The sequence below is a fragment of the Manis javanica genome, chromosome X, assembly GCF_040802235.1.
Source record: "Manis javanica isolate MJ-LG chromosome X, MJ_LKY, whole genome shotgun sequence".
In the NCBI taxonomy this organism is placed as follows: Eukaryota; Metazoa; Chordata; class Mammalia; order Pholidota; family Manidae; genus Manis; species Manis javanica.
In genome coordinates this window covers 31,645,277-31,899,364 of record NC_133174.1, presented here as the reverse complement: position 1 = coordinate 31,899,364, position 254,088 = coordinate 31,645,277, and the positions used below count along the sequence as shown (strand labels likewise).

General features: G+C 40.0%; 1 protein-coding gene across 1 annotated transcript; it reads right to left on the bottom strand.

Annotated features, from left to right (window-relative positions):
* Positions 1–80,656: 80,656 nt before the first annotated feature.
* Positions 80,657–209,843, bottom strand: TSPAN7 (tetraspanin 7). The gene is made up of 8 exons (XM_037001529.2): positions 209,683–209,843; positions 105,741–105,929; positions 101,719–101,793; positions 99,049–99,144; positions 97,462–97,617; positions 89,984–90,067; positions 81,908–81,983; positions 80,657–81,640 (listed from the first exon to the last, which is right to left on the bottom strand). The coding sequence occupies exons 1-7, from the start codon at positions 209,761–209,763 to the stop codon at positions 81,915–81,917; spliced, it is 750 nt and encodes a 249-aa protein (XP_036857424.1). The 5' UTR covers positions 209,764–209,843; the 3' UTR covers positions 80,657–81,640; positions 81,908–81,914.
* Between the last annotated feature and the right edge of the window lie 44,245 nt (positions 209,844–254,088).

Sequence of the window (254,088 nt, the reverse complement as noted above, 5' to 3'; positions counted from 1 at the left end):
TTCCATAGCTGTCACTTTTTTCCTATTTCATTTCATTTATTTGTCCTTATCCAGTTCATATGGAATAATTATTTTGAACAAGTGGAATTTATCTATTTATTTATTAAAATATAGTTGACATACAGTATTATATTAGTTTCAGGTTGTATAGTGATTCAACATTTACATACGTTATTAAATGTTCACCACAAGTGTAGTTACCATCTATAACCATAAAAAGTTATTATAATACTAACTATACTTCCTATATTATACTTTTCATCTCTGTGACTTGTTTGTTTTATAATTGGCAAATTGTACCTCTTGATCCCTTTCACCTATTTCACCCATCTCCCCAGCCCCTTCCTGTCTGGCAACCACCAGTTTGTTTTCTTTGTTGAGGAGTCTTATTTTTTTTTTGTTCATTTGTTCATTTGTTTTGTATTTTAGACTCCACATATAAGGGAAACCATGTGGTATTCATCTTTCTTGTCTGACTTATTTCACTTAGCATGATACTCTCTAGGTCCATCCATGTTGTCACAAAAGGCAAAATTTCATTCTCTTTTATGGCTGAGTAATATTCCACTGTATATATGTACTGTATCTATTCATCTATCAATTGCTTCCAATATCTTGGCTATTGTAAATAATGCAGCAATAAACAGAGGGAAGCATATATCTTTTTGAATTAGTGTTTTTTGTTTTCTTCAGGTAAATACCCAGAAGTAGAATTACTGGGTCATACAGTATTTTTAGTTTTAATTTTTTGAGAAAACTCCATATTGTTTTCCATAGTGGCTGTACCAATTTATATTCCTGCCAACAGTGCCTGAGGGTTCCTTTTTCTCTAGATCCTCACCAACACTTGTAATTTCTTGTCTGTTTGATACTTGCCATTCTATATCGAATAATTTTTTTTCAAGACAGTGTACTTCTGATATCAGAAATATCTATTCTACCTTTTGTCTTTCAAATGCAGTGTTTTGCTCTTCAACAATCTGAAATACTTCATTTTTTTAAAAAAAGTTATTTTAAAATCATGGTGAATATGCCAATATTTGATAAAATTTGGTTGGAAGTACATGGGTTGTTTATTATTCTCTATATTTTTCTGTATCCTTGGTTTTTGAAAAATAGACTTAATTTTTTTAAAGCAGCAAAACTGAGAAGAAAGTACAGCAAGTTCCCATATGCCTTTTGCACCCACACATCCACAGTCTCCCCACTATCAGCATCAACAATGCACCAGAGTGGTTCATTTGTTATGATCAATGAACCTACACTGACACATCATCACCTAAAGTCTGTAGTTTACACTACAAATAAGGTTTTAATTTCTCTTATTGTTTTGTTATATCCATATTTCCTGAGTCCTGCCAGTACATCTTAGATACCTTGGATATCTCTTTCTTAGCATCTTGTCATCCCTTACTATATCTTCTTAGCCCCTTTCCTTTTCCTACCTAAAAACAATCTTTCCATGTAACTTATTTATAATTTGCATTCCTTCTTAGTTGAGGGCAGCTACAGTTTTCCAGTTGTGCATTTTTTACTTCTTTACATCAAACCCATCAGTAAATCACACTGGTTTGAACTTTAAAATATCTCAAAGCTACGGTCATATTTTATTCCCCCTTGCAGCAAGGGGAGGTCAGGTCTGATCAATGACATGAAAGAGACTTCTCAGTGGCTCTCAGAAAAAACTTTTCAAAGAGCACAGACAACATTGGCATGTGCCCTTTGCTTTTTTCTGTTTGCCCTTCCTTCTTACTGTTGGAAAAGCAGCTTGGTACCTCAGATGCAACCTCCACTTATCACCATCAGGAAAATAGCCATACTTACCAATAACAATGCATGAATCTATAAGAAGCTGCATGTAGATGACATCTATGAGCAGCTCTACCAACTATAAACTGCCTACTTCCGTACTTCATGTTATGCAAGGAAAGTAAATTCATATTCATTTCAGCTACTATGGTCAGTTTTATGGTATGTGCAGCCAAACAAAGTCTTGACTGATGAACACCATGTATACAGTATGTATTAGTTTCCTGTGGCTTCCATAACAAATCACCACAAACTTGGTGGTTTAAAAAACCAGAAATATATCCTTTCACTGTCCTGGTGGCCAGAAGTCCAAAATCCAAGTGTTAGCTGGGTGGTTTCCTTCTGGAGGCTCCAAGAGAGAATCTGTTCCCTGTCTTTCTCCTGGTGTCCTACTGGCTGCTGGTAATCCTGGTGTTCCTTGGCTTGTAGATCATTACTACAATTTTTGCTTCTGTCTTTACTTGGCTTTCCTCTCTGTTTCTATGTCTTGTCCTTTTCTGTCTCTTATAAGGAGACCAGTTATGGGATTTAAGGCCCACCCTAACCCAGGGGGATCTCATCTAGAGATCTTTTTTTACCTTAATTACATCTGCAAAGACCCTTATTACAAAAAAGGTCATATCTTGAGCTTCACAGTAGACATATCTTTGGGGAGGGGCACCATATGGCTCATTATATGTATGTGTGTGTAAAAGGGATAGTACACATGTAGTTTTATTTTAGAAAAGCCCTTTTATGTATGTATGTGTGTATGTATGTATGTATTTATATTATACTCTTCAAATGATTCTTCTCTCTTCCCCTTTTCCCACATCAACCTACATCATACTGTTCCCATAATCCAGGTTAACCTATTGTATATCCTTTTATTTTTATCTGTAGATATCTAATCCTACAAAGACAGAATGTATATACTCAGATAAATATACATGTTCTGCTCTTCTGTCTAATGAACTACCCCAAAATCCAGTGATTTAAAATGGGAATTACTTATTATTATAGTTCACAAATCATGAGATTGAGACTTGTTTACTCTTGGCTGGACTTGCTCGTGCATCTCGGGATCAGCTGGGGTCCCTGCTCTACATTCGGTTTGTCTGGAGTATCTTTTAACTTTGCCGAAATGACTGCTTTGCCTGTCTTTTATCTTCCTCTGGGGATCAGTGAGCTAGCTCAAGAAGATCCTTACCATGGAGACAGTGGAAATACATGCATGCCAGTCCAATCACACAAGCACTTTTTCAATTGTCTGCTTGGGTCACATCAGCTAACATCCCACAGACTAAAATCATAATCAGTGGGCAGGGAAATCTATTCCACTTCTTGACGAAAGAAACTGTGAAGTTACATGGCAAGGGCGTGGATATAGGAGCACAAAGTTGGGACCATTAATGCAATCTATCTCAGAGAAAGATATGCTAAACAAACACATATGCCTTCATTCAGTGAGAGTTTGCCTTACAAAAATAGGATTGTATTGTGTAATTTGTTTGCATCTTGCTTTTTTCATTGATACCTCATGGAAATACCTGTCAGTCATTTTATTAATCTCTGATTCAGTTTTTAAAACTCTGCATGTTATTTCATCTTGTGAATCTACTCTCATTATTTAACCATTTCTGTCTCATGGATATTCAATTTGTTTTCTTTTTTGTTTTGGTTATTCAATTTGAACAGAACAATAATTTCCCAGGAATGGATTTCCTGGGTCAGAAGTTATGCTATTGTTAGTTTTAATAGAAATTTTCAGGTTACTTCTCAAGTAAGGCTGTGATACTTCACTTTTTCCAGCAATTTATGACAGTCTTCCCTACACTGAGGCCAAGAAGTGGTGGCATTGTTCTTTATTCATTTTTGCTACTTTGTTATGCATAAAATGACCACTGCTCTTTACTTTTCTTTTGTCTAAGTACTCATGAATTTGAGGGTCATTTCACGTAATTTTGCCATTTGAATTTGCACTTCTGTTAGTAGTCTGTTTATACACCTTTTCTCAGTTTTCTATTGAGTTGTTTTTCACTTTCTTGTCGATTTGTAAGAGCTCTTTGTATATTATAGGAAGTATGGCTTTGATTATCTTATGGATTACAATATCTTTCCAGGTCTTTGTGTATTGACTTTGTTTATGGTATCCTTCATCATGTAAAAGTTTTATTTGAGGTTGCTTTTAGTATTTAAATAATTATTGAATTAAATGGTTCTAGAAACACTGCTATGCCAGTAAGCCAGTGTAATCATCAGGAGGTTGAGTGGGGGAGGGGAATCATCTCTTGACACTGCCTGGAGCTTCCTCCTAATCCTCAGTGCATGCAAAAGAGAAATGAAATAGGGCATTTCGATTACACCTCTACAAAATTGAAAAAGGAGAGAAATAAATGAGAAGTCACACACAGGTAAAGGACATGTGATTGAGGCCCCAACAACTGTTATTTAACAGAAGAAACCCCACTTGGGTTAACTAGAACTGAAGGAGGAGCTTGGCTAGAGCATTGTATCCATCTGCTGGGGCTGCTCTTACAAAGTACTACAAACTTGATGATGTCTAGCAATAGAAATTTATTGTCTCACAGTTCTAGATATCCGAAATCAAGGTGTTTAGAAGGCTGGTTGTTTCTGGAGGCTCTGAGGAAGAATCTGCCCCACGCCATTCTCCTAGCTTCTGGTGGTCTCCAGCAATCCTTGGCCTTCCTCACCTTGGGGAGTTATGACGCCAAATCTCTGTCTCCATCATTGCGTGGCCTTCTTCCCTGTGTGTCTTCACATGGCCTTCTTCTAAGGACATCAGTCATTGGATTTAGGACCCACTATAATCCATCATGACTTCATATTAACTTAATAAATTACATCTATCTGCAAAGACCATATTTCTAAATAAAGTCACATTCTGAGGTTCTGGGTGGACATGAAATTTTCAGTGATGCTATTCAACCCAGTACAGTCTGTCCTCCACCTGCTCTCCACCCCCAAATTACATCTCTCTCATGTGCAAGATACATCCCCTAAAGTCTTAACTCATTCCAGCATTAACTGTAAATTCAACTCAAAAATTTCAAAATCTCAACAAGTTACAAATCTCACCATCTAAATCATCTAAATCAGGTATGGGCGGGATTTTGGGTACAATCCACCCTGGGGCTAACTTCTACATTTGTGGATGTGTGGAACTAGAAAATAAGTCATCTACTTCCAGAAATATAGGGTTGAGACAAGCATAGGATAGATATTCCCATTCCAAAAGGGAGGAAATGGTATGGAATCTAGTAGCTCCTTAGAGGAGAGCCTGACTCTGCTACCCCCAGCACTGAGGTTCCTGTCCAAGACAGAACGGTGCAATCACCCCCACCGTTAACAGCTATCCTTGCAAACTAGATAAACTTTTGACTATGTAGCCAAATATACCTACCTTTTTCCTTTACAGCTTTTGTGTTTTTAATCTTGGTAAAAATTTTTTCCTGACCCTGTACTGTATATGCAGTCCCCGAATTTTCTCTAAAGAGTTTAGTTGTTCAATTTTGTATCTACATCTTTAAATCTTCTGAAATTAATTTTTTATATCATAAATGATGGAGTCTAGTTTAATATTTTTCTAGATGGATATCCAATTATGATGTACCACTTTTTTTTTAACAAGTTCATACTTTTCTCAAAAAGTGGTTTGAACTGTGACTTGTGTCATTTATTAATTTCTCACATATAGTGGGATATAATTCTTGATTGTCTATTCTTTTACATTGATTACTTTCTCTCCTCTTGTGTCAATATCATATTGATTTGATAAAAGTGGCTTTTCGGTATATTCTGATACTTAGTAAAGCAAATCTCTCACTAACTTGTTTGAGAATCTCTTCTTTTATCCCCCAAAAAGTCCATGAGAGTACAAATTGAGAGTATAGAACTGTGCTAAACATTTGGTACCACTAGCCAATATTTAATTAAAACTAAATTAACTAAAATTAAAATTAATGAAATAAGATTAAAAATTTAGTTCCTCAGTTGCACTGGTCACATTTCAAGTGCTCTATAGCCTCATGTGATTGTTGGTTACCGCATGGAACAGCCCAGAAATAGAACACTTCCATCATTGCAAAAAGTTCTATTATGCAGTGCTGGTCTAAAGTGTCTGACATTTTTTTGTTTCTGAGGATGATTTTTCTGATGTAAATTCTTCCTGGTGGTATATCTTTATTGTCTTCTCTTTTCCTGTATTTTGCAGATGGGGCAGTGGTGGTGGTACTACCTTATCTATATATAAGCCAGGCAGGGTCCTTCCTTCATTTTCTTTACCTTTAAGTGGTAGCAGTTCTGAAAAAGGCCCCTAGTTAATAATAGTATGAAGAGGATTTCTGCTTCCATTCATGACAGAGTAAATAGAAGTGGACTTACCTCTCCAACATAAAAAATTATGAAACTGGAAAAAGTATATGAGACACCTGTTTTCAGGTTTTTAACAACGGGTAGTACATCGCTGAGAGGATCCTTGAGAAGATGGAAACACAGGAGACGAGCCTCTAATTCAGTCACCTTTCTGCCTTAGGTAAGTTTGGGTCCTGGTGCAGACCCAGCAGAGTATGCAAGCCTCACTGAGCTGAGGACATCAGAGTCGGAGCCAACTGAAACACTTTGTATTTTCTGACTACTAGATACGAGGTTGCTGAGCAGAACAGGGCCTAGAATAGCCACTATAGTCTTGGGATTGAAAAAAAAGTTGGAGGACTTACACTATCCAGTTTTAAGGATTACTGTAAAGCTGCCAAAATCAAGACAGAAATGAAGGTGTAGAGAAAGGCAAAGAGACGATTGAAACAAAATGGAATATATAAATAAATAGATACAGTCACACAGTCAATTGATTTATGGTAAGGAAGCCAAGAGAGTGCAGTGGGAGAAAGGAAAGTCTTTTCAAAGGGTTTTGCTAGAACTGGTCATCAATATGGTAAAAAAAAAAAAAAACACACCATACACAAAAATTACTTCCAGGTAAGCAAATAAGGTAAAACTGTTAACTTTTAGAATAAAATATAGGACACTTCATGACTTTAAGGAGGCAAAGATTTCCTAATCAAGACATAAAAGAAACTTATCATTAAAAGACTGTAAATTGGGCTTAATCAAAAGTAAAACTTCTACTCATCCAAAGTCGGTTAAGAAAATCAAAACACAAGCCATGGTCTGGAAGAAAATATTCATAGTATATATGTCTCACAAGAGCCTTGTATCCAGAATTCATAAAGAATGCCTTCAATAATAAAATAACAAGCAGCCCAATTTTAAAATGCATGAAACACTTGAAGACACTCCACAAAAGAAAATGAGTCGGCCCTTGAACAACATGGGTTTGAACTGCATGAGTCCATTTATGGATTTTTTTCAATAACTACATTGGGAATTTTTTGGGAGATTTAAGACGATTCGAAAAAACACTTTCTTTTCTCCAACTTACTTTACTGTAAGAATACAGTATACAATGCATATACAAAATGTGCATTAACTGTTTAAGTTATCAGGAAGGCTTCCAGTCAACAGCAGGCTATTAGTAGTTAAGTTTTTGGGGAGTCAAAACATCATTAGTCATCAGAGAAATGCAAATCGAAACCTCAATGTGATGTTGCTTCACACCCACTAAACAGGCTAAATTAAAGAGTCTGATACCACTAAATTCTGGTTGAAGATGTGAAATAACTGAAACTCAACACTGCTGTCAGGAGTATAAAGTAGTACAGCCACTCTGGAAAACCATAGGCTTCCTGCAATGTGAAACATACACCTGTACTATGACCATTCTTGCCACTCCATGTCATTCAAGAGAAATGAAAACTTATGTCCACGAAAAGACTTGTACAAGAATGTTTATAGCACTTTATTCATAATAATCAAAAACTGGGAGTCATCTAAATCTATTAACAGAAGGCTGAGTAAATGTGGTATAGGCACACAATGGCATACTTGTCGATGATACAAATGAATGAATCGTTTATGCATGTAAGAACATGAATGAATCTTGAAGACATTATGCTGAGCAAAAGAAGCCAAACACAAAGGAGTACCTACTCTGTGATGACATTGATATGAAGTTTAAGAATAGGCAAAACTAATCTGTGGAGATGGAAATCAGAACAGCGATTGTTTCTGGCTGGGAGAGGGGAGCTGAAAGGTTAGAGACTGACTGCAGGGGAACATAAAAGAGCTTTCTTGGGTGATGGAAATTTTCTAATTTTTTTCTTGTTTGGGGTGGTGATTACTGAGGTGTATGCTTTTGCCAGAACTCATTGAATTATGAACTGAAGATTTGTGCCCTTTATTGTAAGTAAATTTTCCTTCAAGCAAACAAAGAAAAGGACCACTCCCAAGGAGGGTGACAGGAAGTGTGCTCCTGTAACCTGGGCTTTTGAATCAGGTATGACGACTTATTTTGTGGCTAAATCTGTATCTCTTCCTGGGGATGACCAGTCGTCATCAGCTCTCAGTGCACCCCTTAAAGGGAAGGGTGCACCGAGGAGATTGGTTAGTTTAACTTTTAAGCTCACTGTTCACAGGGGAGATTGGTTAGTTTAACTTTTAAGCTCACTGGAATGTTTTCTTTCATGGCTTTATATTTTTCTGTCTTGGCTTGGTTGCTCTTTGCTCTCTGCCTCTGGCCACCAGCCACCTTATGGCAAGCTGTTGTCACCTGTGCCTCATGTAGAGGAAGTTTATCTGGGCTGGAGAACACGAGGCATACCCACGAGGTGTTTTTGTCACCATGGCTTTCCCAGTAGTCCTTCAGGGTGGAAGGAGCTATGGATCCTAACCCACCATAGCCCACTCACTCTGGCGGCCCATCCTCAACAGGACACCTAAAGGCTTGCCTGTGGATGCCTCAAAACTATCTCACTTACTTGTAGAGATACCTACACCCTACTTGAGATCTGGACAGGTAAGTGTTGGATGTCGACATCTGCTCATAATCTTGCCCAAGTTTCACAGTACCTGTCAGATATCCTTCATTGTTTGGGCTGTAGTAGCCATTTCTTAGTCTCATTATAGATGGAATTTTTTTTAGTTTTCCTTCATTCAAATCTGTGGCCTAGGAGCAAGAGAATGTAACAAATATACCTTTACTTCACCATCTTTTGTTGGAAACCTTGAATCTAAGGTGGGCTTTTAGAAATCCAGACTTGGCCCTGCCCCAACCATGGTTAAAGCCTTTGGCCTCCCACTGCAATTCGAAGATGGAGTCTCAAAGCCCTGAGGTAGCGTACGAGTCTTTATGGGACCTACCTTCTGCTTAGCTCTCCAGTCTCACCTTGCTTCTGGCTTGCTAAATCTAGGATGCCCCAGTCATCTTTTTTCTTTTATCCCTTTAAGATAACATTTATTGTTCTTCTTCAAATTATTAAAGCAACTATATTCAGTGGTGGAGAACTAGAAACTATGAAGAAGTATAACAAAAAATGAAAATCACCTATAACTTCCTAAAAGATAACTACTGATAGCATTTGTCTTATTTTATTCTGGTATTATTTCTATATATAACAGTCAGATATTATTTTTTCATGTTATGTATTTTGTATATATAATTGTAAGGCAATTAGAGTCATTTAGACTTCTTCTTCCAGTCCACATTTTACTATGAGTACTTTCCTGTGCTATCATTTCCCATCATCGTGCTAGTTTAAGTTATAGTGGACATTAATAAGTACTTACCATGCACCCACTACTATTTGGTTAAGCCCTTTATATGCATTTTCTCATTAACTTCTCGCAATGATCTGCGAGGTATTAGGATATTCCCATTTCACAGATGAGGAAATCAAGCTTAGAAAGGCTAAACAATTTGCTCAAAGTCACACAGCTGGTAAGTGTGGGAGCTGGGGCCTGAGCCGAAATGAAGAAAACCTCAAAACTCTCCTGAGGTATTGATAGAGTATTTTTTTAAAACATTGATTAGATACTGACTGGATACAAAGGAATAATTACAATCTATGTGTAAGGCATAAAGAATCATGATTCAGTGAACAAAAATATTACCCACCACCCAGTTGAAGGCAAATTTGCTGGCTTTTGACAGTTCTTCAAAGTGGCCTTCATAAAAATGATCACAATTGGAATTAACGAACATATGGGTTCTAGGATTAAAATTCCTCAATGTAAGGAAGACAAAGCTCCCCCAGTCCCTTGGAGAACAGCAGGCCCTTTACCTCAGCAGACAGTCAAGATCAGTTGGTCGCTGTGAATCCAGTTCTGGGGGATGCTTCTCAAGTGTACCTTTCCCAGCCTCTGGGAACTTCTGCCCTGAGAGAGGCTGGAGTGATCAGAACAAGGCCACCTCAGAGTGGTGGACTGAGGAACCTTGGGAGCAATGGCATCCAAGTAGGCCGTGGCGAGGGGATAAGGAGGGTCTGTGCTGGTGGCAAGATCAGCTTGGGACAAGTGCTCTAGGCGAACAAGCCAGGACCCAGCTTAACCAGCAACAGTGCCTGTGGTGGCAGGGGGAACACGTGCAGCTCAGGTGAGGGGACAACTCGAACTGCCACCTGACTGAGTGGCTCAATCATTCCGAGAGAAGTGAAGTATGTTGAGGCTTTACAACCCTTGTGAGGTTTGAGAGGCTCAGAGCCAAAGTCAGGACAAACTTGTTTATTGCCATGGTCATTCTTACACATATTCTCATCTGTCCACCCTTCTGGCTAGCATGCATGGAGCAAATAAGGATTAGTCCATATTTAGTAAAATCCCAGTTTCACTTTCCAGACTTCATTCAACTGTGGTAGTTCTCCCACCATGGTCTCTTGGCCCCAGGGGTGAACGATAAAGTTGCATGAATTGTCCTCCATCAGACAAACACTTCCAGGAGACATGGGGAAGCAGCATTCAGAGGGGGTGACTTTGTCCCCCTTCCACCTCCCACTGACCCCAGCGATGCAGCTCAGGACCCTTTTCGTATCTTGATTATTGAAGAGCCTCCTAAGCAGCAACCTTGCTTCCAGTCTCCCTGCTATATTTGCCACCAATTTGTTTCCTTTTTAAATTGTTTTTAATTATCTAAAATATATATACATTCCCAAAGTCAAAATAATATAACAAGTTATGTTCAGAAATGCTTCACTTCAATTACTGTCTCATCCACCCTGCTTCCTCCCTTTCCTCTATAGGTAAATATTTGTATTAATTTACATTTGTCCCTCCAGTGATTTTTTTTTTTGGCAAATACAGCAAAATGTGGGTCTGTACCTGTGTTTATTAGTCTTTTCTCCTTTTCTTAAATATAAGATAGCATGCTAAATGCACTGCTTTGTATCTTTTTTTCTTAATGACCTATTCTGGAGATGTATTTATAAATAGAAACCATCCTCATTCCTTCTTATGGTGGCTTGATATTCCATGATGGGGATATACTAGTCTTTTTCCAACCAGTCTCCGTATTGAACATCTGGGTTATTTCAAATCTTTTTATTGACAACATATTTAATAAGAATAGATTTGGGAGCCATGTTGCTCCCCTGCTCAAAAACCTCTATGCCTTTCCATTGCTTACAAAATCAGAATGCCCTAGGGGGGCTTCTCAAGTCCCAAACTTGTTTCTCCCTCTGTCTACTCTACACCCTGTGTCTGCAGTGGAACCTGCCTTCTCCATTTCTCAAACTTACCCTGCAGTTTGCTCCCACAGTTCCCTCAATCCAAATGACTCCTTCCTCTAGTCCTTCCCTTCCACATTTTCCCTCCATGTTGGTTGAAATTATTCCTCAATCCCTAGAAGAAGAAAAGTCATCTCTCCAGGACTCCTTCACTGATCCTGTCCCCATCCACACCTTCCTCCAAGTGAAATGAACGCTTCACCATGGTATTCCCAAAGCATTGTGCTTGCATCTTTATATTGCAATTTTGCAATTTACATCATGTGGTGTTTTCTGGTTATTTATGTACATTTCCCCCCCACCTCCCAAGTAGATTATGGAAAAACAATTCCTGCGTTGAACTTTTACATGGTTAAGTGCTCAATACATACTTGTTGAATTGTTTGTTTTTATTAACTTTCTGTAAAAATAAAGTACACATAATAACTAGAACCAACATTGTTTATGGCTTTGAAAACAAATGAATGTCACTCATCTTTTTACTTGCTTTGTTTCACTCTACTGGGTGGTGGGTGAGGGCCCAAAGCAATTCCTGAAGAAATAAGAATTCTCAAACAATTGAAGGTTGTTATTTTTGTATGTACAACATATTTATGTAGTATTAGAATTACTGTGCTTTGACACATCAATCTTCCTCTTAAAAGCTTTTTGTCAACTAAACTAAATTTCAAATTAAGTTAGTTAGGTTCCATCCAGAATGACTGCCGAGCACTTGTAGAGTTCAAACGGTATGTTGATAACTCACAATCAATGTTTAAATTTAAGGACGTGAATTATCACTGCTCTGTGAAATTGATATGGCAGATTCAAGCCATTTATGGGGCCTCTTTAAAGTTGTACACATCTGATCTCTTGGAATTCACTAGAAAATCCTTGGAAATATTTGATTTACTCCTTTCTGTTGTAAGAAAAACAAAAAACCCCACAAGTTTTATAAAATTTCATGAGAAGGAGTTATAATGAGCATTTTTCAAATTTTATCAAAATTAAGATGATGTAGTACAAAGTTTCCAATTCTAGAGATAAGTCTTTCCAGACATTTTGGAAGACCCCAAAGGTCATATCAGGGGTCTGTCTGTTCTGTCTGATGGGATTCTGTCAAGTTCTAATTGACAGGAATATTTTCGGTGAGGTGGGTCACCTATTCAGTCCATGTATAGAACATAAAGTCTTTACCTTAAAAGACTCAACAGCTCCTTAAAGATATAAAACCTCTCAGTGGGAGATTGGTCAAGGAATTCATGGCCATCTTTAATCTATCACCGACTTGGTCCAGGATAATGACTATGAAAATAAGCAGATCCCAGGCCTAGTTCTAGCACAGAATCCCCATTTGTGACATTGTTCCTGTCACTGAATACATATTTAGAGAATTAACAAATAGGTATTAGAGATATTGTGGAGAAAAACAAATAAAAGGCAGGGTCTGTGGGAAATTGCGTATGGGAAGCAAAGAAGAGTGATGAAGTCGTGAAATGAGGAAGCTGATGGGCCTTTTGATGGCAACACTGATAGCAATTGCAAGAAAGGAATATTATCTCATTTTGCAATGGATTAACATTCAAAAACCACTGAGACCATCCCCAGAAATTGTAAATAAAAAATAATACAAATAATAATGTTAGATCCTGTGCTAAAAGTAAGGAGTATAAGGTGAAGATTTGGAAATCATAGGATTCCAAGAAATGGTTAAAAATGAAACAAATGATTTCATCCATGGGAGAGACTGTAGCAGGAACAAATTTAAACAGTCACTGAGCAGCACTGTTAATGAGCACTAGCACAAGAACATTTGTGTTGACCTTATTAGGGTTGTTCTCCCATTAGTGTTAGTAGGCGCTCCGTAGAGATCAGTAGAAAGATACCTCAATTCGGAGAAAGGGCCATTTTCATGCCAGAATTTCAGAGGCTTCCCAAGTTGTCTGTAAAATTTGTGATCCGATGAAATATGGTTGACTCATATTCCATTCCATGTTTCAAGTGTCCTTTTTTCTGCAGACGTTGACCCAGCTGTCTCTAAGAGAGAGGAGAAACTTCTTGGGAATCAGAGCTGATCTGGCTGAGGTTTATGGAGGGGCTCTTCCAGCCTTGCATTTAAATCCCTCCCTGCCTTCCTGTAGCACAAGTTGTAAAGTGCTCTGTAACCCCACGACCAGGAGAAATGAGAGGCTCTGCTGAGACTGTAATCTTGCTCTAAACAGGTCTCCGGCGAGGGCTGGCGGGTGGTGATACATCACGCAGTTTTCTCCTCTGAAGGTGCCCGGTGTCACCTCGCTCTGGCTGCAAGATAGGAAAGCTTCCAGGGAGCTTCCGAGCCAGGCCCCCCTCCCATAGCAGACACACTGCATTAGCTGCTAAGCAATAGGCCTGGCCCACAGCCTAATTATTAACATTTGAAAGTCGGCTTCTGGGCAACTGCAGGAATAGCTTCTATGACATTTAACAATATGGATTTTTCTCCTCCTCCTTAGTGGATGAGCCTATTGCATATTAGTTCTGGATATACTGCCAGTGCGATTGAAGAAGCCATCTCCACCACAACTTCCTTGGCTATTGATCCCAACAAGGACAAGGCACCTTCTTCCAGGGACAATAAAGGCTAAACACATATTGGAAAATAAATGAAAGAAATATTCATATTACTATCATTGTTTAATATCAATACTAATATTTAGTTAAGCATTTAGGTGCTAGCTCTATAAAAAACAAAACACTACCAAAACCCTATCACTAAGGATAATATTCCTGCTCACAGGACATTGTATATTCTATTTAGATAAGGCAGACGGATGTATTAGAACTATACCTCACACACTCAATCCATAGGCCATAATGATTCATAAATAGAGGGGGAGCGTTCACTTAAAAGCATGACCTTCCAGCCTGTGAAAGGCCTTCAGAGTTTCAAGGATTTGCTAATATGCATTTAAGAGTCTTTTAGGTTGGACATATCACCGAATGCTGGAGAAAGTGGGTTACCTTTCAGAAAAGGAATTTCCTCCACGCCCTGTCCGGTCAATGAACCTAGACTGAATGTGGCTCTGGGGAGAGACCAGGGGACTTAGGCTGGATCTGACATTTCCCTGCAGTCCCAGATACATTCTGAGATAAGTCACATCCTGGGGATGGTCAGTGCTGCCCGGTTTCTCCTTTCTTCAGGGAAGCCAAGAGCACTGAGCACTCACCAGATCGTGGGAGGGAAGCTCCTGTTGCAGAGATGTGCTCAGTGAGATGGTTTGGAACCTCTCTTCTGAACCCTAGAGAATCCTCTCATTAAGGGCAGGTGCTTGCCTGATCTCTGGCTCATTGATTTGAGAGTTATTTTGTACTATGGCTGCAAGGGGAAAATATACATGTTTGAAGTTCTTCACTTCATTATCCTATGTCTTAGTTGTTTTCACCTAAAAAGCTGAAAGAATAAGAATACCCAGCACAAACTGGCTGTAAACAAGTAATGAACACAATTATTTAAAAAGCATCTTTAAGGAATAATAATAAAAGTAATAATCATTTACATCTATGCAATAATAATTTATACCAGGTCATGCTTTGTGAATCACTGTGCATACATTATATAAGACACTTAAATCTCAAAGCCAACCTACAGAGTGTACAAATACTTTAAAAATGATAAATAACCAATACCAAGAGCAAATCAGCTTAAAAATTAACTTTATAGATGACATTATTTTAAATGAATGGAAAATCATTCTTTTAGTAATTTAACATTGGCACCAATACCCCAGAAAGACAGATGATTTGACCTCAGCTTTAAAGTTGTCTTCATTGTTAATTTCCATAAAAACCTTAACATTTGTCTAATTATAGGGTTCTGCATTCATTGATCTCACTAATTCAACTGTTTTATCTGAGTGTGTCTCCTGAATTGATAAATCTAAATTGCACATTCTCTAAACTGCTAAGCTCAGGAGAAATCTTGAAGGTGGTGGGCCCACATGATTGTTGGAGTCTTTTGCACCCGGCTAGCACCATCTACTGTAACTTTGCAATATCGGCTTTATCATCCTTTTCTGAAAACCTTGATATTCAGATTCCTTTACTCTCTCCTGGCATTACTCAGTCCACCAAAGGTGTATATTCATGATTAAACTGAAAACCGAGCAGTTTTGGTGACAGAACATATGAAAAGGAATGTAAACTTCATGGCATTGTTGAATTTTGTCATCAAGGAAGAGCTTTCTTAGATCTCCTGGCTTGTCTTGAAGCCTGTTGTTGCATGACCTATATTTCTGCTAGGAACCTTTCTAAAATGGATAAGTAGTTACATATGAAAAACCTGTGAAGCCCTTGCAATTGCTTTGTCCTGAAAGAATGTGTGTTCACATGATTCACACAGCTTACTGTTTTATCATTTATCTGCCTCCTTGGAAATAACAGGACATAAAGAGAATGAAATCAATATTCTTTTCTCCTTGCCTAGCACAAATGGATACTTACTTGGGGTCAATAGTCCATTTTGAGGGTTTTACATAATGTTCAAAAACACCCTTACTCCAGGTAAGGAGAGGCCAGAAGATGGAATGATGGGGGATCCAGAGTTAGCTTTTGTTATTACCAAAGTCCTGGCTTTTGTTTGGGGCTGCGGATTTGCAGGTGATTATTACATTGTTCAAACTAAACAAATAAACAGAATGAAAAAGTAATATAAGTAGGCCATGAATGAGCCAATGATCGAGTCCATTGTGGACCGAGGCTTATGGTAAGTCCAATTCCTTGTTTCTACAATCCAATGCTGAAAGAAAAAAGAAGAAAAGAAAATATTCCTACTTTGGTTTGAATCTTGGAAACCCAAGACTTTCTGCCTAGTGAGTTTCTGACAAGCAAGGCAGCATCCCAAGTCCGAGCCTCAAGACTAGTTAGGAGCTGCCTAATAGTTTCCTGATCTTCAAAGGAACTGTCCTGTTACTAACCTAGCTGCAGACTATGCCATCTTTATGGATTCATGTGATGCTGCAAACACAGGGAGATGGTATATGCATCAAGAGATGGATACAAGAAAGTTCCTAGCATTGCTATTCATGATAGCCCTAAGCTAGAAACAAGCCCAAATGCCCATCAACAGTAGAATGGGTAAATGTGCTATATTCACACAAAGGCATACTCAAGAGCAATGAAAATGAATGGACTACAGCTACCAGAGCAACATGCATGAAGCTCACAAATACCGTACCGAAGAAGCCAGACACGTGAAAGAATATATACTACACTATTACATTTATATAAAGCACACAGAAAAAGCAAAATTAAACTATGTTTAAGGAAGGCATGCCTAGGTGGCAAAAGTATAAAGAGAAGCAACATCATTATCATAAAAGTCAGGTTAGTGGTTGCCCTTGAGGGGGTGATATAGTGACTAGGAGGACGCATGAGGAGCAGGTCCCTGCGACACTGGCAGTGTTCTGGTTCCTGACCAGAACTGGTGGTTCCACAGGTAAAGTTTGGTTTATGATAATCCCCTTAGTTAAACACTTACAAGTTATACATTTTGAATTTGTTATATTTCACAATTACAAAAAGAATTTAAAGACAAATCATGGAACCCTGCTATGTGTCTCCATTGCCCACCCAATTCCCCACCTTATTAATCGGAGTTCCCCACATCTGCTTCTCAGCTCCTGGTCTTGTCTGCTTCCCGCCTCTTCCCACTATGCACACCATATTGCAATCATGTTAAACTCTTCAATGACTTTGTACTTTTCTACTTCTGTGCCTCAGTGCCCAACCTCCTTCTCCCAACCCCACTCCCACACCTTGAATTCGCACCCATCTTTTATGACACAGCCAAATTGAGATTTCCTCCATGAAGTCAAAGCTGAACGTCTTGTAAAAGTAGTATCTTCTACCTCTGAATTCTGATTTCCATTTGTATTCTCTTATAGCAACTACTACATTTTCCTTGGTCTGGGTGTGTGTGTGTGTGTGTGTGTGTGTGTGTGTGTGTGTGTGTGCGCGCGCGCGCACGTGTGTGTGTTCATCCTCTTTGTCCATAAACAAAATAGTTTTGAGCACAGTAGGTACTCAGTAAATGTGGACTAAGTTCATTCTTCAATAGATGAATGAGAATGATTATCCATTTGGGTGTTTGGGACCTAAAATATCTCTGCAGAGGCTTGTCCGCAGAAAAAGGGTCATTGTTATGAGCACACTGAATAACAATTCAACTCACTGCAGTAGCGTTTACTGGCTGTTGTGATATTTGGGTTGTGCCATTCTGGCAACTGTCCTGCAGCCTCCAACTAGATAATATAGGTCACTCTTTGCTGCTAGTCCTGGAGTTGTGACCTAAATCAGTTTTGTGAAATGTATCTGGAAAGCTCTAGAAGCTACTGGGTAATTCATAATGCATAGATGAAGACACTCTGTCTACATAGGAGCAAACATGGACATCACACATATAGAAATCACATCAATTTGTGAGCATGTGTATGAATGTGTGCATGGGGGGCATGTGTAATTACTTTCTGAATTACTTGGGAAATCCTCAACTTACAAATGTGTATGTTACTGGTGGAATTCAAAATACCTAACCTTCTTCCTATTTCTAAAGTCTGTGGATCAATCTGAGGAGTACATGAAACTGAGCAATAGGGAAGACTCTTATGGCTATTTACAAAGCAGTTGATGCCATCACTGGTTACCTGTTTGTATGTATGCATAATAGCATTCGTAAGTTAGGCATTCCTGAGTCAAGAAATACCTACATTATGAGTATGCATGTTTGTATGTTTGTGTGAGGGCCTATATTTAGGAACCCATTCGTTAAGCAAATGAGCATCTCTATTTTGGCTGACTTCACAGAACATGCAAAATAACTGAGGTGTCACCAGATTTTAAAGGAGGGCTTATAGTAATACAAATGTTGACTTAGTTAGGACTTAAGCTAAAGACAAAATGATGAACCATCTAGAGAAGATTCTGGAGAATTTTGCTTGGGTGGCTTTGAAAGGCACAGAAACTACCTCTGGGTAAATAGTCCTGTTAATCTGTTTAGCTCTAGTCAGAACTAATTGTTCAGATTTAGGTCCAGAAGAGGGTTGACCTTAGTGGTTATCGGGCAGGGCCATTAGTAGAGTTACACAGATAAGTTGGTTTTGCATGTGGACTCTAAAATTATTATATACATAAGAAGTATTAGATGCAAAGTGCAGTTAATGGCTAACAAATGTTTAAAACTGAAAGCTATTCCAGGAAAGGAGGAACGAAATGAGTCCATCTTATATTCATTAGGCAGCTGGCCTCAAACATTTGATATATTTCCCAAACATTCTGTGAATTGCTGGCTTTACCATGTCGCAATTTTGTTGGTTAAAAAGTTATCAAGAAAACTCAATAGAAGTCACTGAAATGATATACTACACAATGACCTGTGAAGGAGTACTTCTAACTGAGAAGTAGGAGAACACTCGCACACTTTTTCTCAGGTCCTGGATGAAATATAAATCAGGAAATGAAGTCATGTGATTAGAAAATATCATTAACTTTCTTTGTTATTATGTCATGATAATTTTTTATGGTTTGGATAGTCTCTTTACAAGTCCCTTATGCAAACCTTAGGCCCAAATAGTTATCTCTGTTTTGGAAAAATTTGTAACTGTCAGTGAATTTTATCTAGTCGCCCATAAAGAAACAAAGCAAAAAATAGGTGGCTATTTGGTTTTACCTTGAATTTGCTAGTTTAAAAAATAGTATTATTACTTCACTTTTTATTGGGATTCCCTGAAGAAATGTGGAGTTTTGATTTCAAATTTCAAGGCTGTTTTTTTTAAACCATTGTCATTGGCCTTTTACAAGTGTTTTTCCATTGTGGATGCTGAAGAAAATGAAATAAACCATAATAAAAATAATTTTGTCCAGGTGGGACATAAATCAGTTGAGGAAATCCAGTTCTTTGTGGCAAATAAAAAACATATGTATCTAGTGCACTGAAATATTATTCATCAAATGAATGTTAGACACGTGTTAGGATTTAGAGTCACAAGGAAGAAGAATATTAGGGTAGAATGTAAAAATATCTCATATTTTGCCTAATATGGAATAATTGGAAAAAAATACGTGAGGAATTTTACATGAATGAGGTAGAGCTGAAGTTCATTGCAAGGGTATATGGGGATTTCCCCATTAGGAAGACTATCTGTTATTGCCTCTTAATTCACACCTTGTTGAGTATGCTAAATTACTATCAAACTCCAACTAGAGAATTCAAAAATAGAAACTACAGTGGATACAATGTTAACTAGAAAAATACCTGTGCAAGCTGGAAGGAAGCAACAGGAATGTCTAATTATATGTATGTGTGTGTGTGTGTGTGTGTAGAGTATACAATGCATCTTTTTTTATTTGGCTAATGACTAGGGTTTGTAAATTCTTTTTTTAACCTGAAAGCAACCTTTCTGTGTATGTCCTTTTTGCGTATACAGATTGTGCTGTATTATTTTATTTTTCCTTGTTAATGTGTTATTTGATAATTTTCTGATTGTTTTATGTGTATTGCTTCCCAACTTAATTATAACTTAGAAATGGTTTGTAACTTCCATTGTAAGCCCCCTTCAACTATTCCCATAAAGTGCTTAATACACAAGACATGTAGGTACTTAACATTGTTTTTAAACAAATAAATGAATGCGTTTGCTATTATTTACCATTGTATTATCTTAGGCAATTCAACTCAGAGTTCAAAGAATTGATGTGGGAATGTTAAAAAAAAAAGTTTAGAATGTTACAGTTTGTTGGCTTTAGTTACAGCAATTATTTTCATATTTTAATGTTTTTTCCCAATTCTTTGTGTGTTTCTTATATTTTTATACCAATTTTGCATTGAAGCTAGGTGTTTTCAGGCTTTACTAAAAGTAAATGAAAATACAATTTTGCTCTTTTTCAGTGTCATTTCCTAAGCAGGAATGAGCTATTTCAATTTTACTTTTTAAAATACTTTTCATGCATTATGTTTGTTGTCAAAATATTCATTGATTTAACCAGAATCATTATAGTGTATCCTCAAAGCTAGTATTTAATAGCAATATTTTTTAAATGATAAGTTTTTAGTTACTTTTCTCCTAAACTCAAATGTATATTTGCAGTGAATTTAGTATCAACTAAATGAATACTACCACCATTTACTTTTTTAATTAGCTTGATATATTTGTCATTTAAAATGGAGGTTTGACCTAAGTCATTTGTTGCTTGAACTCACATTTGTTATACACAAATCATTTCTTCTTTGATAATAAATTCAGTCTCTTCAAATTTCTTCCTCTTCCTCCTTCTCCTCCTCCTTCTTAACCTGCAAATCATAAAAGGGGCAGGGATAATAGAAATCAATTTTCAGAAGGTTATAAACACTTTGAAAGATAATATGAGTTAGAAAAGATCTGTGTGAATGATGATCTAAAACAAAACCAGAATGTTCTTTCTCATGTAAGAGTGTTTTACATTAAGGCACATGTTTTTTCATCTCAGCACACAGGTCAGACAATGGTTAAAAAAATATTCCTTGATTTAATGCAACCAACTAATGCAAGTTAAAATTGTCACATGGACAAAATCCTATCTTCTAGCATCAGGGCTCTTGATATGAACCTATCACGAGGGTCAGGTTAGATCTAAGGAACACACGTAGCCCCTGTGGTTGTGCCTGAGTGTATGAACATGTCACGTAGTCAAACATCAAATGGGGATCTCATGGACATAGTCTCATTGACTTGTCATGTAATCAAACTTCATGTAATACTCACTTTAAAAGTAAAACCAACTGTTGATTAGAATATGTTGGCAGGAGTACTGATTCAGAACCTCGTTTAGAGCTTAGACATGGTCAAACATGCTAAATTAAAGAGCTAATGTTTTGATGAAGTATAGATCATTTTTTAGAATTAACACTGGCCTGTTGTCCTTCCAGTTCTGGGTCCTCATTTACAAATAGAGGGTGATACTCATTTTGGAAGTGCTTTAGAAAGTTTTAGTTTACAGTTGGTGTGTATTTTGTGGGATGTGTTGGGAGAGTAATGGTGACAGAACACCTTCTCCATTCTATTTACTTTTGAGACCAGACAAGTGCTTTGGAGAACTTGGGGAATCAAAAAGCTGATAGCCTCTTGGTGGTTAAGGCACTCAGCTTGTATGACATTTTCGACATCTTCTAGTTAACATAAGAAATATTGCAACGTGTCAGATCAGTGGTCCACCAGTCTTGGAGGAATGTGGCAGCTTGCATCCATGATATCATCTTTAGAAGTTGGGGATGTAACTTGAACCTGCCTAATTTCCCCATAATGAACTGTTAAGGTTCTGTTATCCATGAATTGATCCAAATTCTCCTTGACCACATTTACCTTCTCATCCTGCCCAGCTTTGTGGGTATAATGAGTTCTGTGTGTTTACTAGTCATTCCATAAACCAATTCTTCATGTTTCTTCTAAAACCATGCCCCACAAGTTTTAGGGTACACTGTACATTCTAGACTTTAATCAATAAGCTCATGTTTGCACTGGCCATACCTTCTTGATGTCATACATTACACATTGATACTGTTCCCTCTATTTTAGGGGAGAATTGTTGTACAAAGGAACTAAGGTGTTCTAATACAGTCCTTCACATCTAAGCCCAAATAAAAGAGACTCGTGTTTTTAAAGTTCTGAAAATTCTTTCAGAATGAAAGTTTCTCAGTGTTAGATTTCTGGAAAGTCCCAACTCCCTTACAATAGATGGTTCTGTAACAAAGAAAAAGATTTGGTATGCAAACACTCCTAGCCAGAGCACATACAGACTTTCATAATTCACTCAGATATACCACTCTAACCCTCAATATGTGATAAAAATTGATTATCCATTTAAAGTTGTTTCATGGTCCATGCATGTGTTTCCACTGGTGTTTTAAGTGGCTTTACACAGAGTGAAATAGCATTACTTAAACAGTAAAGTATAAACATAATATGGCTCGTTTATTAAGGTCCCAATGCTGCAGCTGGAAGGCATCCCAGGCAGTCCTGATGCATAGGAAATGTCACCGTTCTTGGTTTTGCAGCTGCTGAGACAATTGAGACACCTCAGTGTGGACTATGACCCTTCTCTCCTTCCTCTTTAGCAGTAGATGAGACACTGTGATTTATCTTACCTTCTAATCCAAGCTATTTCTTGTCAGTTATGCATTGCTCACATGAGTTGTTTGATAATACATGTTGCAGGTAAAATTTCAGAGTGGATTGAAATCCATGTCAGTGTAAAAGCTGAGCGTCATCATCTTTGTTCATGGTTGTCAAAAGAGAGAGTCTGGTCAGCAAGCTCATGGGAAAAAAGGGAAATAAAACCATTGAGTTTTTGCATAAAATCCTAATGAGAGTCCCCAAAGCTCCTCTCTTCTGCGCCTTGACTCCATCCAAGCCCCAGGGATGCTTTTGTGGCTGCAGACCCTGTTAGCACCCACCCATATCCCTGGACATGGGCCCTCCCTGTGCTAGCCAGCCAGATGGCCTCCAACTCTTTGCCTTGGGCTTTCTTTGGTTGCCAGAGTCCCCTGGTTCACTATCAGTCAGGCTAGCAGTGCCAGGGTGTCAACAATGGAAGCTGACAAATAGCCCAGCTTATCTGTACCTTGGGTGAAGTATTTCTAAGATGGGATCTTGACCATCCCCACGAATTCCTATTGCGATGGAGCCATGGCTTCCCGCAGTGGTAGCCTGCTCCATAACACAGGCTGTATTGAACTTCTCCCCTGCCTCAGTCCCCTCTCATTGCTTCCTGGAATTACCTCCCAAATGAATGTCTCGCTCTCACATTTTTGTTTCAAGGTCTGATTCTCAGAGAATCCAAACTTAGACAATTTAAAAAAAATTTTATGTTTTCTGGCTCAACCTCAGATCAAATAAGTCTATCTCAGGGAATCGAGGGCCAGGAAATCCATTCTTTTAACACATACGAATGAGCCTCATGTGTCTCCCAGTTTGGGAAACACTAAATCCTTTCACCACAAGCCCTGTCTCCTAGAAGATCTCAACAATGAGAAGGGGAGCTAGAACATCACAGCCATTGGTGAAGTGGTACTCATAGTGTTAAAGCATGGCTTCCGCTACCTTCTTCTTGCTGGAAATAACATAAACTCTAGGAAATTGTAGGTGAAGTTTGGTTTAGGGCAACCTGCCCTCCTACTTTCAGACTTTCAGGAGGTCATTCTGTTTCTTTTACCTCCCACTTGGATGGCTTAGGTTAAGCAGAAAGTTCTCAGTTGCCTACGGACTAAAATCACTGGTGAGACAGACCTTGGATGTAGTCAGAGTAGGGTGAGGGCCTCTGGAGAAAAGCAGGGTGGAATGTTTACAGTCAAAGCAATGTAACTACATGCAAGGAAACCCCCCTACTAAAACTCTATGTTAAACATTGAGCTCTAGAATCATTCTTCAGTGAGATCAGTTAATGTTCCCCAGATAAAGAAGAGGAGCACATGTTTTATTATGCTGACCATTTATAATCATGTGTAAGGTTCACTTTAGCATATTAAAAGGCCTAGGCCTATGTGCTGCCTTTCCTCCTTCATATCTGATGAAGTGATTTTGCAAACTGGGCAACTAATTTAGCAAGTAAGCCCAGGCATAAACAACACAGTAAAAGGCAAGAAGGATTCCACCTTAAAGATAAGATTGCATTTTAATACCCAAGAAGTTAAGATGTTAGAAATTCTTAACTTACTCTTTAGCAAACAATACCTCAGCCCACCTTGGGGGCTGAGCAGGTGGCCTTGTTTCATATGCTCCCACACCAACATGCTGGTATCTCAGAGAGAAATCATCAGAGGAAGTTGCTTCTGTTAAGTTAATTCTCAATATTCAGAGACCACTTAACAAGTTCACACCCCTAAGTTTTTTTCATGTTCTCGAAAAATCCTCAACTGCCTATAAAACCCTCTAGACAACGCACCACTATGGGCTCTAGTCCCCTCCTGGTGTGAGCCAGGAGCTCTATTCTCTCACTTTATTTCTAAATAAAAGCCTATACCTTGCTCTGCTACCTTGAATGTTTGTGCAGCTCATTCTTCGGCTTCATGAACAAGAACCCCGGCATCACTGGGATGTGCTTAAAACCAGATTGCTTATTTAGGATTTACTCTGGTTGAACTCAATAAAAAGAGTGGTCTTCTACTATGTTTCAAGGTAAAAGCCCTTACTGTTTAACAGTGAATACTGATACTAACTGAAATAAGGGGCAAGAACTTCATTGTGCCTATTTAATATCTTTTAGGAGTTAGAAGCCAAAGCTGTCCAGAACCAACCCCAAGCTTGTGCCAGAGCAGAAGTGATGAAGCGCTGATGGTTCAGAGCTCACTGAGGCCATTTCTGGCTCCAGAACTTTCAAGGTTTAAGAGTAGTTTTGAGAAGTCTAAACAAAATCACTTCGAAACCTAAGGAATGAAAACCCATTTTCTGAAGAAAAAGTAGAAGGACTATGTTTATTTATTCTGGAGAAGATCCTGCTAAAGGGGGATAAAAACAAATTGTCATCAGACTGGGTCTTGAACAATCAATAGGCTTGTCTTGAGCATATATTTTAAACAGAGAGTCATTCATTTAATTCAACCCATGCCTTTGCATTTGTAATATGGGCCAGGTGCTATGCTAGGCACAGAGGCCACAAAGGTAAGTCAGGTGTGACCCTGGCTCCTAATAAACTCATTTGTCTCATACACAAAATGAACATTTAGTTTTTTGGGACTATGAACTGATAAACTGTTATATTCTTATAATGAACAGTGCTATATAACTACAGAGGAGAGAGTGGTTAATTAAGATAATGTATGTAAGAAAAGGTATCTGTAATTGCTTCGAAGTTGTAAAGCAGTGTATAAATATTATTATTATTGAGAACAGCTGTGCCTGGGGACGGGCATGGGAGGGGTCAAGGAAGATTTCAGAGCATGTCCTGGGGCTTGAAGAGAAAAGGCTTTCAACAGGCAGGGTGAGGAACAAGGCAATACAGGCAGTGGGTCCCGCAAGGACAAAGCTTGGAAGTTGTATTTGGGGCTTCTTGTTGACTGTCAATCAAATTCTGCATGTTCCTAACATTTTCCATTCTTCCCAAGGCCACCAACCCCTTTCTACCTCCATTTGCCTCTCCTCAACATTCTAGACATCTCTGTCAGCTCGCTGGCTTTCCTTTTTCACCACATCAACATCTCTCTGTCTTTTTCCACCTTCTCCTCACAGATCTCAGAGACGACATGCAGGGAAACCATAAATCCAGCCCACCTGCCAATATCTTTGAGCAAAATCCTCTGTTTCCTGGACCAGCCCCTTCCTCTATGTCCATGATCTCATCCAACTCAGGTCTTTCTGATTTTTGAGCATTCTCTTGCCCCTTTCTGTCATCTTAGGTCTTTCCTACTTCACTGAATTTTCTTTTTTGCTTTTTCTTGAATTGCACATTCAAGTTTCACCTACCTTTAACCACCCCTCACAAAATACCCTTCCTTTTACCTTCCCTTCCTGCTTTGACATGCTAACCATCTCCCTTCCTTTCTTTCCCAATCTTCTAGAAAGTTTAATCTATACCTGCTGCCTCTGCTTCAATATCCACTCCCCTACAATTTCTTATAACCTAATTCCACTTCCTCATAACCCATCTTTCCCTCCTGGCTACTGGTTGCACATGCTTCAAGGGCTTACCAGGGACCCTCTGAAGGTTTTGCAGCCCCCATACCAACTGGCATTGCATGCATCCCTCTGCCTTTCTCTGACCTTTCTCCCTCACCTTTAGGGGCAGAATTTGCTCCTTCATTCACTAAACACCCATGGTCTACCTTATCCAGCTTCTCTGCTGGGTGCCAGCACAATGCATATGCAAAGGAGGCCTATTTTTCCCTTAAGGTGCTCACCCTCAGACACCAACACTCATGTCAATGTGCTGGAATAAAAGCGTGCGGCAAGGATGCCTGGAATGTTGAACAGGCAGTGATTAAATGAGTCTGGGGGTTGAATGAGCTTTGGGGATGATCCCAAAGGCAGTGGTAGCTTAAATGCCAGTGTAGACACTCATGCCATTAACCTAAGTAGAGAGCGCAGGAGAGGAAACTCTAGTTTGTGGGTAATGAGTTCAGATTTGGCTGTGCTGAGTGGGAGATGGCAGTTAGATAGCCAAGAGGTTGAACCAGTCTGCCTGGTGCAAGACACAGACTAGAGAGGTAGGTTTGGTAATCAACTGCTGATGTGGGTGGCTGACAGAAGGAGAGTGGGTGAGATCGCAGGGAGACAAGGCTATAGAAAATGAAGAGATGAGAATCAGGGACAGAGCTCTGTGGTGAAGGCAGAAGAGAAGCTAGTGATGCCCTGAAGAAGAGGGTCTCTCCTCCTTCCACATGCTCCTCCGCACCATCACAAGAGTGAGGGGTTTGAAGCACAGATCTGCTCCGATCACTTCCTTGCTTGGAAACCCTCAGTGGTTCCTATATTGCCTACAAGATAAAACCAACAGAAAAAGCAATCTCCTTAGCACAAGGCCCTTGACGGTCCACCCCTGCTTAGCTTACCTTGTCTATCTGCCCTCCCTGGTGGGGGCCAGACTTTAACCCAGTGGTTCTGGACCGTGAACGTGCATCAGAGTCACGTGGGGGACTTGTTACACAGAGACCAGGCCCCACCCCCAAAGTTTCTCATTCAGTAGGTCTGGGGTGGAGCCTGAAGATTTGCATGTCTTAACAGTCTCTTAGGGATGCGACTGCTGCTGTGAGGACCACACTTTAAGGACCACTGCCTTAACCTCTGCAGGCTCCCCTGACCCAACAGAGTTCTCTGCCTCTGTGTCTTTGCAGATGATATTCTGTGGGTAATACCATCTTCTCTTCATTACCCATGGCAGTGTTCTAGAAAACTGCCTGGACCAATTCTTGGTGGCTGTGCACTACTATTCCTCCCTCTCTCTTGCTATTCTGCACCTCTGATAAGGCAGGGACTCTACTGTCTTTGATTTGCCAAGGCAATTCAGAGAGCAATACAGATTCAGCCCTGAGCCCCTGCCAGATGGGGCCAATCTTGATTTGGTGATTTGCTGCCTGTCCCCATCAGGACCCTGGGTGGTCCCAAGGCTTGCAGGGTGGGGGAAAGATGAGGGGATCAGTGAGGCTCTGGCAAAAGAATGATTCAGAGGTTGACAGTACTGATGCATTTGTCTTTTGTCCCCCTCTAGAACACAGATTTCTTAAATGCCAGAGTAGAACTCTCTTTGTATTCTGCGCTGCCTACAACCGCTTTGTACATAAGAGGTGCTTATTCTTGAATGAATGAAATGAGAAACAACAGTGTGTCCAATTAGTTATTTGGTTCTAAGTTTATTTAAACAGAAGAGGCCATGACAGATGACATCTGTGCCATATACATTTGTCACATTTATGTTAACATGCAGCTTTTGAAAGTACATTTCATACTATCTCCATTATCTTCTGTTATCCTCCCGTTTTTATCTGATCAATTAGGAGGTAGTTTTGACCAGCTGGCCATTAGGCAAAGAGACATATATTTATCTACTTGATAAAGCCTAGGAGACTGGGACAATTCAAAATAGGGTATTTCTAAACAATGATTAAAAAATTAAGACGCTAATTTCACATAGAACTTTGTTTTGCAAAAATAAACAATTTTTTAAAGCAGTTTGGTGGATTTGGGTTTATTGCAAGACTTTTATACCAGGCTTTTGCTGATCACAACACAGTAACATAGCACCATTTTGCCATCTAGTGTTGTGGGTCAGTATTACCTACGACAGAAGCACCGTGCAATTTTCTTCAGCCTTACTAACGCTCGAAAAGACGTTTAAGTCTACAGGCGTTAAATATATCTTAGTTTCCTAATTTCCAAAAAGTCAGCCTTCTTTCTCATCCGCCCCTTCTCGAAGTCTTTGGTAAGCAACGAAGCTGAGCTAAATTGAGAACATACTGCAATTGTGTCCTTAGAAATCACCCACAGGCATCTGCTGGGACACTTCCTTCTTGGTGGGAGGGGATGGTAGAGAGGAAGTGGGTCTAAGCTGCTCTGCTGCGGCATCCAGAAGAACCAGGTAGGGCTTTAGAAGTAAACCTCAGTTGGCAAGGAAGCCCAGTGTAGGTTACACAGCCAGCCTCTAGAGCAATCCTACCAGGGATCAAATCCTCGCACTGCCCTTCAGCAGCCATGGGACCTTGGGCGTCAGTTGGCCTCCTTGCCCTTTCACTGCCTCACCTTTACAACGGGATGATGATCCGATCCACTCACGGTCATGGTTAGTATTAGGCAACTTGCTAAATGTGAAGCATAGCTGCTATCTCTCGACTATTCAATACTTGTTTGAATCCTTGGTCTATGACTTACTACTTTTGTGAATTTAAGCAAATTTCTTAACCTCTTTGAGCCTCAGGTTTCTTATTTGTGGGGCTAATACTTTTCGGTTTTAAGCAGTAGGGTACCTAGTATATTTCACACACAGAAAAGATCACTTTTAACATGCTCTTCTTCCATGTAACAAAATCTTTAGCAGTAGGAATCATGAAATGAAACAAATTATAACAACCAGCATAGAAACAGACGGTGGGAAATTTTTCCTTCACTGAACATTCATTCTAGTAAAATTATACTTTTTAAAAAAATAAATATTACTACCAAAAAGGAAACAAAAAATGGATTAATATTTTTATTGATATGAATGTATTATTTAAGGAAGGGAAAACACATGAAAAACATTTCTAATAGGATGAACACCACATGGTTCCAAGAATGATTTGTACCTAAAATCACCATTTGAAGCACCTAAAGGTCTGTTTCTTCATGCTTACAGTCATGTTGTTCTCAGCGTGTTTCCAAATCTACCTTTGCAGAAATCTGCAGTACCACCCAGACAGAAAGCACAAACTGCATCCAAGGTGAGCTCAGATGATTCTGAATCAACACGATCTTACTCAAGAGCCGAATGTGCGTGGCTGAGTCCCCGTGTGCCGGCAGCCTATGTTGCATTTGGGGGTGCTCTGCCTCATCTGCCATGTGGAAAACAATATTTATTAAAGGCGAAGTAATAGAAACGTGCTCATTTAAAGCTCACATATGTGTTTTTGAGAACTCAACAGTAACCTCGGCAATGTTTGAACTGAAACAAATAATTTATTTGGGGGTGAGGAAGGAGTATTACCTCTGACGTTGCTTTGAATTGTTGGGACATGTAGCAGGTTTTAGTATTCCTTTGACTTTCTCCACAAACAGTGCTGCATCCATTGCCCTGTGCTTGGTACTCGTTGCCTGTAAGAGTTAAATGAGAAAAGCTGCCCTATGTTGTCCTACATTCAATACTGCATATTTAATATATCCAATATTCTCCCATGAGCTATCTCCTTATTCCCCTCCTCCTACCAACCCAAAGCCTGCTGTCCATCCTCCCATACATACACACGCACAAATAAATGATTTCAAGTCTTCAGGTGACCAGATAATGAATGACAAACTAACCAACAAACCCAGTGTTCTCTATTGTTCCAGGATAAACAGCCAGCAGCTTAGGCCTGCATTTGGAAACATGGGCCTTCTCTGGATACCCTCTCAAGACATCTCCCAACACCAAAAGGTGGAGTTGTTCCACATTGTCTTGGCATAAGAGTATGGAGGTACTGCAGGGTTTGACCCATGACTTGACCCATGACCCATGCATTTCCAGCCCGATGCATCTTCCACTCTGTACCACAAAGCACTCAATTTCCCTGGCTTCTGGGCAAGTTAGTCCGACAGGAGGCACAGACAGAAGACTAGAGGGAGAAAGGAAGGCCATTGCCCCATCCTCTTGCCTCAGATGCGTCTCTGCAATGGCTACATCTTCTCCACAGAGACAAATTTCCTGAAATGTTAATGAAGCTTAAGCTCCAGGGCCTTTCGCTTACACAGGCCCCTGCCAGTGCCCTGTGTGTATAATTTTTTAACAGCTTATTGAAATATAGTTTATAAACCATAAAAATCACCCATTGCAAGTGTATGGTTCAGTGCTTTTTCATAAATTTATTGAGTTGCGTGACCATCACCACAGCCCGGTTTGAGAGCATTTCCACCACCCCAAATAGTTCCCTTGTATCTTTTCAGCCAATCCAAGCTCCCAACCCCAGTCCTCTGTAACCACTAATCTACTTTCTGTCTCTACCAATTTGCCTATTCTGGACATTCCATATAAATGGAATCATATAGTATGTGATCTTTTGTGACTGGCTTCCTTTACTGAACATCATCTTCTCAAGGTGCATCCCTGTTGTAGCATATATCAATATTTTATTCCTTTTTATTGCCAAATAGTATTCCAGTATATGGATAGTCCTCATTTAGTTTATACATTCACCAGTTGTGGGACCTGGGTGTGATTTTGTATTTGTAATTTTGCATTCTTTGTGTTAGAGAGTTTCTCAGATTGTGTAAGCTTTGGGCCCCCAAAACCTAGAGCTACCTGTCCCTCTGTGGCTACAGCCCTGTGGCAGGCAGCCTCTAAGAGGCCCCCATGATCCTGCCTCCAGGTGTTCATGCCCTTTGTGATCCCTTCTTGAGTGTAGGCTGTGCATAGTGGTTCACTTCCAAAGACCAGAATGTGGCTAACGTGTCGGGATGGTGCATCCAAAATTAGGTCACAAAAAGACTCTGACTTCCACCTTATTCTCCCTTTCTTGCATGCTTCCTCTCTCAGAGCCCTTGCTCTACAGGATGAAAGCAGCCATATTTTGAATAGCCTCAGTGAGTGGCCCATGTGGCAAGGAACGGATGTCTTCAACCAACTGCCAGTGAAGACTTGAGGCCTATCAATATCCGTGTGACTGAGCTTGGAAGGTGATCCTTCCCAGTGAACCTTCAGATGACTGCATCCCTAACTGACACCTTGCTCACAGCTTGTGAGAGGCCCCGAACCAGAACCATCTAGCTAAGCTGCTCCTGGATTCCTGACCCCCAGACACCACAAGGTAATAAATTTGTTGTTTACAACTGCTCATAATAATTTGTTACATACCAATAGACAAAAACAAATACAAGCCCCACCTAGTAGTCCCTTTTTTCAGGGTCCAGCACCCACCTAGCAGCCGTCACCATGTGCGAGTTCCTGCTGTATGACCCTAGCTTCTGGTCTCTGCTAACATTACCTCCTCCCATGTCCTCCCAGTCATAAGGGTAGTAGCGCCTTCCTGCTGTGGCCAATCTCTGTGTTGCCTTATGGGCCCCTCTTTGGCTTCTTATTTCTCTTCTCTGACCCATGTAACTAGCTGCTGGTATTAACCCCCCTCTGTTTGAAATACCTAGCATGGTTTCTGTTTCTAGCACTGCAGGGTAATACATTTCATCTTCTATGACATGTGGCTTCACTTGAGCCTTCACAAGTCTGTTTAGAGAAAGAAAAAAATTAGCGTGGGACCAAGAGTCCTGTAGGTCCTAGAATCCATCTTCACAAATAAAATAGGTTAAGACAGAAAGCCACCTGCTGAGCTCCCAGATAGCACAGCAACAGTTCTGAAAGGTGATGACAGAGTGACTGAGCAGCCCTTCTCACCATTCCTATTTGTGTTGAGCATTCTGGAGCAGGGATAGAGGGTGTGTGAGCAAGTGTGCCATTCTCCAGTGGCAGCAGCTGGCCTTGACTTTCCCCTTTGCACAGTCTCCCTGAGGCTCCAGCAGGGTGAGGGGAGGTCTAAGGGCTGCACCGGGGGCTGAACCCCCCTCCTCTGGTGCTGGGCAGCTCCACTGGGGGTTCCACACTGCTTTTGCCATGGCCTGGCTGCTCTGGGAATACAGTGCAGCGCCCAGCACGGTGAAGCAGTTTCTACAGACTGCTGGAGGGCTGGTATCCCCACCAGGGCGATGCCTACTTTCCCCGCTGGTGGAAGAAGGAGCTGCTGTCTCCTAGACCAACCTGGGAAAACAGAAAAGAAGCCTTTGGGCTTCGTTGCTCAGCTTTCAATCTCTAGCATGGTCAACAGCAGGGGCTCTTGGCTGGGGAACTATTTTCCTCAGAAATGCTTTTTGCTTCCAGCCCCTAGCACTGTTATTGCCCCTTCTGGGTGGGGGCCCAAGAGTAAATGCACAATAGAGATGGCCCCTGGCATCTTTTGGGCCCTTAGGAGCTGAGTGCACGGCACAAGCAGCTATTGTTCTCCACCACGCTGTATAGCCCACGATGCTCTCTCCCCGGCCTCTGGTGGCTTCTCCCTCGTGCCTGTGTTATTTCATGAACCAGCACCTTCAGGCCCACCCCTAGCTCTGACTGAGGAATTGGCAGGTTCTTCTGACACTTGAGCTCAGCAGCTCTCCCCTCTCTGCGGAGGTGATAAATGACCTTGGATTGGAATCATCAAGCCCCTCTCAGCAGTGCAGACACACAGCTGACGGAGGGACCGAGAGAACACTGGCGACAGACAAGTCTGATGTCAGAAACCCCCTATGTGGAGTTTGTTTCTGAGTGCACAGCCTGAGCAGAGAGAAAGGGTGGACAAAGAGGGAAATTAGGAATAAAATGGCTAGGAGGATTATAAGATTGATTTTACTCTAGCTGCAACTGTCAGCTGTTTGGGGAATCTGAGCCAAGGCCTCAGCTAGAGCTTGAGAGAAGTTAAAGAACAATGGTTCATAAGAAAGACAGTCCCCCTCCTCTACAGACCACTGCTGCTTTCTTTTGCTGGAATAGATCTCATCAAGCCGTTCAGCATTGACTCCCATCATTTACATCTTCATTAAATATTCATTTGATGCCCTGTAATTGTTCATTACTTTTCAATCTGGGCTGGATTCTGTGAGGCACTGTCGATTTGCTCTCCTCATGTTTGGGCTCCTGATCTCTTTGGGACGTCATCACCAGAGGCTGTTGGGCACCGGGCTTGGATCCCATGCAGGACACAAGCTCAGAAGCAAGGGAGTCACTCATTGCCCACCAGTGTGTTTGATGGTTATTACTTGTGTGATGATGGGAGGAATGTGCATTATACAACCTCTCAGGGCTCTGCTGGTGAATTACAGATCACTTTGCCCTTTAGCCTGTTAGCACATCCATAAATTATAGCACAGCCCGGGCAGAGCTCATATGGAGAACTACCATTTAAAAAGATCTTTTCTAGTGCCTTTAATTTGGGGACCACAAATCAATTAGGTTAGCAGTCATCATAAACACTTAATGAATTGAAAAACAGGAACCATCTCCATTTTGTGGATGAAGAAGATTTGAGAACAAGTGGTGGTGAATGTGGAAACGGACTTATGGGGTTGGGGGAGGACCCGCTACCCCCAGCAGCAGCTTACTGTGGCATACTCAGGGAAAACTGGGTTTAGTGTCTATTGAGATATTTGAAATGAGAGAGCTCCTTCAAAGGATTAATTATAATGCTTTTGGCTGCATATAACTAAATAGTCAACTAAAATTGCTTCAACACTAGGATACTTCTTATTTAATATACAAAAAAAAATTCAGAGGTAGATGGTGCCAGGGTCGGGTCAGAGGCTCTACAAAGGCATCCAGTTCTCTCCATCTTTCTGTTCTACCCTCCTCAAGATATTAGCTAGGCTCTTAGGCTTGTCTCCTCATGGTTACAAAGTGGCTGTCATGGTTCCAGGATTGAATGTGAATACAACAATGTCCAACTGAAGAAGAGAGATATTTCTACCCATGAAGGATTTCTTATTAGGAAGGAAGGCTTCCCCAGAAGCCCCTTTCCTCAGGTTTTGCTGGCAAGAATTGGGCCATATGTCCATGCCTTAGCATCAAGGAAGGCTTGAAAGTGAGAAGCTGGCATTTTCAGTTTCTGGGATGGGAGGTTCTCTGCCACCCAGAAAAGAGGAAGAAATGGCCTTTGTGCTTATAATCAGCAGTGTCTTCCACACTTAGATTCAACTTTTATTGAATTCTTAGCACATGCTTAGCACTCTGTTAGACACCTTCATGGGCATGACATTATTTACCTAATTAAGCTGCAATCAAGTTAAAATGGCCAATAAGCTACCTTCTATGGTCTTAGAAGCCACTTGTTCATCTATTTATCTCTTCAGAGCTATTCACTAGCAAATAAGAATACTACCCAACTGGCTCTAATAACCACATGAACTGAAAATCTGTACTGTAAAGAGAGACTGAACAATCCTATCAACATGGATTCAAACTATCTAGATTGTTGAGACTTAGATTTTCTTTGTTCCTAACAGAGAGTTAACCTGAAAAATAGACTGAACAGGCCACTCCTAACATCCAGAGTAAAAGCCACAAGCTTCAAGGTCTTAATTCTTGGTCTTTCAAGTTGAGTACGATGCAAAATTGGCCATAGATATAGACTCACTACAAAGAACGGCTCAGAAATAAAGGGTCCAAATACCACTGTGTTCCAGTGTATTAGCCTAGGTCAAACCCATTGGCTGGATTTATTCATCTGAGCCCAGTGAGAATCCAGTGTGGGTCACCTATGTTTTGCACGGGAGTTTTTGTCAACAAGTAATCAAGTCTCTCCAGATGTTTCATTTGCTATAACAAAGCTACTGTCACAAACAATAACACACAGATGTTCCCTTTGAAGAGCAGATTAAAAATGTTTTTGTTAATGTTTTCAAATTATCAAATGAATTGCAAAGAATATGGATGCAAAATTGGTTTCAGGAATATCTACTTGAAATTGGATCTTTCAAAAACTAATTAACTATAACCTCTTCGGGGAGGATTAATCAAACTTCATCAAATAAAGTAAAAAAATACACTTAGTGTTTTTTGTCGAGTAAGATTCAAGTGGTTAGAGATTATGAAATTTGCTTTTCACAGAAGGATTTTCTTTCTGTTGACTGCTTCATTTTCTTTTTCTGGTTCCGTTACTGTACTTCACATGAGGTCCTTTCACTCTTGTGTTACTTTGAGTCTTTGTTTCCGAGATGATTTTTTTTCTTTGTTTGCTAATTCTCCCCTAAGTCCTGAGAGCTCTTTTCCCGCTCTCCCGGTGTTTAGCCATAGCATTCAGAGCTTTGCTCTTTCTGATGTATGCTGCTCTTTGGTGGCTTTATGTGCTTCTTATTTTCTTTTCACCTTGTTTTGAATTATTACATAATAGGTTTCATGGCATATTTTTCTGCCATGCCTTCATTATCTATTGGCATGGTACTTGATTCATTCCTCTTTTTCCTCATAATATCATTGTCAAAGGTTTGATCACAATCTGTTTCTGTGGCTCACACTGAAAAGAGGCAGGTTTTCTTGTGCTTTTAGGGGAGGAATCCTGAATACGGAGAGGGCAAACCAGAGCAGCTCTCCTCGCTCCCCTGCTGGAGGGCTCCCTCCCTGCTTCAGCGCAGGCAGGCTTCATGGGTAGGTGGCCTGTGCAGCCACCCAGGATCCTGTTCGGGGTTTCATCCTCTGCTGTTACAGTTTTTTAAATTTTAATAACCTTGCAAACAAGGGGCCCTGGATTTTTATTTTGCACTGTGTCCTACAAATGACATTAGTCGTCCTGCTGAGGAGCCTTAGAAAACATGGCCTCTCCACGTAGCTCCCTGGGCAGCTCTGAAGTCAGCCTCCTCTGGACCTCTCCTGACCAGTATACAAAGCTTCTCTCTCTCGCACCAGTGTTCCTGGCTTGCTCAGTTTGGATTCTGCTCCCAACAAGATTTTTCCTCAGGGAGGACCTCAATTCTTTTGGGTAGGGGGCGTTACTGGTTTTTTTCTGAGGTTTTTGCAGGCATACTTCACCTTAGTGCACTGTGACCTTCCTGCAGCCACTTAGTGGGTCCTCTTGGTCCTTCCTGGCCTTTTCTGCAAATGGAAACTATCAACACATTGCTCAGGTAGTTCTCATATCTGGTTACTGAACATTCCACTCAAAGTAGAATACTTCTTTTGGACATATTTGTTAGCAATTTCTGGGTCCTGGGTGTCTTAGGACAATCAGAAAGCCCCCTTTACAAACCACCTCTATTAACTGTGCCCAGCTATGAAGCCCGTAGGAGTCCTGCTGTCTGGTGCCCAGCCACCTGTAGTCTGGAGCTTATGGGCATACTTGTCACTTGCTTTTGTTGAAAATATTGTCTGTGGATTGTTTCTCTTGCTATCCTAGTTGTTATAAGGAGATATGGAGAGATTAAAAAACTACATTGTCATCATGATCTTGCCTCAACTGGAAGCCATAAAAGAATTTTTAGATTTGATGCAAGTACTACAGAATCATTAGCCATTAGTTAGGTACCACACCAGATTCTCAAAGACTGCTTTCTATAACAGTCTTATCCAGGCACATATTCTCTCAGAGGCTGAGGTATAAAATAGGAAGAGAAGTGGTGTAATTCTGATCAGCAGGGCTCATGCCGTCTGATTTAAGCACTGCATCTTAAAATACATTTAAAATTTGGCTCAAAAGTAAAACCCTTCATGAAATGAACAAAGTTCTATTCATGAGCCTTGTTAACTGGGAACATAACTATGTCCATTACCTTCTCCAAATCTCACAAAGTAGTAAACACTGGGATAACTAAGGCAGATGAGAGCTACTCAATTAACACTTAGAAAAAGACACACCATTGTTGTAAAAAAGACCATTTATATTGTAAATAAAATGAGGCAGCAATATATAATTTTCACTCAGTATATGCAGGGCTATTTATTTTGGCAAAATAGGACTGCAGAAACAGGGCACATATCAAGAGTATTTACGGTCATAATGCATGATATCCCAACAAATTCCTTCTTCAGCTGAAGTTCACCTGTCACTCATTCGTTCACCAGATATGTATGTGAAATCTGTGCCAGAGATGTGTCGATGAGATGACAGAGCCCCTGCTTATTGGAAACGAGGCAGGCAGTGTCAAGAGTTCTCAAAAAATGTGGTGTTTGCTCAAGCAGGGATCAAATGAGGGAAATGTGTGTCAGTTTAGGAGGTCAACGACAGTTCAATCCTGTCCTCTGATTTTGGTCCCTGCTATTTTCTGAATTCAAGCTGCCCTTCCAGGTGAACTAAATCACTCTTTTCCAGGTTGTTACAATTCTACTTACCACTTAAGCCTTAATACCATTTTAGAGGGACATCCCTTTCTTTGGATTCTGAAGTATATAATACACTGTTTCATATTTATTTATACATTATTACAGAATCATTGTATAATTGTTTTGCTTGTAAGTGTCTTATTTGTATATTGCTTTTCTCTGGCAGAATTTAAGCACTTCCATGAAGGAAGCTACATCTTCTATTGCCTTTTATCTTCTCTAATACCTAATGTGATACCAGACACATAATAGACAGTTAATAAATGCTTGTTAAAAAGAGGAACACATAAGTGAATAAATGAAGGTATAGAGCTCAATTGCTGCAACTAAGACATAAGGTTTGTTTATGTTTGGTTATGTTTGGTTTGCTACATGAAATGTAATAAAACTGGTTCTACATCCTTCAAAATAAGGGGGAATTGGCTTACTTTTATGAAGTAGAGAAGGATTCTGGTGCTAATACCAAATGTACCTTCGAGTGAATTACACTCTTAGTTCAAATTATACAGCTTACAGAACCAGAGTGGAATCATGTGATGGGAAGAGCGTAAGCTTTGAGATAGGGGACATCTAGAGTCAGAGACTGCAATGTCATTCACCAGCTAGGTGGCCCTGGAGAAATTGATGAGCATCACCCAATCTGCCTCCGGTCTACACATGGAGTTTGTGTACAATTAAAGGTCTGCATTCTCTTTGATAAACCCTAAGCTCAGCCCAATATAATGTTTGTAAGTCAACATTGTATATCACTTGATATTAATGTTCTAAAATTGAGTTATGGGACAGATTTAGGGAATAAGCATTTAGCTTCTTATCACATACACAAGATTTCTCATCCCAAGCCCCAGTCATGTACAATTAGAATATTGTTTGAAGATTGTAATACCTGAAGCTTTTAAAAAAGCCAGGCCTAATCCTTAAACTTATCATACTTGCAAAACAGTAATCATAGGCTTGAGATCTGTAGAATTTTGTACTGAGCTTGATATAAAAAGGAACAAAAACAAAGACATCTTCTTACAGTATCAGTAGAACATCTCAGCCTGTGATAGAGAAGGAAGCCAGATTCCATTCACTATTTGTTTGCCATCATTCTGCCAGTAGAGGTGATCTTATGCTGTCAAGTTCGCAGGACTAAGCTCAGGGGAATGTTTAATAAACCAATGAGTTTTTCTGTACTTCAGCTATTTTGTGGTAAGACTATGGAGCTAATGAGAATGCTTAAATATGCTGACAAGAAAAAAAAGTTATTTTTAAGAACTCTTCATTTTGTCTACTACCTTACATTTCATCCTTGCCACCAAAACCTCAACTTGAGGTCAAACTGAGAGCTCACAAATTTCATTCATTGATGTAGAGAACAAATGTTGCCAATTAAACACAACCTTTCTGATGGACAGAGCAATAACACAATGAAAATAACAACACTTGGATGATGAAATTATAGGAGACGGTATGTCATGCATACTGGAAAAATAACCTTCTTTTTAGAAAATGTCCACTCTCCTTGTTCTTCAAAAATATGCACATTTGGTATGTGTAAACACACACACATGGCAAACACTAAAATAAGTCAAAATATAAGGTAATATAATGATTCCTGTATCATTATTTTTGCCTGGTAGTGAGGAAGTATTTGACATTTTGAGACTTTTTACAACTAAGTATGTACTCAATTTTTGTATGTGTTCTTAGGTGTTCATGAGAAAATATCTATTCACATATTCCTTTAGATCAAGCTTGTTAATTGTGTTGCTTGACTCTTTTGTATACCTCGTAAGTTTTACTCTTCTTGATGTATCTTTCTGAACAAGATATGTTAAAATTTCCCACTAATGGTGGAGTGTTTAATTTTCCATGCAGTATTGTTGATCTTGCTTTACATATTTTGAAGAACTATTGCTGGCCGCCTACCAGTCATGACTGTTATATATTCCTGTTATATTTCCCTTTTATTACTATGTAGCAAGCTACTGAATCTCAAATAATGCCTTTTTGCCTTGAAGATTACTTCATTTGACATAAATATTGCTGTATCTGATTTTTTGTGCGTTATTCTCTGGTTGACATGCCTTTCTTCCTCATCCTTTTACTTTTAACCCTTTCCTGTCATCATATTTAAGGAGTTTAAAAATATGAGGTAAGAAGTTATTTTATGACTTTTGAGTTGAATTCATATATAGTATTGTGGCTACTAATATGTATTTTTTTCTAACATCTTATTTTGCATTCTCATTGTACCATGCCTTGTCTTGCTTTCCTATGTTTTTATTGAATTGACTTTTTTTATTGCTTCCTCTTTTTTGTCTTCTGGGTTTAGAAGTTATTCCATTTCTTTTCTTTTAGTGGGTACCCCTAAATACTTAACATGCATATTTAACCTAAAAAATTAGTATTTCTACATTCCTCCTGAAAAATATTAAGACCTTGGAATATAAATTCCAAACATAATCCTCCCATATTACATATTTTTGTTATCTAGTATTTTTTGCCCTTTATTTTAAGCTTCCTATCATTTATTATCATTGTATTTTTATAGTTAACACTTATTTATATTTGAACCCCATTTTGAGCAATGACAACTCACACTTCTTCCTTCTGGGTTTAGTTTCCTTCTTATTGAAGTATATCCTTAAGAGTTTTTTCAGCAAAGGTCTATGACTGGTCAACTCTCTCAATCTTATTTTTCTAAAAATATCTTTGTTTTGACCCAATCTTGAATGTAACTCTAGCTGAGAAGAGAATTGAGGTTAACAGTTGAAGATAGTATTCAATTGTCTTCTGACATTGCTGTTTGTAAGTCTGTTTTCAGTCAAACTTTTTTCCTTGGTCTTTTTTCCCCCGATTACAATTTTCTCTTTGTTTTGGTATTTGGTTTCACTGTGATGATCTCTACGCTATTCTTTCTCATCTCTTTATCTGGGACTCTTATTTAGATGTATGTTGGACCTTTCATTCTCACTTCTGTGTTTCTTAATCTCTCACATTTTCCACCTCTTCATTTCTCTTTGATGAATTATGAGTAATTTTTATAGGTTTGTTTTCATCTCTGTCTAACATAGATGTTGAGTTTTTAATTCTAATGAGTGTATTTTTCATTTTCCTTTTCAAATACTTCTCGTTTTTCTTAATGACTTTCACTTTCATTGTGGTTTTGACTTCTTCTTTTAGCATTTTTAAATGTCTTACTTTTAAGTCTCATTTTATTCATATACCTTAAAATCAAACTAACATATTCCTCCCTTGGTAAGTAAATTCATTTATAGCTTCTTGTGTATCCTCCCAGTGTTTCTTCATATAAATATAAAGAATTTTGAATATGTATTCTGATTTTCTCCCTTTCTTGCAATAACATAGCATTACATACAATATAAACAGTGTACTGTCTTAATTTCTGCACATGAAAACACGGCCTCATTCTTTTTTGCAATGGCATATCATTTCACTGCATAAGCATAGGTGTACCATGGTTAGTTTAAGCAGTACCCTGTACCTGGGTTGTTTCCAGACTTTTATTCTTATAAATAATACTATAGTGATTAACTTGTAAATATGTTATTTTTACATGTACTTAGGTTTATCTATGAGATAGAGTCACAGAGTGGGAGAGCTGGGTCAAAGGGTTACTACACTTGTAATTTTGATAGATATAACCCAATTGTTCTTTAAAAGGGCTAGAAACATTCTGTGCCCCACCAACAATGCATGAAAGTGCCTGATTCTCCATGATCTCACTAACCAAATGTGTGCCAAACTTTTTAAATAATTGTTAACATACTTCCTATCTAGTTTTTCAGATTATTACATTGTCTCCAGTTCTCAGTACCCTCCTGCATATTGTCTATGGGCTTCTCTCTCACTGAGGATCATTTCTTCTCATGTTCATAATTTGTGTTAGTGAGTACCTCTTCACCAGAGATTTTCTTCCACCCTTTTCTGGTTATCTCTTGGTACAAAGAAATCATTCCTAAGCATAGTGGCTTAAAATGACTTTTTTGTTGCTCACAATTTTCTGGGCCAGAAATTCAGGATGAACTTGACTGGGCAGCTCTTGTTTGAGTTCTTTCATGTTGTTGCATGCCAACTGGGCCTAGAGTTATCTGAAGGCTTTACTGGGTTAGACATCCAAGGTGGCTCACTCACAGGGCTGGCAGTTGATTCTGGCTGTCAGCCAACAGCTCAGCTCTCATGTGGGTAGGAGCACCTACATGTGAACTCTCTAGCCTGGCGGCCTCAGGATGATAATACTTCTTTACATGGAGGTTTAGGGTTCCGGCATGACTGTTTCAGCAAACAAAGTGGTAAGTTCAAGACCTCTTAAAGCTTAGTCTCAGAAATCACGCAGCATCACTTCAGCTGCAGCCTGCCTGGATTTTTAAAGAGGGGACAGAGACCCCATTCCTCAGTGGGATAGCAAGGATATCTTAGCCAATATTTTTTAAACTATCATACTTCTGTGTCTTGGCTTGTAGAAGGATCCCTACAGTATGTGTTTCCATTTCCCTTAGCCAGGTGGCTCAGAAGTGTCATTGGTCTGGAACCATTTTTTTTTTTTTTTTTTTTTTTTTGAGAGGGCATCTCTCATATTTATTGATCAAATGGTTGTTAACAACAATAAAATTCAGTATAGGGGGGTCAATGCTCAATGTACAATCATTAATCCATCTCAAGCCTAATTCTCGTCAGTCTCCAATCTTCTGAAGCATAACGAACAAGTTCTTACATGGTGAACGAATTCTTACAGAGTGAATAAATTCTTACATGGTGAACAGTACAAGGGCAGTCATCACAGAAACTTTCGGTTTTGATCATGCATTATGACCTATAAACCATCAGGTCAAATATGAATATTCATTTGATTTTTGTACATTGATTTATATGTTGATCCCACATTTCTCCTATTATTATTATTATTTTTATTTTTAATAAAATGCTGAAGTGGTAGGTAGATGCAAGATAAAGGTAGAAAACATAGTTTAGTGCTGTAAGAAGGCAAATGTAGATGATCAGATGATCAGGTGTGTGCCTATGGACTAAGTATTAATCCAGGCTAGACAAGGGCAGCAAAACATCCACGGATGCAGAAGATTTCTCTCAAAGCAGGGGGGGTGAGGTTCTGAGCCTCACCTCTGTTGATCCCCAAATTCTCACCTGATGGCCCCCCTGCGACTGTGCCTGTCTTAGGTTGTTCCTCCCTTGAGGAATCTTACCCGTCTCTGGCTAACCAGTCATCTTCCGGGGCCATACAGGGAAATGTAAAGTTGGTAAGTGAGAGAGAAGCCATATTGTTTGCAAAGGTTAGCTTTTTACTTCTTTGCAGATTTATGCCCTGTGGCTTCTATGCCCAGCACTTGTCTCGAGGTATCTTTACCACCTGGAGGAATTATGATACTCGGTAAATTCGATATGAGGCACGAATTCTATTTAAAGTTTGTAATTAGGAAGGAAGAAGAAAAGCTATAGATGTAGCATATGAAGGAAACTTGGGAGGATTGATTATTTCTTTGACATATCTTCTTGTATAGTACCTTAAGTATGTATAGGTTTTAAACTACTAACTAATTTGCACACACATATTGACATAATAGGAATACGGTGACATAAACAAAGCAAATCTATAATTACCAGCCATCTCCAGTGAAGCCAAGAAAACCATTTAGGCACCCTAGGCATTTGTGAAAATTTATCTATGATATGATGGATATTTTCCAACTGTACTTGAACCATCAGACAAATTAAAGCAGCCCATTTCTGGGATCTGTTCACATCCCATATGTTCTTTTAACCATAGATAGTCTATAGTCATGAGATTTTGGGGTGCTACAACTTGCACCCCTCCCAACTCCTGGTTGAGTTCCAACAGTACAGATCCAGTCAAATTCGTTGTCTCACTGTATGCACATGCCAGCCTAGACATCTCCCTCCTACTTCTCATGGCAAGTCCAGGAGATGGTGGGCTGGATGCAGCCACAACCGCAGCACCGTCTGGAACCATTTTTTATATTGCTTTCTCAGCTTGGGGATTTGCATACCATATGGGTAGTTGAAATTCATATTCCACATCTACTTGTGGCATAAACCTGTGACTTCATTTTCTTACAAGAAATCTTTAAACATCCATTTAGAGTCTTGGGCAGAGACAACCTCCTTGTAATCATTGAACCTATCAGGAGAGTGTTTTGAGTCTACCTTCACTGAGGAGACAGCTGTTTTGGAATTCTGGCTTTATGAAATGAAATAAGTTCCAACTTGTTGTCTTGCATGGACCCAAGGCCACATCTTCTGTCCCTATATGGCCATTAAACTCTAGTACTTGGCCATGAGGACCTAGGTCTGGGCCCGGTACTGCACCCTATCCCCACCCTCTAACCCATGAGGCCTTGCTTTTGATTCCCTCTTAATTTGCGCTTGTATGGATTTGCTTTCCTTTATTTTGAACTAAGTTATACATTTAAAAGCTTACATATTAATATATGCATTATTGTTAATATATTCTATTCAGCATCTTTATGTATTTGTAGAGAAAGGATTATCTATAGTAATTCAATCCAAGATGGTCCCAGAAGTCCTCAGTTCTCAAACAACTTTTGAGGTTAAAAAAAAGGAGAATTATTGAATGACTATCCCTGAAGGTAAATTTAAGAGGCCATCATTAGTAGGCAAACATAAATGTTTTCCCTCCACTGGCATGCTTTCCTATAAGGGCATCTCTTTCTTATTTTCTGTTCTAGATCAATGGACAGATGCCATTTTAGCCAACTTCAACTGGCAGCTAAAGCATGTGTACTCACTGCCTTTTTGCCATCCTGAACAGCTATTCTTCTTGTCATGGATTTGGCAGGATGATCAATAGGACCCAAATGGCAATCAATTTCATGTGATTGCACTTGGTTTCCGTCGATTTTAATGCTGACTCCATGGCAGAATAATGAGGGAAATCTGATGCCAATCATTGCCTGTGAATGCCACTGCACAGCTTTCTAGATGACTGAACAGTGTCAAAGAAATGGGGATACAGAGAGAGAGACATGCCAGCAAAAAGACAGAGAGAGGACAGAGCAAGCCCCAGTGCTGAAGGTGAAGAAAAAGATGTGAATAGAGATGTGAAAAGGAAAGCTTGAATTATGACACTTCTCTGATTCAGAACACCACTGCAAACCCTTCTGGGGTTGGGACAGTGGTGGATAAAATCAGCCTCAGGGCCACATAGCCTGAACAAGATTCCAAGCTATGCTTCTCTAGCAATCATGATGTTTAATTGCTTAATCTTAGTGAGGGAAATCTTGGTTGTACATTTATACTTGGAAATGATTTGTCTTTTTGACCATCAAATGTCATTTTCTTGAAGCCAAGAATCACATTTTCCTTTACCTGCGAAGTACTCAACCACCCTCCACCATATGATTCTCAATGAATAATTAATGGAAATACATGTTGTACCTTTTTTGGATGTCTGTTCCTAATCTATGGACCTAATAATGTATTATTACTATTCTCCAGACTTCTTCTGTCAACATTGACATTCCAGTTTGACATATGACAGAGCCATCACTTCACAAGTGAAGGGTCACACACAGTAGATCCCAACAAGCAGGCAAAGTTAACAGCACAATAAAACTTAGTACATTTAACTTAGATTTCGTCTAAAGCATAAGCTCTACTCTACCCTTGTGTTATTCACTCTCACTGTGGCAATGGTTTTCCATAGAGGATATTTTAAATTTTTATTTATATTTTTTTGAAAAGGAAATACATACACAGTAACCAAAAGTTAAGGTAATGTGGAAAGACATATATTAAGGCATTTCCCTCTACCACTGTCTACATCCACTCTTTTCCCTCCTGACCCCTTTAGATAATCAGTCATACCAGTTTATTGTGCTCCAGTGTTTCTGTATGCAAATACAAGCAGATATGCATAAATATTCTTATACTCTCCATTTCTTTTTACAAAAGAAACCTACTATAGATGATGTTCTGCCGCAATTTTCACTGAACATAGCCTAGAGATTTTTTCCTTATTAGTGCATGGGGAAAAATACCTTCAGTTTATTTTAGCAACTGCATAGTATTCCATGTGTGGCTATCATAAAGTTTATTTTAACCAGTCTCCTAGTAATGGACAGTTTGGTTGTGTCCAACCTTCCGTGATTATAGTGATACAATGAATAATCATGAACATATGTCATTTCTTACATGTGCAGGTGCCTCTGTGCAATAGGTTCAAAAGGTGAACATATTTGCAATTCTGATAGTGTCAATTTACCCTCTTTATGAGTTACAACATTTGCATTTCCACATGTAATGTTTGAGAATACCTGCTGGTCCACAACTTTACCAGAAGAATGTGCTGTGTTATGCTCAGATTTTTGCCAATCTGACAGGTGAACAATAATACCTCAGTGTAATTTCAATTTGAATTTCTATAATTATGACTGAGGTTGGGTATATTTTTACATGCTTTAAGGGCCATTTATATCGGGTATCTTGTGAGTGAACTGTGTATGTATACTCTTTGTATGTATACTCGTTGCCTATTCATCCCTGTTTTTTGAAATTCATGCTTTTATGCTTTCTATTTTCTTCTTGTTTCTTTTCTATATTTAAATCTCTGATTCATTTGGAGCTTGTTCTAGTGTAAAGATGTACAGTGTGAGGTATAGATTCAACTTTGTATTTTTTCAGATCACAACCCAATAGTCCAAAGTCTTCATGAGCCTACTAATTAGAGATGCCATCTTTATCATATGTTAACATGATGTATCTGGTTTAATTTCTGGACGTTTTATACTCTTCCATCAGTCTCATTCTTGATTCAAGCACTTTTTCAATTACTGAGACATCCCTATATGTTTTAATTTCTGGCAGGTTCCTTGCACGGTTTTTCTTTTTCTGAACTTCACTGGCTTCTTGCTTACTTTACAGTGACTATTTCTTATAATTTTGTTAGTGGTCATTTAACCTTGGCTGTGAGGACATGAAGGATGAAGCAGACTTCCTCATATGTTTTAGGAAGTTCTCCTTGTTAAAAAAAATTAAAACTAAGGCTAAATGAAATTACCAAGTTTTGGTGGAAACTTATGTGTGCTAAGTCCACTGCTGCAATTTCTTGTATATATTTTCAGACTTTTCTCTCCAGAAGCATGTGAGTATTATGGGGAAATGTTCTTTTTGCAAGGAGATTGTACTATGTTGCTCTGTAACTTGAGTTTGTTTGGGTTTTTCTTTTCTCACTGAACTACTATTCTTTTCCATAACTGCTCTGGAAAAGCCACACCATTTTGGGAGGGACAACACCTTTCTTGAACTGGTAGAATGACTTCTCCACAAAACAAACTAAATAAACGCATTCTCACGAGTATTTTGACACCCCCGTTTTCAGGCAAAGTCACACTCACTTATTGACTTGAAAGTTGGTTTCTCATCAGAGATTATCATAGACGACAACTAATGTGAACTGTGCCCATGTTTGGATGAAGGCGAACTGTTTTGTTCTGTATATGCAGACCGAGCAAGGGGGATGAAGCAGTCTCGCTTTCCACACATCCTCAGTCTGTAGTTCTATGCACTACTCCCACGGGATCAAAACACCCTTTGTTTAGCCTTTACTTCACCTCCACAGTGTTTTTCTAGGCTACAACTTTATTTTTAAGAACAGTTTCGGGTCAAGATAACCATAGCCCACATGAAAGTGAAGAAAATAAAGCAGAAGCAGAATTCACCATCCAAGTGGTAACTCCCTCGCACCCTACTCCACCACCCACCAGCCACTGCATACCTCTTCCCCTTTGGTCTGGAACAATGGGCCTTCATGATGTGCACACCTGCAAACTGTTGTTCCTTACTTCGATTTGCTTTTATAATTCAGTTGATTAATTTTTCTATCTGCATGATATTTTGGGGTATTTGAGGATGGATTAGAGCACAACACAATTTCCCAATGAGATTCATGTAGGTAGCTTTTTCATGAAACAGCACTTCACTTAACAGCCAGGCTTTCAGAAATAAATCAGAGTCTTTAAGGAAGGATGTAGAGGGTCTCTAACGGTGTAGATCATGACCACGGCCACAGTAGTACATCCTGATCTACACCATTTCACTTATGACTTTCCAGTGTTCAGTGTCTGCAGATACCACAGTGGTTCTAACCAGGCCCCTCTTATTGGAAGATCTAGATTGTGTTTTTAAAAACAGGGAAAAAAATCAACAACTAAAAATATAAAAATGTAATAGAGATTCTTTTACACATCTTAAAACAGTTGTGCAAGAACATCTGGGGGAGGAATTTCGAGGAGAGGAATTGCTGGGTCAAGGAGCGTATGCATTTACAATGTGAGAACAAATTGTCCTTCCCAGAAGATGCATCAATTTGCCCTGCTATTAACATCGGAGAAGAGTCCCTGCACCCTCACCAACACAGGACCATAACAAACGTTTTCAGATGTGAAAAGCAGTCATTTGTCTGTTTTAGATGCATTTCTTTGAATGTTAGTGAAGAAGCATAAGACTGAAAGAGAGCATTTTTCATGTGCTTATGGCTATTTGCAATTTTTTTCTTTAAACTGACTCTTCGTGCCCTTTGCCCACTTTTCCATTAACTTGGTAGCCTTTCTTTTATTGAAATGTAAGATTAAGGACTTTAAATAAGGGTGAGCTATAACCACATTTTAGAAAGTTCTTTCGCTATATAGCACCACATTGATATTACAGTTTATCATTCACTTGACTAATGCATCCATATTTTAATGATTACTGAAGACTCTGGGCATATATTTCTCTGAGGCTCTCTGAAGGTGAAAAACTACTATGAAAAGTATAAAGTTTATAGAATCTCACAGACTAAGTCTCACTGAGGTAGAATTTAATTCTCTCTTTTTTTGCAGTTTTTTTTATTAAGGTATCATTGATATGCAATCTTATGAAGGTTTCACATGAGCACCATTGTGGTCACTACATTCACCCATATTATCTAGTCCCCCCACCCCAACAGCCCACCACAACCACTGTCCATCAGTGCAGTAAGATGCCACAGTCACTACTTGTCTTCTTTGTGCTACACTGTCTTCCCCGTCACCCCCACACACACCATGTGTGCCAATCATAATGCCCCTCAATCACCTCCCTTCCCCCGCCCATGTGCCCTTCCACCCACCTTTGGTAACCGCTAGTCCCTTCTTGGAGTCTGTGAGTCTGCTGCTGTTTTGTTCCTTCAGTTTTGCTTTGTTGTTACACTCCACAAATGAGGGAAATCATTTGGTACTTATCTTTCTCTGCCTGGCTTATTTCACTGAGCATAATATCCTCTAGGTGCATCCATGTTGTTGCAAATAGTAAGATTTGTTTTCTTATGGCTGAATAATATTCCGTTGTGTACATGTACCACATCTTCTTCACCCATTCTACTGATGGGCACTCATGTTGCTTCCATATCTTGGCGATTGTAAATAGTACTGCGATAAACATAGGGGGGCATATGTCTTTTTGAATCTGGGATCTTGTTTTCTTTGGGTAAATTCCTAGGAGTGGAATTCCTGGGTCAAATGGTATTTCTACTTTTAGTTTTTTGAGTTACCTCCATATTGCTTTCCACAATGGTTGAACTAGTTTACATTCCCACCAGCAGTGTAGGAGGGTTCCCCTTTCTCTGCACCTTGCCAGCATTTGTTTTTCCTTGTCTTTTCTATGTTGGCCATCCTAACTGGTGTGAAGTGATATCTCATTCTGGTTTTAATTTGCATTTCTCTGATAATTAGTGATGTGGAGCATCTTTTCATGTGCCTGTTGGCCATTTGAATTTCTTCTTCAGAGAAGTGTCTGTTCATATCCTCCACCCATTTTTTAATTGGGTTATTTGCTTTTTTTGGGTGTTGAGGCTTCTGAGTTTTTTGTATATTTTGGATTTAACCCCTTGTCAGATATGTCATTTAGGAATATATTCTCCCACCCTGTAGGATGCCTTTTTGTTCTAGTGATGTGTCCTTTGCTGTACAGAAGCTTTTTAGTTTGATGTAGTCCCACTTGTTCATTTTTGCTTTTGTTTCCCTTGCCCAAGAAGATGTGTTCAGAAAAAAGTTGCTTATGTTTATATTCAAGAGAGTGCCTATGTTTTCTTTTAAGAGTTTTATGGTTTCATGACTTACATTCAGGTCTTTGATCCATTTCAAGTTTACTTTTGTGTATGGAGTTAGACAGTAATCCAGTTTCATTCTCTTACATGTAGCTGTCCAGTTTTGTCAACACCAGTTGTTGAAGAGGCTGTCATTTCCCCATTGTCTATCCATGGCCCTTTTATCATATATTAATTGACCATACATGCTTGGGTTTATCTCTGGGCTCTCTATTCTGTTCCATTGATCTATGGGTCTGTTCTTGTATAGTACCAAATTGTCTTGATTACTGTGGCTTTGTAGTAGAGCTTTAATATGGGAAGCATAATCCTCTGCAGCTTTATTCTTCCTTCTCAAGATTGCTTTCTCTATTTTATATCTTTTGTGGTTCCATATGAATTTTAGAACTATTTGTTCTAGTTCATTGAAGACTGCTGTTGGAGTTTTGATAGGGATTGCATTGAATCTGTAGATTGCTTCAGGCAGGACAGTCATTTTGACAATATTAATTCTTCCTATCCATGAGCATGGGATGAATTTCCATTTATTGGTGTCTTCTTTAATTTATCTCATGAATGTCTTATACTTTTCAGGGTATAGGTCTTTCACCTCCTTGGTTAGGTTTGTTCCTATGTATTTTATTCTTTCTGATGCAATTGTGAATGAAATTGTTTTTCTGATTTCTCTTTTTGCTAGTTCATTGTCAGTATATAGGAATGCAACAGATTTCTGTGTATTAATTTTGTATCCTGCAACTTTGATGAATTCAGTTATTAGTTCTAGTAGTTTTGGGTTGGATTCATTAGGAATTTCTATGTACAATATCATGTCATCTGCAAACAGTGACAGTTTAACTTCTTCCTTACCAATCTAGATGCCTTTTATTTATTTCTGTTGTCTGATTGCCATGGCTAGGACCTCCAGTACTATGTTGAATAAACGTGGTATGAGTGGGCATCTTTGTCTTCTTCCCAATCTTAAAGGAAAACTTTTAGCTGTTAAGTATGATGTTGGCTGTGGGTTTGTCATATATGTCCTTTATTATGTTGAGGTACTTGCCCTCTATACCCATTTTGTTGAATTTTTATCATAAATGGATGTTGAATTTTGTTGAATGCTTTTTCAACATTGAGATGATATGTGTTTTTTGTCCTTCTTTTTGTTGATGAGGTGAATGATGTTGATGGATTTTTGAATACTGTACCATCCTTACATCCCTGGAATAAATCCTACTTGATCATGATGGATGATCTTTTTGATGTATTTTTGAATTTGGTTTGCTAATATCTTGCTGAGTATTTTTGCATCTGTATTTATCAGGGATGTTATTCTCTAATTTTCTTTTTTTGTGATGTCTTTGCCTGGTTTTGATATTAGAGTGATGCTGGTCTCATAGTATGAGTTTGGAAGTATTCTTTCCTTTTCTACCTTTTGGAAAACTTTAAGGAGGATGGGTATTATGTCTTCACTAAATGTTTAATAAAATTCAGTGATGACGCCATCTGGTCCAGGGATTTTGTTCTTATGTGGTTTTTTGATTACCAGTTTGATTTCATTGCTGGTAATTGGTCTGTTCAGATTTTCTGTTTCTTTCTGGGTCAGTCTTGGAAGGTTGTGTTTTTGTAGAAAGTTGTCCATTTCTTCTAGGTTATCCAATTTGTTAGCATATAATTTTTATAGTAATCTCTAATAATTGTTTGTATTTCTGTGTTGTCCAGTGATTTTTTTTCCTTTCTCATTCTGATTCTGTTTATGCATGTACAGTCTCTTTTTTTCTTCATAAGTCTGGCTAGGAGTTTATCTATTTTGTTTATTTTCTCAAAGAACCATCTCCTGGTTTCATTGATTCTTTCTATTGTTTTATTCTTCTCAATTTTATTTACTTCTGCTCTGATCTTTATTATGTCCCTCCTTCTACTGAGTTTGGGCCTCATTTCTTCTTTTTCTAGTTTCATTAATTGTGAGTTTAGACTCTTCACTTGGGATCGTTATTCTTTCTTGAGATAAGCCTGTTTTGCAATATACTTCCCTCTTAGCATGCCCTTTGCTGCATCCCACAGATTTTTGCGGTGTTGAGTTATTGTTTTCATTTGTCTCCATATATTGCTTGATCTCTGTTTTTATTTGGTCATTGATCCACTGATTATTTAGGAACATGTTGTTAAGCCTCCAAGTGTTTGTAGGCTTCTTTGTTTTCTTTGCATAATTTATTTCTAGTTTCATAACTTTGTGGTCTGAGAAGCTAGTTGGTACAATTTCAATCCTTCTGAATTTACTGAGGCTCTTTTTGTGGCCTATATATGATCTATTCTTAAAAATGTTCCATGTGCACTTGAGAAGAATGTATATCCTGTTACTTTTGGGTCGAGTGTTCTGTAGATGTCTGTTAGGCCCATCTATTCTAGTGTGTTGTTCAGTGCCTCTGTCTCCTTACTTATTTTATGTCTGGTTGATCTGTCCTTTGCAGTGAGTGGTATGTTTAAGTCTCCTAAGATGAATGCATTGCATTCTATTTTGCCCTTTAATTTTGTTAGTATTTGTTTCACATGTGTAGGTGCTCCTATGTTGGGTGCATAGATATTTATAATGGTTATATCTTCTTTTTGGACTGACCCCTTTATCATTATGTAATGTCCTTCTTTGTCAATTGTTACTTTCTTTGTTTTGAAGTCTGTTTTGTCTGATACAAGTACTACAACTCCTACTTTTTTCTCCCTATTAGTTGCATGAAATATTTTTTTCCACCCTTTACTTTCAGTCTGTGTATGTCTTTGGGTTTGAAGTGAGTCTATTGTAGGCAGCATATAGACGGGTCTTGTTTTTTATCCATTCTGTAACTCTATGTCTTTTGATTGGTGCAGTCAGTCTTTTTACATTTAGTGTGATTATTGATAGATACGTACTTATTGCCATTACAGGCTTTAGATTTGTGGTTACCAAAGGTTACTCTCTAACAGTCTAACTTAACTCACTTAGTATGCTATTTCATACACAATCTAAAGGTTCTTTTTTTTTCCTCCTGTCTTTTTCTTCCTCCTATACTCTTTATATATTAGGTGTCATATTCTGTACTCTCTGTGTATCCCCTGACTGGCTTTTTAGATAGTTGATTTAATTTTGCATTTGCTTAGTAATTAATTGGTCTACTTCCTTTACTGTGGTTTTATTTTCTCTGGTGACAGCTATTTAGCCTTAGGAGCACTTCCATCTACAGCAGTCCCTCCAAAATACACTGTAGAGATGGTTTGTGGGAGGTAAATTCCCTCAACTTTTGCTTATATGGAAATTATTTAATCCCTGCTTCAAATTTAAGTGATAATATTGCCGATAGAGTGTTCTTGGTTTGAGGCCCTTCTGTTTCATTGCATTAAATATATCATGCCATTCCCTTCTGGCCTGTAAGGTTTCCGCTGAATTCTCTCTCTCTCTCTCTCTCTCTCTCTCTCTCTCTCTCTCTCTCTCTCTCTCTTTTTTCTTGAAGTTTAAGGTTAGGCACAAAGTAACAGTAAGTGGGAAACTTGACAACAAAAAGCAGAGAAATTTTATGTTCTGAAAATAAACATTTGAATTGTCAGACTATTTCAAAAGTAGAAAATAAAAGATGGGTCAACATTGTATTACTATCTGTAAAACACTGATTTCATTATTCTTTGAAGGTCAGAATCAGTTCTTCTTACCCTCTTTGGAGAATACATACTTGGTAACTGCCTGTTAATGAAGGTGATCCTTTTTCTGTACTGACTTTCCATTTCTCTTAGACAGAAGCTGAACTCCCCAGGCAGGCTTCCACACCCTTTCAGACCTGCCTCTGAGCTATCTTTCCAGTAGGATCTGGGTCTCTTCCTGAATGTGAAGAGGCTGCTCCATCCACAGTAGACACTACCTTGTCCTCTTCTTAGCCTCTGTTTGTCATGTTCACTTTTCTTGGAGGTTTCTCTGCCCGTGGCCCATCCAGCTCCCAAGGTCAGATAGCTCCTGCTTCTCTTTGAAATCTTGGTTCCCTCACTCCTACAGAGTGGAGACCTCACCCTCCACATCTGTTTGCCTCTTCCTTAGGCTTCCATTTAACCTCTTTTATGACTGAGTATTTTTTTTTCATCTAGATTATAAGACTCTTGAGGTCAAGAGTCCTGTGGTAGATTTCTTAGTGGTCCCCTCCATCCTTAGGGACTATCACAATGCTATGCACTGAAATATTTATGAGCTGAATGACATGAGTAGGACCTTGGGATGCTTTTACCTTGTGATATGAGGTCCTTCACAGAATTTTCTACAAGATGCTTGCTTCTGATCATTCCCTCTTTTGTGGCCTAGTGACCCCCCACACCCCCCACCTATCTCTGCAATGCTGGGGTTCTCTGACCGTTCAGTCCTTGCCATTCTGCTCTACTCATACTCTGGAAAAATCTCACCCAACCCATATTTTTTGTCACCAGTGATTAGAGTGTAGACTAAACAACCTCTAGAGTCAAACTCAGGCTCACCTGACTGATATTCACATTGCTGCCAGGCATCTGCACCTAGATACCGCTGAAGCATCCAATCCTAACCTATCTAAAACAAGAATGATTGTTGTCCCCCAACCTGCTCCTGTTCCTGTGTTCTCCATCTCCACTGGTGGACCCACGACTCTCCCAGTCATCCAAGTTGGAAATCCAAAAATCATCCTTGTTTCCTCCTTCACCACACCCTCTTCCCATATGCAGTCAATTACCAAGCCCTGCTGATTCGAACCCCCAAATGTAACCTCTTTTCACCTCAACTATCAATGTCTTCGCTAAGGCATGCATCATCTCTGGATAATGGTAGCCACTTTTTAACTAGTCTCTTGACCTTAATCTCATGCCCCTCAAATCCTTCCAGAATGATCAATTCCTCCTGCTCAAAATGGTTCCCTAGCTCTTCATTGCCTACAAGGTGAAGTTCCTGATTCTCAGCCAGGGTGGATAAGGCCCACAGAGCTTTATCACTGTCTACTCCTGTTCTCTGCCTCACAACTCCCACTGAGAAAAGCAGCAATGCATAACTGACTATGGTCCTGCCCTCCTACCCACCACCATACCCATCCTGTTTTTGCCTTGCCTCTTGCTCCAAATGTCTGCCTTGTTTCTAATGTTCTTCAACCTTCTCTTTACCTGGCCACCACTATTCATGCTTTAACACTGAACTCAGGGGCCCTTTGCCCATGAAGCAAAGCATTTTCTGAGACCTGATCCCTCCCATTTTGGCCCCCATTCTAAGCTAAATAATACCCCATTCAAATCACTGTGATTTCACATGGAATGCAAGATTCTATTTATTTATGATATTTTGCCTTTTCTGTGTTTGGCTTCCCCACTTAGTCGTGAGCTCTATAAGGACATGATTCACATTTTACACATCTTAAGTCTTATACATATTAAGTACCCAGTTTGCTGAGTGAGTAAACATCAGAGTTTACTTCTCCTTAGTGCCTCAGCCTACAGACAATTGTGATTATGTATGAATGAAATTGTTTAGGATACTTCATAATCCAGCTTCTACTACCCTTTAAAAGGTGTGCCTTTGTGGCTTTATGTGGGATAAAGTTTCCAGAAGTTGACATGAATGCCATATTTTATCACGCATACTTGTTTATTTGTTCCTTTGCAACTTCTCCTGGCTAAATTTCAACACAGTGTTACAGAGTAGAAGAAGTGAACTCTATGCTTGTTAGGATATGACTGTGGTATAGGTTAAATGTGTGTGGCAATGTGCTGCCTTATAAAATCAGATTTGTTTGGATATTGCCTCTGGGATGAGACAAGTTGCCAAGTGATGAGGGTAACCACAATCATAAGCCACAATAAACCAAGTGGCTGTCAGGATGAAGAGGACTATAAAACTAGAGGCAGAAGGAAACAGAAAAATAAAACAGTATTGCTTTGCATTCATGTAGCTGCTCCCATGGCTCCCGGGTCCGTATTTCTTACCAAATAGTGACTTGAGCATCAGAACAGAAACAAAAGAGAAAATTAAGCAATTTATCTTGGTTTCTGGTTCTCAGTCAAGATATATTATAAATTCAAATTCAACTGAACATATAGGACGCAATTATCAGCAGTCTTTCTCAAGCCGTTCCAAGTATGGATAGAGTCTAAGTAACCTGTTGGTCAGCTTCTGTCTGCTTCTGCCCCCTAGTGGCTCATCTGGAATTCTTGACCCTCTTAACTTGGGACAGCTTTTGGTCTCTTGTGCAGGAAAGAGATTTTCCTTAGAAATGAAGAAAAGAGAGTATCTTTATGTACAGGCCCTTGTATTTTAAAATTGGAATTTATGGACTGTATTTTATTTTTTTTGTAACTATCCTGTAACTACCCACTCCCGAGAGCCTAGGTTACCCTATAAAGAGCTGTATCAACTCTTATTTTACATAAGCCTGGCCATGCCCTCGAAAAATATTGTGGCTTCTTGATTCTAGTAGAGTGATTGACACATTGATTTTATTACCTTCATTCTGTCTAGAATTATTAATAGTTCGTTCTTCCACTTGATCTTCCTTCCCTGTTAATCTTTGTGAGATTTGTGGTTTGTAATCGTTTTGTAGCCCGCATTCTCAAATACTGTAGTTTTCATTTTACGTTAATCTGAAATGGAATGTTATTGGGTAAAATACCCCTTAGGAGTATAATGAAAAGGACCCATTAATTTTCAGGGCAAGAGGGCTAATTACTCCCCACCCCTTTAAGCCTATATTAATTGCTAATAACTTTTTGTAGAATTGAGTACATGAAGCTAATTTTTATTTCTTCTTTCCAATGTGCAGGATATCTGAGATACCTGGCAGAATAAGAAAAGGAGCTTTAGAAGGTTGGGTACTTAATAAATATGCTTTATGATATTGCAGTTTGTAAATGAGTCAAGATTGAAAGAGATTTGGGGCTCCAAGAGGGAATGCTTGTGTTTTTTAATTAAAGATGACTGTAATTGGGAGACCTAAACGTTTTATGAGCAGTATTTCATAGGAGATACTTCGTATCATCATTACAGAAAATAAGAGGCAGTATGGCATGGTGGTTAAATGTGTGTCACTGGTGCCAGTCTGCTTCACTGAGAATCCCAGTTCCACTGGTGTGATCTTGGCAAAGTTGCTTGACCTTACTGTTGCTCAGTTTACTAACCTGTAAAATGGGGATAATGAGATTACTTCCTAATTCATATTGTTGCTATGAAGATTAAATGAGATCATGTATGTAAAGCCTTTAAAACAGTTACTGACAATGTCATCAATCAGTGGTAGCTATCTTTAGTATGAAAAGACATTCTCCTATTTATGCTGCCATGTTCATTGCAGCACTATTCACAACAGCACTATTCACAAATAAAATGTGGTCTGTCCACCAAGTGGAATATTATTCAGCCTTAAAAAGGAAGGAAATCCTGACACATGCTACAACACAGATGAACCTTGAGGACATTATGCTAAGTGAAGTCAGTCAGTCACAAAAAGCAAATACTGTATGATTTCACTTATATGAAGTATCTAAAGTAACCAAATTCATAGAAACAAAAAGTAGAATGATGGTTATCAGAGGCTGGGGGAAGGAAGAAATGGAGTTGTTCCTTAATTAGTATAGAGTCCCAGATTTGCAGGATGAAAAAGTTCTGGACATTGGTTGCACAACAATGTGAATGTACTTAACATGGCTGAATTGTGCACTTAACAATGGTTAAGAAGGCAACTTTTATGTTATGTGTTTTTTTTACCACAGTAAAAAAAATGATATTCTCCTCTGAACGTGAAGGAGTTTCTAGGGAGTTGGGAACATTCTAGATCTTGATTTTGTGCTATACAGCAATATGAGGGTGTTTAGTTTGTGAAAATTCACCAAAAACATATTTATGATATGAGAATTTTCTGTATGTCTCTTACACTTCAATTAGAAATTTAAAAACAAAAATAACTCATTTGCTTTATTGACTTGAACTTGCAATTTCATAAGCAGGAAGAGGACACAATTGCTTATAGAAACAAGTTTTTTTAATATTAACATATAAAAATGATTGGTTAGTCAAATAGAAATGATTATTTGGCAAGCAGGTGTGCTAAGAACTCAAGAAATTCAAACATTCTTTGTATGTTACAATCTGAATAAGCTTTACTTAAGAAAATGTGATGCAATGCAATGGAGACAGAATTCTTGCTAAACTGCACAAGGATTTTATTCACTTTTAAAATCAACCACAGTTAGGGAAGACTCAGAAGAGCTCAGCAACACAAAATATGTCTTTAAAAAAATAATCAATAAACAATAATTGACATACACTTCTATAAAAGCTTTATTGAGATATAATTCACTTACCATACAATTCACCTACTTAAAATGTACAATTCAGTTATTTTAGTATAGTCACAGAATTGTCCAACCGTCACCACAATTTTTTGTAGAACATTTTTGTCACTCCCCTAAAGAAACCGTTTACTTATTAACAGTTGTTCCCCATTTTGCCCCAACAGCCATTCCCCCACCCCCAACCCCTAGGCAACCATTAATCTACTTCCTCTCTATATAGAGATGCCTATTATTTATATTTATATATTATCTTTTCTGACTGGTTTCTTTCACTTAACATAATGTTTTGAGGTTCTTCCATGTTGTAGAACATGCTAGTACTTCATTTCATTTTATTAGCGAATGATATTCTATTGTATGGCTAGACCATATTTTATTTATGCATTCTTCAGTAGACGGACATTTGGGCTGTTTCTACTTTGGGGCTATTGTAAGTAATGCTGCTACGAACCTTTGAGTACAGGTTTTTGGGTGAACAGACGTTTTCATTTCTACCTGAGTGAATTGCTGAGTCTCTACATACATATTTGACATACAATTAATTGTGCATATTTAAAGTGTGCAATTTGGTAAGTTTGGATATATGCATACACTGGTTAGAACATCTGCAAATTATGATCATGAACAGATCTACCACCCCCACCCCAAAATTTTCTTATGCCACTTTGTCCCTCTCAGCGGCCCCTCCATATCCCCAACCCTGGCCCCAGGCAAACACTGATCTCATTTCTGTCACCATGGAAAAGTTTATTATTTTCCATAATTTTATATAAATAGAATCACACAGTGCACATTCTTCTTTTGTCTGGCTTCTTTCCCTCAGCATTTTCAGATTCATGCATGTTATATAGTGTGTATCAATGGTTCCTTCCTCTTTATTACTGTATAAATAGACTACAATTTATCCATTCACTTACTGATAGACATTTGTGTCATTTACAGTTTGTGGCTAGTGCAAATAAAGCTGCTGTGTACATTCATGTACAAATATTTGTTTGGACCCATGCTTTCATTTCTTGAATAAATAAATACCTAGGAGTTTAATGGATAGATCATATGGTATATGTTTCTTTAACATTTTGTGAAATTGACAAAATATTTTCCAGAGTGGTGGCACCGTTTTGCATTCCTGCTTGCAGTGTATGAACATTCCAATCAGGATGGTAAATCAACATGTGCTATGGTAAGTCATTTTAATTTTAGACTTTCTAATAAGTAAATAGTGATAGCTCATTGTGGTTTTAATTTCCATTTCCCTAGTGACTAATGATAATTGGCATATTTTCACATACTCATTTGTCATCTGTATATCTTCTTTGATGAAATGTCTGTTCATATATTTTGCCCATTTTTACTGGGTTGTTTTCTTACTGAATTTCATGAACTTTTAAAATATATTTGGCATATAAATCCTTTATCAGACTCATACTTTGTAAAGATTCTCTCCCAGTCTATAGCTTGTCTTTTTATTCTCCTTTCAATGTCTTATCCAAGAAGTAACAACCCAAAGTAAATATTTTCTCCTGTTTTTTTTCTAGAAGTTTTAAAAGTTTAGGTTTTATATTAGGTCTCTGATTTATTTTGAGTTAATTTTTGAATGTAAGGTGTGGATACAAGTTCATTCTTTTACATGTGGATATGCAAGTGTTCCAGCACCATTTAATGAACAGGCTGTCCATTATCCACTCCATTGTTTTTGAGCCTTTGTGAAAAATCATTTGTCTGTGTATGCATGGATCTATTTCTGGACTTTCTACTTTATTAATCTCTTTACGCATCTCATTTCAATACCACACCGTTATGATGACTGATACTTTATATTTCTTGAAATCAAGTAGAGTTAGCCTTCCAATGTTGCTCTTTTTCAGACTTGTTTTGGCTATTTTATATCTTCTGCATTTCCATATGAATTTTAGAATTAACACGTCCATTTCCACACACACAAAAAAAAGCCTTCCAGGATTTTGATTATGGTTATTGCACTGAAGTGATCAATTTGAGGGGAATAGACCATCAATGTTGAGTTTCTGAACCATAATGAGCCAACTCTCCATTTATTGGATCTTTCTTAATTTCCCTTAGTATTATTTTTTAGTTTTCAGTGTACATAGGATTTCTGTATCTTTTGTAAAATTTATCACCAAGTATTTCAAATTTTGGTGCTGTAAATGGCATCTTTAACATTTCGATTTCTGAATATTCATTGTTGACCCATTAATTTTTAGTTTCTGAGATTTTCAGGTTTTTTACTTAGAAAATCATGTTGTCTGTGAATAAAGACAATTTTATTTCTTCCTTTCCAATCTAGATGCGTTTTATTTCTTTTTCTTGCCTGATTGTCCTTGCTAGAACTTTCAGTACAAGGTAGAAGAGAACTGCTAACTCCTGGGATAAACCTTGTGCATTAAAATGTATCATTGTTTTTATGTTATTGGATTCAATACAATTTTGTGTTTAGAATTTTTCTGTCCATATTCATGAGGGATATTTGTCTGTAGTTTTAATGTCTTTTTCAGGTTTTGGTATCAGAGTGATGCTGTCCTTATAGAATGATTTGGAAATATTTATCCCCCTTTTTCAGTTTTTGGTATTATTTCATCCTTAAACATTTGGTAAAATTTACCAGTGAAGTAGTCAGGCAGGACCTAGAGTTTTCTTTGTGGGAAGATTCTTTTCCCCTCCTGTCCTATTGATTTACTTATTTACCTACTTATTCATTTTTCTGTTTAGAACATTTAACATAAGATCTACCTATTTAGCAAAATTGTAAGTATACAATACAGTATTGTTAACAATAGGCTCTATGCTGTACAGTAGATGTCCAGGATTTATTCATCTCATATAACTGAAAGTTTTAACCGTAACTAGTACCTCTGTTTCCTCCTCCCCCTGGCCCCTGCAACCACCATTCTACTCTCAGCTTCTATGAGTTGGAGTATTTTAGATTCTTAATATCAGTGGTATCATGTAGTATTCATCCTTTTGTGTCTGGCTTATTTAATTTAGCATAATGTCCTCCAGATTCACCCATGTTATTGCAAATGGCAAAATTTCCTTCATTTTAAAGGCTGAATAATATTCTGCAGTTTGTGTATACTATAGTTTCTTTAACCAATCGTCCATTGATGGACATTTAGGTTGCTCCATGGCTTGGCTATTATAAATAATGTGTCAGTGACCATGGGAGTGCAGATATCTCTTTGAGATCCTGATTCCAATCCTTTGATATATATCCAGAAGTGGAATTGCTGGGTCATATGGTAATTCTATTTTTAATTTTTTTTAGGAACCTCCATATTTTTTTCCATAATGGGTGCACCATTTTACATTCCGACCAACAGTTTTCTCTGCATCCCTTTATCTTTTTTTAATAATAGCCATTCTAACAGCTGTGAGATGATATCTCAGTGTGGTGTTGATTTGAATTTCTCTGGTGATTAGTGACATTGAACATCTTTTCATATATCTGTTGGCCATTTGTAGGTCTTCTTTGGAAAAATGACTAGTTCCTTTGTCAATTTTTTAATTAGGCTGTTTGCTTTTCTGCTATTGAGTTGTAGGTGTTCCTTATATATTTTGGATATCAGCCCTTTATCAGATTTATGGTTTGCAAATATTTTTCCCATTTCACAGGTTGCCTTTTAATTTTGACTGTTTCCTTTGTTATGCAGAAGGTTTTTAATTTCATGTAATACCACTTGTCTATTTTTGCTTTTGCTTCCTATGCTATTGGTATTATATACAAGAAATCATTGCCAAGGCCAATGTCAAGTAACTTTTTTCCCTATTTTTCTTCTAGGAGTTTTATGGTGTCAGGTCTTATGTTTAAGTCTTTAATGTACTTTTCAGCTGATTTTTGTGTAGAGTGTAAGATAAGTGTCCAATTTCATTCTTTTTCATGTGGTTGTCCAGTTTTCCCTTATTGAAGAGACCATCCTTTTCCCATTGTATATTCTTGGCACCCTTGTTAATGATCAATTGATGTATATGTGTGAGTGTATTTCTGGGCTCTCAATTCTGTTCCATTGGTCTGTGTGTTTACATTTACATCAGTACCATACTGTTTTGATTATTTTAGCTTTGTAATATATTTTGATTTCAGGAAGTATGATACTTCCAGCTTTATTCTTCTTGCTCAAAATTGCTTTGGCTATTTGGAGTCTTTTGCGGTTCCATACGAATTTTAAGATTGTTTTTTATATTTCTGTATAGAATGTCATTGGTGTTTTGATAGAGATTGCTTTGAATCTGTAGAAACTTTGGGTAGTATGGACATTTAAACAATATTAATTCTTCCAATCCATGAGCACAGAATATCTTTCCATTTATTTGTGTCTTCTTCTTTCAACAATGTCTTAGTTTTCAGTGCACAAGACTTTGCCTCCTTGGTTAAGTTTATTTCTAATCATTTTCTTTTTTATTCTATTGTAAATGGGATTGTTTTCTTAATTTCTGTTTTGGAAAGTTTGTTTTTAGTGTATAGAAACAACAACTGATTTTCTGGGGTGATTTTGTATCCTGCAACTGTTGAGTTTGTTTATTAGTTCTAATTTTTTTATGTGAAGTTTTTAGGGTTTTCTACATATAAAATCATATCATATGCAAACAGAGATAATTTTACTTTTTCCTTTCTGATTTGGATGTCTTTTATTTCTTTTTCTTGCCAAATTGCTCTGAGTAGGACTTCCCATATTATGTTGAATATAAGTGGTGAGAGTGGGCATACTGTATTGTTTCTAATTTTAGAGGAAAAGCTTTCTGTTTTCCACTAAGTATGTTGTTAGCTGTGAGCTTTTCATACATGGCCTTTTTTGTGTTGGGGTTATGCTCCTTCTATATCTTATTTGTTGAGAGTATTTGTGGGAATATTTTAACTATAATTTTCACTTCTATAATATATGTAAGGGCTACTCTTATTAAAGTTACCTTCTGTAGGAACTTTGGTATTTTCTGTCTTTCAAAAAATTCTCATCAAAGTTTTCAGATATATTTCTATAAAGTAGCTCATAATGTACTATTATTATACCTTTAATATCTGTACAATTTGTGTTGAAATCACCTTGCTCATTCCTCATATTGGTAATTTATGTCTTCTTTTTTCCCCCTGATCATGTTCACTATAGGTTTATCAATTTTATTGATCTTTTCAAAGAACTAGCTGTTCATTTCCTTGATTTTGCCTATTGTTATTCTGTTTTCTATTCCATTGATTTCCACTCTGATCTTTATTATTTCCTTTCTTCTGCTTATTCTGGGTCTAAATTTCCTCTTCTTTTCTAGTTTCTTCAGGTGGAGTTGTAGTTATTGATTTAAGATTGGCATTTGGTTATTTTCTAATATAGCCCTTTAGTGCTTCAGCTTTCTTTCTAGGTGCTGCTTTTGCAGTGTCCCATAAATTTTAATGTGATGTCTTTTTATTTTCATTAAATTCAAAACACTTTCTAATTATCTTTTTTTATTTCTCCTTTGAACCATGAATTATATAGAAGTGTGTTTTGTTTTGAAATCTTTGAGGAATTGCCAGAGACCTTTCTGCTATTGATCCCTACTTAAGTTCCACTATGGTCAGAGAATATACTTTCTATAGTTTTAAATCATTTTAAATTTAGTGATACTAGTCTTATGGCCCATGATATGTTCTATCTTGGCAAATATTACATGAAATGTTGGTTGTTTTCAAGTCCACAATATCCTTGCTGATTTTTTGTTTACTTTTAAAAACTCAATTGTTGAGAGAGGGGCATTGAAATATTCAACTGTAATTGCAGATTTGGCTATTTCTCTTTGTAGTTCTACCATATTTGTGTGATTTGTTAGGTACATAAACTTTCAAGAGTTTTATTTCTTCCTAGTGATAACACTATCCTTTATTATTGTGAAATTACCTTCTTTAACACTAGTAATATTCTTTATTATAATTTATCTACTAGTTATATAGTCACTCCAGCTTTCTGTCAATTAGTGTTAGTATGGTATTTCTTTTTTCATCCTTCTATTTTAAACTTATTTGTGTCTTTAAAGTGTGTTTCTTGTAGGGGCCGTATAGTTGGATCTTGCTTTCTTATCCAATCTGACAATCTCTAACTTTTTATTGGCACATTTAGACCATTTATAGTTAATGTGACTATGACATAATTAAGTTTAAATCTTTCATCTTGCTACATATTTTAGTCCTATCTGTGATTTGTTCTTTTACCTTTTTTCTACCTCCTTTTAAACTGAATAGTTTTTAAAATTGTAATTTATTCTATCTATTGATTTATTCATTATAGCCTTTTAAAATTTTATTTGTTGCTTTAGGATTCATAGTATACATCTTTAATCACAGTCTAACCTTCAAGTGATAGTATGCCACTGCATATATAGTAAAAAAGCCTTACAATTCCTTCTTTCATTTTTCCCCTCCCAATCTTTGTGCTATTTTTAAAGTATCAATATACAATATGAAGGTTTCACATGAACAACATTCTGGTTTCAACATTCACCCATATTATCAAGTGCTCACCCCCTCTCATTGCAGTCACTGTCTATCAGCATAGTAAGATGCTATAGAGTCATTATTTGTCTCCTTTGTGTTGCACTGTCTTCCCTATGACCTACCTGTGTTGTGATTGTGAATTAATACCCTTCTCCCTCCCTCCACACCCACCCTCCCCAACTCCTTACCATTGGTAACCACTAGTCCTTTCTTGGAGTCTGTGAATCTGCTGCTGCTTTGTTCCTTCAGTTTAGCTTTTGTGCTATTATTCTTATACATTTTATTCTTACATATATTATGTGACCCATGCTACATTGCTATTATTTTTGTTTAAACAGTCAGTTGTCTTTTACGTATAGTTAAATAACAGAAAAAGTCACATGTTTACCCACATAGTTATCATTTCTGGTGTTCTTCATAATTTTGTGTGGATACGTATTTCCATCTAGTATCATTTTCCTTCTGCCTAAAGGACCTCTCTTAACATTTCTTACGGTGTGGGTCTACTGGTGATTCTTTCAGATTTTTTTATGTCTTGAAAAGTCTTTATTTCCCTTTGCCTTAAAAGATATTCTTTCTGAGTAAAGAATTCTAGGTTAATATTTTTTTTCCTTTCAGTAATATAAAGATGTTGCTCCACTGTTGGCTTAGTCTGTTCCAGCTGCTATAACAAAAATATCATATACTGGGTGGCTTAAACAAACTTTTATTTCTCACAGTTCTGCAGGTTAGGAAGTCTAAAATCAAGGCACCAACAGATCTGTTTCTGATGAGGTGTCTGGCCTACTTCCTGGTTGGTAGACAGCCATGTTTTTACTGCAACCTCACATAGTAGAAGGGAGCTCTCTGGGGTCTCCTGTTCATGAGGTTCTACCCTTCTGAACTAATCACCTCCCCAAGGCCTCACCTCCTTATACCATCATGGTTGGGGGTTAGAATTTCAACATATCCACTTTGGAGGGACATAAACATTTGGTCCATTGCAACTGTCTTCTCACATTTTTTTCTCCAAAACAGAAATCTATTACCACTTCTATCTTTGTTTCTCTGTGCATAACTTTTTTCCTCTGGTGAATTTTAAGATTTTTTTTAACACTGATTTTGTGCAATTTGCTTATGATGTGCCATAATGTAGTTTTTCTTCATGTTTTATGTGCTTGGGGTTTGTTGAGCTTCTTGCATCTGTGGGTTTAAGTTTTCATCAAATTTGGTCAATTGCGTATTATAGGATTACAAAAATATCCAATACTTGCCTCAGTAGTGGGGAATAATTAGCCTTAGAATAAACATAGCTCTGGTCCTCCCAACAAGTCTTTTTTTTTTTTAAAGACTTGAAGGGATTAAATGCTGTTAAAATAACTGAACTATATCTCAGACCTTTTTGAGGACTTTGTCCAGTGCCTTGTGAACTGGGAGTTTTTCTAGTCTGGATGATGGGCACAGGCACCATGCCTATGCCTGTGTGAGCCCCAAACAGTGTTTCCCTCTGAATTTTTGGTTGTTTCTTCTCCCAGCCTCTGGTAGTTTCCCCACACATGCACATCAATCTCTGTTCTACTGAATAGTCAAGGGAATTCCTCTGTGCTCTCTGGAGTTCTCTCACTGTGCAGCTCTCTCCTCTCCAGTATTCTGTTCTGCAAATGCTACCTGCTTTGGTCTACCTCAACTCTCAGCTTCATCTGCTCAACTCAAGGATTCTGCCTCAGAAGCTTCCCTCTCTCGCAGTAAACTGAGGAAATCACCGTGGTTACCTTCTTTGTTTCCTGTCTCTCAGGAATCCCTGTTCTTCTGCGCCTGATTCAGAATCTTGAAAACTGTTGTTTCATATATTTCGCCTGGTTTTTGGTTGTTTGAGGAAGGAATGTTTACTATTTTTACATCTATGTAACCACCACCCGAACCAAGGGACCAAAGACTCTAGAAAGTATTCAAGACAGCTGCCTCATGTTCCTTCTAATACCTGCCCCCTGGTATCACTACTGTGAAATCTATGACTATTGATTAGTTTTATCTGTTCCTTCTGAATGTCATATTAATGTAATAAACAATGTGCCTTATTTTGTATAGTCTCTCACTCAACATATTTTCTAAGAGACTCATCCACATTATATGAAACAATAGTTTCTCTTATTCCTGAGTATTTCATTCTATGACTATACCACAATTTATTTATCCATTGCCCTGTCAATGGATACTTGAGTTGCTTCTGGTTTGGAGCTACTATGAATAAAGCTTTATGGATATTCTTGTAGGAGTGTTTTTGGTGTACATATGCCCTCAATATTTTGAGGTATATACTAGGAACGCCATATTATGAACCATATCTGAGAGCTCTTAATACTTACATTTTAACACTGTTGATGATTAATTTTTTCCCTTCTAATTCCCAAGATGTTACCCTAGCTACCACCAACTGGAGGGATGCCATTCATGGACTACTTTTCTTTTCCCCCAAGGGGAGTCACTTCTCCTCCAAAGCCATCAGAAATTAGGATCACTGGCAGCAGGAGGGTCCTTGCACATGCTCCAAAGTTCCCTTGGAGGGTTTCAAATAGGGCCCTGGTTGTCTTTCCCCTGAGTGGGGTTGGTAGTATATCAGGGGATCCTCAGAATATGCCAAGGGGGAGAGCAGACTTGCTTTCCTATGAAAAAAAAATGGGAAAAGGGAATGTTTGATTTTTTTTTTTTTTGCTGAAATGGTTATGAAGAATCACAAATTGGAGCAAAAAGCAAGAAACCATCAAAGTGATTAGCTTCTTTCTCTCTTGTGAGAGCACCGTGCCAAGGTAGGTAGAGGGATCTAAGGGACTCTGGTCTCATGGCTCTGACTGGTTTCCTATTTGAAGACATAAAACACCCAGGGCTGGTTCTCCAGCTCTGGGTTCACTTCACTCTGTGCCCACCTTCGTACATCAGGTGCTAAGCAGAGGATACCACTGAATTAGAATAAGTGTACCCAATATAGCCAATAATTTTCATGATTATCTTCTCTTTGTATGAAAAAGTTGCATGCTGTTTGCCTGAAGGACCACAGATGTGATGGATTCTCACTTTCCTTTCTAGATTAATTTTTAGTATGTAATTGTTTTGAACTTTAAATAATAGCTCCCCCAAATCTCCTGGGACTCTCTAGGAAAGGGCACACTTATCCTCACTGCCCAGTCCCTGCCTGGGAAGTTACTAGTGACCCTTTCTCTTTTCCTCATAAATTCCTTTGGCGTTAGTGTTTGCTAAGCTGCTAGTTGGAAAGGTAGGAAGCAGGCTCTGAGTGGTTGGAAGAGATGTTGTGGTCATCCTTGGGCTTTCCTGGTAATTCATACTTTTTTTTAGAATCTCATTTTTAGGAGACTACAGTGATAAGCACAATAAGGTAGTCTTGATGCTAGACTGGAAATAACTTACTAACAGCCTTTAGGCTGACATCTCAGACTTCATCACTGTTTCAGCTGCCATTAGAAACCAGGCTGTGGGTCAATACCATCCAGATAAATGCCCTGGCCCCTAGAATTTTCTTCCCAACATGGCCCAATGGCACAAACACATCCTCAAGGTAGTCAGCAGGACTCTACTTACCTAAGGCTCATGTGGAAAAGCTTCTGGTGGCCTGGAACATGTGATCTAAGATGGTACTATGTAAAGGGGATCTTTTAAAATCCTATTTCCTCACTGCAGTATGATTTCAGAGCCATTATGACTTCATTTTGGGTAGATTTTCCATTGGCAGTGATGCCCCAAACTCTGCCTTTGCTTATTTCTACTTGGTCACCACCACCCATCCCAGGAAAATTGGTTACATTAAGGAATCCCTATTTTGAAAGTTTCAAAAATTTCTTGTGATTTATTTTTAAATTTGAACAAGGCTAGAGATTGTCTAACCTTGTATTTATTTACCTTTGTGGTTCAGGTCCCATACCTCTAAAGCACCTATCTTCCCAAAGTATCTTCCCAATTCTTGCAACCAGAATCAAGAAGTGTACATTTGGAAGATTAATAAGCAATATTTACTCCCAAAGATCTGGCCAACATAAAATTATTTGGGTGCTTATTATGATAAGGCTCATTGATCATTTGAACCCTTTTTTAGTTGATACAAAAGCAACGGTGTTATTGTTTCTCTCCAGCACCATTTTTGTTCCTACCAGAGCATGTTTTCCTTATAATAGTGAAGGTATAGAGATGTTAGGAATAGGATGATAAAAAGAAGTTGGAGAATCCTCAAACCAAATCACCATTTCCTGTATAACAAGAGCCCTATGGCATACAGATTTGTCTAAACTCATAGAAGCTTCAAGTAGCATGGTGGTTGCCAAGGGCTGGGGGGCAGAGGGTGGGGGGACATGGGGCATTGCTGTTTAGTAGGTGTAAAGTTTCAGTTGTGCTAGATGTATAAGTTCCAGAGATCAAATGTACATCATACTTATCTATAACAATACTGTGCTGTGCCCTTAAAATTTAAGAGGGTGGATCTCATGTTACGTGTTCTTACTGCAATAATAAAAAATGAATAAAGGTTGCTAGAAAGATTGAAACTCTTAATTCAAAACAATTTCATAGAGTAAAGGTTGTTCTGGAGCAAACAGCCAGGTTTTGGACTTCCTGTCTCTTCCTTGTAAGAAAGCCCAGCACATACCTCTAACAAAAGGCCAGAGTCTCTTTTGAAATGAAATGCTATTAATGTCAAAGGAACTGGATAGAGAATCAGTTGTAATGATTTATCTACAAGTGGATTGCTACTCTGCATTTACCCATTGGTCATATGTGCACTGGTAGACAGGCAATGGGTATTTTTGTGTGAAATGCTACTCATATGTGGAGTAGGAATTCCTGCTTTGCAATGTAAGCACATTCTGGCATTTTCAGTTATCATGGACACTGGGTTTGGAAGATCACAACTCTTGAAAGCCTTAGTACCTTTGTCTATTAAATGTAAAGAATACGTACCTTCTCAAGGTACCAGCTTAGATTTCTTGCTTTTATGAGTAGGCCTCCATGTCCCATATCCAAAAGCTTCTTAAGCAAGAAAATAGAACTTCACATACACCTTCTCCTAACTCAGCTCCACTTGTTCTGTTAAAGCAACTTTGGGACCATGAGGAATGTAACACATTTCCATGATTCAGTTTTTAGTTTTTTTTAAATCAGAAATGCCTAATGCAGATTGAATGTCGAACCACATTCCTGGGAGACAGAGGGTGGAAAGAAGGAGGAGCTGCCCTCCCAAAGGTGTCCTCTGAATGTTCAGTCACACTCTCCCATCCCTCAGCAATCCCTGCTGTTTGCTTTATGACTGCACGAATGCATATGGCCATTCTATTTACTGCCTTCATCCGTTTGAGCTATCCATGTGGCTTCCTCCCCTGGAGGAATTCCACAGATAAATTATTGCATACAATTACATAAAATAAATTTAAACTGGATAGGGTGAGTAGCAGGCAGGCTAGTCTTTCTGAGTGTTTCTACGGAGTTAATCCCTGGTGAAGAGGGAAAATCACTGCATATAAATGAGATCTTGCTGCTGTCGAAGCCAACTGATAAATGATCCCATCTGCTGGAAAGGAATTCTCAATGCCCTCGCCACTCCCCCCACCCCATTACGAGAACAGCCATTCTCCATTCATTATGTACTAGCTTCTATAGGCAAGGAAGATGTTGGGCTGGGGTGGAGTGGGAGGCTGCCCCCTTTCTCCAGGGCTAGAGGGCTCAAGCTGATTGACTTACATTATAAACCTGGCTCTCCAGGTGGCCAAATAGCCCACATTTTCAGGACACCAGTCATTCTTAGGACTCAGCCTGCGGCCTGAATCAGTGTTCTCAAACTTGGCTGCACACCAGAATCCTCTGGGGACTTTTCACTCCCAAGTGAGTCCCAAGCACAACCAAGATTGGAAACCAGTGGCCTAAATCAGTACTTTGCAGTTTTTTGTGATTATGAATCCCTAGAGATCTTATTAAAATGTAAATTCTGATTCAGATTTTGGGTGGGGCCTGAGATTCTGCATATATAACAAGCTCGACAGGAAGCTCAAACTGCTGATCTAGGCCACATTCTGTGTAGCACTTTTTCCTCTCCCTGCATCATAATCTAACTCAGTGATTTGTTTTTTCAAACTTTTTCCTTGGAACTATGAAACCCTTTCTTCAAATACAGCCTCACAGGAAAGCCCTGCATACAGTCCATGGTGTGGTTCTGCAGGTGAAGAGTCAGAGCTAGTGCACAAAGCGAATGGACCAGGATTGTGGCACGCGCATTCCTTGTTAACTTACACACCACGTTGTTATGCCCTTCTGCATCAAGTTGACTCTTCTTTCGAAGGAATAGCTATAATTAGAGGTTAACTGAATTTCAGGAAATGACCTCAGTGTCCTTATTTGGGAGAGGTTTACATAACCATAAATGGTTGATCTCACCACATACACACAATCACCTGCGGCACACTGCCCAACTCAAAAACTTCAGGTGGGCTTCAAGCCCTTTAACTCAGATGAGACAGTGTCAGCCTGACTGCAGATTAAAAAATAAATTCAAATATACAGTGCAAGTTGGGCTATTTAAAGTGACATTCACCACCGTCATCTGTCTTCATTTTCTTTCTAAAGCATATCACTAATTTTATTCATTCAAATATCTATCATCTGCCTGCCTCCATAAAAATGTAAGTTCCATGAGGGCAAAGGCCTGCTCTCTCTTGTCACTGCTGTCACCCCACATGCAAAACAGTGCCAGGCACATAGTAAGTGTTAAATAAATATCTATGGCATGAATGCATAAATAAAGTCCACTAAAAAGTCCCATTTTCTTAATCCAGACCACATAGATCTGCACCTTCCCTTGATTTGCTGTCCAAATTGTCCTCATCACTGCCACCACTGGGGGTATCCATCCTTCCAGCCCTGTGATCAACAGCAGCTGAACTGTATAAATGTGTGTGAGCTGGCTATTTGCAGATGGAAGTCCCTGGCATATACATGGTAACTGAAGCAACAGGGATGGGTAAAATTGCCCAGGAGGGGAGCATGCAGCTGGCCGAGGCTTGAGCTTTCATGAACTCAATATTTAGAGAAGAAAATTATTTCCTATGCTTTGCCATACCTCCCCAACATGGCCCACTTCCCTGCACACAAACCTGCACAACCAGACTCTCACATATTCCTTCAACCCTAACATGATTTCTAGACGCTTCCTATTCTGGAGAGTACTTCAGACATATTCATTTATCAGTTTACTAATGTCTTTTAAAAATGTAACCTTTTTGGTACTAAAGAAATTATGAATAAAACAAATATCAACCTCACTACTCTTCTTTGACTGTATCAACCATCATTTCAAAGAATCCTCATGAAGTAAAGGTAATAGAAGAAAGGATAAAAATCAAATACCACCAAGTTGTTCATTTTTAATGATTTCTCTTCAGGATTATTTTACCAAGAGGGAGTACAGCAATGAGATAATTACTAGATTTTTTTTTTCTCAAGAGTGGACATGCAGAAATAGAAAATCTTCCAAGATAATGGAATAATAGCTCTGATATCTTTGAAAGGTTGCAACACTTGACTCTGCTTACCATCAGAATTCTAACTCCTAAAGAGAAATATTTGAGGAAGTGGTACCAAAAATGCCTTGGCTAGTCAAGAAAGAAGCGGAGAACACCAAGATCAATGACAGTGGAGTGTAAACTTACTTGTGAAACATCCTCTTCCTTAGTTTGGTTGTTACTCTCTGGTGAGTTAACTGTAAGTCATTCAGCAAGTCCCAAAGGGAAGCATGTCAAGTACAGTTGTGGCAGGTAGCCTCTAAAATGACCCTCAATGATCCCAGCTTCCTGGTATTTAAATCTTCATATACTTAATCCCCTCCCCTTTGGCATGGACTAGACTTATTCACTGACTTCTAACAAACAGAATATTATAGAAGTGATGGCATGTCACTTCTGAGGTTAGGTTATAAAAAAGTGGTTTATGTCTGCAACATTCTTTCTTACCTCCTCTCTCTTGGATCTCTCATCCTGGGGCAAGTCAGCTGCCAAGCAGTCCTATGAAGGCATAGGGCACCATTGGAGAGGCCCCAGTGTTAACGGACCAAGGCCTGTCAACAATCACCTGCATGAGCCCAGAAGCTGACTTTCCTGCCCAAACTTGAGAGTCCACAGGAGATCACAGCCCCAACCAATATAGCTTAACTGCAACTTCATGAGAACCTTGAGGGCCAGAGGCACCCAGCTAAGCCACACCTGGATTCCTGATCCTCAGAAACTGAGATAATAAATATTTGTGATTTTAAACTGCTAAGTGATGGGGTGATGTGTTACAAAGCAATAGGTAACTAATATAGCCACATTGATAGAATATATCATATTGGCCTTTTCACAACTAACTGTACAAACCTGAATTATTCTACAAAGATTAGTAGCTTGCACAATCTGCTATATACATAGAAATTAATCAACACTGCTTGAAGATACACATTTTCTTATTCTTCTTCACATGTCCCATGGGCTAAATCTAGTAGGTCTTTAAGTAATCTTCTTTGAATTAAATTTTATCACTTCATAGAAACATCACACACTAGGACGAAAGGATCCAAGGTCAGATAAATGGACTCCTCCTAGCCTTGGTACCTGAGTAATAAGTCAAACTTTCTGTGCAAATATAACCCAGTACTGTTTGTTGCAGACAGCTACCAGGGCTAGGAGGAGTCCATTTATCTGTTATTGGATCCATTTAGTGTTTACTAGCGTATTTGTACAAGTTATCTTGGAGGTTCTATTAGGAGACAGTGGCCATCAGTTTTCCTCCTCCAAGAAACAAAAATCTGGGGATTCTGACTGTAAGTCTAAATGAGAGCCCAAGTTGGATCAGATCTGGACTATTCAAGACATGTATTTATTTATTTTGAGCACAGTGGGAGACTGGGACATACCCATGAGATAAAAATAGTGAGACACTAACTAGAAAACAAGACAGGAGTCAAAAATAGAATGCCACAGAATTCTAGAGATAAAACAAATAGGACTTGAGAAGCAACTAAATTAAACTTAGAAAACATGTACATAAGACCAGTTTAGCTTCTGACACACAGTTTAAGGACTTGCAGCTCATTCGTTTGTTATTCATAAAGTAATTTGAGAGTCTAAAAAGTTCTTGGTTTTGTGCCAGTCAATGCGGAGATGTAAAAGCAGTATTGACATGACCCTTGACCTTGAGAACACTATTAAAAGATCCTAACCAACTGTGAGTGAAATCACACATGAAACAAGAGAACAAGGAGGCAACAATGTAAAACATCACAAAAAATAGAATATACATCCTGGCAACATGGCAAACTGAAAAAAAAAAAATGAAGCCACACACACTAAGTAGAAACTCACAAACCTGCATAAAAATATGTCTATAATAAAATATACATCTAAAAACAGAAGATGAATCTCCAAGAGATAGAAATAAACTTAAAGCTAGAGTAATAGGCTCATGGATTGTATTCCACCAATGGCCAGGGTACAGGGCATGCAGTGGGATGTTGGACCTCGTATATTCCTCAGCGCTTAAGCGTTTAACTCCTACAAGAAGTCAAGAGACATATCCTTGGGTTCACACTGAGCAATGATCTGTATCTCATGACCCTGCATAAATCCAGTGAAAGGGGTTAGTAGAAAAAAACCCTACAGAAGTAATAAGCATGTACAGGTGAGGAATCTAAATTTATATTACCTATGCTGTATATGATTTCTTAAGCAGAGAAGCTAATATAAAATCTGGTTCTGAAATCAACAAAACTCCTGGGGTACCTGGTTAAACAAATGAAAAATCTCTCTGTAGGGATAATTCTATAACCCAGATAGCATAGTACTACCACAGAAAAGCCAATCCACTCTCTAAATGTAATGTAGTATCCTGGATTGGATCCTGGAACAGAAAAGAGGCATTGGAGTAAAAACCAGAGAAGTGTGAAAAAAGTCTGGAATTTAGCTAACAGAAATGTACCAGTGTTGATTTCTTAGTTTTGACAAGTGTACAAGGGTAACATAAGCTGTTAACGTTAAGGGGACTGGCAGGAAATCTCTGTATTATCTTTGCAACTTTTTCATAAATCTAAAATTAATCCAAAATAAAAATTATTTTTAAAAAATTCTCACTGAAGAGCTTACTTACAAAAATTAAAAATATAGAATCATTCTACCATGAGTAACAGTTGGCAAGCACAACATACAAGAGGATTAGCACCCATGAATTTTAGATATTAGAAAATCTGAAAGAAAGGATAAAAATAGTTGGGGATTATTAGAGACAGGATGAGAAGTCAGTGAAAGAAGAGGTCACTATAAAAAAGGAGAAGGTTTTAAAAAAGAAAGTGAAACATAAGTGATTGAATATTAAAAATAATTAGAAAAATTGGGAAGAAAACTGGAATACATAAATGAGGAAATTATTCAGGATGCTCTATAAGAAATAAAGTCATGAAAAAAATGAAGGGCCCAAAAAGAGAAGATAGAATTGGAAATTCCATCACATATGGAAGAGGAACTTCAAAAGCAAAGAGAAAGACAAAGGCAACTAGGGAGAAATGATAGATTACTCAGAAATGAACAATTAGACTTATTATTAATAATAGTCAAAGGCCAAAAATAGCTTCAACTACCAATCTAGAATTTTATCCCTAGTTAAACTACCATTGAAAGGTGAGGATGACATCAAGATTTTTCACACAAAGAATGAGATAACTTACCACATACAGGCTCCTTAATGAAATAAACAAAAGAAGTACTTCAGTGAAAACACATCGAACCCAGAAGGAACTGAGATGCAAGATGGAATAGTAAAAAAAAAACTGGCACACATGTAGGTAAGTCTAAATAAACTTTAAAAACAGTAACAGTTATGCTTAATTTGGGGAAACAGTAGAAATAAAGTGTCAGGCAACAAAAACATGTTAGGTTGAGAGATGAATGGAATGAAAACACTCCAAGGTCTTTCTGTTATTTTGGAGGGAGATGGAGATTCTGATTAACTTTACATTTCAAGTTTGCAGGTTAGGAAGTTATGATTGACCACTAAAAAAATAAATATATAGTACTTAATTTCAAAAAAATAAAGATATCATAGTTAAAGAAAAGGCAGGGAAGAAGAGAAATAGGAAAGAAATGAATAGACAGAAAAAAATGGTATAAATGAAACCTGATATATCAGTAATAATAACACATAACTAGATGAAGCTTTTAGTTAAGACTTGGATTGAGCTGAAAAAGAAAACAAAATGCAGTTATATGCAGTTTAAGAGACACAAAATATTACACAGAAAGGCATAAAGGATATAGAACAATACTCTTGGAAAATATTCATCAAAAGTAATTACTAACAGCTGTAATATCACAGAAAATGAACTTTAAAGGAAAAATTATTTTAGGCATAAAGAGGGTCAGTTCATAATGACAAAGGAAATAATTCATTAGTGAGACACAATCTTTAATTTACATGTTCCTAACAATGAGCTTAAAAATAAGTAAAGCAAACATTTGCAGAATCCAGTCACAGTAGGGGATTTTAATGTGTCATTCTCAGAACCTATGTGAATTTTATCAGATAAAATATTCATAAGACCACAAATAATTCGAATAATATTCACAAAATGTACTATTTGGATATACTTACATACTTGTTCTAACCTCACACCCTATAATTAGAGAAGACACATATTTTGTAAGCACACACAGAATAAACACTGACCACATACTAGGACATAAAGCACGCCTCAACAATACACAGTCTTTACCTCACAAACCAAGTTTCTTTGAACAAAAAGACAGTCTTAAACTATACACATTTGGAAAGTTTAAAAAACAATTCCTAATTTATGGTTCAATGCATAAATTCTAAAATTGCAAAGTGTCTAGAACTAAAAGAGAGCAAAAATTGCACATCCAAACTGAAATGCAGCTAAAGCAACACTCAGAAAAGAATTTACAGCCTTTTGTGAACATATTAGAAAAAATAAACATATTGAGGAGCTAAGAATGTAACATGTTAGAGAAAACCCCGAGAAAACCCAAAGAAAGTAAGAAAAAGAAAAGAGCAGAAATTAATGAAGTAGAAGACAAACAGTAGAGAGAATCAAATGAAAAGGCTGGTTATTTGCAAAGACATAAAATAGACAAATTTCTAGTATGACTGAAAAAAGAAAGAAAAAATATTAGGAATGAAAAATAAATCTAGATGCTCTTAAGATTTCAAAAATAAGACATTACTATAACAACTTCATACATTTGAAAGTAGAAATGGATTATGTTCTAGAAAATAATTGATCTAAGATGTGGACCACAGAGATAAAAAGGAATGGAGTTACCAGGAAGAATATCACAGAAAAGATGGTCTTCGAAGAAGAGAGGCTTTGGGAGAAGACATGCCAAACAGGGAAAATGAGAGGAAAAGCAGCAGGTGGGAATAAGCATGTGCTAAGCAGAGTAAGATAACTCGAAGTATATGGGATAAAGATGAGGCATAAGGTGAAAGAGGCAAATGAGTCAGATTCTAGCCCAGGGTGCCTTACCTCTGGCTGTCCATTAGAATCACCTGGGGAGCTTTCAAGAAAAATGTCAATGGCTAGGCAAACCCCAAGAAATCAAGCTCTGGGTGGTCTATGATTATACTCTCAAATATATTTTCAACCTAAGTTTTGTTCAGAGGCTTTTGAACACTGAAAATCAAATGTGTACAAACAATACAAATAAAATCTTTGTTTTGTATATTTTATTACTTTAATCCTAATAAATTCCTTAGACTGTCTCAATATTTTTTAATGACATAGTTCAATTATTTACTCCTCCTAGCCTCAAATACTTATGTATTTAGGAAATGTAAACTAATTATATCAGAAAGAGCACAGCACAAAAAGTGAAGCTCTTTCTAAATTCAATCCACAAATAATAGAGGCACTATGGAATCAAACACTGCTCTTGCTAGAAAGAAAGCACTTTTGCTATTTTAGGTTATCTGTGTCACTACTTTCAGTAAAACTTCTAGAAGAAAACATACAGGAAAAACTCCTTGACATCAGTCTTGGCAATGATTTTTTGATATGATACCAAAAGCACAAAAATCAAAAGCAAAAATAGCTAAGTGGAATTACATTAAACTACAAACTTCTGTACTGCAACAGAAACAATCACCAAAATGAAAAGGTAACTTATGGAGTGGGTGAAAATACTTGCAAACTACATATCTGATAAGGGGTTAATATACAAAATATATAAGGAACTCCTACAACTCAATACCAAAAAAAAAAAAATCCAATTAAAAATGGGCAGAGGATCTGCTAGACATTTTTCCAAAGATATGCAAATGACCAACAGGTACACAAAAAGCTGCTTGACATCACTCATCATCAGGGAAATGCAAATCAAAACCACAATGAGTACCACTGGAGGAATGTCTATTATCAAAAGATAAGAGATACCAAATGCCAGCAAGGATGTGGGGAAAAGGACATTCTTGTGTATTGTTTGTGGGAATGTAAAGTAGTATTCCTATCATGGAAAATAGTATGGATGTTCCTCAAAAACTTAAAAAATAAATCTACCTTATGATCCAGCAATCCCACTTCTGGGTATATATCCAAAGGAAATGAAATCAGCATTTCAAAGAGGTATGTGCACCCCCATATCTACTGCAGCATATATTACAATAGTGAAGACATGGAAACATTGACAGATGAATAGTTAATGAAGATGTGGTATATATACAAGGGTATATTATTCAGCCATGAGAAAAAAGAAAATCCTGCAATTTGTGACAACATGGATGGACCTTGAACATTATGCTAAGTGAGGTAAGTCAGGAAAATAAAGACAAATACTGTGCAATTATCATATATATGTGGGTGCAATTATCATATATATGTGGAATCTAAAAAAAGGCAAACTCAGAGAAAGAGAGTAGAGTGGTGGTTACCAGTGGCTGGTGGGGGGGTGGGGAGTGGGCGGGGTGGAGAAATAGGAAGAGGTTGGCTGAAGGGCACAAACTTCTAATCACAAGATACACAACTTCCTACACAATGCTATATGTCAGTTGTATCTCAATAAATCTGGAAGAAGAAGAATGACTGTACATGAAAAGGCAAGTCACAGGCTGGGAGAAAATATTTGCAATGAATACATCCAAGAAAGGACTTGTTATTAAGAATACATAAACAATTCCTACAAATTGATGAAGACAACTGAATTTTAAAAAACACCAAAGACTCAAACACCTCATAAAAGAGGATATCAAAATGGCCAATGACAAAATGCGTGTTCAATATCACTAATCGTAAGGTGAAGGTATATTAAAATGAGATACCATTACACACTCACAGAAAGGCTAAATAAAAAATCAGAGAAGCAAGTGTTGGTAGAACAACTAGAATTTTTCTACATTATGGTGGGAGTAGGAATTAGTATAGTTACTTTGGGAAAATATTAGGCAATACCTTCTAAACTTAAATACACCTTATTTTCTAGCAGTTTGACGCATGCATATTTATGACCACTAAAAAGCATATACCATAATGTTCATTACAGTTCTATTCATAGCAGCCCAAACCTGAAAGCAACCCAAAGGTCCAATAGAATCAATAAACAGTGCTATATTCATACAGTGGAATATTACACAACAATAAAGATGAGACTGTGGTTACATGAACCACATAACTCTTGCAGACAGAATATTGAGTGAAAGAAGATACATGAAGCAGTCCATACTGTATGATTCTGTTTATATGAAGTCCAAGAGCAGACAAAACTAATCTATGGTAATGGAATTCAGAGTAGTGGTTACTCTTATGTGGGGCAGGGGAGTAGTGGTTACTGAGAAGGGGCAAAAGGGAACCTTCAGCGAAAAGGGCTGAAAATATTCTGTATTTTTACTGGGTGGTCATTACACTGGTTTATATATATGTAAAAATTCAAGACACTTACATTTTGTGCAATTTACCATATGTAAATGTACCTCAGAAAAAGGTATTTCAATGTCTTTGTCATTTAATTTGAAAGGTGAATGTACATTATACACAAGTCATTCAAGATTGAAACATGAATAGTTTAGTTTTAAAGTCAAATCAACCTTGGTCCAAATGTTTCACATTGGGATTATATAATGGTGAGATCTGAATTCAATTTAGAAAATGTATCAATTTCTTGCTTACCAGAGTATGCCAATATTAGTATTAGTATGCTAATGAGCGCAGTTTGCAAAAAAGGTGAACCATGGGTGGGCTTTATTTAGAATTTTACAGAGAAACCTCATTTTGATATATATAATAAAGTAGAAATTTTAAAATGAGGCTTTGGAGAGTTTTGAGCTACATATATTTCTATAGAAGAGATCTCCTTAATTCTCTACATTTTCTTTCAATTAAACTTCTTTGTGATAATTACAGGTTCATATGCAGTTGTAATAAATAATACAGAACCCTTCACCCACTTTCCCTCAAAGGTATTATCTTGTAAAACTATAGTACAATGTGGCAAGAAATTGACATCAATACTATCCACCATCTTCTTCAGATTTCCTTGGTTTTAGGAGCCATTCTGTATATTTTTCTTTTTTAAAAAATGCTGATGTTTTGAAGAGGGTCTCTTTGTAGGTGTGGGACAGTGCCTTTTGCAAGCCTTTTAAGGGTTTACCCCATGCAGAGTCAGGCTAATAAATGCACATAGTTAGAACACCATCTCCATGCTAATTACAGGTTGTTCTACCGAAAAGAGAGAGCTTTTTAGATCTGCTTATTTGGGAACAGATCAATATATACTTTCACTAGTTTATTTAAAAAGGATGTTTCATTAAGAAGGAAAATATAGATCACAGATAATATATACTGCACCTATTACTAAAATTCTCTTTAAACCAAGTGTAAGGATTCCATGCTTCAGGACAAACCAGGGAGTTGAGATGACTGAATGGTATGATGTCATCTCTTCTCTCCATTGAGCTACTCAATCCAGAGAAAAAGAAGAACACACGCTTATCAGAACGGTGGAGGAAAGGACACATACTGATTTCCTTTTTGTTTTTTTAAATGACATCTACACTTTTAAGAGACTCTGCTGAAATCTTTCTGCCTCTAGCCTGAAATAATATGTAGGTTCTACTTTTGCAGCCAACAATATATCCTGTTCATGATAAATGATTCAGGTTTCTGAAATGTCCATAACAAAAGCCTTACCCTTTACAGCTTTTATGCTGCCTGACGCTATTTTGGCAGGGTGGGAGCATGTACGTGAGGGTGTGTCAGAGGGTACAGTGGCCCGCCTCCAATCCCCTGTGGAACCAGGTGGAAGAGAAATACATGTTTAACAAGTTAGGCAATGACCGAGGAACAAAAACAGAACACAGCAATTTGTAATGACTATTTATTAATACATGTATCACAAATGTTCACAATATCAATGCATTCTTGTTGGCATGCTAGACAGAGGCATGGTTTTGCAAGATCTTTTAAAAATGGTTTGACTTTTGTTCCCCCTTCACACTCATTTTTAAGTTGATTTGATGAGATCTTTGATGTCTGTAATGTCAATGCAAAGGAAAAATACAGAAAGAAGTAAAATAACACAATAGCAATTAACTGAGGCAAAAACAGAAGTAACATTATTCACTTTTGCGGGAAGCAACAATACAGCTGGTAGAAGGATTATTCGGGTTTCAACTGAGAGGCATAGGTGCTCTAAACCATCCACACATACCCAGGCATGTCACAATAATGAGCAAGGAGGCCTCCTAGGAAGACTCGACAACTTCCTTCATGCACGACACACACTTTTTTCTCCTCATGGACCGTTACTTATGTATCTCTTTACATATGCTAGGCAGCCTGAAGAAGGTAGGAAAGCGCCTTAGTAAAGGCAAAACCAAAGGAGATTAAGCCAGAAGAACAGATAGCTATCTGCTTATCTACATCAAGGGGTGCGGCACTTATCAATCATGATGAAGGGCTAACAGGAGCCTCCCACACTACATGCAGGGCCCAGTGGGGCCAGGGATGGCGTGATAACCAGTCACCTACAATGAGCTGCTGTTGGACCAAGTACACATGGAGGAGCTGGCACACACAGGGCCTCAGGTGGGGTCCACTAGGACTAGATGCAGGGAACCTGGCTATACTCTGGCACAACAGGGCTTCACAAAATGGAACGTTACACATGATGTGGCAGAAAGGCAGTGCAGAGACTGTGTGGGAGGGTCAGTTGCACGCGGGATGGGGGTTAGGGGGAGCGGGGCCAGGTGTCTTATGTACTGTGCTCTAACATTCTTTGGAAGTCTTTCAAAGATTGCTGCAGTTCTTTTTGAAAACAGGTCTCTTATTCCGCCATTCTTGAAAGACTAAAAGAGAAATGAAAACAGGTGACTCACCATTAATAAGCACTTAAAATAAGGTAACAAGCAGAAAAGAGCATTTATACATTTTTCACAGTAGCAATGAGCTCATCTCCTCCCCTGCACACAGAAACGAGGTTTGGGCACGTGGACAAGCACCACCAAGATCAGGGAGTTAAGCGGCCAGGCAGTAAGTACCCTTGCTCACGTGAAGGGTAGAACCCATACTTCAAAGGGAGAACCCCAAAGAAAACCCTCCCCACTGCCACTCACCTTCTCTTTACACCATCTCATACTGGTTGGCCGTGATGAACCGGGACAGACAGCAGGCCAGCAGCATGCCGATCAGCTGCCAGGGAGGAAAACGGAAACCACAATTTCATGTCATGCAGCTGCTAAGCTCGCTGACTTCCCAGATGTAATATTTAACAACTGAGGGGTTTTGTAAGTGAATGAGGAGAGGGCCCAAGGAAAAGATGAGACCTGATTTCCGTTGTGGGATCTAAGTAAGACTTAGGGAGTCTAACTGCTGCTGCAGGACAGCTGGAGGTTCTAGAAATGACCTTAAGGTTCCAGCTCTGGCTTGCTTTGGCCATTTAAAAACAACTTTGACACATAAATAGTATTCAAATTTGTTCTTATGTTATGAGAGTAATGACAAAATTGAGTGCCAGAGAATTAGTGATGAGTTAAAAAGGCCAAAATTTAATTAGAAGCTGTAAGAAAGTGCACTGGGAAGATAATCTCAGCATAGTATGGTACCCCAGCCCTACCCAGCCAAAAGAATAATAGTTCCTTCCTTGAGACAATCGGATACTATTCTGACCAGATGAGCTTGCCAGTGAGACAAAGTCATGGGTTGGGAGAGGCAGGACTGGGGAGGGGCAAAGGGAAAGAGGAGAGCAGGGCCTTCATTTCTTTGTCTCTAAATCATGTAGATATTTTCGGCTTAAATGGGCCCATCTACGCCCAAGGCGTACCTCCTAGTTTGTCAGGGGCCCCAGCACAACCAATAACACAGTATTTCCACCTCCCCAGAAGACCTCAGGCTGTAGTCTTTGAGCCGTGACTCAACCTGTGGCACAGGTGGATCTGATAAAAGCTGTTGCAATGCTATCAAGACATCCTCAAGCACATCTCTTCTCACTGGAAACCAAAATTCTCATTCCTGACCCTGGAGGATCAGCATTGTTGGAGAGGAGCCCAACTGTGCCCTTGAGTGTCTTTGGAGTCCCTTCTCTTTAAGCTATTGGCTGTGCTTTATTGGCTCAGACGTGGGAAGGGCCTTTACAGAGAAACTGTACAGTGTCACTCCAAGTGTGGCCCCAGGACCATCAGCACCTGAGACCTTCTTGAAAATTCTCAGGCCCCACCCCTGTGCTGCTGAATCAGACACTCTGGGAGTAGGGCCCTGCAGTTGGTGTTTTCACAAGCCTTCCAGGTGAGAGAGCCACTCATCGATAGAGTCACTCTTATAGGTGAAATACCTGTGGCCACACCAGGTCCCACTCTTGGTCAGGGCAACACCTGAACTCTGTTCCTCTGGCTATTTCCCCACTGTGCAGGTCCCACTCCATCTGGCTACCTTTCTTGCTGAAATCCCTGATTCTTATCTTCCTTCTTAAAATCAAAATTGTGCTGTGATATATTGTGGATAAAATGACAGTGTCTGTGGCGAGGATTTTCAACTGGTCCTGTTTGGCTAGCTTACTACACAAGTGAGGGCAATGCATCGTTATTGACTTTATATAAAGAGCCCTGCCCAGTGCTGTGGGTGACACGGTGCATGGCTGCAAGGCTGCAGGAGAGCAGAGCAGGGGCTGGAGTGGTGGCAGCGCCAAGGACAGAGGCCCAGAGGACAGCTGTGCAGGGGCAGAGGCCCAGAGGCAGAGACTGACTTGCTGCATGCAGACTCACTCTGAGTGGATGAGATTTCAGTGATTGACCTGCCACTGTGGAAATAAAGTTGGGTGTAACCCTTTCACCCCAAGAATGTTCTACTGTCATTTCTTTGGTCACACTGAATCCATAGTGAACTTGCCTAGGGCTAGAATCCATTGGCAAGACATATATGCAAACTATAACCTAGGTCAGGTAAGGAAAATCACCACCTTACTGGACTTTTACTATCTCCTACCAAGGTTCTGGCCAACATCATTTTGTGCCACCAAATACACAGTATCATGCACATACCACCAAATGGTGAGAGAAACCATGGTTGTAAACTCCAGAATTTTGAGCCAAATAAGAGACAAATCCCTATCCCCACAGTGAGGCTATAAGGATTTTGAGCCTTATAGCCTGTCCCTTTTCATTATAACTGCCATTTCCCAGGATCACATATGCCAGAACACACTTGATACTCTCAAAAATCAGATCCCAGCCAAAAAAAAAAAAAAAACCAAATAAGGATTACAGGTACAAAGCACATTCAAGTGCATCAAGGTATTTCACTCTTACCACAGCTCTGTGCAATATTACCATCCCAAGTTTCCAGATAAGAAAATGGGTTCAGGGGATGTTAAAGGATCTCCCTCGAACCACACAGGTAACCCACACAGAGTTAAGGCTCCACCCTCTTCCCTGCCCTCATCCCCACTCCTGGGCCTGGACTCCTGTCCTTTCCAGAATAATTCCTGTGTCTCACAACACCTGGGGTTCCCTCCTGCCTTACACTGCACACTTCAGGGAGAAGTTTGGACTTAACTCTCTTTATATGATTTCAAATTCCTAGACCCTCCTTTCTTTGTAAAGCTTATTACTGTGGGTTTTTCTCCTTGACCTCACGTGTGTTTCAAGCACTTAAAATAGTAACCATTCCACTTCAATTCGCAATGCTCTGGGCCCCCTTGGCAACTCCTGGGCCACAGAGCCAGAAACTTCTTTAGAATGCTTACATAGTTCTTGTATTTAAATTTTCTGCTTTCAAGGAAATACAGCATGTGCTGTATTTTGTATTTTGGGGGCAAGAATATAACTTTTTGAGTTTGTCCAACTGAGAAAGATATTTTTAACATCTACTAAGAAATTTATTTTCCTAAAAAAAAAAAAGAAATTCATTTTCCTAAAAAATGTTCTTAACTGAGGTACATACAAGCTATGTGAAAACAGTAATTTACGTACATTCACTTTGATTTTCATTAATTCCAGTGCAAGAAAAACTAGGATTTGAGATATGGTAGGTGTTCTGAATTATTCACAGGATTACTAATTCGAATTTGCTATAATGTTTTCCTCACAGTGGAGAGGAAACTTTGATCTTACTTCCATAAGTACCAAGTTAGGAGAAAGTGGTGGGGGAAGCATCCTATCCTGAATACCAGTTATTACCAGATTATTTCTAGGTACATAGAGGAAAGCCTATTCAGCCTAAAGACAGGACCTTTTCCTCAGTCTGAATCAGTACAAATATTCACTTGCCACTAGACCCATTTAATCAGTAGACAGAAAATTCCATCCTTATTTAGGTGAAATCTTTTTTCAGGTTAAATACATGTAAAAACTGCTGCAAAGAGGAGAGGTATGCTCTGGGATTCCAGGCTGCCCTTCAGAAGCACACTGCTGATACATATTAAGACTGCAGTAGGTGGGCACTTGGACAAACTTCTGCTTCAAATCCCGGAGGGAGACAGGAAAAGGAGATCATGTCTCTCCTGCTGAAAAGCCCTCAGGATGCAGACTCCAGAACCACCTGTTAGCTTTCACCAGGCTGGTGAACACCTGATCCTGCACAGCCCGTGATGTTTTAGATCAGCTTATTTATATTTGGTTGACTAAGACTTTGTAATTGGCTTTCATCTAAGTCTTTAAAGGAACAATTTTATTTTGACCACTATCTGGCTAACTAGTACTCTATTCTGCTTTCTTCTGGGTCATAAAAACCTCTGGGAGGTCCTGCTGCTTCAAGACCTGAAAAGCCAGAGAGGGAGAGAGAGAAAGGCCCTCCATGTACAAAAGGTCTCTCGGGGCATGCCCACATAGGGAGCTGAGAAGGCCTGGCAACACAAAGCTCTAGTAATGTGAGTTGCCTCGCTGGGGCTCTGCAAGTCCCCAGGGACGGGGCGGACCCCCGGAGATGGGAGAGCGGGGCTGGGGAAGGGGTGGGGCCCACATCAGCAAAGACAGAGCTATAAAAGGTGACAGGGCAGTGTGTCTTCCCATGCGATGGCCACAGGGGTCAATGTGGCTGGATCCCTGATTCCTGAGGGCCAGAGAGGGGACAGCAAACAACTGTAAAGGCAACTTTCTTAACAAGAATGTGATAAGTGCTAGGTCAAAATTTTAGATCCTTACAATGCCTGTGGAGATTTTATGCTAATGACCTAGCTGGGAAACCAAAATTTCCCATGTCTTTGGGAAAGTGCCAAGGAATCTGGTTTGAAATAAAACCATATAAATGCTGGCAGGGACTGTCCCAGGCCTTGAAAATACTAGGGGAATAAGAGCTCTGGTAGCCTTACTCAGCCATGTCCCATCAAGACCATCAACAGATTCATACAAAAGGTAAACAAGTCCCAGAGGAGAATTCCTGGCCCTTAATGAATCACCCCAGCAGCCTGTGGGCCCAGGGGAGGCCCGGCAAGGGCAAGGGTTGGGGGATGGACGGGTAGGAGGAGGATCTGCATTTTGGATGAGTATCTTCTTCCAATTCCATAGACTCACGCCCTTTTGTTGTGAAGGCACAAAATGTTTCCTTTAGGTGCTCCTTGTGGCAAGAACAAAGGTGATCTTTGGCCTAAATGCTTGATACAGCAGAGCAGGTGAAGAGGTCACAATTGTAGTGCTGGACCTACAGAAGCTGCCCAACCTCAAGCAAGCCACTCAACCTTCACCTTCTGGAAAATAGGTCTACTGTCCCCACTCAGGACTATAATATCCCATGATGTGGACTATTAATCCAGCCGAACAGCTTCCAAGTCCAGGGAAGCCCTCTATCTATTTACACTGAATATAGAAGTGTTAAGTGCAGAGGCCCAGAGAGATGCCCACCACCACCACCACCCACCCACTGAGTGGAGAGCCAACCAAGGTGGAAAGCAGTTACAAGTGGAGCAACACAAGCGTGCACCCTCACCTTTGGTCTTAAGGCCATATTGGCGGCAGGGGTGATTCTGTCTCTGTCTGTCTTACAGTCACCATGGGTGCTTTCCCAAGCCCTCCTGAGTGAAAGAGCTGCCAGGATGCAAGGAGGAGGTGCCCTATCAAAACCCACTCAACCTCCTGCTATGAATGGATAGGGCAGCCAGCCAGGCCTTGATCAAGCCCAGACAAATGGGCTTTTCCTTGAGAGGGCTGAGGTAATGGGAGTGTGAGAAGTATGAAATACATTCCTAAACCCTGCTGTCCAAAAACAGAACTCAAGGGGTTTATGTTTTAGCTAAGTTAGCTAAGAGTGAATGAAGTTCTTGCACAGCTTGTTAAAAGGCTAGACTCAGCTTAGTTTTCCCTGTACCTTATACCACCTTTAATTTCTGAGACAGCAGATGTGCAAGGACAGTTTGTGCCAATAGATGGAGGTCACAAGAGCAGATAAGATAAAGGGCAAGGAGCAAGTGGAGGGTGGGTGAGCCAAGTGGGGAGAGACGGGGAGTGAGAGAGAAAGGGCACACCCCATTCTTTCTTACCCTCTTTGGCCTCTACTCGGTAGAGCTTGCTTTAGTGCTGGAAGACCAAGACATAGGCCAACATGATTGATTCATCAATATCAGCCAACATTTGCTACATTTTACTATGACACTGGCCCTAAAATTTTTGAACACTGTGGCTAAAGCTTTGATTCTAGGTTACTGACAAGGACAAGAACAGCTGTTTTTCTTGAACAGGCATCTGGTAAGTGGCCACCATTGTCTCAGGGAGTCCCTGGATCTACTGGTACCTGGAAGCTTAACTTCGGCTGCTAGGAGCGCTGAGGCTGCTGGCAGCATTATAAAAGCTACGGTTCCTATCCCTAGCACAGCCAGCTAGTGAGCGCCAGCCATGGCTATCCTTCTCCCTGCCCCAAGCTGAGTACAACAGGTCTCGAGTGGGCCCCACTGCACTGCCTGGTCATGAGGGTAAATGGTACTAGCTGTGGGATGCCATTGGGCTTTGTGTTTTAGTTTCTTATCCCAGCGAGTATGTGGTACCTTGATGAGAACAAAAAGCTCTGCAGAGAGTTTGTTTGGGGGCTCCTTGGGGTCAAAGCCCCTCCCTCACTGCCCAGAGGGCCCCAGGGCAAACTAAATCCCCATGTCAGGGGGTTTTTTCAAGGCAGCACACAGAGACGAATGCTCACTGGGCCATTGTCTAAGCCTAACTCCCTTCATAGGGATGTGTGAAAGAGAAGTGAGAGAGGTAGGAATATTCTGGGCTGATAGGATGTTTCATACATGAGATTCCAGGCTTTTTGAGGCTCCTTTCTGCCCACATAGAGTATTGGCATCATGTCCCTTTATGGTTCTGGATAGTGATTAGGGGAGACTTCAGCAATATTCCTCCCTCCAAGGGGACAGTCCTCAAATGCCGAGCACAAGTCTGGCCTGCCGGTGGACTTTCCCCTGACACTGCACGTACATGTGTGAAGTATATTGTATAAGCAAGTTATCAAGTGCATTCTGCACGTTTGCCTCAGACATGAGGTCTGGGATCCTGGAAAATGTCCCCTGGCCATTAGAGATATGTCACTGAAGTGTCACCACTGAAATACAATAGCAACTGGAAGAAAGCTGAGGGCAGCAACTTCTTTGGAAATGTCTCTGGAGGCTGTGTTTGTGGCCACACTCTGGTTTGTGTGTTGACCTGTTGAGGGTTTACTTTACTTCATGAGCTGCAAAAAATGAAGCATGTGTAACAGAATTCTGAGACTGCCACAAGAAATACACGCTCCTGTTGGCTGAGTCCACAGTGCGCTTGTGAGATGAAATGTCACACGGGGTTTTGTCCCTGCTTGGGAAGGAAACCTTTTTGACTTATCTAAGGCTGACCTTTCTCTTTGCAAAACCTGTCCGGAGAATTCTAACCCTTGACTGGACTGAGGGCTGCACAGGTGTGTTCATTTTGCGATAACTTTTTATTGTTTATGTGCTTTTCTGTATATGCCATATTTCCAATCAAAAAGCTTTAAGAACAGACTTGACTAGAAGTGCATCTGCACAGCTAGGCAAGAAGAAAAGAGGTACGGCAGGTAAAGAAAAGGTAATTATAGTCTGAGAGAGACAATATAGAATTCAGGCAGGAGATGTCAGAGCCATGGGGACATTACTGAGATAACATATTGGGCTTTGTTGGAAAAAATGATGTGCTGCTCTGGAAAATTCTGAGTTAAACACAAAAGCTTTTATTTGGTTACATATACATGCCAGTCCTTCCACCCACAGCAACATTAGAGCAATGATTTATCACTTGGCTGGGAGATCAGAAGCCTGGGGGACACTACTCTGCCTGATGGAGGTGGACAAGGACAAGAACAGCTGTTTTTCTTGAACAGGCATCTGGTAAGTGGCCACCATTGTCTCAGGAAGTCCCTGGATCTACTGGTACCTGGAAGCTTAACTTCGGCTGCTAGGAGCGCTGAGGCTGCTGGCAGCATTATAAAAGCTACGGTTCCTATCCCTAGCACAGCCAGCTAGTGAGCGCCAGCCATGGCTATCCTTCTCCCTGCCCAAGCTGAGTACAACAGGTCTCGAGTGGGCCCGTTTTAGATTTAGCTTAATCTCCTTCCGCGTGTGTGTGTGTGTGTGTGTGTGTGTGTGTGTGTGTGTGTGTCTGTGTGGCTTGCTTAGTTTGCATAATTACTTCTCCCATTAGTTTTTAGAGGCTGGGTGGAGACAAAGGGATATGAAATTTAATATACAAAAGTTCAGTTTCCTCTTAAGAAACAACAAACCTAGAGATTAAAATAATAATCCCAAAATGAAGTTTGCTAAATTTAGGCTTTCTTCAAAGGGAGAGAGATCTCATGCATAATCCATAGGAACCAAGAACAAAAAAGGGACAGGTCAACCAGAAAAAAAGCCTCCCTCAAATCCACATCAGCCATTTGGTGTTTGGAATTCTTTATGCTCCAATTAAGCCAGCACTTTGTTCAGTTAACCTCCAGTTGACCTCCAGAAGAAGCAAGTTGTTCTTCTGAAGCTAGTCATTAGTTGAACTGTAACCAATATTCCCTTGATGGCAAAACTTCATTTAAGTTGAAAAAGGAAAAAATCAATAAACAGATGACCTGAGGACTAATGAGCAAGGAGCTCCGACCCCATCCATCAGCCTTTCCCCGGGCACAGGGAGACAGGCCGAGACGCTGGAGCCCAGGGAAGGAAACGGGAGCAGGAGGCAGGGGAAAGGGTAGGCCGGACTGCACGTGACGTGGCCTACCTGGGAGAATGCGATCCCGAAGGCCACACCAGCGATGATGCCCATGTTAGTCTCCATGAAACTGGTCACCAGATCGTAGCAACCCTGGACACAGACACGCACAGAGTCAGTCTCAGAGACATGCTGTGGCCAGGCCTAACTTGCCACATGCCCACACACACATGGCAACCTGCATTCAGCATCTACAATCTCAAGTCGCCCTAGGAACTTCTCTAGCATTCTTTTCAAACTTAAAAAAAAGATGAAAAATTTCAACATACAAAAATGTACAGAGAGTAGACAATGACCGGCCCCGTAGATTAGTGCCTTCCTCTAACATCACAATTAACATATGGCCAATCTTGTTTCATTTACGTTTCCTCAACTCTCATCCCCTGGCTGGCTGATTTTAAAGCAAATCCCAGATATATATTTTCATCCACCAATGTTTCGGTAATAGGATTAAATTTAGCACAAAATCTCTAAGATGTAAGCCAACACAGTAGAGATGTAGTAGTAGACTGGAACAGATGAAAAGGCATTCCACATCCTTGAACAGGAACACTCAGCATCATGAACATGGTTACAGTACCAGCAGTTTGACAGCAAATGACAAAACCTTAGATAAAGTGAAATCATCTGGCAGAAGGAGGTGTTAAGAGACCTGTCAACTCTACAACAATTTAGGGTTCTTGCTAAGGAGATTTTTTTTTTTTTTAAATAGGGAAAAACCTACTTTCTAATCATCTTTTCTACAACTTTACTATATCACCTTGAACAGGTCATTTCCCCTTTCTGGATATCAGTAAGTTAATCCATCAAATAAAGTGAAATTTCCTTTAACATACTATGAAATAGCCAAATACGGTGATTAAAACCAACACCAATTTGACCAATTGCAATGTTAGTTGTATACTGATAAAGGTAATCACGTTTCTTTAAAATAAATGATCTGGTTGGAGGTCAACAATGTTGGTAAATTGGTTGCTGTTATTCTGGTTTACATTTTGTCAACAACCTAGTCCAGGTAGGAAACACCAAATTTTGTGCATCACCCATAATGCAAAGACAAAAGCTGACTCTTCCTGTTAACTGCCTGGCAGTTATGTGGGTGAGAGAGAGAGAGCACGAGAGTGTGTGTGTGTCTTTATATTTATTTGGAACTGGGCCAAATCAACCTAGACTTCTGAAATGACTTATTCAGCCTTAGAAGACATGGTCTCTTTCCAGTTTTCTGAAAAAGGGCTTTAACTTGAATGTATAATTTGAGTTGTGAAAAATCAAGACATTAATTTCATAAGCAGGGTAAAAAGGATTCTTGTTTATTGAGAAAGGCATGCTAAATTCTCATAACATCTGAAGGACACATACAAAGAAGTCTGCCATTTTTAAATTCAAGTTTAAACAATTTAACATTTCTCACAGTTTGTGAAAATCCTGCCAATGCTGTATCTTCTCATAACTGATATTTTATGCATTCACAGTCTGTTTGTGAAGGAAGAGGTGCATTAACCTACAGCAGTGCTTTGACACATGTTTTCAATGAAATGGACAAACTATACTCCTTGGTTACCTGATGCAAATTTGAAGGCCAGGGCAAGGGTGGGAAAGAAAATTCATGATTGCTCATGGAGAGTTTTCAGTTTGATTGTCTCTTTGTAGTAGAAGCTTGCTTGCTGATTTACTTTTTATTAGTGAAACCATGTCCTAGTATTTTTCAGAAGGTAGTGAAAGAGAGAGCAGTTTGGGTTAAGAAGAATTTAGAGACAGAAGAGAGGTGGATGTTCTAGCACTTTCCAAAATGGTAGCAGCTAACATAGCATTTTGCCACGTTGGCCATCATTATTGTATCTTCTCCCCACAGCAATGGTTGGGTAGAGAAAGGAAGTTCAGATCAGCATTAGTGTTAGGTCAGCTCAAAATGTGAAAACACAAGCCCAATAATAAAAACCAGAGAGAAGTGAGGTGGGTTATTTTCTTACTGTGCAAGATATTTTGGCACAGATTTATTTTTCGTGAAGTTCAATTTTATGGGTGATCTGAATGCACTTTTCTAAAATATGATCTCTACTCCATTGTAGGAGATTACAGAGTCACATTATTTTTAATAAGCCCACTCTAACCAATAGGAGAAATAAGAAGAATGAAGTAAATGCCTGGCATTGGTAAAATTGTGACAAAATCATTCTCTCTAAACCTTGCAGCAACACTTGGGAGTTCCACAGAAATGCAGAATAATCCGAGGCCTCACTCCAGACCTACTGATTCAGAATCTAGGTTGCTCGCTTTTAATGAATTTTTAATGAATTTTAATGAATGTTAACAACCTCTCCAGATGTTTCACATGCCCATCAAAGTCCAAGAAGCACTTTTCTATAAGAAAAGCTCCCCCATTATTTTTTATTCAAAATAAGAAAGCAAATTCACGAATCACATCAGTAAGAGGGTTACTTAAAATGAGAAGATAAAAGTGAGTTAGCTCCTTTGTTCTTGTTTAAACAATACAAGACTGAGGTTGAGATCAATACTCTGGATTGATCTCTGTTATTCACCATGTGGACCCTCTGCCTAGGTCTCAGCAAAGATCTACAGGTTACTGGGAGTGCTTTGACACTACACTCACAGGCCATGTTTGCATTCCACCCCAGTTTCTCACTAAACCCTGATCTTATCTGCCCACAACTATCTCTCTTAATTTCCTAAAATGAAGGCCTGGTTGTCAGGTGTGAGATAAACTACAGAGACCTGCTAAGTGCCCCAGGAAACACTCAGGAACAGAAAAAATAATTTGCTCCTCCTCTCAGCATGTTTAGAGCAACACAGTCACCAATGGAAAACATCTGGAAGTGGCAGACTTACAATACTAGCCAGGTTCTGGGAAGAGGAACCTTGGTAGCTGCCAACCAGAATAACTATTTCTCTTCCTCTTGCCCTTGCTCTTTTAAAAATGTCAAAGAATTCCTCAGGAATAGGAGCTTAGTTGATGCTATGAGCCAAGTAAACTTGCAGACATTTCATCATCCTGTGAGCAAAACCAAAATAAATTCCCTCCCCAACACAAGACAGTAAGTATCCTGCTTACCTGTTCTCACTTCCTCCGGGCTTTCTCCCAGTTATTTGTACAAGGCAGGTTTCTCCATCTACCAGCTAAGAGCCAAGAGTCATTTTTCTGTGCTATTGTGGATAAAATGAAAGTTCCTGTGGCCAAGATTCTCATCTGGCCCTGGTTGGCTAGCCCACTACACACATGTGGGCAATATGTTGCTTTGATTATATATTATAAAGAGCTCTGCCCAGTGCTCTCGGTGACATGGTAGTATGGCTGCAAAGCTGCCAGAGAGCAGAGCAGAAGCGGGAGTGGTGGCAGCACTGAGGACAGAGGCCCAGAGGATGGCTGTGTGGACAGAGGGGCCCAGAGGCAGAGACCAGCTTGCTGCATGCAGACTTGCTCTGAGTGAACGAGATTTTAGTGATTGACCTGCCACAGTGGAAATAAAGTTGGGTATAACCCTTTCACCCCAAGAATGTTCTACTGTCATTTCTTTGGTCACACTGAATCCATAGTGAACTTGCCTGGGGATAAAACCCATTGGCAAGACAATTGGCATAGTCGGCAGGATTCATTGGTGACCAAGGAAAAAGAACAGGCTGCCCTCATGGAAGGAGTGTTTCAGTGGCTGCACCTATGGATAGGGAGACATTCGAGTGTCCCCTGTGGACATGTGGTACTGTGAAGGCATGGAGGATTGGGGTCCACCCCAAGAGAAAGCTGATTGAAATGGCATCCCTGCAAAGTGCTGTGGCCCAAGAGGCAGCAGCATGAGAAGGAGCAGCAGCCTGAGAAGGAGCAGCCCAAGAAGCAGTATAGGAGTGCAGGCTGCAAGGTGCTGTGGGGCAGGTAAAGGAAGAGGCCTGAGAAGGGGTGGCACGAGAAGCAGCAGGATGCAGGCTGCCAGGTGCCATGGGGCAGGTGAAGGATGTAGTGGAGCCGTCAGCCCCAGAAATGGAGGAGTGGAGGTTTGACAAACAGGTGGGGTTGGAGGCCCTGCAAGTGCCAGAGGCATTGGCCCCTCCTCAGTTCAGACCCCCCCTGGTTGAAAGCTGGTGGAAAGCCCGAAGGACTCGGCAACCATGGGTTCTTCCAGGATAGGTGCAGCCCCCTCCCCAGGTCGTGGAACACTCCATGCTCTGCTTCTATCCTCAGACTTAAGCACAAAAGGAAATACTGTATACTTCTCCAAGGAAGAATTTAAAGGGCCCCATGAAGGTCTCAAGGACCCAGATGTGGGTTGGTTTGAAAAGGCAGGGGCAGACAGGAAGAAGTTGGACTGGAGCTGTGGCAACAACTGAGACCAGAGCAGTGGTTCCGACTGCTGAGGACAAAGTAGATGGCAGAGATAAAGCAACAAGATTGGCCTGTGTGTCTGCAAGACTTTCTGCTGGAGAGGCTGGAGAAGGTGGGTATTGTAAGGCCCACCTATGGTCCTTTCAGTTAACTCCTTTGAGTAGAACTGGTTTGAATACAGACAGGATGACCACTTGGTGGCAATGGATCTCCTCAGGCTTGAAGGTTATTATGATTTGTTACAACTGGTTTGCATACAGCCAGGATCTCCTCAGGTTTGAGGGTTACTATAATTTGTTGTAATTTTTGTTATTTGTATATTGTTGTAGCCTCTCTTGTTATTATGGAATTTGGTTACAATGCTCCAGCTTTCTTGCACAGGGACCACTGCAGAGGATTGAGGGCACATAGATTGAGAGGAGAGAATCCTGGAGGGATGGAGTGTGGATAAAATGAGAGTTCCTGCGGCCAGGATTCTGCTTGGCTAGCCCACTACACATGTGTGGGCAATAAGTTACTATTGACTCTATATAAAAAGCTCCACCCAGTGCTCTGGGTAACATGGTGGCACAGCTGCAAGACTGCAGGAGAGCAGAGCAGAGGCTGGAGTGGTGGCAGCACCAGGGACGGAGGCTCAGAGGATGGCTGTGCGGGACGACTGTGCAAAGAGGCCCAGAGGCAGAGACTGGCTTGCTACATGCAGACTCGCTCTGAGTAGATGGGATTTTAGTGATTGACCTGCCACTGTGGAAATAAAGTTGGGTATAACCCTTTCACCCCAAGAACATTCTTCTGTCATTTTAGTCACACTGAATCCATAGTGAACTTGCTGGGGGCTGAAACCCATTGACAAGACAGCTATTAAAATGAAGGGTTTGAGATACCAAAAGATCTATGGGGATGGAGAATGCATTTATGCTATATAACAGAATTCCATGTAACTGGCAGGTGGCAGTGGTTAAGCCTCCTGTGGGGAGGAGTCAGTGCAGGAGGATAACCTTTATGAGCACTTACATTACTATCTTCACTGCATCCCCATCTACCACCTTTTATAGGCAACACATCTGAAACACACTGGAAAAGTAATTTGTCTCAGAGGTTTGAGTGAGCAATAAATGAGAATATCTAGTGAAACTCACTAGACAAATCAGTTTTCATTCGCTTTTTCTCCATGAAGGGAGCCAGGCTGGAGAGTCTAAGAGAAGTGAGACAGAAGTTAAGCACCCCTTTCAGGTGTTCGAGGTGTCCTGAAAAATGTAAACCAGGATCATGATGGGAGGTAAGGAGTGAGGTCAACTGGTATGTTATCAATGAAATGAACCTGTGCTACACTACCTTTCTTTCTGGAAATAACTGTAAGGATTATGGAGATGCAGTATAGGATATGACTCCACACTTGCTTTTGACTACTAACAAAAGATCTTCCCTACAAGGACCTGCTGCATCATCTCTAATAGAAGACACAGTGTGGGACAGTGGACGATGAGTTCACCACCCTCATCAGGACATTCACATTGCAGTTAACAGTCAACATTACAGCTAACGTTCATCATGTCCCTCCCTCTGTGCCAGGCACTGTGCTTTAGATACTTTTTCTCATATTAATCCTGAGGGGCAGGAACTATTATTACCCCCATTTTTACAGATGAGAAAAACAAGACTGAGAAAGATTAACTTGATCCAGATTGCACAACCAGTAAGTGGCTGAGCCAGAATTGAAACTGGGCTCTGACTCCAGACCCCGAGCTCCTGACTTACAAATCCCCAACTTTCATGAATGAAGAGGAAGGTGGGGTGTAACAAAAGACTTTTATTAAGGATGATGGTTGCTCCTTCTACAAACGACTTCCTGAGTTTCTGCTATGCCAATCTCTCATGCCATAAAGCACTTCCTGCTTTTTAAAACCGGAGCAGCCACTGAGTGCTAAGTATGATCTTATTTCATAAAATGGCAGATAAGGACACATATGGATGGTTAGCACAGATATCTGCGAAGAAAGCAGAAGTCACCTTACTAAAGAGAGGTGAAGGAGGCCTCAAACTTGGGATTTGTAAGGAAATCCCAGTCGGAACAGAAGCTCTCTTAGCTAAGAGAAGAAGCTGTCAGTACTGCACATCTTACCTTACCACACCAAGAATAAACAGACCAGAATGACAAAATGAGCTTCTAGCATGGCAATAATGCCTTGTAGCACTTACGCTACAAACACCAACATTAAATGGGTAAACGATAGAAACCATCTCCTAACATTCTAATCTTGAGAGTATGGATATCTTGTATGAATTATTCAGAAGTTGACCCAGATCGCATAGAATTTTCAAGCCCTTAGAAGAATAGGATTATAACTTAGTAAAGAAAGAAAATTTACCCAGTGGTTACATAACCACAGGTAAACTCAGTAGTAGGTTTTTTTCGTGCTTTCATTTTAAAAATGCTTTAGGAAGAAAAGTTTCCTACCCGTCATTTCTCTAAATGTTTGAGAACATAGATGCCCTGCACACACACTTATGGTGGGCATGTCTTCCTCATATTCACTATAAAATGGATTCAGAATTGATTCTCCTTTTTTCTTGACTACTGAAATTTATTTCCCTCATTTTCACTATCTACTACCTTGCAAATTTCTTCTAGCCTGTTTTTTTTCCTAATTTCTCTGGGAGTCAGGATGTTGACAGTGAGTTGAATTGGAGTTGCTGATTTCTTTCCCTTTAGCGGTAAACTCCCTAAAGTAAGGACCACCCTCCCAGCAGCAGATGTTGTCTGTCAACTCCACTCTCCCTTCCTGCTAAGGACTGGCAGCCAGCTGTGAATAATTTTATTTAGAAGGTATATTAAGGAGAAGAAAGACACGCAGAAAGAAAGGCATCATTCCGAGTCTGACAGCAGCATTAGGGCCACCAGGAACAAGTGGCCAGCCCTTCCTCGCTGCGCCTGCTCAGTTCGTGCTGTAGGAGACGCATCTGAGTCCAAGCTTTCTCCTTCAGAAGTGGGCAGCCCTGAGAGCCCCTCCCAGGCACTAAAGGTCCACAAAGGAAGATTCTGGACTGTCTTCTAGACTACCATTTCTAACCTATTCATCATCATGGCACAGAAACCAAAGCGCTCCCGAAACATTCACCACTGATCCCATCGGGGCTAAGAGGAAGCAAGTACCTTCTGGTTAACTTTGGTGGCGGCCACGGTCAGATTGTGCAGGTCCTGGGGATTACAATCAGTTTCGTTCATGCAGCAACTTGGGGGGATGCCATGCTCCAGGAAGTAGGGGCTGGTGCTCCAGTTGGTGTAGTTCTGCACGCCGCAGCAGCTCAGCTGTGAGCAGGGAAAGGGAAAGAATCAAAGTGTGCCTAAGACATGTGGTCTCCTCACTCACTGCCCGCGATTTTGGAAAAGGAAACACGGGCCAAGCCACTACATTAACAGGCACAGCCTTGGCGTAAAGATGAACCGAAGCTCTACTAACAATTATAGTCAATGGGAAGCCCATTTGAACTCTGAAAAGGACATTACTTGCTTTCTGTTGTTGGCTCTCTTACTCCACAAAGCAAAGCAGTGGTTCTTGGGCTTGGCTAAGCATGGAAATCACCTGTGTGAACTGGGTGCCATTCATAGTAGAGCTACAGAGATCAATTAAACTAGGATTGTTGATAGGGGAGCCCAGTCAAAAATGGATTTAAAAAAGCTATCCTTTATATGAATAAATACAAAAATACATGATTTAGAAAGAAAAAGATGCAGACAGAGGGAGAGAGAGAGAGAGCTGGTGCTGGTAAACTGCAGCCCACCAGCTGCCTGGTTTTGCAGACCAAGTTTGACTAGGGCACAACCATGCCTATTCATTTAGATACTAAGGCCACTTTTGTGCCACAACAGCAGAGTTGAGCAATTGTGTTAGAGACTGACTGCAGATCCCTCCAAATCTAAGATTGTTACTGTTCAGCCCTTTACAGAGATTTGCCAACCTCTGACACAGAGAATATTAAAGCAAATGGGGCACAAACAGAACTAGTGAATCTGGGTAAACGTATATAGTTTTTTGTATTGTTCTTGTAACTTCTCTTGTAAGTTTGAAATTGTGTCAGGATAAATCACCAAAAATATAAAAACACTGCTTCTGGAGTAAAAAAAACACAAAAACACCCCAAAACCGAAAACCTCCCCAGGCGATCCTGATGGGCAGTCTGGCTTGAACACCAGCACCTGCCCCCTGAGCCCCTCCAGGCAGAAAAGAGAAAATCTTTTTTCCTCCTCTCTGCAAAGTACCAGGCGGCTGAGGCCCTTCACACATCTGACAGATCCTTGGCTTCTCCTAGTCCACTCCCACGCCGACAGTGCTGGTCAAGCCAGTGAGCACAGCACCCCTGAGCTCTTGCCCCAGACTAAAGCCAGCACCTCCAGACTGCCAGCCCTTGGGAGCCAACTCTAAGCAGGCTGTCACACGCTCACTGCCTACCTCCTTTCCCAGGCATCAGGTTTTGCAGGCAAACTAGCTTCCCTTGGGATGCTCACTCCTTACTGACAGAAAGCAAACCAGAGGCAGTGGTCCTTCTTGACACTAATTACCTGGGTAACTGGACCCTGGACAAGTACTGGATGTCAGCTATTGGGAATGGAACTGGACCAAGAGGTGGAGAATGGGAATCAACAGCAAAGGCTACTGGTCCAACAGCACTGGCAGCCCACGTGGTCTAAGGGCAGTCCTCGCAGGTAGCCACCCGCCCACCCTCCTGCCCTGGAACTTACGCTGCGCTGCACGTGATCCACCGCCCGGCTCCTCTCGTCATTGCCATTGTAGTTCTGCATGGCATCTGTGTAAGTCCTCAGGAAGGTGTCCTTGATCTATAGAAGATAAGGAGGAATGTGGTTCTGGTCCATTGCAGCCTGAACAGATTCACATTCATACCAACTTCCACCCCACAGCAGCCTCTCCTGGAAGTCTGAATAAATGTAAGCCAGGGACGGAATGCCCTGTTTTCTGAGACAAAGAGCTCAGACAATTCGCCAACAGGGTTATTAAGCTCAGGAATTAAAAATATATATATTCCCCTCACCCTTAATCCAGAGGAAGCCTGCCTTGTTAAATGACAGGCTGAAGTGGCTAGTCAGTTTCTGAAGGACTGTGATACAGAGCTGCCAAAGCTTGGGACTGGGTTTTCTAGTTATTTTCTTTGAATTGATTAATGCCCATCTTTCTTTTTATAACTTCTTCTGGCCTTCTTCAGAAGAATGACAAAGATCAGGCCATGGGGGGAGGCAGGAAAGCTGATAACTTGACCACTAACAGATCCCTATTCTAGCATACAGGAGTGGGGACAAAACTAACATTCACTTACCTCTTCAATGAGGCCAAAAAAGAGGCTTATGGACACGAATGTTCTTGGTACTAAATGGTTGACAAACCCTTTCTCCTTCTCTGTGAACACACTTGACCTTGGGTTAAGTTGTAAGTTCTGTTCCCATGGAAAACTGCTGAGGGTGGAGTATCGGGTGTGTTACCACGCAACTCCCGCTTACGGTAAAACTGCCCCCCTGACTGGTGAAATGACTATGGACTGGGAGGAGAGCAAATAACAATAATTATCTGGTGGAAAGCTTAGGGCTAAGTATGGTGACTCTCCTAACTGGGCGTGTCCTTGCTGAGACACTGGATGCCATGCCCACAGGGAAGTTACAAGAAATAGACATTAGTTACATGGAGCTAATAAGGCAAGGTGGCTACTGCACCCAGCTGTGTCCTTTCCTTTCACTGTACCTACATTGTCTCTTATGGGTGGACAGGTACACAGAACAGACCTAGGCCACCTTGAGGAATCCTGCTGAAGAAACAAGCCTGCTATTGCCCTTCTGGCAAGCTGTGCTGCCTATACTCCATACTTCTGGGTAAATGGTGCTAAGTGTGACCTGTCATCTTGTGTGTTTGTATAGCTAAGACCAGAACTGGTGCTCAAAGAACAGCATTGCAACCCCCACCCCCATCCTTACTCCCCTAAGTATTCCAGATGAAGAGAGGCTAGGCAGATGAGGTCCAGGCCCTTGGTATCAGGAACTGTTAAGAGAAAACCCCTACATGGAGCCCAGTCACAGGAGCACATGGGGGAATGTGGGTAAGGGTGCAGGTAGGAGCGAGCCTGGCTGTGCTTGCAGTTCACACAGGCACTGGGGGCCCCTCTAGGGCTATTGAGGCCATGACTTAATCTGAGGACAAGATGAGTTCTCACCTGAGAATAAGAATGGGGGAATCTAATGCCAGATGCAGTGCCCATGTGAAATGGGTTCCAGAAGTCAGCTATGGCATCTGACATACCACCTCTGGTAAAGGGAAAACCAGAGTAATAGGGAAAGGGGGCAGAAAGCACATGAGCAAAAAGCTCAATGGGAACTTAACTTGGCCAAGCACAAAAGCAGGGCCTGGGACAGATGGTGCCAGATTTTCAAGAACCACAGTAACACTCTCCCTCAGCATGTTTTCCACCTGCATCCTGCTCTGTTTTCCCTTCCCTAACACATGTATGTCTACTTCTGGCTTTACTGCTATTTACATGGTGCAATAATGGATTTTTTTTGTGGGGAGTTAGAACCAGAACTTTATTGTAGCATGTACATTTTCTGGCCTGTCATCAATATACACACCTGAAAGATGATACACGGCAGCTACAGACAGCATGACAACATCTGGTCTCTGTATTAGCCTCTAACTATTGTTGTCTAACCAGAACAGATCCAGTGACAGTACATGTAAGGATGGCCACACATGACACAGGATAGCTGACAGTGTCCTCAAAACTATGGTTAGGACCCCAAAACATTATTCAAAATGATTTTTCCTCAGCTTTAGAAGTCTGAACCTTTACATGTAAATTAAAAGCAAAGTGTTGTGGTATTTTCGATCAGGGCTGTCTTTTCTCCATTTCCTTCCCCACCATACAGGAATAGGGTGTGGATTTTCCCCTGAGCAGCAGGGGGCACCCCCAGGGGCTCTGTGGAAGAGGGAGGAGCACACACAGGCTGGGAGAAATCTGGCACTTTCCCTTTGGGCCACAGCTAGCTTGGTTTGCCTCTGCTGTCTTATTATACAGAGACACACTGATGCCACATTGAAGCAACTATTTTAAAAGGAGTATTTACCCCCTATTGAAGGTCACTGCTTTAAAACAAAGTAGAGAATCATTTTATGCAATAGCTATAGAAAGAACTAGAGTGAGAATCAACAACTAAAGCTTCAAGTTGGGTGAAATTCTTGCATTTAGAATTTTATTGGCATTTCAGCCCATATTACACGACATTTGGAAAATAGCAATACCACTGGGAAGGCCGGCTAGCCTCTATGTGCCCTTTACATGTACATTTCAACAGGTTTCAAAAATCCTTCTCCCCAAGGTCCTCTGACTGAGCTTTCCACCTTGGTATACTCACCTCATGACGAAACACAAACCCTGAAATGCCAGCTACGAGCTCAGCCAGGAACACCAGGGACAGAAACATGGCATACTGAAAGTCAAGTGGACAAAGTCAGAAATGTCAGGGTTAAGAAGACTGCTTCTTCAGGGCAGGCTACTTCTCGTCAGGGGGAATTAGATCCTCACATTCCCTAGACAAAGTTTAGGAAAAGTTTAAAAATACTCTTCTCCAGATTTACACACGAGCCTCAATACAGGAAGGTGTCTGTTTAATCTGCGTAAGCATTTGGGGCAGACGTGCTGAGGGGAGCTCATCAGAGACTTGGCCCAACCAGGAGAAAGCTGGAAGGGCTTTTTGCAACTAAGGTATTCGCTGTTTTTAATGTGAGAATCCTTGAGCTAGAAAATACGCTGGAGGTTCCAGGACACGGTTCTGCCCTATCTGGCAGTCCTTCACCCCACCTTCCTCACACTGGGCATACAGCATCTTGCGTGTGCCCTCTACCTAGCGTGTGCAAGCCAAGCCCACTGCCACCTGCCCACCCCCTGTAGCCTGTTCAGTACCCAAACTGTTCCAGTGGCTGGAAAGCCTGCCTTTCCCTTGACTACAGTCTACTTCCTTTTAACCTCCACTCGCTGGTGCTGGACCTGCTCTCAGGAGATGCAAGAACCTGCCAACCTCTCCCCTCTATGCGTGCCCTTCAATATGCATGAACACAGCCAGAGTGTGAACCTGCTGTGTCTCTTCATTTGGGCAAGCCCCTCTGTTTCCCTAAGCACGTTTTATATGAAATAGCTTCAGAACCCCTTCCTTTGGAATCATATCCCTCCCATCCTGACAGTAGGACTAGAATGTGCACTGGTGGCTCTTCCTCAATATAGCAGTCAGGCCTGAATGAAGCACCCACGGCAGTGGCCAGGGGCTGCTCGCCTCTCTTGTCCTGCACACTCTGTGGAGTTGATAGCCTTTAAATAAAACAAACATGCTCCAGTGTTGACTAATAGTGTTCGCAAAAGTCTAAAGCCATTAGTGCTTCTGACTCGTTTCATGCTTCCTGTACTTTCCGAGTTGATTGTGTGTGTGTGCGCATGTGTACCTAAGTTCAGAGATATTACATAGACCTTATGAGATATTAAGGGTCTCCATCCCTGTGACTTTGAAAAGCAGATAAAAGGAAAGGGAACAGATTCCTTGCCTCCAAGGGATATGTCATACAATCTGCTTCATCTCATCTCCAAGTGAAATGCAGCAATCCTGAATGTTTGCAATGGCCCTAGATGATGCTGTGGAATGTGGATACACTGCACATGGCCATCGTACTTACTTGTAAAGTGTACATATGTCTTGTAAAGTATACATATGTGCATAGGATCATAAATTATTTTTCTCAGCTAGTGGCACATATATCAAAAGGAGGAAATAGTGGCTTAAAATGCCAGTTTTGCTTGAAATGTTAACAAAAGTCTCTACCGAGACCTAACTTACAGCCACTAAAATATCAAACACACAGTTTTGAGTAGAATGCCCCATGTACGTGACTTCTCCCTCTCTCAACTCAGTACAAAATGCAGTTAGATGCACACTTTACTGTAGGGAGAATGTCACACCAGGTCTAGACCCCACCAGAGGGTCCTGTGGGAAGGTAACTGTCAGGAAGCAGGTGGGAGAAAGAACATCTGACTCTGTGGTAGAAGTCCTCCTAGGTCTGAGTCCTCACCTTGTTGTGGACTAATTTTTAGGAAAGCAGCAGCTCAGGGTATCCATGAAGCAGAGATAGTTATTTTCTGTTGTTTTGCAATTAATGAGGTTAAATGAGGATGGTAAAATTCGAGAGTGACAGTTAATCAAGCGACTTCCGCTCTCATTATCCAGATTAGCAGTTTCCTGTCTCTCCAGGAAGTTCCCTGCTTCTAGGAGCTTCCAGAGAACAGCTGCTTCTCCTTCAGAAGGCCTTGGCCAAAAGCCTACTGAGAGGAGCTTGTACTAAATACTGGTGGTAGGGTTCAAGTTTGCTCCAAATGAAAAGACTATAGGAGAAATAATCCTGGCTTTGGAAACAGACACATATGGGTTCCAATCCCAGCTCTCCACACAGCACCTGTGTGAACCTGAGCAGGTTTCTTAACCTCCAAGTCTTTATCATATAACATGAAAATTGTAGTCACATAACATGAAAATGTAGACTGAACCTAGCTAGTATAACATCTAGCAAGTAAAGGGAACTAAATGATAGTCTTTGGAAGACCAAAATCAAAACAAACACCCCCTCTCAATTTTTTTACTCCCCAAAAGTCTTACCCACCAGTGAGCTCACAAGTTTTAGTAGAAGATGGCAGTGTGGTGTGAAACCTCCTTCAGAAGAAGCCAGAGAGAACTATTCCATTGTTGTACTACTCCCTTTCCTACCCCACATCAGTCACAGTATTTGGGCTGGAAGAACCCTTGGTGATTTAGTCTAAAACTATTTCTTCATAAATGGGATCAAAGGCCCAAAGAGGTTATATCCTTGCCACTAAAGGTTTACACCAGTTAGTGTCAGAATCAGTCAGGTCTCATGACCATGTCTCCTCCCTTCTTGTCTAGACAGATGCATTTCTAAGCAATCATTCTTATCTGTGCCTCTCAAGTAAATTCTCCTCTTGCCACTCACTATACTAAACCAGAGGTTCTCAGTGTCGGCTGTACAACAGAATCCCCTGGAGAGATTTTAGAAAATGTGATGCCGGGGCCTCACCACGATAGATGTTGGCTCTGGTTCAACTGGCTGGGGGTGAGACCCACACAAGGGTGTTTTAAAGAGCTGCCCAGGTGATCTAAGCATGCATCCAAGGTTGAGGACTATGACAATACTAGACCAAAAGAAATCCTAGTGCTTGTGAGAAGTAGTAGAAGGGAGCCTCAGGGTGGTGCTAGCATAGAGTGGCAGGTGACACCAGCAGTATACCTCACTATGGCTTTGCAGGCAACTCGGAAGAATCAGCAGTCCAGGAGATACCAGACTCCTCCTACATGGTCCGCCGGACTCAAAGTGCCCAAATCAAGCACCATTTCCATTAGTTGCCAACAAAAAGACTGACCCGCACCAGTTTGGAAGGTGGCTCCTTTAGAGTGAATCACCCTCATACCCATATCTGTCACTGGATGGGACTAAACATCACTCCAACCTAGGGCTAAATGAGGAAGGACAGGCAACATAGCACTGATGAAATTTCTGCTCCCCTCTTTCACAGAATGAGACAGCTGAAATTCATCCTTTTTAACAAAATATTATTTTGAAGAGAGGCCATTGTTACCTTTTAGCTATAAAAACCTTTAACATTGTTTTATTAACAAAACATGGTTGGTGAGTAGAGAATTAGACAACTAGTCTACCAAAAAGTTAAGAGTCATGGTAACAGCCTTCTCACAGGCTGCCCTTACCCCTTGGGAAACATCACACTGTGTCTGTCCTATTAGAGTAAAGGCATCCAGTGTGGTGCCTGGGAGCCAGCACTTGGCATCACATGAACCCTCTGTTGATGGGGCAGCTCTGGCTTAGTTCATATCCCATAACACTGTGCCAGGGTTTGCAGATTTGGGACAAGCATGCCCATGCATCCCAGCGTGGTTAGGCTCAAGGAGACAGAAAGCATTCTCCAGTGGGAACTTGGAGATGAAAGGCTGCTTATGTTTGGGACACTGCCTTGCCCACCAAAGCTTCACATGACATGCTCAAAGAGATTGCTAAAACAGAATTCAAAACTGAAACAGGGCATCTTGCCATGGGATATAAATGGCTCATTGGGAATGCTGGCCACTGGTTTGTTATTATCTACCTCAAGGGATCAGGACTGAAATTTCTGTGCCAGGCTGTGTTTGGGGTTATTTTTCCCTCCAGGGGATTAAAGGGTAGTTTAGGTAAGAATCTGGACTAAAATTAGAGTCAATGAATAGTAAGGTCTTGTCTGTGGCTTCAAGAAAGGCCATTTCACTTTTGTGTGATTTCTATTTTTTACAGAAGTCATGGACAAGCCAGTGTCATGCTGTGACATACTCACCAGTTTCAGCATCCATGGGCTACCACGGCATGTGGCGAAGCACCCAAACAGGCCAAAAACAACGATAGTGGTGCCAGTGCCGATAAGCACATAGGGAGCATTTGTGGAGTTCTCGGCAATAAGGGAGATATAGGTGCCCAAAGTGAGTTTGCCCCAGACTCCGACAGCCAGCAGGATCACCCCGGTGATCTGAAAAGGGGGTGGGGGGAGAAGGGAGTAAGAATCAATGCAGGAGCATGTGGTCTGAATGGCCCTTGCTGTAGAAGTCCCTGCAGCAGTGGCAAATGTCCAAGACCATTAACTCAAGCCATCACAGAATACAGACACTTTGCTTTTGTGCACAGTTAGATCTGTGCTTTACACAATCCATATGCAATTATATTAAATGGAAGTTAGGCCAACAATAAAGAACTTTTTAAAAAGCTGCTTAAAAAGTACATCCTAATACAGGTTTGGGAGGCTTCCCAGGTCTGGTCTGAGAGCTGTGGCCCAACGCCGAGCTGGGCACAACCCCAGTAAGAACATCAGCCACCCTCTTCAATGGCATGGGGGTGGGCGGTATGTCTCAAGGACATCCTGCATGATGTTTTAAGGAGACAGGTGATTTACTTTGACTATTAGCACAAAAATCTCTACAAAAGCAAAACATTCAAAATATTTTGAATCCCTGTAGATGTGCTGCCTTCTTTACAATACTTTATTCTATATAAAACAAAGAAGAATCTGAAGAGTTCCTGGAATTAGCTGTAATACGATTTGTCAAATCCTGCTGATCAGTCCAAAGGAGATCCCCCCAGCATGTCTAAACTGTACAACGTTGCATCAGCCAGGCCCTTATTTCAGGGCAGAGACTTGGGGCTGCAGGCTACATCTGACTCCAGCCTCTGCAGGCCACACCCACCAGCAGCTTTAGTTGCTGAAGCCGCAACTACCTCCCCAGCTTCAGTTTACCAGTAGCTTTGCAACTCATTCAAATGAACATCCCTCTACCTGCCATCACTTCTGACACCTTATGAGGCTCAAAGGAAGCCTGGGTGTCCAAGGGAGCCCTTCCCAAGCTCCATCCCACCCTGTAGCCCAACATCCCAAACCAAGGGTCTCAGCTCTCTGTCCAGCCTGCCCACTCGGGGGAGGCAGCAGATGAGGAACTGGAGAGAGCCAGTATGATACAGACCAATACCCACCTCGCCAAGGTTTCCCCCGGCAATCAACACATTGTTCCTTAACATGATAAGTGAACGCCGCCAAATACATGCTGCATAAGGAACTAAACAGCAGAGCCAGGGAAGATGCCTAGGCCTAGTTCCTTCACACTCGGAAAATTCCTGCAGTTGGGAGCCATCAAGCTCCAGCACCAGACTGCTTCTCTGTGCAGGAAAAACGGACCCTGTATCTCTCCACATGTCAGGTGAGAGTGGGCTCCACCTATGTGGGTGAAGGGATCAGTGGAAACAGCAAGAGCTTGGGGAGGCTCCCCTACCCCGACCCCACTGCCTCTCCACTTTGTAGGACCATTACTGGGAAACAGAATTAAAAGCTTTACATCAGAAAAAGAGGAGCTAGTGCTACTTCTGTAAGCTACGGTGAATGAATGGGATGCAATCCCGAGAAGAAAGTGTTTGACAGACTATTCAGGGGAAGGTGCCCCAGCGGAAGTCTACTGCCTTTGAAAAGTTCCACGAGGATGGCCTTACTGAGTTAGGAAAACCAAAAACGCAACTTTTGCCGAGCATTCCAAGTCCTCTGCTGACACCTGGTGGTTGCTAAAAAAAATACCTGCCTTGACTTCTGCCATATTTCTTCAAATGTAAACATAAAATACTTTTCATCCACTAGAATCAAAATTTAAAATTCAACTCTCCTCTCATTAGGGGTAAGAACACAGTGACCATTTGGCAGAAAGGACAGTGCATGGGCTTTTATTATACAATGCTTAGCACAGTGCCAGGCACAGAGTAAATGCTTGCTATTCACTGACAAATACCTTCTGTTTCCCTGGATCTTAGAACCTCTCTTTTATCAAACGGTCCTTCAAATGCCCAATACTTACAAAACTTCTCCATCAGGTGAATACCATGAGGTAACTTAAAATTAGCCCAAAGAGAAACTTCTCTCTTACTTTCTACTCTAACATCCTAACTCTGCCTAAAACTGTAAATATCACGATGCAAATGTATTGAGCAAAAAAAAAAAAAAAAAAAAAAAAAAAATTCAGTTAAACTAGTCATTGTTGAGGCTGAATATAAGTCTCATTTAGAGACCTGTGATTTCCTGTGATTGCCCCAGAGATTCAGTAACACATCAGACATACGCTGAGTAGCTGCACTGTCCACACTACTAATGCCAGTCATCGCTGCAATGTGATGGCTTTAACATAAGTGAATACTATTGACCAAGTATAAGATCTGATATTGTATTTATGTGGCCAGTGATTTTGTAAAGTTCACTTGATACCATAACAAATATTATATGCAGTGTTAGAGTTAACAAATCCTGATTCTAAAGGCAAACATTAACATTTTTACCCCTTTCCAAAAAATAATTTCTACAAATCCAACTATTGCTTTGTATATGAAAGCTCTCCTAAAGTACAAAGCCTATATAAACTTGTTAAAATGTTCATATGATGTAAGTTATGCAAATATCCTTTTTTTTTACAAAAAGACTCTATTTGAAGAATGCAAGAATGCCTCTTAAACACTGCCAGTGGGTATAAACAGGCACAACACTGAGGGCACCATATTGCAGATGAGAAAAGCCATCTAACATCTTGACCTTGACTAGGTCAGTCTTCTTCAAAGCAACTCGTTCTCTGAATGACATGGATACTGGGATAGATAGGCCCCTTCAAGCATCTGTGAGCTAGGAATCTAACAACCCAGAGAGGAATGGCCTTTCCCAATGCTGCTCTTCTCATACTCAAACATTCCTAATGGGGCAGCTCTGTGTTTGGAAGCCCAAACTCCACCTACACAGGCCTTCTGCGTACACCAAACCCACCTCCTCAGCCTCTTGTCCCCATTACTATTTTGCACTCCACATAGCTCCAGGAAAACTGAGCTGTTCTGTGTACTTCCTGAACTTTACCTCTTCTCACCCTTTGCTCATGATGATCCTCTTACCTAGGATTCTTCCCCTTCCTATCACTACCTGTCTATGTCCTAAACTCTTGTGGTACCCACTGCTCCCAGCCTCCCTAAACAGAATTGACCTGTAGTATGCCGATGTCATGCTGCACCCTAACCCCCTCCCATGTGTGGCCAGGGCTGTGATGCCCTTGGGGGCAGGAGCTGTGTATCTTGCACATGGTCAATGTCCAGGATGTGTCTGTATGAATGAGTAAGCAGCCAACTGTAGATTTGAGAAGGGGAAAGAAGTCTCATGTTAGACATCTACTTGCTCTACCCTCTGATCCTCTCTGAGGAGCTATCAGAAATGGTAAGAAGACCAGTGGGGGGAGGTACTGTAATCTGGGGAAAAAATAATGCTAAGGACATGGAAGAAAAAATTAAACAAAGGAGAAAAAGTTTGGGCTGCAGTATACCCTGAGGTGAGTAAAACCATATCTTGTGGTGACAACGGGGGTGCACTTGGGGTAAGTATTGGAAGAAATTGCCAGGCAGCTGAAGGAAAAAACTACAAGCAAAGAGCTAAAGATCCATAAAACACAAACTAGTGCTTTCTCACACTTCTCCTACTGTAAGAATGCTTCTTACCGAGGATAAGGAACATACAAAGGCAAGCCAAAGACACAAGCCATTGTTATCTGTATGACTGTTTTCTTGGTCCCTGTCAACACACACAGACACACTCACCCACATGCCTGCCTTTTCAAGCACTCAGACAGTGAACAGCCAGGGACAGGTTCCTCTGACATCTCTCTTCTGCTTTTGGATGCAGTGAGTAAGGTCAGGGCTCACCAAAGCAATTCCTGTCTGAGCTCCTCAGAGACCTCAGTTGGTTTAGAAAAACCAGTGTGTCACTGATTTAGCTTTCTCATGGAAGTTTTCCTCCTTTCTCAGAAGAGTCTGTTGGCAAGCAGCCAATCGTGTGGCTAAGGAGGGGACAGATCAGAGCCTGTAGATAAACCACAGGAGTGGCCTGGCAAAGGCACCACCACCACTGCCTAACATGCCCCCATATCAACCACAAACCAGAAGGGCAGGCCCAGTGCCCGCCGGCAGCAGCCAGGCAGAGGCTCTCAGTGTCTTTCTCTCCCAGCAGCTCATAGCAGCTTACAGCACAGCTCAAAATAGGTGGGTAGCGGAGTTCCTTCAGCTAGTTCTAATTTAGGCCTGGTGATGAGGCTGGAAAAACTATTAATGGTGGCATCAGTAAAGGTAGATCAGAACAAGAGAATGTGATAGCCTGCACTACTAAAAAATTATATTGTAAAAACTACAGGTGGATTTGCCAATAGATTGAGTGGTGTCTGAAATGCTCCGGAAGAAATTTACTGAGGTTTGTTTTCATCCTAAAGTGGATATGGGGGAAGAGGCAGCAGAGAGAAAAGACTCTCTCTGCTCCCGCCAGCCTGCCAGGGCAACACAGCTCACGCTGGGACATTTCCCTACAGTCCTGGCATTTCCTGACCCTCTCAGAGGAGCCAGGGATACAGTGCTGCCATCTTTCCTACAGGCCCAGAGGTGTTTCCTTGAGCCCTTTTCTGCTGGCAGACCACAGACCTTCTGATTAAACTGCCATAGCTCCTCTCATGCCCATGAAAGGTGGTGCCAGATTTGGGCCTGACAAAGTAAAGTTCATATATTCTGTTCTTCTTTGTGTGACATACTAAATAGGTACTTGTGTCATCATTAGAATAATGTACATATGTTCATGTAGAAGGTGGGGCTCATGGACCACATATTACACAATTAAAGGAAAAAAAGATGATGGAAAATTGAATTATAGGAGCACAAACTGTCTAGGAGACACCCCATCCTCAGAAGCCATATGGGATAGAAAGCACAGCCTCTATAAAACCAGCCAAAAGAAACATAAAGAGACTGTAGGCAGAAATCTTAGCTAGACAGCATTGTAGGTGAAAGCCACAATTCAATCATCCCAGAGGTTTACAGGTTAATCCCCTCTCAGGGACTCCAGGCAGAGGTGGTATGAAATGCTCTGTACCCCACTACAGGCAATTACGTAACTCAGGAAAAACACATGACACAGACACCCCATATCATCAGTAGTTCAAATACAGGGTCATCGGAAGCTAGATTTTAAGGCGAAAAGGAGCCAACAAACCATGCTTTCTGCTCATTCTTCCTTGAGCATGACACAGAGGAGACAGGATGGGTGGAGCAGTCTTTGCAGTGTTCCCAAATGACTGGTGAGAGGTGGATAAAGCAGCCCTTAAGGGAGAGAAACCTGCAGCTTCCATGACCTCACTCTTTTCTCTTTGAACTTGAAGTAACAGTATGAATCTGTGATATTTTCAACTTAAGATTTTCTTTATGGATTATTTGCATAAATACCTGATGCTTTAAACTCGATTAAGAAACAGAATTGATGGAGGATTTTCAATGGGCTTGAGAAATCACTCCAGAGGAGCAGAAGGGGACCCAGGATATTTAAAAGGCAGGTGAAGGGAAGAGCTCTGGGAGGGGAGATAGGATACTGGAACTTCAAGTTGTAGGTTCACCATCCATCAGCTGTGTAACTTCGGGCATATCACGTAACTTCTGGGCCTCAGTTCTTCTTCAGTAAGATCAGGAAGTGGAAAAAACTGATTTCCAGTGCTTCCCCTAGCTGTAACATTCTGAACACAGTAAATCTGAATCTTGAACCTGGCATGCTTATTCACAGTGAAATATATTTATAGATGTGCCACTGGGCAAATAAGCACAAGAAATTTTATTAGCTCTTCCCGGTGACTGACAAACCGTGGGAGGAGGAAAGTCGACTCCTTTCTGGACTCAAAGCCCACTGTTCTGCCAGTTTTCTGAGGTGACAAGTAGTTGCTGGGAAAGAGAGGGAAGGAAAAATGCCCAGGGGGGTCATGCACTGTAGTTTTACATAGACATCCAAAAATTTATAAGGTCACTGGCATAACACCATGCTTTACTTTTTATATGAGGATGACACTGTTACCTTAGGAGCAATAAATATGTTTTCAGCTTTTTTTTTTCCTAGGAAGTGTGAGCCAGTTCAACCCTTTTAATCCTCACTGATACGTCTGTGTGTATGTGTGGGTGCACGGGTATGCGTATGCATGGAAGAGAACACATGCTACATGGCAGGGACGTTTGGGGATCACTAAGAAGGGATGGGAAAGTTGAGAGGAGGGAGAGAATTGGGATGATCTTAAATGCTGATTTGTTAAAGCCCAGTTTGAAAACCAATAGAAAACTCAGAGACCATCTGGCCCAGGCCCTGTTTTCTGTTGGATTTGAGGGGATCAAAGGCCACACAGGTAACATGTTCAGAAGGCAGCTGTGAATGTGGGACTGCAAGTCAGAAACACAGGGGAGGGCTGAGGCCAGAAGTGACAGCTGAGGTGTTGGGGACAGTCTTTGTCTTCTCACATGTTTGCAGGCAGAATGGGAAAGCACCTTCCCCCATGTCTGAACGCAGCATGGGAAAGCACCAGCTTGAGAACAACCGGTGCCATCCTTGGAAGTTATCTGCCCACAAAAACATATCTTGTCCTCGAAGACGAGCCAAGACTCCTCACTCTGAAAATAGGGAGACCTTGAGGATGTGTGAAAACACCGCCCCTGCTTACCAGGCAGCTTCTAAGAAAATCAACAAGGTGCTCTGGCCTGCCCCCCCTCTGAGATGGGAAAGATGAGTATAGCACTTGGCTGAGGTCCGAGAAGGGCAGTATAAAAATAAAGGTGCTGTGCCACATCCGGGCTGCAGCCATTGTCTGTCTGTCTGTGTTGTCTGTGTTTTTTGTTCTCTCATTTCACCCAAAGAAGATGAGTGGCACACTACATCTGCCGCCCAACATGGGGCGTCCTCTCAGAGTGAGTTGTATATATATTCAGCTCCACGCCTCCCCTTCAGACTGTTCAACTTCGACGGCAGGCACCGTCACTGAGGGAACAATGTGTCTCAGGAAACAGAAGCAGAGGATGGCAGGAAGGATGAGGGATAAGGCTTGAGGACGATGGTCACTAGAATGAGGGCAGACAATGCTGGAAGATGGGAATGGTGAGGAGACACAGAAGGAAGAGAGGACAAAGGTAGGAAGGCAGGTGCCAACAGAAGTAGGAGACATGGAAGAAAGACTTATTTCCCCCTCCAAAGACTTAAGGGAAACAAAACACCAGCACAGTTCATGGACCCTGGGTATGGCAATGACCAGACATGGCACTCTTTATTTATACACCCAACAAAGCCCACCAAGGTTATGTTTCGCATTTAAATATTATTTCATCCTGTAGCCACTTAATACAATTTGAGTTCCAGGAGCTAGGTCATGAGCCTAAAGTGATTTGTCACAAACGCTACCTCTGTTTAGATTTTGTCAGTGACCATATAGTCAGGGTCTGAAGTGCAGTTTGTCTAGCAGATCATAGATGCTTTTGAAAATATGGTAAGGGCTAAATGGCACTGTGAAAAGTCAGGAATTCCAGCTCTGGCTGTGAGGCCACCATAGGCTCTTGTTCACTTGTGTAGTGAAGCAGCAGATCACTTCACAGGCAAAGGCTCCAGAAATGCTTTAAGTCCAGAAAGCAATGCTTCCTTCTCCCAGATGACTTAAATATGCAACTACTGGCTTGCAGCCATCAGGCTGCAGATCTGTGCTTTAGTTCTTCATGTGGGAAATAACATGACTGGCCCCAGTAACCTCTATAGGGGCTCCTCCAGTACTTAACTTTGATGTTTCTTTGAGTTGCCCAGTGGTCCTCAGATGGGCCAAGATAAAGCCCAAGTGGTAGCTAGGATGCACACTGGTCAACAGCATTTACCAAGGACCTGTGCTGGCTGGGCTTTGTCCTCAGCCTGGGGGCATCCAGCTGGGGAGTGGATTGAGCAGGTGGCTGGTTGGAGACTGAATAATCTCTAATGTCCTAGAGGTCCAGGATGTGGTGGAAATTTATCAATATGGTGAGAGTACTTCCTGAATTCAAATCTGGGTCTGAACATGGCCGAGACATTTGAAATAGGCCTGTCACAGGAAATCAGGGCTATGTAGCTGCTAAAATCATTATAAAGACCACTTTATGAAAATAGCCTTTTACCACTTGAATAACTAAACTCTTTCAAATGGGGCCCAAGCAGTTCCACCTTATACTTAATTCCATTATTCAACGAAAGGTCACAGGAAATTTCCCACCATGTTCTTAGGGACTCTGTAGATCCCACTAGGAAATGAGAAAGAATGTGCAGCCCTGAATTGGTTCCTCACTTCCTATAGATCACTCTAAAAGATTCTAGACTTTAGATTTCCTCCCTCTTAAAACAACATCCCCAAAGAAAGTCCCCAGAAGCCAAAAAGGAATTTCATGCTACACCTATTAGCACACTTGAGAAATGTTCCATTATATCAGAAAGAAATTTTAAGGGCAGCTTATTTTGAGCTTCTTGGCATTCCTATTTATTTACAAGTACAGTGAAATTCCTAAAAATGTTCAAAAGAAGACTTCAGGTTTTGATTTACACTAATAAGGGAGTGTCTTACTCTAACTTCAAATCTGCAAGAGCACGTAAGGGAAAGGAGTGAGCCAACCCACGGTTAAGACTGTCTGGATGCAGCTCACACTTCTGGCTTCACTGATGACCCAGATCCACAAATAGATGGCATATAGGTGAATGCCTATTAGGAACTGAGGCCAGCAAAGCTACTTAGGAGATTTATGTGCTTAGAAATCAGGACCAGCTGTAGTGGCTGAAGCGACAGAAGCTTACTGTTTGGGGAATTCCCTGTACACCACAATCCCACCATGGAACCCCCCAAGTTGATCTCACTTATATTTAAAATCTGTTGACCCAGTTAACACACACAAAGGTGGGTGAGTGCCAGGAACACCAACAGCCTTAGTGTCATTAGTAGGTAGCAGACCAGCCAAGGAAGAGCCGTCGGGAGAAATCACTTCCCTTGCTTCCATTCCTCAAGTGACCTAGGAGGGAGCAGCAATGTGAGCAGATGGATCCAGCTCTACACTAATAAGAAAAGGCATTTTAAAGACCATGTCAGTGTAAGCTTATAAACAAGAGCCATGACTGTATTAATGGGTGTTGACAGAAAGTTTCTGCTGACCACACATTTGTCCTGTCCCTATTGTTAATTGTGTGTACATCAAGATCTGGAGTCCTGAGGGAGGAAATAATGTCCTTTACCTCCTTTGTATCAACCAGCCTCACCCACATCCTGTGCCTGATTTTCCAAGACAACATGTCATTTAGACATTCTGTCCTAATATCCATTTAATAGAACCACTGCTTATCTATGAGGCCCAAGTTGTAATTTGAAAGCCAGTCCCTGTGCAGATAGTGAGCACACGGTGGGGGCTCAGTAAATGCATAATGAACCTTAGTGGCGATATCTTCTTTAAGTCAGCTCCCTTATAGTGGCTGTGGCCTTGGGAATTACTGATTAGGAATAAACCAGGATAAACTAGTTCTAACAATTATTCCATCAATGAGAACCTACATGTCCATCTGTGACCAAGCAGCACACATCTTTCTCATGCTTTTGCTGTTGAACAGGTCAGCTTTCTGGGAGTTCCATTATTTTCAAAAGGGAAACTTTCCTTTGCATAATTTCTATATAGGATGATCATCTTCAAAATACCAAAAACAAAACCATAGTCCTACATGTATATGTATACCTTACAAAAGTGGGTGTGAAGCAAACAGGAAGAAGCCAGAACCAGACGGTGGAGAAATCCCTGAAAGGCTGTTTGTTGTGAGGGGGTGAGGGGGTGGGAGGTGGCCGGGGTGGGGGGGGCGCTCATGCCTCTTTTCAGTGAAATTAGAGCTGACAAGACATCATGCCAGCAGAGGACCTATTTATAGATGAGTAAAAAAGTGTGAGGAAGAAACCAGCATATGCAGTATTCAGTAACAAGACTCACACAAGTGAGGTGGCCTTGTCCGACCAGCGGTCCCAACTTTCTCTTGAGATGACTTAAAGGGAAAAAAGAACTTCTGTTAGTGATTTAACATTCCTCTCAACATCTGAATATCCACACTGCACACATACATGATACTGCCACCAAATAAGACATATAGGGAAAATTCAGGTGTCTGACATTGATAGCGCATTGTAAGGGGAAAAAACTAACTTCACGTAACACATGGGCTGGGCAAAAGAAAAAAGATTTTCAGAGAAGCCTGAAGAGGATATTTCATCATCCCCAGCACTACCACTTGGGCCAAGCCACCATTTCTGCCTGTCTCCTGCCTCTACCCTTGCCTCCATGGTCTGTTCTCAACACAGCAGCCAGGGTGATCCTGTTCAAACTTAAGTACAGTTATATGACTCCTTTGCTCAAAAACGCTTCCATGCATTCTGTCTCTCAGACTGAAAACCAATGTTGTCATCCTGGCCTGCAAGGCCCAATTTGACCGGCACCCCTGGCTGGTTCTTCTGATGTGACTTCCTGTGGCCCCCTACTTGCTTACTCAGCTCCAGCCTCACAGGCTGCTTTGCTGCCCCCGAAACACTGCTGGCCTTGTTCCTACCCCAGGGACTTTGCACTTGCTCTTCCCTCTGCCTGGACCTGTGATATGTCTCATCTTTTCAAGTCTGCTCCTCAATGAGCCTTTCTCCGACAGCCTATTTAAAACTAGAACTCTGCCCAGCCCCCAGCATTCCTCCCTCTCTTCCCCACCTCCCTGCTTTCTTTTTCTCCACTCACCACCTTTGAATACTATTAATTTACTTGCTTAGTCTCTCTCCCAAAATGAATGTAAGTTCCATGAAGGCAGGGAATTTTGCCTGTTTTATTGATGGATCCCCAAAGCCAAGACAAATGCGTGCTCAGCAAATATTTGTTATATGATTGACTACAAGACAACAGGCAGGTGAGCAGTGTGAACTTCAGAGGCCACGAGATCTTGTGTCTTACAAGGTCCAGGCAGTTGCCCTCAGATAAGACTGTTTGGACAATTCACTTCTAATCCAGCACACAACTTCATCAATGTCTGCTTTTGACCACAAGGGGGACTAGAGGAGAAAGCACAGGAATGGTTCGGTCTAATACATCACTACTAATGGAAACGTAATTCAAAGCTCTAACATCTTCCAACAACATGAGGCAGGGGTGGGGAGTGCTTATTATGTGCTAGGCGCTATACTAACCACTTTGATGCTTTGTCTACCTCAAGCCTCCTAATGACCCTATGGAACTTGCCTGAGGTCATTAGCACTAAGTGGCAGAATAGATACTCAAAGCTCTGGCCCTCTGCTACTGCCTCCCCTTAACATCTTCTTAAGTAGCCTGTCCAGGAGAAGGTTCTTTCTCCCCAGTCCTCTACTTCCAACTCGTTTATAAAATGAACTTGGAAGCCAAAGCCATCCATCCCAGCATTGATGCTAGGTTGATTCTCAACCCTGAGAATTTAGCTGCCACAATTAAAAAAATAAAATCTTCAGGTGGAGTCACTAATTTATTTATTTTTAAATGCTATCAATTATTTTTCCCCTTTCAAGCCAGAAAATCTATAGACATGAAAACATGTTCTGCTCTAAGTGACAGAGTGATACTTTGAAAACCAAGACGGGGAATACATATCCTGATGTACATGCCAGGATGAGACAGAGATGTTAAATACCACAAACATCAGACACAGATCTGCATGAGGATCAATCCGAAGAGTCAGTAAAGCTTGACATACAAACAGAAAACTGTAGCATATTCTGGGAAAACTTCAGGGAACTACAGTCCTCTGGGTTTGGCCCTGCAAAGAGAAACAAGAAGCTGTGGCTGAAATATATGACGAACCCAGCGGGAAGCTGTGGAATCATCTGACTTTCAAAGTAGTTCCCATCCAGAGCTTTGGGCTGAGTCACCAGCTAAGGCAGTGGTGTCATATCTGTCTGCCTCACAGCCTGGAAGGGGGATGCCATCAGGTCTTCCCAAACTAAAGGTATAATCCAGACACAGAGTGAACTGTGTATGTGCCTGTGATAAACGGCACTTAGTGAGCAGTACTGTGCTCCTTTAACACTTCATCATACTTACTCTTAATCCTTGTTTTGCAGATAAAAAAACGTGCTTGGAAAACTGATGCTTTGAAAGGTTCGGCAACTTGTTCAAAGTCACAAAGCCAGTAAGTGGTACAGCCCAGAGTTAATTCATCTCTGTCCAGCTGGGTGGCCATTCCCCAGCTGTCAGGATTCTGCCTCCCGTGGCCAGGTGAGCAAACTTGGGCAGCTCCCAGGGCTGAGGACCTCTTCACCCAACAGCACCCAGTCCCTGGCCCTCCCTCCAGGTAGGTGAGGGATGCAAAGAGAAGCTGGGGTTTCTATAGCTGCCTAAGTGCTTCCTAAGGGTGAGTTATGAGGAAACCAGCATTCTGAATCACTTTCCACCAGTTTTTCAGGCAGACCCTAATTGTCAGTATGCAGGAAACATGGAAGAAGGTAGAGGTGGGAAGAGATGGATTCTACAGACTGACCCGGTGGGCACTGGTCTCCCTTTCCTCTCTTGGGCCCCACCTCCCAGGTCCCCTCCCAGGCATGCTCTGATTTATGAATGGGGTTGTGCTCCAGATTATTTATACAGTACTTGTTTGGAACACAGACTACATTTTCTTTTGGAAACAGTGTTAACACGGCGCCTGTGTTTCTAGGCTAGTCCTCAAGTCTATATATAAACCAGTATTGGGGGAAGTAAAAGAGAAACAGATTTTTGTCTTAATACCAGGAAGAACTTTCTAATAATAGAGATTGCCCAAGATGGAGTGGGTTGCCTTGGGAAGTGTGACAACAGCAGGTAAACAGCTTCCTGGGCATTCCCACAGAGTTTCCAGAGGCAGCCACAGGACAGGAGTCCTACGGATGGGAAGTAAGTAGGAAAAGCAGAACTGCCTGAAGAGGTGCTCTGATCCTATAGTCCTGGAAGCCTTGTGCTTTTCCTAGCCAATCATCTTCCTGGTTCTTCATACATGAATGAATTGGCACTTTTAGCAACCCAGGAACCAGGGAAACCATTTTCCCAGACTCTGAGTTACATTTCCTTTGATCTCCAAAAGGAAGTGATAGGCCACATAATTTTGTCACACAAAGAGCAACAGAAATACCTGTTTGGTATAAGGAGGTTGCAACTAAAATGAGCTGTGGTTCTTTAAAAGGGGATACGGCACTGGAGGGATCATTTGCTCTATTACTGGAATGCCTCTATTTTCCCATGGCAAATATACTCGCCACCATTTCTCGCTGAGAGTCAGAAATGCTGGCCGACTTTGAGAAGCAGTGAAGCTGACTAAAGATACATTTACAAAAGCTAGAAAGGCAACTTTCATACTTTTCAGATAGACAAAGATTCTGTCAAAAACCTGAAATACTTTGGAAATAAAAAGAGAACGTGTCTAATAAGGTGCTGTTAGTAATGGTACATTGCACCAGAAATCAGTCTAGTCCCTATAAAACAGTGACAGGGCTCCTGAGAGGAGCTATGTGATTAGCCCCTGGTCATGGCACATGTTGGGTCTAGCTGCTGGACCCTCCTGCCACACAGCTGCCTGGCCAGGTCCTACCTGCCCTTCAAACACAACTAAAATGTTACTTCCACCAAGAGGCCTTCCTGGACACTCCAAACCAGTAATCCTTTCATCCTGCTTTGAACGCGCTTAGGATTTTTCATCTCTCTCTCATGAATGGCATTTTGCCTTGTGTTCTAAACCTTTGTGAACACCTTCCTGCATCGCCAGTAACCCACTCCCCTAAAAACAGGTGAGTCCCTTGTGGAACAGTGTTATTAACTGTGTACTTCCTGTGCCATCCAGCGCTTGCTTTTGATAACTAAACATGATCAGAAAGAGTACTTTGATGGCAAATAGGACACACCAACAGCACCCCACCTGGGCCTCTGAGGTTGCTGAAAGGGCACGAGGTGGAAGAGGTGAGTTGGTGGGGAGGCTGACCTGGCAGGTAAAACAGACTGGAGAGAAACCAACAGACAGGGGTGGCACCAGCATGAAAGGCTGTTGCATTGCTGCCATGTTGTGCTTAGAAACAAATATGACTGCTGTGGCTTTAGGCAAATTAGAAGTTCAGTACAACTTGGTAATCAGGACCCCCAATTCAGAGGCCACTAATGTAAGCCCCCCTCCTTCTCTGAAAGTTACCATGAGCAACTTCTTTTTGAAAGCCGAGCTTCTCAGCAAAAAGCAGAAATCCTCCCCTACTCAAAATGACTGGCCCACTGACCACTCTTTAAAGGAGCATGGAAGGGGCCAAACAGCTCAGCCCTCCGTGCACTCCACACAAACTAATGACCAAGGACATTCTTTCCTGGGCATGGGGGCAGGCACTGGGTTTTACCATACGTTTGCCCTAAAGCACGAGCTGTCCAAAGTCCTGGCACACGGTGTGAGTGATCATGCCCACAGGACTGCCCTGACTTGCTAGCAGGGTGGGCCAGCAGACACCACAGGCATATTCTGGCCTCTGAAATTGGTGGGTATTGTTATTTTTGCTCAACTATTCTTCCAACTCACTTTGCCTCGTGTTGTTCAGTCAGAAAGTACTGTGACCACAGACCATGTGGCTAGAGGGAAAAGCCATACAAGCCACCTTGAGCAAAAGGGGTTTCCTGAGGACCATGGGCATCTTGGGGGTTCTCAGAGCAGCTGGTAACTGTGAGAACAGGAGCCAGGGGAGCTCCCCTTTCCTCCCCTATGCAAGGGCTGCTGCATGTGATTCTCTTCCACATCTGCCACATTCCTCTTGCCCATCTGTTCACACTGGCTCCCTCCTCCATAGTGACAAAAGCCTCCCATTAGAGCAGCACCCAAACAAGCATCCAACAGGGACAGACAAGCAGTCCAGACACTGATTTCAAGTTCATGGAGGAGAGAATCTGAGGGGCCCATCTCAGTTCAGGTGGCCTCTCTGATGCAACCGGCTGTGATGGGGGCAGGACCGTGTCCCTGTGCCTCATCATATCAGCAGGAGCCAGGAGAACAGCTGCTCAGAAGAAGCTATGAGCTGGGCAATCCATTGATTGTGATGAACATGCCAGCCCCAGAGAGGCTTGGCCATCCCTTCCTCCTGGAATAAGGCAGAGTGGCTGTGGAGCAGTCTACCTGCTGGGCCTCACTCTGTAGACTGTGCAGCCCCAGAAAGTTCCAGTAGAAGACCAAGTCACTACACAATCCTTTGCCCAGGAGAGGCCCTGGGGAACCCCACTCAGGTAGCCAGAACCCGCTTATATTGGCCTAACTGGGGGAAGGCCAGATCTTTCCCTCAGCATCGCCTAAAATGTGGCACAGGCGCTTGACCACATATGAGGCTCGATGCCAAGCGACTTCAAATAAATGAACATACACTATCCTAAAAGAAGGGGCCCATTGCAGAAATCACTCCACACTAAGACCATTCAAAATAGTTCTCTCTTAAATGACCCAACGGGGGAGGGCAGGATCCTTTGGACACCCTCATGCCTATACTGTGCCTTTCGCCACATTGGTTAAATCCCACTCCTCTTCTGACTTGCCAGCTCAGCTGACAGTGGCTTCCACTATGCAGCAAGGACTGCCGACAGGAGAACGAGGGCTTGGCTTTTGGGAGAGAGATGGGTCAATAAGGACAATATGGTAAGGGAAGAGGTGTCACACTGTGCCACAATCTGTTAACATAGTCACTTGGGGAGTAACTAGTAAAGAGCCTGAGGATCAGGCACATGTGAAACAAACACCTTCCAAAATGCTAGAGGGTATGAGTAAAAAAATTCTTCACCAGGGGCCTCCTTATACAACGGGAAAAACAACACTGGTGTCTGATGATTCTTAAATCCTCTAAATTGCAAAAGCCTACCCTGACCTACAGAGATGGAAATTCTAAGTGACAATCCCTGGAGGGGCCAAGACTGACAGAGGGGGCACCAGGGGCGAGGCAGATGATATTTATCTAGAGGTAGGTTTTGAGGGAGGACCTCAAGACACAAGCAGAAAAAGTACAAGTGAAGAAATGTGATTACATAATCGTTAGAGACAGGAGAAGAAAATGGCTGTTGGATGTTATGTAACAAGTGAAATTAAAATATCACCTCACATCTGTAATGTGCTTTACGGTTTACAAAGTATTTTTATTCATAAAATTCCAGGTAACATTTGTAATGACCCCATGAGGCCTGCACAATCATCACACCCATTTGCAAGATGAAGATGCAGGTTCAGGGAAAACTCAGTGCTGACTGAAGTCCCACAGCCTGTAAGTGACCAAGACAGAACTAAAACCCAATGCCCCGACTCACGGGCCACGCCCTGTTGACTCTCCCAGGCCAGGAACTTTTATCAAGTAGCTATGCTGCTACTTGGCTTAACTCATGTTATTTTATGTATCTGACTTGTTCCTGACCTGGTTCTCTAAACTGTAAATTTCCCTGAAAAATGAGTTGACTAACAACATCATCTAAATGCACAGGAGACATAGTCAGCCATCTGCCACAAACCACAGGATGTAAGCCCTGCCTAATACCCAGGGTCTAGAGGCTCTTAGGCATTCAAACCCTGAGAATAAAGACTGAAAATCAAAGGGTGAAATAAAACCTTTTCAGTCAATACTGTCACAGTTATGCCACTTTGTTGACAGTGGTTCGGATCTAGATGGAAACTTTGCAAGTGTCTGTTCTATCATCTTAATAGCATGTTACCAGGTGAGGTTAGCAATGGAGCCACTGTCTTTTTATTCCCAGTAGCATACAGTATGGTGCCCTACTACTCACAACACCCACTCAAGAAATGCTTCTATTCTCAATAGATTTGGCACCTTCTAGAAGTTAATAGTGCTAAAACCAGAATCCTGTGGCACAAAATTCTGTATCACAAAAATATATTTTAGTAAAACTCAGGACAAATTTACTCTGATGGTTTATGCATTAACTGCATATTGTTTCACCCTTTAATCGATCCAAGTGGGGGGAATACTTTACAGAGCTTAACTAAAGGACTCTAGCTAGCAAAACTACTAGAAACTTCTGTGTATGAACAGACCAGTGAGGGTATTTTTTTTTCATATTTGCATTTCCCTGAGTGTACTTAGAAGAAAATCTATAGCCAGGACAGCCCTTTGCAAACTTTGATGCCTATTTTCTCCTCCCCCAGAGCACCCTTAATTCTCCCCAATGGTCAGATGGTGTTCAGGTTGGGTTATCTCTGGATACACATCAGTGCTATTCCAGGTGCAGCACACAGGAATGTAAGCGCTAACCTAGTGAAGGACCATGGCCACCAATCTCTGCCAACCGGAAGATACAAATATTCCTGAAGTAAAGATGGAAGCAATGAAGTGGCTTGATTGCCCAAGGGCTGGCTCTCTGTCTCAAACACAGCATGTCAAAAACTGGGTGACACCTCACAACTATCACTTCAACACAATTTTGAAAATTCAGGGATAGTTCACTCCATAGGAATGCATATAATTACAGCACATAAACCACATATCATTATGCACTCAAACTGAAGTCACCAGAGCTTCTTAACTTTCAAACTTGGACTCTTTTTGAAAGCCTCAAAAAGCTCATGCCCTCCATTATGATTATGTGGAATTTCAAAAACCCTTCCAACACTTTGTCCAATTCTACCCATCCCCCTTACCTCGTTTCTGACATCCCCCATTAAGAACCCATTTTATAAGCACCCAGCCCTCCCCATTTTTCTACTCTATTCCACTGCCAGCTCAGGGCAGGAGCAAAAATAAATGCCATCTTTACAAAATCCCACAGCTATACATGTTAATTTGTATGAGCCAAATTGCCAAATGAAATTTACTAATCAAAGTCACAGCCACATCCCATTGGCCACAAAATACTGCAGCTTTTCCTCTCTTAGCAAGCATGTAATACAGATGATCTTACAGCAAAAGCTCTGTGGTACTGTAGCTATGCTTCCTGCAAGAGGACTTTTTCAAAGTTTTAATATCTTTACAGGCTTCCTTAGAAAGTGTACCAACTATTACTAGATTAAAAACCAAAGTTTTAAAATTTGACCAATGTAAGTCTGGAACTTGCCAGGCCAGTAACTCACTGCCAAGTGATTGACAAGGAGTACTCCTATGTAAACAAACTGGGCAGACACCAAAAATAAACAATAGTCTACACTTCCAAGTTCCTCATGTGTACAATGGCTCTACTTTGCTTTTCAGAGAGTTGAAGAGCGGTTTAAATAGATAATATGTGTAATGTACTCAGCATCCATTCAGGCATGATAAGCAGGAAATGTTAACCAAAAACTGTGGTTATCCCATTGTCATTTTATTATTATTGTTGTTATTATTAAGCTCTTCTAAGCATTTCTACAGCCACAAATGCTACCAAGAATCTGTACTGCCTGGAAGCCTTTTATGTTCTGAATTGCCTCTTGGGAGAGTTTTTTATTCTGTTAAGCATCTAGATAGTTATGAATCCAGAGGTCTTATCTGGCTTTTAGGGGAAATAAACCATATTGTTTTACAGCTAAAGAGTACCCATTTCCTCACTATCTACACAGCTATGTCTGCCTTCTCAAGAAAAAGCTTGTTTTCATTCATTTTCAAATCCATGATAACAAGTTGTTTTAAACTGAGCTCTGGAAGAGGCACCAAGTTCATCGGCTCCTTCATCAGCAGGACTGCCTGAGGATACTCCATGGGGGCCCTTGGTCTAGGGGAGCAGACCCAGGCAGGCAGCAATGGGCTCAGACAGGGGCAAGACTAGAAGCTCCTGGGGATCAGCAAGGGCTCCAAGGATTCCTACCTGCCCTGCCCGGAGATTCTAAACCTCACAGGAGCAATGAGCAGACAGGGTGGGTGAAAGCTGGTATTCCAAAGACTGTGAGCACAGATAAGTGGGGTGACTTCTCTAAAAACACTGAGGTCATGGTACCAACTAAATGCCCACTGGATACCACATTAGTAGTCACCCATTGTCAGCAAGGAGAGACTGAGAGGCAGGAGGCAGCAGTGGCCACCAGAACAGGCTTAGGGGCAATCCTCCTGGGTCAGAGATATCGTGTCTACACCACTTACCATCTGAGAGAACTTTGGGGAATTACCTGGTGCGTGCCTTCCCTCACCTACAAAATGGGGTCAGTGATAATAATTCCTCCTCGACAGGGTTGATGGGAAGATTAAGCAAGTTAACATGTGTAAAATACTTGGAATACTACCTGGTACACCAGGAGCATTCAATTGATCTTGGCTATTATCTTCAGCAACATCATCAGCTAGTCCACCCCCCACAATTTTACAAACGAGAAGACTGAGGCCCAGAAAGGCAAAATATTTCCCTGAGATCACACAGCTGGTTAGAAGCAGAGCCAGGACCAGGATCCAATCCAATTCTTCTTTCATCCATACAGATCCCTCCAAGGTCTTCCTCTAAACAATTTCTATTACAGAGAAGGGTGTAAAAGAGTTTCTGGAGAATATGGGTAGATTTATCAGGCCTGCTTATAGTGACAATATTTAATTTATTCTGAAATTCAGAAATGATTAAGAAAATGAAAAAGACACAAATTGAAAGGGATACCTGTTAAATTCCTGAGAAGCCATGCTACAGTGTACTGTATAAAGATTTGTTTTGATGTTAGCATTCCCTCTCTCCATTTCCAATCACTGTTGTCCAGCCACACAAGGTCAAAACAAAGATTTAGCATCATGGAATGCCACCAGGACAACAGTGCTGTTGCTGCTTAAACTCAAGGTCAGAAGCATTAGCACGTCTCAGCAAAATGGTCCCCAAAATAGGTGACTCAGAATAATTTTAGCCTATACATCATCACCCTATTGAATCAAAGTCTCTCTCCTGTGCATAAGTTACTGAGGTCAGCGTAGTTTGGAAAAAGGGGGGAGTTCGGGCTCCTCTCATGTTATCATACTCAGTGGAGCCTCTATTCTACACTGAGAGCAAAATTCATTCCATTGGAGTGAGAGAAACACGGGGCATTCATGGGGTGCTGTGAACTCCAGAGAGTTAGCCTGGTGGTGCTTTTACAGCAAAGATACCAGCCTTTCTGCCCTCCCTTCTCATCATCTTTAGATCATCACCACCAAAGCAAAATTGGTTTCCATTTCCAATTTTCCCTCCTTAACCTGGGCTTTGTCCCTTTGTCACTAATTTCCTCTCATGCCAGCTTCCATTCCAACAATTTTGCTTTCCTTAGTAAAATTGGGGAAACTCTAGTTTATTACAGGCTAAATCGCAATTGTATGTTTTAGTAGTAAGTACCTTCTCCTGAGCCTTAGCAAGCCACCACATTGATGAAAAGGTCCCCTGGTGACCTTCTCTGCATACTTTTTTATGTTTGTTTGAAAAAACCTCAACTCTGTATCTTTTCTCATACATTCTCTCCAACTGAAAAGCCCTCCTTCCCACTTATCAATATTCTATCCATCCTTTAAAGCCCAACCTGCATCATGTTTTCTCCCAGTATTTAAATTCCTACACTCAAATCTGATGTTACAACCATACCCATCTGGCTGCAGGGCCCTACAGCCCCCTCAAGCCATTTTGTGTCTTGTCTGTCTGTACATCCCTTGGATGTGTCAGAGACCCTGTGGAAAGGACCCAGGGTTAAGACTTCCCTGCCCTCCACCCAGTCCTCTTCTCTTCCCCTTCTGTGCTGCTCTGCACCACCACCTACATCATGCTACCATTGCCATGTACTGGGAACGCTTGTGAGTGAGTGTGTGTGTGTGTGTGTATACGTGTCAACTTAGCTAATCCTTATAACAATCCTACTTCCCATGAGGTAGATACTATTATTATTCCCCATATTACAGATGAGAAAATGGAGGTACAGAGTAGTTAAATCAGCTGCTCAAGATCACATGATCAGTAAGTAGCACAGCCAGGGTCTGGACCCAAGCAGTATCATTCCAGTCTATGCTTTTAACCACTGCCCTCGAGCTGCCTGCCTTACACCTATTTCCATTCCATGACTGTGCTATATTTTAATTATTTACATGCGTACCTTCTCAGCAGAGGGAGGTTTCCTTAAGTCAGAGGTGGTATTTTATTGAACTTTCATACTTCCAGTGTTTACTGCACAAAAGTCAATTTCCCTGAGCGCCCTAGATTATAAAGGCCACCTTGTTTGCACTTAGAGTGAGATGCTTATTCGCTCCTTATTTTTTTCATGTTTTAGGTCTTAGCTTTCCAAAGAGACAAAGGCTGGGAGGTGCCTTTTCTGAGTCCACCATAGTACCCAGCACAGCGATGAGCGAAGTGTAATTGTCCGATGAATACCCACTGACAGACTGCGGGGCCTTTTCCCCATGACGGTATTGTCCACTTGCTCTTATTCAACATTGTTCTGCTGATTTCTTCTATTACTCATGGTTACCCTGAGTCCTAAGTTTAGTGTTGAGATGTCCTAGCCACTGCCCAGTTTAATGGTACCTCTAACCTTGAGATGTGTTCCCCTCTCTCCCCAGGAACCACATCAGATAGGGTTGAAGACAAGATACAAATTCACTCTTGCAAAACAAAGGCACACACCAGAGCATGCCAGAGACAGATCAAAAGGAACTGCAAATAGCTTTCAGGAAAAAAATGGGACAAATACCTCCTGCAGTAAGTGGAGGATATTGTATACCTATTAGAAACCAGAATTTTATACTTTGTCATGAAAATTAAGGGGTAGTAGCAGCATGAGGTGGCAGCTACTGGAGACAGATATCACAAATCCCAAGGTAAAATGGGAAGAGGGCTTTCCAAAAATTACAAGGAGATGATCCAGGGGGGAAGCATTTCTTTTCTCTGTTCCCTTTCTAACCCCTTCTTTTACATCCTACCTCTGCCATTTTTGGTCTGACTCTCAACCTCCAATTTGTAAAATGAAGATAGTATCTGCTCCATGGGGACAAAATAGGAAACACTCTGAAATGAAATGGGAAGGCCCTCTGCAGAGTGCCCCAGGAAAAGAGCATCGCAGAGAGAGCTCTGCCAGGGGGCAGAGCTAGCCAGAGCACTGCTCCCTTCTTCAGAGAGGGATTTTAGACTGCCTTCCTCATAGTGAACCCTGTCAGCATCACCCTGAAGGTACACATAAGCCAAAACTTGGGCTCAGCAAGGTCAGGATGAAGTATAAGCCTTCACAAGAGCATTGCCTTACTAGTTTCATACAATTCTCTTTGTTCTTCAACTCCAAAGAAATGTCTGGAAGGAAAAGGCCTTTGCTTCAGAGAGTTCAAGGTCTCTCTGAAGATTTGCAGAGTAGAAGTACTTAGAGAGGGGACTGTGCTCTGAGCATCCCTCATGCTGCAAACACATTTGGGGCCTCTCACTGGGCTTTTGTGCACCTGTCTCTGAGGCCAAGAATTTACACACTAACTTAAGCACAAAGACTGAAAATGGGCTTTGCCCTTCATCTGACCATACACAAAACCCAGCTCCCATGACTACCTAGCCTTGGGTGTGACCTTGGCAAAGTCTTCCTTATCTCATGTATCAAATGGGGATAACATACTTACCTCATGGAGGTATAGTCAGGATTAAATGAAATGCTGCTAAAGTAACTTAGTTTAAGTGCCTTCAACTTAGAAAGTGCTCAGTAAATGTATTACTAGTTAACCAGCAAAGCAGAACCAGCCTCAACCCACAGGCAGATGTCTCCTACTTACTGTAGTTTGAGAAACATGAGGTGTGAGCCTGCTCTAATCTTTCCTTCCCATATAAATGTCAGAGTCCCTGAAATTTCACTGTAAAAGGCATATTTTATAGTCAAATTTTCGCCTTCTAAGAGAGAAAAATACCCTTAACTGGCAGTAAAATAACAATTCATCTCAAAGTGTAGGTGATTTAATCAAGCCAGCATTTGCAAAAGAGGGAGGGGGCAGGGAGCTTGTTCAGAAGACACTAATTGAAAGAGTATATCTCCTATCCCACATAGAAAATTCCAGGGCTTCTCCCTGAACAGCAAATGCTGTGGACAAAGAGCATTGGGGTAAGGTAGGCCTGGGTTCCAATTCAAGCTTGCTCAGATAGGGACTGTCAGAACCCTGAGGACCATGTGACTGAGCCTGTTTCCATGTCTATAAAATCAGTGATGTGATGCAATCTGGGGAATTGTCATTTGTTCCCACATTTCGCTGTTCCTCTATTTGTGAGTTTTCAAAGGGGATGGGAGGAACCCAGAGGGAGTAGAAACAAATCAAATGTGGAGGCCAGCACAGAGCAGGGTCTCAAGAAATGGTAAGTGTCTTTCCTCTGCAAGGAAGGCACCCTAGACATCCAGTCCTGGTAAACCAAGTTTCAAAATTATCTTCAGACTTTCAAAATGCAATGAAAATTCAATTTTGAGACCAGCATATCTTAAACCTATTTCTAGTCTACCTGGCTTCCTCCCCCATCCTCTTCCAAAACTCATGAAGGTGTGTAACAGCAAAAAATGAAACAGATCTGTTGTAGAATAAAAGCTGTCAATTTTTGCTCATGTATATATTTTCAGAAAGCCTGTGCTGTTCAAGGCTGAGGTTTCTAAAAGAATCACTCTGGCAAATACAGACACAATCAGAAAAGAAATGATCCTCATGTAAAATTACTTCAAAGTGATTACTAGGCAGGTGAAGGAAAATACTCCACCCCTCAAGGACAAGAATCATTGCTCAGAGATGAAGGAAAGGTTGAGCCTGAACTTGAAATTGCCAAAACAGACCCCACTGATGAAGACAGTGGGTACCTCATTACAAAACTAAAATAGAAGCAACAGACCCATCCACTGAGATTTGCAACCCAAGAAGAAGCAATATTCACATCTGTCACTAAAAAGCCAATATGCAGAATGTGACATGCCACAAGAGACGCATCCAAGTGCCACATGGGTGCAGAGAACAGGAAATGAGACTTTGTAGATGTGGTGTGGAGGAACTTGCTAGAACAATTCCTTATTCATGCCATGGGTCAGAGGTAAAGGGTGCTGTACAGATAGTTAACTGCATCGTCCACTTACATAAGAAGCATGAAACAAAAAGCATGAAAGCAAAAAGTACCCAAACCTGCCCTTTCCCCAGAAAAGGTACCTACTTGCTGTCTACTTTACACTCCTGCATTGTAGGGAGAAGCATCAACTAACCAAAATGCCTCCAGAATGTCATGCTGGGGTTCAGTGAGTTTTCTTGTAAACTGAGAATTAATAGAGAAACCAATTTGTTTTAACTCAAAAAAAGCTTAAGTCCATGAGTATATCTTTTGCCTCAGAAAGTGCAGTGTGGTCCTAATTTATACTGTCTGTAATGACTTAAGACGTAGCAGTGCCCCAGGTCCCTGTGATTAAGGAGGGCTCCACACAGTGGAGGCTTTGCAGAACAGAAGCTGAGCCAACTGCAAAAGCAAGTTGATGGGAGTGGGAGACACTCTTGAGACTAAAACAGAAGCTAGGACCATCCAAGAGGCTTCAGATTTGACCATCATTGATCTATATAAAAAATTAGATTTATCCTGAAACTGTGTGCACAACTTTATGGGTAGCACTCTGATCCCACCCTAGAGGGTCCGCTCTGTGTGTTTGGAGAGAGAGTATACCACACAGAGTCAAAGAGAGTAGTCAGTACAATTTCATCCTCCCAAATGGAAAGAAGATGCAAGGCTACAACATTTTGCCAGAATTGGGGAGTGTAAGGAGAGAGGTATAGCTCCCTAAGGTGTAGTTCTAGGGAGCCGCCCTTTCTTCCCCATCACAGAATTAGCCAGGGACTTGTACAAGCTCTACAAAGTTGAGGCACATCTTGGGAATCCTTAACACTTTCCTTCAACAGGCCAATCAAGAGTGGATAGCTCTACGGGACTCTCTGGGGGCTCCAGATGTGACATAACAGCCCCTCCTGGGGCTGGGGCAATGCCTTACCTCTTGAGGGGCCTACAGCAGATCCTAATTTTACATATCCCTCTGCTTCACAATAAGCCCCAAATAAATCACTGCAACATGAAAACTTTTTTTTTTTGCTTCACTCGACTGCCACATATGTCTATGGAAATGCCAAGCATACTAGAGGCACTTCACAAAGAAGCTTCTATCAGTGAGGAGCCTACTGTGTTGCAGGCCACCTGTGTGGCACAGCACTGCCATCCAGGGAAAATAAACTTCTTGCAACTAGAGAAAACTATTGGCAGCCATCCATGCTGGCAAACTGCTGTGCACACGTGCGCATGGAACAATTTCCCATCAGCAGGGGCTTGCTCTCCTGTGAGGAAAGATGGCTGTGTTTCAAGAGGCACTGGGAAGGAAAAACTGAATGTAGCATCCCCAATGATAACTAAGCTGCACACGAAGGAAAACAAGCTCTGCTGAACAGGGTCACCCAAGAGACCCAGTATGGAACTAGAGCAACGACCGCCACAATATTTCTAAGTCTAGGACCAAAGACACAAGATTATACTTCTCTTAGCTATGTATGTGACCTTGAGAAGGTAAAATGGAAGCCAAGTAGAGAAGGAGTCTTAGAGGAAGCAAATATGCGCCATGGTGCACAAGGTTAAAGCAACAGCTGAACAGCTGTATTCAGGGAACTCATAGGTCAAATGAACTAAAAACAGTACTTTTGGAATTTTACGGGAAGGAAACCTATCCATTAGAATACCCAAAGGCCAATTTGCTGGACACCAAAAGCAGTAGTAAGCTGAAATCCTACCAGGACACAGGAACTTGCAGGGTGACCAGCTAAGGAAAAACTTCCAGAAAGTCAGGATGCAACAATGAACCTGGATTATGAAGGGGTAATTTCTTACAGCCACATACTTTGTGACATCTTGGCAATTTTCCCTGTGATGTTTCTGCAATAGGACAATAGTTCTATTAGAGAAGGTACTGGAAAAATTCTTGGCCTGGCCCTCATACTGACTGCTAGTCACAAGGGGCACAGGCCTAAGTTCCCCAGCCCTGTCCATCCTACCAGGTGCCTTAGTCCTGTCCTCTCCTGCTGGTGACACCTTTCATTTCAGCTCAACATGATGGTCTTGGGGTTTGAGCTGCAACTTTTTCCATGATTCTCTACTTTTTGCAATAATTCTCATCTAAAAAGTACCCTGGGGATTTGGTTAATGGCCTCACTGATCCTGTGGGCAAGAAATTTGATCATGAACAGGGGACAACTGTTTGGAAGAGAGGGTAATTTCAATTTTAAGTGTTTCTCTATAAAAGAACATATAAGAGACATTCAGAGTAATGGTTATGAAACAGTTTGAGCAAAGGGAAAATAAAATAATAAAAAAAGTCTCTGTTCTACAGCTAAGCAGTTTTACTTAGCTATTCTAATCACTAATAGCAAGAGGTTTTTGTACTATTGGCTCAAATGTGGCCTTTCTGGAGGCTGGGGTACAACCCATGTAAGTTTTACAAAAATATTTATTTCCTTAATTAGCAAGTGCATATAAATTAGTTGGGCTGCCAGTAAGAAATTTCTAAAGTTCTGTTTGAAAATGAATAATTGAATCCTCTGCCAGAAATAGGAAGCCTGCAATGAACTTCATGGGGTGATACTCATAAACTGAAGCGTGCACGGCACCCCCTGGAGTTTGCAATGGGGTGGCTACGCAGACCCTTAGCACACCTCACCTGGAAGGGCATACACAGTTAGCCTAACAGTGGTTTTAGAATATGCTGCAGAGTCCAGCTCTGCGATTTGCTGTTGTGATGCTTTGGGAAACTTACTTATTCTCTGCCTCAATTTCCTTATCTAAATGAAGAAAATACTACTAATTTTCTCACAAGGTAGAACTAAGGACTAAACGAGGTAACACACAGAGTAGGCCATATATATGGTCGTGTTCAATAAACAAAGTATCAGCATTGCTGTTTCATATTTTTCCAAAGTTTGCTTTATTTTTCTTCTTTTTCTGGCAAGGACATGTCTCAGAATGAAATATCATTAATCCTCATCAACAGAGAAAGGGATATGGTATCTATTTCCTAGGCAATTTAACCAGAGACCTCCATCATCTTGCTAAGGAAATGGAAATAGCACAGAATAGAAGCAAGACCCTTAATGACACTGCCTCTGTCCCCCAAATTCTTGCCAAATTGGAACAGAAGAGATATTCAGAAACATTTTTTTCTTCCCTTAAAGGCATCTCAGCCTCTACTAGAGAACCCTGCTGCCCAAGTTAAAGTAGAAAATTCAAACTAGGTCCTAGGGTATGTTTCCTTTAAAATGGACTTCATTGGCTGGATTAATTAGTTTTTTTCCTCTTCCAACCTTTAGAGTTCCAGGTAAAGATGTCATTTATTTTCACAGAGGGAAGTCCTAAGTCATAGAAGTACCCACCCCCACACATATGTCTGCATAAGCCTGCTATCATACAAGGGGAGGGAGGCGAATCTGAAACGGCAGCAACAGAGCCTGCAGACAGTCCCGTCAGCAGCTGCCAGGACAAGGCAGTGCTCACTGCCTACAAGTTCACCATGGAGTCCGAACAAGGGCTACCATCCTGCCTGATGGGCCACATCCTGCTTCCCTTGTGGCCTTTGTCTTAGATAATCACCCTCCTGTTGTTCACATGAGGAAAGGGCACTTCCCGGATCCCTCCTGATCATAGCTTATCAGCTTACACATAGGCGGCAGAAGGTCAGCAACAGCAGACAGCTAATGTTCAAGTGCTAGTTCTTGCACCTCTGGCTTTCAATTTTCCCATGTCCCTGGTCTATCTCAAAAGGCATTGAGAGGCTAGAAACAAGTTTTATGTGGACCCTCACATGCTGCAAAGAGCTGTGTCAATAACTGTGAGGTCACTCATGAAGGAAGGGGAGCAAGAAGGGAAAAGGTCTGGGTGCTGAAAATACAGTCCTTAAGTAGATGGAGGAATAGGTAATGCTGCTACCACGGTGCTCTCTCCCCCTCACTTCTAAAACTCAGCTGATCTCAGAGAGAGACGGTGGAGCTAAGGGCCCCATGCCTGATGAACCGGCTGGAGATCTGCCGGGTAAAACAGACCAGGGGAGTCACAGCCTTAACAGAGGAACAAGGTGAGTGAGCTCCAAGTCCCAGAAACTGGTTCTGTTTTAAATCGTCTTCAAGAGAGGCCTTCAAAATGATATGGACAAACCTTTTATAAAACCTGACAAATTATTTAAATGGACACATGAGCTGTGGAGTGATAGAGGAGTGGTTGATGGGTTTATTTTCTACAGCCTTCCGCAGGCCTGTCAGAGTTTTTAGAGTTTACGGGCATGTGCAAATTTGCCTTTTCCTTTCCCGCAAACCTTCAGATACCCCGGTAGCCTTTGCTATCAGCTGCCCGATTTCAAGCATCTTTCTGTCAGTTAATTCTTTGCATTAAGAACATCTGATTACATATTTAATAGGCAATCCAATGCAAATTAAAAGTGAGAATGACTGATTCTAAACACTTTGATGTGTACTTTCAAGTATTAACCACCATGAACTTGGTTAACAGAGCTATCTTACAGCAATCTTTTACTAATATGAGTGAACTAGTTCTGACACAGGCATCTAGCAATCATCTCAAATACAGTAAAATTTGAGGGCAGGACTTAGTTAACAAAATTTTAAAGAAAATTAAATTAGCAAATTGGTGGATATTGTCTAAGGACCCAATATAAAAGCTCATTAAAATAAGTACTTTCAAAACAAAACAAGAATACAATCTGTAGGTATTAAGCTTAGTAGTCCTTTTATGGCCTCCTTTGTTCACACTGAAAAAAGCATTTGGAAATGTAAAAGGAAAATAAAAATAAAGAAACCAAATGACGCTAGCTCGCAAATAAGAAATGCTCAGTTATCTACATATAAACCCAATAATTAGCTCGCATTGACATGAACAAAATATCAAAATTCAAGTTCTATAACAAACAGAGTAAAACTCAAAGAAAGTGCTTTCTTTGTGATTATGTATGTTGGAGCAGATCCTCATGATTAAGTGAACCAGGTAGACTTAGAGAAGTAGCCATATTGCTACCTCAATCAACGCTAATCAGTTAACAAAAAGTTTTCTGATGTAACAATTATTTTGCTGAAAAAATTAATTAGGGGCACCTTCAAAAATTAAATTTATTATTATCTATAAGAGTACTGGTTTCGTGGGCCACTTTGTAACCATTGTTCGTATACATAGCTTCTCTTATTGGAGTACTTCCTTTTAGGCCAAATTCAGGCATTACCTGACTTTATAAGGCCTTATTCAAAGTATGCCCTCAGTAACTATCTGATGGTTGAATGAATTAGGAGGACTGACTTCTTAGTAGAAAAACTAAAATCTCCTCCCTGACAAATAGTTTAAGTTGACTTGATGTTAGTTAGCATCAGGAAAATACTATGGATATCTTTAAAATCTTAAGATTGACTGTGTGCAAGTTCAAGTCGACTTAACTCTGCTTTACTCCCCAAAGCACAACCAAGAGCAAAAGGGTAGATGTTACAAGAAGGCCTAAGAAAACCTTTTTGTGTGTAATCCTATGCCACGTTGCCTCAGACTACTCAGTGCTTTCGTATGATCTCTATCTCTGGAGGTTGGATGTTCCCTGATCTGGGAAATGACAGAAGAGACTTCTGTAGTAAAAAAAATAATAAAACAACTAAAACATGATCAAATGACCTCTACACTTCTCTCCCTGCACGGTTGCACAACCTCCTATGGTTTACCCTCCCACAGATTATCTTTCTTTCCCCTTTACCAGTTAATGCTCTTGTTTATATTCTTGAGTACTAGAGCAAAAATTTTTCTCATTAATAGGGACGATAATGAAATTATCTCTCCATACTCAAGTCTTAAAGCGTTCCTCCATGATGAGAGCCATTTTGTAGATATTCACATGTGTAACACTTGGTAGAGATACCTTCCTAACAGCATAATACTGATGAGTGACACTCAGTGGTATTACGGCATTAGGTCATGAAATCAAACTGGACTTCAACTTTTTACAAGATGTATTAAATGCCAGAAGGCCAACTTTTTCCAACGTTCACTTCCATTTGCTTTCTGGCATCCAGAAAGGTATAGTAGCTCAACAGAATTAGTAGCTGAAATTAACTCTGGTTCTGCTTATTAATACAATTCTCTTCGCCCCCAGCTTAAACTTAATATTTTAATGATTCTACTTTTTTAGAGTATCTTATAACAGGGTTGCTCAGAAATAAAATTTTCTAAAAAGGGTTAATGACCACTGACTTTGGAACAGTTGTGTGAAGAAGAAGAGTTTCAGCAAACTGAACAAAGAAATACTAACTGGGAATCCTACAACATCATCCAGTGGAATTTCACCACTTAGCATCATCATTGCTAAGATATGAAATGAAAATCAATTGTCTGGGGTGACTTCAGAATTCCATTCTGTTGAAACCTAATGGCATTAGCACAATTAGAAGGCAAGCAGTTTATACCAATTAAAGCAGGTGTAATTTTAGAACCAATCCACCAGAGAATGTTCTCTAAATGATGTGTCTTCTCCATAGTTTAACACAGTCATAAGACCTACAAATATAATTGCATAAGCTGTATCAAAGATTTACCAGAGTGGAAAAAGCTTTTGGAAGCTTTATACCTGTTGAAAGCCCTGCTTTAGAGAAAGGATGTCACAACTTGAAAGCTGAGAGTTTAAGTACATTCACCTCTACACTAAGGTATAACGGATCATAAAGCTAACAAGCAACTGCTTTCTTCAATCCGCATCTCCCATATTAGGGGAACAATAGATGAGCTGTCTTCTAACTAGCAATTACTCCATTTAAAAACTGGTATTCTGGAAAAACATCAAAACAAAAAGTGAGGCAATGCTTATTCAAAGAGCATCTATGCAAATGGTAGGGAACTGAGATCCCTCAAAGGACTGTGGTGATTCAAAGCCATCTCCATGCCAGCCTCACCAGCTCTCCTTTAAGTTCTTCCCAAGCCCCCTTCCATAAAATGCAGAGACCACCACCATTAGGACGCCAGAATGAAAAAGAATCGTAACTAATGTTTAAATATTCAGATGGGAAATACTTTCAAGCTTGGTGGATAAAAAAAAATGTAAGAAATTAAAAGTTCATGCTCAAAAAATTATTGCACCTATGAATAATGAAGAATTCTTGCAAACCGATCATTTATTATCCAATTTTCAGGGGAAAAAAATCTACCTGCCCCACTTTGCCCCAAAGAAATGTGTAAATGGGCCACACAGGCTAAAAGGCTATTATTTGAGATTTATCCTGTTCTTGGCACTCTGTTTCTGCTCTTGTGCTGTGCAGACATGGACATGAGCAGCACTTACTTGTCATCACACCAATTGGACATTTCCGCACAGCTGTGATACTGTACTGCAGGGGTCTTCTCAAGGGGATGGGAATAAAAAGAGATCAGCTGAATCTATCCTAGACCACACCAGAAAGGAAGCTATAAAAGTTGAAAGAAGAAATAAGAGGGATTAAAAAACAAAGACGTGCTGGTATACATGTACCCTGGCCCTACATATGTTTGGTCCCCATTTGCAAACATGCATGGATTTTAAATCACATTATATCAAGGATACTGGGAGATCCATAAACAGTCTGTACCTGGGCATACCAAAGTGGCACAGTACTCACCATTAGGCCCAACTTTAAATCTAGATGGAGGTAAATCCAGTCTTACCATGGGAAATAGAAACATAAACTAAAAAAAAAAAAATTCATTTAGAATAATATTTGTTAGGAGATGCCTGTGCATTTACCACCCTTTAAACTCATGGCTTGCTGATTTTCAAAAATCATTAATATAATGACAGCTACACACTAGAGAGGTGTATCTATTATGTATTTTCTCCTAGAAGCAAGTACACATTTGGCAATAAATCAAAATCAAACGGGAAATACTGCATGCCGACACTTGTTAGACTACATGAAGGACATGACCATTTTCCAAATGGACTTGGACATTTTGGATTATGAATAGGCATATCATAACTAAAATGGTCACTTTTTTTTCTTCCCTGTTTTACAACATTCTCAATTTTGAAACTACCTCATTCTCCTTCTCAAGCACAATCATGAGAATCCTAAACTTCCCATAGTACCATATTGTGAGCCAATAGCATTCTGGCACCACTATACAATTTTGGCCAATTCCAGAGCCCCTCCTCCCACTCCCTGTGCAAAACAAGGGAAAAAAGCCAGTGCTGCTTAGATGGGAATGGCCTGGTTCTCAGAGTTTGTAGACAAGGCAGTAACAGCACTCTGTCTTCGTAGAACAACAAATACTAAGTTGAGCAGAGACCTAAAGATGAAACAAGTCTGGGGAGAAAATGATCGTAAGAAGGCCACATTTCTGAAAGTCCTACACACATGACCAATGCTAGCCCGACTTCAGGGCATTGGAAGCCCTCAGGTCAGAGCAGCTTTAAGCTATGACACGTTCTCTTGCAGCCCTGAGTATGACACCACCTGTCCTTTTTCATCAGGAGGGGGACTGAAGTGGCGAGCCTTGGTGAGTCTTTAATTGTGCATATGCAGCCACAGGAACACTGTCCTGTCTCGCAGTCAGGCAGAGTATTTCCGTGGAGCTTTGCTATTCCAAAGCTTTTTCAGAAACAGCAGTAGTTCTCCACAAGTTCTCTTCCAATACTACTCAAAAACCATGGTGTGAGGGGGGTCATCAAGTGATAGTTAATAATGGACACAATTTAAGCACTTCAGTGTATGGCCCAAAATTTTAAAAAAATGATGCTAACAACAAAAAATCACTTGAACCATGGTGGAAGATTCTCCACACCTTATCACATCGCCCTCAATGCTGTAGGTCTGTGCTAGTCATTACAGGAGCCACCAGCCGGGGGCCACTGGGCACTTGAAATGTGGCTAGTACCAACTGAGATGTCTGTAAGTGTAAAATACGCACTGGATTTCAAAGGTTTAGTGTGAAAAATAAAGAATGCAAAAATACGTCATGCATTTACCTCTTGTTTTAATGAAGGCCCTAGACAAAATGACATGTGAGGCTCACATTATATTTCTATTGAACAAAACTGGTGTAGACTTTCCTTAAAAAGAAAACAAAACTATCAAAGGGAAAAAGCATTTGAAATGCCCAGCATAGTTCTCTCCTGTATCTATGCTACTTAGGCCAAACCCAAAGACTATCTGAGACCTAGGCCTTATTGGCCATTAAAAACAGCTGTGAAAATGCAAACATCCTGCATTGGACTAATTTCCTAAGGACAGAGGTTCTCAATGTTACTCAGCAACATGCAGGGGATACTCTTGCTATCTTTCTCTGTGTAACTCCCCTCTTCCTGCTGCTCGCCCTGCATCCCAAGAAAGTTACAAGGCAGGTACCAGAAAGTCAGGCAGGGGCAGCAATGGAAGACATAATTTAGGAAGAAGAAAAAACCATGGCCCAAGTCAACCTGGGTCAGAGCTAATAATCTCAGCATAGGATGGTGGCTGAGAGAGAGAGAACTGCCTCCCCATTTTGAGCTACCACAGCTCCAACAAGAGGAGCCATGGACAACACTTAAGAGTCTCACTGGAGCTGTGATCACTGCTCCCAACCCCTCAGGACACTGGAATGACAGTCTCCACCCGGATTCTAATACACCACCCTGCCTAGACACCAACGCACAGCAGCAGAGACATTTCCTTAAACAAACTGGCTGAATACAGGCTGGTTGTAGTTTTTGAGCTTCTGAAAAGGTTTGTTAAGTTTCTGTAATATACCTGTGTTCAAGTAAATTTGTAAGCAAGTCCAACTCTGGTCAAAATGTAAAACCTCACAGTTGGAATCCATGTTGTCAATGCTGGGCCAATATTAAGCTATATCACTGATTTCTAAAAATAAATGGACAGCAATTTCTCATTATTTTGAGGCATATCCCATATGTGGGTTTTATGAAACAAACCTGAATATGCCCTAGTGAAGGGAGTTACTTTTAGTGATGATGTCATCAAATACAAACCCCAAAAAACAAAACCCAAATACCCAGTAAATGTGAAATGAGAATCAAGTCAATAAATTGATAAATATAAATGCATGAAATAACTCACCTTTCCAAATCCACCAAGGATTGGTCAAGAGGGCACAGGTGTAAAAAAAAACTGTGAGAATAGTTAGCTAACAGCTGAATATAAAATAAGAAGCTATGACATTCAGCTCTAATACAGACCTGAGATGAAACAAAGGAATAAGGCAGACAAAACCCTGCATGCAGAGATTTTTCTTTGGGCGACTTAAGGTAAGATGTGTAACACTGATCTGGAAGCCTCCACAGACGGGCACTATGCACCTCACCATACCACACATAGGTAAGGGCCCTTTCCCTGTTCAGTAAGAGGACTGAATTTTTTTTGGGGGGGGGGGTGTATTCTAAACAGAATTGTCACTGCAAGTGCTCCCAGGAAGAAAAGGCCATGTTTGCTGCAGTCCTCCTGGAGCCATGTTCATAGTCACAACTGGGTCCTCAAGATGTGACCTGGCTCACTGGAGGAATTATTTGCATACCTGTTCTGGGAATGACACTCCTGAGAGTCCATTTACCAACACAGTCCCTCTTGCCCTGGTGGGCATGGGAAAGGTATTTAGGATTAATGCTAATGGACCTGTTTCTGAACACTGCCCAGGAGAAAACAATAGGGTCTAGACTACTGCATCTGAGAGAACTCCCCTAATCAGTTGGGAAGTCCACCGTTAGCCAAGGGAGGTCAGAGAGCCAGTTTAGAGCATGCCACTCTGGAAGTTAAGCAGGCTTCTTTCCCAGATTCCAGTCCAGAGGACTCTGAGCAGGTTCTCTGACAGTGCTGTGGCCACTAGAGGACTTAGAAGGGGCTGGGTGGAGGGCACTGCCCTCTAGAGGAGCCGTGCATTATTACTGATTTAGAGTCTATTCTCTGCCATCTGATATTGGAGAGTCATCCATGGCATCCACCCCAGGGGTAAAAGCAACTCAGTTTGATAGTTCCTAATGATAAAAGAAGAATACTTTTCCTTTTTTCAGGAAACCTGTGGTTGGAGTGAATGAACCATTGGCAGGGGTTTGAGACATCTATACAGACTTTACATGGTAGTCTGGCCCCAACATTCCTCAATGTGGCTCTGATGATCTTGGCTGGGCTTACTTGTGTGCTGGGTAGGGAGCTAGCTTTCAGCTGATCTATGCACATCTACCTCACAGCTTAAGTTCACCACCACAAAATATTTTCAAATGTATTGCCTCATTATAATCTTACTGAAAGATGTTAACATCCCCATTTATACATGGGGAAATTAAGGCCAAGAAGTTAAGTGGATCATACTTTTCCTGAGAGGGCTCACACTTCCCACCCCCAATCCACTGGAGGTCTACTGTATCATCTACAGCCATACAACCACACCTGTGTTACTTACAAGTCATCCTTGCTCACCCCTAGATGTAAACCCTTCTAATCATAGTTTCTTCAATTCTTCTCCCTATCCACTAACCCGAAGTGTGTCAGATTCCCAAAAAGGCCCCAATATTTTACCTCTCCTTACATCCAAAGACTGTGCCATTTAACTTTATGACTTACTCTGAGCTTAGCCATGTGACTTGCTTGGACCAAAAGGATATTAGCAAATATGACCCAAGCTGAGACTTGAAAAGCACCTGAGCAATTGTTCTTGTCCCCTGTAATCTCTGTGATAAGGCCACACTCAGGCTGGTCTACTGGTCCCAGGAAGAAGATGACAGATACAGGGACAGAGCCAAGTTACCGCAGCATAGATCAGCTGACAGCTAGCTAACCCCCAGCATGTGAGTAAGCTCAATCAAGATGATTAGAGCCACCTAGGCAATCCCCATCCGACTCTAGAAATACATGCAATAAATACTTGTTGTTGTATACCCTTGAGGTTTTGTGGTTGATTGTTAGGCAGCTTGATATGGCAAGAGGTAATTGATACACACTGCAAACTCCCTCCAAAGACTTCCCATGGAAACTCAGTTCCTTTTTGATGAATGTCCCTTTCAACTCCCAGCTGTCTATAGAGCCCAGCTCCCCCTGCCTTCTGTGGCCTCCTCTTCTACATCCAACACACTCATGGCCATGAAGCTTGCCAGCATTTTTTTCTCATGACCCAATGCCACTTCCAGGCTATTGCCCTTCCACTCACAAACAGCCATTCCTTCTCCCCTGATGTTCAGAACAACTGAGTAGACCATATACCACATTCTACTTCTTCCTCTTAAAGCATTGACCCCTTTACATTTTAAAAGATTGACAGCTGGTTGAAAATTGGACTCTACTCCATGCCCTAACATCCAGGGTGACTTCTTGCCTTTAGCATCCCACTCTTGAGTTATCCCTCAATGGCAATGATCTTCACCTTCACTCCAGTGCAGCCACCTATTCCCATGGCCACAACATAAAATGTGTCAGCACCTGCAAATATTCTGCCTCCAGAATAGTAAGTTAATAATTCCACTCTCTGCCCATACCCTCCCATTTTTCCAGCTCTCACTTCTTTAGTGTCACTATATTTATTCTTCAATCAGTCAATGATTTATTAAAAATTTACCCAGGCACAATTATGAACACTCAAGAAATAGCAGTGAATAAGAAAGTCTTTGTAGTGACAAATTCACATATTTCCACCTTTAACAAATTCTTGATGCTAACTGCTATTATCTCCTTTGTATCTTTTTCCCACTGTCCATAAGGGCTTTTCCCAAGCATTACCTCCTCCAACCACCTACCCTGCCTCATGAAGTTCCCACAGATGACTTATCTCTAATACATCACAAAGAAAATTGAAGCCATCAGAAAAAAATCACTGTAACTCCCTGCCATACCTCTAAACATATCTGCATCCACACTTGCTTCGCCCTCCCTCCTAACTGTCAAAACCAAAGGGGGGCCCTTCCACCTGTTCAAGATGAATGCTTCCACTTGTGATCGGGATCCCATGTCCCAGGATCTCTACCCCATTACTTTCCCCTCTCCATTTATTTTGTAGCCTTTCCCTTTCTACTGAGTCATCAGTAAGCAAGAGTTATTTTCAAGGAGAACTAGCTGCTCAAACAGGTAAGCCTCTCTCTTAATATTATCTTACTTGTTCATTTAGATTATACTGTGGGTATCGGCAGGTGGCCCTTCAAAGGTGGTCCTCACTTGTAGCCAGCAGATGGGGAAGAAATGGAAGACAATCTGGGGAAGCCAGGTATGGAGGTGGCAAATGTTATTTCTGCTTTCACTGCACCGACTAGAACTCAGCCACATGGCCACACCTAAACTTTAAGGAGGCTGGGAAAGGTAGTCCAGCCATGTGCCTAGCAAGAGGATAAAAAGGGACTTGGTAAATCCTAATGGTTTATCCGGGCAGTTAAATGAAGGAGTTTTGGGGTCAGAAAGATCAGGGTTCAAATCACAGGCCTACAACTTAACAGCTGGGTGATGACTAGATGATCTCAGAGTTTAAACACATTTAGGGAGACATAATATGAATCTCTTACACTGAACAGGGTATGAAATATATCTGCTCCATGCCCTAGTAACTAGCTATGTATATGTAGCTATTGCTCCAGATTCTGGAAAAGTATAATGCTTAAAGGCCAAGGGAAACTGTTTTTCATTTTCATGTTTTCCACAAATAAGTAAAATATATGGAAAATTCCAAGGAGGTTCTTGTCTCTCCCAGAAAACAAAAAATTAGGACAGATGTCTGCAAAGTATTTTCAATCCCTGGGGAGATTTAAAAATCCTGACACCAGGGTCACACCCAAAACCAATTAAACTAGGCTCTCTGGGGGTGGAACCCAGGCATCAGTATTCCTTGAACACCCCAGGTGACACCAATGTGCAGCCAAGGCTGAGAACTACTACCCAAGAATGGACATTCAATATTATATTTTTGCTTTTAAATTCAAGTGAGCAAGTTACAGAAAGATTAAATACATACAATCAGGCAAGGTAATTCTGCCTTGATCATTTGTTTCTTCTTGCCTTAATCTTTTGGACTCTTGGAACTATTTCTAGGCAAGGTTTCTTAGTTTAGAGAACATTAATACTGAAACCTATTTCTAAGGACCTGCATGCTTACTATTATAGTTCAAGCCCTATTAAGGCCCTACTAAGAGAAGTCACCATTCATTAGTCAAAAAAGAAGAAAAGTTACTGCATTGCTAGCATGAATTGATGACCTAAAAATAAATGCAGTAAGTTGTTCTTCCATAGCACCTTTCATCAGAAATCTGGTTTTAAGGGTCTCAAGAGATGTGCATGGTCAGAAGCAATCTGGCAGGCTTGATACAGCTTTACGGTTCAAAGTTTTAAGTAACAGTGCTCTTGAGGGCTGAGGATTGTGGCTTACTGGGTAGAAAACAGAAATGCTGAATGGAAGATCATGGTTTATATATTATTTGGTTGTACCTGTTGTCTGGAGCCAGCCTGGGCTATTCCACCCTTATAAATGAATATTTTGATCAGCTCTGGGAAAAAACACTCAAAAGCTCACACAGCTATTTGCCAGGAGAACAAGAATCTATGAAACCTGGCTGTGAGACCTTGGACCTTTGGACCTGTGTCCTCAGCTTTAAGATAAGTGAAGTTTATTATAACATGGTTCAGTCCTACCAGATACTTATTTCTCTTCCATGACTTTACCACAGGTACCTGGTGGAGAGAGGGGAGAGCACGTAGAAGTATCTACAACACAATTTGGGAGAGAAAGAAGCGGGAGCTTGAGGAAGGTACAGCTGTAAGTAGAACTGGCTGGCTATTTCCTCTGAGTAGAGAAGGTCAGTTCAGACTGGGGACACACTGAGGGGGAGATATCAAAGTAGAGAAGGCTGTGGTATATGAGTTTGGATTTCAGGAGAAATCCAAGACTTGTAAAAGTCATGAGAAAGGATGAGGTCACCATGGGCATGCATATAGAGAAGAGGCACAGACTGAGACATGGGGCCTGCCTATATTAAGAGGTTGTGGGAGAAGAGGAAGAAGTAGTAAAGGAGGCTGGGAAACCCAGTGAGTTATGAGGAAAACAAAGAGAGTGGGGCACTTTGGAAGCCAAGTCCAGAGAAATTCCTAGAATGTGTGGTGAGCTTTAAAATTCTCAGGGCCTGAAGTTCTCTCCCTCCCTTGCTTAACTGAAGGAATGGAAGCTGACTTCCAGAAGATCTTTGATCTTACTACATGGCATTAGCTTCAGTAGCTTGTCTTATCATTCCAATGCTAGCCAAGTTTCTCAGAAATTGTAGGTTCTGTAGGTTCTTATGAATGGGAATAAATAAAACTGATGATGCTCACACTTCAGTGTTTACCAAGTGCTGCCACACCCAGGCTCTCCTTAGAGCTCTACAATCTCCCTGTGAAATGAAGAGGGGTTGTTCCCAGAAGTGCAGATTCAAAAAAAAAAACCCTACAACTCGGCTGAGACTTCTTCAAAGCCAGCCATCTAAGGTTGTAGAAGAGCTAGGTGAGAACTTGGCCCTTCTGCCCTCACCTCTGGTTCTGCTGCTTCTTATCCTCAGGAAGGGAAGGCTATCACCAACACAGAGAAATCAGTGCACAACCAGTATTTGCATACTGCTTCGTGGGTCACATTATCACGCACTCAGCATCAGGGAAAGAAAGAAAAAACCCAAACCAAGGCTGAACTGAATGAGTTATGGAAAGCAAATTAAACAAAGGTTTAAGAAATAGGCGTGTATTCCTTTGCCTCACCACCATCTCACCTTGTACTCTGCTGAAGGTGAACTGCCAACACGGTTATCAGTTCCCCCACTTTTCTAGAGGACTCTGTCCTGATCTAATGCAAGATATCACATGCCACTCAGAGTTTTAACTAAAGTCATAGCTTTTTATTTAGTGCCAAGGAAATTCAGTTACTTGCAGCCCTTCAGCCTCAGGCAAATCAAAGAGAACTTAGATCTTAGACCTAAGCATAAAATTTTTCAAATCCTTTTAAAGATCCAATTTTGAGACCAATAATCAATACACTGTGGTCTGGCCAAGGCCTGGCAACCTAAAAATTTTCAGGCTCACTTTAGGGTTCCAGAAGCAGAGAACTACATTAAATCAGTCCTTTTTGGTTTTATAAAATAAGATGTTTATGGACTATTGGCTCTAAAAAGCCAAGCAGCAGGTTGTAAATGCAGAACTTACTTATCTATACAGCATACCCTGGATTAAAATTCTGCATCTGCATCTGTTTGTGAAATCAGCCTCATTGGAAAGTAATTACATCAGCAAAACCAAGTGGGATGGGTCAACACAATCACCATCTGAGTTTGAATGCTGTGTTTCCAAAAGACAAGTGACACACGGCAATTATTCCCTCTTTCTTATCCGGCAGCTGCTGTGTTTTGTTTTTAACTAATTAATTTCTGAAAGATCATCCATGAATGTAACATGAAATTTAAAAGACACAAAGGGATTTTATGGTGAAGAGAATCTGCCTCTACCCAGAACCCCTAACCTCACAGTTCTCTTTCCTGGAGCCAGCCACATCACCAATTTGCATTCAGGAGACTGAAACATTTTGATGAGAATTCCTTTCATCTTCCACTCTTTTCCTTGTAGTCTTCAATCTTATTATTTTATTCTTTGTCCTTTCAGTAGCTGGGTTTTTGTTATGCTGTTCATTTAAGATAAATCATTTGAAAAATGCCATGAAAAGCCAGGGTCTACCAACTCTTATCATATAGTTATAATGGCAGACAGTATCTTATTCAGAAGCTCAGGTTGGTTTACTAAGATTATTTCCTAAAAGTTAAAAATACTATCAGTGATAGAATAACCATGTATACTTGTGCAGGACTTTTTAAACTACTGTATCAAATGAAAGTAAAAAAAACATATTGTCTTTAAAAATAAAAAATAATACTCTCTTTGATGGGCTGATCTTGCTTTAAAACCAGTGAAGCAGTATGTTTTAGGGGTAAATTAAAAGGTCAAAATATTTTCCTAAACCTATGTAATCCTTCTACTATCCATTCCTCTTTATCTTATACCTTCTCATATCAGAGTTGTCTGTTCCTCAGAATACAGACAATAATTTTTTGGTGATTAGCTGCCAAGAGTCCAACACCCTTGGTTGCCCACATCATTCCTCCAGGACCCATAGGCTGTCACAATCTATTCAGATGGCAAAGCATACCTAATCCGGGCAGAATCTAAGTACATATCTGTTGGGTTTCTATGTGTCAGGCATCATGCTAAATATCGGGAATTGAGCGATGAAAAACCCATGCCCTGCTCTCCAGGAGTCAGCAACTTAAGGACACCGAGGGAGAAAGTACAGTCCCACGTTTTCCCACACTCTTTATCCAAATGTCCCACCAAATGTCATGCAAAGACATACTCAGATCCCACGTGCCCTATGTCTAGCACTCTGTGAAATGGCGGTTTCTTCACTGCCCTGAGAGCTAGTAGATTCCAGAGCCAGGGTTGCTCCCCGGAAGGCTGGCAGTAGACGGCAGAGGAACTGCTCACACCTCATACTCAAGTCTCCCCAGACCACTGCTAGAGCTAGAGGGAGGCTGCTGACCCCTTTTATAACTTTTCTCTAGACAGACATTGTAGATCCATGGCAAGAACTTCCTTGCTTCATTTGAGACACAGAATTAAGCAAATCTGGCTGAGAATCTCCAACAGAAAAGACAAGCAATTTCTAAACCAAGGACTCTAAGAAGAGGACTTTCAAATGCCACGTTTTCCTGTGTTATGGATTCAGGGCCCATCTTCCAGGAAAGGAATCAAAGAGCAAGCAGGGCCTGGTTGAAAACAAGAGACAAGAGTTAGGTCTGGCCATCCCATCTGCTTCCATGACAAGAAGAATTCTTTACTAGGTGGTGATGGTCAGGGTAACAAGGCCCAGAAAGAGGATTTTTCTGATGGCCTGTCATCACTGATGCGCTGGAGTTGCAACTGAAAGGTAAAGAGAATGTCAGACTCATGCAAGAGCAGAAGTTAGCCTACCCCACTCAGGACTCCCTGACCTGCTTTTCCTCCACACCATCACTGCTTTCCTAAAACACGGCTTCCACCTTGCTGCACAGACATGTCCATCCACCCCTGCCATGCTCCTCAGGAACTTGCAAATGGGTCCGCATGCCAATAAAGACATTATACTCATTTCTCTAGCACAGAAGATACCACTGGCTTAGGGAAAAGAATTGGAAAATACATTACCTTTAACTTAGGAAAGTCTGAGTAGCTTCATTTTAGGTTTGGCTAGCTCACTGCTTTTAGTGACTTTTCTTTTTCATGTCATTTTTCAATGTAGGTTTCATAAACTTCAGACAACTGACCACCCACTCCCAGGCCCATTGCTATCTACGACCCCAAAATAAAATGATGTTATACAACACAGGGGAGCCCCAAACAATCCTAAGATTCTACTCTTTAAATGCCATTTTGCAGATTAGTTATGTTCTGTGTCGGCAACCCATGAATACAAAACAGAGCATGTCAATACTGTGGAAGTCACAGTGCTGCTCAGATTTCCAGTCTAAATTGGGAACTAAGGGTTATGCATCTAAAATGACAATGTGCTCTGCCTTCACAGTTATCCGCCTCCTCAAGGCTTCTGTGGTTAACTCTAAAAATAAGAAGCAAAGGATCAGTTCAGAAACAATACAAAGACCTTTTAGGCCGCTTTCCGAGAGGGACTCAATGCTGAGGCCATGGTTAGCTAATTAGCACTGACAACCTGCCCCATCTCAGGTGCTCTTTGGAATGTAAACAAGGTGAGGGCTGGAAGAATTTGTCCTGTAAAAAGAGAACAGCACACCATTTCTGGGCTCTTGTAGGAGGCACCAAGTACTCCAAACAGTAAACAGGGTCAGGGCTGGGCAGCAGTATGAGGGTCACACTTGGGTATTCCATAGTCCAGCAGGTCAGACTCTGCACTGGCATGAGTGGAACCCAAACAGCTGCCATGGCTGCTGCCACCTCTGCTTCCTGGTCAAGCAGAAGGTCTGGGGACACCCCAGGGGCAGCATGGCCACCACCTGGATGTTCTTATCATTTAGGCTCTTGACACCAGCAGGAAACTGCATTTCCGGGCTGGCTAAGATTTCGGAATGAGGAATAACTTGACGTTGCCAGCAAAATGGGTAGGTTCTGAAATATAATCTTAGAGCAAAGACCAGATGGGGATGAAATCTTTAGTAAGTAAGGGACATGTGGCAAAGGAGTACCTACAGAGAGATGACTGACCACCCACTCCCATGCCTATACAGCCAGGGTCTGTGTCCACTGTCCCTTGAAGCCCATGGACCTAGCATAGCATCTTCCAGAGAATTAGGTGGTGGGAAAATGTCTTCCCTTTAAACTGAACTCACTGAGCAAGGGGATTCACATGAAGGCTCTCCCACTGGCATGAATTAGTGCCATCTGCAAGGTGTCTCTGTGACTAGGGGTACAGTGTAGAAGCCAGAACTGTATGAGTGAAAGACTTGTGGGGGATGGAACCCTCCTTACTCTCCCACCCTCCCTCTCAGACACAAAGAGCTGCTCCCACTGCAAAGCAAATCCAAGGGCAATCTGTTCTCAACCACCCTGACTTGACAGTAATTTCTAGATAGCCGGTATCAAGGACACCCACCCATCAGTCCCCTTGCTTTTTCACACACAGAAAACCTAGTAAAAAGGAAGTCAAGTTGCTGACAGCTTGGGGCTTTTCTGAACTTCCCCATCCTGCGGAAATGCACGAGCCAGCTGTGCTGCTCTGTCCAGGGAGGAATGGCAGTTGATGGAGCAGAACAGCTGCTGGCAGCTAAAGATCTGCAGGAAAGTAAATGCACAGCGGACTGCTGGCTTAATGAGTTCTGACTTCGCTACCATGCTAACCGAGGTCTCTGTACTCCTGATTATCGAAAATCCATGCTCCTTGGTTTCCCAGTCTGTGACCACCCTACCACTGTCCCTCCCAGGGCTGGCTTAATTCTCTCTTCCTCCACCTCCTCCACCTGCCCCAGGAGCTTTCAAGGTTCACTCCCCCTATGTGACAAACACCGTTTCCTTAGTCCGTGTGAACTATTTTTACAGTCAACTCGGGTTAAGTCTCCCCTCCACCCCTTTGGTCCTTCTCCCTGACATGAGCAAACAGGTAGTGAAGATAAAAGACGAGGATGAGTTGTTCCCAATAGCCAGTCATCCCCTGCCCCCACCACTTCCTACAACAAAGAAAAAATTTGTCACCCATCTTGTCAAATGGATTGGTGAACCTCACAAGAGTCAGGTTGATTTCCCTAAATCAGTGGAGAGGAGCACAGAGCAAAAATGAGCATTCTGAGGAAAAGAAGAGCAGACAATGGGCCTGCGTACAGTGATTCTCAAAGCGTATAGGAAGCCTTCCTGCTTGACCAAAGTTCTGGCCATCTGTTCAAAATGCAGGTTTCAGAGTATAACAGCAAACCCGCAGGACCAGTCTTTGTGTGTGGGGGTGGGGGTGGGGGAATAAAACACGCATTTCAAAGGAAAATTCTGTAATGTCACATATATCACATTCCTCCAGGTTATCAGGTTTCAAGCTTTCATTGCCCTTGAGCTTTTTTTGCAACTCTCTAAGTTGTAGGTGGCTGACATAAAAACTCTCACTGTCCAGTTTTGATTGACTTACTATCCCTCTGCAGGAAAAAAGAAATCACTTTTGCCTCCATTTGCAATTCAGTTCCTTCATTCAATATGAACTTATGCTCTTTGACTTTTTTCCTTTGAACTGATTATAGCAACAGCCAGGTTCCCTCAAGAGTAAAATAAAAGAGTTAGTGCATGTCCATTTTTATATCTGCATTAAAGAAATGATTTCACCTTTTTCTGAATATTACCTTTTAACAGGGATAGCACCCAGTAATCTCTATTGAACAGGGGTGACGCCCAGGACACTCTGTGTCAGGGTAGACAAAAGACAGCTCTCAGGACAAATGTGGCCAGACAGCTTTTTTTGTAAACAAAGTTTCCTTGGAACCCTGCCACACCTATCTGTTTCTTTATTGTCTGTGGCTGCTTTTGAGCTACAATGGAGAAGTTGTGACACAGACTCTATGGCCTGCAAAGTCTAAAATATTTACTATCAGGCCCTTTACAGAAACACTGTGCCAACCCCTGCTGTGGAGGAATAGCTTTCAAAGATCTGGATTTATCAAGCAGATCTTTCAGAGTCACTTGGAGGCACTGAGGGCAGCTTGGCTATAGGGATCTGCCATGCTATGGAAAGCTCAGTAGGATCTACTGACATAGGGTGTGGCTCCAGCACCCTCAGGTGTAAGAAGGTACATGGAGCTCAAGGTGGCTCTTTAGACCACATTTTGTATAGCAAGAATGGTTCATCTCAGTAAGTTAGGGAATTTTCTTCATGCACTAATTCAGCAAGCATTTATTGAGCACCTACAACTACATACAGCATGCAATGGGTGCCACACAGATGCATGAGGCAGGAGCTCTACCCTACAGGTGGCTACAACCCAACATTTTCAGCCACCACTGCATAACAGTTAAGATACAGCAGCTGAGAGAGAGGTTCTGCAGTCTGACCATCCAGGTTGAAAGCCTGACTCTACCACTTACTAGCTGTATAACCCAAGCACATGAAACCCTGTGCCTCAGTTTTCTCATCTGTAAAATGGGGACATTCACCTAGTACCTACTTTAGAAGGTTGTTGTGAGGCTTCCATAAGACTGAATACACTTCTGACTCTGAGAACAGAGGATTGCAAGTAGTAAATGCCACCAATTAGTACTATATTATGATTAGAGCCCCCAATTATACATTAGTTGCTGTAGTAGGCCGCCCATGTGCATTCTCTTTATACTTTGCAATAACCATGCCAGCTGGCTATTATCCCTGTTTTACTGAAGCCGAAATGAACACAGAGAGGTCAAATGACTCTTCTAAGAATGCAAGGTATGAGCAGAATCGAAACCCATGTCCAATTCCAAAGCCCAGGCTTTTTGCAGCATAAGCCCCCAACACAAGGTCTAAAGGGATGGTGACCTTGAGAGTGAAGGTCTGTGTTGACAAGGTCTTGTAAATTTCTCTTCAGATTCAAAATTTGGCTTTGGTAGAACAGATTTTCCTGATATGATATACCTAAATATTTTCCTTTGGGTAGTAAGACTGAAAGAGATGATAATTCAATATGCCCCTGATGAAAAACATTAAAGAGTAGAAGCTAAAGCATTTTATTTCTTTCAAATAAGATACTCAAGACATGTGATCCATTGCTTTCTTTTGAAATATCTAGTTAAATTTGAAAGCCAATACTGTAAAGCAGTTTATAGAGTGTTCTTATAAAAGTATCCTTTTCTTTAGAACTTGATGGAACATAAAAAGGCCCCAAATGTGCATTTTAAAGCAGCTGAAATTGGTCCAGCACTCTTAATCCCTTTCAATGAAAAGGGTTCTCTCCATAGAGACTAAAAATAATTTGGCTCGAAATGCTGTATTAGAATGGAATCCTAGCTAATTTCAGGGGTTCACAGGCAGAGGCGGGTTGATAACACTTTGCATCTTTAAAAACCTTATCTTCAGCAATTTGTGTTTTATATTACATTCTTCCAGGCAAAAGACTAGCTATAGTTATGGGAAAGGATATAAACAGAATCTTATTCTTAACAAGCAAGCAGCCAGACTTAGCTCACTGAAGCTGAAACCTGTTATAAGAATAAGACTCTCAACAGTCAGAAAAAAGTCTCATTGTTTACCAATATTTCTAATACTCTAATATTCAAATCTATCGAGTCCATATCTAACACTACAGCAACTTTTTAGGTCTGAAGCATAATTCTTTTTGATACATAGTTTGGTTTGAAAAAGGTTTGCAAAAAAAATCACAATAAATAAATCTCTAAAGACTAAAGCTCCTATTTATGGATTTTTTTATTTTGCAAATCAATGGCTTCATAGTGTTGCAGTAAAAAAGCAAAACTGTCAATAGGGAAATGAGATGCTAGTGCTCACGAGACTGAATGGACAATGAGTTACCTATCCTTGTGGCCATAGAGAAAATAAGTCCTTCACTACAGCACAGTCTCACCAGAAGGACACACATTCTACTGGGTGGGCTAGAAAACCATGCACGCTTTGTTCTACAGACAGACAGCACAGCAGCGCCTGTGAATGACCTTCAGCCACACACTAAGCTAGCAGGGAGGCATGAGGCGCTGCAGCTGGGGAAAGCAGGTGCTTCTCACGCTTTGGGGGTGCCCCATTCACTTTTCAAAAGCCCAGGCAAGGTTACTGAACCCAATACATGTCAGAACATTTTTCTCCTTCAAAGTCCAATTAACTCAGAGATTCTCATAGAATTTAGAGGCTTTAGTTCAAATCAGCTCCTGGTATAAGGAAAGCACTGGGTGTGTTAAAAAATGTCACTGGGTTTCAAACCCAGATCTTGGACTGAATTCAGATCCCACCATTGTCACTTTTGAGCAGTGACCTTGTGCTTATTTGAGTGTCAATTTTGTCTTTCATAAACTAAGGATAACATCAATTCCATTCCTACTTGCATGTCTACATATGCAAAGGGCTCAGCAGCACCTGACACACAGCTGTTCAATAAGCAGTCAGAAACCTTGTTGATGGATTTGCCCTTTAGTTTCAAATAGTCAACAAGGAACTGGATCCAAGAGTGTAAAAAATAAAAGAAATTCCATCTTCCAGGTTAAGTTGGTGGGCTAAACACATGCATCTAGTTTCACTCTCTTGTAACCCCACTAAGACCACGTAAAGGAATTGGTTTTTCAAAAAGACAAACCCAGGAGAAAAGAAGAAAGCAACAGCAATAAAATTTTTAGAAGCTGCAAAGCAGAAAGATGCATGGTAACCAGCTCAGCAGGTGAGGAAACAAATGATCTCAAACCTGCAGGGAGGAAAGCTAAAAATGGATGGCAGGCTCCTCTGGCACTGTGGATAAAGAGAATAGTGAAGGCTCAAAAGGCTGGCAAGGAAGCTGTCTTAGAAGTTATTACTTCTAGCTCCTTGCTCCATTCCACAGTCCCTTCCCCAGAATGCAGACAGGTCTCAACCCAGGCCTCTTACCCTAGGAGCTGCCAGGCTGAACACCAGACCTTCCCCTCCCAGCAGGAGAGTGAAAAGCCTCTCCAAGGCATCTAAGCAACCCAAGGGCAAAGACCTAAAGACCCACATTGGGGTTTTCCAAAAATTGCCCAGCTCCAATCACCCGATGGTGAAACAATTTTGACAAGCTCCACCCACCTGATTAGAACTTCACAACAGCTTTGAAGTCTCCAAGCAACCCAGGATTACAGACATCTGTGAAAAGCCTCTACCTAAGATGACAGAGATCAAAACAAGCAAATAGAAAAGAGGGAACACAGACTACGAGCCTGGAGAAACCTTCAGCAAATATATATCATTGATATCTTCACAGACAGAAGATCCTGTATCCATGAAAACAGAAAATCATAAAAAACAAAACCCAGAAAATTAAAAAGCCGAATCAAACATTCTCAGAATTGAAAAATATTATGAGAAATCAAATACAATGGAAGTGCCAGAAGAGATCTTCCAAAAATTAGAATACAAAGAGATTAAAAAATAGGAAAAACTGGGAAATCACAGTAACTGCTATGGGAGAGTCTAGGTCCTGAATGTTCATTGCAGAATGAGAAGAGAAAAATGGTGAATAAAAGGAATATTCAAGAATAATTTCCCAAACTGAAGTTGAGGTGTCAGAGTGAGATGGCACAGAGTATGTCAAAGATCACCTAGCACAGTGGATGAAAACAAACCCATGCTTTGGCCCGCTGGTGTAACATTTCAGACCTCTGGGAACAAAAGACTTTACAAGCTTTCAGAGTGAGAAAAATCAGGTCACAAGTAGCCTATCAGGAATCATAATGGTCTCACACTTCTCAACAGCAACAGTAGAAACAGAGGACAACGGAGCCATGTGTTCATTTTCCTTCAGAACTTTGATTTCCAACTTGGAATTCTATTCCTGAAATGCCAGTCAAGCATGATGGTAGAATAGACATTTTCAGGCACGCAAGCCCTCAACAAAATGTACTTCCCACATACCTCTCTCACAGTTACTGCAAGATGCAAATCATTGCAACAAGTAAAAAAAGGAGGGCAATATCAAAGGAAAAGCAGCTCTAACACAGGCAGGAGGGCAAGGGATGCCCCGGAAGAAAGTGAAAGATGACCCCAGGATGAGAGCAGGGCACTGGAAGAAGAGGGTAACCAGTCCAGATTAGAGCAAGGTGAGTCCAGAGATGGGCACATGGACTATCATCACAAGATGCCTGCTGCCATTAAACCTTACAGAATGACCGGGTGAGTTGGACCCAGATCCTTGCCATGTCGCTTTTCTTACCCACAGTCTGATGGTGGGCCTGCTCTCCCCACCGCCAGTATCGGCAGAGGTCTCTCATCTCACTGCACAGCAGTGCTCTGCTTTGACCTATTCCTGGAAGCTGGACACAGGCCCCTGGGAGCCAGAAAGCAGCTCCACTCAGCTACCTGTGCTCTAGCCCTTCTTCCTCTGGGCAGCTTGCTTCTGGCTCTGCACGACAGCACCATCAGATGACCTGATGGTCAGGAGCCCATTTTTCCATGGATCTACTCATGGCCTTGCCCACCACCTTCTCCAGAAGGAACCTCAATAACCTTTAGGAAGCCAGATTTCTCCCAGAGACTTGGTTCATTTTACCTTCTCTTGGGACATTCATCAAATAGAAGCAATGTCGCCCTTTCCCTGCAGAGCTAGTTTTGTGCTTCCTGCTTGGTTTTCAAAACTAAGCAGTATATATATTTTAAGATACATACACACACAGGGGCACTAAAAAGAAAATGAGCAACACAAGGCAGGGTAGTAGTTCTCTCTGGAGGGGAGGAATATCATGCAACTGGGGAAGGGTGCAGGGGAAAGGTGTATAAAGAGCAGCTGTTGTCCCATTTCTTAAACTGGGGGGTAGACACATAGGTGTTTAATATTCTTTATACTACATTATAGCAACTAAAAACTTCTGTATTTAGGATATACTTTGCAATTTAAAAAGTAATTTGGGTCACAGATTATATTACAAACTCCACAGAATCTGTACCATTTGTCTCCGTTGTTCCCCAAAACAGCAGTAGGCAGAGTCTATTCCAGTCATCACAATCCTTTTATGTGCCCCAGGACAGCAGTCACAGAAATGCCATTTTACAAGACAGTTTACGACAGGAACAAACAGAAACAGGCCCCTCTGTGATTAGCTTTCATGTACAGCCATAATGAAAAATGCCCTCGTGCTCCACCATCGATGGGATTCCCACAAGCCGACATGCTTCTGAGATAAAGCGAAGTATCTAGTCAGAAGAGATCATGCTCCCCATTTCCCCAGCATGGTTCAGTGTTGTTTGAATAGACTGGCCATTCCAAAACAAATACCCCAAACAACAGGTTCACTTTCTCAGCATGATTCAGATGAAACAACAGAAATGTTTACTATTACCTACTGACCTATCTGTGGTAGATTTCATTAAAGGATGTATGCTGTGCTCACATCACCGTGACTCAACTTGTATCATTTTTCTCGAAAGGCATTTTGCTATTCAATTTCGGAAAGCTGTTCCAACAGAAAAACTCTTTCCAAATTCTCATGTGCTCAGTGTTTCCCTTGTATGTCCAGTCAAAGGCCTGAAGATGCTGCAGCCCAGCGCTCTCGCCGCTGCTTGGCCGGCCATCTGGCTGACATACGGCCTTCCTTCCCTCCTGCCAGTGAGTTTCTGTTCCCTCATGTGGGACTCACCTGCAGGTGCACATGGAGAGGATCAAAACCAACTGGGCTCTGATTTGAGTAAAGGTACCCATTTCAGTCATTCAAGTAATAAAGTGAAACAGCTAGCTAAATCATACTAACTCAAATGGATTCACAACCCTGACTTTTCTAAAATATTGTCAGAACCAGAATCTTCAGAAGGAATCATTTTTTTATTCCCATACTTAAACTGCCTCCACTTGAAACAAGAGTGCTCCTTTGTGAATAAGCTCACCTCTTAGAGGATGCAGTGAAGTGAGCTGAGACTCTTTGGCCACAGGGCTCTTTCTCATCAGCTGTTTCCAATAAAGTAATGACCATTGGTAATATATCTCCTCCTAGATCACAGCTTCTCAACCTTGGCTGCACACTGGAATCATTTGGGGAGTTTTAAAAACTACTGGTGCCTGGGTCCCACTGATTTACCTGGTCAAGGGGGTGCTCTGGGCTACTTTAGTATGTAAAGCTCCCCAGGTGACTCTAATGTGCAGCTGAAAGTGACAAAACTATGACCTATTAGAGAATAACAGTGGCCAGTTTATTCCTTTAAAAAAAAAAAAAGCTAGTTTCCTAAGACCTATCACCGCAGTAACAAAGTGTATATGCCCATAAGCCAGACAGCACATTAAGTACTGAGAGCACAGAATCTTAAGTCAGGCTGCCTGGGTTTGTCAGTGGCTTTGCACTTGCTGGCTGAGTCTTCTTAGGCAATTTGTATCACTGACCTCTTCTTCAGTTTCCTCATTTGTGAAATGGGCTAACATTAGTACCCATACCTCACAGGATGGGGGGTAGTAGATAAGCTGATGTTACAGAATGCTTACAACAATGGCATTGACACAGAACATGTCTTAGAAATGTTTGTTGAACATTGAGCTACTTTCTGTCAAGTCTCAAAGAAACTGGCAGGTGTCTTAACTAAAAAAGCTCACGATCTGATAAAACTTTCTTCAGGATGGATTTTGCACATTTTGGGGACAAAAGAAGTCCCTCAGATTTCCTGCACTGCCTCTTATTTTAATAATGGAACTTTATCCAGCTCTGGCAAAAGAGGCATTCTTGAAGTCTGAGAGAGAAATTTAACGTAACATAGCAACATTCTTTCTTGCTGTGTCCACCCTTCTTGTCATCATTTCAGACATCCGTGTCTTTGTTAATAACCTGCTGTGAAATCTGAGTGCTGTATTTGTAGGAATTGGCAAGAACAGCTTTAGAATTCCAAGTTCTTCTTTTCAAAGGAATACATCCCTGCCTCACTCAGAAGATAAAGGAGTTGTTTTGCAAGGGGCTCTTGGTACTGTTGTAGCAAATAGAGGTCCCTGAATTTTTCTAACTTTAATTTTTTTAAATAGCTGTTACACCAAGCACCATGCACAGAAATCCATTAATTCTAAAAGATATTTAAAACAGGAAACCAAAACTGAATATAGTCTTGAAATGTATGTGTGAACAGATATTTGGCCACACAAGCTTTTCAACTACAAGAATAAATATAAAGCAGTATTTGAGGAAAGATATTTTCATACATGCAGCTCCTAAACACAGAGAAAACCTGATGGTAAACATTTCAGTCTCGCCCACTATCTTCCACTAACAATAGAACTGGTTCATCAAGGCAGTACAAAAATGCTGTAGAATTATGGTTGTGTGTGTAAAGACAGAGCTTCAAATACTACTCACCAGCAGCACTTCAGACGCATTGGCTTGCTAATGCTTTCATTCAAATACCAATGCTCCAGTTCTCTAATGCCATGAAGTAGTTTCTTAAAAGTGATAAAAACTCATCTTGAGATTACTAATCAGACACTGCTGTGAGGATGTGTAAATGGACACAACACTTCTCCAGGGCAATTTGGCATTGGGTATCAAAAGCATTCACAGAGTGTATATGCTCTGACCTGGGATTCATCTTCTAAGGATTTATTCTCAGGAATTAACTAGACACACATGTGAAAATGCACATGTAAGGAAGGTCATCACATTGTTTAAGAGCGAAAAGGAAATGAAAATATCAGAGCACTGGTTACCTAGAGGATGGTATACTCATGCAATGGAGTCCTGTGGCATAGAAATATACTGAGTGAAAAGAAAAAAATATCTGCAATAAAGGTTGTAAAAAAAAAGTAATTAAATGATTAGGGTAGCAGGACTCCATTTTTGTAGAAAATAAAGTTACTAATTGTAGAAAAGTGTATGGAAGGCTGTACACCAAAATGTTAAAGGAAGTTATCTCTGATTAATGGGATTGTGGGAATTTTTTCTTTGGGGGAGTAATTTCCAATTATTTAATTATGTACGGCTGGTACAATTAAATACATGAATAAAATTAAAAAATTAAAAATGTAATAAAGGCATGTTGAATAATAAAATGGATATAATAAAGAAGAGAGCAGACCACTGTTTAACTTTTTCCCCATTTATCAAGAGCAGTATACAATAAGCTTCAGGAATAACACCTAGGAAAGGAAAATGTTACAGGGCCGTTATCCACTAAGAAATGGCCAGAAAACAAAGGCAGTAGGACTGAACACTTTAAAGCCAAATACTGTCTTCTAAAGTGAGGGCTGCCCACACTGGATTCTGCTGTTGCAGTGGTCAGCAAATTTTTTTTGAAATATTGAGTTCTCAAGAGCCTACTTCACTCTATTTAAATGGCATCTCAAGAACTCTCCTTGGAAGTATGAGTTGCCTATAAGAAATAAATATTTAAAGGAACCAAAAGCTTAGTGCCCCCAATTTCTTTGACTTATTCTTACAACTCTCTTGTCTCCTTTGCCTTATTTCTCCAATTCTCCCATATTTCCTAAAGGCTGGGGTCCTTCCTATTGGGAACCAGGGAAGATTCAGGGGATGCCAGAGTTTGAGAATGCCCACGAAGCAAAAAGAGCTTTGATGTCATTCAGGACTCACTTGATAATCTTAATTCCAATTCAGAATTGGCTTCTCCACTTTCTCATCTCTTTCTCTCAAGGCTAAAATTAGACTAGAAACCTTCTGTAGACACTAATCATGGCCATTATTTGGTTTCTGTAGGGTCAGGAAGACAGTGAGTCTTAAAGATTCAGCAGTTCAATGACCAGTGCTCACTTCTGGTCCCAAGCACATGCCTCAGATGTCAGAACATGAAATCGCAGAATTGTCGAACATTAATGTTGAAAGTGGCTTTCTAGATTTTATAGATGATGCTACTAAAAGTGTGGTTGCTTGTTAAAAAGGCAAATTCTCTGGCCCCATCACAGACCGACTGGCCCAAAAGCTCTGGGGTCCAGTTACCTGCATGTCCATAAGCTCACCAGGTGCTGAAAGCTAACCTAAGTGAAAAGTGAGGGTATAATTGTCTTCACAGAACTAGGGGGAAAAAAGCAGTTTTCTATGTGAGACATCTAAATAAAGCCATATTACTTTGCCCTGTTTCAAGATCTGCAGTATTGTAACTGTAGGGCTCTCAGTTACCTTTCATTCCTAGGTGTCTTTTCCTTTCTATAGCAGCACACTTGGAGAAACTGTGGCAGCTGATACAGAGCAGCCCCATGCAGTCTCTGAGGCATGAAGAGAGGTTTAATTCAAACTCTTTTTACAAACCAGTGGACTAATGAAATTCATCATACACAGGAATTCTGGGATGTTGACTGCATGCAAATCACAGTTAATAAGCTAAAGTGCAGACTTCGCCCTTAGCTCCCAAAACATCGGAACAGCAAACACTAGAATAGGAATTTGATTATGCATGAATCTATAAGAAGAACCGGAGCTCCTTATCTTATTTTCTCAGCCTGTCCTCCTTTTTATCCATACCAAGACTCAGAGAGGAGCTCTGAATTGAGGTAGTTCAGAGCTGAATTCCCAAAAGATCATTTCTAGATCAATTATTTGAACCACGGACACATTTCTTCATACAAACACTGTTATAAATGGTCTTATATGTCTAATCACAAAAGATTTACAATAAAACTGCCAGGATAAAAAAACCTAATCATTAAGAAACACCTCCACTAGGGAAAAAAAATTGTTCCAAGCTCCAACTTAGGTGGCTCCTCACAAACGGGCTTCTCTTGTCAGAGTGGCTACCCTGGGTGTGTGGGTCACAGCGGTAGCTTCCAGTGAGACAGAAATGTTGGGAGCAGATGTCTTTTGTTGTTGCATCCATTACCTCCAGGTTGCAGGCTACTAATATTATGAACCTTGCCCTCAAGATTCCAGGACCAAAAGATCTCACCACATCAGCTACAACACTAGATAACTCTGAACTTATCCCTTGAAGAAGGTTGTAGCTCTGGCTGTTGTCAGCACCAAGACTCAATTCAACTAGGCTTTATCCTGCATATTTTCCAGCTACCCCACCCCCTCTTCAACTGGGTTAGGTGCTGCTTCATTGTAATTCTCCATTTATCACTGATTTTTCTGAAACATTCCTATTTATAGTTCCTTTTTAAAAAGATAAATGCATAATAAGATGTCGATATTTTTAAAGTAACATTAAAGAAACCCCACATCCCTTAGCTGTTGCTCCCAAATTTCCCCATCCCCCCAACTTTAGGAAAATACTGATCTGCTTTCTGTCTCTACAGATTTGCCTATTCTGGACATTTCCTATAAATGGAATCATATACGATTGTATGATTGTCTTTAAGACTGGCTTTTCTCATTTAGCATAATGTTTTCAAGGTTCATCCACACTGTAGCAGGCATCAGTACTTCATTCCTTTTAATTGCCAAATAATATTCCATTGTATGTATATATATTTTATTTGTCCATCAGCTGATGGACATGTCAGTTATTTCCACTATCTGGTTATTATACATAATGCTGTGAACATTCATGTACAAGTTTCTGTGTGGAAGTATGTTTTCATTTCTCATAGGAATATGTATGAGTGGAATTGCCTGTTTATATGATAAATCTATGTTCAAGTGTTTAAAGAACTGCCAGACTGTTTCCACAGTGACTGCACCATTTTACAATACCTCCAGCAGTGTATGAGGATTCCAATTTCTCCACAACCTTGCCAACACTTGGTACTTCTGTCTCTTTTATTGTAGACATCCTAGTGAGTGTGAAATGGTATTTCAGTATAATTTAGATTTCCATTTTCCTAACAGTTATTCATATCGATCCCTTTTCATTATACTTACTGGCCTTTTGGACATCTGCTTTGGAGAAATGTCTTTTCCGACCCTTTGCCCATTTTTTAAATTTTATTATTTCATTATTGACTTGTAAGAGTTGTACACATATTCTTGATATAAGTCCCTTTTCAGAGATATGATTTGTAAAAGCTCCCATTTCTGTGAGCTATGACACCTGCTTTTTTACTTATCACACTGAATGTACCTAATTGCGTCATTATGTGTACGTGTGTGTGTGTGTATTTATCAATGTATTCTCTTCTACTCCCCAGCTCAGGTGGTTGCAGCCACACACTAGCTGGGTCTCACCTTAGGACCTCACCATTGCTCTTAGCTCAGTCTGGAATGCTTCTAGAGCACATGCCTGTACTTGTACTTCATTCAGGCCTCTGCCCCAATGACATCACCTCAGAGAGGCCTTCCCTAAAACTGCAACTCCCCCACCCATGCCTCCAGTTCCTTACCCTTCTTTTATATTATATAAGTGCTGTGAAAATATATCAGCAATTGGTGTTTGTCAGAAACTTATATTAGTTTGCCTTTCTTTGATTACTGGTTAAAATAAATGTTTTCTTAAATGTTTTATTGACAGCCATGTACACATTTATATTTCTTCTTTTGTATATATCCTATTCATGACATTTCCTGATTTTTCTATTGTTAATATCTGTCTCTCTTGTTAATTTTTAGGAATATCACCCCTTTGTCTATTATCAATAATCTTCCCAGCTGTGTTTTCCTTTTTTTTTTTCACAGTGTTTGCCATAGGAGTTTTCCATTTTTATGTAGACTAGTCTATTAATCTTTCATTTACTTGGCTGCCTTTGGTGCCTTCTCTTCCCAAGAATTCACAGAAGTGATTAGGTTTTATACTTAAGACACTTTCATAAAAATCTTTACACCAGACCATCCTATGATTGCTCATTTAGAAAGCACATTCATCACACCTCTGCAGAAATGTAGTATTCCTCTGTTCTCAGCTCTCACTCTTCATCCCAGCAACCAGAAGTTCTGCTTCCATTTTCCTGAAAGCATTGGTAACTCAGAAGTCCACTGTGGGAAGCTCTTACATTAACACCCCCCAGAAGTCATGCCTCCTAGTACCTGAGCTCTTCAGTGGTGATAGATGACCACTTTCGTCCTGGAAGAGGTATTCCATGTATTTTTAGTAATAGTAGGAGAGGATAGATATTTGGGTTCCATTGATTAACTGTTAGGAAAATGGAAACCACAATGACTCTGGGTTTGGTGATGTGACTTGCTGTGACTAGTGGGGCTCTGGAAGATATTATGTAGGTAGATGCATGAAGCGTATGTGTGCATTACTTCTGGGAGCTCCACTGCTAGGATGTGAAAAAGCCCAGACTGGCATCCTGGAAGATGGGAGATAATGTGCAGAGAATACCTATCACTAGTAGAACACAAAGCAGCTTTCCTGCTAATCGGAAGGGAAAAAAAATCACTTTTAATTAGAAATTACCCAAATTCAATCAGGCGGTAAGTCTATGACACTTGCTGGCTACACAGACACGCGCAATGAGGCTTGGAAAACACAAAAACAATGCCAAATGATACTCTCTCAGGCCTCCTATCTATAGGCCATCAAATAGTAAGATTCCACTCTTAGCTGGGCTGAACAGACATTACAGAAACCACATAATAACTCTGGAAGTGGCAAACAGCTGGCAGAGCTTAAGAGCTTCCCTTACAGATGGAAGAAACAGAACAAAGGGCCAAAGAAGAGAATGGCAGCCAGTAAGCCTTAAGTGAGGTGCTTTTCACAAGTGGGCCTTCCATTTCTGTGCTTTACAAAACAAGAAAGTAGGGGGTTGGGGAGAAAAACAAGATCAAGGGAAACTTAAGACTCTTTGTCTGCATTGGCTTCCCAGCTGGGTACACAGCTCACCCAAATATCTATCCTCTCCTACTGTTACTAAAAATACATGGAATAGCTCTTCCAGGACGAAAGTGGTCATATACCACAAAGGAGACAGGAAGACACTCATAATATAGTTTTTTAAATAACTTAGAAATCCAGGCAATGTTCAATTCCTTTCTCTAGACTCCACTAAGAGGGTAATTAAAGCTTCTGCCTAAAGAGAGACAAACTCAGATAGAATTTTGTCTGTTCACATCTGATACTGGGAATCAGCTGAAATCTAAAGTAACTTAAAACTAGCTCATTGTGAAGGCAGACATTCTGGCATGAAAACTAGAAAAGGCTGCCACCAAAATAAATGCACATTGTCTTGTACCAACTGCTAGTAGGAAGAGATTTTAAGGATTTTAGCAGAAAAGGGAATGCAGGATTGATGAGAAATGGAGCATGAGAGAGAGTGCTGTTGGGAGAAATGTAAAACAAAATCATTTCCAAATGAAGGGTATTTCTCATACAATTGGAAGACAAGGCTCTTTTTCTGTGGTATGAAGAGATAGGCCCTCAGAATATTTTTCTCACGGGCCTCACGCAGTTACTTTTCTTTGAATAGTGCCCTTTGCTTTCTTCCTGCTGCCAAGAAAATGTAGGACAAGTTAATACAAGCCCCACAAATGCGGGACTCTCCTAAAGCTGATTGCAATTCATCTCCACATCTCCAGCACTTGATTGACCCAGACAAGATGGGCTATTTGTACAGTGTTCCCATTATTCTCCTATTTTCATAATGCCTATTGCCTTTGAATTCACCATTAAAATTACATTTTATATTCCGTCATTTTATTCACCTTCTTCTCCATTTGAAATACTTAAAATTCTTATATATACACGCTTGATTCACCATCAGGAAAGGAGAAAGGGATGGAGACTCCCCTACTATTTTCAAAAGTATGAACTTCTAAAGCTTTTTAAAAGTATGGAACTCAGGTAAAGAGAGTTGGATAAGTCATATTAACGAAAATCCTTGGTTCATTACCACCCATCATGGTCTTGTTTATTTGTGTTTATCTAATGAATACACACATATACACACGAACCCACTACCTAACACGGAGGTTAGAATATGGCAATACCTTACATCTTTCTATGTGGTCATCTCCGCCCCGTCCCTCCTGCCTCCTCCCTCCTCTCAAGGTAACCACTACCTGGAATTCTGTGTTGAACACTGACATGTTCCTTTCATGTAATCTTGAGGGACTTACTTTTATTTATCATAGTAATGAGATACATCTACAGTGTTCTGTATTGCAATAGTTCATTCATTTTATATCATATATTACTATATATTATTCAATGTAGAAATAATGGAGAGAAGGAATTAAAATCTAGAGTATCAGTGTTTCATTGCATGAATTCATTGTGTTCTTCATAAACAAAGACTACACTAAGCATTACTTGTTTTAAAACAACTGACCATATAAAACAAGTTGCTACTGTCTTAATTGTACTTCATAGCTTACCTCTTCACCCTCACATTTTTTAAATATTTTCCAGGATTAAGTGTTCATGTATTCTACACTGGGTTTCCTTGAAGATTAGCAATATCAGAACTGGGGCAGATCAAGGCTATTGGTACAAAGCCAGTCTATGATGACACTAATCAGATCAGACTCACCCCTAAATTCTCATTTACTCAATACTTCCAGTGACCTCATGGCCAGATATTCCTATAAAAGGCACTAACGACATCGAACTGAACAAAACCATTCTTTTCTCTCAATGCTCTAATGGAAGTGGGTAAATTCTGTACTCCCAAAATAAGAGGTAATTTTCAGCACCTTAGACCAGGAGATGACTGCCTGGTAGATGAAGAAGAAAGGGAAGCAGAGGGACAGATGATGCGAAGGCACAGAGGTGGGAAAGTATCAAGTGGTCAAGGTTCTTTCAAGCACAGTGGCAAGAAAGTCAGAGGTCAAATGTCAGAGCATCTTGAACTTTATCCCAAGGTAACTGGAAGCCACTGAGAGATTTCACACAGAGGAGGGACAGGATCAGATTTGTTACAGTAGAAAGTGGGCTGCACTGAGATTGGGCTCTAAGTAAGAGCATTTGGAACATTAGGATTCAGGAAATAAATGATGTAGACCTGGACTTAGTCACATAGATCATGGATAAGGGAGGAGAAGACACAAATATCTGTGATATTTATGCAGCGAAGTTGACAAAAAGACACAGACTCCAAAGAAAATGAGCTTAACACAAACTGATGATCTAAAAGCATCTATAGAGTATAATTGTTTCACATGCCATGCCTAGAAAAGTGTAACCTCACCCAGAGGAAGAGAAAGGCCTCCCTACTATGTTGCTTCAATACCAAGAAAGCCTCCAAATATTGGTGAAGTATGTTTTTATAAGTTACCAGGCATCTTTATTTGAATTTGTGCTCACAGAGTAGAACGATAAATTTCTTGTAACAAGTCAGTCTATCATCCATAAAAAAGAATATGATGCCCAGCTGGAATCCTACTCTGTTAAACATACAGTTCATTTTCATTTTTCACAACATTCTCATTATTCATGTCCTGTAAAGTCACCACAAACACTGAATTAACAAATACTGACCTATTGCTCCTAATGGAAACACAGAGTTAGGTTCCTGAGAACTTCAGGTCACAGCAATTTTATTAACCAATCAACATAACTTTGTTTTATGTGTGTTTCTGTTTAAAGACATCTATTTAATATACTGTTGGCTCATTAACTCATGGCCAATATCACTATAACTCGTGGCTGGAGGAAGCTTATCTAACAGAGGTATTTTCTCCTTAAGGCACATCATGGCCTTCTTACACTTAGCAACACTAGCCAGCCCTTTGGCACTGTGCATGCTTGGGGGCAGTTTTAAGCAGTAAAATCACCAACAAAAAACACAAAATGAGAACAATGTGACACTAAGTATACCTTGCGAGGGGCACTTGTTTACAGTGCAAGAACTAACACAAGAAGGTGGGTGTCACCTCATTTGGCCTCAATTGGGAATGTGTGCGTCAGGTGACTTTAATTCTTCAGGGCTCTGTGCATGTAGGTGAATGACTGCAGAAGCACTGCGAGTACTGATTTGGGGGCTAAAAGGGCATTTTAGTAAGTAGGCAAATTCTCAAATACAGAATCCACGAGTAATGAGGATTGACTGTATCTCTGAGAGATCATTCCCTGCCTCGAGGCCTCAAAAGGTACTTCCGTCGGAGGGCAGAGTGAGCCAATAACAATGCCAAATCTTTAGTTATATATGTTCCCCTAATGAGTTCAAAAGTGTCTTTGGACATAAGAGAATGACCCCTTTGCTCATCTCCTGTGAGCCTGGAAAAACCCAGTTATAAATCAGTTTTTAATTGTGAGAAAATTAAAGCTTTGGAATTAAAATATTCCTGTCTCTGAAAAAAAAAATGAAAAGAACCAGGAATAAATTCTAGATGCCCTGATTCCTAAACAAAACTGTCCATCTTCTATGACAGTGCTTCTGAAATTTTATTTACTGTGCTTACAAATCCCCTGGGATCTTGTGAATAATGAAAATTTCGATTCAGGAGGTCTGGTGTGAGGCCTGAGGATGCTTCATTTTTAACATCCCCAAGATGATGCCAAAGCTACTCAAGAAATTCACCAGCCCCAACATAGACCTACATCCAATAAATAAACAATAATCACTTAGATTTTTTTTAAAAAGCACTGCAGTTAAGATTATGTATTAGGTATTAAAAAGTAAGTTTTCAGACTATCAACAGTTCCACACATAAGTCTAGTGTAAACAATGCTCTCAGAAGTGAAGGACTCATTTTCCTACCTAAGTCTATCAGTGTTGTAAAGAAATTAAAACAAATTATGTTAGGATCTCAGTATTGCTTTCCAAATAAGACACCAGATTTGGGATTATTTTCTCCTCTTTCAATGCACCATTTGCAGCATTAAAGAAGTAAAGGAACACTCCTCCAAAAGGTACGGAATACTTGGGATACAGGCAGCTGACACAAGTGGGCAAAGTACCATTTGTCCATTTTAATGTGCAGATAAGCGCTGAGATTATGAGGAGGCTGTTATCTGCAGATAACGGCATGTGCCTCTCATTGCCTCTGTGCTCTTGCCCCCAGATACACACCATAAATCAAAGAGGACGTCGTGAAATAAAGGGCAGTACAAGTGCATATCCGGCAACCTGTCATTTTGGAAGGAAATCTGGCACCAAAAAGCCTGGGTGAAGAGCAGTTTGATGCAAAAGCCCCATGGAAATTTGACTTCGAAGATACAATTCAGAGGAACATTAGTTTCCCACAAAGATTTGCAGACCTATAAAAATAACAAAGCAGATAAAAAAAAGAGTGTGTTAACTGGCATTTTAGAGGGGCACACATTCATGGAAGGCAGAGAGTAAGAAAGGCCTTTGGGATACTCAAGACTGACCTTCCTGGCCACTGATTCAAACTGGATAATTAATGTTTACCAATTTAAAATTTCAAAGTCTATTTGAGACCAAGCAGAAGGTTCTCTACCACTTAAAACTTGAAAACTATCCATGGTTGTCTTTTTTTTTATTGAAGTATGGTTGATATACAATACTCTATTGGTTTCAGGTATACAGTAGTGATTCAACAATTACATACATTGTGAAATGCTCACCACAGTAAGTGTAGTTCCCATCGGTCACCATACAAAGCTAATACAGTATTATTGACTATATTCCCTATGCTGTACTTTTCATCCCTGTGAATTATTTATAATTGGAAGTTTGTCCCTCTTTATCCCCATCATTTTGCCCATCCCCCTAACCCCTTCCTTCAGTACACATGGTATCAGTTGCTGTAAGAAGAAAAAATAACTCTCTCTAATGGACTATGTATTATTAATGTAACACCAGTTTTGCTGTATTTTTAAACTTGACAAGACAAAGATAATTGTACTTCAATGAGATCTCAGCTCAAGCTACCAATTAAGGAGATTTCAGAACATATTTATGAAAACTTCTATGTAAGGAGATATTTAAAGAAAGGGGGGAATGACTGTTGGAATCTAATGCTCAAGGGATGAAGGTTAGATTAGCAGGAGTATATCTGAAATACCAGTCACATCAGAGAACATCATCACCTATAGTCCTGTACAAATTTACTTCTGTTTCACTTAAAACCATGGGTGGAAGGTAATGTAAAGAAAAGCTGCTATTTGCTGATACAAATCAGTTCTTCAAGCAAATAGAGGGACAAAAAGGGTTACTTGCCCCAGGAATCCTACCTCTAGAAATCTACACTAAGGAAACAGGTCCAACACAAAAATATTTATTATTCATTGCAAAACTGTTTGCAATTATGAAATACTGGAAACAAACTAAATGCCAATGTATAGAAGAGTGGTTAAATAAGCTATGGTATAGCCACATGATAGACTGCTATGCTACCATAAAAAAGAACAGGGAAGATCTCTATGAACTAATATGGAATGAGTCACAGGATAAACTATTAAGCAAAAAAGGCAAAGCACAAAAAATGTACCTAAGGCATGTTGCCCTTCATGAAAGAAAAAAGAGGATGTAAGAAAATATTCACATATTTTCTCATTTGTACAAAAGAAGTACAAGTAAGGGTAAACTAGAAACTAAAGAAATTGGTTATCTACAGCAGTGGATGGTAAGGGATGGAAAAGGGGGCAATGAGAAGGGACAGTAGGGAAGAGGAGGGAGTGACACTTGGGAGTATACATTTTTGTATAGCCCTGACTCTGAGAACCATAATATTGTTTAATATACCAAAAATATGAAACAATAATTAAAATCAACCAGCACATGTGTGTTTTCAGGGAAGAGAGCAAAATGGAATACCAACACTAACAAAAGAACCCAGATGTATCACAACTGAATAACATAACAACCACACTAAAGGAGTTAGGGAAGAAAAGAACTAGCCTTATAACTGTAGAAAACAGTATCTTGACTTGATACTGTAAGTTAAAACAATAAAGAACAGTACCAGAACTGTACTCTAGCTAGTAAATGTGTTTATCACAAGGGTTTGGGTTACCAATTCTGAAACTACCTTTTGATACTAGGATTAAAGAAATAAGTAAATATATTTACATTTATTAATGATAATGAAAGCTCATTTCTCACCATCAGAGAAAGAAGGCTAGAGTGAACCACGTGGTGTTGGATTAGAATCAGAGATATCAGAATGAGCTCATAACTTGATAGACAGATAGAAAGACAGACAGACACATGTATTTACATGTTGAATATATTTACATACATGTCGTAATCACTGGGAGGCCCTAGAAGCAATGAAATTCCAGTACCAAATGAACACCCCAGAGGCCCAATCTCTAATTTCTAAATACCATTCTGCAATAAAAGTGACCAAGCAAAGGTGGTGGCAGAAGGAAAATTTGCAGATATACTGGCCAGAATTTTCCAAATGTTGTGCAAACAGTAAGCCGGCATATTCAAGATGCTCAACAAACCTCAAGCAAAATATGAAGAAAAGTACACCTAAGGCATATCATAATCAAATTGCTCAAAACTAATGACAAAAAAATCTTAAAAGCTGTAGGGAGTGGGGAAGGTTACATATAGAGGAAAAGAGACAAGGTTGGCATATTTCTCATTGAAACAATATAAGCAAAAAGACAAAGGAATAACACCTTTGAAATATAGTTATTAAGAATCTATCAACCTAGAATTCTCTAACAATCAAGATATCCTTCAAAGACAAAGGTGAAATAAATAACTTTTCTGACATATAGAAAGCTGAAAGAATTCATCACCAGCAAATCTGTGTCATGAAAAATGTTGAAATAAGTAGTTCAGGAAGAAATAATGATACCAGATGGAAATATGGATCAACATAAAGGAATAAAGAGTACTGGAAATTAATACTTTAGTAAATATAAAAATTTCTCTTATTTAAATGTGTTATTTAAAACATACATAAAATAAAATGTATGATGACCCAGGAATTCCACTCCTAGGAATTTACCCTAAGAATACAGCAGCCCAGTTTGAAAAAGACATATGCACCCCTATGTTTATAGCAGCACTATTTACAATAGCCAAGAAATGGAAGCAACCCAAGTGTCCAACAGTAGATGAATGGATAAAGAAGATGTGGTACATATACACAATGAATATTATCATCCATAAGAAGAAAACAAATCCTACCATTTGCAACAACATGGATGGAGCTAGAGGGTATTATGCTCAGTGAAATAAGCCAGGCAGAGAAAGACAAGTACCAAATGATTTCACTCATCTGTGGGACATAAGAACAAAGCAAAAACTGAAGGAACAAAACACCAGCAGACTCACAGAACCCAAGAATGGACTAACAGTTGCCAAAGGGAAAGGAACTGGGGGGGACGGTGGGTGGGAAGGGAGGGAGAAGGGGAATAAGGGGAATTATGATTAGCACACATAATGTGGGGTGGGGGACACGGGGAAGGCAGTATAGCACAGAGAAGACAAGTAGTGACTCTATACCATCTTACTATGTTGATGGACAAGGATTGTAATGGGGTATGTAGTGGGGACTTGATAATGGGGGAAATATAGTAACTATAATGTTGCTCATGTAATTATATATTAATGATACCAAAATAAAATAAATAAATAAATGTATGAAACAACAGAAAAGAGGCTAGGAATGGAGAGATGAAAGTACTATATACTATTGCAAGGTTTTTATAAGTGATGTGGTATACAATCACTTGAAAGCAGATGTTGATAAATTAAAGATGTATACTATGAACCCTGGAGCAACTAATAAAATCACAAAACAAAGAGTTACAGCTAATAGGCCAACAGATGAGATAAAATACAATCCTAAAAATACTCAACCAAAAATAAGGCAGAAAAGGGGAATAAAGAATAGGTGGGACAAATAGAAAATACTGCAAGATAACAGATTTTAACCAAACCATATGAATGATCATATTAAATTTAAATGGTCTAATACCCCATTTTGAAGGCAGAGATTGTCAAACTGGATAAAAAAAAGAAAGAAAGAACTATATGCTGAATACAAGAAACACACTTTACATATAAAGGCACAAGTAAGTTAAAAGTAAAAGGGGAGAAAAAGAGATACTAATATTAGTCAGAGAACTGCAATAGCTGTATTAATATTAGACAAATTGTATTTCAGAGCAAAGAATGTTACTAGGGATAAAGAAGTTCATTTCATAATGAAAAAAGGCTCAATTTACCACAAGTGTACTTAAGAACAGAGCTTCAAAATACATGATGCAAAAATGACAGAACTTCAAGGAGAATTAGAAAAATTCAGAATTATAGTTAGATTTCAAAAAGACTCCTTCAACTGACAGAACAAGGATTGAGAAAATTAGTTAAGGATATAGAAAATTTGAACATTATCATGTTGACAGACATAGAATATTCCACCCAACAACAGCAAAATACACATTCTTTTCTAGCACACATGGAACATTTTCCAAGACTACATCCTAGACTATTAAACAAGTCTCAATAAATTTAAAAGGGATTCAAGTCATATAAAGTATGTTCTTCCCACAAAGAAATTAATTTAGAAATCAGTAAGAGAAAGATCTCTCAAAAATCTCCAACTATTTGGAAACAAAACAACACACTTTTAAATCACCCATAGGTTAAAGAAAAAAAAATCGGAAGAGAAGTTAAAAAGAATTTTGAACAGAATGAAAATAAAAGATAACATACTAAAAATTTGGGAATGCAGCTAAAACAATGTTTAGCAAAATATAAAGCACTGAATGCCTATATTAGAAAAGAAGAAAGATTTCAAATCCATGACTTCAGTTTCTACTTTAAGAAACTGGAAAAACAAGAGAAAATTGAAGCCAATGTCAGCAGAAGAAAGGAAATAAGATCAGAGGCAAAATCAATAAAATAAAGCAATAGAAAAATAGAGAAAAATTAATGAAACCAAACACTTGCTCTTTAAGATCAATAAAGTTGATAAACATCTAGCCAAACAGATCTGGAAAAAGAGAGAAAAGACACAAATTACAACATGAAGATTAGGAAAGGAAACATCACTACAGATTCTACAAATATTGAAAGGATAATCAGGAAATATGATTAAAAATTTTATGCCGATAAATTTGATAATCTAGGTGAAATGGACTAGTTCTTTGAAAAATACAAACTACTACAGCTCACTTAAGAGAAAATACAGAACTTGAATAGATCTATATCTATTGAAGACAGGGGACTTATAGTTAAAAACTCCCACAAAGAAAACTTCAGGCCCAGATGGCTTCACTAGTGAAATCTACCAAATATTTATGGAAGAATTAATACCAATTCTACACAATCATTTCTAGAAAATGGAATATAAAGGAAGAACAAAATTAATGGACTACTACTACTTGATTTCAAGAATTATTACAAAGGTTCAGTAATCAAGGCAGTGTGGTACTAGGGTTAAGTACAGACAATGAGATTGAAGCACAATAGAGAGGGTAGATATAGACCCATACAAATATAGGCAACTGATTTTCAGTAAGGGTGCAAAGGAAATGTAGTACAAAAAAAGAGAGTCTTTTCAACAAAGGGACATGAAACAATTGGATATCCATATGTAAAAAAAAATGAACTTTGATCCCCACTTTGTACTACACAAATAGACTTGAACATGGACCGTAAAAGTATAAATCTTTTAGAAGAAAGCATAGGAGAAAATGTTCGTGACCTTGGATTAGGCAAAGATTTTTGAGATGTGACACCAAAAGCATGATCCTTAGAGGAAGTAATCGATACATTGGACTTCATCAAAATAAAAAACTTTAGTTCTTTTAATGACACAGTTAAGAGACTAATAAGCAAGCCACAGATTGGAGAAAGTATTTATAATTCATTTATCTAATAAAAGACTTGTACTCAAAAAGTATAAAGAACTCGCAATGCTCAATTGTAAGAAAATAACCCTCCCAAAATTAATGGGCAAAAGATTTGAACAGACACTTCACTGAAGAATGTCGATAGATGCAAAAAGCACACAGAAAAATGCTCAATATCATTAATCATTAGGAAAAGACAAATTAAAACGGCAATGAGATACCACTATACATCTATTAAAATAAATAACATTTCAAAAACTTACCATACCAAGTATGGTGAGGAAATGGAGAAACTGGAACTGTAGGTGTGAATGTAAAACAGTACAACTGCTCTGGAGACCAGTTTCACAGTTTCTAGAAAAGTTAAATACCTACCATATGATCCAGCATTCCACTCCTAGGTATTTACCCAAGAAAATGAAAGCATATGTCCATAGAAACACTTAAATGTGTACATAAATACACATAGCACCTTTATTGCTAATTGTCAAAAAATGGAAAAAAACACAAATGTCTCTCCATCAACAAATGAAGGAGTATAAAAACTGCAATACATCCATTTAATGAAAAATGACTCAGGAATAAAAATAAATAAATATGAAATTAAATATGAAACAAAATTGAAATGAAAAATGAAATACACATTATGGCATGGAAGAACCTCAAAATAATTGTGCTGAGTAAAAAATAAGTCAGATAAAAAAGTATGTACTTCATGATTCTAAATATCTCAAGTTCTGGAAAATGCAAACTATAGTAATGGAAAGCAGATCAGTAGCTGCCTAGGAATGGGAAGTGGCAAGAAGAGTAGATTACAAAGGGCAGAGGAACCTTTTGGCATGATGAATATCCTTACTTTCTTAATTATGGCAATAGTTTCCTTGCTATATACATATGCCAGAATTTAAATTACACACTTTAAATATGTTCTCTTTACTGTATGTTAATTAGACCCCAATAAAATGGTTTAAAAACAATCAAGCCAACAAACAAATATGGGCAGCAAAATCCTACCTTTTATTTCCATGTTTATTGCATGCCCCTCACCATTGCAATATAAACTCCCTGAGAGTAATCACTATCTTAGACATTCATGGGCAGGCTAACAGACATTAACCATTCCCAATAACATGTCCATGGCTTTGTAAAACTAAGGAGAAAACACCCTAGAAATTAAAAGACAGTATTTATAAGGAAACTTCAATCAAGGACTTAAGTAGCAAAGACTAATGATTTTCTGCAATTAGTAGTGATGACCTTAATATAATAAAGTAATATTCCAACCCAGCTCATGAGGTGTCCTTAGAAAAAAGGGGCAAAGTGGTTATAAAAATGCTGGAGAAAAGCAGAATCCAGACCAGACCAGAAATTTTCAGCCACAGTGCCTTAGGATTATGCCTATTATTTAGGTCCTTATAGAGAAGTAAATGGGCATTAATGCCAACCTACAAAAGCATGAGAGCTAACAGGTAAATTTACTTTTTGTATTATCAAATTCAAAATTGTTATGGCTCCTTCCTCATAAATTACAAGAGGAATGACAAATCAGGTCACTTGCAACAACAAAAAAAGGATTGATAGATTTAATGTATAAACTTGTAATAGAACAGTGAAACACCACTAACAGAAAAACAGCTAGAGTAAAAGAACAGTTCATAAAATGCACATACATTTTGAAAGTTTCACCTTATAATTAAACATATATATATAATTTACTATTTTTTAAAAATCTGTGAATTCTAATTTTTAAAAAAGTCTATCGATGGCAAGAATGTGCTGTAGTTGACATTTTCTTATACAATTAGCAGGGGGTTATTGGCAAATGACGTTTCTCAATGCTCTTCTAGCAAAAGTTTTCAGTATTTAAAAACATCCATAAGTAATTCTACCATAAGGAAGTTAGCTTAAGCAAATAATGAAACGTGAAGCCAAAGATTTACTGCAAGGCTACTAATCACAATCTTGTAGTAGTGAAAGACTAGAAACAACCTATATGTGCAACAGCAGGGAAATGGCTAAATGAATCCCAAGATGGACAGGCACATGAGCACATGACCATTTAATGTTATCTTTAAAGAATCTTTAAAAACATTGGAAAATTCTGATTGAATAAAAAATATCAGGACACAAATCTATTTAATACAGCATGATTCCAAAGTCTCACTCCTCCAGATTTTGAAAGTTTTGCACTGCTCTTTAAGTTCTTTCATCAAATTGTGATCTCTTAGTGGCTCATTGCCAATGATGTGGCTAACCAACTAAAGGTTGAGCACCAATCAAACAGAAATTATGAACTCACAAATCCAATCCATCCTTCCAATGCTAACCTGGCCTCGGCCTGTGAGTCAAAAACCACAAATCCATTAGCAAAAAACACTCTCCGTCTCAAGAGAGACAGTGAAAGTAAGTGGGAAAGAAAAGTTGGGAAGCAGTGAAGAAACCTAGGCAACAATGGGGAATTTAAATGCCTGAGATTTTTGTCCATGTTCTAGTCTATTATCAAGAATGAACTGGGGTCACTCTATTAATGCCTTCTTTCAAACAAAGATAAGGCTCTTCTAAAATATCACTTCTTCTGGACAAGACACTCACTCTTGGCACTCAATCACCAGTAGGTGAGATGGCACATTGGGCTAAGAGGCCAAGGAAGAAGGGCCTGAGGACAGACCTCCCACCAGAAAAATCTTCTTTTCTTAACATGTTGTTCCCAAGAGAGTCCTGATTTTCTTAAGCTGGAAGACTTTTCCATCATGTGTGTTCTGAAATACTAAGGTTACCAGGAGGGGCAATGTAAATGATCCCAAGATTATATGGTGGAATTGGCAGACTTGTTAGACATGACTTCTTTCTTCAGCAATTCTTGATTGGTGTGTAAGGCCAAGAGAAGAAAAACCAGCAAACGCAGCATTTTGAATTTATGGGTACATTTTTTTCCTTTTCACAGAGTATCATTTCAGTACTGTTGATAGCTTGCCTGAAATAAAACCACAAATAAAACCAGCAAGATTCCTATGCTTATTCTGAGCCATAGCCTATAGCATTAAAATGTTAATAACTTCTAAATGTTGCAATGCCCTAATCCTTACCTCAGTGTTTGCTATTATACAAGAATTGTTTTTTTCTCACTACAGCACAATAATATGAACATATATCAAGAGTTATTGCTAAGCACCTTTCCACCTAACTTCTCTGTCTTTCTCCTTGAGATACATTAACAAACTCCCTATGAAAGCTGGAATATGAATACCACCTTGATTGGAAAAGGAACTAAAGGGGAAAAGAGAAAACAACTGTGAAGCGCTGAGACTCACTTATCACTCCAAGTCTCATCTCAGATCATCTCCTAAACTCCAATTACAACTTTAGTGGTCAAGGCAAAGATCACCATCTAAGAATGTGGTTCAGCAATGTAAGCAAGGGTTTCCATTCCCTTTACTGCAGACAATGGCTACTACTTACCAAGATTAAAGTCAACCACCAAAATAGCCAACATTATCCTTTAGGAAAGGAGTATATATTCTGTTTTTGCTTTCAAACATCAAGTTTTATTTGAACCTACATGAACAATAAAAACTAGAAAATGCAAACGGAACCCAGAAATTTGTAGTCATAAAATTTGGTACCATGTGATAGAGGCTAGCAGGTTTCCTATCTTACAGTGTAGCCACTATCCTCTAAGCCATTTACTCAGAGGTCCAAAGGTGACCCTCCAAGTAAAATAAAGCACCTAGTATATTCATACTAAAACAGGGTAAAATTCAGAACACAGCTCAAGGGCATTATCCTTCATGAATTACCATATACATTCTACCTGTCGGTCACAAGCTACTCATAGGTACCTAAATTACTTTAAATTTCCTTCTATCCTGGAATATAATATCACTTAATGAATACATATTTGAAACTACAGAATTAAAATTTAAACATTTTAAACATGATTACACTGGTAGTTGAACAAAACTTTATGTATTTATCAAAATTCATCAAATCATACATTTAAAACTGGTAAATTTTAGTGCTTGTTTTATATAATCTCCCCCAACAAAGATCACTGAAAAGTCATATTAGAGCTCCATGGAACATAATGTGAAAGGAAAAGTTCACTCATAAAACATGGAAATAACAGTGACTGGGGAGGAAACCCAGGGAAAGAAAGAAATTGTTTACACTAGGGCAGGCTTTTTCAGCCTCAGCGCTGCTGAGATACTGAGCCAGATACTCCTCTGTTGTGAGGGATTGTCCTGGGCATTGTTGGGTGTTAAACAGCATTACCAGCCTCTTCCCACCGGATGCCAGTCACACCTTCCCACTTTAGTTGCGACAACTGAAAACACTTCCAGACATTGCCAAATGTGCCCTGGGTGGCAAACCAAACTCCTGGTAGAGAACCTCTCTCTGCATTAGAGCCTTATAATAAGACCTATTATGTAAATTCAGTTAAAGCTAGTGGTGAAAAGTAAACAATCCCAGAGAAAGAAAGAAATGGAGAATGTTGATGTCTTAATGATTACTTAGGACCCTTTCAAATACAGGTAATCACTGCAGTCAATGCCTTCCTCCACAGCTAGTGAGTACAGGTAAATCTGGAAACACCTAAAGTCCAATTTTTCAGTAATCATTAAACTTATGTGTTAGATTCACAGCCATAAATCATCACCACTGACCAACTCTCTCAGTAACTTCATAAATTGGTCATTTGCTCCAGTAGAACATAAAGGAATTAAAGAACAGATCATATACTCTGAGGACAGAATGCAAATATGCACTAGACTTTTAATAAATAATTTTTCAAGGAATTGACTTTTTACAAGTCCCTAAGTTCAACATTTAGCCAAAGTAAAAGAAAAATTGATACCACTTCTGTCTACTAATTAAACAAAAGGCATATTAAATAAGTCCATATGTGAGACAGACTGTGTGGGTAAAGAGCAAGTTTGATCTGTTCATCTCTTAACAGATGAGATACCAGGTGAAAAGAAATAAAATATTTAATAATTCCACATATGAAAATAAATTCCAGTATAGCACCAAAAAAAATTAGAGCAAAAATATTCACACCATTTCTCATACCAAATATTCCACAACTTCCAATTCTGCAAACTAAAGTAAAGCAACGGACACAATGCTTTGTCAGACACACAGACGATGGTTAGAAGAAACCTGTTTCTGGTTCAATGCCCGGTATCCAAACCACTGAGGGGACCTAAGACAGTAAAGAGGGTCCACTGGGCATTTTCAGAACTCTACTTAAAAAAATGCCGAGGGCTAAGGTTCCAGGTAGCAGTGCTCAGCAGCTACATGGTTTAGAAAAACAAAGAAACAAGTACAATCAGAAGGATGAAGGATCTCATTAAGAACTACAGAATGTTGTATACAAACCACTATTTGTATGCAAATACTGTTCATGAACATGCTGGATACAAACACAATAACATTTACAAAAACATTCTTAAAATGCTATTTATTAATCAAAACCTTTCAAATCATAGGATTTGGGGAAAAAATAAGATTCTTCCTGATGGGGAAATAAATGAACTATGACTCTAAAAATTGACATGAGAACAGGCCACAAACGTATGAAAAATCTATACTTCCTCATTATTAACCAGGGAAACACAAATTAAAAGCACCATGATACCACTAACCATCCACCAGACAGGACAAACACTGAGAAATTTAATAAGATCAAGTGCTGGAGAAGATGTAAAACAAGAATTCTCACCCATCCATAACCACTTTAAAAAACAGGTTAACAGTATCTTTTAAGTTAAAGATGCACTTACATCTTCACAAATGTTCAACAGCAAACAAAAGAATGCTCACAGCAGCATTATTTATAAAAGCAAACTGAGGACCGCTCAAATGTCCAATAACAGAATGGGTCATTTGTGGTAGTCATGAAGTGAAAAACTATTCAGCAGTGAAAACCAACAAATGTAGCCCCAAGTAGCAACATGGATGGATCATACATTAAGTGAGAGAAGTCACAGAATACATAGATTATTATTCAATTTACAGAATGTTCAAAAATGAGCAAAAACAAAAGAGAGAGAGGAACTAGGCTATTTAGGAGTGCATTTATAGGTGGTACAATGATTTTAAAAAAAGCAAGGGGATGGCAAATAAAGACTTATTTGAGTAGAGAGTTTCCCTGCAAAGGGGAGAGGGGAGAGAGAAAGCTATAACAGAGGGGCTCACTCAGGAGACTTCCAGAGATACTGTGTTCTGTTTATTAACCTGGGAGGTTAACTACATGAGCATTTGCTTTTTCATTATTCTTGAAATGGTATCTAAGTATTTTCACAGTCCTTTATGTTTCTCCCACAACATAAAGGCTTACTTTTTTCAAACACGAAACAATATACATAACCATTTTGACACATCCAAGTTCACACCTGAATAAAGTTAACAGGGAAAAAGCAGAAGTCAGTGTGTTTAGGATGATTACAACTGCATAGATATGAAGATACAATAACAAAGGCCACAGGCTAATCGCAGTGATATGATAAAGTCATCCTCATCAGGGGCTTTTCCTGTAGCACTACTTAGGTTTATCATTTCAAAATTATTTGTTGTCACACAACAGATTAAAATCTAGAGCTGGTGGTGTCAAAAAAATCAATATGCAAAAAGCAGTCCAATGACAATGGGTTTAGAATAACCACAAATCTCTGAATTGATGTTTAATGGGCATTTTCAGAAGGCAAACATAGAAGGTAGATTTGAGAGACTTAAGATGGTGGACACAAGCCTAGATGTTGGCTGATTCTACAAATGATACTGATCAGCTATGGAAAGCTTTGGCTGACAATTATGTTTCATGGCAAAAAAGTTTTTGCTGTCGTTACAAAGTATGGTACTATCATTTTCTTGTCGTCCATATGGGGTATAAACAACTGGTCAGATTGTTGCCTGAGGGCAAGTGCAAGGGAGGAAGCAAGATCATTCCAGCTGACAAAACTTTGACTTGGCAATTGTGCCAGTGAGCTTTATCTGTCTGTCCATGTGTGGATTAGATAACTGTATTTAAGCTAGTGTCAGCTCCATAGGAAAATGGCTGATGATTCCCACTGCTTTCAGCTTTGTTTCTTTAAAACAAACAAAAAAACTGCATCTCCAGCAGCTTTTAATGTCTTGGCTTCTGTCTTGTTTGAAGTGATTGGGAGCTGATAGTCATAAAAGACAAGTTCACATCCTTACCATATTTCACAGCAGCAGGAGAAATAAAACCCATACAATTTGGGCCAGTAATTTAGAGACTTGTAGGCATATGATATTTTTTTTAATGAGAATTGGAAAGACTATCTACCTCCAAGAAAGTTTTCAGGATTTCTCATGTCTTCTTATACCAGCCACTAAGTAAAAGGGGAAGATATTTACCTACTCAAACCTTTGGAAGTGAATGAGCAGTTGCCCAGTTGTTCAGGAAGAGCACTGAGTGTGACATTAAGATCCTTTAGACAGTCTTCTGCATCCACCATCTGTGAAGCAATATAACTCTCACTTTGGAAACAAGTTTTGAGCTGGGCGGACAGGAAAAATGTGGAAGGATGGCTCTGGCCTCAGTTTGCTACAAAAGAACTACATGGGATAATTATTCCCACTAAAGTGGTAAACTTTGACCTTTCTGGAAAACCAAATTTTCTCCCTCGTGCATGAAACCTTGGCCAGCTTATGGGAGCCAAGGCTGGAACCGATGAGGACTTGTACCTCAGGGCAGTGTGGATTCTCAAAGAGTACCCTCTAGCCCATCTACCAAGGTCTACCACAGAGAACTGTGTTCCTGCTCATCCAGCACCCAGCCAAGGAGGTCTAAGTTGAAGTCTCACTTAAACATGACCTTGAGCCAAATCCTGGGCCTCAGCTGCCTCTTCTCAAATTTGAGGAGTAGAAATTACTATCTCAACAGGTTGTTATGAGGCTTAAACAAGATAGTGCCCGCAAAATGTTTAATACTATCCTTGTCCCTGGGTAAATGCTCAAAAATCATAGTAGCAGCTACTAATAGTAACAACAATAACAACATCACTATGCCCTAATACAGACAACTGCATACAGTGGGTATTCCCTTGTTGCTGACAGGATCATTTATAACTCTCACTTTGCTCCATGTGTACTACTCAGCACTTTTCTTTTCCAGAAATAAAGATCCACTTTGAGAAAATTTGAATCAAGAATAAAAATATCTTCTCTATCTCAAACCATGAAAATAACACACCTATCAGATAACAGAGCCTATGTCTGCCTTGGATTTTGTTGTTGTTAAGTATGGAAAACAGGACCAAAATGTGTAAGAAGCTTAACTGTTTCATGATCAATATGCTACATTAAAAACCTCTCACTCACCTGGTAATGAAATATATATACCAATGTTTACCAAAGCATCATTTCTTACAAATAAACAGGTGTCTATGAGCAGGAAAACCAATAAATAGTGATATATCCATATAAACAATGAATTAGATTAGCAATTGGCAAACTTTTTCTGTAAAGGCCAGATAGTAAATATTTTAGATTTTCCGGGCCATACAGCCTCTGTTGCAACCACTAAACTCTGCTGTTTTGGTGCCAAAGCAGCCATAGATAACACATAAAGTTTATTTACAAAAAGAGGTGGCTGGCTAGAGTTGGCCCATGGACCATCGTTTGTCAACCCCTAAACTGGAGCCCAATGTATCAACATGGGAACATGTCAAACAATGTCAAGCAAAAAACGCAAGTTTCAAAACAATATGCATGGAGTGATTCATTTATACAAAGTTTAAAAATCTGAAAACAGTACTTCATAACAATTATGAATATGTACATATTAGTAAATTTATAAAAGCAGGTTCAATCAATAAACTGAATTTGACAGAGAGAAGGAGATGGGGGGGATCATGTGTAAATTTTTCACATTTCTTTAAAAACCAAATACCCAAAGCAATTAAGGCATGATACTAAGATCTGATAAAGCTAGGTGGTAGAATCACAGATAATTATATTATTCCTTGTCTTACTGTTATATTTGAAATACATTGGGAAAAATTTTTTAAATGTTCAAAAGGAACAGGCATTTTCCTTTATTTTGAAGAGACAAGGTGTAAAACCAAGTTAAATGTGTTTTGCTTTGCTTTAATCTGATCACTGAAATGGATTGTGTCAAAGAACTGCTGCCTTATAAATGAGATGTCATGGTACACACAAGCACTCCCCCATCTTTGAGAAACAAAAGAAAGCTATGTAAAATGCTCAGAAAATTTTTGTTTTCCTGTTAACTGTTTTCTTAATTACAAAGTAATTCATGTTATATGTAAGAGGAGAACAAGAAAACCTTGGAAAATAAAGAAAAGCACAAAGGAAAAAGTAACTCATGAATTATCTTACCACCCAACCAAAGCTATTAACATTCTGATATGAGTATCCCTCAAGATTCATTACATGTGTTTTTTTCCTTACAAAACTGGTATACCATATGGACACAATTTTCTAGGCGCTCACTGGAACTTGATTAAAATATCCATTTATGCACCTCTTCTTTCTTGTACTTTTATTTCAAAATAATTCACATGCTATATACACAGACTTTACTCCTGACATCTTAGTCTAAAAGACTTTGACCCAAATTTTCAACAATGTGGGAAATGAATTTCACCAACATTTGTCATCTAGACCAAATCAAAGTCCCCAGCATTCACTGAGCCCCCACTCAGAGCTGCCTATTCTAAGCTGTTTATAAAAACTGTCAGGCTAACTACCACCTGCAGACCAGGAGTATCTGATGAAAAATACAACATACAAAGCAGTTACTTGTTTCTCCTCAAAACATTTCTGAAGGATATAAACAACTGCCAGCCTCACTTTGCAAACAGAGCAGCTGCTGTTAAGGAGATTAATAAGTAACTTGCTCCAAGAACTTGCTCCTACCCAGCAGAACCTTCATCCCTTAAACAAGACTTACTGGAAACTCAGGCTTCCATTAGTGCTGAATGCTGGCTGAGTGCTTTGCTACACCTATTACATCTACTACCAGCAAGCAATTTGACATCAATTGTATGTAGAAGTCTGGGCTTACTTCACGGTTGAAAAAAATCCTGTTTATGATCTCATGCCTCTTACATGAACAAATGGGCTTTCCTCAGCATTGCATCTCCACACCAACCCCCTCTTTTAATTCCAAACCTGCCTTTCCAACAACTTCAAACATTCACCTGATCAGCCTTCTTGGTTAGCCAAGGAGTTCTACTGTTAGGAAAAAAGGAGGATGAAATCAACCTGCTTGGCCACCTCACCAGAACTATGAAAAGCTACTCTTCCAGGCAGAAGGGAAAGCATGGACTGCTGTAGAGCTGTCCAGGAGCCTACTAAGTCTGGAGGCCAGTTCACCAGTCCCACTCAGCTCTCCACAACTCGCCTCAAGCCAGGTTTTCTCTTTCCCAACTACTTCTCCCTCTGTTTCTTTCTACTGTCCCTACACCAGCTGTGTCTCTTGTATCTCGAGTTGAGATGCCTACAAAAAGACCACCCCCTTCAGATCTTACAAACCTGATCATCTGAGGTGCCACTGGCCAGCCAACAAGCAAACAGCCAAGCGTTGCTCCTTTCCCCCAGTCAATTAACTGTGACCATGGTGGATGATAGGGAAGGTTGGGAAGTACAGATACAGCCAAATGTCAAGAATTGCCCAGGGGGCCTTTTGTCAGCAAAAAACACAAGTGAGCGAACTTCTGTGAGCCAGTCCATCTTTTCAATCTACTGATACCTCAACTAAACATATGCAAAATGGAACACATCTTTTTAGTATCAAATCAGTTGTGTAAACTCTGCATTTCCAAGGGGGCATCGCTGTCGTCCAGGTTTTTCAAGCACACAACACTGAGGTTCTCTGTCACTCACAAATATACTTGCCGTGTCACAAAGATGCTTTCTACTGTCCTCTATTCTTCATTCTCATTGTCACCCTATATCAGACCTTTGTTCTTTCCTAATTAACCTGGCTTCACCATTCTTGACTTTCTTATTCCAACCTAACCAACCTACTGTTTTTACATTAAACCTGTGCACAGCTTCCAAAGTTACCACTTCCTGCTCAGAAATATGGTCTAGTCCCCCAGCTTCTGTGAGCCAAAAGAGGTCCAAAGCCCTAACCCATGCAGTCAACCCACAATGCGGCCTGTGCCTACTCACCTAGACTCATCACACACTTTGTCCCTTATTATAGCTAAACTCACTCCTGTCCCAGAGACCATTCTGCTTTCTACTTATGCCATATCTTCCATTCTTCATTACCTCTCAGAACACCACTTGTCAAAATCCCATCATGCTCTGAGGCTGATTCTGTCCACATAACCTTTCCAAATTCCCCAGCTAGATGAGCTCTCTCCCTTGGTCCTGCAGCACTTAATTTAAACTTATAGTACCTCTAGTCCAGTGCAGTCCAGTAGAGATGTTTTGGCAAGTTACATATCTAGCTTTAAATTTTCTAGTGGGCACATTCAAATTTAAAACAGGGGAAATTGATGTTAATGCTTTATTTAATAGGACATGTCCAAATGATTACCATTTCACCATGTAGTCAACAGAAAATTTGAGATATTTTACTTTTTGTATATTTAATCTTCACAATAGGATATGTACTTCACACTTGGAGCACATCTCAATTTGTATTATCTACATCTGAAGTGCTCAAGTGCAGCCTTATTGCATAGTGCACGACTACCTACTTCAAGTTAAAAATTGTAAGGCTTGCTTCAATCCTACTCCTATAGGCCAACATAAAACTTTAAACTGTAATTCTTGGGGCTAAGGATTATACATTCCTTATATTGGTATCCCCTAGAGCAGGAGACTGCAAACTACAGCCCCTGGGTCAAATCTGGCCAGCCACTCTTTTTGTAAATAAAGTTTATTTGAATATAGCCTTGCTTATGAATTTACAATTTGTCTGTGCCACCTTCACACAACGGCAGAGCTGAGCAGTTGTAACAGAGACCATCTGGCTCATGAAGTCTAACATATTTACTATCTGGCCCTTTACAGAAACAGTTTACTGACCCCTTTCCCTACAGTGGTAATTCCCAAAGTGTGTTCAGTGGGCCATTGCCTGTCAGCAAACTGTTATCAGTCCAAAATGAGCAGATGCTTGCATCGGAATATAAATAGGTTCTTTGTAATAAGACTTTCTTAATGAAAAAAACTGGATATTAGTTAACAGTCTGGCACTAGCTCCTTATCTCACCACAACTGTTTAATTGACTGTATTGTACCTTTTGCCACATAATTAAAAATTTTATAAGCAAGTACATTGGTTTTTTAATTTAATTGCTTCTGAGTCTCCAGTTTGGTTAAGACAGTCTCTCTCCTATCTTGTACATATGTTCTTTATATTTTCTCAAAGGATTTTGTTTTGTTCTTACATTTAAGGATTTAAACCAACCAAAAATCTTAATATAATTTAAATAAGGACTCCAATTTTATTTTCTTCCATATATCCAGTAGTATTAGCATCATTTAAACCTATTTTTCTCTCATTAAAATGAATATCCCTTTTTAAACCATATACTCTAGAATTTATCTTCTTTGTTCCACTGACCTATTCATCTATTTCTAAGTCAACATCATATTTAATCAATAAGTGACTTGATAGTTATATTAGTTATGGATTATTACATAACAATGTTACCACAAATGCAGAGATAAAAAAATAGCATACAATTATTACCTCACAGCTTCTGTGGGGTCAGAAGTCTGAGTGCAGCTTAACTGGATCTTGTCTTTCAGAATCCCACAAAAGCTTCAATCAACATGTCATGTGGCTGCAGTCTCATCTGAGGCCTACATAGGGAAGGATCTGCTTCTAAGATCTCTCGATTTTTGGCACCATTCTGTTGCTCACTGGCTGGCAAACTGAGTTTCTTGATGGCTATCAGCCAGAGCTTACCCTCAGTTCTTTGCCATGTGGCCCTCTCCACAGGGTACATCACAACATGGAAGCTTGATTTTTCAAAGCCAGTCAAGGACAGAGTCTCTCAGAAAGATAGACATTACAACCTTATCTAATGTAATCATGTACATGTATTAATATACATCTGAACACCTTTGCTGTATTCTATCAGTTAGAATGAAGTCACAGGTCCTGCCTACACCAAGTGGAAGAGATTGGACAAGGATATGAATACCAGAAAGTGGGGATCATGGTGGCCATCTTACAGTCTATCAGCCACAATAGTATGTTCTGATAGATGGTTAAGGCACACACTCCCCCCCTCCACCAAATTTATTTTCTTGATTTCTCAGCATTTATTCTTCTACATAAACATTATTTTATGAAGTACCACTCCCTCCCATCAAAAAAGTCCTGTTGGGATTTTATTTGGACTTGCATTTCACCTATTTTTTAGAAAACTCATATTTTTATGATATTAAATCTCCCCATTCAAGAACACAGTGTCCTTTAATCTGTTCAGATCTTATTTTATGACCCCCAATAATATTTTAGTTTTCTTCAAAGAGCCTTACTTTCTTGTTAACTTTATTCTGAAGCAGTTATGATTTCTGTTGCTACTGAGATTAGAATTTTTTCCTCCCTCGTTTCCTAAGGCTTATGCTAAAATAATGAAAAAGGAAGTAATTTTTGTATTTTTATCTTATATCCAACCACTTTACCAAATTCTCTTAGTAGCTTTTTTTTTAAAACTAGAATCAGGGAAGCTGCGGGGATGCTGCGCGGCTGCGATCTGCACAGGACAGGGGGTGGACCCAGGATGGCGGCATGAGTAGAGCAGTGGAAATCTCCTCCCAAAAACACATAGAGCTATGAAAATATAACAAAGAAAACTCTTCCTAAAATAGAGACCAGAGGACACAGGACAACATCCACACCTGCAAGAACCCAGTTCCTTGCGAAGGGGGAGAGGAAGGCCACAAACCAACAAGAAGGGAAGCTCTTCCAGCGGTCACTCGTACCAGCTCTGCAAACTATCTCTATCACCATGAAAAGGCAAAACTACAGGCAGACAAAGATCACAAAGACAACACCTGAGAAGGAGACAGACCTAACCAGTCCTCCTGAAAAATAAGTCAAAATAAAAATCATGAACATGCTGACAGAGATGCAAAGAAAAATGCAAGAGCAATGGGATGAGATGCAGAGAAAAATGCAAGAGCAATGGGATGAAGTCCAGAGGGAGATCACAGATGTCAGGAAGGAGATCACAGATGTCAGGAAGGAGATCACAGAAGTGAAACAATCCCTGGAAGGATTTATAAGCGGAATGGATAAGATGCAAGAGGCCATTGAAGGAATAGAAGCCAGAGAACAGGAACGTATAGAAGTTGACATAGAGAGAGATAAAAGGATCTCCAGGAATGAAACAACACTAAGAGAACTATGTGACCAAACCAAAAGGAATAATATTTGTATTATAGGGGTACCAGAAGAAGAAGAAAGAGGAAAAGGGATAGAAAGTCTCTTTGAAGAAATAATTGCTGAAAACTTCCCCAAACAGGGGGAGGAAATAATCGAACAGACCATGGAATTACACAGAACCCCCAACAGAAAGGATCCAAGGAGGACAACACCAAGACATATAGTAATTAAAATGGCAAGGATCAAGGACAAGGAAAGAGTTTTAAAGGCAGCTAGAGAAAAAAAGGTCACCTATAAAGGAAAACCCATCAGGCTAACATCAGACTTCTCGACAGAAACCCTACAGGCCAGAAGAGAATGGCATGATATACTTAATGCAATGAAACAGAAGGGCCTTGAACCAAGGATACTGTATCCAGCACGACTATCATTTAAATATGATGGCGGGATTAAACAATTCCCAGACATGCAAAAGCTGAGGGAATTTGCTTCCCACAAACCACCTCTACAGGGAATCCTACAGGGACTGCTCTAGATGGGAGCACTCCTAAAAAGAGCACAGAACAAAACACACAACATATGAAGAATGGAGGAGGAGGAATAAGAAGGGAGAGAAGAAAAGAATCTCCAGACAGTGTATATAACAGCTCAAAAAGCAAGCTAAGTTAAGCAGTAAGATACTAAAGAAGCTAACCTTGAACCTTTGGTAACCACGAATCTAAAGCCTGCAATGGCAATAAGTACATATCTCTCAATAGTCACCCTAAATGTAAATGGACTTAATGCACCAATCAAAAAACACAGAGTAATAGAATGGATAAAAAAGCAAGACCCATCTATATGCTGCTTACAAGAAACTCACCTTAAACCCAAAGATAAGCATAGGCTAAAAGTCAAGGGATGGAAAAACATATTTCAGGCAAACAACAGTGAGAAGAAAGCAGGGGTTGCAGTACTAATATCAGACAAAATAGACTTCAAAACAAAGAAAGTAACAAGAGATAAAGAAGGATACTACATAATGATAAAGGGCTCAGTCCAACAAGAGGATATAACCATTCTAAATATATATGCACCCAATACAGGAGCACCAGCATATGTGAAGCAAATACTAACAGAACTAAAGAGGGAAATAGACTGCAATGCATTCATTGTAGGAGACTTCAACACACCACTCACCCCAAAGGATAGATCCACCGGGCAGAAAATAAGTAAGGACACACAGGCACTGAACAACACACTAGAACAGATGGACCTAATAGACATCTATAGAACTCTACATCCAAAAGCAACAGGATATACATTCTTCTCAAGTGCACATGGAACATTCTCCAGAATAGACCACATACTAGCTCACAAAAAGAGCCTCAGTAAATTCCAAAATATTGAAATTCTACCAACCAATTTTTCAGACCACAAAGGTATAAAAGTAGAAATAAATTCTACAAAGAAAACAAAAAGGCTCACAAACACATGGAGGCTTAACAACATGCTACTAAATAATCAATGGATCAATGAACAAATCAAAATAGAGATCAAGGAATATATAGAAACAAATGACAACAACAACACAAAGCCCCAACTTCTGTGGGACGCAGTGAAAGCAGTCCTAAGAGGAAAGTATATAGCAATCCAGGCACACTTGAAGAAGGAAGAACAATCCCAAATGAATAGTCTAACATCACAATTATCGAAACTGGAAAAAGAAGAACAAATGAGGCCTAAAGTCAGCAGAAGGAAGGACATAATAAAGATCAGAGAAGAAATAAACAAAATTGAGAAGAATAAAACAATTGCAAAAATCAACGAAACCAAGAGCTGGTTCTTTGAGAAAATTAACAAAATAGATAAGCCTCTAGCCAAACTTATTAAGAGAAAAAGAGAATCAACACAAATCAACATAATCAGAAATGAGAATGGAAAAATCACGACAGACTCCACAGAAATACAAAGAATTATTAAAGACTACTATGAAAACCTATATGCCAACAAGCTGGAAAACCTAGAAGAAATGGACAACTTCCTAGAAAAATACAACCTCCCAAGACTGACCAAGGAAGAAACACAAAAGTTAAACAAACCAATTATGAGCAAAGAAATCGAAACGGTAATCAAAAAACTACCCAAGAACAAAACCCGGGGGCCGGACGGATTTACCTCGGAATTTTATCAGACACACAGAGAAGACATAATACCCATTCTCCTTAAAGTGTTCCAAAAAATTGAAGAAGAGGGAATACCCCCAAACTCATTCTATGAAGCCAATATCACCCTAATACCAAAACCAGGCAAAGACCCCACCAAAAAAGAAAATTGCAGACCAATATCCCTGATGAATGTAGATGCAAAAATACTCAATAACATATTAGCAAACAGAATTCAACAGTATATCAAAAGGATCATATACCATGACCAAGTGGGATTCATCCCAGGGATGCAAGGATGGTACAACATTCGAAAATCCATCAACATCATCCACCACATCAACAAAAAGAAAGACAAAAACCACATGATCATCTCCATAGATGCTGAAAAAGCATTTGACAAAATTCAACATCCATTCATGATAAAAACTCTCAGCAAAATGGGAATAGAGGGCAAGTACCTAAACATAATAAAGGCCATATATGATAAACCCACAGCCAGCATTATACTGAACAGCGAGAAGCTTAAAGCATTTCCTCTGAGATCGGGAACAAGACAGGGATGCCCACTCTCCCCACTGTTATTTAACATAGTACTGGAGGTCCTAGCCACAGCAATCAGACAAAACAAAGAAATACAAGGAATCCAGATTGGTAAAGAAGAGGTTAAACTGTCACTATTTGCAGATAATATGATACTGTACATAAAAAACCCTAAAGACTCCACTCCAAAACTACTAGAACTGATATCGGAATACAGCAAAGTTGCAGGATACAAAATTAACACACAGAAATCTGTAGCTTTCCTATACACTAACAATGAATCAATAGAAAGAGAAATCAGGAAAACAATTCCATTCACCATTGCATCAAAAAGAATAAAATACCTAGGAATAAACCTAACCAAAGAAGTGAAAGACTTATACTCTGAAAACTACAACTCACTCTTAAGAGAAATTAAAGGGGACACTAATTAATGGAAACTCATCCCATGCTCATGGCTAGGAAGAATTAATATCGTCAAAATGGCCATCCTGCCCAAAGCAATATACAGATTTGATGCAATCCCTCTCAAATTACCAGCGACATTCTTCAATGAATTGGAACAAATAATTCAAAAATTCATATGGAAACACCAAAGACCCCGAATAGCCAAAGCAATCCTGAAAAAGAAGAATAAAGTAGGGGGGATCTCACTCCCCAACTTCAAGCTCTACTACAAAGCCATAGTAATCAAGACAATTTGGTACTGGCACAAGAACAGAGCCACAGACCAGTGGAACAGATTAGAGACCCCAGAAATTAACCCAAACATATATGGTCAATTAATATTTGATAAAGGAGCCATGGACATACAATGGCAAAATGACAGTCTCTTCAACAGATGGTGCTGGCAAAACTGGACAGCTACATGTAGGAGAATGAAACTGGACCATTGTCTAACCCCATATACAAAGGTAAACTCAAAATGGATCAAAGACCTGAATGTAAGTCACGAAACCATTAAACTCTTGGAAAAAAACATAGGCAAAAACCTCTTAGACATAAACATGAGTGATCTCTTCTTGAACATATCTCCCCGGGCAAGGAAAACAACAGCAAAAATGAGCAAGTGGGACTACATTAAGCTGAAAAGCTTCTGTACAGCGAAAGACACCATCAATAGAACAAAAAGGAACCCTACAGTATGGGAGAATATATTTGAAAATGACAGATCTGATAAAGGCTTGACGTCCAGAATATATAAAGAGCTCACACGCCTCAACAAACAAAAAACAAATAACCCAATTAAAAAATGGGCAGAGGAACTGAACAGACAGTTCTCCAAAAAAGAAATACAGATGGCCAAGAGACACATGAAAAGATGCTCCACATCGCTAATTATCAGAGAAATGCAAATTAAAACTACAATGAGGTATCACCTCACACCAGTAAGGATAGCTGCCATCCAAAAGACAAACAACAACAAATGTTGGCGAGGCTGTGGAGAAAGGGGAACCCTCCTACACTGCTGGTGGGAATGTAAATTAGTTCAACCATTGTGGAAAGCAGTATGGAGGTGCATCAAAATGCTCAAAACAGACCTACCATTTGACCCAGGAATTCCACTCCTAGGAATTTACCCTAAGAACGCAGCAATCAAGTTTGAGAAAGACAGATGCACTCCTATGTTTATCGCAGCACTATTTACAATAGCCAAGAATTGGAAGCAACCTAAATGTCCATCTGTAGATGAATGGATAAAGAAGATGTGGTACATATACACAATGGAATACTACTCAGCCATAAGAAGTGGAAAAATCCAACCATTTGCAGCAACATGGATGGAGCTGGAGAGTATTATGCTCAGTGAAATAAGCCAAGCGGAGAAAGAGAAATACCAAATGATTTCACTCATCTGAGGAGTATAGGAACAAAGGAAAAACTGAAGGAACAAAACAGCAGCAGAATTACAGAACCCAAAAATGGACTAACAGGTACCAAAGGGAAAGGAACTGGGGAGGATGGGTGGGCAGGGAGGGATAAGGGGGGGGAAGAAGAAGGGGGGTATTAAGATTAGCATGCATGGGGGGGAGGGAGAAAGGGGAGGGTGGGCTGCAAAACACAGAGAGGACAAGTAGTGACTCTACAACATTTTGCTAAGCTGATGGACAGTAACCGTAATGTGGTTGTTAGGGGGGACCTGATATAGGGGAGAGCATAGTAAACATAGTATTCTTCAGGTAAGTGTAGATTAAAAATTTAAAAAAAAAAAAAAAGAAAGAAAGAAAGAAAAGGGGGATTACTCCTTAACAGGATAAAACTATTGGTAAATCAAAGATCAACGCATGCTTTAAATATCCTTAATGTTGATCACTTAAAGGGTGTCAGATGATCAGCTATGGAGGTACTCTTTTCTGATAATATTCCTTTCTCTTAATTAAAAAAAAAAAAAAAAAGCAGTTACTGTGTGCTGACCTCCAATGAGTTCTGCACAGTGGTATAGAGGGCATGTCAAAGTGTGGGCAAAGGGTCTGTTTGTTTCTACGCAGAAGATCAAGGCCTAGCTTGGATACCCAGAAAATGAACTAAGATACGATATGAGGAGGAGCTTCCGGCATCAGCACTCTCTGGAGGACTCGTGCCGGGGGATGATCATCAAAAAGCCTCCACAGGGATCCGGATGATGCTGCGGTTGTGGCTGCATCCAGCCCACCATCTCCTGGACTTGCCATGAGAAGGAGGAGGGAGATGTCTAGGCTGGCATGTGCATACAGTGAGACAACGAATTTGACCGGATCTGTCTGTTGGAACTCAACCAGGAGTTGGGAGGGGTGCAAGTTGTAGCACCCCAAAATCTCATGACTATAGACTATCTATGGTTAAAAGAACATATGGGATGTGAACAGATCCCAGAAATGGGCTGCTTTAATTTGTCTGATGGTTCAAGTACAGTTGGAAAATATCCATCATATCATAGATAAATTTTCACAAATACCTAGGGTGCCTAAATGGTTTTCTTGGCTTCACTGGAGATGGCTGGTAATTATAGATTTGCTTTGTTTATGTCACCGTATTCCTATTATGTCAATATGTGTGTGCAAATTAGTTAGTAGTTTAAAACCTATACATACTTAAGGTACTATACAAGAAGATATGTCAAAGAAATAATCAATCCTCCCAAGTTTCCTTCATATGCTACATCTATAGCTTTTCTTCTTCCTTCCTAATTACAAACTTTAAATAGAATTCGTGCCTCATATCGAATTTACCGAGTATCATAATTCCTCCAGGTGGTAAAGATACCTCGAGACAAGTGCTGGGCATAGAAGCCACAGGGCATAAATCTGCAAAGAAGTAAAAAGCTAACCTTTGCAAACAATATGGCTTCTCTCTCACTTACCAACTTTACATTTCCCTGTATGGCCCCGGAAGATGACTGGTTAGCCAGAGACGGGTAAGATTCCTCAAGGGAGGAACAACCTAAGACAGGCACAGTCGCAGGGGGGCCATCAGGTGAGAATTTGGGGATCAACAGAGGTGAGGCTCAGAACCTCACCCCCCCTGTTTTGAGAGAAATCTTCTGCATCCGTGGATGTTTTGCTGCCCTTGTCTAGCCTGGATTAATACTTAGTCCATAGGCACACACCTGATCATCTGATCATCTACATTTGCCTTCTTACAGCACTAAACTATGTTTTCTACCTTTATCTTGCATCTACCTACCACTTCAGCATTTTATTAAAAATAAAAATAATAATAATAATAGGAGAAATGTGGGATCAACATATAAATCAAGTACAAAAATCAAATGAATATTCATATTTGACCTGATGGTTTATAGGTCATATTGCATGATCAAAACCGAAAGTTTCTGTGATGACTGCCCTTGTACTGTTCACCATGTAAGAATTTATTCACTCTGTAAGAATTCGTTCACCATGTAAGAACTTGTTCGTTATGCTTCAGAAGATTGGAGACTGACGAGAATTAGGCTTGAGATGGATTAATGATTGTACATTGAGCATTGACCCCCCTATACTGAATTTTATTGTTGTTAACAACCATTTGATCAATAAATATGAGAGATGCCCTCTCAAAAAAAAAAAAAAAAAAAAAAAAAAAAAAAAAAAATGGCCATCCTGCCCAAAGCAATATACAGATTTGATGCAATCCCTCTCAAATTACCAGCGACATTCTTCAATGAATTGGAACAAATAATTCAAAAATTCATATGGAAACACCAAAGACCCCGAATAGCCAAAGCAATCCTGAAAAAGAAGAATAAAGTAGGGGGGATCTCACTCCCCAACTACAAGCTCTACTAAAAAGCCATGGTAATCAAGACAATTTGGTACTGGCACAAGAACAGAGCCACAGACCAGTGGAACAGATTAGAGACTCCAGAAATTAACCCAAACATATATGGTCAATTAATATTTGATAAAGGAGCCATTGACATACAATGGCAAAATGACAGTCTCTTCAACAGATGGTGCTGGCAAAACTGGACAGCTACATGTAGGAGAATGAAACTGGACCATTGTCTCACCCCATATACAAAGGTAAACTTAAAATGGATCAAAGACCTGAATGTAAGTCATGAAACCATTAAACTCTTGGAAAAAAACATAGGCAAAAACCTCTTAGACATAAACATGAGTGACCTCTTCTTGAACATATCTCCCCGGGCAAGGAAAACATCAGCAAAAATGAGCAAGTGAGACTACATTAAGCTGAAAAGCTTCTGTACAGCAAAAGACACCATCAATAGAACAAAAAGGAACCCTACAGTATGGGAGAATACATTTGAAAATGACAGATCCGATAAAGGCTTGACGTCCAGAATATATAAAGAGTTCACACGCCTCAACAAACAAAAAACAAATAACCCAATTAAAAAATGGGCAGAGGAACTGAACAGACAGTTCTCTAAAAAAGAAATACAGATGGCCAACAGACACATGAAAAGATGCTCCACATCGCTAATTATCAGAGAAATGCAAATTAAAACTACAATGAGATATCACCTCACACCAGTAAGGATAGCTGCCATCCAAAAGACAAACAACAACAAATGTTGGCAAGGCTGTGGAGAAAGGGGAACCCTCCTACACTGCTGGTGGGAATGTAAATTAGTTCAACCATTGTGGAAAGCAGTATGGAGGTTCATCAAAATGCTCAAAACAGACCTACCATTTGACCCAGGAATTCCACTCCTAGGAATTTACCCTAAGAACACAGCAATCAAGTTTGAGAAAGACAGATGCACCCCTATATTTATCGCAGCACTATTTACAATAGCCAAGAATTGGAAGCAACCTAAATGTCCATCGGTAGATGAATGGATAAAGAATATGTGGTACATATACGCAATGGCATACTACTCAGGCATAAGAAGTGGAAAAATCCAACCATTTGCAGCAACATGGATGGAGCTCGAGAGTATTATGCTCAGTGAAATAAGCCAAGCGGAGAAAGAGAAATACCAAATGATTTCACTCATCTGAGGAGTATAAGAACAAAGGAAAAACTGAAGGAACAAAACAGCAGCGGAATTACAGAACCCAAAAATGGACTAACAGGTACCAAAGGGAAAGGAACTGGGGAGGATGGGTGGGCAGGGAGGGATAAGGAGGGGGGAGAAGAAGGGGGGTATTAAGATTAGCATGCATGGGGGGAGGGAGAAAGGGGAGGGTGGGCTGCACAACACAGAGAGGACAAGTAGTGACTCTACAACATTTTGCTAAGCTGATGGACAGTAACCATAATGTGGTTGTTAGGGGGGACCTGATATAGGGGAGAGCATAGTAAACATAGTATTCTTCATGTAAGTGTAGATTAAAGATTAAAAAAAAGAAAGAAAGAAAGAAAGAAAGAAAAGGGGGATTACTCCTTGATAGGATAAAACTATTGGTAAATCAAAGGTCAACGCATGCTTTAAATATCCTTAATGTTGATCACTTAAAGGGTGTCAGATGATCAGTTATGGAGGTACTCTTTTCTGATAATATTCCTTTGTCTTAGTAAAAAAAAAAAAAAGTTCCTGTGTGCTGACCTCCAATGAGTTCTGCACAGTGGTATAGAGGGCATGTCAAAGTGTGGGCAAAGGGTCTGTTTGTTTCTATGCAGAAGATCAAGGCCTAGCTTGGATACCCAGAAAATGAACTAAGGTACGATATGAGGAGGAGCTTCCGGCATCAGCACTCCCGGAGGACTTGTGCCACGGGGATGATCATCAAAACGCCTCCACAGGGATCTGGGCAATGCTGCGGTTGTGGCTGCATCCACCCCACCGTTTCCTGGACTTGCCATTGGAATGAGGAGGGAGATGTCTAGGCTGGCATGTGCATACAGTGAGACAACGAATTTGACCGGATCTGTACTGTTGGAACTCAACCAGGAGTTGGGAGGGGTGCAAGTTGTAGCGCTCCAAAATCTCATGACTATAGACTATCTACGGTTAAAAGAACATATGGGATGTGAACAGATCCCAGAAATGGGCTGCTTTAATTTGTCTGATTTCTCTCAGACTGTTCAAGTACAGTTGGACAATATCCATCATATCATAGACAAATTTTCACAAATGCCTAGGGTGCCTAAATGGTTTTCTTGGCTTCACTGGAGATGGATGGTAATTATAGATTTGCTTTGTTTATGTCACCGTATTCCTATTATGTTAATATGTGAGCGCAAATTAGTTGGTAGTTTAAAACCTATACATGCTTAAGGTACTCTACAAGAAGATATGTCAAAGAAATAATCAATCCTCCCATGTTTTCTTCCATATGCTACCTCTATAGCTTTTCTTCTTCCTTCCTAATTACAACCCTTAAATAGAATTCGTGCCTCATATCGAATTTACCGAGTATCATAATTCCTCCAGGTGGTAAAGATACCTCGAGACAAATGTTGGGCATAGAAGCCACAGGGCATAAATCTGCAAAGAAGTAAAAAGCTAACCTTTTCAAGCAATATGTCTTCTCTCTCACTTACCAACTTTACATTTCCCTGTATGGGCCCGGAAGATGACTGGTTAGCCAGAGACGGGTAAGATTCCTCAAGGGAGGAACAACCTAAGACAGGCACAGTCGCAGGGGAGCCATCAGGTGAGAAATTGGGGATCAACAGAGGTGAGGCTCAGAACCTCACCCCCCCTGTTTTGAGAGAAATCTTCTGCATCCGTGGATGTTTTGCTGCCCTTGTCTAGCTTGGATTAATACTTAGTCCATAGGCACACACCTGATCATCTACATTTGCCCTCTTACAGCACTAAACTATGTTTTCTACCTTTATCTTGCATCTACCTACCACTTCAGCATTTTATTAAAAATAAAAATAATAATAATAATAAAGGGAGAAATGTGGGATCAACATATAAATCAAGTATAAAAATCAAACGAATATTCATATTTGACCTGATTGTTTATAGGTCATAATGCATGATCAAAACCGAAAGTTTCTGTGATGAATGCCCTTGTACTGTTCACCATGTAAGAATTTATTCACTATGTAAGAATTTGTTCACCATGTAAGAACTTGTTCGTTATGCTTCAGAAGATTGGAGACTGACGAGAATTAGGCTTGAGATGGATTAATGATTGTACATTGAGCATTGACCCCCCTATACTGAATTTTATTGTTGTTAACCATTTGATCAATAAATATGAGAGATGCCCTCTCAAAAAAAATTAAATAAATAAAATAAATTTTAAAAAAAGAAAAAAAACTAGAATCTGCTGGGTTTCTTAGTATACAACAATTGCATTCATGAAAAGATAATTTTATTTCTTTTTCCAACATAATTTTTTCTTATTGCTTTTACTAGATCATAAATAATAATGGTAAGCATGAATCCCTGTCCACTTCCCAACTGACGCAAATGCTTTTAATATTTCACTATTTGTTTGAACAAATATTTACTGTTGGTTTAACATTTGTTGAATGGAAAGCATCTCTGTTAATACAAATAATAATGGTAGATATTCCACCCTCAAGCAAATAGAGCATAACTCCCTATTCCTTAAGTGTGAACTAGGCATAGTGACTTTCTTCCAAAGAGTACAGTATGGAAAGGGGAGAAAGAGTAACTTTAGAGAGAAATACGACAAACTATCTCAGCCAGGTAGTAAAGGTCAGTATCAACAGTGGTAAGTCATGCTGACAGTATGTACCCTTCATATGATGTGATGAAAATGGCACTTAACCTCTGTGGTTTTCCTCTCCAAAACACATACTCCCAGTAATCATGAGAAAAACATCAGGTAAACTCCAAGTGAGGGACATGGTACAAAGTACATGACCTGTACTTTGTCTTCAAAGCTGTCAGTCACCAAAAACAAGGAAATCCTGAGAAACTGTCACAGCCAAAAGTTTTAGGAGACATGACTACTAAGTGTAATGTGGTAGCCTAATGATATGATATATTAGGTAAAAAGTCAGAAAATCTGAATGAAGTATGGACTTTATTAATAATATAGCAACCTTCATTAACTGTAAAAAATGTACTATACTGATGTAACATGTTCATAATAGGAAAAACTGGCTGTGTCATATATGGGAACTCTATGTACTATCTCCACATAATTTTTTATGTAAATACATAATTTTTATGTAAATTTAAAACTGTTCTAAAAAGGTTATTTTTAAAAAATAAGAGAAGTCATCAATTCCCCATTTGATTTTAAGTAAAAGGCTTATTTTTAATTATCCTAGATAGGAATAACCTTATCCTGATGACAGGACTAAACTGAGTGACCTAAACTTTTGGTTCTCATTTAAACCCATCTGGAATCCCAGCTCTCTTTGGTAGCAAACTATAAAACCCAAAATGTTAATTATCCTTAATTTCCAGGATCAGGAATGTTCTGATGAATTTATTCATTTACCAAAGATTGACATAGTACCTCTCATGTACAAGAAATTAAGAAAAAAGCAATACTCTACATCATCGGGAACAATGTTGCCAAAACATATACGTGTCACACTTTACAAAACTTGAATGTCATTTAACTTTGACTTAAGTCCATAAGCTGAATTCTGAAGAGGAAACTGGGGCTCAGAGAGACTATGTGACTCGCATAAGGACACAGAGCAAATGTCCAAGCCAAGATGTCATATAGGACTAATTTCAAATCTCCTGCAATAGAAGGCAATAGTTAAAATGCCAAATGAGTGATACAGTTCAGAATATGAAACAGAAATTGAGAGAAACAGGAAATCCTCAAAAGCTTCACCAGAAATAGAAATGGAACACAAGTAGAGACAAGGAAGTAGATGGGATGTTTAGGAAGATTTACCACTTAGCTTCACTTTCAAGCTTTGGGTTCCTTTTTGACCCAGAGGGGTCTACCTCTGGGAAGTCCTGGTTCAACCCTAGAAATCATAAACTCTCAGTTAGTGCTTGTGGAATGACTAGAACAATGAACTGACTCAGGAATTCTACACATCACCATGATGATGTTTGGAAAAAATGGGAATTGAGGGGCAGAAGCAACATCATTTCACTGAGAAGCAAAAATTGATAGTCTAAGGCAAGAATAAGTCTCTACACTTCTGGGAGAAGAAGATTGATTACTCAGTAGGCATGGTAACTAGTAACCACCAGCACATACTTTTAAACCTATTTGATCAATGGCAATTCACCTCAGTCTAATTATTCAAACAACTCAACTTGCTTCAGGGAACATACTTTTGGAAACCAATTACAATGACAGCCTCACACAATTCAAGGTTAGTCTATCAGCAGCAGATACCCTGCAGTGAACACACTTTTCAGTCAGTCAATGGCAGTCTCACCCTAATAGCCCTAGTTCTAAGGCCGAGGCCAACCACTCATGCCTCTGTAACTGAAGCAGTGTCCAGACACCACCATGCTTCCCAAAAAGATTAGCAGTGTGCTTCACTCATAAATTGTGTTTGGCTAGAACAACTCTCTCCTACTTTTTAAGTAATAAATTCAGCTTTTTGTTTTATATATTGGCTAATAGGCCAATCTTTTGACAGAGGGCAAACCAGTTCTATTCCTAACTTATCAGTGCAACTGTGAACAGAAACAAATTCCTCCTAAAGAACAGAAACTACTCCAAACTCCAAGAGTTCAGTTGGAGACCCTTACCAGAGACCAGCTCATTGGATGAGAAAAAAATACTAGATTGGCTACATCTTGCTTGTGGAACCTTCTCCTCAAACTAACTTCATTGTACCAAGTGTGGAACCTTCTCCTCAAACTAACTTCATTGTACCAAAGATCACATCACAGGAAAATATTCATATTGTAAAAATGTATTTATAACAAACTGCATCATGGACCACAAAGGCACACAGGAATCAGAACCACCTTAGAAATGGTCTTTAAAAATACATACCCAGGCCCCTCTCCAGATCAACTAAAATCGAAACTTCAAGAATAGGAATTTTAAAACATCTGTTTTAAAAAGCCCCTTAGTGATTCTGATGAGCACTCCTCTAGTCAGGAATGACTAGCAAAGTCTCTTAATATGAGAAGGCCCTTTTGGTTTACTAACAGATGCTGCAGTTGTAGCCTCAGACTTTGGGACAAAGCAGACCAAATCAATAGACCAATGCTAGATACTGAATAGCTAGATATTCCGTAGTTATCTCTAGATCCAAAAGACTCACTTGAACCAAGATGCTATTATATACTGAGTTCTCTCTGAATCAGTGGTTCTCAATCCTACCTGCACAGCTGAATCACCTGGGAGATTATTTTTTAAAATGCAAATACTGGTACCCCACCCCAGGCAAAATGAATCAGAATCTCTTAGGGTGGGGTCTCAGTGTATGTTTTAGGGCCCCTTAAGCAATCCTGGTAAGAAGGGTTGAGAATCACTAATGTAGATTGCTCAACTAGGACCTGTGCCTAACCCACCCCATCTTCTGATATAAAGCACCTACAATTTCTCCTAAAACAGATGATGCAAAAGCCCACCATACCTTACAGAAAACACTAATGAAAATCTTTCACAATACAATTGTGATCCTTAATTCTACCACGAAACTCTTTCACATGTTTACATGTTCAACTGATCAAATAACCCAAAGGGAAAACAACACAAAGGAAAACTCTCTCTGACCTTTTTCCCGTACATCCTTTTATGATGAGTATTGGGGCTCCACATAAAAGCAAACAAAAATTTTCAGCCAAGAATGAAAAGCATTCCATCTGGCAAGAGGGACAACAGCCAAAGAAAGAAATTTAAGAGTAGTAATCCAACGATCTGCTTGCCATGAGGAGATAACCCAAATCGGAAGCTGCTGTAATGGGACCAAAGGAGGAAAAGACATAAGACTATATTTTTAAAGTATGTTTCAAATTGGTTGCACAGTGCATTAGTCATCTATGTCAAGGTTTTAACATGTTTAAACAAGGAAACACAGTCAGGGATGACTTTGAATTCTCAGTACCTTTTGAGGTGCTTGCTTAAAAAAGCATATAATGGTGAACAGTCAGTGAATCATAAGTAATGTAGCTCACAGTAGGGTCAAATCAAGAACTTTAGCTATAATTAAAATTGATGAAAGTATTTCACTCTATTTGGACAAAAATTCAGCTAGTTTCTAAGCAACTACTAAGTGGGAAAGACTTAATGTTCTCCAAGTGCTATAAAAGGTTGTGCACATATCCTAAGAGCATATTGCATATAGGAAACAAAGTTGATTAAATAAGACTCTTCGGATTAATAGAAGCTCTTTAATAAATATGAAGGGTACTCATTTAATTTTATCTCAAGCACCCCACTCTCCACTATACTTTAAACTCTGCTGCTTCCACATGCGATCAATGTGGCAAGATCTGAATTAGGTCAGAAGACACATGGACCTTCTACTGGTGGGAAAAAACTAGAAGGGCATAAAAAGCAGCAGCAATCTTCATAGTTTCACTGCCATCTATCCAACTCCAGTCCCTGATGACCAGATGACCTCAAAGAAGATGTCCCTCAGGAAGCCTGTTCCAAACTCCCCTCAGCATCCAAAAACTTTTTTGAAATGGAAAAGCAGATACTAAGTCTACTAGAATAGCCCGATGATGGCCATTTTAGATGCTCTATTCAATCACTCACAATCAACTATGTATTTAATTAGTACCATGCAATATAGAGATACAAAGGACTTCCATTTAAAGATGATGGATTAAACATGCCCATTTAGCTTGGCTAGCTCCCAAAACCCCACTAAAATGATACTAAAAGGATTTTTCTAACTCAGAGTAACAAAGAGAAGGGAAGAGGAGACAATCACAGTGACATTTTGGAAGCTGAGAAAAAGCAAAATCTTATAGCAGCTGTGAGAAAGGCCAAGAATAAAATATTTGCACACAAGCACCACCAAAAAGCAGCTCCATGCAACTAAAACTACGGATGCAAGGGGGCTAAAATAAGGAGGAGTTGGTAAAAACATTCTTGAAAAGCAATTAGATCTCTTCCAACTTCCTGTCTCTGGCCCTCCTTCATTCCAACACAGGCTTAGAAATTTATTTTCTAGGGAGGGTGAAACAGAGAGTCTCTGAACTAGGGAACAAAAGCACAGTGGACACAGATTCCATACTCGAAACAGGAGCTTAAACAAACGTTTATATATAGCATGTGGAGACACCCATATCCCTAACCTTCTTCATCCAGAGAGAAGACTGGAAGATGTTTCTGTACGAAATCTGATTGGACTAAAGGAAAAGTTCTAAAGATACTGACCTTGGTTCCAAAACCCAATGGACCAGCCAAATGAGCCAGCTTACAATCAGCAAAGTCCCACTTCACACTAGGAGTTTCAAATAAACTTTTTAGTGCTCCCCTCTTAAACATGTACAGAATGAAGAACAAACAGTTACCAGAAATTTGAGGTTACTCTGTAATATGCCAGGAAACAGAGAAGTCTGGTGGAAACTATGCAGAAAGAAGTAAACTTAAAAAAATCATTAATATTGTCAGAGGGATTTTTAAAAGATATCACATTTATGAAATAAGAGCAGATGCAGAAAAAGGAATATTCAGACCTCAGAAAGAGCCCCTAGAAATCATCATATAAAACAAATGAAAAAGTGCAATAGCAGACAAGATAAAGTGGGAGAGATTGCCCAAAAAGTAGAATAAAAAGACAAAGAGGTAGACAATAGACAGGGAGAAAATTGGAGGATCCATCTAAGGGGTCCAATGTTGAAAGAGAGAGGACAGAAAATGAAGGGAAAGAAACTTTAAAACAAAATTCAAAACTTACAAAAAAAGCTTCAAGAAAGTTTCCCAAAGTTGAAAGACCTGGGTTTCCAGATTGAAAGGGTGCACAGGAAAGAGGTGAAAGTAAATATACAACAGAGCATATTATTGTGAAATTTCAGAGCATTATGAACAAGAAAGAGTTTCCAAAAGCTTTTAGAGAAGAAAAGCAGAATTTAAGAAGCATCAGGATAGTATTTGATTTCTCAACAATAACAACAAGAACAAGACGACTGGGGGGTCAAAAAATTAACCTCCCCCACACTCTTTTCCAGAAAGTTACTACAAGATTTGCTTCACCAAAATGAAGGAACAAACCAAGAAAGGGAAAGCTGGGACATCTAGGACACTAAGGATCCAACATAAAAGGAAACAGAATTCCTTAGGATGATGGTAAAGGGACATTATAATGATGTCTGCTGTTTCAAAGGCCTGCGAGATTGAAGGTCAGAATGCTCTCAGAGAAATTATCCAATAGGAACTGATAGGGTACCTGAAGTGCCTGAACATACTGAGTGAAGATACACAGTTCTTGAGGACAGTATGGGGATAAATTAGAGGTGAACACATAAAACTAGGCAACAAAGGGCATAAAACAAAGAAATTTTTAACTACAAGGAAACTCAAAAGCTGTACAAACAATCATAATATACATACTACATGCCTCAGCGGTGACTAGGCTGAGTCACATTAATGTAGTCACTGTCCCCTGCTCTAACCAAAATCATATGTGATAATGATAAAATGATAAATGACACATTGGGGTCTACCCCAGTGTTGGAAAGACGTGAGCATGAGAGAAACGGATAGGGGAGCTACATCTTCACCTTCCATAGCAGGAAGACAATATATAACACCTAACAATGAAACATGAAGATGTAGTCAAAAAGGTATATTACCTAGAAGTGAAGGTAACTGAAAGTAGCAGCTAGTAGAAGTTGGTAAACATCATCTTGAAATACCTGGCATATAGAAGATATTCAGTGAATGTTGAATTACACTGACATGCAAAATAAAGGATAAACTTTAGTATGTGGCCAAATTCAAACATTTGGTAAAATGTTAGGGACTGCCCCTTAAGATTTTTTCCCCTCTATTTAACTCAAGTACCTAAACTTTCTGGACAACAAAAGAAAAAAAACCATTTTGAGTTTATTTTTTTTTAATCTTCCCCACCTCCTCCAAAATTTGTGATGCTTCCCAAATGAAAAAAAAATCACTCATATTTCACCATAAGAGAATTTGATCGTGCCATTGATAGCTAACTACCTCCTTAGATAATCAAAGAAGAAATCAAACACTATATTGCTGGAATGAAGGGGTATTTCTCTTCACAATATTTAGCAGATTTAAATACAATGGATTTAAATCTTAGTTTAAAACTCAGATGTGTTTAAAATACACTCAAAAACATGTATATAAAAACAGAATTTACCTTGTAAGCACCATATTTATAAAGATTTCCTGTTTGTTGTTGAAAAAATTATATTTGTTGTGAAGGTTTTGTATTAGGACAAGATATCATTTTATTCAAGCTTAAATTAAATTCAGATTAAAATTTTAGATAACTAAAATAGTTGGCAAAGTAGCTGATCCTAAAAATATAATAACTGAACTATCATCAGGATAAGCAAGTCTTTATAAAGCCCTTCCACATTTCCATACATCAATGTCAGGAACACATTTGAATCAGCACAGGTAGAGTGGAAAAAAGCCTCCCAACTAAGGTGAGTTGAAATAAACACATGAGCCCAAGAGTAGCCAATAAAATTTATTTATTCATTCAGTAAATACTTCTTCAGTAAACCTACTGTGTGCCAAGAACTGTTTGCTAGTCTTTAAAGCACAGGATAACTTACTCATAGGTTGTTTTTCCCTCCTCTTCTACAAACCTGAAAACGAAACATAAAAATCATGGAAAATAAAGAATCTGCTTACCTAGCATTCAGGTGATGTTATTTAACTGGAAGATAAATTAGTCAAAGCACTATTACATAAACAACTACCTACCTTTTGTATTCAAATAAAGAATTTTGGTAAGCCGTAGAGAATGTTTTTCTTCTTGTGATTTTGTTGAGCATGCTCTGGTGTGGTGGTTCCAAACACCAGTAAATATGGAGAGTTTTGCCTAAGACTCCATTTTTCTTCATAGGACTTACTACTATGTAAAGTCCAATAGTGCATAGGTTGCAGGCACTGTTGACATTCTGAGCCAGATAATCCTTGTTGTGAGGGGCTGTCCTGCACCGTATGGGATGCTTAGCAGCACCTGTAGCCTTTACCCACCACCCACAGCTGTGATCGAAAAGTCTCCAGGCATTGCCAGATGTCGAGTGTGCGGGGACAAATCTGTTCTCTGTTGGGATCACTGCCTTAGAAGAACCCCTCAGAGAGAGTCAGTGTAGACAGAAGAGGAGGCCAGATATAACAAAGATCTCTCTTTCATAACTGCAAATTTCTGCTTTAGTATACGCTCAGGTACATCAATCAGCCTCTGGATGCTACTGATCTACTAGCATTTTAAGCTCAAATGCCTTCTAGTCCTATATATAAACTAAGGGAAGGGAAAAAAAGTAGTCTTATTAAAATGGTTAACAAAGAACACACAGGAAACAATTCTGCCTAATCTTCGCACTATCTTCTGCTTAAAAGAACACCAGTCATCTTTTTTGTTAATTACCTGACAGAACCTCAGAAATGACAAATAAATGTTTGTACCTACCTATGCCCAGACATAGTTCTAGGTACTATAGAAAGACACATTGATAAATTACTGTTACAAACAGCATTTTCTTTATGATTTTGGATTTGGCAAAAGATTCCTAGATATGACACCAAAAGTACAAGCAACAACAAAAAAAATTAGGTAAATTGGATTTTATGAAAATAAAAACTTCTGTATTTCAAAGGACACCATCCAGACAGTAAAAAGACAACCCATAGAATAGGAGAAAATATTTGCAAATGATATACTGAATTAAAGACTTGAATCAAGAATATATAAAGGACACTTACGACTCAATAAATGAATAACCCAAATAAAAAAAAGGCAAATGATATGAGCAGAAATTTCTTCAAGGAAAATATACAAATGGTCAACAAGCACATGAAAAGGTGCTCAACATCATTACTCATCAGGGAAATTCAAACCAAAACCACAATTAGATGTCTACTAGGCTGAGATGACTAAACTCAAAAAGTCAGATAATAACAAATGTTGGCAAGGCTGTGGGGAAATTGGAACTCTCATACACTACTGGAGGGAATGTAAAATGGTACAGTCACTTTGGAAACTATCTGGCAGTTCTTCAAATGATTAAACATAGAGTTATCACATGACCCAGCAAAGAGAATTGAAAACATATTCACACAAACACTTGTACGTGAATGTTTATAGCACCGTTATTCATAATAGCCAAAAGGCAGAAACAACCCAAATTCCCATCAATGCACAAATGTATAAACAAAATGTGATAGAGTCATACAAATGGTGCATTATTTGGCCATAAAAATGAATGAGCATAGATGAATCTTGAAAACATATTAAGCAAAAGAAGCCATTCACAAAAGACCACATACGATTTAATTTATATGAACTGTCCACAATATGGAAATCTATAGAGACAGAAAGAAAGTAGATTAGTGATTGTGTAGGAATGGGGGGTGGGGTGGGAGAATGGAGATAGAGGGTTGAGGGCAAAGGGCATGGGGTATCTTCTTCAGATAATGAAAATGTTCTGAAATTGGGGTGATGGTTGCATATATGTGTGAATACTAAAAACCACAATTATATACTTTACAAAGGGTGAATTATATGGTATGTGAGTTATATTTCAAATAAAGCTGTTTTAAAAAAATAGCTCTTAAGGTACATGGAAAACATGGCATTTGGGCCACGGTTTATTAACAGAAGTGTCTTACTTAAAATACCCTTGCATCTGAAGAAATCTCATTCTTTTGATTGTGAAGTAGGAAATGATTATTCAATGCTATCTAAACTATTGAAAATGCTCCAGGTAAACATTTTAAGATTATAAAAATCTTGAAAGTAGGGAAAACTTAAAACGCAGACATCTTCTTCAGAGGACATAAAATGCAGTGCTTGTTTAAGATGTATTAGGGGGCACTGTAAATAGATTCACCTGGTCAGGGAGAGGTAAGAGTTAAAGAACTGATAGGAAAAGCCTGTCTAGAAGACTCCCTTCTTTACCAGCCTGCAGTGATGCCGAAGGAACAACACTGCTTCATATATACTGTAAACATTATTTTCCAGGAAGCTAAAAATACTCACCCATATGATTTACTCCAGTAACAAATAGGAAGTCAAGTGAATGCTAACGGGGCAAACACAAACAGATTGAAGAAATAAATAAAAAGCTAAACCAGTTCCCAGGAATGGCTACCAGGAAGTTTCAGCACAGCATACACTATTGCTTTTTCCAGGCAGAACATAAGATACGATCCATGTGCATAGCTCACAATGCCACTACTGAAATTTTTCAACCTGTCTCATTTTCAGTCCAAGTAAAGTCCATTTCTGTGTTTGCCTTGTGTAATAAATATACCAGTTCACCTATCCTATCTTGATGCAGAGCTCTTGTTATGCCTGGTGCTGAGTCCAGTTTCCCCAACCTGAAGAATTACTAATGCCAGTGACAAGGAAATGAATCCCCTCAGGGGTAGGGGCATTAGAGAATTTTTTTTAATCTTTAATAAATTTCAGTTCTTGCCTTGGTCATTACAAACAACCTGGTTCACCACCAGGCCGGCTATGGGTCCCTCATAGAGCACTATGTCCAGTTTCAAACCAAAATTAGGGCTAATTTGCAGGGGGCAGGGGGAGGGAGGGGGGTGGTGGGTAGCTAGGAGAGAAACCACCAGAAGCAAGATTGGGTTTTTCTACAGAGCCTCAGGTTTCAAAATGACTGCCTTGGAAGCTGAAATGACCCAGATTATTGTTTGAGTGTGTGTTCGGGGGGTGGCGCGGGGGCAGACATTCATTCTTCTGCAGGGTGGCTGTGGCTTGGTGTGGGAATGGGGAATTGCGAAGGGGAGTCTTCTACATGGAAGGAGAAATAACGGGGAATGGTCTTTAGGTACCACCCACGCCTCCAAGTGAATCACTGCAGTGTCAGCCCCACTGATTCCACCAATTGCCAAACAGGATGAGGTAAGGCACAAGCCTTGAGCCCCCTCTTCCTCCTCCTCCTCCCGCGCATTAGGGCGCATCCCTCCGCGAGGTGCACCACGCAGCCCCCCGAGGCCTCAGCTGAGGGGCTGACGTCACCCTTCTGCATTGAGCTTCAAGGACTGAGCAGCATCGGTTCAATGGGGAGAAGATTTGGGGCGCTATTGCTGTTACCAACTGGCAAGGGTCTTCCCGCAGGGCTCTGCGGATTGGGTTCACGCAATGACAGAAAGACCAGATGAAGAGTGTAAGGGTGGAGGAAAGTGGGAAAAAGGTCGGAAGACCCATCTCCTGTGTCGCCGAGAAAGCTCAACGAAGCCCCTGGTTTATGTAAGACCCTCGTCCCTCCGCACATCTCCACGCGACGCCGGCCCTCGCCGGGCATCTGTGCGTTTGGGGGGCTTCGGTCGCCCCTGGCGGGCCATGCAGGCACAGAGCTCCCGGTGTCCTCCTTTCACAGCCCCGCGAGGTCGGGAATAACCGGGAATCTGGGATCAAACCCGGCGCTCCCGCGCCTGCTCCCAGCCAGGTTAGCTCCGAGAAGCGCCGCGAACAGGATGGTAAGGGAGGTTGGAGAGGGGAGTCCAGACAGGAAAAAAGACGAATAAACCCGCAACTTTCCCCCAGAGGCTGACCCTATCCTGTGAGCTTAAAAAATAAATGTGTGCATTAAAAATATTTTGGAAAGGTCGATAACCTGCAGTCACCGCCACCACGCAGCCCTTTGCAGCCTGCGCCGGGCAAGGTCCAGGGTCCGAAGGGCCCCAAGCCTGCACGCCGCCATCCTGCAGCCCCGGCCCAGTACCCTGCGCCTATCTCTTAAGGAGGGGGCTGAAATTTGATTTTTGGCTTCGTTTTTTTTTTCCTCCCCCTTCCTTTCTCCGAGCATCACTATACCAACTGATAGAAGGCGGCACGACCACCCGCGCGGCGTGGCCACTCACCCAGAAGACGAAGGAGTAGATGATGAGGAGGGTTTTGAGACAGGTTATCACAGGTTTGGTCTCCATTCTCCTCGATGCCATACTACAGAGCTCCGGCGGCGGCGGCGGCGGCGGCAGGCGGCGGGCGGGCGCACGGGAGGAGGGAGGAGGCGGGGTGGGGCGGGGCGGGGGCGCGTGCCGCGAGAGACCCGGTGCGCGCGCCGGCGAGGCTGTGCGCGTGCGTGTGCGTGAGCGCGCTCCCTGCGGGGCGGTCTTTGAAGGAGCTGGCCAGGCAGCGACTGCGCATGTTGAGAAGGCCGGGCGCCCCGGCCAGCCCGCGCAGGCCCACACTCCCAGCCCAAGAGCTGGGCAGGGCGGTGGGGAGGGAATGCGAGAGCTCGAAGGCGGGGTCGAAGGTCAGGCCAACCCTTTCCAGGCTGCCATAGCACGTAAGTCTCCACTTTGTACATAGTAGGGCTCTGCATTTCCAGGACTGTCTGCACCTGGCTGCATAAAGTTTATTGGTACCCCTGAAAAGCAATCACGTTTCTACATTTGGACGCCCCACCAGGCCTCCTCAGATGGAAGTGGCCCCAGTAGTCATGTCCTTGGAACAAGCAGGCTTTTTCTGTGCCAAAAACAGACTGTGACAGGTGGCCGGAGATACAGCTGGAGGGATGGCCAGGAACCCGGGAGCTGACACCCCAAACCCTCACCGCCACAGAAGCTCCTTTATATATATGTGTGTGTGTGTGTGTGTGTATGAATATAAAGAGAGAGAGAGACTTCCTCACATTTTGAAATGATGAAGCTGAATGATAAGACGTTTCTGTAAGAAGGTACCATTCTTCCTGCACACAACATTTTAAAACTGGCTGTGAATCATTTTTCCCACCCTAACAAGTATCAAGGTCAAAAAATAATGTTCAAAAGCAATTTGGCAGTTCCTCAAAAAGCTATAGAGTTACCATATGACCCCAGCAATTTCACTCCTAAGTACATACCTCAGAAAATGAAAACATGTTCACACAAGAGCTTGTATATGAATCTTCATAGCAGCACCATCTATCATAGCTAAAAAGCAGAAAACCCTAAAGTCCATCAATTATGAATAGATAAACATATAGTGCATCCATACAATGGAAAATTATTTGGCCACCAAAAGGAATGAAGTACTGATATCTGCTATACCATGTGTGAACCTCGAAAATACATGAAGTGAAAGACTAGACGCAAAAGACCACATATTGAACAATCCATTTATAGGCAATGTCCAAAATAGATACATGGAGATGGAAATATATTAGAGGTTTCAGGGTGGCAGCAGGAGTAGAGACTGTTAAGGAATAGGGGGGGTTTTTTTGGAGTGAGAAAAATATTCTGAAATTAGTGGTGATGGTTGCAAAATTTTGTGAATATACTAAAAACCACTGAATTGTACACTTTCAAAGGGTGGCTTTTATGGCATCTGAATGATATCCCAATAAAAAACTAATGTACACTCCACCCAGATTTCCTGTGTTTGGTTTATAGAGGAACACACAGTACAGATTTTGTGGGAGATTTAGCTTGATTCCTGAGAGACTCTGCAATTGAAACAGCAACACTATTACAGGCTCTCAATCATAGATGATGTTAAGGATACTTTTGTGAACTAGTAAAAAACAGAGTCAATAAGGCTTGAGGAAAGCCTGCCAAAGTCAGTTGTTGCAGGAGTAATTATTACCGCCAATGAGTTGTACATGGTCCTGGGTCAGTGAGGTCATTGTATAAACAGGACACAAATATGTGAAAGAGGAAAACCTGCTTAAGGAAATGATCAACCATAACAAAAGAGCATGTAGGCATAGAGGGGAGTGAAGAGGAATATGGATGCAGGTGAAAAAAGATTAGGAACAGGTTGGCAATGTTTCTGTTATAAAGGAAACCCCTGCACAATGATTTTCAACTCTGCTTGCTCATTTGCATCACCTGGAGAGCTTTAAAAAAAACCAACTAAGAAACTATGACTGTCTGGGCCCAATCCCAGATAGCCTGAATCATTTGTTGCAGGGTGAGGGCTCAGCGGTTTTTAAAGTTCTTCAGGTGCTCCTAATACAAATCAAGAATAGAGGGACTCTGTCCCTACTGGGATGAGCTTAAACCCAACTTCAGGAAGGAGCTTTCTTCTCCACTTTCAGAGTCCCCAGGAGGCAGCAGGAAAAGGATACAGAATACTTCAGGCCTAGTGGATACCCTTATCCTCAAAAGGTCTTGTCCATGCATAATTATTCTGTAAAGGGGTCAGAAATCTCAATTTTCAGTCCAACAGGGACACTGAAATTATCATAGATAATGAGTTAATATGATATTCACAGATGGCACTCATCAGCTCAACTAACCATTTCACAGTTTGGAGTTTTGGGAGATTATCAGGTTCAGATTCTTGAAAACTTGGGCTGTTGTAGCAAAAATAAATTATTTAAGTGTAAGGATAAATATGACTATTCAGCAATGCAATTAGTGGATAAATTAATATAGCTCATAGCTAGATTCTTGTTCCTCAAATTGTGATCTGTGATGGAATAGGATGACAAAACCATCCTAGTTGTCCCAGGACTGAGGATTTTCTTGCACTCTGGATTTTCATTGCTGAGACTGGGCAAGTCTTGGACAACCAGAACAAGTTGGTCACCCTCTCCCTGGAGAGGTTGTTGAAAATGCAGAACCAAAACCCACCCAAAACCCATGTTAACAAGATCTCCAAGAGATTCAGATGCACAGTAATGTCTGTCAGTTTGTCATGATTGAATTGTGTCCCCCCAGAAAGATATGTTGAAGTCCTAACCGCAGAAGCTCAGAATGTGACCATATTTAGAAATAAGGTTGTTGCTGATGTAATTATTTAAGTTAATATGAGGTCATACTGAATAGGGTACATCCTTAATCCTTAAAAGAAAAAACACAATGTAAAACACAGACACACACAGGGAGAAGGCCATGAGACTGATTGGAATAATGCTGCTGCAAGCCAAGGAACACCAAGGATTGCTGGCCACCACCAGAAGCCAGAAAGAGGCAAGAAGGAGTCTATCCAATTTTACAGGGAGCATGGCCCTGGGGATATTTTGATTTCACACTTCTGGTCTCTAGAACTATGAGAGAATGCATTTCTGTTTTAAGCCATCCATTTTGTGATACTTTATTAAAGCATCCACAGGAGACTAATGCATGCCTAAGGTCACTGATCTTCAGTTTCTCAAAATATAACCACATCTACCATATCACCCATTAATTCCACTGCTAGGCATATACCCAAAAGAATTGAAAATAGGTGTTCAAACCAAAATTTGTATCTGAATGTTCACAGAAGCACTAGTCACAATAGCTGAAAGGTGGAAATAATCTAAACCAGTGTATATCACCTGATGAATGGATAAACAAAATGTGGTCTGTGCATGCAATGGAATATTACTCTGTCATGAAAAAGAATGAAGTAACTGATGCATGCTACGATGTGGATGAATCTTGGAAACATGAAACATACTGAATGAAAGAAGACAGACACAAAGACCACATATTGTATTATTCCCTTTGTATGACTTATCCAGAACAGGCAAATCCATAGAGACAGAAAGCAGATTGATGGTTGCCAAGGACTGGGACAAGGTAGAACCTGAAGTGAATGCTTAATAGGCACAAGGTTTCCTCTTGAGGTGATGAAACATTTCTGGAGCTAGATAGTGATGATGGTTATTCAACACTGTGAATGTACTTAATGCTACTGAATTGTACACTTTAAAATGGTTAAAGTAGTAAATTTTGTTATGTGTATTTTATCATGTGCACAAATAACATAGAACCATAGCAAGTCCAAAGGCGCTGTGGCCCAAAGGAATGGTGCATTTGGGGAGCTGACAGAGAGTCAGCAAGGCTCAGTAGCATGGGCATAGATGGTGTACCGGAGGCTGCAGAGAGGTCAGCCCAACCAGGTTCCATTAGGTAATAATAAGAATTGTAATATTTTGCATAGGAGCAAGGGGAGCTTTTGACCTTCATTTGCATTAAACTCAGCTGGTAATTAAAGGAAAACTGGACTGCTACCAAAGTGCCCACCTGGTACCTGCTCCCTAGTCACCCTCCCAATCTGTTATTCACACAGCAACAGAGTGATAGTGCTCAAACACAAACTATATCATGTCACTCTCTTGCATAAAACTCTCCAGTGACTTCCCTTCATTGCACAGAGAATCAAATTTTAACTCTTTGCCCTAAGTTAGAAAGCATACCTGAGCTGGCTCCAAATGCCTCTCCCATTACTCTTCTTTTACCCCTGTGCTTCTGCAGCTCTGGCCCTCTCTCTCTGTTCTTTAATCAGACTTTGTTTCACATGGAAGTCTTCACACTGGCTGGTGCTATCTTTAGAATGCTTTGCCCCCTAACCTCTGAATGGCTGGTCCCTTTGTTCCTCTCATTCAGCTCTCAGTATAGATGTCACCTCCTCAAAAGGGCCATTTCAGATGAAAATAGCCACCTGGGTCTAATTTTCTGCATTGCACTTATCTAACATTTTCTTAGCCTTGTGCTTCTTTTGTTGTTCGCCTCTTCCACTAAGCTCTACATGGGCAGGTATTTTTGTTTGTTTTGTTCACTGTTGAATCCCCAGCGCCTAGATAGAGTAGCAGCTCAAAAAAATGTTGAGCGAATGGATGGCACATGGTAGTCCCTCCATAGATGATTGCTGACTGAAGTGGGATGTAATATTTGAAATGGATTTTAAAGTATGAGTAAGATCATTGTGGTCTTTGAGGAATGGAGAAAGATATCATTACAGGCTAGGGGACAGCATGAATAATAGTAGAAAGCTTACTCAGAAGAGTGGTGAGATGCACTAGAGGACCTAGAGTGGGAAAGGCAGCAGAAATGTAGGTTGGGTGGTGGTGGAGGAGACTTTGCTCAGGCCAAGTCAGCCTCTCTTGTGCAGGCAGTAGAGAGCGGTGAAGGGTTCTTCAGTAGGGGAGTGACATGATCTGACCTGTTTTAGGAGAGTAATTTGGGCAATGGTATGCAGAATTAGAGTTTGCAGAAGGAAAACACTAGAAGCAGGAAAGAGTTAGTCAGTAACTGCAATGACCCACCTGGGAGTAGATGAGGGCTGGACCTCTGAAAGGGGCCACGGGGCTGGAGGAGGGGCCTGAACAGTGCTCTCAACTCTGACTGCACTAAAATTCACTGAGAGACCTTTTAGACCTATGCAACCGGCTCCATCCCCCAGAGAGTGTGATTGGCTTGGTCTGTGGTAGAGGCCCCAGCAATGAGTATTTTTTCTTAGGGTTTTTTTCTTTGGTATCATAAATCTACAATTACATGAAGAACATTATGTTTACTAGGCTCCCTCCTTCACCAAGTCACCCCACATACCCCTTCACAGTCACTGTCCATCAGCATAGTAAGATGCTGTAAAATCACTACTTGTCTTCTCTGTGTTGCATAGCCCTCCACGTGCCCCCTCCACACTATACATGCTAATCGTAAGGCCCCCTTTCTTTTTCCCCGCCCTTGTCCCTCCCTTCCTACCCATCCTCCCCAGTCCCTTTCCCTTTGGTAACTATTAGTCCATTCTTGGGTTCTGTGATTCTACTGCTGTTTTGTTCCTTCAGTTTTCCTTTGTTCTTATACTCCACATATGAGTGAAATCATTTGGTACTTGTCTTTCTCCACCTGGCTTATTTCACTGAGCATAATACCCTCTAGCTCCATCCATGTTGTTGCGAATGGTAGGATCTGTTTTTTTCTTATGGCCGAGTAATATTCCACTCTGTATATGTACCACATCTTCTTTATCCATTCATCTACTGATGGACATTTAGGTTGTTTCCATATCTTGGCTATTGTAAATAGTGCAGTGATAAACATAGGTGTGCATCTGTCTTTTTAAAACTGGGGTGCTGCATTCTTAGGGTAAATTCCTAGAAGTGGACTTCCTGGGTCAAATGGTATTTCTATTTTGAGCATTTTGAGGAACCTCCATACTGCTTTCCACAATGGTTGAACTAATTTACATTCCCACCAGCAGTGTAGGAGGATTCCCCTTTCTCCACAACCTCGCCAACATTTGTTGTTGTTTGTCTTTTCGATGATGACGATCCTTACTAGTGTGAGGTGATATCTCATTGTGGTCTTAATTTGCATTTCTCTGATGACAAGCGATGTGGAGCATCTTTTCATGTGTCTGTTGGCCATCTGAATTTCTTCTTTAGAGAACTGTCTATTCAGTTCCTCTGCCCATTTTTTAATTGGATTACTTGCTTTTTGTTTGTTGAGTTGTGTGACCTCTTTATATATTTTGGATGTCAACCCTTTATCGGATCTGTCATTTATGAATATATTCTCCCATACTGTAGGATACCTTTTTGTTCTATTGATGGTGTACTTTGCTGTACAGAAGCTTTTTAGCTTGATATAGTCCCACTTGTTCATTTTTGCTTTTGTTTCCCTTGCCTGGGGAGATATGTTCATGAAGAAGTGGCTCATGTTTATGTCCAAGAGATTTCTGCCTATGTTTTTTCTAAGAGTTTCATGGTTTCATGACTTACATTCAGGTCTTTGGTCCATTTTGAATTTACTTTTGTGTATGGGGTTAGACAGTGATCCAGTTTCATTCTCTTACATGTAGCTGTCCAGTTTTGCCAGCACCATCTGTTGAAGAGGCTGTCATTTCCGCATTGTATGTCCATGGCTCCTTTATAATATATTAATTGGCCATATATGTTTGGGTTAATGTCTGGAGTCTCTATTCTGTTCCACTGGTCTGTGGCTCTGTTCCTGTGCCAGTACCAAATTGTCTTGATTACTGTGGCTTTGTAGTAGAGCTTGAAGTTGGGGAGTGAGATCCCCCCCACTTTATTCTTCCTTCTCAGGATTGCTTTGACTATTTGGGGTCTTTGGTGGTTCCATATGAATGTTTGAACTATTTGTTCCAGTTCATTGAAGAATGCTGTTGGTAATTTGATAGGGATTGCATCAAATCTGTATATTGCTTTGGGCAGGATGGCCATTTTGATGATATTATTTCTTCCTAGCCAGGAGCATGGGATGAGTTTCCATTTGTTAGTGTCCTCTTTAATTTCTCTTAAGAGTGTCTTGTAGTTTTCAGGGTATAGGTCTTTCACTTCCTTGATTAGGTTTATTCCTAGGTATTTTATTCTTTTTGATACTATTGTGAATGGAATTGTTTTCCTGATTTCTCTTTCTATTAGTTCATTGTTAGTATATAGGAAAGCCACAGATTTCTGTGTGTTAATTTTGTATCCTGCAACTTTACTGTATTCTGATATCAGTTCTAGTAGTTTTGGAGTGGAGTCTTTAGGGTTTTGTATGTACAATGTCATGTCATCTGCAAATAATGACTGCTTGACTTCTTCTTTACCAATCTGGATTCCTTGTATCTCTTTGTTTTATCTAATTGCCATGGCTAGGACCTCCAATACTGTGTTGAATAACAGTGGGGAGAGTGGGCATCTCTGTCTTGTTCCCGATCTCAGAGGAAAAGCTTTCAGCCTGTTGCTGTTCAGTATGATGTTAGCTGTGGGTTTATCATATATGACCTTTATTATGTTGAGGTACTTGCCCTCTATGCTCATTTTGTTGAGAGTTTTTATCATGACTGGATATTGAATTTTGTCGAATGCTTTTTCAGCATCTATGGAGATGATCATGTGGTTTTTGTCCTTCTTTTTGTTGATGTAGTAGATGATGTTGATGGATTTTCAAATGTTGTACCATCCTTACATCCCTGAGATGAATACCACTTGGTCATGGTGTATGATCCTTTTGATATATTTTTGAATTCGGTTTGCTAATATTTTGTTGAGTATTTTTGCATCTTCGTTCATCAGGGATATTGGTCTGTAGTTTTCTTTTTTGGTGGAGTCTTTGCCTGGTTTTGGTATTAGGGTGATGTTGGCTTCATAGAATGAGTTTGGGAGTATTCCCTCCTCTTCTATTTTTTGGAAAACTTTAAGGAGAATGGGTGTTATGTCTTCTCTGTATGTGTGATGAAATTCTGAGGTAAATCCATCTGGCCCGGGGGTTTTGTTCTTGGGTAGCTTTTTGATTCCCGCTTCAATTTCATTGCTGGTAATTGGTCTGTTTAGATTTTCTGTTTCTTTCTGGATCAGTCTTGGAAGGTTGTATTTTTCTAGGAAGTTGTCCATTTCTCCTAGGTTTTCCAGCTTGTTAGCATATAGGTTTTCATAGTATTCTCTAATAATTCTTTGTATTTCTGTGGGGTCCATAGTGATTTTTCCTTTCTCGTTTCTGATTCTGTTGAAGTGTGTTGACTCTCTTTTTCTCTTAATAAGTCTGGCTAGAAGCTTATCTATTTTGTTTATTTTCTCGAAGAACCAGGTCTTGGTTTCAGTGATTTTTTTCTATTGTTTTATTCTTCTCAGTTTTGTTTATTTCTTCTCTGATCTTTATTATGTCCCTCCTTCTGCTGACCTTAGGCCTCATTTGTTCTTCTTTTTCCAATTTCGATAATTGTGTCATTAGACTATTCATTTGAGTTTGTTCTTCCTTCTTTTAATATGCCTGGATTGCTATATACTTTCCTCTTAAGACTGCTTTTGCTGCGTCCCACAGAAGTTGGGGCTTTGTGTTGTTGCTTTCATTTGTTTCCATATATTGATGGATCTCCATTTCAATTTGGTTGTGGATCCATTGATTATTTAGAAGCATGTTATTAAGCCTCCACGTATTTGTGAGCCTTTTTGCTTTCTTTGTATAATTTTTTTCTAGTTTTATACCTTTGTGGTCTGAAAAGTTGGTTGGTAGGATTTCAATCTTTTTGAATTTACTGAGGGTCTTTTTGTGGCCTAGTTTGTGGTCTATTCTGGAGAAGGTTCCATGTGCACTTGAGAAGAATGTGTATCCTGTTGCTTTTGGATGTTGAATTCTATAGATGTCTATTAGGTCCATCTGTTCTAGTGTGCTGTTCAGTGCCTCTGTGTCCTTACTTATTTTCTGTCTGGTGGATCTGTCCTTTGGAGTGAGTGGTGTGTTAAAGTCTCCCAAAATGAATGCATTGCATTCTATTTCCTCCTTTAATTCTGTTAGTATTTGTTTCACATATGTTGGTGCTTCTGTATTGGGTGCATATATGTTTATAATGGTTATATCCTCCTGTTGGACTGATCCCTTTATCATTATGTAGTGTCCTTCTTTCTCTCTTGTTACTTTCTTTCTTTTGACGTCTATTTTGTCTGATACTCCTATTGCAACACCTGCTTTTTTTCTCCCTGTTGTTTGCATGACATATCTTTTTACATCCCTTCACTTTTAATCTGTGCATGTCTTTGGGTTTGAGGTGAGTCTCTTGTAAGCAGCATATAGGTGGGTCTTGTTTTTTTATCCATTCAGTGACTCTATGTCTTTTGATTGGTGCATTCAGTCCATTTACATTTAGGGTGATTATTGAAAGATACGTACTTATTGCCATTGCAGGCTTTAGATTCATGGTTACCAAAGGTTCTAGGTTAGCTTCTTTAATACCTTTCTGTCTAACTTAACTCGCTTATTGAGCTATTATAAATACAGTCTGATGATTATTTCTCTCCCTTCTTATTCTTCTTCCTCCATTCTTCAAATGTTGGGTGTTTTGTTCTGTTCTCTTTTTAGGAGTGCTCCCATCTAGAGCAGTACTTCTAAGATACCCTGTAGATGTGGTTTGTGGGAGGCAAATTCCCTCAACGTTTGCTTGTCTGGGAATTGTTTAATCCCTCCTTCATATTTAAATGATAATCGTGCTGGATACAGTATCCTTGGTTCAAGGCCCTTCTGTTTCATTGCACTAAATATATCATGCCATTCTCTTCTGGCCTGTAAGGTTTCTTTTAAGAAGTCTGATGATAGCCTGATGGGTTTTCCTTTGTAAGTGATCTTTTTTCTCTCTCTGGCTGCCTTTAATACTGTGTCCTTGTCCTTGATCTTTGCCATTTTAATTATTATGTGTCTCGGTGTTGTCCTCTTTGGGTCCCTTCTGTTGGGATTTCTGTGTGCTTACGTAGTCTGAGCAACTATTTCCTCCCCCAGTTTGGGGAAGTTCTCAGCAATTATTTCTTCAAAGATACTTTCTATCCCTTTTTCTCTCTCTTCTTCTTCTGGTACCCCTATAATGCAGATATTGTTCCTTTTGGATTGGTCACACAGTTCTCTTAATATTGTTTCATTCCTGGAGGTCCTTTTATCTCTCTCTGTGTCAGCTTCTATGTGTTCCTGTTCTCTGGTTTCTATTCCATCAATGGCCTCTTGCATCTTATCCATTCTGCTTGTAAATCCTTCCAGAGATTGTTTCACTTCTGTAGTCTCCCTCCAGACGTCATCCCTTAGCTCTTGTATATTTCTCTGCAGCTCCCTCAGCATGTTTATTATTTTTATTTTGAATTCTTTTTCTGGAAGACTGATTATGTCTATCTCCTTCTCAGGGGTTGTGATTTTGGTCTGTATCAAATTCTTTTGCCTTTTCATAGCGATAGAGATAGTCTGTGGAGCTGGCGCAAGTGATGGCTGGGAGAACATCCATTCTTGTTGGTCTGTGGCCTTCCTTTCCTGGGATAACAGCGACCTCTAGCGGCTTGTGCTGGGCAGCTGCACACAGATGGGGCTTCTGATTCTTGCCTTGCTGCTGTGGAGTTTAGCTCCGTGGTTGCTGTGGGCGTGGCCTGCTTCGGGCTGCTACTGGGATATGGCAGAGCGGTGTTGGAGGGGAAATGACTGGGAGGCTGTGGGGGCCTCCGAGCTGCCCTGCTCTCCAGGGGATTAGGGTGCCCAGAGTTCCCCGGGATTCTCAGCTGCTGGGCTCAGTGTCCTGGGACACTTCTGTCCCTTTGTGGGGTCCCTGTCCCTTTCAAAAAGCACTCGCTTTTCTTTGTCCTCAGGGCGCCGGCTGCAGGGACCCGCTCACAGGTCTTACTGTCCTATTTCCCTAGTATCCAGCACCCCACGCATGCACTGTGTCTGTGCTCTGGTGCGGATGGCTAAGGCTGAGTGTTTAGCTGTCCGGGGCTCCCTCTCCCTTCCCGCTCTGACTCCTCTCCTCCCACTGGGAGCTGGGGTGAGGGGCCTTGGATCCCGCCGGGCTGTGGCTTGTATCTTTTTCCCTTCGTGAGGCGCTGGGTTCTCGCAGGTGTGGATGTAGTCTGGCTGTTGTCCTGTGTCTTCTGGTCTCTCTTTTAGGAAGAGTTGTGTTTGTTGTATTTTCAAAAATATATGTGGTTTTGGGAGGAGATTTCCGCTGCTCTACTCACGCCGCCATCTTACAATCAGTATTTTTTAAAAGCTCCCCAAATGCTAGCTGGGATTGAAACCACTGGGACAGATAAAAGAAACTGTTCAGGAGTAGAATAGACAGCCCTCAGGACTGAGTGGATTTGGCTAATAAACAAAAAGGAGTAATTGAATATGACTTCTAGTCTGAGTAAACTTAGAGGACAGCTTTCAAAATGCTTAATCCCAATATATGGTACATCCAAACAAGGGACTAGCTGACAGTTTTTAGAAAGTATGTATATGAAGAAATTTTTTAATCACAAAGGGAAATTTTTGTCATTAATAAAAAATAAAACAATAGAAAAATGTATGTGTAATTTGACCTCAACTGTGTAAGAACATATAGGAAAGAAATTGGAAGAAAATGTGTATGAAATGTTCCCACTGGTAGCTCTCAGTAGTGGGGTTATAGATTTTATTTCATTTTGTTTATATTTGCTCTATTTCCCAAAATGTCTAAATGATCATATGTAATGTTTATAATAGAAAAGAAGAATATTTTAAAAGAAAGCCCTCTACCCAAAGAATAAACATTAAAGTTTTAAGACTTAAGGAGGTTGAACTGTTCTGAGAGCTGGCTTAGATGAAATTTAAATATATGTCTGTTCATCTAAATTTCTATATTAATATGTCTATGTGTTTCCAGGATTCCTACCTGAACACCCAGAATGGCTTTTACCCTGGGCTCCAGAAATGTCTTCAGGACTGAGACTGGATCTGCTAAAGGTATGTTTCCAGAAGCCACTCAGGAAAAGTACCCAATTGAATAGAGGAGAGCACTGAAGTTTGCCAATTTGGTTTTAGGAGTCTAGGTAAGCATCAGAGGGCTAGGGTGTTCTGAGAACAGCTCAGTTTGGTCGTGGAATGAATGGTGCAGGCCCTTGCCTTTTTTGCATATGGATTTACCCCTGAGAAATGAGGGAAAGCAGCTGTTTAAAAAAAAGCTAGATTAGAAAAAATATTCATAAAGATATTGGGAACACAAAGCTCTGTAGCCAGTACAGCCTGTTTAACAAGAATTGAGACAGTTGAATTTCTCAAAACGTAAGGTGGAAACACAACAGACTCAGATAACTTTCCCAGACAGCACAAGCTAAAAAGAAGGAAAAGGCCAGTGCCACTTAGTAACAGGACTACATTTGAGAGACTATTCTGGCAGCACTATGTGATAGCTGAGAAGATCAGATTTGTAAATGCAAGTGCGTCTTCTCTTCACACTGGGGACTTCCTGAACATGTTGGGAGGAATGTGAGTGGGCTCGAGGTTCTTCACTTTTGTTTTTTTGACCTGACAACTCCTCCTCTGTGAATTTGCCCTTCAAAAAACATATCTATAAGATTACTAATTGCATAATTCATTATTGGAATAGTGAAAAATGCAAACAATACAAATAGTCATCAGTAATGTTTTGTCATTCATTTAGTCATTTATTCCACAAAATTTATGAGCTATTTGCCAGGTACTTTTCTAAAAGCTGTGAGCAAACCAAACCAGGTCCCTCCTCAGGGAGTTGCATTTTTTGGGGGAAGATGAACAATAAAACAAATGTTAGCATATCCATACTTTAGAATTCTATGATCATTTTTAAATATCATATTCTTTTAACTGTATTGAAACAGAAGGTCCATCTAAAACAAATGGGTATACAATGGGAAGACAGGAATTTTTTAGGTAAACTAAATAATTATAGCTCCCTCCACATGGTCAGTGTTCTTCCCTTCATGATGCCTCAGATCTATGCTCAGAGGGAAAGAGCAGAGCTGCTTAGAGCTGCTCCATTTCACGTATCATTTGTTTATTGCGGAACTCAAAGAGAACACGCCCCTTCTTAAATTCCTCTTTAAAAATTAAATATCATCGTCCATTGGGTTCGACAACTATCCCATTGATGGCTTTGCTTTCCACATTTATGCTGTGTTTCAAAATAAACAACCTACATATCTAGCAACAGGGGATTAGTTAAATAAATGATGTTATTAATGCAGTTAGTTTTCACTTGACTCTTAGCTATACTTTCAGTGCTCTTTGTATCACAGAGGGTTAGAAAGCAGCAAGCTACATTTTTCAAATTCCCTTTCTGGGTAGCTTCCTGTTAGCTTTGCCAATGGGAGGCACTGGTGGAGATACTATAAGGTGGAAAAAAGAGAAGCCTTTTTGTCTGTCTCTAGGGTTCCTTCCAACAGCAGTAAGCTACAGTAATAGTGACTACAGGCAACGATTTGTTCCCAAAACATCTGTAGTAGTTTTAACACCATTAATAAGCCTACAGACGCCTGGGTTTCTACTCAGTGGTAGCAGCACCTCCAAAAGAGATAGCAACAGTACCCTTCACAGATCAGCATCAAGTGCAAGCATGTTCTACAAAAGCATGCTCAGGAGTGGTAGCAGTGTTTTGGTCTTTAGATAAGACACACTGTGTTCAATTGTTTGCAAAACTGGCCAGAATTCTTTCTCTCCCTATTTCCATACCCCTTTGCAAAGTGACTTTGCAGCTCTTCCCATAAAAAGTGGAATTTATTTCTTTACTCTTTGAAACTGGGGTGGCTTTCTTTCCCATTTTGAACAGTAGAATGCAGAGAAAACAGCATTGTGGTAGTTCCAAGCTTAGGCCTCAAGAGGACCCGCAGGCTTCTGCTCACTGTCTTGGAGCCCTGTGACTGCCATGGAATAAGCCCGCACTACCTGCTGGCGAATGAGAAACCATGGGTATCAGAGTCTAGCCAGTCCTTCTGTCCCAGCTGGTCCCAGATAGATAAGGGAGCCCAAGACAGCAAAGCCAACCCACAATCAACCACAGAGGCATGAGAGAGCCCAACTGAGACCAGAAAACTGGCTAGATGAGCACAGCCTAAATTGTTGACCACAGAATTTTCCTTAAATAAATTCTGGTTTTACACCAGTAAGTTTTCAGTGGTTTGTTACACAGCAGTATCTAACTAATACATACATTTTTCTCCTTTTTTTAGTACTTTTTATAACTTTGTAGCAATTAATTACTAGAATTAAGTCTGTTTCTGCATTAAATGTATAGAGTGGTTTCTGTTTGCCTGACTGGATACTGATTGTTACACATACTACATCTGTAGAGTGGAATTCTACACAGCCATCAAATTAATGTTGAACTAGCATATGTTGATATAAGGAAAGTCCTAAAGTATGTATGAAATTATAAAAAATACATATGGTATGATGCTGATGTGGAGATACACACACACACAAACACACGCACATACACAGTGATAATTATTACCTGATGATACAATATCTTATCAGTTTGTGAGTTTTTTTATTCTTTATATTTTCTGCATTACACAAATATTCTACAAAAGCATGTATTCCTTTTATAATTAGAAAAAAATTTATTTTACATTGTTAATTTTCAGGACATCTAGATTGTTATTTGGATTGGGGTAACCATGATACCATCTGTAACTCCCTCTTTAGTAATATAGCCAAAGTGCTATTTTTATCCCCCAAAATAGGTGACAATCCTGTCTTACCTCTGCTAACAGTATTCCAAGCTAGGTTGCAGTCAGTTTTGTTGGCCTGTAATCCATAATCACTCAGTAGCATCTGAAGTGGGACATAAGCCATTTTTCTTGTTTCTGCCCTCTTTCTAAATATTCCAAGTCACCTTAAAACAGCAGCTGCTGAAACATCCTCCTATCTTGTATCCCCTGCATGCATCCTACTCTAGATAATTCACCCAGCAGGTATATAAATCTTTGATAACTGGCAATCTTTTATTAAAAGGGTGTTATGCTTTTATACTGATTCTAATACCTGTGATAAATACTGTATTCCTTTGACATAAAAGATATAATTGATGGAGAGTTGGCACAGAAGAATTCAGCCAGAAAAATAATTACAGGTATCCAGGTTCAGTACCGTTTTGTTTACCATTTTTAGTCATTTGTATCATAATGCTTATTGACCCTGTTTTTGAAAGCTAAAGATTAATTAGTGTTCATTGACTTCAGTAGGAATATTCTCTACATAATGGTGGCTAATCTATTTTAGTTAGGTTTGTTTATTAGAGAATTATCTTTGATTGTGCTTTAATAAACCAATACATAAAAATTAATATGTTGAAATGCCTTCTATCTAGTTACAGTGAAATGTACTTTAGACATTCAAGCATGCAGGTATTATATAACCGAGACCAGAGCCCTGTCTTATTTAGTTGTGTAAGTGGCTAAATTTAAGGTGAAGACTGTGTCAGCATGGCTAAAGCAGAGCAGAACACTCAGCTGATAATCAATGAGTTAACCTCCTAATTCTGTTGACATACATAACCCTGGCTCTAAACATCCTTTTGTTAGAATTATCCCCATTAACGAGGTGATGGCTCTCAATAACTGGGTTATATCATGATCATAATTAGAAACATTTATTGATCAGCTGCTGGCATTGAGATTTGAACCCAAACAGTCTGATGTAGGAGGCTGCACTCCTGACAATAGGTCTTGGAGTCAGACTACCTGGGTTTTCCCCTGGCCTCTGCCACTTACCAGTCTTCACATCTGCAAATGGGAATATTAATAGTACCTACCTTACTGTCTTCACATGAGGCAATATACATGAAGTGTTTGGAACAGTTCTAGCATAGTGGGTGCTCAATAAGTGTCAGCTGTCATTGTAACAATACTTTGCCACCTCCTGATTACAAAAATTTAGATCTAAAGGGACCTCAAAGATTATTAAGTTCACTGTTTTTTCAACTGCAGGTCACAACCTATTAGTAGGTTGTGAAATCTATTTAAGGGCTCATTTCTAGCATTTAATAAAGCAAATAAGATTATAATAAGATGGAAATGATCAAAATGCAGTGCATGTAATAAGGGTACATGTTGTTTCATGAAACACTTGTTTTAGAGGGATAGCAGACCTGATTGATGTTCTGCCCACATTACCTCAGGTCTCTTTTGCTGTTTCTGCCCATACCCCAGCTTCTTGGTACTTCTCTCCTAAAGAATCTTCCTTGTAGTTCTTCAGAAAACTGCCCTTCAGCTACTGGAGACACATTTGTCTAACGTATTTGTATTATCTGTTGCTACATAACTGGAGACACATTAGTCTGGCGTATTTGTATCTAACTGTTGCTACATAACAAATTCTTCAAAAAACATTGTGACTTAAGATGACAAACCTTTATTATCTCACATAATTTCTGAGGGTAAAGAACCCAGGAACAACTTAGCTGGGTGGTTCTGGCTCAGGGTGTCTCGTGAGATTTCAGCAAAGCTGTTAACCGATGCTGCAGGCATCCCAAGGACTGGAACTGGAGGATCTACAACTCACTCATGTGGCTGTTAGCAGGCCTCATTTCCTTGTTATGAGAGTCCATGTCATGGATCTGTTCATATGGTAGCTCATAAAATGAGACCTTGCTCCCCCCACCCAGTGATCCAGGAAAGACAGAATCCAAGATGGAAGCCACAGTCTTTTATATCTTAACCTCAAAAGTGATATACCATCAGTTCTTCTGTACTTCGTTTGTTACACAGACCAACCATGGAACAGTGTAGAAGGGAATTGCACAAAGGTGTGAATACCATGAGGAAGGAATCATTGAAGGTCTTCTTTGGGGACTGGCTACCACATATACATGAGCTGAAATGCCTGAGAAGTTATATCCTCTGGAATGGCCTGTAACCAGTGATTTACTAAGAATGGAATATGAAAGTCCAGCTCCCTTGCCCCAAGGCTAGTCAAACTCCGTGGTGTATTTTATGCTCCAGAGCTTCCCATGGGATCAGGCTGAGGCAGAGGCTTCACCTGAAATCTTACCTTTGGTTGATCTTTCACCCTTTCTTGTTCTGCCTTCTCTACTCTGATACCAGTTTCTCCAGGCAGCACATCTTCGGTAAATCACTTGCACTCTTATTCTTATTTCAGAGTATGCTTCTGGGAAACCCAACTTAAGGTAAGGTGATGTGTGTGTGTGTGTGTGTGTGTGTGTGTGTGTGTGTGTGTGTGAGTGTGTGTGTGTGTGTGTACATTTACTAGGTCAATATAAAACATTTCATACTATAAGTCATGGTCTAAAATTCTGAATTTTTTTTTTTTTGGTCTCGGGAATGTTTACTTTTTTCCCAGATCACAAAAGTGAAGCATCTCTGCATAGAGAAAAGTCTGGGAAGAAATATGCCAAAGTGTTACCAGCTGTTACTCTTTTTTTTTTCAAGATTTCTTTTTTGGTATCACTAATCTACAATTACATGAGGAACATTATGTTTACTAGACTCCCCCTATCACCAAGTCCCCCCAACATACCCCATTACAGTCACAGTCCATCAGCGTAGTAAGATGCTATAGAATCACTACTTGTCTCCTCTGTTGTACTGCCTTCCCCGTGCCCCCCCCACATTATGTCTGCTAATCATAATGCCCCTTCCCCCCCCCTTCTCCCTCCCTTCCCACCCATCCTCCCCAGTCCCTTTCCCTTTGGTAACTGTTGGTCCATTCTTGGGTTCTGGGAGTCTGCTACTGTTTTATTCCTTCAGTTTTTGCTTTGTTCTTACACGCCACAGATGAGTGAAATCATTTGATAATTGCTTTTTCCACCTGGCTTATTTCACTGAGCATAATACCCTCTAGCTCCATCCATGTTGTTGCAAATGGTAGGATTTGTTTTCTTCATATGGCTGAATAATATTCCATTGTGTATATGTACCACATCTTCTTTATCCATTCACCTACTGATGGACACTTCAGTTGCTTCCATTTCTTGGCTATTGTAAATAGTGCTGCGATAAAAATAGGGGTGCATATGTCTTTTTGAAACTGGGGTCCTGCATTCTTAGGGTAAATTCGTAGGAGTGGAATTCCTGGGTCAAATGCTATTTCTATTTTTAGTTTTTTGGGGAACCTCCATACTGCTTTCCACAATCGTTGAACTAATTTATATTCCCACCAGCAGTGTAGGAGGGTTCCCCTTTCTCCACAACCTCGCCAACATTTGCTGTTGTTTGTCTTTTGAATGGTGGCAATCCTTACTGGTGTGAGGTGATATCTCATTGTGGTTTTAATTTGCATTTCTCTGATGATTAGCAATGTGGAGCACCTTTTCATATGCCTGTTGGCCATCTGAATTTCTTCTTTGGAGAAGTGTCTGCTCACATCCTGTGCCCATTTTTTAATTGGATTATTTGCTTTTTGTTTGTTGAGTTGTGTGAGGTCCTTATATATTTTGGATGTCAACCCTTTATCGGATCTGTCATTTATGAATATATTCTCCCATACTGTAGGATACCTTTTTGTTCTCTTGATGGTGTCCTTTGCTGTACAGAAGCTTTTCAGCTTGATATAGTCCCACTTGTTCATTTTTGCTTTTGTTTCCCTTGCCTGGGGAGATATGTTCATGAAGAAGTGGCTCATGTTTATGTCCAAGAGATTTTTGCCTATGTTTTCTTCTAAGAGTTTTATGGTTTCATGACTTACATTCAGGTCTTTGATCCATTTGGAGTTTACTTTTGTGTATGGGGTTAGACAATGATCCAGTTTCATTCTCTTGCATGTAGCTGTCCAGTTTTGCCAACACCAGCTGTTGAAGAGGCTGTCATTTCTGCATTGTATGTCCATGGCTCCTTTATTGTATATTAATTGGCCATATATGTGTGGGTTTATATCTGGGCTCTCTATTTGATTCCATTGATCTATGGCTCCGTTCTTGTGCCAGTACTGAATTGTCTTGATTACTGTGGCTCTGTAGTAGAGCTTGAAGTTGGGAAGCGAGATACGCCTACTTTATTATTCCTTCTCAGGATTACTTTGGCTATTCAGGATCTTTTGTGGTTCCAGATGAATTTTTAAACTATTTATTCTAGTTCGTTGAAGAATGCTGTTGGTATTTTGATAGGGATTGCATTGAATCTGTAGATTGCTTTAAGCATGATGGCCATTTTGACAATATTAATTCTTCCTATCCATGAGTACGGGATGTTTCCATTTATTGGTATCCTCTTTAATTTCTCTTACGAGTGTCTTGTAGTTTTCAGGGTATAGGTCTTTCACTTCCTTGGTTAGGTTTATTCCTAGGTATTTTATTCTTTTTGATGCAATTGTGAATGGAATTGTTTTCCTGACTTCTCTTTCTGCTACTTCATCAGTAGTGTAAAGGAAAGCAACAGATTTCTGTGTATTAATTTTGTATCCTGCAATTTTGCTGAATTCCAATATTAGTTCTAGTAGTTTTGGAGTGGAGTCTTTAGGATTTTTTATGTACAATATCATGTCATCTGCAAATAGTGACAGTTTGACTTCTTCTTTACCAATCTGGATGCCATGTATTTCTTTGTTTTGTCTGATTGCCGTGGCTAGGACCTCCAGTACCATGTTGAATTATAGTGGGGAGAGTGGGCATCCCTGTCTTGTTCCTGATCTCAGAGGAAAAGCTTTCAGCTTCTTGCTGTTAAGTATGATGTTGGCTTTGGGTTTGTCATATATGGCCTTCATAATGTTGAGGTACTTGCCCTCTATACCCATTTTGCTGAGAGTTTTTATCATGAATGGATGTTGAATTTTGTCAAATGCTTTTTTAGCATCTATGGAGATGATCATGTGGTTTTTGTCCTTCTTTTTGTTGATGTGGTGGATGATGTTGATGGATTTTCGAATGTTGTACCATCCTTGCATCCCTGGGATGAGTCCCACTTGGTCATGGTGTATGATCCTCTTGATGTATTTTTGAATTCGGTTTGCTAATATTTTGTTGAGTATTTTTGCATCTATGTTCATCAGGGATATTGGTCTGTAATTTTCTTTTTTTGTGGTATCTGCCTGAATTTGGTATTAGAGTGATGCTGGCTTCATAGAATGAGTTTGGAAGTATTCCCTCTTCTTCTATTTTTTAGAAAACTTTAAGGAGAATGGGTATTATGTCTTCTCTATATGTCTAATAAAATTCAGTGGTGAATCCATCTGACCTGGGAGTTTTGTTCTTGGGTAGTTTTTTGATTGCTGATTCGATTTTGTTGCTGGTAATTGGTCTGTTTAGATTTTCTGTTTCTCCCTTGCTCAGTCTTGGAAGGTTGTATTATGCTAGGAAGTTGTCCATTTCTTCTAGGTTTTCCAGCTTGTTAGCGTATAGATTTTCATAGTATTCTCTAATAATTCTTTGTATTTCTGTGGGGTCCATAGTGATTTTTCCTTTCTCATTTCTGATTCTGTTGATGTGTGTTGATTCTCTTTTTCTCTTAATAAGTCTGGCTAGGGGCGTATTTATTTGGTTTATTTTCTCAAAGAACCAGCTCTTAGTTTCACTGATTTTTTTCTATTTTTTATTCTTCTCAATTTTATTTATTTCTTCTCTGATCTTTATTATGTCCCTCCTTCTGCTGACTTTGGACCTCATTTGTTCTTCTTTTTCCAGTTTCAATAACTGTGACTTTGGGATTGTTCTTCCTTCTTTAAATGGGCTTGGATTGCTATATACATTCCTCTTAAGACTGCTTTTCCTGCGTCCCACAGAAGTTGGGGCTTTGTGCTGGTGTTTTCATTGGTCTCCATATATTGCTTGATCTCTATTTTAATTTCGTCATTGATCCATTGGCTATTTAGGAGATGTTGTTAAGCCTCCATGTGTTTGTTAGCCTTTTTGTTTTCTTTGTACAATTTATTTCTAATTTTATACCTTTGTGGTCTGAAAAGTTGGTTGGTAGAATTTCAATCTTTTTTAATTTACTGAGGCTATTTTTGTGAGCTAGTATGTGGTCTATTCTGGAGAATGTTCCATGTGGACTTGAGAAGAATGTGTATCCTGCTGCTTTTGGGTGGAGAGTTCTGTAGATATCTGTTAGGTCCATCTGTTCTACTGTGTTGTTCAGTGCCTCTGTGTCCTTATTTTCTGTCTAGTGGATCTGTCCTTTGGAGTGAGTAGTATGTTGAAGTCTCTTGGAACAAATGCATTGCATTCTATTTCCTCCTTTAATTCTGTTAGTATTTGTTTCACATATGTTGGTGCTCATGTATTGGGTACATATATGTTTATAATGGTTATATCCTCTTGTTGGACTGAGCCCTTTATCATTATGTGGTGTCCTTCTTTATCTTTTGTTACTTTCTTTGTTTTGAAGTCTATTTTGTCTGATACTAGTACCTCAACAAGTGCTTTTTTCTCCCTATTGTTTGCATGATATATCTTCTTCCATCCCTTGACTTTTAGTCTGTGTATGTCTTTGGGTTTGAGGTGAGTCTCTTGTAAGCAGCATATAGATGGGTCTTGCTTTTTTATCCATTCTATTATCTCTGTGTCTTTTGATTGGTACATTCAGTCTATTTACATTTAGGGTGATTATTGAAAGATATGTACTTATTGCCATTGCAGGCTTTAGATTCATGGTTACCAAAGGTTCAAGGGTAGCTTCTTTACTATCTGTCTAACTTAACTCGCTTATTAAGCTATTATAAACAGTGTTAGGATTCTTTATTTCTCTCCCTTCTTATTCCTCCTACTCCATTCTTTATATGTTAGGTGTTTTATTCTGTACTCTTTTGTGTTTCCTTTGACTGCTTTTATGAATAGTTGATTTTATTTTTTGCCTTTAGTTAGTATTTGGTTGGTTTGCTTTCTTTGCTGTGATTTTATTTTCTCTGGTGACATCTATTTAGCCTTAGGAGTGCTTCCATCTGGAGCAGTCCCTTTAAAATATCCTGTAGAGGTGGCTTGTGGGAGGCAAATTCCCTCAACTTTTGCTGTCTGGGAGTTGTTTAATCCCTCCTTCATATGTAAATGATGATCGTGCTGGATACAGTATTCTTGGTTCAAGGTCCTTCTTCTGTTTCATTGCCTTAAATATATCATGCCATTCTCTTCTGGCCTGTAAGGTTTCTGTTGAGAAGTCTGATGATAGCTTGATGGGTTTTCCTTTGTAGGTGATTTTTTTTCTCTATGGCTGCCTTTAATACTCTGTCATTGTCTTTGATCTTTGCCATTTTAATGATTATATGTCTTGGTGTTGTCCTCCTTGGATCCCTTGTGTTGGGAAATCTGTGGGCTTCCATGGTCTGAGAGACTATTTCCTTCCCCACTTTGGGGAAGTTTTCAGAAATTATTTCTTCAAAGACACTTTCTATCCCTTTTTCTCTCTCTTCTTCTTCTGGTACCCCTATAATGTGAATATTGTTCTGTTTGGATTGGTCACACAGTTCTCTTAATATTCTTTCATTTCTGGAGATCCTTTTATCTCTCTCTGCCTCAGCTTCTCTGTATTCCTGTTCTCTGATTTCTATTCCATTAATGGCCTCTTGCACCTCATCCAGTCTGCTCTTAAGTCCTTCCAGAGATTGTTTCATTTCTGTAATCTCCCTCCTGACTTCTTCCCTTAGCTCTTGCATATTTCCCTGCAGGTCCATCAGCATGGTTATGATCTTTATTTTGAATTCTTTTTCAGGAAGATTGGTTATATCTATCTCCCCAGGTCCTCTCTCCAGGGTTGTCTGGGTGGTTCTTGACTGGACCAAATTCTTCTGCCTTTTCATGGCAACAGAGGTAGTTGTAGGCAGGTAGCACATGTGTCACCTGGGGGAACAATGTCCCTTCCTGCTTGCTGGTTGCCTTGCCCTTCTCCGCTGCCTGAGGCAGTTACCCACACACTGGGAGCAGCCTCTGGGTTAATCCCCTGAGCTGACACAGGCAGGGCATCCCTCAGGGTAGCCCAAAGCCCTACGGGGAGTGGCAGCACTCTGGGTGTGTTCTCCTGTGAGAACGGCGCCCCTTCACATCCTGCCCCGGCCTCCTCTGTCTGTGCTGGGCATCTGTGTGCCAGTGGCAGCCTCTGAGTCTGGCCCAGGCAGCTGCAACCTGGGAGGGGACTCTGGGCGGTTGCTGTGGGTGGTGCCACTCTCTGGCTGCTCCGCCGCTGTGGCGTGACAGCTGAGTGTGCCATGACGATTCCGTCCAGCTGTGAAGCCCCTGTCCCTTTAAGACTTTCAAAAAGCACTCACTTTTCTTTTATCCTAGGGAAGTTGGATGCAGGGGCCTGCTCACCAATTTTACTTTTCTGTTTCTCTAATATCCAGCACACCATGCAATGTGTGTCTGTGTTCTCGGTGCAGGTTACTAGGGCTGGTTATTTAGTAGTCCTGGGCTCCCTCTCCCTTCCCACTCTGACTCCTTTCCTCCGTGGGTGAGCTGGGGTGGGGGGGTGCTTGGGTCCCACCAGGTCGCGGCTTTGTATATCTTACCTCCTTCGTGTGATGCTGAGTTCTTGCAGATGTAGATGTAGCCTGGCTGTTGTACTGTATCTTCTGGCCTCTCTTAGGAATAGTTGTATTTGTTATATTTTCAAACATATATATGGTTTTGGGAGGGGATTTCCACTGCCCTACTCATGCCACCATCTTGGCTCCTGCCTAAAATTTTGAATTTTTCAAAAACCTGACTATGATCTGTTTCAGTCCTTTTGTTTGACAACTGAGTAAACTGATGCCTAGACAGATAAAGTGATTACCCAACTCTTATTGGTTAGATGAGCCCTTGGTTTTATTTTGACTGCTTATGCTTAGCCTCTGGTCGTAAAATCACTTCCAATGGATTGAATTCCAACTCTGCCACTTGAAAGTTGTATGACTTGTCAGGTCAGTCCTTCTGGAACTTAGTCCCCTGGTCATAGGCATAATAGCTGCTCTGAGTAGAAAGAAAAGTTGGACAGAAGTGAAATCAAATGTCACTGACTATTTTCCCCCAATTGTTTTATTGTGATAAAATATATAAAATTTACCACCTTAACCATTTTTAACTATATAGTTTGGTGATATTAGGTATAGTCATAATGTTTTGCAACCATCACCATCATCCACCTCAAGAACCCTTTTCATCTGGTAAACTAAAACTCTATATGCATTAAACAGTAGCTCCCCTTTCCCCTCTTCTTCTAGCCTCTGAAGACTACCATTCTACTTCCTGTCTCTATGATTTATCATTCACTGGCTTTTTCACCTCAAGCAAAGAATGCATTTTCATTCCTTTCATCTTAGGTGAAAAGTGACCAATACTTTCCAGTGTATAGTTTAACAAAATGCCTGGTATATACAACCAATAGCAGCTGTAATTACTTACTATTGTCTACATAAAAGGGTTTTGTAAACTATAAAGCACCATAAAAATGTGAGTTATTGTGGTTGTTATAACACTACACCTAAATAGGACCCCAAATTCTGCTTATTCTGATGGGGTTATAGATCAGAGCATTATAAATTTTTGACTAGCTTCATGTCATTATTTAAAAGCAAACTATGTTAGTAGTAGTATTGCCAGCCTTGTTTTCCTGTTTTTCTTTGAAAAGAAAAGTAAGTCAATTTTTTTCTTTTTTGGAAAATTATCTAAAAAATCTTCTTCTAAATGAATAATTTTACATTTTACATAATTTTTAGTTATGTGGAAAAGCATAGAGAGATAAATTATAAATGTGTGAGGGTTTTTAGTCCTTTGTATCTCACAAACTGGTAATATTTCTCACACTAAGGTAGAATTTGATATAATGTTTAGCCTTAAGGGTCCCTTCTTCTTTGAGTAAAGAAGTGGAATGATTTTATAGTATGTATTCTTATAAGCCTATTCTCCATTTGGAGCTACCAGTACTCTTTCCTAATAGATCAAGTATTTCAAATTTTTAAGAAGAAATAATTAAAGGAAATATATCAGGTAAACAGAAATTTTACCAGAAACCCGAAGAAAAGGTGTCTAGAAATATAGTAACTTGAGCCCATGTTTAGAAAAGAACCTATTTGCACTTGGGTTAGGCTCTCTGCAAATTAAAGAATGAACTTGCCTACAAAGGGAAAGAAATCAAGCCTTATTCTGGCTGAGAGACTGTAAAACTATTTTTTGTTTAGTTTAGTTTAGTTTTTTAGTTAAAAACACCTGAAATAGTTGAAAACTATAGCCCTCTCTGTAAAGAAATAAGTGCCCATATATATTTCTACCATATATATATGTAGAAAATAGTTTATCTCTTATGAAAGGTAATTTGGCAATATTCATTAAAATTACACATGCAGTTTGGACTGAGAAATTCTATTTCTGGACATGGACATGTGACTTATTCTGCCAAGTGTTTCTTTCATAGCTGAATAGATTATATAGATAATATTGGGTCTCGGAGCAGTTGGGGCACTTGGAAACCTTTTACAGGCATCAAGAATGAACATTTTTCTACCATTTGTGTGCACATATGCACATATAAGAAAATGTATATGCAAGGTTGTTCATTGTAGCTTTTTGTTTTGGTAATAGTTAAAAGTTCAAAAGCCACACGAAGTCCATCAGTTTAGGTTTGCTTTGAGAGAATATGGTGCACTGACACAATAAAATGTCTGCAAATATGAAAAGATTTAGGATGCTTTTTATGTGCTGATACACCATGTTCTAAAATGTATTCAGTAAAAGTGGCAAGATGCAATATAGTGCATATGCTAACTTTGTGTAAAAAAAGAAAACATGAATATTTATTTCAAACACAGGTAGGATAAACAAAATGCACACTTTTTCTAAACTGGGGGAAAAAATAAAGTGCACATGTTCATTTCTCTCCTTTATATAAGGAAATGTGCCAATAATTGAAAAAATAGTTTCCCAACATTTCGACTTGTCTTTGAGACTGTCAGACATCGGTCTCCCAAACCCAGAGGCACATCTGAAGCTGAGAGGTCTCCTTGAAGTCAATTATGTGTCGTCAAGATAGATGATGTGCTAGGGATTGGAAAACATTAGTTTTGCTTCATCCTCTTGGGAAGTTCTTGGGCACATGAATGTATTTGGAATTTACTGTTTTTTTTCCCTCCTTTGGGGGCTCAGCCAAAACTGAGGCAGAAAGAGTTCCATTTTTATATCCCCTTATACAATTTTACTCTTCACTAGCAGAATACAGAATTGAGCCTGTCAGTAGCAAATCCTAAAAACTGTCCTGCACATCTCACTGAGGTTATCAGTTAATTTGTTTAGTAAACTACGACTGATCAATGATCCCCATCCCTCTATTCCCTGCCACACCTAGCACAGGGCCTCATTTAAGAGATGCTCAATAAATGCTTGCTGAATTGAGCCACCTGCTTTATATTGATAAAATCGGCCAGATGCAGGTAAAATGTTAAAATGATTTACATTTCAGTTGTGAAATTAAAATCTAGAATTTCTACATTCTTTTTGATATAAGAAATGCTTATCTCAAAAAAATCCTTAGTTTATCATTTGGGGAAATATACTCTTATGTTTTGATTTCTAATCCCTAGATAATCAAAGCAAAATAATTTTCAGTGCTACTGGAATATAAGTCAGTGGTAGAGACTTGAATCAAATGTATTGATTTGGTTTTGCAGGATATATTTAGTCATATGGTATATTGTTTATTTTTTCCTACTGATGAAAGTTGGTAGTCAAGATATAATTTTACAAATTTTCTAAAGTGAATTATTGCCAGCTATTGGACAACTGCAATTATCTTTTCAATTTCACACCTTTGAAATAAAGCTCTACCAAAGCACACTTTCTTAATTTAATTTGCTTCAGATTTGGTGCATTCCATGAGCAAAGTCAAGTAATGGGTGATAACTATGCTATTGAAAACATAAAATCTTGGTTCCAGACTGGGGGAAAGGTTAAAAACTAAGAGAAATCTTCTGCATACGTGGATGTTTTATTGCCCTTGTGTAGCTTGGATTAACACATAGTCTACAGGCACACACCTGATCATCTACATTTGCTCTTTTACAACACTAAACTATGTTTTCTACCTTTGTCTTGTATCTACCTACCACTTCAGCATTTTATTAAAAATAATAATAATAAAGAGAAAAATGTGGTATCCACATATAAATCAAGTATAAAAATCAAATGAATACTCATATTTGAACTGACTGTTTATTGTTCATAATGCATGATCAAAACCTAAAGCCTCTGTGATGACTGCCCTTGTACTGTTCACCATGTAACTTATTCACTATGTAAGAATTTGTTCTCCATGTAAGAACTTGTTCGTTATGCTTCAGAAGATTGGAGACTGACGAAAATTAGGCTTGGGGTGGATTAATGATTGTGCATTGAGCATTGACCCCCCTATACAGAATTTTATTGTGGTTAACAACCATTTGATCAATAAATATGAGAGATGCCCTCACAAAAAAAAAAGTACACACTTCCAATCGTAAAATAAATAAGTAACCAGGATGTAATGTATAGCATAAGGAATATAGTCAAAATATTGTAACAACTTGGTATGGTGATAGCTGGTACCTAGAATTATCATGTATATAAATGTTAAATCACTATGTTGTACACCTGAAACTAATGTAATACTGTGTGTCAACTACCCTTCAAAAAAAAAAAACAACTAAGAGAAAATATTTGCAAGTTATATATATCTAATAAAAGTCCTGTATCTAAAATATATGAAGAACTCTTAAAGCTCAATAACAAGACAAAAAACTCAGGTAAAAATGAGGGAAACACTGGAATAGATACTTCACCAAAGACGACATACAACTAACTGGCTAATAAGTACATGAAAAGATGTTCAGTATCACTAGTCATTAGAAATATGCCAATAAAAAACAAAATGAGATACCACTGTCTGCCCACAAGAATGGCTACAATCAGAAAGACTGACATTAAAAAGTGTTAGGGAAGATATGGAGAAATGGGAACCTGATACACTGATGGTGGGTATTTAAAATGGCACAGCATCTTCAGAAAACAATTGACAATATGCATTTACCATATGACTCAGCAATTCTACTCCTGGGTATCTACCCAAGAAAACTGAAAATAATGTTCACACAAAGATTTATATGTGAACATTTATAGCAGCATTACTTATAATAGTCAAAAACCAGAAACAGTTGAAATGCCCACCAACTGGAGAGTAAAACAAATTGTGGCATATCTGTACAATGGAATCTTATTCAGCAATAAAATGGAACAAAGGTACATGCTACAACCTTGATGAACCTCAGAAACATTTTGCTAAGGGAAGGAACCCAGACATAGAAAACTACATATTGTACAAGTGTGGATAAAATGAGAGTTCCTTTGGCCAGGATTCTCACCTGGCCCTGGTTGACTAGCTCACTGTACACCTGTGGGCAATACATGGCTGTTGACTCTACATCAAGAGCTCTGCCCAGTGCTCTGGGCGTGACATGGTGGCAGGGCTGCAAGGCTTCAGGAGAGCAGAGCAGAGCAGAGGCTGGAGTGGTGGCAGCGCCAAGGACAGAGGCCCAGAGGACAGCTGTGTGGGACGACTGCAGAGAGGCCCAGAGGACAGCTGTGCAGGACGGCTGTGCAGAGAGGCCCAAAGGATGGCTGTGCGGGACGGCTGTACAGGCAGAGAGGTCCAGAGGATGGCTGAGCAGACAGATGGGCCCAGAGGCAGAGACTGGCTTGCTGCATGCAGACTTGCTCTGAGTGAACGGAATTTTAGTGACTGACCTGCCACCTGGAAATAAAGTTGGGTATAACCCTTTCACCCCAAGAATGTTTTGCTGTCAATTTCTTTGGTCACATTGAATCCATAGCAAACTTGCCTGGGGCTGAAATCCATTGGCAAGAGAACAAGAACTGACAAATCTATAGAGACAGAAATTGGATAGTGGTTGCCTAGGGCTGGGAGTAAGAATGGAAGCTGACCAGAAGTGGGTAGGAGGGGTCTTTTTAGGGTGGTGGAAATGTCCTAAACTTGGATTTTAGTAATGGTTACAAACAATAAATTTACTAAAAAGTTCAATAAAAACAAGTGTATTTTATGATATAAAATTATATCTCAATAAAGCTGTTCAAATGTTTTTAAACATTTAGGTTACAGGTATTGTTTTGACATCCTAAATTTTTTGACTTAGATGTGAGGATGTGTCTGCATATCTTTTTGAATTAAGAAATATGTATTCATCAAAGAAAATTCAGAAAATATAAATAAGAAAAATCCTTCTATAATTCTATTCCCTATAATTCTAATACCTAAACACTGTCGGTATTTTGGTTTATGACTTTTGTGGAGGGCATCCTCATATTCATGGCTGCCACTAGATTTTGGATAGTCTTTCTATAGTAGGAAAATTTGATGGTTTTAAAACCTGTCTGAAGATTCTTGATTCCTCTCATCACAATGTGAGTCTAATCCCCTTTTCCTTGAAACTGAGTGAGCATTTTGCAGTTACCTCAATAAATAGAATGTGGCAGAGATGATGCTGTGTGACTTCTGACCCTAGGTTATAAGAGGCTATGTACATAGCTCCCTGTTTTGGGGTGCTCACCTTGAAACCTAGTCATCATGTTATAAAAAAGCCCATGACCCATGATGGCAAGTGCTGGCTTCCCAAGTCTTCACCAGAAAAAAACCCACATTATTAAGACAAAGCTGAGTATATTGCTTAAAGCACTACGTCACAGAGTCTGAGAGAGACTCAGAGAGGGAAGACAATATATGTGGTGATATACTGGGAGTTGGAAGGTTTATTTAAAGTGGGTCTTCCCATTTAGGGGCTTTATTAGGTTTGGGTAAGGATATTAGGTTTGTGGCCCCAACAAGGTAAGGAACTCAAATAACCTTGGTATGTAAACTCTCCTAGTGGAGAGTGACAGGTCTTCCAGGAAATTCCTGCAAAGAGCAGTAGTTTCATGTGTAACTTTTATCTTCCTGGGCAACAGTCTGCAGGAATACTAAAGTTATGATAACAAATACAATGGGATAGGAAAGTCAGGTTAATGTAGAAAGTAAGCTGGGTAAGGGTAGTTCGGTTCTTTATGGAGAGGACATATGTAAGTGTCCAGTCAATGGTCCCAGGTAAGGTCACAGCCTGAAAACTATCATCAGTCACTGGACATGTAAGTGAGTGAGCTGCGAGGTAATTCTAGCCCCCAGAAACACTGAGTCAAACAGACTATCTCCTATGGACTTTGTCCAAATTGCAGGTTTGTAAACAAAATAAATGTTGTTGCTTTAAGCCACTAAAGTTTTGCATGGTTTATTTCACACCAAAAGAGAACCAGAACAGGTGAATTCCCATAGCTGAGTCCTGCTTCTCCAACATAGGAATAAAAACTCAATTTCACAGTCCCACTTACTTCTAGTGTGCAAAGATGTAACTTACACCTTGTCAGTCCATCAGATGCATCTATATGAGACTCAGGTTTAGAAGTGAGCAGTTTGTGATGCTTCCATTTCTTTTGGAGATGTGTCTAGACCCTGTGGTGGCAATGACACCAGTTTCCTCGTGGTTGCAAAGTTGAGTTCCTGCCACAGATCTAACATCAGTTTAGAGTAATCAGGACTTCCTCTAGTGATCAGCAGCAGTAGTTTATCAAGTCTGTTTTGAGGTATGGTTTCAGGCTCTGTTCCTGGAAGTTTAGCTTCAAGTCCAATTCTCCAGCCCTCTGAGCAATTGTGAAAAGTATTAATGAGTGACTTTTCTGCCTACTTATAAACCTGATTGAGAAAATGGTACCAGAAGTGGTTGCAAGCAATGGATCCTCAGGAAAATACAGTGAAATCTCAGGTTATCTCTTTTCATTGTTGTTGATAGCTCTGAAAACCCAACCAGCACTGAGTCAGTCCAAGACATGCACTAAATCAAACAGCTAACTCAATTATTTGTGCTCACTAGGAATAATGTGCCCATTTGGTATAAAGTACTGAGGAATGCAAGGACAGTAGTAATAACATAATATGAAAGGCTTAAGAAATTCAAAAATTATAGTATAAGCTACTTATCTCTAGCTGAACTGGACAGTTTAAAGAAAAGGAAGAGCTTGTACCATGGCAAAAGCAGAAATTTGTGGAATTTCTATGATTTTATTCAAAGAATTTATCACAGCCACTGAGATAAGATAGCTAAAACAAAACTCAAATTTTAGTTCTTAGGCGGCTGTACTAAAACACTGGTTTACGAGATATTTTGCATAAAAGTTATATTTGGGTTGGGAGAGAGCAGGATCCTCAGAATTGGAACAGAGACATATAGGGCTCAGTACCTCAAACCGCATAGAGCCTGGTACCTCAAACCTTCCTCTCCTGGTTGATGGGTCTGTTTATTCCTTGTAATTCTGTAACAACCTTGATGAGATTGTTACCTTTAAAATGAGAAAACATTTCTCCTGATTTCTTAGCCTCCTGCTTCTGATTATTGCCACACCTAAACTAGAATCAGGTCATATCAGGCTCCAGTTGGAAAACTGCAAATTTCTGATGTGTATTGGCAAAAATCAGAATAGGTTCAGTGAGTGCTATATCAGGAAAGCAGAATAAAGCACTTGATCAGGGTGAAATCATTATTTAGGATGCACTTATGAGGAGATGCTGATTTCACTGTGCTCGTTGAAGATGCTGGAACTGATTCCAATGGTTTGTTCAGATGGGGTCAATAAGGAGGCCAGAGGAAAGGGAGTTGAGATGCTAAAAGTCTCCTGGCATAGTAAAGGTGAAAGAATCCAAAAACAAGAAGATGGAAATTTTATAGTTACCTATTATACATTACCTATTCACCCATTCAGCTCACATGGTTTAATACTTTATACTTAGAGCTTCTGCAATAATCTACTGTAGTATTATGTGAGATACATAGGCAGTGAACCAGGTTCTCACTTTAACATGTAGTTAAATATGTAGTGAACATGTAGTTAAATCTGAAAAATGATTAGCAATAACCAAGCATTCATTTCCTGACCCTTTCCAGACACAAAGTAACTAACACACCCTTTCCAAGAACAGAATTCGGGACGCTCAATGATTTAATGAAATGTTCTCTCTAGAGTTAATGACTACTGACCTGGAAAGGTAGTAGAAAAGTATTTGACACTGTTTTGCCCCTGTTGGCTGGTTGGAATACCAACCAATTGTGGTATATATTAAGTCAAAAGCCTGCAAGATGCATGAAACTGCCAGGTCCCAGTTAGTGGGATCAGTGGGAAATTATAGGTCAGGTCAGTGATTTTCAACCAGGGGTGATTTTGCTCACTGGAAGATAGTTGGTAACGTCTGTAGATATTTTTGGTTATTGCAAATAGGGGTGTGCTACTGGCATCTAGAGAGAAGAGATGAGGGATGCTGGTAAATATCCCACAATGCATAGCACAGCCCCCTGGTCCCCAACAAAGAATTATTCATCCCCAGATATCAACAGTCCTCAGGTTGAGAAACCCTGAGTTAGGTGTATACAAAGTATATACAGGAAATACAGGCTGGCCAGCCCTGCCTATTGCATATAGAGCAAAGGTTGGCAAACATTTTCTTTAAAGGGCCAGATAGTAAATATTGTAAGCTTTGTGAATCACAGTCTTCTGTTTTAACTGTAGGCAATACTCATAAATGAAAGAGAGAGTCTATGTTCAAATAAAACTTTATTTATATTAACAGGCCATGGACTGGATTTGGCCTACAGGCAGTACCTCACCAACCCCTGATATAGAGATTAGCCTGACCAGTATTGCTATGGTGGTTTTGTCATTTAGTGTGTAGTGCAGATCAACAACTATTTTATTGTTTAATAATGCTTTTTATCTTGCAACAACCCTTTCAGTCACATGAGCTTTACACATAACTTTAAAACTGTGTGATTATTAATGACAAATGAACTACTAAATTTCCATTTCCCAAAAAAGTTGATCACAGACATGTCATTTGCACAGAATTTTTGGAGATATCAATCATCTACTCTGCGAGCCAAAATAATATTAGAGATTATATAAAATCTGTGTCATAAATCTGTGAAGGATCCATAAACATCTATTTTGAAGCTTAGTGACTTATTTAAAAGGCCTGAACCTGAGGACAGCAGTTTAACATGTGCATCTTCAGAAGGTGTATTTATATATCACTCTGTAAAGCATGAATGTTCATTTAGATCAAATAATCATTTTACTAAATTAACATCATTTTTATTCCAAATTTTCATGTGCACATATTGAAAATGAAGTGATAGATGTTAATTGTGTTAGCTCCATTATCAAAACTGCAAAAAGAATTAAATGAAGTCAGTTTTCTATCAGTGATATTGCAAACTTTGAATCAAAAATCTGTTTATCTTGATTATGATTCAGTTTCATTTTTACCCAATTCATGGAATCAAAGTAAAGTTTTTAAAAGTTCATTCTGTCAAAGGGAAAAATATGGCATTATTACTAGTTAAATTGAAAATTCAGTTAAAAAGCTCAACACTGAAGATGCAGTTATTTGTTTTGGTGGCTGTGAAGTCCGAAGCCTAGGCCTATAGAGTGACCTTGGTTTCTGCAGATGCCCAAGCCTGACTTTCCAACCTTCTGCTAAGTTAAGCAGAGCTTGTTTTGGTTACTTATAAACAAGGGTCCCTAACTGACACATCCTCCTTTAGCAGTGCTTTCCCCTACACCCTCCCCAAGTTAAATTACTCTATTACCTGCCCACCCGCCTTGTCTCTGAGGAAGTAATTTTTTGCTAAAGGTAAGGTGCACTAAGGTGTTAAGGACTTGGTGTGTTACTTTTTCTAAGAGTCTTAGAATGGTGAAAGGATCTTTAGAGAGAAGGCAGTAGACAAGCCTTGAAGGAAAGATATTCAGACATTTAGTTCCCATAAGACTATAGGGTGAAGTGCTACCATTTATTGAATACTTCACTATATGAGTATGGTTGTGCTATGTAAGCACTTCACAAATAATCCCCATGACAATACTTTGAGGAAGGTTATTATTATGCCCATTTTATAGATGTGAAATAAGAGGTTTAGAACAGTAAAAGAATTTGTTCAAGGTCACCCAGCTAACAGAGAGAACTAGATTCTGAATTTATGCTATCTGACACCAAAGTCATTTTTAAACTACTACCATGTATGCCTCTCTGTATGATAGGAATCTTCTTGGGAAAGAAGGGTTTTCACCTTCAGTTCTGTATGTGTGCTTTACCATCTCTGTGCAGAACTGGCCCAGCACACTGTACTCAATTATAACATACCAACATGGAGGCTGACATTTCTTCCCCGGTATGAAGCTGCATGGGTTAGTTGGGTCAGGCCAGCAATGCCCTTCTCCATTTGTTTCTGTCAAGATTTAATATTATTTTAGTATATCATTGAAGTATAATTTACATATAGCAAAATTCAGATCTTATGTGTACAGTTTGGGGAATTTTAACAAATGTATATATCATGTAACCATCACCCAGCTCAAAACCATACTTGATCTTCTTTTCTAGTTAATTCCTCCACCTACAGAAACAACTGCTTTCTAAATTACCACAAGTTTTGCTTGTTCTTGAATGTCATGTAAATGGAATCATATAATATGTACTCTTTTGTGTAAGGCTCCTTTTACTCAACCTAATGTTTTTGAGATTAATCCATATTGAGGAATGCATCCTAATTAGTTTGTTTTATTGCTCATTAATTGTATGACTATACCACAGAGTTTTTTGTTTATTCATTTTCTTGTTGCTAGGCATTTGGAGTATTTTCAATTAATGGCTAGTCTGAATAAAGGTGCTCTGAACATTCTTGCACAAGTCTTTCTGTGGATGTATTCATTTATTTTGGTTAATATATAATTTCTGGGTCATGGGGAAGGAATATATTATATTGTGTTTGAAACAATAAGGATGTATGAGTTTACATTACTATAAGCAATGTTTGAGAGTTCTAGTTGCTCTACATCTTTACCCACATGTGTTATATTTGATATTTTCCATTCTGGTGGGTATATAGTTTTATTTCATTGTGGTTTTAATTTGTGTTTCCCTAGTGACTAATGATGTTGAGCATTTTTCAATGTACTTATTGGCAATTTGGTTATCTACTATAAAGTGACTGTCCAAGTTCTTTTATTCACTTTTTATTATTGTTGACTATGAAAGCATGTGACACCACACTTGACCAACCACACAGAACTGCATTCTATACACATCAGAGAGCATAACTACCAACTCAGTGACATTCAGTATTTACCCAAAGCTAAGATGAGAGAGCTACTTTTCAAGGCCAGAGGTTTTCAACTGGCAGCAGCAGGCCAGCTCTGGACTGCAGAAGTGTTTTGCTCAGCTAGTATTTTAATGGCATAGAAGCTAATATATTAAAAATCAGAAGATAACTCCCTAGAAATTTAACTTTATAGCCTCTCTTAAAAAATTGGAAAACCTGACAACACTGGGCCTCCTTTTCCCTCTTGGCAATATTAGCTAAACCTGAGTAGTGGCTTCCCTCTTAGACTGTGCATGTGATTTCCAGTTTAGCACAGCCCCAGGCCTGACACCATATTGTCTTATTCCCAGTCTGCTTCACTCATTCATATTATCCACAAGGCTTCTGTAGGGGTGGGGAAGTTTTCACTCTGGTCTCAGAACCAGGCTGGCCTTTTCTTGGCAACTGGTTTATTATTTCCTTATGAGTGTTATGAATAGATAACTTACTACATTTCCCTCTTAACTCTACCAATGCACAAATTTGTGACTCAATTCCAACAGGCCTTATGGATTTTATATATTTAACTTTATTCCAGATTTAATGTTTTCTTATCTTTCTTTATCTTGAATTTCTCATTTACTTAAAATATCTTGATACAGAAAATTTTATTGAAATCTTCTTTTGGAACAAAGCAATGAATTCTGCCTCTGCATATCTATTAGGAATGATTTCTAGGAAAGTAAAGCCACATTAGCTAAGGACCCCAACTAATTCATTCTCTTCTCCATTTCAAAGAGGATAAGCAAGGGAAACAACCCAATTGTTGTTTAATGAATGAATGCTTAAACAACTGTGGGACATCCATACCATGAAATTCCACTCAGCTATAAAAAGGAATGAGCTACTGAGTGCACAACAACTTGGACAGATTTCTAGGGAATTATGCTGAGTGCAAAAAGATGATCTCAGAAGTTTTCATACTGTATGATTTCATTTATGCAACATTCTTGAAATGAAAAAACAAAACCATAGAGATAGAGAAGAGATTAATGGGTTGCCAGGGGCTGGAGGTAGTGCTGGTGGTGGGAGAGAGGTGGCTGTAGTTATAAAGCATGCAGGAGAGATCCTTGTAATGGAATTGTTCTGTATCTTGACTGTAGTGGTTGTCACTTGAAACTATACATGTGATAAAATTGCCTAGAACTAAATACATACACACACACACACACACACACACACACAAACGACTATGTATAAAAGTGGTGAACTTGAATAAAATTGATGAATTGTATCAATGTCAATTTCATTGTGATATCATACTCTAAATAGGCAAGATATTACCACCACTGGAGGAAACTAGATGGGGAACATATGTGAATTGTATGCACATCTACAATTATTCCAAGACAAAAAGTTAAAATATACCATTACTTATACTACAGTATTGATTAAAAACTTAGCTTCAAGCCCATGAATCTAATATTACAGCAAAAGAACTTAGGTAATTATGTACGATTGCATTTAATAATATGTTAGTCATTATATCCCATATCAGTCTGGCAAAGAGCCTTTTTCAGTTACTATGACTGTGTTATAAATTACCCCAAAACTTGGTAGCTTGGAATGATGACATTTATTTTGCTCCCAAATGTGTAATTTGAGCAAGACTCAGTGGTGGCAGCTCATCTTCTCCATTTTGGCATCAATTTTGGGGGGTTATACTTGAAGATGGGGGCAGGAATTATTTGAAAACTCACATATTTGCTGATTAATGCTAGCTGGTTGATGTTGAGATCATTACTGGAAATAGCAACTAGAACATCTACACATGACCTTTCCATGTGGGTTGGGCTTTCTCATAATATGGGGACTGAGTTAATGATGAGAATCTCCAGAGAGATAGACAGCCCAGCAGAAATTCATTGACCTGTATGATCTAGCCTCAGAAGTCACACAGCATCATTTCTGCCATAGTCACAGTCTTGCCCAGATTTAAGGGCAGTTAACATAGACCATATCTCTTGATACACAGGTTTCAACATTGCAATGTGTGGATAAAATGAGAGTTCCTGTGGCCAGGATTCTCCCCTGGCCCTGGTTGACTAGCTCACTGCACACCTGTGGGCAATACATGGCTGTTGACTCTATAAAAAGAGCTCTGCCCAGTGCTCTGGGTGTGACACGGTGGCAGGGCTTCAAGGCTGCAGGAGAGCAGAGCAGAGGCTGGAGTGGTGGCAGCGCCAGGGACAGAGGCTCAGAGGATGGCTGTGCGGGGCGACTGTGCAGAGAGGCCCAGAGGCAGAGACCGGCTTGCTGCATGCAGACTCGCTCTGAGTGAACGGGATTTTAGTGACTGATCTGCCACCCGGAAATAAAGTTGGGTATAAATAACCCTTTCACCCCAAGAACATTTTGCTGTCGTTTTCTTTGGTCACATTGAATCCATAGCGAACTTGCCCGGGACTGAAACCCATTGGCAAGACACAATGTAAGATGAATGTGCTAGAAGGGATATATTGGTGTGGCCATCGTTGAAGAATACAATTTAGTACAGAGACTGACACAGAGTAAATGCTCAATATACATTTTTTAATGAATGAAAGGAGGGAGGATAATTAGCCAAATACATGCCTTCTTCCCTCTCCTTGCAGTACCCTTGCCCTCATCTCTTCCCTACTGGCCAAAGACCTTCAGTTCCGTTTCACTGACATTCAGAAATCTGTTCCCAGAAATCCTTTAACATTTTTCTCCCCTCCAGGAGTACAGTGACAAGTATGGAAGTATGGTGGCTTTGCAATGTGTCAACTTGGGTAGGCTGAACTACATGTTCCATAAATCTCTTTCCCGTATGTTTCTGGTTATGGTGGGCCACAAGAAAGATTCTTATATGAGATTTGGAGGGAAGAAGAGAACCACAGCCACTTTGTAGCTACACACATTGTCACTGCCCTGCTACCTCACCTGGTTGGAGAGAAAGGAGCTGGACTTTCAACTGCTCCACTCTTCCCCAGCCCTGCCTGCAGCTGCTTCTACTCCTAGGCCAGGTGTGCAGATTTAGCTCTGGGATTAAGGGCCCCCAGCTTCTCCAGAACAAACATTTTACTGAGGTCAGAGGCAACAAAAATGGACACAGGTTTCAGCCCCTCCTTGTGGTCTTCATCTCATGCTTGTGGGTTCCAGCTCATTCTTGCTTTCCCTCATTTCATATCCATCTTCTCTTCCACCACTCCTGCTCTGTAGACTCTAAGCTCTGGCATCAGACTTAATACAGCAACCTTTCAGAGACTGCTTAATGAGCTTCCACAGTTGTGTAAAACCAAATCCCTCTAGCAATCCCTTTTGAGTGTGTGTGTGTGTGTGTGTGTGTGTGTGTGTGTGTGTGTGTGTGTGTGTGTGTACAGTGGTTTTGCTTCTCTGATGGAACCTTATATGATACAGACTCGACATCAGAAGACCCCAGTTCAAATATGCAAGTTCCCATGAGTTAATCTTCAGTTTATTGAGGTATATTGACATACATTTTGATTAATTTCTCACTTATCCAATTGATTCAATAAATATTATATTGAGCCTTTTCTATACCTCTATTCATCTAGTCTTTTTATTTTCAACAAAGAATGTTTAGTAGTATGAATGAATGTGTTTTAACTTTTGATATTTTTGAAAGACCCACTGAATACATAGATGAGAAAATGATTTTTTTTGTGAGAACCTAGATCCCATTTTTCCATGGGAGAAAAGGTTACCAGAGATACAGCTATCTGTGGCTTATCAGGACTAATTTTGTTTTATTTGGGGACTCTTAAAGATAGAATGGAATGTTGGGATTTGGGGAACTTGCATATTTCAACTGTGGTTTTCTGATGCCAAATTCTGTACCATATAGGGTTTTGGTCTTAGGTAGGGGTGTAGGTCTTCGGTAGATTTCTTAGGGGGAACAATACTGTACATCCTATTGTTTAGCTTTCAGATATGTTATGTCTGCTGTAGTAGCTCCTGAGGAGCTGGAGAGAGAAAATACAATGAGACAAGGAAAAAGCTCTTCACATATACACCCCCACCCATTCCTGGGTTCAGGCATTCCTTACTCTTTTGATCTGAGGAAGAAGTATTGAGTTGATTAGGTAGTTTGTACAAAGTGCTCTCCATCAGACAATCTCATGATCATCTTACGGACAAGGGCTACTTAGCCACTTTTTAACAGCATAACTCACAATTTAAAGTCTGTTGCACAAAGGGAAACATTACTGTTACTCATTTTTCTAAAAGACAGATAAGCATCCACTCATGCATTTTTATAGAGAGCTCACATTTCTGTGTAGATGTGTCTTTTCTGCAATTTAAATATTTCACTTTTATGACTGATATTGAAAGGCTGCCATGCTCCACTGGATGTGTGAGCCCCCTAGACTTTGGTTAATTATGTGCAATATTCATTATGTGCAATGTTCAGCATACCTGCAAGTATTTTCATGATGCCTAAATTTTGAAAGTTTTAAGGCATATCACTTTGCCAGAGACTGAGTCTTCACATCATAAAACTTTCCAATGAAAAACAATGTAGTTTTATCTAAATTGTAACAAAGAACTGTACAGACACAAGGTGCTACACAACTGGGACACACTTGGATGACTGTCCAAGTATAAGTATATTGAAATAGTTCCATACTGGTTGGTGAATAGATGCTTTTCTGAGCTCCACAAGCCCCCCCTGCCTGCCAGCCCACTAACCTCTGTCCATCCCCTGAACCCCAAACACCATTCCTTGATCCAACAAGGAAAGAGCTATTATCTACCACAGCAGGGTGCCTTCATGACCCTGCTCAACACTCCACTTAGAAAGTCTTCAGGGTAGTCTCTCTCCTGCACACAGATGGAATGGAGTCAGGGCTGGCATGGAAATGGGAGATTTAAGTTGGGGTCCTTGCTTAACCTCTCTTGGCCTCAGTTTCTCCCATTAATGAAATGGGGTGGGGGGACAAGATTATGTCTAATGGCTCTTTGAATTCTTTTCTGGGATTCCATGATTTAGAAACATCTGAATATTTTCCATTTTCATCTTGGAGGGCTGGTGTCTTGCAAGGGGAAAAGAATGGCTAAAAGGAGTTGAATAGCTTGTCCCAAAAGGCCAGCCAAGCAGTGGGACTTGTTAAAAAGGCAATGGAAACAAAACAGGGAACATTGTACAAAATCCCTGTGGAACCATGCTAAGAAAACCATTAGCAATTTTGATTCTGAAACCTCTAGAAAAATTTATATTGGAACTGGAAGTACCTAGAGAAGGGCAGCTAACATGAAAAACAGGGGGGCTCTTTATTGAAAAGCAGATGAAACAATTTCTTATTATTCTGTCTGAAAAGGCAAGGTTGAGTAGGAGATAGAGCCACAGGGTATACATTTTTTAAAGACATGGAGGGATGAACACTAACTTTTTCATCAAACCTTATAAGCAACTCTTTGAGATTGAAAGGACTAAGTTTAGAGGCCTCCTGCTGCATATCCCTGATAGGGGTGTGAAGTAGGGATGATGAGCTTATGAAACTTTTTATCCCCAAGAAGTACTAGGAGGAATTTACACTGACTCAAATAAGATATTATCTCATGGTAGCAAATCCATAATCTAGGCAGGAATGCTGATGTTCAGGACACATCAGGGACAGCAGTTCTGACCTCTTCTAAGCCAGTATGGCCACTGTTAGAGAGAGAGTGTAAGCCCAAATGACACTAGGTATGCTTCACGTTTATCTTTTTTCCCTTTTTTAATTTTTAATTTTGTTATAATGATCTTATAGAAGTAATGAATGGTCACTTCCAAAAAAAAAATTCAAACAGTTCAGTAGACTATAAAATGATAAGTAGAATATTCCCCTGCCAACATCCTTCTTACCAGAGGTAGCCACATGAATAGGTACCTGTCCATTTCTCCTTGTAAAAAATATTAGTATGATAGTATGCATATAATAAGGTATCTTGGATACCTTTCTATGCCATGCATATTAATTTACTTAATTCTTTTTAGCAATTGTGTACTATTCCATTGTGTGAATAAGTCATGATTTATTTATTCTACTAACAAATATTTAAGATGTTTCCTGCATTTGCCACATTTGCAATGCTACAATAAATATTTTTGTATCTGTCATGTTTCTTATACCTTAGTTCACTTGTTTGTTAGGATGCTGATTTATAACAAAATTTCTAGAAAAAGTACTGCTATATTAAATTATATCACATGATATATTTTGATAAAATGACCAAATTTGCCCTACAAGTTATGCTCTAATCAACTGTTTATGAATGTTCCACATTCCCTACACGGTCACAATATGACAGTTCTTATGTTTCCATGTTTTTATTCATCTTCTCCCTGCTAAACAGAAAAGTATTCAGTTAAATATGTTCCTACTCTCCAAAGAGCACAGATTTTATGAGGACAGCAAAGTGATATAAATAAGCTTGGGGACTTGGAGAAATGCAATATAACAATATTTCTATTGGCCAAATGGATAAAATTATGAAGAGTCTTCTGATGAATTTCATTTCCAGTTTCCCCAAAAGGGTATTTAACCAGAATCTTATTTTTAAATATATTTTATTATATAGTTCATTTATAGAAAAGAGTGTATCTTAGAAACTTTAAAGAGTGAACAGCCATGTAGAATCTTCTTTCTTTATGGCAGTAAGAGGTTGGGTTGAATAGAATAATGGCAGCTTTCATTTCCATTGACCTGATCATTATGGAAATCACAGTCTCTCCTTTTTGCATCCTTCTTTGCGTAATCCTCCCTGGACCTTCATTCAGTGAGTATAAGTGATTAATAGAGCTTATCCATTTTAATTTTGCAACTGTTTTCAAGGAGTTAATTTCAGTGGACATTGTGGGTTTGTTTAAATTCAAAAGCTAAACAGTTAAAGTGTTATACATCCCAGGATTATATACATATTACTAAGAAACAAAGCCTTATATCCAAGGAATGAATCCCTAGTTGTGAACTTTTCAGCATTAAACAGCAGACGGAAATGTATATTGGGTGGGAGGGAGACCTAAGGGAAGGTATGTGTGTGTCGCGAGGTGAGGCAGTGGTTCACATGCTTCTGAAATACACCTGCCGTTCCTGGTTATGCAAACTGATGAAAAAATGCCAGAGCTAGGAAGCTGGCTGTTGGTATGAAATAGTTCCTTTCCCTCCTCTGCCTCTGGCTGTGGCATATTAAGCTGTTACAGGCAGGAAGAGAACCTGGATGTCCCTGTCCCGGAACCAGTTTTCTCGCTGCTCTGCCCTAGCTGTATCGTACTACACCACCTAAACACAGGCCTTCATGTGTCTGATCAGGAAGGTGTTTTTCAAGTAGGAATGTGGAACCTAAGGTAGAAATTTCAGCCCACTTATGGACCTGGGCATTGGCTTGCTACTCCCTGGCACTTTGGATTTTATTGCAGTGGCTACACTTCCCATACCCCATGACCATGGGCATTCAGAAGCTTCATGTTGCTTTTGCATTTGAACACCATACAGCATTTTATAAGCCTCAGTAGTCAGAGGCATTTATTTGCCGAACCTAATTCCCATACTAAATAAATAAATAAATATCACTTCCTCTTTTGCTAAGCTGCCAATTTGTTTTATTCAAGGGGCAATTATGTCACTGCCAAAACCACACTGATAAATAATCTCCCTGTATTTGAATTTTAAAACGAAGCACTCCAGAGGGTTAGGCTCAGAAAAAAATAAAACAATGATAGCTTACTTTGCTGGACTCAAGCTCAATTTAAAATTCACAGTTTAAAAAGAGAACTTCTTTCTACTTTGGACTGAAAGAGAGAAAATAATGATGAAAGGGAGCTAAGACTTACCTTAGTAATTAGGGACTCCCAGTGGATTAGACTTGCTAATAGAAAACCAATTAAAACAGATTTTTGGAAGGATTTTGGTAGAACTTGTGAATACCCCAGAGCAAGTTCTAGAATGTCAGCTTTTTTCCTTTTAAGTTTACAATTATATTTTTGTTGTATGCTGTATTTCAGGTAGGACTATAAGAAATCAGTGTATATTAATCAATATTTAGACAATGCACAAGTCCCTAACACTTGAGAGCCAGATTTGGCTTCATAATTTCCATGTAGTCCACATGTCCTGGCCTATCCTTTTCTTAGAGAAGGCTGTCATTAATAAAAGGATCTACATTACTTCATTAATGTCTAAAGATCTGAAAATGCTGTACTTAGTAAGTTCACAGCCTCACTGCCAAGAGGCAGGCGCCTGCCAGGTTGAGAGAGTACAGCCATCTGGAACAGCACAGAACAGGCTATAGAATGCTTTTTCTATTTACAAAGAAAGAAATAACTACATAAAATGAGCAAGATGTAACCAAACAATAAGTGCCCTATCTACCCACCTGCCATTTGTGATCTAGAAATAATTCAATCCATTGGTTATTTTTAGGGAGCTTTGGGAAGGAAACCCATTCCATAAATCCCCATGGCTACAGAGATTGCTGCAATAGTTCTCAACACACCCAATGCCCCTGGATTCCTATGGATTTACGGTTATATGGCTCGCTGACTCTGACTCACCGACACATGCTGCTTTGAAGTGCCTGGATGTCCTCACTGCTGATATGCCTAGCATAAGGGCTTTCAGAGCGGTGGATCCAAGATGAAATGGCTGCTCTGGGCTCACTGCAGGTGTTAACACTCAGTTTTACCTCCAGTGCGAGTCACAAGACTGGAATGGTAAAGGTTACATTTTTAACCCACTGCACTATCACTCTGAGAATATAATGAAAGGAGCCTTTTATTGAATCTACTTCTAGGATTCCAGGAGTCTTTCTGAGGGTATTCATGATGCCAAAGCAATGAACATTCAATTCAGTGATTAATCAGCCAAGCCGGTTGTCTTAGTTTTGCTTCTCCCAGAGGCAGACCTCAAGACAAGTATACAAGTGCAAATAACTTACAAGGGAGGGGATTTCCAGGAACATTGTTGGGTGAATGGGGAAGTGAGACAGGAAAGATAAAGAAAACAGTAAAGGGTGAATTTTCCAGCAAGATGCCACTGTGGAATCCTGAGGGAAACTTAGATAATGTAGACTAGGGGCTCACACACTATAACCCATGGGCAAAATCTAGCCTGCTTTATGCAGCCCATGAGCTAAAATTGGTTTTTATGTTTTTTAGTCATTACAAAAATCAAAAGAAAACTAATATTTCATGACCCATAAAAGTAACATGAAATTCAAATTCCAGTGTCCATAAATAAACTTTTA

Excerpts from the sequence above, each read along its gene's own strand:
- TSPAN7 (XM_037001529.2), bottom strand. The coding sequence starts at position 209,763 with ATGGCATCGAGGAGAATGGAGACCAAACCTGTGATAACCTGTCTCAAA. Across the intron at positions 99,145-101,718 it reads GGTTTGTGTTTCGTCATGAG|ATCAAGGACACCTTCCTGAG; the intron begins GTGAGTATACCA and ends TATCTTCTATAG. Across the intron at positions 90,068-97,461 it reads CCACCAAAGTTAACCAGAAG|GGTTGCTACGATCTGGTGAC; the intron begins GTACTTGCTTCC and ends GTCTGTGTCCAG.